Genomic DNA, 285,720 nt, shown 5'->3' with positions numbered 1-285,720 from the left:
TGGCTATGGGATTCTCAGCCTCTCCCATACGAAGACAGCCATTGTTGGGCTACTCAGACTGTACTGTCTAGGCTGCCAAGCTAACATTCATTTCATTGGTTCTGTTCCTTTAGGGAACCCTGACAGTGCATACAGATCCGAGTCCAAATTCCTAGCACCCAAGTAAAACGCTGGGCTTGGCTGAGTGTGTGTCTCTTCTCTCAGGATTCTGGCAAGAGACAGATGGACCCAAGAGCTCAGTAGCCAGTTGGCCTAACCAAAGCATCAAGCTTTCTTCAAGTTCAAAGCCTGTCTGACTTAAAGCAGCGAGGTAAAAGTTGATGAATAAAAGATACCAAGCCGGGGCGGTGGTAGCGCACACCTTCAATCCCAGCACTTGGGAGGCGGAGACAGGCGGAGTTCCAGGACAGCCAGGGCTACACAGAGAAACCCTGTCTGGAAAAACCAAAAAAAAAAAAAAAAAAAAAAAAAAAAGATAAAAGATACCCAATATTCTGTTCTGGCCTGCACATGAGCGTGTGCACCCACACACTCATGTGCACACACCACAGATGCCACACACAGAGATTAAAAAAATAAGTCAAGTGTTACCCTGGTGTGGTGGTGAACACCTTTGATCCCAGCACTTGGGAGGCAGAGGCAGACAGATCTCTGTAATGTTCAAGGCTATTCTGGTCTACAAAAGCAAATTCTAGAACATTCAGTGTTACACAAAGAAACCCTACCGAAAAATATAAAAATGTAGATCTGCTGGGCATGGTGGCACACGCCTGTAATCCCAGCACTCTGGGAGGCAGAGGCAGATGGATTTCTGAGTTCGAGGCCAGCCTGATCTACAGAGTGAGTTCCAGGACAGCCAGGGCTATACAGAGAAACCCTGTCTCAAAAAAGAACCAAAAAAAAAAAAAAAAAAAAAAAAAAAAAAGAATCCATTAAAAACAAAAAACAAAAAACACAGATCTTAAAGAAGGAGGAGCCAAGACAAGGCTTTCCTGAACCACAAATCAAGTTCAAAAGTTCAAAGTCAACCTGACTACGTTAGCAAGATCCTGCCTTATTTAAAAAAAAAAAAAAAAAAGAAGGCTGGTAGGACTAGGACTAGAGAGATGTCTCAGCAGTTAAGAGCACGGATTGCTCTTCCAGAGGTCCTGAGTTCAATTCCCAGCAACACAAACATCTGTGATAGGCTCTAATGCTCTCTTCTGGTGTATGTGAAGAGAGCAACAGTGTATTCACATACATAAAATAAATAAATTTAAAAAAATAAGAAAGAACGAAGAAGAAAAAGAAAGAGAAAGAAAGAAAAAAAATCTCTAGGTTAGGTGGTGGTGCACACATCTTTAATCCCAGTACTCTGGAGGCAGAGGCAGTTGGGTCTACAGAGGCCAGCCTGGTCTACAGATTGAGCTCCAGGAAAGCCAGGGCTACACAGAGAAACCCTGTCTCAGAAACAAAACAAGATAGCTATTTTGCTCACTGCAGCCATGCAGTATAGTCACGGACACCCTCCCACCTACAGATAGAGAAGGCAGAGATGCTGCCTGCGGTGAGGGAGGGAGTCAGGCCAGGCCCCGAAGCTGAGACTGTCTGCTTCAGCGAGCCTGAGATGCCTATGAAGGCATTTCTGGTCCTTGTCAACACTGTTTGTTTGTTTGGTTTTGTTTTTTTAATATTTATTTATTATATATAAGTACACTGTAGCTGTCTTCAGACACTAGAATAGGGTGTCAGATCTCTTTACGGATGGTTGTGAGCCACCATATGGATGCTGGGATTTGAACTCATGACCTTTGTAAGAGCAGTCGGTGCTCTTACCCGCTGAGCCATCTCTCCAGCCCCTTGTTTTGTTTTTTTGGAGACAGGGTTTCTCTGTGTAGTCCTGGCTGTCCTGGAACTCACTCTGTAGACCAGGCTGGCCTCGAACTCAGAAATCCATCTACCGCTGTCTCCCAAGTGCTGGGATTAAAGGTGCGCCACCACGCCCAGCCCTTGTCAACACTGTTTGGCAGAGTGCTACCCCACAGTAAAGCCACTGATTGTTCAAATAGGTCCGTGTAACCTCAGACCAGAAATATCTATGCTCCATAGATAACGCATTCTCGTCACTACTCAGAAGTGACTGTGGGGCTGGGGACATGGCTCAGCTGGTAGAGTTGTTGCTTAGCATGCACAGAACCTCAGTCCTGATCCTTAGCACAACCCCAAATGGGGGTGAGGGTCTGTACCTCTAAATCCTTGCCAAGCAGAGACAGAAGAATGAGAAATTCAAGGTCATCCTTGGCTACATAGGGAGTTTCAAGCCAACCTAGGATTCATGAGAACCTGTCTAAAAGAATAAAAATTAAAAGAAAGTACCCACTGCCCCAGGAGATACGGAAGAGGTTAAAGGCTCCCTCCTGTGTCACAGTAGTCTCCCAGACTTCTGGGCCAAGCATAGCCCAGCTTCCTTTCCTAGAGTATAGATGCTGTTCTCAGCCCTTAGGATAGATGCTAGGCCCTTCTGTTTACCACTGACCACTTCTTCAGGGCTGCTGTGATCCATCCCTTCTTGGATTGAGCACATAGACCTGTGTTTCCCATATATATATAGATTACTTTATTCCAGTCACCAGGAACAGGCCAGGCTTGGGGAGCTGGGTCACTCAGTGATAAGACACTTGCCTAATCGTGCAGAGCTGTGGGTTCTTCCTTAGCATTGGGGGTGGGACCTTGGCATCCCACTGTTCCCCTACCTTTGTCCACTCCACAAATGGACAGCAAGCAGTGTCTCCACCCGGTTCTTTCCTACACTGTGGTGTGGTGGGTAGGAGTCCTATCAAACAAGTCCAATTTCACATCAGTGTTGCCAGCTGTCTGGCTGTGTGGTGTTCAGTTTCTGAACCTCCATTCTCCATCTGTAAACTGGGGGGGTCACAATAACAGTCTCCACGCACAGGCAGCTTCCAGATTAGCTGGGAGAATGGAGACCAGTGCTTAAGAATGCCTCGCACCCCTGTAATCCAAGCACTCTGGGAGGCAGAGGCAGGCGGATTTCTGAGTTCAAGTGAGTTCCAGGACTGCCAGGGCAATGCAGAGAAACCCTGTCTTGAAAAACCAAAATCCAAAAAAAAAAAAAAAAAAAAAAAAAAAGAATGTCTCGCATCTTGAACGTTTAGTTCAGCGGTTCTCAACCTGTGTGTCCCAGCCCTGTTGGCAAACCTCTATCTCCAAAAACATACATTACAATTCATAACAGTAGCAGAATACAGTTGTGCTGTAGCAACAAAAATAATTTTATGGAGAACTGTATTAGCTGGGCAGTGGAGGCGCACGCCTGTAATCCCAGCACTTAGGAGGCAGAGGCAGGCGGATTTCTGAGTTTGAGACCAGCCTGGTCTACAGAGTGAGTTCCAGGACAGCCAGGGCTACACAGAGAAACCCTGTCTCGAAAAACCAAAAACCAAACCAAACCAAAATAAAACAAAAAACTGTATAAGGGGTCGCAGTGTTAGAAGGTTGAGAACCGCTGGCTAATTGGTTCTTACTTCATGCCTGGCATCCTTGGGTAAAGGTTTGTCAGCACCCAGGCCTGGCACCCTCATGGTTCTCTTGAGTAGCAAGAGACTTGGTTGTCTGGGAGATTTCCCATGTCTCTGTTTTCTTCACAATATTCAGGGGCCTCAAGGCTGGGTCTGAGGTCAGAACCCTTGAGATGTCCCTGTCCTCTTAAGTCTTGCAGGAAACAGCCCGTTGTCCCTGTTACAGATGTGTAGTATGGAAATGGCCACCATGGTTGAGTACTAGCCAGGACTGTGAACTGCCCTAAGTGGGTGCTCTAGACACCAGCTTGAGGCAGAAGGGGCAGGTGAATGGCAGGGCCTGGACTAAGGAACCAAAGCTCAAGCAGCAGGTCCTGGCTCCTGCCAGGGAAATCCTCTCCCTCCAGCCTTCCCCTGGCGTCCAGCTTCTCACATTTCAGCTTCTGAGTTACTGGCACCACCGCTGAGCTCCTGCTGCTGCCCAGGCCTCTGCAGTGGGCAGGCGTTAACTCTTGGTGTGCTGGTGGCAATGCCAGTTCCTCTAGGACTGAGCAGCAGGGGTCTGGAGGACAGAGCGAGGACAGAGCTGTGGGGATAGGAGTCTCTCTCTGCCTTTGCATCCTGGCCTGTTCTACTCACTGGTACATCTTGCCCTTTCTTCCCTAGTGGCAAAAAACACTGAGGTTTGCACCACAGAGCATAGATTACACGCCTTTTTGCGCTTTGTTCGTTTACGCAAAGTTTCTTTGTGTAGTTCTGGCTGTCCTACAACTCACTCTGTAGACCAGGTTTAGAGCTCTGCCTGCCTGAGTGCTGGAATTAACGGCATGTGCCGCCACCCGGCTGGCATTAATCTTCAGTCTCACACATGCGATGATGGTCCCTCCACATCCCACAGTGCACCCAGCTGGGGACTCCTCTGGCACCTGGCTGCCTCTCACCACCATGGCCTCTCACCACCGCTGGGCCGTGAGCACCGCGTGAGCTCTTGAGCTGGGAAGCCAGAGGAGAAGGTGTTCTTCAGAGCATCTCCCAGGGTACCTACTAGAGGAGTATGGAACGGCCTAGGCTCGGTACTGACCAGCTGTTAACAATGGACAGCAAGCTGCTTGGATGTGCAATGAAGACTTGGGATCTGTTTCAAAGGTGAAATAAGAGAAGTGACCAGGGCAGTACTAGGGCCACAAGCGGTTGTCCAAACGCTGCTGCAGCTTCCACACCCACGTGCTTCCCAGGATGTCTTGGGGGTGTTGAGCCCATCCCCCACCCCAGGAAAAGCACACCCTTGTTCTATGGCTCCCTCTCCCACTTTTTAAAAAAGAGTTTATTTATTTATTATCTGTAAGTCCACTGTCGGCGTCTTCAGACACATCAGAAGAGGACGTCAGATCTTGTTACAGATGGTTGTGAGCCACCATGTGGTTGCTGGGATTTGAACTCAGGAACTTTCAGAAGAGCCTTAAGAGTGCTCTTAACCACTGAGCCATCTCTCCAGCCCTCCTCCCACTTTGAAGTCCAGGGTTGTGGCTTAAGACAGTAGCTCCTGTTCCTTTTCCATCTTAGCCAGTTCCCGATTGTTCTATTCTAGTCACCCAAGGAATAAACAGCACGGGGAAGATATGCCTAGTATGAGCAAAGCTGTGGGTTCCTCCACAGTACTACGGGAAACAGGAAGAAAATGAAAGAAAAATGACCTGGCATCCCCCTCTCTCCCCTACCTTTGTCCACTCCATGAGAGGACAGAAAGTAGCCTTTCCACCCAGTTCTCTCCTGCACACCCCCCAGCACTCCCTACCTTTCTTTTGAGTTCAAAACACATCCCCTTCTGGCTTCCTGTGGGCCTCCCTGGCTCTCCCCAGCCACACCCATTGGTTCCTTGGCTAACTTCCTTTTATGTGAACCAAAACTAAGGTGCTTTCCGGCTCCGCTCACGGTGAGAGGGGCCCAGTGCCGGCTGGGTGTCAGGCACCTCAGCACTAGCCCCGTCTCTTCACCGCAGACCCTGACTTCTGAGTCTCTGATAGCTATATTCTTTCAGCTCTGGTCCACCTGCTGAATTTCTTTTCCTTTTGTTTCAAGTGAGCAGACAGCTGGGCAGTGGTGGCGCACCCCTGTAATCCCAGCACTCTGGGAGGCAGAGGCAGGAGGATTTCTGAGTTCAAGGCCAGCCTGGTCTACAGAGTGAGTTCCAGGACAGCCAGGGCTATACAGAGAAACCCTGTCTCGAAAAAAATCCAAATCCAAAAAAATCAAACAAACAAACAAAAAGCCCAAAAACAAATCAAGTGAGCAGACAGGGTCTTAAGGTAGCTTGGGCTGCCCTCAAACTCAAAAGAAGGGGAGGCAGGGTGTGGCTCAGAGAGACAAGGGTAGTAGCCAACCGTGGCAGAGGTCAAGACACGCATGAGTGGTACCTATCTTTAGTGGCTTATGACCAAAGCCGAGGGAATACATAGAGGTCAGGACCTTTAGTCCAGCTGGGTACTACCTAGATCTGTAAGGCTTTGTGGATGCCACAGGGCTCCACCCTCCTCCTTACTCCTGGGTCGCCTGTCCTGTGCTAGGCGCCCTCTAGTGGTTTGGGGTCCCAGCTTTGTTGGACCAGGTGACTAGGGTATTGGGAGGGACAACAATGGATTTGCTCTTAACCCCAACGGGGACTTTTGAACCTTATTCTGCCCAGATCACTGGGTCTTTTTCCAGACACTGATGTTTTCAGTCTATAAGTCTTATCTTGGCTCCAATAATTGGTGTTCACTGTTTTTCTTTCTTTGGTTTTGGTTCTGGTTTTGTTTTTTGAGACAAGATCTCTCTACAATGTCATGTTTTTTCTGGAACTTGCTGTGTAGACTAGATTGGCCTTGAATTTACAAAGATCTACCTACTTCTGCCTCCTGAAGGCTGAGATTACAGGTGTGTGTCAGCTGGTGTCCACTCTTTATACACAGCAGATCCTGTTTTCCCACAGAGCATGCCAGGGCTTAAGTGGTCCATGCCCCATATGCACCTTTGTTCCTAGTGTACACAGTGTGTGGCGCTGTAAGAAATATCTTCTAGCCGGGCAGTGGTGGCACACACCTTTAGTCCCAGCACTTGAGAAGTAGAGGCAGGCAGATTTCTGAGTTCGAGGCCAGCCTAGACCAGAGTGAGTTCCAGAACAAGCAGGGCTACACAGAGAAACCCTGTCTTGAAAATCAAACAAGGGGGCTGGTAAGATGGCTCAGAGGTTAAGAGCACTGACTGCTTTTCCTTTTCTGAAGGTCCTGAGTTCAAATCCCAGCAACCACATGGTGACTCACAACCATCTGTAATGAGATTGGATACCCTCTTCTGGTGTGTCTGAAGATAGCTCTAGTGTACTTACATATAATAATAAACAAATTTATTTTTAAAAAAAAAGTTACATGGGGTGGAGAGCTGGCTCAGTGGTTAGGAGCACTGACTGCTCTTCTGAAGGTCCTGAGTTCAAATCCCAGCAATCACATGGGGGCTCACAAACATCTGTAAAAATAGATCTAATGCCCTCTTCTGGTGCGCCTGAAGACAGCTATCGTGTACTTAGATATAATAATAAATAAATCTAATATATATAAAGAAAATGCTGCACAAACATGTCCACCAGCCATGATTAAGACAATCCCCCCAGTAGAGTCCCCCTCAGGCAGCAACAAGGTGACAGATGGCACTAACTATGGGACTGGGGTCTTCCCATATCAAGACAGTGCCACAAGGCCAACCTACTGGACAATGCCTTACTGAGACTTCTTTCCCAGGTGATTCTATATTGGATCAAGATAACAATTAAAATCAACCATTATAGATTCATCTTCAGCTTGCTGTGTGTCTTTAGAATATCTCTTAATTTACTAGGTTTTTTTTTTGTCCCCTTTCTGTGTAACATGTAGTGTCTATGTTCCCCAGTGACCCTCACGGCTGCTGCTTCCTTTGTGAAACAGGATCTCAGTATGTCTGGGCTGTTCTAGAATTCAAGATCCGATTCACCTGTCTTAACCTCCCAGGTACGGGACCGAAGGTGTGTGCTATCACACCTAGCTTCTCCTCTCGTTTTAATTCCCTGGGCCAATGTAGGTGGACTGTGATTCTAGGACTCCTGTAACTAGTGATCTTGGAGTGGTCATTTGGTGGGTCCTCCAGGTGTTTGGAGAAGAGGTAGCAGTCAATAGACGGCTTCAGCTGGGCACAGGGGTGTGCGCCTGTAGGTTCAGTCACTTAGGAGAGAGGCAGGAGGACCACGAGTCCAGGAAAAGCAATGCCTGGGGAGCTTAATACCCAGCCTTAAAGAGAGAAGACAGAGACACCAGGACACAGAGGAGAGGCTGTACTGAGGGATTGTGGCTTGCAGGGAGGGGACCATGCCACAAGGACTTGAAGAGATGAAAGTGGTCTCTACAGGGGTCACTGAGTAACCTCAGCTTTTTAGGCCAAAGCAAGAATTCTTCAGACAACAATCAGAGGCCTAGAGGGGCATCCCAAACCTCGGAGGCACGCACTGGGATTTCATCCGTCAAGGCTCCAAATTCAGGGTCCGGCTTAGTCACGCAGCCTGCATGCGGCCTAAAGTGTGCGTGATAAGAAGAATTATGATATTTTGTAGCACATGAAAACAATGAGATTCTACTTATATTACTGATTGTTGCATAATAGTTTACTCCAAAATTCAAACATTCTATCCAGCAGAGAGGCTCCTTAAGCAGGAAAGGGGCTGACAGCATTGTCAGGACCACTGGCAAGGAGAGACAACATAAACCACTGCTCTGGGAGATTGTGTTTCAGGGTTCCTCAGGCTTTTGGCCATCTCCAGGGTCAGTAAAAGTGCTTTAGTAAATGACGGTTCTGTGGGCTGGGGACCGGCTCAGCAGCAGTGTGTGGTAAGCAAGCGCAGACCTGGGTTGACCCCCAGCATGGACCCAATTCACCCGAAATATCTTTACCGGATGGAATTCGCACGCCTTTACTTCACCAAGTTTTTTTTTTTTTTTTCCTTTTATCGGGACAAGGTTTTTCTGTATGGCCCTCACTGTTCTGAATTTCACTCTGTAGACCAGGTTGGCTTCAAACTTACAGTGATCCTCTGCCTCCTGAGTGGAGTGCTGGGATTAAAGGTGTGCCCACCACTGCCGGGGGCTTTTATTTTTTTTTATTTTTTATTTTATTTTTTTGCCTTGTGCCCAAAATGGCTAGAAGAGGGCACTGGATCTCCTGGAATTGGACTTGGAGGTGGTTGTGAGCTGCTATGTGGGGGTATCCACAGTCACATCTGGATCCACTGGAAGAGCAGCCATTAACCACTCTTAACCACTGACCATCTCTCCAGCACACACGCACACACCCCTTTTGAGACAAAGGCTAAGTAATGTTGTCTGGCCTGGAACTTGTTACATAGCTCAAGCTGTCCTCCAACTCAGAGCTCTGTCCAGTTCTGCCCCTGGAATGCTGGGATTAAAGGTTCGAGCCACCACTGCTGCTGGCATTATTTTTAATCTTGTGTGTCTAAGCACTTTCGTATCTGCATGCATATGTGCATGCCTGTATACACATGGGTGTGGTACCAGAGGTGGCCAGAGGGGGGCATTAAACTCCCATAGGTGATTGTGAGCCATCTGATAGAGAGGCTGGGAACAGGGGCTGGAGAGGTGGGTCAGTGGTTAGTTAAGAGCACTGACTGCTCATTCAGAGGTCCTGAGTTCAATTCCCAGCAGCTACATGGTGGCTCACAACCATCTGTAATGGGATCTGGTGCCCTCTTCTGGTGTGTCTGAAGAGAGCAATAGTATACTCATATAGATAAAATAAGTAATTCTTTTTTTTTTCTTTTTTTTTTTTTTTGATTTGGTTTTTTTGAGACAGGGTTTCTCTGTGTAGCCCTGGCTGTCCTGGAGCTCACTCTGTAGATCAGGCTGACCTCGAACTCAGAAATCCGCCTGCCTCTGCCTCTCAAAGTGCTGGGATTACAGGTGTGTGCTACCACTGCCCGGCTAAATAATGCTTAAAAAAAAAAAAAGCTGCTGGGAACAGAGCTCTGGTCCTTTGGCATGCCAGCTTAACTGCATCTCTCCAGCCTTTGGATGTGAGGTTTCAAATGTCAACATCTCAAAGTACTTCAAGAATGAGAGTCCACAGGCGGGTGGTGGTAGCACACACCTGTAATCCCAGCACTTGGGAGGCAGAGGCAGGCGGATTTCTGAGTTCGAGGCTAGCCTGGTCTACAGAGTGAGCTCCAGGACAGCCAGGGCTACACAGAGAAACCCTGTCTTGGAAAACCAAATCCAAACAAAACAAAACAAAAGAATGAGAGTCCGCATAGGTCTGCCACATCTCCTCCCCCTATCACGTCATCTCTTTTGGAAGGAAGGGGCCAAAGACAGTCAGGCCCTGTTCTCTGGGGTAGACAAAACTGGATCAGGTTAAGGTCTCAACTAATCAAGGACATTAGCAGGGGCACTCGCTAAGAGGAGTACATAAGACCCTTATTGTAAAGCTGGGTGGGTGTGGGTGTGGTTGGATATAACAATCTCGGTGGTACACACCTAATATCCCAGCCCTTGGGAGGAGGAGTTTGATGCCAGTCTGGGGCACAGAAGACTCTATCTCAAAAACCAAAAACCAAGGGCTGCAGAGTTGCTTCAGTAGTCAGCGCTGGCTGCCCTTCCAGAGGACCTGGGTTCAATTCCCAGCACTAATATGGTGCTCACAACCATCTCTAACTCCAGTCCAAGAGGGATCAGATGCCCTCTTCAGATGCCTTAGAGAGCAGCAGGTACTTGATGCACAGACACACACAGGTGAAACATTCATACCTATAAAAAAGAAATAAAACTGGGCAGCGGTGGGTCCTTTAACCCCAGCACTGAGGAAGCAGATGCAGGTGGATCTCAGTGAGTCCTGGCAGCCTGGGCTACATAGTGAATGAAACCCTGTCTGGGGCTGGGGCTGGGGTGAAATTGAGCTTCCCAAGGATGCCCCTCCCCCTTTCATATTCTTTCCTTCCTTTAAACTTGAAAATTAATTTCTAGTATGTATGCTATAGTGCACATGCCAAGGTCAGGAGAGAGTTTGTGGAAGCGGGTTGGTTCTCCCTTTACACCATTGGCATCCTGGGAATAAAAAAAGGTCGTCAGGCTTGCTGGTCTACCGACGGAGCCACCTCACCTGCCCTCCGGTATTTTTTCCCTTCCCGTTTGTTTCTTTGTCTCTTTTAGAGGCACAATCTTATCTTCGATCTCCAAGCGCTAGAATTCGGGATTACAGGTGTGCAACGATAGGAAGTGCTGCTTTTCAGGTTAAGTGTCCCTGGGAATTAGATGCTAATTGACCTGGGATCTACAATTAGAGAACCGGCTTATCGGGTTGATCTGAAGACTGACCAGTATGCGCGCAAAACTAACTAGCTATGCTCTGGATGTTGGTAATATCGAACAATGTCTTCTAATAATGCCGAACAATTGTTATAAATAGAAGTATTTCGACTAAGAGGCGCGATTTGGGTGGAACCTTGGAAGGCGGCGGATGGGGCAGGGAAAGGCGCTGAGCAGGAGTAAGGACATTCCAAGGCAGGCGTGGGCTTCCTGAGCCTGGGGCCAAGCCCTCCAGGAGTCTGGGGAGGGCCAGGACCGGAAGGTGGGGGCGTGGCAGAAGACGGAAGCTCACCCCTAAAATGTCCCCTCCCTTGCCCCAGACCACCAATCCCCCCCATTGTAGGGAGCGCCCTCTGGCGTTGGAGCAAGTTCCACCCCGCCTTCCGCATGAATGAGAAGCTGCAGCCCGCTGCGCGGGAAGCCGGAAAGTAAGGTAGTGAAAGAGGCAGGACAGGACCTGGCAGCCACCACCAGACCTCTAATGGATATTCGGGCCGTGCTGGCAGCCTGCCCCTGGGGCCGCTGCTGTTCTGGCTCTCCTCCGCCCTTCCCTTCCTTCCCACTTGTTCTCTCTTCCTATGGCAGCCTCAAACATCCGAGGTGCCCTGCGCACCTGCCTGTGCCATTTGTACCCTTCGCACTCTAATTTCCAGGCTCCAGCCAGAGTCTGGGCTGGGCATCCACCTGGGCAGAGACGGAGGGAGGAGGCTGGCGGGTAGTCAGAGTCAGCCCTAAGTTACTTGTGGGAAGCGGTGGCTATGACGCAAGTTTCCAGGGGGCCCGGGTCGGCTCGAAAGGGAGCGCGCTGGAGTGGCTCCGCTCCGCGTAGTGGCAATCATGCAATGCAAAAGCCTGAAGCACACACCCAAGAGAGCCTTCCCTTAGCTGCTGAAGCCCCGCCCAGTGCGCGTCCTCCAAGGCAGCGGTGCGCAAAGACCCCGCACTGGGCAATCCTCACCGGACCCTGGACTGCACAGGCTGGGATCCCGCTCGGTGGTTGGCCTTTTTTTTTTTTTTTTCTTTTTAGCTACGCTTGCCAACCTGTCAGCTGATGGACCTCATCACCCATAGTGGCGCATGTAGCTGGGCCGCTGTTCACTCCATTCACACCGTGTTCCCCCACAGCCAGCTGTCGATCAGGGACCCCTAATCCCGGGGTTAAGTCTGCAGACCCATGTTGCAGTAGGTCCCAAGGAGCCTGCGCCCTTCTCGCCCCAGCATCCAGTCGCCCTGGGGGGGGCGCTGCAAATAGTCCTTTGTTTACATGCAATTCCTTACTCCGCGGAAGGAGGCCGGGGGAGTGCTGAGTTTTCACCAGCTGTTTCCCGCCTTGAAACAGACATCTGATCAGCTGCAAACACACACACACATACACACGCCCGGGGAGGCAGGCTGGAGAGACCTCCCTCCCGCCCCTCCCGCCCGCCTCCCTCCCCTCGCCGCTGCTGCCGCCGCCAGCATCTGGGACCGGCCGATTCTGCACCTCCGTCCGGCGCTGCCCTTTGATTCGGATTTCCATCTTGCATTCTCCGGCTGACCGCGAGACCTGGCTCGTGCACAGGAGGGGGGCCTATCGCTATGGAGTATTTCATGGTGCCCACTCAGAAGGTGCCCTCTTTGCAACATTTCAGGAAAACAGAGAAAGAAGTGATAGGAGGGCTCTGTAGGTGTGTACTGCTCCTCCCCCCAACCCCTTCTTCCCATTGCAGCCCCCGGCCAGCCCGCCCGGGCGGGTGCGCGTGTGCGCACGCATGGCTCGCGCCTCCGACCTCGCTCGCCTTTCTTAGCCACCGGGTCCGCTGCAGTCTCATGTACCCTGCTTGCGCTGCCTAGGGACCCTTTTCCCTTGGAACGTGGGGACCCCGAGAGGCTCTGGCCACTTTTGTCCGCTGCAGGCGGGCGAGTCGCGACGTTTGTAAATTGCAAACAGACCCACGTGGTGCTGCAGCAGTCCCGGCCATGCTTGCTGCTGGTGGCTTTCACCCAGCGCTTCCTCCTCCCCCCGCCAGCTTTGGCTTCCTTCCTTTTCCTTGCTTCCTTGCGTTTTCTGGGAACCCTCTTCTAAGGAGGTTTTTTGGGGGGGTCCGGAGCGTGCGAGAGGACAGCTACAATGCTGCCATGCCGCGGCTCCTGGCTGCTGGGGGGGGGGGGGCGGGGAGCCGGGTGGTGTGAACGTTTGCAGGGAACAGGGCTGCAGCAAGGTTGGGGGCGTGCTCCCTCGAGGCGTACGTGGGCCTTTAGTGGCCATGCTTCGAGTAGGGAAGTTGCGGTCCCCCACACGTTGGCAGTCACTAGTCGTACGTTCGCCGCCCGCGCCCGGGTGCTGTTTACTAGCGAGGCCTGGACGTGACTCTGCAGCCCTCTTGGAGTAGGCGGACCTCTGCGCGCGCGGCCTCGCGGGAGCTGTAGTTCTCTATGCCGGGTCGGTGCTGCATTGTGGGACTTGTAGGCGCTTCGGGGCCACGCTTTACTTGCACAAAGCTCGACCGTGGCCAACTGGGTGGGCTAAGCAGGCTAGGTGGGGAGGCCTTTTGAGGAGGGTGCATCTTAGGTTGCTTCTAGGCTCAAGTCTACTCCCTGTTGCATGTGGGTCTCTGCAAACTTTGCTGTCCCACGTCTGTTCCCCAGTCATAAATGCAAAGCGTTGAATCTCTTGGCCGGGTGGGTGGTCGGAAGTCTGCAAGCTTTCTTGAGATACCCTTTAGTGAGCTTAGTCCTGCTTAGGTTGCCCCAGATCCACCCTCTACTAAATTGCGATCGACCAGTGGTCGAATCTCCCTAAACTCTCGCTAAATGGTCATGTCTGGAATTACTATTGCCGTCCCTGGGATCTGTTCATTGAACTCTACAAGCCGGCTGGATCGGGGCGGGGATGGTGGTGGTGCACGCAAGGAGAGGTTTCTCCAGCGCGCTTAAGTTTGAAACCTGCGATCCCTTTCCTGCTTGCCGTGCAAGCAGGGAGCGTAATGGCTCCCCAGGGCTGGGGCCACGTGCTCCGACACCCCAGCCAGGCAGGGCTGGGATTGCAGGAGGAGGAGGAGGAGGAGCCCGCTGAGTGGCACAGGCTGGTTGGTAGACAGCAACGCCTGTGGGGCAGGTTGCTGCTTAGGTATAAAATCTAGGCAGGGATCCCAATTTACTTTCAAGTTGAGAGCCGATACTTAGGGCCTGATGATGGGTCTAGCTGCTGGCAGGTCCCCCTCCGATGCCCCTTCCCCTCCCTCAGCTGGCACTAAGATAAGATCCACCTGAGGGCCGAGCAGGTACAAAACAGCAATAACAAAACTTTTGGACTCTGTAAATTCTGGGAACCCACTTAATAGGATTTTCTCCTTGAATCACTACGATCTTGCTGTGAGTTCATTTGTTTTCTAATTTCTTCGTAAAGATGGATAGAGAAGCTCAGAAAGGCACCAGTTAGGGCAAAGGTACAGCTGGTCTTGATCCTGAGTTTGCTGTTGTGCTGGCTCTTCTGAGCTGGCTTGTGTAGTGGCGGTGACGCTTGATTTGCTCCATATTCTGGAGAGGTCATTCTGGTTCCGATCCTGCATAGGCTTTGACAGTAGGAACCTGTGGTTGCTGTCTGTGCCTGAGCCTTTTGGAACTCTGCCTTCACTCTGTCCCATTCTCCAGACCTGTGTTGCTGGAGGGCAGTAACACCACCCCGCGCTCCCCTCCCCTCCGCAGCATGGAGTATTGTCAGGCTTAGTGATTGAGGCACCACAACCTCAGGCACACAGGACCTCAGCCTGTCTTGCAAGGACACGGTTGGGCGCTGGGCATGGAGGAACACAGAATCTAGGTGTGTTCATTTCCAGCTGGCGCTCCAGCTGGGAGGCCTGTCCTGCATGGAGCGTGGGCTGGGCAGGAGTTTATGGTGGGTGGACTCTGGTTTGTCTCAGGCTGTTGGACTTTGCTCCACTCCTCCCTGTTTAGCTGGGTTCTCTCTGTCTGACTCCCGGGCCTTCCAGGCCAACCAGAAGGGGCCGTAGGGCGGAGTGGCACACTTTGGAAGGGTCCAGACCGAACATGGCCATGAGAGGAGAGAGCAAGAGGAGAGAGAAGCAGCAGGGAGAACACCTGGGAACCCAGAGGCCGGTGGCCAAAATGGGATCAGAGGCCGGGGGAAGGGAAGCCCATTCCAGTCCCCAGGTTGGAAAGAGTTTAGGTAGGAAGTGGGGTGTGCCAGCCATGACTCTGTAGCAGGTACAGAGAGATGCTAGGAGAGCCAGCATCCCTTTGATACGTTAGGTAGGCACCGCAGACATTTGCCCTGAGTTTGAGACCTAACATTCTTTCACCTTACTTATTTACTTATATTTTTATTTAGTTTTTTTTTCTTTTAAATCTCAGATTTTTAAATGTGTGTGGGTATTCTGCCTGTATGCATATCTGTGCACCACATGTGTGTCCTGCCCTCAGCGAGCAGAAGAGGGCATCAGATCCCCTGGAGTCGTTGTGTGCTGCTGTGTGGGTGCTGGGAACTGAACCTGGCTCCTCTGGAGCAGAAGTCAGTTCTTTCAGCTTTGCATCTACTCTTAACCATCTCCTCAGCCCAGATGGACGTCCCAGGTCACCTTTAAACCTGAGATCCTTTTGCTTTTTCTCTTTTCTTTTTTTTTTTTTTTGGATTTGGTTTTTTCGAGACAGGGTTTCTCTGTATAGCCCTGGCTGTCCAGGAACTCACTCACTCTGTAGACCAGGCTGGCCTCGAACTCAGAAATCCACCTGCCTCTGCCTCCCAGAGTGCTGGGATTACAGGCGTGAGCCACCACCGCCCGGCTTCTGAGATCCTTTTTCCTCGTTAGCATCTCCTACTGATGTAAAATACGACAGCCAACATCTCCTCATTTTTTAGACCTAGGTCTAAACAAATGAGGTTGGCGAATGTTAGGTCTCAAGAACTCCTCCTTTCAGAAGATGCTCACCATTGCATCTGTGCTGGTTACATGGCTGCAGAGATCCGCCTGTCTGCACCCCCCCCCCCCCAACACCCGAGTTTTGAGGTAGCAGAGGCACTGTGTCCAGCCTTTGTGTGGATCCAGGAGATCTGAATTCAGGTCCCCATGGTTACGAGGCTGAGACATCTCCTTAGCCCCCTGTCTCCCCTCCACCCCCCAAAAAAGATAGGTTCTCATTTAGCCCAGGCTGGCCTCCAGCTTGATGTGTAAGTTAAGGTGACCTTGAACTCCCCGGATCCTGCTGCTCTCCACCGAGAGCTGGAGCATCTAGCACGTGCTGCCACCCTGGTAGCTTACAAACTCTTGTTTTTTTTTTTTTTTTTTTTTTGTTGTTGTTGTTGTTGTTTTTTTTTTTTTTTTCCTTCCCGGTTTTTCGAGACAGGATTTCTCCGTGTGGTCCTGGCTGTCCTGGAACTCACTCTGTAGACCAGGCTGGCCTCAAACTCAGAAATCCACCTGCCTCTGCCTCCCAAGGGCTGGGATTACAGGCGTGCACCACCACGCCCGACTTGCTTACGAACTCTTTAAAAGTTTCTTTAAGGGCTGGCAAGATGGCTCAGTAGATACGTTCCAGGTCCCTGTGAACAAGCTGAATTACCCTGTGTCCTGTAGGTGGATCTCTATGAGCTCAAGGTCAGCCTGGTCTACATAGCAAGTTCCAGGACAGCCAGGGATACACTGAGAGATCTTGTTTTAAAAGAAGGAGGGGGGGGGAGAGAAGGGGAGCGGAGAGGAGTGTCATTAAAGAGTATTAAGAACTTTGCCGTGTTTGTTTGGTCTCTGGCCATGTATTTTGATGCACCAGCTTGGCACTGGGTTTAAGGATACAAAATGAGTAATAAGTCCTGACCCCTGTCCTTGGCAGGTCACTGACTTGTGATGGTGAAGGGTTCTGTCAGCTCCCTTGACCAAGGTTGTCTTGGATACCTGGGAGACACCTTCAAGGGAGTTGGGTCCTTCTTTCCTCCTCTTGTCTATCAAGCGTCACTGCGACCCTGTATAAGGCAGAGAGGAGAGCTGACGTGGAGAGATCTCAAGGCTCAGGTTCCACAGTTAGCAAGCGTCAGGGCAGGTGTGGGCAGCTGTGCCCTCTGCAGGCTCTCCTGTGAGGGCCTGAAGTTGGTGGCAAAGAGATGTCTCAAGGCGAGGGTGATGGGACTGTCAGACTGTAGAGGCGGTGAGCCTGTGATGGAGGGAGAGGGATGAATGTGCTGGGCGTCCCGGTGGCGGCCATTTCCATCTCCTCCCGGGGATGGGAAAAATCCCATGTGGTCTTCCCCCGCTTTGAGGGAGAGTGCTGGGTGTTTTAGGCTGTGAGAAAAGAGAGTTGGGGGTAGCCAGTTAGAAGGTGTGTCCAGGCACATGGGTGGGGGGTGATGGGAACTTTGGCCTTAGGCTGGGCAGGAGGATCTGGCACTAGTCAGGGATCCAGATGTGAGCAGCCAGCCTGCATCTTGTTCCTGAGCATCTGGCCGCCATCCAGCAGGCTTGGTGACCCTGCTCTTAGACTGTGTGGCCTCCGTCGGCCTAGTTCCCAATCCTGAAACCAGGCAGTGGTGGTCAGCAGCAGCCTGGCCGCCATCATAGGCCAGCACTGCTCCATGCTGGTGGTCCCCGCAGCGTTCATTAGGGGAACCTGAAGTTTCGAGGTGGTGGCACTCTTCCAGCGATTGATTACTTACTGTAAGTTGGAATTTATAGGCCTATGTAAGGAAATCTACTTTTTCTAGTGTGATGTCGCCTGGAAGTGACAGTTGGGTTGGTTGGTCAGCAACCAGGGTCTGCCTTCCACCAGTGGTGACTCACTGTTCGTCACACTCCCCAGGGGCGCCCACTATGCATTCCACCAGGGACCAACAGCTAGTCCATTAATTAATTCTCTTGGTTGGAGCCTTCTAAGCTGTTTAGATGAGCAACTGAGGCAAAAGCAAGTCCCCATGCAGAACTGTAGCTTTTTAAAACAAGGTCCAGGGATGACCATGCTAACCAGCAGTCGGTTCCTGCGCACAGACGCTGGTAGAACATTTGGGAGGGTCAGGCTAGGGGCCTGCTCACTCTCTGAGACCCAGGGTCGCTACAGTCTGGGAGTTCTGTGACGGAACCTTTTAGAGCTGGGGCTCTGAGGTTTGCCTTGGGCTCCCCAGATAGTGCTCGTCCTGGGGCGTGGGGTGAGAGCTGACGTAGCTCCCAGGGCTGCGTTTTCTTTTCAAGGAGAGCTGAGTTAGTGGGAACTGCAGGTGTGACCTCGGGGGTGGGGGTGGGTGGGGAGTCCTACCTATGGGCTGTGCCTACAGCCACACCTGCCTAGTTGTGCAGCCATTGGTTGGGTGTGAGCCTAAAGAGAGCATCGTGGCTCACGTTGTAGGAGCCAGCTCTGCCCTGCCCTGGCTGTCTGCACAGCACTTGGAAGGCCGAGGCTGGAGGACTGCCTTGAGGCCAGCCTGGGCTGTAAGAGTGGAACTTTGTCATAAACAAGAGCAGCAACAACATAAAGAATTGGCCCAAGCCGGGCAGTGGTGGCACACACCTGTAATCCCAGCACTCTGGGAGGCAGAGGCCAGCCTGGTCTACAGTTCCAGGACAGCCAGGGCTACACAGAGAAACCCTGTTTTGAAAAAACCAAATCCAAAAAAAAAAAAAAAAAAAAGAATTGGCCCAGCAACTCCAGGGCGCCCGACCCTCCTTTCCTGGGGAAGCTGTCACACAGCTGGTATTATGGGATATGGGGTCCCAATGCCACCTTTTACTGTAGCAGCTCCTCCCCCTTTACCTGGCAATCAAGTGTTCTTAGCTTGGGAGCCATCTCTCCAGGCCTCTTTATTGATTCTTTCATATAGTAGGGCCTTATTATATAGCACATACTGTCCTCCAACTCAGGGTCCTCCTGCCTCTGCCTATGTTGGGATTAAAGGTGTTTGCTACCATGTTCAGCCCCCTGCCCCGCCTCCCGTTTTTAATATAATGGTAGTTCTGGGGACTGAATCTAGGACTTGGAGTATGCCAGACATGCTCTACTGAGCTACAGATTTAACCCTGCTTATTTTTAAAAATATACTCCTGTATTCTGAGACTATTTAGATAAGGCAGCTCTTGGGGTCGCCTGAGGGTGTTACAGGGCTTTTTCTTGAGACCCAGTCTTAGGTCAGTTTCACCCTTTGGGGCATCACAAGCAGGGCCCAGAGACTGGGTGAGTTGTGGGGGAGACTCCCACAACAAACCACACAACAATCCCAGGCTAGGGTGGGGATTATAATCACTGGGTAGCTTGCTTTCTGTTCTCTCTGTTTCTCTCTCTCTCTCTCTCTCTCTCTCCCCAATCCCTGTATGTATGAATGACTGAATATATGTATGTGTGTGTGTGTGTGTATACTTATATTGTTTACGTGGATGGGTGCCCAGAGGGTGTTAATTCCCTGGGGTTATGGTTACAGTTAGTTTTGGGCCACTGAACTCAGGTCCTCTAGAAGGACTGGAAGGGCTCTTAGCTATCTCTTCAGCCTTCCCCCACACACTTCTCACTGAGACAGGTATCATGTGGCATGTAGCCCAGGCTGACTTGGAACTCGCTATGTGGTTGAAGATGGTCTTGAACTTGTCTCCCAAGTGCCTGTGTTCCTGGCATGTTGTCACCGTGCCCGTTACCTCATCTTTCTCTTGCTTGTTTTTGGAGATGAGAGTCTTCCTGTGTAGCTCAGGCTGGCCTCGAGACTCCCACCCACCTAGCGTCAGCCCGCTCGGTGATGAGACTACAGGTGTGTGTCATCATGCCCCTTCTGTCTCATTTTGCGCCTGAACCTGTGGCGTTAACGACTTACTGCAGAGCAGTCATCTCACAGGGCCTCCCTGGCTCCGGAGGAGGTGTGTTCAGGGCCAGACTCCAAGGACTGAGGAGCATCCGTGGCTTTGTCCTGCTCTGAATCCCTGTCTTCTTCCAGATGCCCATCACTCCCCTTGTGGGGCTGGGAGGAAGGAGGCATTCTGGGCTGAAGCAGGAAAGCTGGACTCTCCCTACCCTAAGCTCTAATTAAAGGGCGGTCATCTGTCAAGTGGAAGGCCTGGGCCCTATCCTATCGCTCACACTCCCAGGTCCTATGAGGATTCACCTGGGGAGAGGGTGGTCTGGGGCCTGGGCTTTGGGCCCTCAATGAAGGGCTTGATGGGTGGGAAGGGAATGCTTTGCTTCTAAGCCTTCTGCAGCGGCCAGCAGGGAACGCCTTCACAGCTGTCCGACCTTTCCATTGGGAGAGGAGGCTGAGGCCCTGGATGGGTCCTTTAGGGAGCTGAGGCGGTTCGGATGGGGTAAGCTGGGTAGGGCTGGACAGCCTTCAGCTGTTTCCAGCTGCGACAGATGTGTTTCCCTCCTGGGCTGCTGTGCAGCCCATTTTCCCTGGGGATAGAGGTTGGGGCCAACTCACAGCGAGAGAGTTAGACCTGCCACCTCCTTGACCCCAGACTCCCACATCAGTGAGATGAGAGGTGTCAGAGGCCTTTTTTTTTTTTTTATTTCCTCAGACCCAGGGAATGTGCTCCCCTGACTAGCCTGGAACAGGTCACCCTGGGAGGGCCCCTCAGGAAGAGGCCAGGGCTGTGGCTTTGGGTGGGGCTGGAGGCCTCTGTTGAGAGCTCAGCATCTGGAAGCCATCAGGCCATGGGCGGGAGGGGGGTTTGCAGGGGAGGGCTGAGGGGGGCATACCTCCTCCAGGCCACACACAGGCCCACCCCCTTGGGAGCAGTGGCATTGGGCCCTTCCACTGCTGGCTGCGTTCTCCCTCACCCCACTGGCTAGCTGCTGCTTCTGCAGCACGCGGTAACGTCGTCCATAGCATGCCGGGAGCCTCGGTTCTTTATACGGAGTGCGATGCCTCCGTGGAGTGGGTCAGGATAAAACAGAGCTGTCCCGAGGGGTGGCTGACCCAGTGTCCCTCCCATCTGTGGAGGGAATGCTGCCTGTCTTGTCCTTTATACACTCTTAGCGCACAGTGGCTGGGATGGTGGCCCGAGGCTTCTGGCTGGAGACAACTGTGCGGTGGGCAGGCAAGAGCAGGTGTCTCCTCAGAACTCTAGTGTCAACGAAGGAGAGTCATAGGAATTAGCCTTGTGGGATTCCGGGCCTTCCCAGACTGCCTAGGCAGATGTTAGGATGGCCGTGGAGGCCTGCACAGCTGTGAAGCCCTGTGTGTTTTGGTACCTACACACCGCTTAGAGTCTCTTTTAGAGGGGAGAACTCTAGACGTCAGGGAAGGCATAGGTTCTAAGCAGACTGCATGCACAGACAGCCGCTTCTCCACGGGGCATCCCAGGCACAGCCCTGTGTCTTCCTTGGGGGTGATCTGCTGGACTGCAGGCCTCTTAACAGGGAAGGGATGCAGGCTGCATCCAGGGCCCTCTGGTGATCAACTATGAGGACGGACGGGGGTGGGGTGTGGGCGGGGTACCTTCTGGGGGTAAAGTTCAGAGGCCCTCTATTCCGAACCTACTCCTGTTCACCCCGCAGCCTCGCCAACATTCCACTGACCCCTGAGACCCAGAGGGACCAGGAAAGGCGGATCCGACGGGAGATCGCCAACAGCAACGAGCGGAGACGCATGCAGAGCATCAACGCGGGCTTCCAGTCCCTCAAGACCCTCATTCCCCACACAGATGGAGAGAAGCTCAGCAAGGTGGGTGGGAGCAGGGAGGGCTTCCTGGAGGAGGTGTTGTGTCCTCATGGGGAGAGGACCATCTGCCTGATTCTTTCCCTCTTGTTCTCAGGCAGCCATTCTCCAGCAGACAGCAGAATACATCTTCTCTCTTGAGCAGGAGAAGACCAGACTCCTGCAGCAGAACACGCAGCTCAAGCGCTTTATCCAGGTACGGGATGGGGAAGCCTCCAGCAGCGCCCCGCCTTCCTCTTCTGTGTGGCCATTACCTAAACCAGAAGCTTGGGATGCATGCATAAGTCTTATCGTGCCCACGGAACCTGCCTACTTCCTGCCTGGGCCTCTGTTTCTTGCTCTGTGAAGTACAGGGGAGTGGGCTCTGGAGGAAGCAGGTGACCGTTCTAGAAAGAAAGGCCGTTCTTCCGTGCCTGGCATTTGGTTGCTTGGTGGGTTTGCAGAATGGCTTCTCCAGTATGAGTCCACCTGTATTAGGTAGTTTTGGAGGGTTTCCATAGAGCCCTGTGACCTCGGGAGGAGTTCTGGGTGTGTCAGCTCACTCTCCAACCTCTTGGGGTCCGCAGGAGCTGAGCGGCTCATCCCCGAAGCGGCGGCGGGCGGAAGACAAGGACGAGGGCATTGGCTCGCCGGACATCTGGGAGGACGAGAAGGCTGAGGACCTTAGGAGAGAGATGATCGAGCTGCGGCAACAGCTGGACAAGGAGCGCTCCGTGCGGATGATGCTGGAAGAGCAGGTGAGGCAGCGCCCTCTGCTGGCCAGTGTGATGCCCTGGCGCGGGGGATGGATTCTGTGGTCTGTCTGTCTGTCCCTCCCTTCAGCAGGTAGTCACACGAGCTCTAGGGGCTGGGGAGATAGATGGCCTGGTGGCTAGGGACACATGTTGCTTTTGCAGAGGATCCGAGTTCAGTTCAGTTTCCAGCACCCACATGGTGGCAGACAGCCGCGCACAGCCCCACTTCCAGGGACTCTGATGGCAGACAGCCGCGCACAGCCCCACTTCCAGGGACTCTGATGTCATTTTCCACGCCTGACTTCCACAGGCACCACACGTGCACATGGTGTGGATTCATCCAGGCAGAACACAAATGTACAGACGCAGACAGACAGACAGACAGACAGACACACACACACAGCTGAAATAAGACTCCATAGGCGCTGTGGCACCAGGAGGGTTTTGACCTGGTTCACCATGGCATGCTTCATGGCTTCAGAAGGAAACCAGTTGAACAGTCAAGAAGGGAAAGCCGATTTCTTTGTGTCGGAAACAGGAGAGCCTTTGGTCTGCCCTGAAGGGGGCGCGCTCCGCCAGGGTTAGGTTTAGGATTGCTCTGTGGCGGTAGTGGGTGAATGGCCTTTGTAGCTGGTAGAGCCTTGCCCCACCTCTCAGCGCGGTGCTGTCCCACCTGCAGGTGCGCTCCCTCGAGGCCCACATGTACCCGGAAAAACTCAAGGTGATTGCCCAGCAGGTGCAGCTGCAGCAGCAGCAGGAGCAGGTGCGGCTGCTGCACCAGGAGAAGCTGGAGCGGGAACAGCAGCACCTACACCTACGGACCCAGGTGAGCGGGAGACTCGACTCCAGGCGAGCCCCACGGGCTGTCGCGGGGATCGCAGAATCCGGGGGCGGGTCTCAGACTACGTAGGTGCGAACACACGTGCAGTCGTACTGCGGTTTAGGTGTCTTGAGAGCATTGGAACATAGACCAGAATCCTCACGGCAGTCCTTTGAAGCTTGAGCTGTTTACTGTTTTATTGCTGTGGAAAATCAGGTAGAGAAAGGTCAGGTAATTGTCTGGAGCAGGAATTTGAACCCTCTCTGTCTTAATCCAGGAACTATGCTCCGCCTCCTGCTCCTCCGCCTCCTACTCCTCCGCCTCCTCTTTCTCTTTTTCTTCTTCTGGTTTTTTTTTTTTGTTTTGTTTTGTTTTTTTTTTTTTTGGTGGCGCTGACTGAGCCGCCAGTGCATGTCTGACAAGCATTCTACTCTTGAGTACATCCCAGCCCCACACTGTGTACTGTTTTCTGTTTTGTTTCTTTTTTGAGTCAGGATCTCACTGTTTAGACAAGGCTACCCTTGAATTTACAGAGATCTGTCAAGCTTCTACCTCCAGTGCTGGGGTTAAAGGTGTGTGCCACCATGCCCAGCCAGAGTGCCTACTCCTTTTTGTTTGTTTGTTTTTGGAGACAGGGTTTCTTTCTCTGTGTAGCCTGGCTGTCCTGGAACTCACTCTGTTACCGGGCTGGCCTCGAACTCAGAACTCTGCCTGCCTCAGCCTCCCAAGTGCTGGGATTAAAGGCGTGTGCGCCACTGCCCGGCACTAGACTCCATTATTATTTTTTGCCTTACACGAGGGCCTGTTTCTTGTTCTCATCCTGCCCGACCTACTGACAGCCTTGATTAGAGCTGTGCACCACTGCCCTTCGCACGGGCTTGACTTCCTACGGTTTCTGTCTTCTGATACTGCCGTATGATCACGTGGAGCCCAGATCACGTGGACTTGGGCGGGGCGTTTCGAGCATTTACAGTCCAAACTAGCAGATCCCCTGTGAGTAAGGAAGTCCTGTGGACTAGAATCCGTGGGGAAAACTGAGGACTTCCGTCTTGCAGCTCCTGCCTCCTCCAGCCCCCACCCACCACCCCACAGTGATCGTGCCTGCGCCAGCCCCGCCTTCCTCCCACCACATCAATGTTGTCACCATGGGCCCCTCCTCAGTCATCAACTCTGTCTCTACATCCCGGCAAAATCTGGACACCATCGTGCAGGTACGTGGGCTCAGGGGAGGGTGGCTTGTGGGAACTGACCCTTGAGGACAGATGCTTTCTCCTGGAGATCAGGATGTGGACCAAGAGCAAGATGGAGCTTGTGTAGGAGGAGAAAAGATCGGGATGCCTGGAGAGGGCCCCTTCCCTGTGCCTGACTTAAAGAGACACTTAGTGCGTGTGTGCGCGTGTGCGTGTTTGCTGTCTGCACCGTGGAGTGTATTGGTGACCAGAGGACAGTTTGGTGGACTCTACCACGTTGGGTTCGAAGGGTCAGGAGGCTTAGTTCAGCTTGCGAGCTGGTCTAGAATTTTCTCTCTCTCTCTTTTTTTTTTTTGGATTTGGTTTTTTTCGAGACAGGGTTTCTCTGTGTAGCCCTGGCTGTCCTGGAGCTCACTCTGTAGACCAGGCTGGCCTCGAACTCAGAAATCCACCTGCCTCTGCCTCCCAGAGGGCTGGGATTACAGGTGTGCTCCACTACCGCCCAGCTTAGAATTTTCTCTTGACCATCATCGTTTTTTTTCTTTTTTTTGAATATATGGTGATATATATGCAGGTGATATGTGCAGGGGTGTGTGCGTGTTTATGTGTGTGGGTGCACACGCTGGTGGAGGCCAGATGTCAGCTCTAGAGTACTGCTCCTTAGGAGACGCCCACTAAGGGTTTCACCCTCCCCCTTTTAATTTTGAGATCGTAATTACACCATTTCCCCTTCTCTTCCTCTCTCCAAACTCTCACGCATCCCTCCTTGCTTATGGCCTCCTTTTCATTAATTGTTACATACATATATATGTATGTGTATGTAAGTATGTATCTATATTCCTAAGTATGTAAATACACCTTGCTCAGCCTGTAGAATGTTACTCGTATGTGTGTTTCCAGGGCTGACCGTCTGGTGTTGGATAACCACCTGGTGCGCTCTCCCTGGGAACTGGGAAGACTGTCTCTCCGCTCTCAGCTCCCCTTCATTGCCTGTACTTCTCTGTGTAGGAGGACTGAGGCCTCACAGACTCTGTCTTGTCCGCTTTGGCCTGTTTATTGCTGGCATCTCATGTTTGGGCTGTCAAGTTGGTGAGACTTCAAGAGTGGCATTTCTGACATTCCTAGGGGACACCGTTTCCCGGCCACTCCTGCTCCTCTGGCCCTTCCAATCTTAGCGTCTCCTCTTCTGCAATTTACATACGGGAGTTTTATCGCAGATACAGCCTTTGGGACGGGCTTCACCGCTCTGCGTTTTGATTGATTGTAGTTTTCTATAACCGTCTCTGTCTGTGGCAGAGAAGTTTCCTTGCTGAGTGGTGAGGGGTGAGAGAGTACACTTAATGGGCTGGATGCTGAAGAAAACGTCCACTGTGCTTTATTTACTTGTTTCCTTTTGAGAAAGGATACACATATATATGTCTATATATACACGTACATCTATAAATAGCTCTGTATAATGTATATAATATATTATGCATGGGAGATGCCTACTGTGTTTTTGAGGAAATATATAGTGATATGTAAATGTATACACAGACACACATGCACACACACGCACACACACACACACAGTCTCTTTGTTTGTTGTTGATTTTAGTTTCTGTATTTATTTTATAATTTTGAGATACTTGTGTCCAAGGAGAAGTTACTATATTTTGCTAAGAAAGTGGGGCTGGGAGCCCAAAATCCAGGAGGCAGGGACCCATCACCAGAACTCACTGCTCACCGGTTAGGACCGGCTGGCTGGTCAAGGAGCCCTAGGGATCTTTCTGACTCTACCTCGACAGCCCCCTACCTGTTCCGGGTTCATGCTACTGTGGATGAGTCTACTGAGTTCTGGAGACTGAACCCAACCAAGCCCTTGAGCTAGAAACGGGGGAGAACAGATCCCAGAACTTTGATGGCCTGTATGCTCAGCAAATTGGATAATACAGCAGATAGCAAAGACCTTTACTAAGTTAGTAGACTACACAACGTGTAAGCGTCTGAGCCGTGCGTTCATCTAGGGCTTTGGACCTCTGGAAGCCAGGTCCTTCATCTTAACGGAAGGGTCTTCTCTTTCTAAACTCACCCCCACCCCACCCCACCCCACCCCGCGCATGCGCACGCGCGCTCAGCTTTGAGTAGTTTATTTCTGAACTGTTCTGGAGTATGTGTTTTTTGGGGCAGAAAGCGGCTGTCATAGTCTCCCTAGCACAGTCTCCTCAGTGACTGTCCCTTTCTGCGCAGGCCATCCAGCACATCGAGGGCACTCAGGACAAACAGGAGCTGGAAGAGGAACAGAGGCGAGCGGTGATTGTGAAGTCCGTCCGCAGCTGCCCAGAAGCCCACACCTCGGATACTGCGTCGGACTCCGAGGCCTCGGACAGCGATGCCATGGACCAGAGCCGGGAGGAGCCTTTGGGGGACGGGGAGCTTCCCTGACCACCCCCAGCCCTCCTCTCCCTCCTGGGGGCTAGAGGGGGCCGGGGCAACTACAGGGGGAAACATGGGTGAATGAGAAATTTTTACAAAATTATGATGACATTTGGGTCTCTTTTATGACCTCCTTTTCAATACTGTAAGTCGACCTTTGATCGAAGCCACCGGAGCCCAGGTCCCGGGGCTGTGGTGGCATAGCACACGTTCGCGTGGGAGCATCGGGACTCCAGGGCTGGGCCTCGACCCTGGGGCCGGGGAAGCTGACACTGTGGTGCCTGGCCTCTCTCGCCAAAAAGCTTTTTTATTTTTGTTTTGTTTTGTTTTTGTTTTTTCCTTCCATTTAAACGTGTTTTTAAGAACAGGGAAAATCAAACAAAACCCCAAGGTATTTGCTCCCTCCCCAGAGCCAGCCCGAGGCTGTCGGTCTCCACCCCTTCCCACTATTGGGTTGTCTTTTTCTCTTTTAAGCACTTACATGGGTTGGGGGTCAGGCTGGGTTGGGGCTTTCTGGGGACCCGGGAATCGGGAATGGGGGCTCGATGATCGCTTCTCGGTGGGTTTGCTGCTGCCGCGTCCCCTCCCGCTCCCCACCTCAGCGCCAGGATTGGCTTCCTCCCACCTCCCCTCCAGGGTTCCTGTCATTGACCCCAAAAATGTCTTTTGTCTTTCCCTTTGTTTTGTTTGTTGTTGGTTTTATTTTGGTTTTGGTTTCTGTATTTTTTTAATTTTAATTTTTCTTTTTTACAATTTTGAGGTCTTTGTGTCCAAGGAGAAGCTATTATATTTTGTTAAGAAAATGGGGGTAGGGAACAAAATACCAAGAGGCCATTGTGCCTTTGTAAAGAAACAAAATAAAATTTGTACTTTGTTTTTTAGTTGCTGTATTTATTGAGGGTGTACTGTTCCGGGATCCTGGTCTGGGCTGGTTGACCTAGATTAAGAGGTATTTTTTTGGGCGTCCAAATCCAGAGAGGACTGTGTGCACACTGTGCCACTCCCTCCCCCGAATTGTGTGTGAAGTTGCAACGAGATTGGGGTCCTCCCGGCCTGTGGGCTTCCCTGGAAGAGTCTTCAAACGTCACGTCGTGAGTGCTGGGGCGGAAGGGAGGGCCTCCAGCTTCTGTTTGCAACAGCCACGGTGGGGGAAGGAACACACACACACACACACACACATACACACACACACACGGATGTTTTTTTTTTAAAAAGATTTATTCATTTATTATATGTAAATACACTGTAGCTGTCTTCAAACACTCCAGAAGAGGGCATCATATTTCATTACAGATGGTGGTGAGCCACCATGTGGTTGCTGGGATTTGAACTCAGGAGAGCAGTCAGTGCTCTTAACTGCTGAGCCATCTCTCCAGCCCGCACACGACGTTTTTTAACTCCTAGAGAGAGAACACAGATGCTCACAGGTCCTGGTACACTGTTGAGCCTTATTACTTCCTGTGTGTAATCCTGTGCTGGTCTTTCCCCAGGTTACAAATCCCCCTAGAAATCTGTGAGCTGTTTCCTGTTTCCAAAACTGTCAGGTGGTACCAACGACCCAGGGTGTCATGAGTAACTGACCTTGCTGGTGGGGGGGGGGGTCCCCTCAGAGCAGTGGGCGCCTGAGGATGACTGTTTCCCTCAAGTCTCCTCCATGAAATACCCATCTTTGTATGGCTCCCAGCCCACACACAGCTGACTTAACTCAGACCTGGGTTTAGGGCAAGTGCCCAGCGGTTAAGCAGCAGAGGTGACTGTGGGTTCAGATAAAAACAGACTGCAGGAGAGTGCCTCTGTGAACTCGGCCCTTGCTCCTGGTGGAGGCAGGTTGAGTGGGCAGATCTCAGCAAGCACTGTCTGACTGTGGGAAGCCTGGCTTTGTGATGTCGCGGAATAGCTGTGTGGAGCTGGCTGTAAGCCGGGGTTGCTCAGGCTGGTCTGGAGGAGGAGTCTCATGGCCTGCGAGGCCAGTGGTTTCCGTCTGCACACGGGAAGGCAACGTCTCCATGGCATACATGCTCAGGCTCGGACTCTGGCCAGTGCCCAGCTCGGCCGTGCACCACTTCCTCTGTTTTCTGGACGTTGTAAGTGGTGTTAGTTCAAGGATGAGTGTGTCCATCAAGTTTCTTAGTCTTCCCGTGACTCGGGATCACTTTATACGGCATGGCCCACATCTCTCATTCAAGCTCAGTCTGTATGGGACGGAGGTCAGAGCAGAAAAGCCGGTTTCCGTCTCCAGTCCGAGCCAGCACATGAACTTAGTAAAGAGGCGGGGACAGTTTTAAACATTAGAAATCTACAAGGCAAGCTGGGCGGTGGTGGCACACGCCTGTAATCCCAGCACTCTGGGAGGCAGAGGCAGGCGGATTTCTGAGTTCGAGGCCAGCCTGGTTTACAGAGTGAGTTCGAGGCCAGCCAGGGCTACACAGAGAAACCCTGTCTCAAAAAAACCAAAAAAAAAAAAAAAAAAAAAAAAAAAAAAACCAAAAAAAAAAAAAAAAGAAATCTACAAGGCATACAATTTGTCGTTTTATGAATGAAACTAATCCATTCACAATGTTGATAAACTCATCCAATTCAGAAATATCTCCACAGCTTTCAAACCAGACCCTTCTCACAAAGCAGTCACCTCATGACTCATCTCCCTGTCCCACGAAGCGACCCATCTCATGCTAGTATTCAAAACAAAATAGTGGGGCTGGCAAAAATGACTTGGGAAGGTGATGGTGCCTGCTACCACCATCTACCTGGGTTCGATCCCACGGTGGTAGGAGAGAATTGACTCCTGAGAGTTGTCCTCTGATCACATACTGTAGCATACCGGAAAACTAAATTCCAGCACTCAGGAGGCAGGTGGTTTGAGGTATGCATGGGAAGACCCTGTCAGCAAAAAAAAAAAAAAAAAAACCCAAACAACAAACCCCAAACAACCCCAAAACAAAAGCTCCCCAAAAGCAAAAAAGAACCCGCACAAAGCAGTTTGATTGCATTCGTTGAAACTCACACTTGATTGTATGTGGTTCTTTCTTTTATTGAATAGCCACCATCAGGAGAGGAATTAATACCTCTTCAGTGTTACCCCAGTCTCTGTTGTTTCCCTGGTGTATCTCTGTTATAGTTCTTTTTTTTTTTTTTTTTTCTAAATGCTATGTAAATAGTCATACAATATGTAGCCATTTGAGAATGGTGTCTTTAGGCAGCATTATGTCTAATTTTCCCGCAGGTATGAGGTGGTCGACAAGACTAGCTCCATGCAACTTCCGAGAGCATCAACAGAGGGCGCTATGGGCTCAGGCTGCTTCTGGCGGGACCGAGGCTCTGCCCTCTTCCGGCCTCCGCTCTTGTCCCATAGGCCAGAGGAGGGGCTTGGGGCGGAGCCAAGGAAAATATTCCTTCTCTGGAAAAGGGCCGGGGCTCTGCGGTGGTAGGCGGTCCCTTGAGAAGGCTGTGGATCGTGGCGCGTTCCCGCCCCTTCCGGGCTTAGCCACGCCCTCTCGGCGCTCACACCTCTAGGCGCTTCGGGGCGCTGGTAGAGTTCCCGCCCGCAGGCGCGTCCGCCCCGCCCACAGGTGTCCGCCCCGCCCACAGGCGTCCGCCCCTCCCACAGGCTGCCCCCCGAGCTCCGGGTGCCCCGGGTTCGGCCACTTTTGGTCGGGTGATCGTGCTGGGATGTCTCTGCACCTGCGACTGTACAGTGTTCCGGAGGGGCTGGAGAGATGGCTCAGCGGTCGTCCAGAGGTCCTGAGTTCAAATCCCAGCAACCACATGGTGGCTCACAGCCATCGATAATGAGATCTGACGCCCTCTTCTGGTGAGTCTGAAGACAGCTACAGTGTAATTACATATAATAAATAAATCTAAAAATATATAAAAATATACATATAAATATTTTTAATATATATAAATATATAAAAATAAATCTAAAAAATACATATAATAAATAAATAAATAAATCTAAAAAGAAAAAAAAAGTTCCAGAGGACGCCCTCAAACAGCCGAGAAATAGATGACACAGTCTACACTTAATTAAGTCTGGAACATTGTCACCTCAGGGCATATGGCAGGGCTGCCTTAGGCTCTTCATTGTTCCCACTGAGCTCCAAACAGACGCGCTGCAGATGCTCGGCAGGCAGAGCGAGAGATGGAATACGTTTGCACTATATTCTTATGCGCAGGGACGATGGACCTGTGGTTTTGTGGGGCTAGACTATTAGGCAAGCCCTACCCCTGTCTGTCCCCATTTAAAAATATCCGTTTTTACTTTTGTTTTGTTTCGAGACAGGGTTTCTCTGTGTAGCCCTGGCTGTCTTGAACTCACTCTGTAGACCAGGCTGGCCTCGAACTCAGAAATCCGCCTGCCTCTGCCTCCCAAGTGCTGAGATTAACCACTGCCGGGCCTGTTTTTACTTTCACTTTTTAGGTTTTATTATACATAGGTTTTACAGCTTTGCTTATTTTTGTTTTCTGTGTATGAGTTTGCCTACAAGTATGAGCATGCCCCACGTTCATGTGCGGTGCCTGCAGTCCAGAAGAGGGCGTCATCGGGTGGCTTGGAACTGAAGTTAAGACAGACGTGGAGGCTTCCCTGGGTGCTGAGAACTGAACCCTACCTAGCCTTCTGTTCTTAATTGTTGAACAATTCCTCCAGCTGCTGTTTTATCTTTCTTGTTTGATTGTTTATTACATGTGTACACACCTATAGTCTGAACACTTTGGAAGCCAAAGGATCAGGAGTTAAAAGGTGCTGGGCAGGACAGTCAGGGCTACACAGAGAAACCCTGCCTCAAAAAAAAAAAAAAAGGAAAAAAAAAGAAAAAGAAAAAAACCAAATGAAATAAATGTTACTCTATCTCTCTATCTATCCCTCTATCTATCATCTATCTATTTTTGATTTCTCTGTGTGGCTCTGGCTATCTTGGAACTCACTCTGTAGAACAGAAACCTCGAACTCAGTCCACCTGTCTGCCTGCTGAGGCCCAGGACTAAAGACATGCCACTCCCCCCTGGCGAGTGTTACTTTGTTTTAATAAAATCCAGTTAATCAAATGAAGTTGATTAAATTCAATTTTTGTAAAAACGCAGTTATTGTGCAGATCAGAGGACAACTTTCTTGGAGTCAGTTCTGTCCTTCCATGTGGTCCTGGGGATGGCACTCAGGTTCGCCAGCCGGCGCTTTTACCCACTGAGATGTCTTACTAGCCCTGAGGTAATTAAAAAAAAAAAAATCTTTATGTGTGTTTGTGTGTCTGTGTACATTTGTGAAGTACCTGAAGAGGCCAGAAGAGGGAATCAGATTCCCATGAGCTGGAGCTACAGGCCCTTGTGAGCCGCCTAACAATCTTGCTGGGAACCAAACGCTGGTCCTCAGGAAGAGCAGAGCCATCCACTCTCTGAGCCATTTTTCCAGTGCCCTATTTTATTGAACTTAGTCTTTTTGACACAGGGACTTTCATGTATTTCAGGCCGGCCTTGACTCCCCATGTTACTGAGGGTAACCTTGACTTCCTGATCCTCTCGTTGGGATTACAGTTGTGTTCCATTACTTCTTGCATATATATCAGCAGTGTGTTAATTACTCTTTCAGGAACCAGACAGTTTATTGCAGAAATATGGTCAAGGTTCCAGTTAAGAGGTCTCGGCTGGGGCAGTACTGGGTTTCTTGGTGCAGGGGCGGGTAGGGGAGGCAGGAAGGGCCGGGGGCTTTCATCTGACCACAGCCTCTAAGCTGCGAGATGTTAGGGGCCGGACCGTAGGCTAGGCCTGTCTCATCCAGCTTTTTGCTATCCACCCTCACCACAGAAAACCTTGTGGGCCAGCGATTCCCAAAGAGGGAAACCAAAGAATCATTTAGTAATGAATCTGTCTTCCCAAAGGCCCCAGGGGTATCAGCCAAGGGTTTTCCATTCAGTTTTGTGGGTTTATTTTTTTATTCACAAAGACATTTTAACTCTCAGATATGCCAGGATCTATATACCCTTAGCTTTCAAAGCCTGGACTAGCTCCACAAATCCAGGAAGGTGGGTCTTAGAATAGTCAGGGCTAAATGTCCTAGCAACTCCAAAGAGCACACCCTCCTGGCCTTTGTTTGTTTGTTTGTTTTGTTTTTGTTTTTTCAAGACAGGGTTTCTCTGTGTAGTCCCGGCTGTCCTGGAGCTCACTCTGTAGACCAGGCTGGCCTGGAACTATAGAAATCCTCCTGCCTCTGCCTCCCAAGTGCTGGGATTAAAGGTGTGCACCACCACTGCCCGGTTTACCTTCTTGTCCTTAAACAGCTCTGCCTCCTTCACAATCCTAGACCTTCCTGGAGCACCTCTGTGGTGGGCGTGGTGACTGAGGTACAGCTGTAACTACAGACTGGCTGTGTGCCTGTCCTACCGTTTCTTAGCCTGTCCTGGCTAAGGACAAGTGTGGACTTCAGCGTGCCACCAAACAACAAGCATCCAGACTGGCCACACCCCTGCCTGCCAGCACCAGTTTGTTACTGCTCCGTATGACTATTCCATAATTTATTTATCCATTTACCTAGATATGGACATCTAGATTGTTTCTACTTTATAGCTATTGTAATTTCATCTTTGTAGACCCTGCCTCTCAAATGGATTGGGTCAGTTTCCCATCTTACCCATGAGTATGTGACAATTCAGGTTTCTCTTCTGCTTGGTTGATGACCTCCTTGGTGGTTGTTTCTTTGAGAGCAGGGCTGGTTATTCTTGGTCCCTGGTTCCCTCACTGGCCCAATTTTGAGTCTCCATTAGGAGCAATACTGTCCCACTTCTTGGGAAATGTGCTCTTGTCAAGGGCCATTGCATTGCATCTTGTAATCTTTATGATGATTCTCCAGAAAATTCTTGCTGAGTCTCAGTAACTGAAATAATTCCATTTCTTCTGAGCATGTGTTTGTTCTTAGTTTAAGGACACTGAATCAGGCATGTGGTTAAGTTATGCATGTGTTAGGTCTTAAATATATAGTCTTTTTTCCACCCTAGACTTTCCTTTTGTGTTTCTTCCTGTCTCTCTTCTGCTGTTTGGTGCATTCATGCTATATTCTATGAATTATTGGCAACTATGTTTATGCTTTTTTGGCATAGTATAACAATGAATTTAATAATAATAATAATAATAATAATAGTGCATAATGAGTATGTGCCCTTTGTGCTGTGGTTTGGGCAGAATAAGAGAGTAGCACCCCAGCTGCATAAGATGTTTGAAGAATCATCTGGTGGTAGAGGAGGGGTCCTTGCCATGACCTTGTTCTCTTCAGCAGGGAGTGTTGGCCCCAGGCCAGTGTGTAGAGCACACGGAGATCATCCAGCAGCCTCTCGGAGCCAGCCATCTGACCATGCTGTCCTCTGTCCTTAGTATCAGATGTTGGTCCTGGCTCCACCCTGTCCCCACCCAAGCTCATCCTACTGTCCCCCACCCCCAACCGTGTCTCTCTTCTTTACCCAGTGCTGGTGAATGTGTGACATTTGTCTTTTTCACATGGAGTTCTGCTTGCCTGCCCGGTCCTTTAATCCTGGAGGTGGGGTCAGACTCCACTTTGGCCTTATCCCTTCTATTTGTTGCCCTGCTGAATTGCAGGTTTCTTCTCTTGATTGACAAGAACGCGTGCTGACTGAGAGAAGAGGGTGGGGCTGGGGGCTGCAGGCAAAACTGGTATTAAATCTGGCAACTGTACAAAGGAATGAACTCCTCAAATTCACTCTCCTTCCATCGCACCCCTGGTCTTGAAAAAGGACCCGGAACTGACAGCTGCACTGGTTCCTGAATTAGGTGGCCAGAGTCGAGGATAACTCCAGGGGCAGCCTATTCGGTGGACATTCTTGGGATTAAGCTAACAACATGCAAGTGTTTGGAGAAGTTCGTGTGTGCTTTTCTTCAAAGTACAGAAGCTGTCATCAACAAGTTTCTCCTGTTAACTTCCGCCCTGTGGGAGTTGAATATACTGCTCTGAAAATTGTGGATTCATACAGAATTGACAAAAATGTGCTGTTCTTTTGTAAGAAAAGGAAACGCCATTGAGGCTGGATGGGTAGGGTGGATTCTTTGCCACCAAGGGAATGGCCCTGTGCTTTTTCTGAGATATTGAACTGGCCGGTGGGACGTGGCTGCAGTGTGGGCTGGTTCTGAGTTCTCATGTGTTGACAGCGGGGCCATCCTTTTCTACTGTCAAGCATCTCATCACAGAGGGTGTTCAAACTGACTGTGCGAATATGCCAGAGACGTGGAAGGAGTTCCCATCTTGGGTGGGAATTTGAATTAGTCTAAGATTGACGACCTATAGTTACCAAGACAAATAGGATTGTCCTTTTGGTAAGTGCTATTTATTCGTCAGATGTAGCTTACACTTGTAATCTCATTATTCAGGAGACTGAGGCAAGAGCATTGCTAGAAGTCTGAGGCAACTTGGACTACACAGTAAGGTGTCAAGCTGAGCTGAGATACAGTATGAGACCCCGTGACAGGGCCACTATGTCTTTCTACTATTCTGGACCTCACCAGGCTTGTCATGAACTCACAGAGATCCACTTGTCTCTCTGCCTCCTGAGTGTCAGGATTGCAGGCATACTCCACCACACCCAAGGAGAGACTCTAAAAAATCCCCAATTTAGGATGAGACAGCTTAGTGGGTAAAAGTGTTACACTAAGTCAGATGACCTAAGTTCAGTCCTTGGGACTCACGGTGAAAGGAGAGAACTGACTCACCAGAGTCGTTCACTGTCCTCCACACTTGTGCCATGGCCTCTCACATGCATAATAATAAACAAAATACTAAAAGATGCCACCGCTGGGCAGGGCGGCTCCCACTGACAGTCTCAGGATTTGGGTGTTGGAGACAGGAGGACCAGGAGTTAAAGGGTATTCGTGACAACATAGTTTGAGACTAGCCTGGGATACTTGAGACCCTATCTCCCTCCAGTGTCCCCCCCCATGTCCCCCACCCTTGGAATGTACAACAGATGCAAAGGCTGCCTAAGTTAAGGTCTGACAACTTTGCAGATCCTCAAGGAATGTTTGGGCCTGACAGTCTACCGAGTCAGCTGCCCAGGATAGACCAAGCTGCAGATACTGTGTCAGGAGCCACAACAGTCTAGCCCTCAGATGGGCTGTATGGCCTTTCACATGGTCTCCTCACACTGTTTCCACCATCACTGTCTTCACCTAGGCGTTAAGTTAGTGTGCTGCAGTCATGTTTGTTCGAAGTTCACTCATTCTTCCTTCCTTCCTTCCTTCCTTCCTTCCTTCCTTCCTTCCTTCCTTCCTTTCTTCCTTCCTTCCTTCCTTCCTTTCTTCCCTCCTTTCTTTTTCCTTCCTTTCTTCCCTCCTTCCTTTCTTCCCTCCTTCCTTCTTTCCTTCCTTCCTTCCTTCCTTCCTTCCTTCCTTCCTTCCTTCCTTTCTTCCTTCCTTCCTTCCTTCATTCCTTCATTTCTTTTGGGTGGGGTGGGATTTGAGACGTGGTTTCTCTCTGTAGCCCTGGATGTCCTAGAACTCACTCTATACACCAGGCTGGCCTCAAACTCAGAGATCTGCCTGCCTCCTGAGTGCTGGGATTAAAGGTGTGCACCACTACCCTACCCAGCGTGACCTGTGTTCTTTTGCTCTTCCCCCGCCCTGTTACTCCCCCCCCTCCCCAGACAGGGTTTCTCTGTGTAGCCCTGGCTGTCCTGGAACTCACTCTGTAGACCAGTCTGGCCTCAAAACTCAGAAATCCGCCTGCCTCTGCCTCCCAAGTGCTGGGATTACAGGTGTGTGCCGCCGCCGCCTGGCGTGACCTGTGCTCTTAATGAGTATGTGGGTTAAAGCTAAAGGAAAGGGGCCAGTGTGACGTTACATGGCTAATCTCAGTATGTGGGAAGCTAAAGCAGGTAATCTTGATTGAAGATCAGCCTAGGCAATATGACAAGATTCAGTTACAAACAGCAGTGACGCTTGGTGTGGCACATGGCTCTAATGCCAGCCATTGGGAGGTAGATGCAGTAGAATTGGGAGTTTAAGGCTAGCCTCAGAACATAATGAGTTTAGGGCCAGCCTGGATTACCTGAGATCTCAAGTAGTTTTTGTTTTTGTTTTTTTTTTCCCAGATTTTTTTTTTTAACAGCATTTCTGTAAAGTTCCTAACTCATTTAACAAACAAGGAGACAGGTCGTAGCTGCTGTCTCGTGTGCATCTCCGATCCCCGTTCTAGGCGTTTCCACCACTATCGAAGTGGCAGGTTCACGATGGGACCACTTTAGGAGGAGCAGCTGTGTCAAAGTGAAGAGGAGAAGAGAAGGGAGCGGAGAAGAGGCCGAGGCTGACGGAACTGAGGCAGGGTGTTGGTAAACGTTTAATTTCCTTAGTCCTCAGCTTCCCAGAAGCCCATACTGCTGTCGCTTGACCCTGTTGTCATAACCAGCCTTTGTTCCAGGCCTTCGCTCGCTGGGTAAACTCCCCATCACTCGTGGACCCAATGTGTGTAGGATCGCTGGACTCTACATGATCCCGAGAAAAGATGTGGGCGAGGCTTGACATGGCAGCCCGTGAAGTGCTTCCTGTGTAAACCAGCCGGGCCTGAGCTCAGGAGGACGGTTAGACTTAGGGTTCTATATTCATCAGCTGCCCATCATCAAAACAAAACCTGACGCTGGTTACTAAAGAAATTGTCTTACTTACTTTTCTGTTGCTGTGATAACCAGGCACCTCATAGAATACTAAGAGTTCACTGTGGCAGGGAAGCAGGGCAGCAAGCAGCAGACGTGGCGGCTGGAGCAGAAGCCGAGATCTTACATCATTTTTTTAAGTCATCAAAATAATTTATAATAGTTAAATGCCTCTTAAATATACATGATGTCTTCTGAAGCTAAAAGTAATAGGCACTCGACCAGTTTTAAAAATCCATTTGGAGCATTACACATGAGATCTTTTTCTTTTCTCTCTCTCTCTCTCTCTCTTTTTTTTTTTTTGGATTTGGTTTTTTTCAAGACAGAGTTTCTCTGTGTAGCCCTGGCTGTCCTGGAACTCACTCTGTAGACCAGGCTGGCCTCGAACTCAGAGATCCGCCTGCCTCTGCCTCCCAAGTGCTGGGATTACAGGTGTGTGCCACCACTGCCCAGCTACACATGAGATCTTACATCTCAAACCACAAGCTCAGAAAGAGATTGAACTAGGAACGGCATGTGGCTTTTAAACCTCCAAGCCTGATGGCACTGACTCTACCAAAGTCACGCCTCTTAAGCCTTCCCAAACAGTGCTGCCAACTGGGACCAGGTATTAAAATACCAGAGACGTCGCATGCAAACTACCTCAGAATAAAGAAAGATTTAGTTTGGCTTGTGATTCTGGAAGTTTAAGAGTAGGTGGTCCATAGGATTGGGTATCTGGGGAGGGTAGCCTGCCACGGCGGAAACACACAGGAGTGAGCGCTCATGTCTCTAGGTGAGAAATAGAGGCCATTCAGGGGCCCACGATCCTTTCATCCCCCCCCCCCCCCCTCTTCAAGACAGGGTTTCTCTGTATAGCCCTGGCTGTCCTATAACTCACTCTGTAGACCAGGCCCTCCTGCCTCTGCCTCCCAAGTGCTGGGATTAAAGGTGTGTGCCACCACTGCTGGGCTATTTTTTATTTTATATATTATTACCCTGTACGTGATGTGTCAGTGTGGGTGATGCCATCATGTGTCTGTGGAGGCCAAAGGTCTCTTCTCTCCTTCCATTGTGGGAGCCGGGCTTTGAATTCAGGTTGTCAGGGGTTGGTTCCCTTACGGACTTTTAAACCCCAGTGTGAAGCAACTGGAGCCATGAAGGCCCAGATGTGTAATCACTGATACAGACTTTGCATTTTGTCAAGTAATTTACCAATGATTCCAACCAATCACAGCCTCAGACTAGCTCACAGTTTTCACAGATAAAGTTTTTGGGCACATCCATCTGGTTATCAATGGCTACTCTTGCGACACTTAAACTTTTTGCCGTCTGGCCCTTTACGGGAGAGGCTGCTGATTCCTGGTCCAGGGCATTTGTTGGGACTGGGACTTGAGTGGCCCCAGTACATGGTAGCCTCCCTTCATGTTCTTTTTGTTGATTTTTCCATTTTTATTCTGTGTTAATGTGCATATATGTGTGGGCATGTGAATGCTATGGTGCTCGCCAGAGGGGTCAGAGGACAGTTTGCAGGGCTTGCTTCTCTCCTTCCACTCTTGGGCTCTAAGGCTCTAAGGTCGTTGGGCTTGGTGGCGTCTTACTGGCCCTCACACCATGTTCTTCAACACACTTCTTCCCTTTGCATCTCTGGAATGTCAGCCTGAGAAGCTTGGAGCTTCTGGGTTTGAAGATGGTGGCCGTGATGGGTGATATAACGTCATATCAGCCAGAGATGGCTGCATAAGGTCTGCTTGAGAATCTGTGATTTGAGAAGTTATTTTATGTTCCGTTTGCTCTTTTAGTTTCTTGTTTTCCAAACAGGGCACCCCCTTTCCTCCTTAAAAATATTGTGGAAGCGCTGGGCAGTGGTGGTGCACGCCTGTAATCCCAGCACTCTGGGAGGCAAAGGCAGGTGGATTTCTGAGTTCGAGGCCAGCCTGGTCTACAGAGAGAGTTCCAGGACAGCCAGGGCTATACAGAGAAACCCTGTCTCGAAAAAAACCAAATCCAAAAACAAAACAAAACAAAAAAAATATTGTGGAAGCATAGATAATATATACATTTACTATTCAGAGTTTTTAAAAGATTATTTTATGATTTTGATTTCCTACAGAAATTCTTAATTTATTGGTGTATTTGGGTGTGCATGCGGCAGCCACAGAACAACTTACAGGAGTCAGTTCTCTCCTACTGCCAAATAGGTTTGGGGTTCAAACTTAGCTCATTAGGTTTAGCAGCAAGTACCGTTAACCACTGTACCATCTTATCTGCTTTGCCAGATTTTTTGAAACAGGGTCTCTGAGCTCAGGCTGTCCTGGACCCCACTGTGTAGCTGAGGATGACCTTGGTCTTTTATTCCTCCTTCCCTCTACCCCTTTGTGATAGAATTACAGGTATGTGACTTCTCATTTTAAATACTACCCAGTTCTGTGGCAGTAAGCATGTTTACAGTGTATGAGTCCTTCTTTCCCCAGTATTGATTGACGTCTGGGCCTCCCAAGTGCTCCCACAAGTGTAGTCTTGTCTTGTATGCATCTCCTTGTATACATCTATTTAATTCTCACCTATACGGTTGATTATTGAATGCACCCTCACATAAATGGAGTCACAGGATGTCTGTTAGGACTCATCTGTTGTCTCATACCCTTCTATCACATGTTGAATCCAGCACCTCAGCCTTTGATATTTAAAGATAGGGCTGATAAAAAAGTAGATAAGGTAAAATGAGGTCATTGGAGTGGGCCCTAATCCAATCTAACTGGCATCCTCATAAAAAGAGATTAGGCACACACACACACACACACACACACACACACACACACACACACACACACACGGAAGACCATGTGAGGACACAGAGAGAAGGCACAACTTGCAAGCCAAGGACAGAAATCTCAGAAGAAACCAATCCCGCTGATACCTCGGGCAAAGCTTTCCAGCCTCCAGAATTATGAGACAATAAATTTCTGTGGTCCGTGATTTTCTTTTCTAGTAGCCCTAGAAAAATAATGCACTCTCCTTATTTTACTTCAATGAAACATTTACTGGGAGGGTGACATGTGTTGAAGTGTGTATTATAGCCGCATCTCCTTGTATGGCTAAGTGATATTTCATTGTGTGAAAGACTGTATTTTGCAGAGAGACACGTGGACTGCTTCCAGCCTTCAGCTATTGTCAACCATGCTGTTATGAACATGGTGTGAAGTATCTGTTTGATACTCCAAACAAGAATCTCCTCATCTCAGAAGCACTGGGCTTATGGGAACTTGCTTTTCTTGCCCAGGTTTCAATTCTCCGGCCTTATGTTGACATTTCTGTCCTTGCTGTAGCCCCCATGTTCCTCAGCTCCCTTTTGCTGACATTGTAATCTTTTTTCCTATGATGGTGTTCACTTTGATTAATGGAGGGAGTCATAGGCATACGAGGAAGACTGCTGGGGTCAAATTCACACAACAGCGTTTGGTTGTGTACTGCTAAGCCAGTCACCTGCTTCTCTCACTGCTGAACTTGTATGAAGTTGGGAGGATATGCCCACTCTCTCTTCATGTGAGGCGCTCAGTACAGAGAAGATGCTTTTCTTTTCCCTGTGACCAACTGTTCCTTCCTCTTCTGCAGCGACTCCTCAGTCATGTAGGTGATTGTGACCAACCTTAGTGGTGTGTTAGATTAGCAGGACCAGTTGATGCTTTAGAAGGAGAACATGAAGGCTGGAGAGATGGCTTAGTAATGCTTGTTGCTTTTCCAAGTTTGGCTTCTAGTACTCCCTCCCCACAAGGTTTGGTTTACAACCTCCTATAACTCCAGGTCTGGGGATGCAATGCCTTCTTCTGATGGTAACCAACATGTGACATACATGCACACACACAGAGATGTAAAAAGATTGCTAGCTTACAATTTGTAGATAGAAATTCTAGCAACGGAAGAAGTCATAGTCTTTAGTCTGAAGCCAATTGTAAGTCATAATTCCGTTTTAGACTATTAGCTGACTTGAACAAGGCATGTTCACATTAAAGGTGATTTTTAAAAAAAGATTTATTCAATTTTTATTTATATGAATACACTTTAGCTGTCTTCAGACACACCAGAAGATTTCATTACAGATGGTTGTGAACCACCGGTGATGTGGTTTCTGGGAATTGAACTCAGGACCTCTGGAAGAGCAGTCAATGCGCCTAACCACTGAGCCATCTCTCCAGCCCAAAGGTGATTTCTTTTAATCACAGTCTCTCTCTTTTTCTTTTTAAAGCCAGAGGGAGGGATTGAGCCAGGGTCTTCCAGCATGGCAAGCCAACCACTCCCCCAATCAGAGATCTTTACTGTTAAGAATACCTTCCTGGGGACTGGAGAGATGGTTCAGCGGTTAAGAACACTGACTGCTTTTCCAAAGGTGCTGAGTTCAAATCCCAGCAACCACATGGTGGCTCACAACCATCCGTGATGACAACCTCTTCTGGTGTGTCTGAAGACACAGTGTACTTATATATAACAATAAATAAATCTTTGGGTTGGAGCAAGCAGGGCTAGAGTGAGCAGAGGTCCTGAGTTCAATTCCCAGCAACTACATGATAGCTCATAACCATCTATACAGTGTACTCATATACATAAAATAAATCTTTAAAAAAAATACCTTCCTTATAGCGTCCAGATTGGAGTGAGACCAAGCAACTGGCACCACGGCCTAGCCAAGGACACAAAACCATCACAACCAGAAACCCAATGCATTTTGTTGAAGTTGAGCTATAGATTCATTATACTCCCCATTAAAATTCAAAAATACTTCTTAAAACATTAATACTGACCTGAAATCCATAATACAGCTGTGCAGATGAACTGCTTTCCTTTAGATTGGTGAAGTGAATTGCTGACCACGTTGAAGGTAAAGTTCTTACGCCCTTGGACTCTTAATGGGTGGGCTCCACTTGCTGTTGTGTGCTAACTTAATATTCCAGTGCAGGGGTAGTTTTATATCCTGTAACAGGAAGCGTACTAAGTGTCAGTTTGCAGTCAGTCACAACTGTGCATTTAATGTATCCTGAACATATTAAATCATTTCTAGTCTCATGCTAGAGAACAACTACTATTACTACTTCTTCTGATTTATTTATTTACTTTATGTATATAAGTACACTGTTGCTCTCTCCAGAGACCCAGCAGAGGACATTAGATCCTATTATAGAGGGTTAGGAGCCACCACGTGGTTGCTGGGAATTGAACTCAGGACCTCTGGATGAACAGTCAATGCCCTTAACCACTGAGCCATCTCTCCAGCCCCAAGAGAACTGCTTCTTCTTCTTCTTTTTTTTTTTTTTTGGTTTTGTTGAGACAGGGTTTCTCTGTGTAGCCCTGTCTGTCCTGGAACTCACTCTGTAGATCAGGCTGGCCTCGAACTCAGAAATCTGCCTGCCTCTGCCTTCCAGAGTGCTGGGATTACAGGCGTGCGCCACCACCGTCTGGCTGAGAACTGCTTCTTAAAGAGATACTTCTTCATTATTGCCCTGTCAGAACTGTATGCCCTCTGTGATAACTCTGATCATGATAATCCAGTTTCCCTATTAATTTTATTGATATATTGTACAAAATTAAAAATTTGATTTTATAGCTTATTTTATTGCACCTTGAATTGGGAGCCAATAAGATGTTCCAGGGAGTTTAGGTGCCTCACATCCTGATTTTGATCTCTGAGACTTACATGATGGATGAGAAGAACCACCTGCCACAAACTGTCATCTGACCTCTGCTCTCCACAGACAAACCACAGCATTATGGACTAGGCCTAAATCAGCAGCTTACGGCAGTAAACCTTGGAGATGACAATCATATCAGGCAAATAAAAGTTACTTTTACAGAAGACCTTGGTTTGGTTTCTAGCAGTACATGATAGTTCACAACCATCTATAACTCTAGTTTCCAGGCATTCAATACTCCTTTCTAGCGTTCATGGGCACCAAGCACACATGCTGTATACTTATATGCAAGTAGGCAAAACATTCGTATACAAAATATTAATAAATCACTGGGCACCTGGGAAGCAGAAAGAGGTAGGTCTCTGAGTTCAAGGCTGGCCTGCCGTACATAGAGAGTTCTAGTACAGGCAGAGCTACATGTAAGGCCCTGTCTCACAGAGAGAAAGAAAATATCAGTGAAGGTCTGACTTTGAGGCAGTTTTTAGATAAGCCACCATTTTTTAGGTAAAAACTTAATCGTACAAGAACAATTGATAGATGGTATGTGACAAAAATCAAGAACTTCTGTTCCTTGGAAGGCATTTCAGGGAACGAGATGACAAACTACAGTCTAGAAACGAGCATTTGCAAGTCAGATATCTGACGAAGGCTCTGTATACGGATCAAAACTGAACAAGTCATCTCATTTCGTAAAAAATATACCAAAGAAATAGGTAGGCCTATTTCTAGGTAGGTAGAAATAGGTAGGTAGATAAGTGAAGACATTGATATTATTAGCTATGAGGGAGCTAGAAGTCAAAACTGCAATGAGATGAGGTGGCCCAGAGGGTAAAGGCACCGAGCCTGTGGACCTGAGCACAATTCCCAGGAGCTAGGTGGTGGAAGTGGAAGGAGAGAACTCTCTTCTGGCCTTTGTGTGCACCATAACACACACACACACACACACACACATCCTTACATATACACACACAAATCGTTTAAAAAGTAAACCCTTCAGTGAGCCACACCTGTACAGCTAAGGGATGTCTAGAGCTGAGGGCTAAGGCATGGTCGGAGATGGAGCTCCCGCCCAGCACATGGAAGGCCTTGGGTTCCATTCCCGGGACCACATGTACTAACTATATCAAGTGTCAGGCTGGGCACTGAAACTCAAGTGAACTTTTGGGAAGATAAATTGTTACAATCACCATGGGAAAAGTTTAAACAGATTATCATATGACCCAAGTTGTTCACTCCTAGGCATTTACACACGAGAAGCAAAAGCTTCTGTCTGTACATTGGTTCACATTCAAATATTCATAACAATGTTACTTTTAGTGGTTTAATCTTGGAAAGAACCCGCATGTCCATCAGCAGGTGAGTGGATAACCAGTTGTGCTTTGTTCCTACAGTAGATGGCCACTCACTGAGAAAAAGGAATGGGCTGTTGATGCAATGGATAAATCTCAAAATAATTGTGCTAAGTGAAACAAGCAAAGGTCATTGACAGCATTTGCAGCTGTAGCTGTGAAATGCAAACTAATGTGTGGGGACAGCAAGGAGGTTAACGGTTGCCAGACCGCGAGGGGAGGGCTCTGCTCATTTCTTAATTGTGCTGGTATAGAAGACATTGCAGACATAGGTCAAATTATATCAGTTTATACCTTTTAGATCTGTGTGGTGTGCAAGGTATGGTGTGTACACCTTTGGTCCCAGGACTGGGGAGGCAGAGGCAAGAGAATCCCTGGTCTATAGAATGAGTTCCAGGACAGCTAGGTTACACAGAGAAACCCTGTCTCAAGGAAAACAAAACCAGGAAACGGTATGTAGCTTTTTTTGTCATTTGCGGGTCAATGAAGCCTCAGGAAGAATGCCCAGCATGGGTTAGGGATGTGTCTCTGTGGCAGGGTGCTCTGCCCTAAGCCCTGTGCCACAGAAACACACTCTGAGAATGTAGAGTTCCTGGCACGGAACAGGTGCCCAGTTGCTTTTAGTTCATTTTCCCCATGACCAGTTGCTGCCTCCTCCCTCCTGGTGCCCCCTCTCCCCACCCCCCCCCCAGCCAGACAAGCCAGCATCTGTTGTCTCTCGGCTTCCTACAGCTGGCTTCAGGGCTACCACAAGCCCAGAGGAAGACTGCATCCAAAAGCACTTGGTAGAGATGACTGAGCATTCAGGAGCCCTGCCCACTAGGAATGGGTCTGTCTCTCCACCTCCCACAGATATCAGGGACATCGCGTCATTCAGGCGATTCTCTGAGCACCCGGTTTCCCTCTACTCAGCATTCTCCACCCTGGAAGGACGAGCTCGTAGCCATTGACCTCAGAGGTCAGATGTGGGTTTTCCTATTTGAAAGATTGCAGATCGGTGACTATCAAATAGGATTGGTTTCCATTTGTCCGATAGTCCTTTAGTTGGAGGCATTGACCCATCTGAGACTTTAGGTCAAGGTAGCAAATATTCTAGGAAGACTCAAGTTCCTAACTCCTGGACCTCAGCCCGAGGGCCATCTTTCTCCCTTTATCCCCTGCCCTGGGCATGTTGGGAGAGGCCGCTATTGGGCTCTGCTTCGGGCGCTTGCAGCCTAGGACAACGCCCACAGTAGCCCTTGGGGGTCTGGGCTTCTTCCCCATCATGTTTGCCCAGTTGCCCTAGTGACTGTGTGACCCTCCTCCCCCGCCCTCCTGCGCCGGCCCTGCCATGCCGTGCCTGCCTGCACCCACCATATAAATAGAGGCGAGGAGCAGCTGGGCTCTCTTGGCAGTCACCATGAAGGCGCTGCTCCTGCTCTGCTGCTTCCTGGCCTCCCTGCTGCTCTCAGGACAAGCAGGTACGCCCCCCTGCACAAATGGCTTCCACGGTGCCCCTAGTGCTCCCGAGTTTTTATCCGAGTCGGGGGCTGGGCTGATGGCAGAACTTTGCTTCTAGCTAGCATCACTGCCCTTCTCACGGGGGCCTGGGACAGAGGATGACGTGCTAGAGAGAAGCGGGGGGCCAGGGAGGGCTTCTGAGAAGAAATGAGAGTAAACGGCTCTGTGGTTCAGAGAGAGAGGAGTCTGACTGGAATATGCCGGAGAGAGGACCCTCCAGAGTCCAGCCTAGAGGAATCTCTGAGACGGATAGAAATAATGAGCGCTTGGAGCCGGAGTCTGTCTGAGTTACCATCTTGGTGGGAGATAGGACAGAAGACGTTGTTTTAGCTTCTGACTTAGGTTTGCATGTCCATGGACAGAGAGGGACACTGCAGACGATGCTGGGAATCATTTTATGAACAGCGGGACCGAGTTGGAATTGGGATAGGGACGAACTGAATAGAAAACTGAGGGCTGGTGACTGTGCTGGAAGCCGTTGGACAGCGCGCAGAGGGGTGGTGGTGGAAGAGAGCCTTCCGAGGGGCAGGGTCTCGCATCAGCAAAGGGGCTCGGCTCTGCACACCGCGGCTTTCCTTTAACACCTCAGCACTTTTGTGTGGCAGGGGCGGTGGCTTGGGTTGCAGCACACGGGTTATTTATAGGCTGCGGAGGGGACACCGATCATTTTGCCACCTCTCTTGTTCTTAAGACTCCCGAGGCTGGCTTTCCCTTGGGGATTCTTTGGGGAGGTGCTCTAAGAGTCCCGCTAGGGATCTAGGACACCCTGATTTGTCTACTGTGCTAGCACTTTATCTTTGTGAGCTTTCTGGGTCTATGTCTTAGACCTTCAAGGTTCTGTCTCACGGACTGGGGCGACAGAGCTGCGGTCCTAGCAAGAGCGTAGGTATGCGAGGAACACAAGTCATTCTGTAGGGGTGTGAGAGGTAAGGCTGGGTGCTCTGCGCCATTGAGCCTGCTGTTGGGCCCTGCCCTTGTCTGCCCTTGAGTTAATTTGGTCTCCATGGGGCTGTGGTGGCTGGAGTGTTGAGTATTCCAAGCGGCTGTCAGGTGGCTAAGTATGGAAACAGTCCTGTAACTGGATCCGGAGCCCAAAGCCCCTGCCACCCTCTCCTCTTCCCAGCCCCTCCTCTGCCGGCTCCAGCCCCAGCTGCTACCTTGAAGCCACCACACAGCAAAGTCCCAGGAATTTCTGTCCTTTTAGGGGCATTTTTAAATTTTTCTTTCTTTGTATAAAGGGGACAGGGTTTCTAGACTATTCTGGAAGCTCTGCTCAGAGCTCTTGCTATGGGGAAGAAGAGGCTTTTCTAGGCTGTTTCTTTTTGTAAGGAGGAGTGTGAGCTTGCTCTTGCCTGTCCATTCGTGAACAAATCCCCCTGCGATCTTTGCTAATGGTTGATTCCCCGCCAGAACCTGCCATCCTGGCTAAAGGTCACATCTTTGTATCTGAACTCCTGTCTCCACTCTTCCTTCCGTCATTTATCTCCCATTTTGCTCTGCCCTGAGCTAGAAGAAGCAAATGTCTTCTCAAGCTCTACCCACACTTCCTGGGACACACCCTGTCTTATGTCTCTCACATTGCTTCCGGGTTCCTCTAGACTGAGTGGTTGACTCTGAAGTCCCTATGGCCTCTTCTCATTAGGAGACCCAGCATCCCTGTTTCTCTAGACATTAGTCATTAGTACCTACACCAGAACTTGGGAACAGCCATTAGCTCCTGTCACCAGACACCTCTGGTCCCTTCCCTTGTCCAGCTGCCCCTAGTTCTTTATCACTACCTGAGATCTCTCCACGGTCTAAGGGCCTGGAAGAGAGATAGGCCTCATGAAGAACACCAGAGATGATTTAATGAATGTTTTCATTGACCAGTGAAGGAAAGAAAAACTTGGAGAAGTGAGGGGACCGTCCCAGTCAGGGACAGCAGCACGTGCTCCAGTGCTGGTAGCACTCCTCTGGGAACAGTGTCCCTCCCCTGCCTGCCTTCCCCTGACAGACCCTGTGGGTGAATGCGAAAGGCGGTAGTGGATGAGGCCGCCCAGGACATTTCTGAGGCTGTTGCTTTAGATCCTTTGGCCCTCACCTTGCCATCCCAATGGTTGAGAGTGTGTTGGAGGTGCCCATCTACAGGCCTAGGGTAATGTGTCCATTTCATTCCCTGAGGGCACAGGCTGCCTCCTCTTTACTGTAAGGCTATATATTTAGACTGAAACTTCCTTTCTGTCTCCTCCACAAGGCAGTTCAGCTGCTACTGTCTTCTGTTGGCAGGCTCTAAGAGGAGTGAATTCAGGGTTCCAGGGAGAGCCGGCTTTAGGAGCCTTTCTAGTTCCCAAAGCAATGTCCCCTTGTCTAGCTTGTGAAATCTGGACAAGCGCATAGGGTACGTCTTGTCTCCCCACTTTCCATAGAGAGCCCGTGAGGTGCTGTGCCAAGGCTGTGCTCGTGGGTTCACCCCTCTTCCTAGTGGCATGGGAACCACAGTTTGAGAAACTCTGTTTTCACCCCATACATGTTACAATGAACATCTTATGTTACTGTGGAGGCCAAATAACTAGCTCCTGGCCAGCAGAACCAGAATTCAGGTCTCTTTTCCCCTTGCTCTGTGCTTTTGCCCACTTGTCCCTGGGGAAGGTGAAGCAAAGGCCATTTGTGACCAACTGGCTTTTGATGTCTGCTTGTGAATGTAGGCTGAGAAGGACCCAACTCCTGTGGACACCAATGGAAGCCAAGATGTCTGCTTCTGCTGCTGGCTTGGCCTGGGGGGGCGGGTGAGGCTGAGCACTGTACTTGCTGGCTGGAATGAAGGTGTCGGTTGGGAGAGTGTGCTGTACAGAACACAGGGTCTGTGGCTGTGGGGATGGGCACAAGCTTTACTCTTAGCCCAAGCCCAAGCCTATCGTGTAGTGTTGCTCGAGGACTTGAAGCCATTCATTCACACAGCTTGAAATATTTCATCATTTTATAAAGTCATCCTATATTTATTGTGCCTGATTTTTAAAAAAGTATTTTATTGGAGGAACACAGAAGATATTTTTGGCATGCCTGTGGTCTAGAAGGAAGGAAAAAGACAGCTTCCTCCTTACACGTGGGCTGGGCTGATAAGATACTATCATAATGGAGATTTGAGAAATTGAGAAGCTGAGGTAGGGTTATTGGGTTGAGTGGAGTGAAGAATGTCTTTTTTTATGAAATAATTAATATTTGCACTTATTGATTGGGGAGGGGCATGCGTGTGGCCCAGCATGTACATAGAGGGCAGAGGACAACTTTCGGGAGTCTTGGTGACCTAATTAGTGTCATCAAACTTGGCACCAGGCACGCTCACCTGCCGAGCCACTCGCTGGCTCTGAGGAGTATTTTTAGATTAAGGGAGATGAAGCTGGACCTCGAGGGGAGGATTCGGCTGTGAGAAGGTAGCAGGGGGGAGTGTGTGTGAGGGGAACAGAGCTAGGCAGCCCGACAGGGTGAGCAAACTGTGGACAGCCTTGAGTGCTGGCCGGGGAAGGAAGCTTTCTTCTGTGGACAGGGGGGAGCCATGGAGAGCCTCGAGGAGATGTGGTTACACCGGAGCAAACTAATTAGTCAGCCATGTCAGAGAGTATTCTCCCAGTGAACTGGTGAGAAGGCAGAAGAGGCAACCCTAACAGAGTTAGGATACCCCAACCAGACTTCTCAACCTGGACAGCATCCTCAAAACAGACTTCTCAATCTGGGCAGGCTGCAGGAAGACCTGCAAGAAAGGCCTCCGTGCAAATCACTGGAGGACCTGTCAGAACAAGACATTGCTATGCCCGAGAGAACACGTGGTAAATGTCCGGCTTGGGCTGAGTGTGGTGAAGCATAACTTTAATTTTAACCCTCAGGAGGCAGTGGCAGGTAGATTCCGTGAGTTAGAGACCAACTTGGTCTTTGTAACAAGTTCCAGGCCAGCCAGGAGTGAAATTCCGTTACGCATACACAAAGTTCAGTTTGGGTCATTTTGAGTGCCTTAGACTATGGGACATCTGGATAGAGATTAAAAGTAACTAGGATGAGATCAGGCTGAGCATGCTGGCACATGATCATAATCCTAACAATTTAGGAAAAAAGGATTCTGAGTTCAAGGTCATTCTGGGCCATATAGAGGGTCTCTGTTTTATAAATTAATAAACAAAAACAGAGGGAAGATGAGATTGTAGCCAGGACTAGGTGGAAATCAAGCCTAGAAATGCAGAAGTACAGTTCATTTATACAGAGGTCAGCGAGGCTGGGCAGGAGGGCGCCATTGCAGAGGGAGAAAGAAGAGGCTAAGAACTAATGCTTGAAGGACACTGGAACTGAAGATTAGGAAGAGGAAGAAGATAATAAATAAATGAGTTTCAGAAAGATGGAAAGGAATACCAGGAGAGAGAGTGGCCTGGTGGCCAAGGGAAAGGATTTCTCCTAGAGGAAGGGGCAGTCAAGGGGATTAAATGTCACAGGGACCTGGGGGACGATGAGGTGTTGATTTTGACAACCCAGAGGTCACTGGCAGATTACAAGGGATTTAAGAGTATTTAGTGACCACACAGAGGCAACATATTTAGATGTGGGGAGTTAAAGTTGGGTGGATACAAGCCAGTAACAGAATTTCAGGGCCAGAAGGCATTGCAGACATAGAGAAAATTTAACACTGGGTATACTTTTGAGCCAATAGGGGAGGCTCCTGTGGAAAAGGAAGAGGTTGAGGAGCACAGTGAAGGGCTAGGGTTGTGGCTCAGTTAGCAGAGTGATTGTATCACATTCAGGAGGCCCTGAGTTCAATTCCCTGCACCACATAAAACTGAGGATGGTGACATGCTCTGGCAATCCCAGCACTTGGCTGGTGAGGAGAGGAGGACCAGTAGTTCAGGGTCATTCTGGGCTACAGAGTGAGTCAGAGACAGGCTGGACTACATGAGAACCTGACCTTTTTTTTTTTTTTAAGATTTATTTATTTATTATACGTGAGTACAGTGTAGCTGTCTTCAGACATCAGAAGAGGGCACCAGATCCCATGACAGATGGTTGTGAGCCACTATGTGGGTGCTGGGACATGAACTTAGGACCTCTGGAAGAGCAGTCAGTGCTCTTACCGGCTGAACCTTCTCTCCAGCCCTGAGACCCTGACTTTTTACAAAAGAAGAAAGGACAAGAATGAGATGGCAAATGGGATATCTAAGATGTCAGAATTCTCAAGTAGGGCACAAAAGGCCTGAGCAAACTGAGCTTCAGTAAGAAGCAGTGAAGAGACCTTGGACAGATACCATGTTAGAGTCAGTCTCAGTAGCCCATGCTACCAAGGAGCTGACCTAGGAGGTATGCTTGTAGGATCTGTTGGGGATTTCTCTAGGACAGTGGTTCTCAGCCTTCCTAATTCTGTGACCCTTTAATGCATGTGGTGAAACCCCACCATAAAATTGCTTTTGCTGCTACTTTATAACTGTAATTTTGCTTCTGTTATGAATCAACCACAATATCAATATTTTTGAAGAGGTCGTGGCTCACAGGCTATGGAGAGCCATAGAATGGAGAGAGCCCGACAAACCTTCCAAGAGCTCTGTGTCGTTAGGGAGACTTGTTGCTCTGAGCTTGAGTTGAAGCCAAGTCAGCGTTGACTGTTGAGGAAGAATTGTGATGGCCTGGAAGAGGGGGCTGAAGGTGAAACAGTAAACCAGCATTTTTATTAGAGTGAATGTCGGGGGTTGGGAGAGGCCCTGCCACCTTCAGTCAGTGACTGAACTTGCCCTGACTCCATCACCCAGGATGTGTATGTACTTAACAAATGCCTGTTGAGTCTACTGTGGATGAAGCACTGTGTGCTGGTCCCTTCCGGATTCAAGTTTTTAAGTGGAAACTGGCAGGGGAAGCCCATGACCGGGGCCACCTGGATGATGATCTTGCTAGTGATGAAAGAGGAAGACAGGCATCTAGGCCTGGGTCTCCCCTGTAAGTAAAACCTCAGACCCCTCGAAGAGCAGTCAGTGCTCTTAACCACTGAGCCACCTCTCCAGCCCATGGAATGGGATTACATCACCATCTCCCTGCCAGCATCATGTCTGTTCTTCATCCACTACCTATCATAGTGAGCTATCCTCAGGTCAGTGGAAGCTTGAACTGTTGTTTTCATGGGCCTTCTCTACCTGGTGCTGAGTAAGAAGTGGAGACACAGGGAGCCCAGCTGTAGGGCTGCCAAGCTGGGTCTGTTTAGTGTTCCCCAGGTCTCAGTCTCCTGGGTGCAGCCCAGCCCTGTATGCTCAGCAAGAGAATTATGATAAACGATAAACGTAAGTCAGGAACAAGCAGTACTGTCAGACTCAGCTGAGTTGTTGGAGACTGGTCTCTTTCTGCCTACTGTGGCCTGACTGCTCTGCTGTTGTGTTTCTGTAGGACGGAGGAGTCTCCCCCATCCCTCGCTGCCCCTGAGACAGGGTTGCTCTGTGTAGCCCTGGCTGTTATGAACTTGCTCTGTAGACCAAGTTGGCTTCAGGCTCAGAGATCCTCCTGCCTCTGCCCCCTGAGTGCTGGGACTAAAGGTATGCACCACTATGTCAGCACGGAGTCTTAACCCACCTGATTTCAGCCATCTTCTCCACTCTTGAAGGTGGTTTCACTTACAATCAAGGTTCTGGGTCCCTTCGGCCTAGGTGGACATGCCTGTCACTTGTCAATGGATGTATTCACCTTCCCTCCAGAGCAGCCATTCCCGAGCTGCTCAACTGCAAGACAGAAAACTTGTGAGGAGGATCAGAATTCTTGTGTCAGAATTAAACCAGAAATGCAAGTAACGATGTATTAAATTGTATTAATAACAATTAATTAGTTAATAGGTATAATTTAATCAGAATTAAAGGGCCAAGAGATCAACTGTTCACATCTCTAAGGCCACAGCCTTATAGTGGGTCCTTCAGTCCAGTTCAGCAGTTCCTCCTCAGCTAGCATGGAGGGGAGCTACTTGCAGCTACCCTGGGGTGAGTATGCCTAAGGACAGATTCTGAAGCAGTGGAGAGGACACTGATGCCCGTGGGAGCCACCCAGGAAGTTCCTGAGATGGCGCAGTGTGGGGTATAGGAAAGCCGGGTGGCTATGAATGAAGCCAGAGGGCTTCTATGGGACCCTGGGAGGATTCCCGGATCTCTGTGAGAGCGAAGGGCTTCTCTCCATCCACTCCTTCCCAGAGTTCTTCCTTGCACAGCCTCCTTGAGAGTTCTTACTTCCTCCCTCAGTGTGGCGTGTGCTAGGTACCATGTGAGTGTGGGCATGTGCCAGCCTTTGAGAATAAAGGGCTCATCAGAGACCTGTAGAATATGGAGGTCTTCCTTAGGGAACTCCTTTTAGCTAAGGAAAGTGAGATGGATTCTAGTCAGGATGTAATCAGAAGGAAGTGTGAAAACTGACTGAATTCTCTGGGAAGTTGAGTGAGTCCAAGGAGTGGGGGTGTTTTACCCCCCAAGAAGAGAGAGCTGAGGCAGATGTGGGGTCTCTAGTTCTCATAGACCCTTCTTGGGACCTTCAAGGTTCTGGCAGAGCCACATGGTACAGGCAGGAATGGACTGACTGTGTCTCTGCCCCAGAGAGCTGACCTTCTATTTGGAGAGATGACTTGCACTGTAAAAAAATGTTACTAACACCCCCTGCAGCCTACACTCTGGTCGCGGTACAGAGGAGAGTTAGGAAGGTCGGCTCCGCAGAGGGAGTCAGACACACTTGTAGGAGGAGAGAATCATCAAATCATCTGCTTTTGAAGGGCAAGAGACTGCACTTTTATTATTTCTCTTAAAGACATATGAATAAGTAGTTATTTTTTTTTAATTTCATGGCTTTGCTTTCATTCCTGATGATCAACCATGGTCCAAAAAGATTTAAAGGGAAATCTCAGAAATAAGCAATTCATAAATTTTAAATAACTTTTTTTTTTGAAATGGAGACTCACTATTTGGTTTTGTCCTGGTTGGCTTAGAACTCACTCTGTACAGCAGGCTGGTCTAGCGCTCTTAGAGACCACCTGCTTCTGTCTCCCAAGAGTAAGGCTGGAAAGCACTGCCCGCCCATCTTCCAATCGTTTTAGTTAGTTATAGTTTTACTGTCACTCTTTTCCTACCTTCCCCACACCTTTACCGTACTGGGGGTTGAACCTAAGGTCGCATCCAGCCTGGGCATGTACTCTGGCACCGAGCTAGATCCGCAGCTCACTGTGCCTAATTTAAAATGTTCTCACATTTACTTATTTATTCTGTGTGTATTGCACACAGGTATATACATGCCTTGGTGCACGTGTAGAAGTCGGAGTCAGGGCCCTTCTTCCATGTTGAGTTCTGGGAGTCGAACCTGGGCTATCCAGGCTTGGCCACAGCCGTTCCTACTGCGCCCTCTGGTTGCCATCCACCTTCCTCTTCTTGAGGCAGGGTCTCAGCTCAGCCTGGGAAAACTATGTAGCCCAGGATGCTCTTGAACTCATCATCTTCCTGCCTCTGCCTTCCAAGTGCTTGGATTGTGTGTGAGAAGTACCACACTCGGTTTGGTGTGCTACTGAGGCTGATACCCTGGGCTTTCGCTCATGCTAGCAAGCACTTTATCAACTGAACTACGTGTCCAAGGCATTGCTGTGCTTAATTTGTAAATTAAAACTGTATGGAGCCAGCGAGATGGTTCAGCAAGGACAGACATTTGCCGCTCTCATGTGCTGGAAGGAGAGAACTGACTCCAGTAAACTGCCTTCCGATGTCTGCGTGTGTGCCACGGCGTGCACTTCCTCCTCACCAACACACCCTCTATGGAATTCTGCACTGCATGGTTTCAGGCCTCCACACGGGACCTGAAATATATCCACTGTAAGACCAGGGGCCTGTTGCACTGTATTAGGAATACTGAGCCCGGGGCTTGGCTCACTGCAGATACTTAATAATGTCTAATGAATGAGCAGATGATTTGTGTGAGCAGAGTGATCTACAGGCACGGGGAAGCTCAGAGGTTTGCACTGGCAGGAACAGGATGACAGCCATACTGGCTAGAATGGGAAGCTCATGTTCAGGGGAGACAAGGCCACCCTGGTGGATGGGAGCCAGTTGGGAAGAGCCTTGAAGGCCAAGCTAAGAGGCTGTCTCCATAGCCTGCTCTCCTTCTGATTAGACCCACCCCCTTCTCCTCCCTCTCAGATATTTTTGGATCTTTCTCGAGCAGGGACAGCACTATGAGTTCAAACAGGTGCAGGCAAAGCCTGGCCTGGAGTGTGGCACTTACAGGAAGTGGGTTGTGCTGGGAGCTCAGCCCAGAACCCAGCCAGGGGAGAGCCCTGGGCCTTGGGAGTCCCCTCCTTCCTTCCCTCCTCCAGCAGGCCACTGCCAAGCTGCAGCCCCTGGTCCTCCTCCAAGTAGCCATTGGGTTAGAACCTAGCTGCCCAGTTGTCTCCAATAGAGTTTTCCCTAGATGGCAATAGGTGAAAGTTTGACTGACAAAGTCAGACCCTTGGCTTCTCTTTCTCTTTCCTTTCTGTTAACAGTGTCTCTATGTAGCTGGCCTTGAACTCATAGCCCTCCTTCCTTAACCCCCAAGTGCTGGGAATATAGACGTGCACTACCTTGCTCATTCTTTACCTTTTAAGTGTGGATAGTAATTAAGTGAGATATTGAGCTTGGAGGCTATGTGATTAATATAAGGATAAGGGAGCTGGGTGGGCGGGGGGGGGGGGCTTCATTGTAAAGTGCTTGTCTAACACATGTGAAGGCCTGGGCTTCATCCCCAGCACCACATGACTGGTCATGGTGGTGTGTGCCTGTAATCCTGCCACGTGGGAGGTAGACACTGCAGATCAGAAGTTCAAGGTCATCCCAATATCCTGGGATATGTAGTGAGTGTGAGACCAGATTGGGTCTCTCAAAAAGATGTCTATCAGATGCTTAAAATATTCTTTGAGCCAGGCATGGGAGTGCACACCTTTAGTCCTAGCACTCATGAGGCAGAGGCAGGATGATCTCTGTGGGTTCAAGGCCAGCATGCTCTACATAGTGAGTTCCAGGACAGTCAGTGCTACATAGCAAGACCCTTTTGAAAAATAAGTTCTTTGATATTGCATGATTTTTTTTGTGTGTGTGTTAAAGGGCTGTGACAGTGGTGGCATGTTCTCCCTGTTGAGCATATGTGCTATCACTTGACATGTGCTGCCAGTTTCCTCAAATATCATGGGACAAGAACAACCAAAGGACTCTATCAGCATTTCACTCCCACTAGGGCTGTTAATATCTTCGGGATTCTCTGTCCTCAAAGAGCTTACAAACCAGGAGAGGGGTTAGTCCGTACTCATGAGGTGAACAGAGCACCATATAAGGTAGATGGAATCAGGGGCTAAAAATAAGTAGCCAGAGAGAGAGGGGGGAGCAGTGAAGGGGGGAGCATTTGTCAGACAGGCTCTGTGGCTGGGAGGGGGTGCTCAAACTAGGCGTCAGAGCATGCAATGCCAGACTGTAGGGGCGGGACTGGGGCTTGGGACTAGTGAAATCACATCTGGCCTAGTGTGGGGGAATGTCTGGCAGACGCCAGTCTTAGGTGTTGGTTCCTATATCATTTTCCTGTGGTTGCCATAAAGCGGCACCCCAAATCTGATGGCTCAAAACATTAAAAAATGGCTGGGTGTAATGGTGCACACCTTTAAACTTAGCACTTGGGAGAGAGAAACAGGTGTGTGTGTGTGTGTGTGTCCAAGGCCAGCCTAGTCCACAGAGTTTGACCCAATCTCAAACAAAACAAAGCAAAACAAAACAAATTCTATGAAAGTATTCTTACTCAGAGTTTAGAAGTCTAAAATCAAGGCACTGGTAGGGCTACACTTATGAAGATTCTTGGGTAGGAAGCTTTGTGCTGCCCCCAACTTCTTGTAATTGCCAGACATCCCCAGTTTTCCTGGCTTCCAGCCTTACTACTTAAATCTCACCTCTGCCTTCCCATGGCCTTCTCCACAGTCTGGGCTTCTATATTTTTTCCCTTACCATATAAGGATTATTAAAAATATTGGGTTTAGGACTCACCCTAATTTACATGACCTCATCTTAACAAATTACATCTTCAAAAAATATTTCCAAATAGGATCACATTCTCAGGTCATGGCAGACACAGATGTTAAAAGGACACCCTTCAACCTACTATAATGTCTTAACTGTGAACCCCAAGATGTCTAGTAGCTGTGATCTCCAAATGTTTAGCGCTCATGTCTCTTGGGCAATAGTCTTCTGCTGGGCGGAGGGCACCTCTTGTCTTGACCCTGCTGCTCCAGTAGTTCCCACAATGACCCGATGGCTAATTTGGAGCTCTGCTGACATACCCAGAGGGAACATGCTAAATGAATATATAGACAGCTGGTTGAGCAGAGAATTCCAGGAGCAGGTGCCCATCTTACCAGGGTGCTGTGGGGAGGGTGACTGCCCGGATGTGCTTCAGCCAAGCTGCAAGTTAAGGTGGAAGGCCCTGGGGAAGGAGAACTAGCTTCTGGATAGCTAGTGGGAAAGAGAGTGAGCCCGGGCCCAGAGGTGGAGATATGTGCACAGCTTGCCTTCTGTGTGAGACCCTGTAGCAGCCCCCTTGATCGCAGCCCTTGTGTGCTGTCGGAGCCAAGCAAGGGGTATGTGCGATGTGGACATCCTCATGATCCTTTGCAGAAGCTACTTCAAATAAACTTCTGGATGACCACCCCGTGAGGTCCCCGTGCTCACAGGCCTCCTACCAGGTAGCAGAGGTTCCCTATAGAAGAATAGAATAGTTGGGTCTCCTCACAGAGGGAAGCAGGGATGCCCAAGTCTAGGGCATCTGGGCAGTTGGAGAAGCGAGGCATTGTGGTACATCCTGGTTCTAGAGGAAACGGGGTAAGGGGATTACGTTCAATCTTGGTCCAGTCTAGGCCTTCAGATCTTTTCATAAACATTCATCAGTGAGTACTGAGGGGATTGTTCAACAGTTAAGAGCACTCGCTGCTCTTTCCAGGGACCTTAATTTGGGTCCCAGTACCCACAGGGTTTGTAACTGCCCATAATTCCGGCTCCAGGTTATCCAATGCCCATTTTTGGCCTAATCATGTACACATCATAGCCCATGTACACATGGACACATATACATAAATAAATATAAATATATTTTTAAAAATTTGGTCTTTTCAACACAGGGTTTCTCTGTATAGCACTGGCTGTCCTGGAACTCTCTTTGTAAGCTGAGCTGACCTTGAACTCACAAAGATCTGCCTGCCTCTGCTTCCCAAGTGCTGGGATTAAAGGCATACTCTACCAAACTCAGCAATAAGTCTTTTTTATTTTTGAAGAACAACAGCAAATGCTCACCAGTGGCCACAAAGGCCCAGCAAACCTACCAAACACTCTCCCACACTGAGCCAGATGTGATTTCATTAGTCCAAGCCCCGTCCCTACCCTTACAGTCCTGGGCATCTCATGCTCTGAAACCTAGCTCACACTTTGTCTAGCTCTCTCCTACCCTTTTAACCACATCACGGCTCCTCACACACTTGGCTTGTCTCCTGCAGTGTCTGACCCCAAATAACCTCACGTCTCATGAGCAACTACTCAGAGCCTGTGTTGTCCACAGTCCCTTCTCAGGCATGGAAACTGATGCTGGGTGGTTAGCTGTGGCCTCCTGTCTACTCATCTTCCCATATAATCAAATTTTAATGTCTTCAAGGGGAGAAGATTTTGTTCAGCAATTCAGATCAATAGTTATTACATGGTAAGCTAGGAAAGCAACTCTCCTAGGGCCCTTTAATCACATGAGGACTAGGCCTGTGAAGATTAAGTACTGGCATTTGGGCACAGCTCAGTGGCACTTCTCTTGTCTTCTGGAATTATTTGATACTGAGATGAAGAGAGGGCTTTCATTTTGTCACCATCTCTCCCATTTTCCATCCATTAATTTTGTATCCAACCACACAAAAAGCTATTCTAGGTGCCAAGGAACAAATTCCAAACAACAGAAAACTATATAAATTATGCAGTGTATTAGTGCTGTTATAATATATTTATTAACTTTGTTGATTCTTAGTATGGCCTGGCACCTATCACTGATCAAGTCATGGTCTTATCAATTTATTTAGTTGTACAGTTGCCAGACAATTACCCCCAAACTGTTTTTCTACACTAGACTGGCTGTTTCCCAGCTGTGTTCCCAAGCTCCTTGCTGTTTGAGTCTCGCCTGGGATTACTGCTGCTGGCATCATGATGTCTTTCTCTCCCTTGGCCATGTGCTCCTGGTCTAATCTCCTTGCTCTCCATCTTCTTTCTCCTTCTCTTTCTCTCCTCCTGGTCTCTAACTGCGACCCCCAGCCCAGTAACCAAAGCCCTGCCTACTTCTATTCTCCTCAGTAATCGGCTGTCAGCCATTTTTAACAGTCAGAGAAGATTGGCAAGCAAAGTTTACACAACTTATTTTGGTATATGTGAGAATGTACTCGTCAGGACTGCAACCAAATCTTGGGGGCCAGTTTTTAGCATCTGAATATGAAGTAGTGCCAGACCAACCCCCAACATATTAGAAAATAGTGAAAGAAAATAAAACTAGGGAGAAAAGAAGACAGAGGCTAAGTGGGAGACGGTCTTCATTGAGGTGGCTGGAGTAAGCCTTACAGAGACACGATGTCATGACAATATCGCCCACGAAGAACATGCTCTGAAGAGGGCGCAGGAGGGACACTGAGGTAGTCCAAGAAGAACAGGAGCTCCCAATCATCTGGACAGAGTGGACCAGATGGCATCAGAGGAGAGGTGAAGTCACAGGGGAAGCAGGGCAGAGGTGTGGGCCTCTAGGTCACTCACTAAAGGGCGTGGGCTTTTCCTTTGCATAAGATAGGAAGAGGTGGGGTGGACTTCTCATCACTCAGGCTGTGTGGCACTGCGGATGGACTTCTCATCACTCAGGCTGTGTGGCACACTCGGGGGCATGGGAAGGGGTGGCCGTGGGGTCCTTTTTTAGATGGCCTCCGAGAAATTCTGCCTGGGAAGGGGGCTTATTGTCATGCGCGCTCAGTCAGGTCTCGGAGTGTGGTGATAGCTGCTAAGTCTCTGCTAAACATCTGTCATCTCCCTGGGAACATAGGTGACAGGTACCTCAGGAACACAGAACAGATACATCTAAGTAAGCTTGAGGATCAGGGAGGAAGCTCCCAGGGGATGAGCCTCAAAGCTGAGCTCTGAAGGATGATCGGGAATTGGCCATACTTGGGACAGGGAGTGGCAGTGAGACAGGGGACTGGTTAGAAGCCCAGGTGATCTGCATAATAACTCTTCAGGCATGGATGACAAACATCTAAAGATGTATTGAATACGGACCCTTTCCTGGAGATAACCTGGAAGATAGGTCACTATCATAGGGAGAAGGGTTTGTGTCCTGTCATGCCCCTCATTGCAGTCTAGACATGAGTAATGGAGGCCAGAGACAGACACCCATGTGGCCTGAAGACATTGTGAGGGGTGTGGTAGGAGACCTGGCTAGCAAGAGGAACAGGTACGGCTGGAACCTATAGAAAAGCAGAAGGGAGTCTTAGGCATAAAGGCCGTCACAGCTGATAGGAGATGGATGCTTAAGCCCTAAACCAAGTGCCTGGTTGTTTTGGAAGTGGCTGTTGCTAGTTGGATTCCTACTGGAGAAGGGTAGGCTCTATGCCCAATATGGTGGCTTCCTTTGGGAGGAGAAGGAGAAGGTCATGTGAAGATGGAGACAAAAGCCGAAGGGGGCAGGTGTAAGCCAGGGATTGCCTGCAGATACAGGAGCCAGGGAGATGAGACAGGCTCGTTCCTATAGGGCTCAGAGGAGGCAGGGCCCAACTGATGCCTTGATTCATACTCTGGCTTTTGGAACTGTCAGAGAATCAATTTTTATTCCTTTGCCTTCTTTTTTAAAGATTTATTTTTATTTGTGTGTGTGTGTGTGTGTGTATTCTACATATAGGTGGGTATCTAAAGAATGAGAAGGGATGTCAGATCCTCCTCTGGAACTGTAGTAGGCAGTTGTGAGCTGCTCAGTATTGGTGCTGGGAACTCAACTCAGGCTCTCTCTGGAATAGCAGCAAGCATTCTTAACCACACAGCCATTTCTGGACTCCTCCTTTTCTTCTTTCTCTCTCTCTTTTTAGATCGTGTCTCATGTCGTCCTTACAAGTCTGGAACTCACTATATAGCTATAGATGACCTTGAACATTTGATCCTCCTGCCTCTGCCTTGAGCACTGGGATTACAGACACATGCCACTACCCCTGATTTTATGTAGTGCCGTGGGTTAAATCTAGAACTTCGTGCATTCTAGGCAAGCACAACACCCTGAGATATGTCACTGCCCCCTGAATTTCTACCCTCTGAAGCTGCTAAATTTGTGGCACTTTGTTTTGGTGACTTTACGAACTAATGCAGGATTGTATTCAGACTTTGATGCAGGGATTTGGCTGATGTCCAGGATGGACTGAGAGGACCCTAACAGCAGGCTGAGCTATAACCTGTTGTTATAGCCTGTTCAGCCCCTCAAATCCAGCTTGTGGCCTTCAGCATTGACTGAGGTGGGTCAATCTGGATCAGGAAGTGTAGAATGTGCCTCACTCCAGCCCTGCCCTTGGCTCTGACCTTCCTCAGCTAGAGTGAGCCCCTTAGGAACTAAGGAATGTAAGGCCTTCTGTGGCTCTATTTGGCAAAAAACAAGGTTTGTAACAGATTAAGGGCTCCCTGGTGACCTGAACTTCCTCTGGTTTCTGTATTTGAAGAGGTGAGGCGGGGGTGCTTAGAGCTCAGGTTCTTAATGACTCTAAAAGCTACCAGAGAAGGAGGCTGTTTTCAGACTCATCAGCCTGTAAAGACTCCTTCCTGAAGGGTTAGCAGAGAGGAAGTCTTACAGAAAGCTAGCCAGAGGGTCATTTTCCAAGGGTGATGTCCCATGTGTCTGAGGTGCTGGGTCTAAGCCACTTGGGAAAAATCTCGGATTTCTGGAGCGGTCCATTTTAGGTGGACTGAGTATGTCAGACACGCTTGTCTGAGGCATTCCAGGCTCCAAAGGGAGAATTCGGGACAATGGTTGGATCTGCTCCAGAGCAGCAGGTCTCAACCTGTGGCTTGAGACCATTTGGGAGGTCGAATGACTCTTTCACAGGGGTCACCTAAGACTGTGAGAAAACTCATATTTGCAGTGTGATTCATTATTAGCCAAATTACAGTCATAAAGTAGCAACAAAAATAATTTTGTGGCTGTGAGTCACCACAGCATGAGGAACTATATTAAAAGATCTCGGCATTAGGGGAGCTGAGAACCACTGGTCTAGAGGCTCTGAGAGTTGGTACTCTCCGGGCAGTTAGTTCCTTTGTTCCAGTCACCAGACTCTTCCCATTAGTGACGACAGATCCCAGCTCCGCTCTTTGTGGCTGGTGGCTGGAGAGAAGGAGCTCTGAGTAGAGAGATCTTCTCTAGCTTCCTGACTGAATTCCCAACCAAGAGGGTCCAAAGCCTTGTCCCTCTTGTCCAAAGCTGGTTCTGTTGTAGTCACTCAATGCTCTTGGGGTTTGGCCAGGTGTCATTGCTCTTCTAGGAGATAATGACTGTCACAGCTAACATTCGTTGGGTGTCCTTAAACATCCTTACAATGCTCCATAGGGGTCACCAAAGCAGGGTCTTATGCTCTGCACTTTGTCAGTATGTCAAGGGACACCACAAGGTCATATAGGTGGTGAAACGCCGAAGTCCAGAGACCAGGACTCTGGATTCCCAACTGCATGCAGAGAAATTGGTCTTTTGACTTTCAGCCTGTGAGGTGTGGCAAGGCAACACTGTGGTTCAGGCCCAGACTGGGAAGGTATTAGATTTACGTCCCAAGCTGGAGAATGAAGCCGACTTCCTTTAGCCTCCTTAGATTGGGAAAGTGGCGGGTCTGGCCACATTGCTCCCTTCACTTCGAAGCCTCAGTAACTCTAACCCAAGGCAGCTAGAGGAAATGGACTCCCATGACTCCTGCTTGGTCTTTCCTCCCGGCACTCAAGAGTTAAACCCTCAATTCTTACCAGCATCTTTCCATGCAGATTCCAGGGAGGTGCAGTTTCTTCAGGCTGGAAACAGACTCCAGCCCCAGTCTTCCTCAGACTCCACCCTGCATTCATTTCTTCTTCCTTGTCCTGGCCTACCTGCCAGGTTAATCCTTCCAAAGTGAGGACATTATTATCCGTCGACTCTTGTGAGGATATTCATGCTGATCTCTGGAAAAGCAACTTTCAACAGAGCATCTCTTCCATAGGTGCACTCTAGGCAGCAGGACTTAACATTTTTTGTCTGTTACATGGTCTTATGTAGCCCAGGCTGGCCTCATAAGACCTTGAACTTTAGACCCTCTTGTTTCTACTTCCCAAATACCTGAATCACAGGCATGGGCCACCACATTTGGTTTATGCAGTCCTGGGGATTGAACCCAGGGCTTTGTGTGTGCTGGACCAGCACTCTACCATCTGAGCTATACGCCCAGCTCAGGATCTAATGTCGTGCTTCCCCTAGAGACATTTATCTTTCAAAATGAATAAGCAAGTCAGGTGTGGTAACACATCCTCATAATAGCATTACTTAGGCTAAAGCAGAAAGGCTGCTGTGATTTGAGGCCAGGCTGGGTTATACAGTACCAAGCCACCCAGAACTGTATAGCAGGACCTTGGCTTAGAAAAAAAAACAATTAGAGCCGGGCAGTGGCGGCACACACCTGTAATCCCAGCACTCTGGGAGGCAGAGGCAGGCGGATTTCTGAGTTCGAGGCCAGCCTGGTCTACAAAGTGAGTTCCAGGACAGCCAGGACTATACAGAGAAACCCTGTCTCAAAAAAACCACCCCCCCCAAAAAAAGTAAAAAAACCAATTAGCTGGACAGTGCTGACAAATGCTGTTGATCCTAGTACCTGGGAGGTACAGGAAGATCTCTGTGAGTTCCTGAACATCTGGGGTGTGCAGATAAAGAAAGACTCAAAAGACCCCAAACATAAAAGCAAACACACAAAAACCAAAACCATAATGAGTTTGAAGCCACACCACACTGAGAGCTTATTTCAAAGAAATTAGCCTTGGCTTGGCTTAATCTCCTAATCTATTAGCCTCTACCTCCCAAGCGCTAAGATCATAGGCAGACATCACCAGCCCCAGACAATTGGTTTTTGAGTTTTCGTGTGGTTTTGGACTAATAAACAAAAACAAAAAAATCCAACTAGCCAACTAACCATCCACAAACCAAAAATGAACAAACATCATCCACACCATGAATCCCCCTGGCAGCTACCTTAAGGCAATGGTCAGAGGCCATTGCCAATAGCAATTTCTCCGTATATCTCTCAAACCAAATAGTCATAAGAACTAGGTATGAGGTGAAAATGAAGTTATTCTGTCAATTCTGTGTATTTTATAGGTAAAAACTCAAGTGTGTTGAAGTCTTTGATCTTTTTCAAAGGGAGAAGTAAGTGCCCTAAGAATTCCTAAGAGGCAGTGGATCTTTGAGTTTGAGCCAGCCTGGTCTACAAAATAAGTTCCAGAACAGCCACAACTACACAGGAAAAGCTTGTATCAAAAAGTAAAAATTAAAAAAAAATAAGGAAGAGGAGGAGGAGGAAGAGGAAGAGGAGGAGGAAGAGGAGGAAGAAGAGGAGGAGGAAGAAGGGGAGGAGGAAGTAGAAGTAGCAGCAGAAGTTCTAAGCCAAACATAGCTCTGTCATTGGCTAAGTGGCGGTGGGAGTGAGGATTCGGCTTGGCACAGGGACAGTCCAGACACTGCAGGGAGCAGGGTTCTAGAAGCAGATGCTGACAATGGCTCCTGTGGCCTCAAGGCAGGTGCTGTTTTAGAGTTTTGCTTAGTGAAGTCAGAGTAAGTAGTTGGTCACTCAGATGATTCTCTGTGATTGCTGCCTTTGCTGTTGCCTCCTGTCCCCTCACCAAATCATTGAGGGGCTCGAGTCCTGCCAGGAGGAGCCACACTGGTGGGATTAGCCTTGCCTTTAGAGATTTGGCAGTGAAGCCAAAGAAAACCGCAACAGCCTCTTCTACTAGACCCTGCCTCCTTTGTCTGGAGGAAGGGCTAAAGGCCAAAGGATGGCCAGAGACTGGTTCTGGATCCTGGGAGGATGTGGACAACCTTCCTCTGGCAGAAACTTCTCTGTTGAAACCCTAAATGGCATCAGCTGGCAGCCGCATTGTTTGATGAAGTCTTTACCTGGAATGGTGAACAGTCACTCTAGAATAAGGTAAAATAAATAAATGAATAAGTAAATGAATACATTAATGAAGACAGCAGAAGAGGCTGCTGGTCTGTCTGCCCAGCCCAGCAATGTCCAGAGACAAGATGTGGAAGAAGGGTCAGCGGAAGGGAGAGGGCGTGAGACAGAAGACAGAGCAGCATCAGCATCTGGCTTCTAATGCTTCCCCGGTCCCTTTCGATCGATTCCCAGCCCGCGAGAAGCTGACATGTGAGCCAAGGACTGCTGGCGGGACTCGGAACTCCTGTATGCACCACGGCCAGCACGTCCTGATAAAGTGTAGAACCAGGAAAGACTTTTCCCCTGGTATTTTTATTACTGTTGATGGCTCATTGTGCATGTGTATATGAGTGATAGTCAAAAGGAATTGTGGGTATCTGTGACTGCGAGCTTCATGGTTTCAGATCAAACGGATGAGAAAGCGTATAGGAGAATAGCTTCAGCCCACCCCTATGAGCGACTGCTAAGAAGCCAGCACAGGCCTTCATCCCAGCACTTTGCAGGCAGAGCCTGGATTCAGTGTTGAAAAGCTTTGCGGGGGTGTGGTCACAGCATTCCCAGGAAGAAGGCTGCGTGGATGGCTTGTGAAACAGATGTATTTCTTGTGTCTGCCTCCTCATCTCAAAAGAGATTGGTAAACCTTGCTTTTTCTACCTGAGAGGGCTGTGAGGACCCAACGCTCTCAGAGCCTTAAGGACAAGACAGGATCTAGCTCAGAACTCTGTACGCATGGATCAGACAAGTGTAAGACTGCCATTGGGGACACAAAGGGAGAGTTGTGAATGTTGCTGCCATCGGGGACACAAAGGGAGAGTTGTGATTGTTGCTGCCATCGGGGACACAAAGGGAGAGTTGTGATTGTTGCTCCTCTTCCTTCCTCCCCATTCTATAAACAGTGGGGCAGACATATTGAGGGAGGCAAGGAACACGAAGGAGGCCTTATCTCTAGGCTATTTCATCTTCCTCTATCCTTAGCTACTTTCTGGAACCCCAGCCGGTGAAACTTGGGGGTTCAGTGGGAACACTAGACTGAAGGCCGCAGCCCAGGGCTCTGTCCCAGCCTGACCTTGTCCTCTGGCCAGCCCTTAAGCTCCTCCCTGGCCAGAGCGTCCTCCTTTCCAGTTGGACTCATGAGGCCCTTGGAAACTCATCAGTTCTCCAAGTCCACAGAAGGTGCTGTGGAGAGAGGAGGGAGCAGAGGAAGCCAGGTTAGGGTGCTTGACTCCAGAAAGAAAAGAGAGGAACCCAGCAGTTTGTGGGAGCTACTGCTGGGATGGGGGTTGGGAAAGCAGCAAAAAGCTTAGATTCCCCAGGAGGGTTGATGGTATGGGGGGGGGTGCCCAGAAAGAGATAGTACTGCTTGTGCCAGGCTGTGCCTGAGTGTGAATGAGCTGGGACCCAGCATGTCAGGTGCTTGGGCTTTCCATGGGCCTCTGGGGATGAGCTGGGGGCCTGGTATTCACGCGCCTTTACGTGAGTGCTCAGGCCTGGCCAGAGCTGAGGTGGCCATGTTGGCAGTGGTTCATACAGTATGAACCGTCATATCCTGATAGGGAGCCACACTCATTCCACTAGAACTCAGCCCATCCGGGATCCTCTGTGTCCTCTCCTCCCTCCTCCCTCGGGCACCAACAGGGGCTCTGGCAAGAGGAGGGGAGGAGAGGAAGGACACCGGCCTCCGGTCTCAAGGAACCAAGCATCAGATGTGCCTCCCACAACGGACTTGGGTCCAGTGCTTCCTGAGGTTGAGCCCTGGGAGCTCCAACAGGACAGCTGGTTTCATTGAAAGTCTTCCTGCCAGAGCAGTTCGTTTTAGCCTGAGAAGGAAGGTCATGCGGGCATCTGTCTTTCATTCCAAACTGTTTAGCAGACATCAGGGGGCAGGTTGGCTCTAAGGTAAAAAGATGGGAGATATTAAGGCATATACACACATAGTCCGGTATCTAAAAGTGGAAACACAGCAATTTGAAGGCCGCAGGTAACTCCTCAACATGTGGTTTCTCATGCTCTTTTGGAAGACGCCACTCTCATTGGAGTCAGAGTTTCTTTTGAAACTATCAGAAATATAATGAGAAGCCAGATCTAGAAGCTATTTAGTTCATATCATCACTATTACCATCATCACCATCATCACCATCACCACCACCATCATCATCACCACCACCACCACCACCACCACCATCACTATCATCGACATCTTGATCATCATAGAACAACAGGAGCTGTGGAAAGGATTAGATTTATCAGAGAAACAGCTAGTAACTACCGCTGTTTTGGAGGGGATCCTCTCAATGTGGAGGGGCTGGGATCAGAAGCCTTGGGGTCAAAATTATTTTTCTTTGAAGCTGCCGTGGTTTGTAACTTTGTGTGCTGGGATTACTGAGGATATTTTTGTTGTTGCTGAGGCTGCATCCTGGATAATTTAAATGTGAAGGGGAGGAACTAAGAGTCAGGAACGAGGTGATTCCATGTGTGGGGAGCCACGGGAGCAGAGAGGAAGTGGTGCAGACCAGAGACCCCCATCCATCGTGACCTGTGAGGATCCATGTGTCCTGGCTAGTGCCCAAGATCTCTGTCTCCAGAGAACTCTGAGGAGATGCCGAGGAAGAAGCTGGCTTCTGGGCCACGATTTGAGGAGTGATAACCCTGCTCAGAGGTCAGGCAATGACCTTTTCAAAGGCCCTCAGCCTGTCACTAGCTATGTGACACCAGTAGGGCCCAGAAGCCTATAAAAGCGACATAAGTAATACTTGTTTTACAGAAGCAAGTATTTCTAAGTCTTAAGCGAGACTGAGATGTTTCCTATTGCCTGGCATGGTGAATAATTATGTGAATGTTTCTCATATTTATTTATACATATTGTTGCCCAGAGGTTTGTCAGTCTCCTTAGATAAAACCAAATTCCTCTCCAGATTCTTGTCAAGGACTAGGGATCTAGAAATGCAGGGGAAGGATCTAGAAATGCAGGGGAAGGATCTAGAAATGCAGGGCAAGTAATATTAGCTCCCCCTGCTGTGACCAAGGAACCAGGTACCTTACTGGTACCTACATGTAAATACATACTTCTTCTAGAACTTTCTGGAGAGCATCCAAGGGCCATACACACTGGGAACACACAATTAAAACACAAATTCTGCTACCCAGGAGCCAGGTACAGAATCTTGGAAAGGGGATAAATATAGTCAGGGTCTGGGATCCCCATCAGAAGGTTCCTGTGTCCCCTGGATACATCATGGACTACGAGTTGGCAATTCTGTGTTCTAATCACCTCTTAGTCACACGGTGGCCATGATTCTGTGGCAAGGCAAAGACCATCACTAATTCAGATCTAGAATCTTCCAGACAAGATGAGCAAGTTCATAAACAGCCATGTATACTAGTATGCTTGGGGTAAAGTTTTCTACATTTGTATACAGGGCTCCTCTACAATCAGTGCCCCAGAGCTTCCCACCCCTCAGGAGCTGGCACAGTTGACTAACTGTGGGAACTAATGAGAAAACACTCATTCCTGAGGGCTGGAGATTGCCCCTGCCTTTGAGAACTGGTAAGGGGTGAGGTACCTGGAGATGAGGGTTCGTTACCTCAATGAAGGAGATGATGCAAACACTAGGCCTTGTCTAAGAGAGGGGGTCCTTTTCCAGCACAGAGGTGGAGAGAGAAGTCTTAGTCACACTGAAGTGGGGAGTCTGCATCCCGCCCCTTCCCGCGGGGTTGCGGTTTCCCGCAGGCCTTCTCCATAAGCAGACCCCAGTTTGGGAGAGAAGATCAGAAGGGCTAGCCCAAGCTTTGCTTCGCACCCCACTTTCCAAAACTACCCAACTTGACCCTTGATGGCAGTCTCTGGCATAGACCGGGCCCCTGTTCGTTCTGTTCCCCCTGTGCCCTCTGCTCTGTGGGTACAGTTGCAGGACCTTAGAAGGGGATCCCCTCAGAAGGGGTTGGCTGAGGCCACTGGGAAGCCCGGGCCCTGCCCATTTTGGATGTCTCCTCCTCAGGCTCTGTTTCCTCTAATCTGAGGTAGGGAGGCCAGCAAATGCCTGCCCTTAAGGGGACAGGGTTAGATGTGTGACTTCATAAGGCCGAGAGCCACAAGTAATCCCCTAAGTACTCTGCCTTGTAACCTAAGATTATCTGGCCTCCAAACACCTGTTTTCACTCCTTTGCTGATAGTAGTATAAAAAGCATGCTGGTTAATGACTCTAGGAACCGACAAGGAAAGGAATGCGCTCGCATTTGTCCCATCTTGGAATATCGCCTCAGGAGCCAGGTGGCACGTGCCACACCCGCTCCAAGGTTGAGGAAGGACTGGAAGGTCTCACCCCAGTTTCTATCCATATATAGTCATTAGGACCCAGGGGGAAGACTTGAAGGTCAGGGTCAAGCTTTGGCAGCTCTTAGGTTACTGCAGCAACTAACACCCTTAGAGGTGGACAGCAGGTCAACCCTTTGACTCCCGACTCTGTAGACCCTACAGGCTTGGAGGGAGACAGGTGACCCAGAGGACCCCAGCTGGGAGGCGTAACACTAAATAGCAGGCACACATGGAGCTTCCTGCAGTGGGAGCTAGACTGAGATAGACTCTTGAGAAGCAGGGCAGTGCCAACCCTGTGAACTGACCAATCATGTTCTAATCATTTAGAACTGCAAGTCTCTGCTTCGGGTGGCACAGAAGATGTTGGCAATTTGTTGGAGAATCATTTCTCTGCTGGAGACGCAAGTCTAGAGGAGAAAGAAAGGGCGCTTTATGCAGATGCGGCCCCTGGAGACAAGAACCTGCTCCTTCACTACTCAGACGGCAGGGGGGCTGAGAGCTTGGAGCAGCCTCCTGCAGGGGCCCCTTCCACCGCCAACGGCCAGGGCTCCGAGTCCGAAGCTAGCCTGTCCAATACCTCAGCTGCAGAGTCAGCTCCACCTGGGGATGTCGAAGGGCCTGGGGAGGAAGAGGAGGGCCCACATGCAGCAGGCGCCCTTCCTCCAGGAGGGGTTGAGGGGCCAGAAGAAGAGAGGCCAGAGTTCAGTTCTGGAGAGGAAGCAGGACAGGAGGAGGCTGGGGTGGGGGTCCCCACAGAGGGGGTTGCCAGTATGGAGGCAGAAGTGCAGGAGGGAAGTAGTGGGGCCCCTGAGGAATTACAGGGACTCTTAGGAGATGGGCCTGTGAAAGAAGCAGCAGCAGGGACAGCAGAGTCTGAAGCTACCCAAGAGGCAGAAGGTGAGGGCAGCACAGGCTCTGCCCACCAATCCTCAGAGCTAGACGGAGCCGAGGATGCCATACCTGCTAGAGATGAATCAGAGGCTGACATGGCTGCAGAAACCAGCGAGGGAGCAGAGGCCAAGCCCCAGGACCACTCCCTGCAGTCAGAGGAGACAGCCCTCCCAGGGCCTGATCACCAGCCCACAGACCTACATGCAGTCTCTGACACGGCATCTTCTGCAGTAGAGGCAGAAGAAGGTGCAGAAGAATCAAAGGCTGAGGTGGTTACAGAATCTGGGGAGAAGGCTGAGGACCAGGGGGAGCCTAGATCTAGCATGGAGGTTGGCTCAGCTATAGAGGCCAATGAAAAGTCTGAGGACACCCAGAGTTCCGAGACGAGGGAGACCGAGAATGACCTTCCTGAGGGCCAGGTGTCAGGGATGTCGGAGGAGGGCCTGGCTGAGGCCTCCTCTGAAGAAGAGGGTGGTGAAGAAGATGGAAGTGAGGATGAAGGAGTTCCATCTAAAGAAGAGTCTGGAGAAGACAGTGGTGATGGAGCTAGCTCAGAAGAAGAGGGGAGCACCCCTGGGGAGGCTGGAGAGCCCCAGAAAACACCAGGAGCCACAGGACATGAGGAAGAAGGGGTCCAGCTTGATGTGGAAGATTTGAACACAGGGCCCGAGGGCAGCAAGACCCAGGACACAGAAGCAGAGGCATCCGAAGAGAGACAACAGGGCAGAGGGAATCCTGTAATTGCTCATTGGGGTAGGAATGAATTCCTCAGGGCAAAGCATCTCCAGCCCATACATTCTTTATGGAAATCCTATACATTGTGGGATAAACAGGGTGGGTGGGAGAACCCCTGCTTAGTTCTGGCTCTCAGATCAGTCCAGAGAGTCCACTGAGGCACTTCCTTAACTGCTTACCTTCAATATACCTTGGGTCTGGCAAGAAGCTCCAGAAGACCAGGCCATTTTTGAGTTAGGGTCAAGGAGACTCCTCTTTAGGGCTGCTAGGTGTGGATCAGTCCTAAGGACAGGGACTGATGGTAGGTTTATGGTCCTGAGACCAGCTGGTGGAGGGAAGCGTATGGAGGGGGAGGGCAGGTTAGGAACCATTAGGCACTCCTCTTGTGCGCCAGAACCCATGTCTGCTCTTGAAGGCTTCTTACATGAGGTGTAAAAGGCAGGAATCAAAAGGCTAGGATCAGGATGTGAAAACTCAGACTGACTACAACTCTAACTGCTCTCAAATGCTCCTCTAGAGTAGAGCAGCCCTCTGAGGACAGGGAAGGAGAAGGAGAGGGGCTGAGCCACTGGGCAGCATCTGGGGTGATGTGGTTAGGACCTGCAGAGCTCGTGTGATATGTGTGTGGATAGGAGAGACTGGCTTTCGGGGAAGAGGCTGGGTCATTCGTTCACTTTTCCAGATGGACTCCTTACAGATTTCCTTAAAGCCGCCCCCTTCCCCATGAGACAGGAGCTTATGTACTTAGGCTGGGCTTGAGCTCATTATATAACGGTCAAGGTGGCCTCAAGCTCCTGATTTTCCAGCCTCAGCCTCTAGAATGCCGTGCGATCACAGGCACGCACCACGTGCTTGGCTTCTTACAGAACTTAATGTTCGTGTTCTCTTTACATACTTATTCTTTCTACAAGGAGGTGGAGCCGCATGCAGTGAGCTTTCTTTATCATATCTGGATCCGGGAGCAGGGATTGCCTAAACACTACACATGCAGACACTGGCCTCCCTCTATCCACAAGCCCGCTCATCTTAGATCCCTGAATAGCAGCTCTGCTAGAACCAAGTGACCCCAGAGGCTAGGGAACATGAACGACACGCTACCCAGGGCTTGACAGTCATGGGCATCTCTGGTTTGCTGTCAGCACATACACATACAGTCACACGCCCACTCATTTCCAGTCGGTGTTATTCTGATAAGATGGTCATTCAGCTGGTCTTCGGTGTGAGTAGATCTCCCAATAGCTCTCTTTGCTCTGGAATGAAGTGCAAATCCCAGTGTTGGTCTTTGACGTTGTCTAGTCAGCTTCTGGGGCACCTGGCTCTCTCCCTGTCAGGCATCCTATGGGGTCCATCATGGGAAGCTACTTTCTTTTCTTTACTAATTCTAGCTCAACAGCAGATGTCAGGGAAGGGTTCTCAGGCATCCCTTGATCAGCCTGCAAATACTCTTCCTAGACCCTCGAAGGTACTACAGCTTCCTTACTACTCAAAATCACCATATATTTTAAAGACAGTTCATCAGCTCATTCCCACTAGACTGCAGGATGACTCCCTAAGGGCACGGGCTGCGCCTGTGTAGGCATTACGGCATGGCCAGCACGACCTGTGGGACTCGGCATGTGACAGGTGTCCAATTTGTTTTATTTGTTTGAAGCAATATCTTTTTATCCAGCCTGGGTCAGCCCAGCCTTAAAATTCACTTCTCTTGCATCTCAAGTGCTAAGATCACAGGTGTGTGACATCACTTTCTGTGCTCGATGCAGTTAAAAAAAAAATAAATACAGTAAGGGAGGTGTGATTGTTCATCAGTGTCTTGGTTTGTTTTCTGTTGTGATGGAACACAAAAGCAACTTGGAGGAGAAAGGGAGTTGCTTGGCTTACAGGTTACCGTCCATCTACTGAGGGAAACTGAGGCAGGAACTGAGGCCGAGACCAATGACTCGCTCCCTCTGCTTTCTTATACAGCCCAGGCCCATCTGCCCAGGAGTGACACCACCCACAGTGGGTGGGGCCCCTACATTCATTAAGGGAATCAGGATGAATGAGGCTCAGGTGACACTGATGGGTGGCAAGTTGACACTAAAACCAACCATCACAGACAGTAAAATGCTCACGTCACAACTGTGAGGACCTGAGTCTGATCTCCAGTACCCACAGAAAAAGCTGACTGTGGGGTTGTGCATTTGTAATCCCAGCACTGGTGGGGAGAGACAGACACATAGGTCCTTGGCTATTTAAGCCTAATTGGCGAGCTCTAGGTGCCAGTGACAGACAGACCTTGTCAAAAGTAAAAGGCAGAGAAGTGCACAAGGTGGACAGATCTGGAAGAATGACAGCACGGGTTGACCTCTGACCTCCGCACATGCCTCCCCCACCCCCAATGCTCTTGTGCACTAGCATGTACACAAACACACAGATCACGGGTCATAAAAGTTATGTCTACCTTTAAAAAGCATTCAGTTTGGCAACTCTGTTCTGCATCTCCCCGAGGCCCCGCCCTGCTCCACCCCAGTGAGGCTCTCAGCACCACTGGCTCAGTTCTGCTGACCCCGAGCTGTCTGCTTCTCTTCCAGAAGAGGCGGAGGATGTGAGTGAAGACGCTCCCATGAGGGACCGCTCCCACATTGAGAAAACCCTGATGCTGAACGAGGACAAACCAGCTGACGATTACTCAGGTAACTGGGGAAGGGGGATGGGCTGGGGTCCAGGGCACCAGAGCTCTGTAGTTCTGAAGCTGGGGGAACCAGAAAGGAGAGGAGAACCCTGTGTCGGTGAGGGGCTCAGGTGGGGGAGGGGAAGGGGGGGAAGGGGGGGGAAGATAACCAGGCTGAGGGCCCAGTATCAGAGCCCAGTATCTGAAGGTAAACTTCAGAGCCATCGCCGGTAGGATGCACCCTACCACCCACCACCGCCTTTGGGCAGGGAGGGTGGCTAATAAGAATTCATCCTTACTGCTTTGGATTTTAGTTTACAAAGCTCTTTTGTGTCTCCTATTCTGTTTTGAACCAAGGATTTCAGTGGGAGCTTGTTATCCTTTCTTAACTGATCAACTAGCCAAGCTCAGATTAATGCAGCAAGCTGCTCGTGGCAAACAGTCAGAGAACAGTCGGAGAACAGTCGGAGAACAGTCAGAGAACAACAGTGCAAGGACAGGAACTGTACTAACCTGATTACCGCTCCTTACACTGTCTGTGTGTAAGGAGGACACCCCAAAGCTCTCAGTTGTACCCTGGGTTTCTGCTACCCTATGGGGCATGTCTGAATTCTCCCAGGATCGTTGTGCCCTGGGCCTGCTGGCACCTGGCCTCCTTACCTTCTAGACCTTGGCACCTTAAACAGAGGCAAAGACACAAGGTTCTCATCTCCCAAGGAGAGAGCTTCCAGGCAGGCTGAAGGCAACCTCGACTTTCTGGATACAGCATTGAAGTGAGGAAGAGAGTATAGGGTTTCAATTTAATTTTTCCCGAGACGAGTCATGTAGCTCAGGTTGGACTCAAACTCCCTAAGTAGCAGGGAGTACCCTTGAACTCCTAATCTCCCTAGAAGAGATTATAGGTGCAAAGCACCCTACCTGTATTGTCATGGTGCAAGGGACTGAATCCAGGGCTTCGTGCTTGTGCATGCTAAGTAGGTACTTTACCTAGTGAGCCACATCCCTGAATTATAATAATAATAATAACAACAACAACAATAACAATAATAACAACAATTACTACTGCTATTACTACTACTACTGTTGTTGTTGTTGTTATTATTATTATTATTATTATTATTATTATTGACAGTGTCCCACTATCTAACCTGACTGGCCGGGAGCTTGCTGTGTATACTACAGTACCCCTGGGGCCACAGAAACCCAGTTATCATGTCTCTTGGATGCTAGGATTAAAAGTGCCTGGCCAAGAATTAATTTTTCATTTCGTTTTTAAAGTATCTCAGGAGGCTTTTCAGGTTGGTAGGAAAATGCTTTTGAATTGAGGACTTCTGAGGGTGGGATGTGGGCCAACTCCTTCCCAAGCACAATCATTCCACGGTCTTAGCTGCCAGTGGCTGTTCTCACCAGGGAGAGATAGAGTCTCTCAGCATATGAGATCGCTGTAGGCTGAGGAGCAGCCTGGGGTGGCTCTGACTGAAGCTTACTCCTCACGCCCTCCCCAGCGGTGCTGCAGCGGCTTCGGAAGATCTACCATACATCCATCAAGCCCCTGGAGCAGTCTTACAAGTACAATGAACTTCGGCAGCACGAGATCACAGGTACAGCTTCCTGGCCCAGAATCGGGCTCTCATCTTCACCCACTCACACCACCCTGGTGCCCACACAGGCTCACAAGATCCATGTGTAATATATGCCCAGACTCCAGGAGCTGAGCCTTCCTGAGGGTTGGAGGACTGGGACTCAGGCCTGGGCACCAGACTCTCCTACAGGAGCGAGTGCTCAGTACTGTAAGAGTCTGTCAGAGAGATTTCATTGTTAAGCACTTTGTCTTAGCAAATTTTGGTTTCCAGGGTAGTAAGGCCTGGGTGGTCCCTCCTGAGCCCAAGCGTCTCCAGGCCTGTTTACATTGGCTTCCATATGACCTACAGTCCTCCTTACCTTCTTATTGTCCCTCCTGGAAGGCCTCCTGAGGGCCTGGGTGATGACCATGTTGACCATGGTGGTGGTGGTGGCGGTGGTGGGGATGATGACTTTGATGACAACAAGGATGATAATTTTTGAGGCAGGGTGTTACGATGTAGTTCAGGCTGGCCTTGAACTTCTAGAACCTTAGAACCTTGACTTCCTAAATAGCTGGGTTTACTCATGTATGCTACTGCACCCAGATAGGGTCTGGATTCTTTTAAAACTTGGTTTTCAAAATAATAAAGTAAGACATACTTGTTTCAACGGTGCTCAAACAATATAAAACAATATAAATTGAAAAATAAAGCCTGGCATGACGGCATATAACTGTAATCCTAGAGTTTGGGAGGCACAGGCAGGAGAATTGTTAACTGTGAAGACAGATCAGACTACACAGCGAGTTCTGGGCTACTACATGGCAAGGACCTGTCCCCAAAATACAACATCACACCGTGTCACCCCTCCCACACCCAATTTGTTTCTTAATCTCCAATTTATCCAATTCTACTTCCAGAGACACCCACTATCCCAGTTTGTTTAGTGCTCAAAGCTACAGGATGTAATAGATCCTTCCAGACATTTCTTCTATATCTGTGAATATACAAATGTCTTTTTCTTCATACATACATGGGATCATATTATGCCAACTGTGCATATGTGTATATACATGTGTGTATATACATACAGATGCATGTGCATGCATGCATGACTCATCCTTATTCTTTGTTGAAGCTTCTTGGTCCTGTCTTCTAAGAATACTGTACAACCAGTATCCAATTCCTTGGGGTTAATAGGTGCTGTAGATTGTCTATATTTTAAAAAACTGAAGGCAAATATCTATGAGTTTGAGGCTAGCCTGGTTTACATAGTGAGACGAGGGCAGCCAGAGCTCAAAAAGATAAAAACAGTTTTTTGTTTTTTGTTTTTTGTGTGTGTGTGCAGAAGCCAGGTGTGGTGGCACACACCTTTAATCCCAGCACTCAGGAGGCACAGGGAGGTGGATTTCTGTGAATTCAAAGCCAGCCTGGTCCACAGAGTGAATTCCAAGACAGTCAGGGCTACACTGAGAAATCTTGTCTTGAAAAAACAACAAATAAACAGGTGGGGCTAGTAAGATGGCTCAGCAAGTAAAAGCACTTGCATCTAAGCCTGATAGCCCGAGTTCAGTTCCTGAACTCCACATGGTAGGACAGAATCAGGTCCTGCAAGTTGCCTTCTGACCTCTATACACATACCAAGCTGTGCATCCCCCCAAACATCCATCCATCCATCCACACACACACACACACTCACACACACACTCACACACACACACACACACACACACACACACACGTTCCAAAGCTGGGCATGGTGGGCATGGTGGCTATGCCCATAGTCTCAGCGCTTGTAACACTGAGGCAATAGGATGACTAAGAATTTAGAGCCAGCCTGGGCTACAGAATTTCAGGCCTTAGAGTGGGATGCTCTCTGAACAAAATGAAATAAAACCATCCCAAACACTAGCATAATCACTGTATATTTTGTGTACAGATATTTGTAGGACGTGTTTTGCTTGCTTGTTTTGTCTTTAAAATGGTACAGTAGAGGGGCTGAGAAGATGGCCACATAGAGAATGCACCGGCGGCCCAGACAGCCTTATTCAATCCCTGGGCTATGTGGTGGGGAGAGAGAACCAATTCCCATGATTTATCCTTCGGCATAGCCCAGACCCACAAATACATGTTTAAAAATTATTGTAGAACACTGCAATTAATTAATTTTGATCATTATTAGAAAATTGTCTTGAAAAACTCCAATCTGTATCCACAAGAACATCCCAGAGGATTCTTGCTATCACTGAGCTATATCCACAGTTACTCTTACTCCTGGTTTAAAGCTTTCGTAATTGTTATTTTTTTTCTTTTCAGTTCTGGGGATGGAACCCAGGGCCTTGAGCATCCTAGGCAAGTGCTCTCCTATGGAGCTATGACCCCAGCCCCTGTTTTAATTGTGAATCATATCACAAATCTCTTCCTGTGCTACCTGGCAATTTCCATATAACCCTAATGCCTACTGAGTAGCTGTGGTAGCTGAGGGCATACATATTCCTACTCTACAGAAAAGGAACCTAATACCCAGGTAGTGCTTCTTTCCCTTGTCAGTTCCTATACCGTTCTTACAAGCCTAAGAGCCAGTCTCCCTCTCCTGCTTCTGAGGGCATGTGCAGACCTGGTATGTTACAGAATCTGCCAGCAGCTGGCTTTCTTCTGTCTTCTGTGCTTGTCTTCTCTCCCTACTCTGACACCGAGAGTGGCACGACCCTCCCAGGGAAACTCCAAACTTAAAGCCTCAGTGGCCAAGAGGCTGCCAGCTGCCCCTGGATTGGCTCTCAGCACAGGCCAATTGGCTCTTTTCTGGCTTCCCTTTCTGGCTTGGCTTCTCTGTCCTAATGTCTCGCCAGCTTCCTGCATGACCCCTATCCCTCAAGCTTATTACTGGCCTCCCACATATGCCCACGATGCCCCCTGCTGTGCAGAGTTGGAACAGCAACACCTGAAGCTCTGTCTCACATAACCAGCACTGGCTTTTTGGAAAAATCTGTAACTGGGCTTAACCCTCTTGAGATGCTTATCCATCCTGTCCCCAGGCTGAGTACCTCTTGTGTATGCTTACACACAAGAGGGAAGGGCCAGCCCACGGACTTGTGTTCACCATGTAGAAGACATCTTTTAGGACGTTGCTTTTACCCCCCAAAAGGAACAAAACTAGTACATCCAAAAGCTAGGCGCAGAAGGGATTCATACTATACACTGTACAGAAAAGAATGTACAACACTGGTATGTACAACACGGTGTAGACACAGCAAGGCAGCTGGACAATGCCAGACAGTAGCATTGGTGTCTAGGGTAGTGGTACACAAATATAGATAGTCCCAACTACTCTGGAGGCTGAGGCAGGAGAATCACTTGATTCTTGAGCCCAGGACTTTCAGAACATCCTGGGAAATATAATCTCATCTCAAAAGGAAATAGAAAAAACCCACCCCACCCGCCCAGCATTAGTTACCTAATAGAGAGTGTGTTATGACCCAGACAGATTGGGGCTTTTTGTACTTCAGACTTTTGAGTCAACACATTGCACAAAATTATAAGAAATAAATGAAAAAGAAGTTTAAGGAGGAGGGCTACATTTTGAGATCTGCCTGCAGGCTCAGGAAGACAAAGGTCTGGAGAGCACAGGTGCCCAGTGGAGCTAGTTCAGAAAAGAACCTAGAGGACCAGAAAGCAGCAATAAGAAACCAGACCTCTGCCCACAGGCTCTTACCTGCTTCTTTGCCCATATTTGGTTGTGTTTTATATTTTTGCAGTAGCTGGGGACTGAACCCAGGGCCTCACACACACTATGCAAATGTTCGGCCAGTGAGCACCTCCTAAGCCCCCCATCCTTACTTCTGAAAACACTAGAGAACTCTGCTTCTCTCTCACACACCCCTCCCCGGCAGCCTTGGCAGGGTGTGACTCCTAGCATGGAGTCTCGGAGGACCTGGGCCTCAGGGCCCAAGAACCTAAGGATTCCCAGTTTTCAGTGTTTGGTTTCAGACCCTGGAAGACTTGTCGTGGGCTAAAGAGACTGGTCTGAGCTTGGGGTGATGATTTGGGGAGCCCCAGTGAGGAGACAGGAGAGTTGCAGAGGTGTGGACAGGCAGAGCCTGGGGCTGGGGGGGAGGGGGGGCGTTCAGGCACGTACAGGTCTCTTCCATGTCCTTTCTTACTATTGATCCAGGTAGCAAACTTCCGTCTTTCTCAGTGTGGAAGTTCTGTCCTTTTTGTGAGACATTCTCTAGATTAAGCCAGGAGACTGCACCCGGCGTAAGCACTGAGCCTGTATGTATCAACCCACCCAACTCCTCCTTCTGGTGCAGGCAGATGTGCCAAGAATCTGGAAAAGGCCCAAACAATGGCTCCTGGTGTCTTTGGAGTGAATGCTCTTTTTTGTTTTTGTTTTTTAGATTTATTTATTTATTTAATGTTTGTGAGTACACTGTCACTGTCTTCAGACCCTCCCGAAGAGGGCATCAGATCCCATTACAGATGGTTGTGAGCCACCATGTGGGTGCTGGGAATTGAACTCAGGGCCTCTGGAAGAGCAGATGGTGCTCTTAACCACTGAGCCATCTCTCTAGCCCCAGGAGTGAATGGTCTTATAAAGTAAGATAAGTGCCCCTGACCACTGCACAGTTTGATTCGCATAGAACCCCACAAGCTCCAGATGACAGTGGGGAAGAGGGGGGGGTGCAGAGTGCTTTGGAGAACAGTGCTGCGCCTGTCAAGTAAGAACTGATGTTAGTCACTTCTGTTTCTAATTCCCGTTGTCCACAGATGGGGAGATCACTTCCAAGCCAATGGTGCTGTTCCTGGGACCGTGGAGTGTGGGCAAATCCACCATGATAAACTACCTCCTTGGCTTAGAAGATACTCGATACCAGCTTTATACAGGTATTTTGGGAGGGGGGTGTATATATTGTGAAAGCAGATGAGGAATTAAAACGCGTGTATGCCTTTAATAATAGTAGTGAAAATAACATGTAAGAACCAGAAACTTTGCCACCTCCATGGCAGCACCAGTCAAAAAAGCCCCAAAGTAGAAACAACTCAAGGGTCCATGGCTGGATGAAGGGAAACCAACAAGCAGTCTGTGCACACAGTGGAAAGGAGAAGGCTTAGTGATAGAGGGCTTGAAGTCAGGTCCCCTAGTACCCATATAAAAGCCAGGTGTAGTAGCACATGCATCTGAGATTGCAGAACTTCTACAGGGAGATCGGGGCTGGCGATGGGAGCACCCCTAAAAGCTTAGAGGCCAGCTAACTTGCCCTGTGCAGCAGTGACAGTCTCCTCTGCATCAAGCAAGGTACAAGGTGAGAATACCCACGGTTGTCTATCCTCTGACTTCTACCCCTGTGCCATGCAACACACACACACACACACACACACACACACACACACACACACACGATTTGCACATATAGAAAGGAGTGAGCTATGCATGATGTCAGAACACATCAGATACATCCTTGACATGGAAAAACCGTGAAAACAATATGCTAAGCAAAACAAGCCAAGCACTAAAGCAAAGATATGGTTTGACTCTACTCATATGAGGTGCCACAGTAGGAAAAATTCAGAGACAGAAAGAGAGTAGATGTTGCCAGGGAAGGGGGATCGGGAGGTGCTACTTAGTGGAGACAGAGTTTCAGTGTGGGAAGATGATAAGGTTCTGGGAATGGAGAGTGAGGATAACTGACTCATGATGATGTGAATATACTTAATGTTATTGGACAATAGGTTTAAAGATGATCAAAATGGTAAATGCTATGTTCTGTGTATCTGGCACAATTAAAAAGTGAGAGGAGAAGGCAGGGACCTAGTAAACCTGTCCCATCTTTGTGGAAGTCCTTTCCAAGACTCCTTGCTTGTTCACACCCCTTCCAGCAGTGTGTTCCTCAGTACTCGCTTTTTTCCACCCATGCATTCAGGTGCTGAACCTACCACCTCTGAGTTCACTGTCCTTATGCATGGGCCCAAGCTGAAGACCATTGAGGGCATTGTCATGGCTGCTGACAGTGCCCGATCCTTCTCACCACTGGAAAAGTTTGGTCAGAATTTTCTGGAGAAGCTGATTGGCATTGAGGTTCCCCACAAACTTCTAGAACGAGTAACTTTCGTGGACACACCAGGCATCATTGAAAACCGCAAGCAACAAGAAAGAGGTAATTTAGGGGATAGGGGATATGCTCAGTGGGAAGACCACTTGTTCTGCAAGCACAAGGACCCCAGTTCAAATCCTTGGCACCCATGTAAAAAGCCAGGCAAGGTTGCCTGTGTGTAAACCTCCAGTGTTTCATGGGATCCCTGGAGCTCTGTGGCCAAGCAGCCTAGCTTAACAAAATAAGAGACCTGTCTAAAAGAAACAAGACAGAAAGCAGTAAAGCAAGACACCTACCATCTTCCTGTGACCAATATATGCACACTTATGGGCCTCACGTCTCTCTCACACACACAGACACACAGACACACAGACACACACACACACACACACACACACACACACACACAGAGAGAGAGAGAGAGAGAGAGAGAGAGAGAGAGAGAGAGAGAGAGAGAGAGAGAGAACAGCCATTTGTGTGTAGCAAGAGCTCCATTTTAGGACACTGTGATCAACAGAGGGTGGTAGGCCAGCAGAGAAGAAAGGATGTTTAATGGTCTCAAGAGATGCATTCTCTTCTCTACTGCTCACTGTGGCTGTGGTGACACTTTGGGGTTTGGAGTGTCTTGTTCTCTGCTTCCTAAAGGGCTGATTTGGAGATGGCCCGTATTTTCCTAGAGGGAGTACTGGTATCCCAAGCTGCGAACAAGTTGTCTTTCAGTGCCCAGTCTTCCCTGAACACTGGAGGGCCTGGACCAATCCTATCCTGGTGAATTATATTTGAATTTTGGCTAATCTGGGGCTAGGGCTTCTCTCCACTGAGCATGGCCTACGTCTCTTCTTACTCCTAATATCTGCTTTGTTGGGCCTGTTTTAGCCTAAATTAGTCGACCCAGAACGCTGCTTACCTTCAGATGGCGGGGGATTGCTGTCCTGGGCCTGGCAAGCATGAAGCTATATCATAGGCCATTGATATACTGCCATGTCACAGGGATATCTGCACTCATGTGTCCTAAACAGGGCAGTCATAGTATCACATAACTGGATGGCAAACCTCAGTGTATGGTTATGACTTGCATTTGTTTATTAGTAGCAATGTAATTTATAGTCAATGATAACCTTATTATGCCCTATTATCCATCAGATAACTTTATATATTAGTTGGTAGTCATAAAAAAAAATCAGTGTCCTCAAAACTGTTGTATTAGTCAGGGTTCTCCAGAGGAACAGAAATTATAGACTGCTAAATCTATATATCTCTCTATCTCTCTATCTCTCTATCTATCTATGTACGTACATATGTATATATATATATATATATATGCATGTATGTATGTATGTATCTACCTACCTACCTACCTACCTATCTACCTATTGGGGATTTATTAGAGTGGAGTACAGATGATGGCTGTCTACCAACAGAAAGTTTAAGAATCTAGTAGTTGTTTAGTCTATAGGGCGGCTGTCTCAGCTGTTCTTCATCATACACTGGTATCCTGAAGAAGCAGGCTCTATTGCCAGTGAAGGAATGGAATTGGCAGGGGGATAGAGAGCAAACCAGGAAAGAGGGCAAGCTTCCTTCTTCCATGTCCTTTATAAAGGCTGCCAGCAGGAGGTGTATCCCAGATGAAAGGTGGCTCCTCCCACCTTAAAAAGATCTGGATTAAAAGTGTGTCTTCCCACTTCAAATAATTTAAGAAAAGTCCCTCAGGTGAATCCAGCAGCTCAGGTTTTAGTTAATTCCATATGCAGTCAAGTAGGCTAATGAGAATAGTTATCACAGTGGTAGTCCTTGTCATTTTTTGTTTGCTAATTTTTAGTCTTTGTCATCTTGTTAGTAAATAAGAAAGTCAAGGAAGCAGGTGAGAAGAATTAATGTCTGCTGAGCACTGTATGGCTGCAGACTTAGCTGGGTGTTTTACTGTTTCACAACACAGTAAGCCCTGCCCACCCCACCCCGGAACTTGCCATTATGACCAGGCTGGCTTCACACTCAAAGAGATCCTCCTGCCTCTGCCTCCTGAGTACTGGGATTATCCTGAGTGCTGGAACTAAAGTTAGGCACCACCACAGCCAGCCTAGCACAGTAATCTCTAAGTCAGCTTTCATAGCATTGTTCTTTTTGTAATTTTATAGCTGATGAACAAGAAATTAAGGGCAGGTACCATCTGGCTAGTCTACAACAAAGTCTAAAATGCTAGCCCAGGTCGTGGCAGACACTCAACACTCCACACAATTCTTTCCCTTAAACACACATTCTCTCTCCTTCCGGCTTCCTGATATCCTTTCAATATCTTTGCCATTGTCCTAAATCTTTCACACATTTAGGAAATCACTTGCTTTTTCCATTTAAAAATTTTATTATTTCCTAGCTGGGTGGTAGTGATGCTTGGGAGGCAGAAGCAGGCAGATCACTCAGAGATTTGAGGCCAGCCTGGTCCACAGAGTGAGTTCTAGGACAGCCAGAGCTACACAGACATCCTGCCTCAAAAACTGAAAATAAGATAAAATTTAAAAATTAGTATTTTTATGTGTATGGGTGTTTTGCTTACATGTATGTCTATACCACATGCATGCCTGGTGTCCACAGAGGCCAGAAGAGGGAATTGGCTCCTCTGAGACTCAAGTTACAGTCGGGAGCAGCATGTGGGTGCTAGGGACTGAAAGGGCAACCAGCATTCTTAATCAATGAGACATCTCTCTAGTCCCAATTTTTTCCCTTTTTGTTGCTGGTTTTATTTTTGAAGCACAGTGGCTTCAGCTCAGCCTAGCCTTAAACTGACGACGATCTTCCTCCCTCTGCCTTCCTGAGTGCTGGGATTACAGGAACATACTACCACACACTGCATAAAAACGTCTACTCTGGACAAAACCTTCCCTTCGCTAGGGATTCAGAAGCCACTATACATTAAAGCATGGGTCAGAGTGTTCTTTTTTGGGGGGGGGGTTGGTTTTTTCGAGACAGGGTTTCTCTGTATAGTCCTGGCTGTCCTGGAACTCACTCTGTAGACCAGGCTGGCCTTGAACTCAGAAATCGGCCTGCCTCTGCCTCTCAGAGTGCTGGGATTACAGGCGTGCGCCACCACTGCCTGGCTTGGGTCAGAGTGTTCTTGGTTGAAGGTTGACAAAAAAAGCAAGAGATAATGCTCAGTGAGCTTTACAAACCCAGAAAATAGCCATGGCTCTTTTTTTTTTAGCCCATATAATGGTTTGGTACTGAAGGGAGGTGCAAAGGGCTTTGGGTGTTCCCCACTCAGCCTGACTCCTCATTCCTGTCCCCCCAAGGTTACCCCTTCAACGATGTGTGTCAGTGGTTCATCGACAGAGCCGACCTCATCTTTGTTGTCTTCGATCCCACCAAGCTGGATGTGGGTCTGGAGTTGGAGATGCTCTTCCGCCAACTGAAGGGCCGCGAGTCCCAGATAAGGATCATCTTGAACAAGGCTGACAACCTGGCCACACAGATGCTCATGCGGGTGTATGGAGCTCTCTTCTGGAGCTTGGCCCCTCTCATCAACGTCACAGAGCCGCCACGGGTTTATGTCAGCTCCTTCTGGCCACAGGACTATAAGCCGGACACCCACCGGGAACTGTTCCTCAAAGAGGAGATCTCTCTCCTGGAAGACCTGAACCAGGTGATCGAGAACAGGCTGGAGAACAAGATTGCTTTTATTCGCCAGCACGCCATCCGAGTCCGAATTCACGCCCTGTTAGTTGACCGATACCTGCAGACTTACAAGGACAAAATGACCTTCTTCAGTGATGGGGAACTGGTCTTTAAGGACATTGTGGAAGATCCTGATAAATTCTACATTTTCAAGACCATCCTTGCGAAGACCAACGTCAGCAAATTTGACCTTCCCAACCGTGAGGCTTATAAGGACTTCTTCGGCATTAACCCAATTTCCAACTTCAAACTCCTCTCTCAGCAGTGCTCCTACATGGGGGGTTGCTTCCTGGAGAAGATTGAACGAGCCATCACCCAGGAGCTCCCCAGCCTTCTGGGTAGCATTGGGCTTGGGAAGAATCCAGGTGCTCCTAACTGTGACAAAACAGGCTGTGGTGAGACCCCAAAGAATCGCTACAAGAAGCACTAGTTTCTGTGTAGCTGTTCTTGGGTCCCCAATGGTGAATAAGCTTGTGTCCTAACTGTCTGAAAAGTCCTGGTTTGTTAACCCTTTGAGCCATACTGGCGACAATCAGTCTACATTGGAGATTTGGGAGTTCATTGAGGCCGGTGAATCAGGGAAGGTTCTAGGGAGGAGAGTGGTAACTGTGAATCATAGCGTGCTTGTCTTATTGCTTCAGTTAGAAGGCCTGACACAGGCCAAGTCAGTCTACAAAGCTTCCCTTGCTTTTTCTGGGTCCTGTCTTAGAGGAACAGAGAGCAGCTAAATTCTAACAAATACTAAAATAACAAGGGTCAAATAAGCTAAACTTAGTGGAAACTTCCTGAGGGTTCTCAGGCCTGCGTCAGCTCCTTTCACACACATCTTCTGTTCAATCCCTGCCCCTCCTTGGCTCCCTCCTAAGCGCGGGTTGATTTTCAGAAGTGGACAGTCTCTTGAGTCTGATCTTCATAAATTTTGAGCCCAACCTTGGAATCTTCTCCCTGTTTTCCCAAGGGGTGGGACATCCAGAAAACTAAAACAAGAGATTTCAAATTATGGTGTTGATCTGTCACCCCACCTATCATTTCATTGATGTCCCAGTTGGAGAGCTCAGACACTTAGCTGTCCCTAAAAGAAGGGTGAGTGGGTGATGCACTCAAGCACTTTCCCTCCTTACGTGACTCACTGGTACTGGTACTCAGGGGGTTAATTGGTTTGCAGTGTGTCTTTGTCTGTTGCATGTCTTTGAAAGCTCAGATCACAAAGGTACTGGGTTTCACAGAGGACAATGGAGACCTTGCTCCTAGTCCTTGGAGGCTTCTCTGGACAGACATTCTCCCAAGTTTCAGTGGAAGCTGTTTCTACAGCTTCTTTGTGGGAGCACTTGACAGAGGACATGTCTCTTCTGGTTCCCAGAACCATGGTTTCTCTTTTCCTTTCTTCTCCATTCCCTGATACATCAAAACTTCCAACTGAGAAAAAGTCCCTAGAATCAGAACCAGTACTGGCCCCTTGGCATTGGCATTGGTGCCGTATAAGGCCTAGGTTCAACCTGAACTTCTGCAAATACCCACTGAATGCAGTCAGGACAGTCAGGGCCTTCAAACACCAGTGAATGTGCACTGGAGGATGTCAGACTTGAGGGCACAGAGACTGGACTTGCACGGCACACATACACTGCCACCTTGAAGTGCAGGGGACTGAGAAGCTCTGGGAGGATGGGGGCTTTTTATGGAGCAGGCAAGGTGGAGTTCAGCCTGCCCTGAGGGCTTCCTCTGAGCACAGACAGCTGCTGTTTTGGGAGCAAGCTGTCCTGGGGGGGGGGGCTTGTGAGGCATGGGGTGGGACCTGCCAGCACCAGGGTGTCATCTGGAGCAGAAGAAAAATAGGAAGGAAGGCTAAGCCAAAGTCATTCTTTCTGAGGGTCAAGTAGGTCACATCAGCTGTAACTAGTGGAGGCTACATAGAGAACCTCAATTTAGGAGTTTGTGTTTCTCTGAATTCTTAGCAGTCTGGTGCCCCCTCCGAAGGGAGGCTACTGCTTTGGCTCTATGTAGGGCCCAGGATCTGCCACAAATCAAAAGCTCCAGAGCTGCCAATACACTGTTTCTAAGGAGTGAGTTCCTCCCATAAGGGTTATTCATGGAGCCTGGTGGCTAGGGTAGATGAGCTGTAATCTGTCTTGGATTTTTCTTCTCAGACTCCTCCCCTCGTCTCTCTGTCATGTGCTCTCTGGAGAGACTGTCCCTCCTACCCTTCTTCTTCAGGCGCCTCATGCCTGTGGGTTTTGTGTGGCAAATGTTTTTGTCTCAATGCACAAACCAGGGAAAAAGCTAAACTGTATGGACCCTGTCCTAGCTGCATGCTTGGAGGAAAGCAGGCAAGGTAAGGTTGATGGATTCCTACAGTATTTGCATTCGGGGGAAAGTACCTTACCAGTGGTACCTTCCTTTTGGATTTTTCTCCATCTATTTCTTCTCTGTCTCCATTCTGTCCCTCTCCTGCCCACAGGCCACTGACAGTCAGCACGGGTTTTAACACTCATTCTTTGACCAGCTCTGCAGAGATGGATTTTGAGCAGGATTCTGGCTCTAGGAGGAGGGAGTTTCATCCCAGGAGAAACGTGGGATGCAGAGATGTCCGTGCCTCAACAGTGGCTGGCCTTTCCGGGGTATTTTTTTTTTCTATTCTGGTTTCATCAGGGAGAACGTCTCAATAAAGTTCCAATCTCTCTTCAATGTCTTGGCCTTCTTGATTGTATCCAGCCAATGAATTTCTTAGTTTCCTCTCATCAAGTAGAGTAGACTCATTTTCTTTCTTTCTTTTCTTTTTTGAAAAACATATTTATGTTATGTACATGAGTACTCTATCTGCACATACACCTGCATGCCATAAGAGGGCATCAGTCCCATTACAGATGGTTGTGAGCCATCATGTGGTTGCTGGGAATTGAACTCAGGACCTCTGGAAGAGCAGCCAGTGCTCTTAACCGTTGAGCTATCTCTCCAGGCCCAAGTATACTCATTTTCAAATTTCTAGGGGAATAGTTTGGAAGTTTATAAACATCTGCCTCCATTTTGCATGTTCTCTGGAGCCTCTTTTGGTGGTTCCATCCAGCACCTAACATCCTGGGTGCGGAAGAAATTCAGTTCTTCAATAGCAGTGTAGAGGCCAAGGCCTGCTGTTGTATGGTGGGAAACCCAAAGAACTTTCTCCTCTGTAGAACCTTAGTTCATTATTTTCCATATCCAGAGCAGTATCCATTTTGAATAGGGTTCACTGGAAATGTCTACCCCAAGCTCCTTCACATGAGCAGTTCAGATGGTGATACCAATTGGTTTATGCCCTCTATTGTGCAGCTAGCTCATGATCTCTGCGGCTATGATGGAGGGAGATCTGTTGGGATGGTAAGGATGACCACTTTTCCTCTAGCTATCCCAGAAAGTGTCCATCCCTCTACAGGTATGGGCACGTGTATTTTGAACATATCTTAACTCCCTAAGCCAGTACCCAACCTACCACACTTTCCAGTTTCTGGTATCCTGATAAGAGCAGCACTCCCTTAACATAGAAGTTTTCTGCTCTGGGATCCTCCCAAGAGGTTTCATAACCTGGTTTAAGAGCTAGTTTGAAAGGGAAAGATGTGGGCCCAGGGGAAGAGGTGGACGGTTAGAAAGAACCCAAAAGGGACATCCGTACCCATAAATCTAGTCCACATCTGTATAGTTATACCTGGAAGGGTGCCAGTCGGTGGCCGAGGCCAATGGGTTCTCTGGCTTAGGATCCTAGGGCTGGACAAGTTGGCCATGTTCTCCCATGCTCACCTTATGTAGTTCTGCTTTGAACAACTGAACAGCCTGACCTGGTCACCTGCTGCAGCCTGGCCTCTCTCTTGTGGAGGCCAGGAACAGAGAGCTTTGCCCCAGAAGACAGAAGGCAAGCAACAAGGTCTTCTTCAAAGAGGAATACATGTAATAGGCTAAATTCTCCCTCTAATTTGTTCTTTCCACAACTCCGGGCTGCCATTATGGGAGTTGAAATAGAAACAGAAAGTGGAAAAGGCAGAACCAAAGGCCATTCTAAACATAGTCCGGAAATGTGAGGGATAGAAATGAAAAGAATATCTATAAGGACTATGTACATGTCATCTGACATGGTTATACAAACATATATACATATATATGTACACACACACACACACACACACACACACACACACACGACTCAAAAAAGCATTTAAGTGAAGTCAGAGGGAACTGAGAAGCTGGTGAGATGTGTGCTTTTGTGGCTAAAAGATGCCTAAGTGTCTAGGACAGTGTTGGACACACACTTGTATGTTACTGGAATGAATAGATGCTGAAGGAGAAGGTGATTATGTGTTTGTGTGTATGTATGTGTGACTGTGTGTGTATATGTTTATGACTCTGTGTGTGTATGTGACTGTGTGTGTATGTGTGTGACTGTGTGTATGTATTTATGACTCTGTGTGTGTGTATGTGTGTGTGTGTGTGTATACACCTGGTTGGCCCACCCCGGATGGAGATCCAGGAAGAGGCATTCAAAGAACAATGCCGTATCAGCTCCAGGCTTTGCAGGTGTGTCTTAGCCTTAGAAATCTCACAGGTAGCTGGGCAGTGGTGGCGCACGCCTGTAATCCCAGCACTCTGGGAGGCAGAGGCAGGCGGATTTCTGAGTTCGAGGCCAGCCTAGTCTACAGAGTGAGTTCCAGGACAGCCGGGGCTATTCAGAGAAACCCTGTCTCAAAAAAAACCAAATCCAAAAAACCAAAGAAAGAAAGAAAGAAAGAAAGAAAGAAGAAAAAGAAGAAGAAGAAGAAATCTCACAGGTACTTAATGCTAATTCCTCCTCAGTGACATGACACAAAGCTTTGGCTTTTTCTAATATAAAGAAATTGTTCTCTAGAAGATCATAAAGGTGACAAGGAGGAGACAACAGAAACTGGCTAGTGTCCCAGAACTATATGCAGAAGAAGTGTGATCAACAGGTCTTGTCCTGAGGAGAAATTCTCAGGCATAAAAAGGGACTTTTCCTGCACCTGCTTGCTCTCTGGGATGTAGTCTGTTAGTCTACACTGTGTGTAGGATCCAGTGTGTAGAAGAGTGTTTGTAGAGTATATCCTTTGTGCCAGAAACTGGGCTTCAGCTATGTAGACAAAACCACCCTTTACATCTAACAAAGATGGGCTGATTGTATTGTCTGTGTGTCCTGAGCTACACTGAGGCTTTATGTGCATTGTTTAAGTTAATCCTCACAACTCTCCACTGTAGGGAGGGAGCTGGCTAGCGGGAGTTCAGAAAGGAGACTGTAGTCACACTGCTCGGAATTGATTCTGGGCTTGATACAGGGTGGCCTTGGGCAAATGACTAAACTGCATTTCAGTTTCCTTACTCATAAAATGGAGACACCGTCAGCCAGCCTCTCCCTTACAAGGTTGTGGTAGGGAATCAATGGCTTGGACTTGGAATGTGCTTGACTTGACAAAGGATACAACCCACTGACACTACTCAGTACATTTTAGTCATTATTACTATCATTAGTCATGTTTTACTGATGAGCCTGATTGTCAGAGTGGCCAGGATGAAGGTGTGTGTAAATGAGAGAGCTAAACCTCTCTCATTTACCCACGCTCCCGGTATGGCGTAGGCTGGGTTATTTGTTCAGGGTCACATTAGGTAATGCTGACTGACTTTCTGACCACAAACCTTTTTCCAACTGGAGAAGATTTGATTGAGTTTTTGAGTAGTCATTCAGTACTTTGAATCATTATATTTTTTAATTTGTTTCTGTATTTATTTGGTGTGTGTGTGTGTGTGTGTGTTCAGAGGACAACTTTTGAGAGTCTGTTCTTGCCTTCCACCATGTAGGATCCAGGGACTGATTTCGGGTTATTAGGCCAGCATCAAGCATCTCTACTGGCTGGGATCCAGCTTACCACCTACTATACTCTTTTCTTCTTGCTATTATTATTATTATTATTATTATTGAAAATAGATTTTATACAATATATTCTGATTATAGTTCCCCTCCCCAACTCTTCCCAGATACTCGACCCACCCCAACCAAATCCCCCCCTCACACACACACACATTAGAAAACAAACACACATCTAAAAAAACTAATAAAATAAAATAAAACAAACAAACCAGAATATGAGAAAACAATCAGAAAAAAAGAGCCAAAGAGAAATCTTAAGAAATGTGTACATGAGAAAATGATCTTTTTGAGATAGAATCACTATGTAGCCCAAGCTGACCTTGAACTCTCTATGTAGCCTAGTCTGTCCTCAAATGCAGGGTCCTCCTGCCTCAGCTTCCGAAGTGGTAGGATTACAGGTCTAGCCACCAGGTCTAGCTCTACTATAGCCTATCACCTCTGATGTGTGCTGACCTGGAGCATTAACCCAAGGTACATAGTATGCATTTCTCAAACACTAATAAAGGTGATTTTGAGCTTGGTATGGTGGCTTGTGTCTGTAAGCACAGCACTCAGGAGGCTATAATTTGAGAGTGTCTCAGAAATAAACACAAAAAATGAAAATAAAACAAAAAATCACAAAACAAAAACCCAAACAAACAAAAGATGATTTTTGTGACGAGTATGAAAATATCTGTTATATTTCCACTAATTCTAGTGCTAGTGACTTTCTCATTACTATTTCAAAAGATTTGGAACTTTTCAGATTTACAAGGTATCATTTCTGACCTTGGGAAGTAACTATGTAGGGGATCCAAGGCCTAGGAGGGACAGTGATCAGGGAAGACCCCAGGAGTAAGACGACATTTTCCAAATCATACTATCAGGATAAAAGACTTTCTTATCCACTTGTTTAGAGATGCGGTCTTGCTATGTATGTTGTCCGGCTAGTTTGGAGTGCCTAGATTAAAGCCGTTTTCCTGCCTCAGTACTCCAGTATTTTTCCTTTTTCTCATTTGTAAAGAACCAATGAACTGAAATCATTAAATTTTTGTTTGAACAATAATGTATTACCTTTGTTGAAAAGGGTATTTCCTGGTTGGAAAGAGGGCTCAGTGGTTAAGAACGCTAACTGTTCTTCCAGAGGTCCTGAGTTTGATTCCCAGCACAACCATCTGTCATGAGATCTGATGCCCTCTTCTGGTGTGACACAAAATCAGAACTCTTCACTGGAATACCAGAGAAGGAGGTCGGGCTTCAGCTACTCTTTGACAGCTACTCTTTGATGGCTGGACAGGATCCTGGGGAAGATGAGGGTTGATACTCACAGGAAGGTGAACGCTTGTGTGGCAGAGATGATGAAAAGGAGAGGAAAAGGGGTTTAAAAGTCCAGGGAGTCTAGGCCACTTCCAGTTCCTGGGCAGAGAATAGCATGAAGAAAAGGAAGATGCAGCAGGGGTTTCCTGCCTGCCCCTGGGCCTGCTGGGTGGGATGTATGAGTCTCTGTCGTCCCTTAACTCTGTCCCATTCCTAAGAGCTAAGGACCTGGAGGAGGAGCTCAGTCCACCAGCCTGGCCCGGTCTGTAAGCCCCGGTTAGACCTCGCATCCAAACCCAATCCAAGCCCCGTCTCGGGTTCCCCAGGACATTTTGGGATACTCCACCTCACGAAGCCAGTTTACAGGTGGCAGTGTTTGCGAAGGAAAGGATGTGATGTGATGTGGTGTGATGATGTGTTCCTGCCCCCGCGGTCCTGCTGGAGGGGCTGCTGTTGGTCCTCCACCTCCCATTCTGCATAGCCAAGGTGGAGAGATGCACTTCTGGAACGCACCGGCTGCAGCTGGCTGGCATCCTCTCTGGGGCCAAATCTGGTTTCCTCTAAGACTGCCGGAAACTCCGTGACTGTACCTGGCCTTGGCCTTCTTCCCCAGTTCGCCCCCTGATCTTAGTGAGTTAAGTGAGTTCTGAACCGGGGCCCTGAAGGTGGGGGAACTGGGGCTCCTCACTGAACGTGGCTAGTCTGTCAGGCCAGGCTTTCTTCACTCAAATATGTCTTCCTGAGGTGGGGTGGGCGGCCACCACCTACGCTGCAATCGCTCACCCCGGCCCCACAGGAGCCAGCCACAGAGCGGGCTGCAAGCTGGGTCTCATGCGCAGGAAACCAGTTTCACAAGCAGCAGTCTTGGTGCGCATGCGCACGGCCGCACTGCTCCGTCGCGCCCCCTGGCGGCCTTCTCTCGACGCTGCGGGTGCTGGCGCGGCGCATGCGCAGACGGGTCCTGAACCCCCCCACCCCCGTGAGTCTGGAGTGGGCGGTGACTGGGCTCCCGGGCGCAAGAACTCCCGAGCTTTGCCTCGTATCCTAGATCTAGTGAGGCGTAAGGTAGTTGTACGCCATTACCTCAGCGCCAGCCGCCTTGCAGCTCCTGGACCGACCGGTGAGGCTGAAGAGGCCGACGGAAGAGGTCCTTCCAGGCGGACACCCTCACCCTCCGGCCAGAGGACACCTCGGAGCCCGAAGCCAGTTACCCAGGGGACAGGCTGTGTCCTCAAGGCCGGTGTTGCTGAGGCTTTGAAGCCCTGAGAGGATCTGCACAGCTCTGATTTAGGATCCACAGAGGTCTTGAACTTGCTCAGAGTTACGAGCTGTGGAAAGTACAGCGTAGAGAATTTGGTGCCTGCTGGTTTTAGAGGGCTATTTTCTCCTGGGCCAGCCCCCAGCTAAAACAGGAAGTGAGAGTTTTAAGAGATGATCCCAGGAGCTTGAAATTGAGGCTGAACTCCTCTGTCATTAGCCACGAAGCTCTAGCCTAGCATGGTGGTGCCGCATGTCTTTAATCCCAGCATTCGAGAGGCAGGTGGATCGGGCCAGCCTGGCCTCCAAATCGGGTTACAGGACAGAAGCTCTATCTCAAAAACCCAAACCAAACCAAAAAAAACCCAACGAAGTTCTGCCCTAACCCTGCCTATTTTCCTCCACTTCAGTATGAGGGGATAACCACCCCTCCTGTCCCCAGTGAGACAGATGAAAACGGCAGCTATAGGATACCGGGGGTAATATTGTGGTTGGATTGGAATTCTTTGGGCTGTCCTCCAAATCATCAATTTTAGGATCTGAAAGGACTTAAGAGATTCTGTAGTAGTTTCCTCAAGAAGCCAGCACTGGCTGTGGTAGCCCATGACTTTAGTCGTAGAATTAAAGAAAGAGAAGGCAGAATCAGGCTGAGTTTTGTTGAGTTTGAGGTCAGCCTAGTATACATAGCAAGTTTCAAGACAGCTGGACTACATAGCGACCCTGTTTCAAAATAAGTATGTAAACAAACCAAAACAAATCAGTCATAGCCTTGGAACAGAGCACTTGATTACCATGTGCGAGGCACCCGCCTCTACAAACGTCCTCATCAGAAAATAAAATGATTAGACTCTGTTCGGAACAGGAATCCCGTGACAGGGATCTGAACCCACAGCACTGGCGTCTTCCCTCAGAGTTCAGGGTTAGCTCATTCAGCTCTAGAAAGCAGGGATTTCCCCAGCACAGAGACAAGTGTGGCTTCCCTGTGCAGGTCTGTGGACAACAAAACAGACACGTTTCACGGCAGGGCTCACCGAACGACTTTTGCTTTTCTTTTTATTTACTCGTGGGACTTGTCTAGGGGCATCTACAGGACATCTGCATGAAGTCCCGTGTGGGCTGGTATCTCCCCTGCTGGCTTGAATGGGCCTTCTTTAGGTTAAAAGAGCAAGTTTGGGAATCTGAAAAAGTATCTTGGAGTTCTGTTTGGTTTTCTTAGTGTAAGAGAGCTTTTGAAATGAAAACCGCTCCTGTCTGGAGCCATCTTTCCCCAGCTCCTGATTCCCGAGAGATCCTCCTCAATCTGGGCAGGGGCCCAGGGCGCTGCCTCGGCTCTCTGCGTAGCTCCTACGTGCTGTTCCACCCACGAGCTCAGTTCGCTAATTGCATTTCTGGTGCTGCTGGAGGAACACTGAGTTCCTCAGGGATAAGCAACAACCAGTTTGGTGGGTAGTTTTACCAGCACCCCTAAAATGGTGTGTCTGTCGTAGAGTCAAGAGCTTTAAAGTTGTCGGGCTCTCGGGCTCTCGCTCTCCCTGGCTGCTTCAGAGTCTTTATTGACCTCTTCCATCCTAGAAGGTTCGTTAACCCTCCCCCACCCAATCTAAGCCCCTCACCAAAGAAAGTCACAGAGTTTGTGTTCTACAAGCCTCGCACTGTGCTAGATGCTTCATATCTATTATTTATTTAATTCCATAGCAGTCCATTATGCAGAAAGTAGGGACTTTGCCTAGAGAACTTACAAATTATCTATATTTAAACATTTTTACTTACGCATGTGCCGTTTGTACATATCTGTGTGAGTATGTGTGCATATGCATGTGTGGGTGCCCAGAGAGGTCGGAAGAGGGTGTCGGACCCTTCAGATGTGGAATGACAAGGAGCGGGGAGCTGCTCAACAGGAGCAGTAATTGTTAATTCTGTCTAAGCTCCACCCACAGTTACCCGGCAACAGCCAGGTAGGCCGGGCTCACCATAAAAGGGGCTGCTTGACCCCTCCTCTCTTACTCTCTCACTCTCTTAGCTTTTCTCTTGCTCTCTTGGGCTCTTTCCTCCCCCCCTTTCCCTCCCCCCCCCTCTATGAGGTCATGGCCGGTCTCTACTTCTCTCCCCTCTCCTCTCTGCCTTTCTCTGCCTCTACGACCCCCGTAAACTCCCCTCCCCATGCCCTGAATAAACTCTATTCTATACTACACCGCTGTGTGTCTGGTCCCCCCACACCGCTGTAGAACATATTCTTATGCCTCTTTCTCTTTTTATGATCACAACAGTAATTGCTCTTAACTGCTAAGATGTCTGTCTACCTTGCCAGCTCCTGCCTATAGAACTTTTTTTTAATTTAAATGTTAGACTTTTAAATTTAATTGTTTAAAAATAATCTTGAGACTTTCATTCGTGAGTGACTATACTTACATCACCCCCTCCCTCCCTTTAACTCCTCCTGTTTCCTGCTCTCGAAATTCCTACCGGGATACCTGACCACCTCCTCCTCCTTCCTCCCGTTCTTTTCCTGCTCCTCCTCTTCCCCACTTTTTCTACACACACACACACTCAGGCACATCCTATTGAGTGCGTTATAGAAATATTTGAAAATCACAGATGTCAAGAGTACAGCTAGCACGGATCTCGTTTTACTTCCAGGCTCAGCCTGACACACTTCTCATTCACAATAAATCCTGTTGCTAGAGTTTGCTTTCATTTTGTACTCTGGTTACTCAGAACCATTTCCTAGTGCCATTGGGCACAGTGCATGTGCTGTTGTGGGTTTGCCTAATGTTTGGCTCCATCCATGGTCTGTATGTTGCATATCCTACTATGCACCATTCTTGGCAGTGCCTTCTTTGTCTACAGGCCGTCTCACCTCTTTATAATGCCGACATCCAACCAGTTCTCCAAAACTCAGCCCAGTTGACAGCTTCCACGAGAGGACATGCTTCCAGTGTCAAGAGCTCAGCTCTGTAGGCCTTCGCTACATTTACTACAGTTTCCTTCTGTTGTAGCAATTTGGATATGCAACTTGTTTTCTTTGTAAGGGAATGCAGTGTTATTGGATCTCTCCAGTTCCTAATAGAGGATCTTACACTTTGTAAAGCACAGGAGAATAAGTGTATTCAGCTTCTTATAGTGGACAGTGTTAAGTTTCAAACCTGGGACAAAGTGCTGAGGTGCCTACTTAACATATCAAAGCAGACCTGGCTGTCTGGTTTCCCCAGAATCCCTCAGTCCCTACTCCACCCCCTACCCTGAACTCCCAGCCTGCTGTGCTCCCAGCCTGCTGTGCTCCCAGCCTGCTGTGCTCCCAGCCTGCTGTGCTCCCAGCCTGCTGTGCTCCCAGCCTGCTGAGCTGGGATGTTCTTCCCTAAATAATCCAGCCATTTTGGTTACTTGTGCCTTTTGTATCTATGCCCTCTGGCTACTGCACCTTGGTTCCCCCCTTCCCCCCTTCCCGTCCCCTCCCCCTTTTCCCACCTGGTCCAGCTCAGTCTGGTCGTGTTCCCTCTGGACTCTCTCAGATGTCTCCACCTCTGTCTATGCTCTCCCACATATCCATAATAAACTTCTCCTCCATCATGCCCAGGAGCTGTTCTTTCCTTTTCTCCTCCCTCCCTCCCTCCTTTTAAAAAATATTTATTTATTTGTATGTATATGAGTACACTGTCACTGTTTTCAGACACACCAGAAGAGGGCGTAGGTCCCATTACAGATGGCGGAGAGCCACCATGTGTTTGCTGGGATTGAACTCTGGAATTGAACAGGAACAGCGACCGCCCTCCCCCCACTTTTTCTCTTCTTTTTTAATTCAGGAGAATTTACCAAGTTAAGATGTTTCCCTTAATGTGGTAACTTTGTTTAAAACAAAGGTCAGCTGTAAAATGAACGCCTTGGTAGAGACTAGGGTGGAGGGGGGGAAGGAGTCCCGTGTCCTTTTTTTAAGAGCTTTAGATTTGGAGGGGTGAAGAGCCTCCAGTGAGCCAGCTGGGGGAACAGATTGTTTGCCTCTGCAGATAGCGCCCAACAGAGTGGTAGTTGTAACCCTTCACCCCAAAGTATACACTGTTGTTTTTCTGAGGCTATCTCCTTTATGTTGGTCCAGATAGCAAAAGCATCACTCTTCATTTTATCATGGGGTGAGGTAGACCTTGCCCATAACTGCACCTCTTCTTTTCTGGGGCCTGAGTCAATTCAGAATATCCAATTCCTGAGACAGACAGATGCTGGGCCCCTTCGGCAGAGAACGGGTGTGGGATGGGGTGAGTCACCTGCTTTGTCACCGCCTACAGCTCGGCTCAAAGCCCTTGGGAATCAAAACAGTTCTCTAGAGAGGCAGAGGAGGCTCTCTGTAGAGATAGAAGCTTGGGTTCCTGCAAGACCGCAAATGTCCCTGTCTGGGTGGGTCAGAGTCCAAGCCGGCGAAGGGCACGTGCTTAGAGAGCTACCCTAGAAAGGAGTTCCCTTTCTGGACAGCAGAGGACTGAGATTCTTACTTGGGCTCTGCCAGGAGCTCACAGTTTCTGTGAAGGAAGGACATTAACTCTTTTTTTCCCTTTTTCTTTCTTAAAATCAACTTCAGTCCCATTATGCTAAGGGTAGAAGGGTTACATGAAGTAAAAATCTCTCCTCTTCTCAGCCACAATGGTGTCCCGTCTCTAAGTAAAAGCTATAGTAATAAAGTGCCAAGGCCCTTTTTGTAGCCCAGGAGAGACTAAGCCCGCCTTCCCAGGGTGGAAATGAGCAAGTGAGAGTAAATTTATCTGCAGAGAGGGCACTTGAGTTAGGCCTTAAGATCAGAACTCTCCTTTGCCCCTGGGGGGTGTTGTGTACTAAGGGCCAATGGAATGTGGAGGGGGCAGGGTAAGAGAGATTAGATTGAAGGTCTCTCAGGGTCTAGTTGGAAAAGGCCTTTGTAGGCAATGCAGATTTGGGGTCTTTTCCTGAGGGCACAGGAAGAACACTGAACTGCTTTATTAATATTAGTATTATTAGTATTGATACTTTTAGTGCTGGGCATTTACATACTTTGTAAGGACTCTGCTGAGATGCAGCACCGGCCTCTCTTCCTTTTTCAGAGGAGATGGAGACAAGCTCTTACTAAATTGTCTATGTTGGCCTTGCACGCTCTCCCTCCTGGCCTCCCGACCTGGGATTTCAGGTGCACATCACCCCGCCTAGTTTTCTTTCATGTTTAAGGAAAAGACATGGTTATATCTGTGTTGCAGAAAGAGCCCATGACAGAAATGTGGGGAATGAATTGGAAGTCAACAACGATCGATCGATTGATAGATAAGTAGAAAGATAGATAAAATATAATAGAAAAGAAAATTTGAGAACCTTCAGTACAAAGAGTGGAGTATGCAGGATTATCTAAAACTGATATTTTGAGCTGGGCGGTGGTGGTTCACACCTGTAATTCCAGCACTTGGGAGGCTGAGGTGGGCGGATTCCTGAGTTCGAGGCCAGCCTGGTCTACAGAGTGAGTTCCAGGACAGCCAGGGCTACACAGAGAAACAGGGCTACTGTTTCAAAAAACAAAACAAAACAAAACAAAAACCAATATTCTGTGCCCCTGAACTCAAGTGCCTCTGGTGGTGTTTTGCGTATGTGCCCCTTCCTAATGCCACCTTGGCTGACTGTCATGACTTCAAGAAGGATCGTAGGGGTCTGGGAGCTGTTTGGATTTTGAACCTATTCCATTTCCCTGTTTTATTTGCCGACACTTCAGAGAATCTGATCTGCGGGGATCAATCAGGAAACCATTGTTCGCCTCAGAGCCTGTCATATATATCTTCTGCGCTGACTCTGTTGCCTGGCATTGAAATCGGGACTCTGGGTTGGTCATGAGATTTTGGCTGTCCTTGTTCTTTCCAAAAGGAAGGACGAGACACTGGCCTCATTGTAAGACAAGCAAGAACTCGAAAACACCAGATTAATAACCAAGTTTGGATCTCAGTCTTAAGAGGGACCAGAAGGTGAAATTCAAAACAGCCCAATATGGTGACCAGACATGTCTGAGCACCTTGGTTTAAATTTAGATCAGTTATATAAAATGTGTTCGGGAAATCAAAGGTACGCGGCTTCTCAGTACCTCACTGTTGCTTCTTGGCTGGGGTGATACATGCTGCCCTTGCTTGTTCTATTTGTTCGTGAAGCTGTCATCAAAAGATGCTTGGGCCAACAGACTTTAGCAGGCAATCAACAAATAGGTTCTTGTTACGTATGGTGTCCAATTTAGCCTTAATTGTCAATTTGACACAGCCTAGAGTCAACTGAGAGGAAAGCCTTGATTGGGAAATTGCCTAGATTAGGTTGGCCTGTGGGCATGTGTGGGGATTGTCTTGATTGTTAATTGACGCAGGAGGCCACGCCCACTGTGGGTGGTACCATCTCTGGGCAGTTGGTCTTAGGCAACAGAAGCCAGCAGGCAGAAGCCCGCATCAGCATTTCTCCAGGAGTTCTCCCTGGAGTTCCTACCCTGCTTTCCCTTGTAGATACACCATGACCTGGAAGCATAAGATAAAATAAATATTTTTCTCCCTTAAGTTGCTTTTGGTTAGAATGCTTTATCATAGTAACAGAGAGGAAAATAGAAGACATGGTTAATTTAATGACTGATACTATAGTGCACACCTGGGGTAGGATATAGACGCCCTCTTGGCTATGTTCTCAAGGAACCAGGAGACACTATTGTTATTTTACTTTATTCTAGTTGGGAACATCAACACCATGAAAAACAAAGTGTAGAAAGGTAGACAGTTTGGCATAAGTGGAACAGACTACAAATACCACAGAATCTGAAGAAGAGGTTAGGCCTTTTGGTCTCCTCAACTTGCAAGTTGGGTCTACTGAAATCAACCTCAGAGGTCTGAGCCAGATCCAACTAGCTGTAGCAGCATTCTACCCGGTCTCCATGGGGGCTGTGGTCCTGCTACACAAATGTTCACCCCGTTTCCTTAGTCTGCATTCCCAAGAAACCACGATTTCCCATCCATTCTGTGAGGTTCAGACATCCAAACACCTCTGTTGTTTTGTTTTGTTTTTTCCCATGAAGATTCTTCCCCCTTCTTCCAGGGTGGATGTTGTCTTCTCTGATTCTTTCCAGCCCGTCGCCAGTCTGTGTGTGTTTTCGCCATTTCCGTTAGATGGGGAGGTGATTCTTTTCTCTGACCGAGGAGGCTGGACTAGAGTGGATCCTTACTCAGGAATTGTTTGCGCAATGGATGAAAATAGTTAAACGGATGTCATTCCCCCAGCACTTCAGCTACACAACGCTGGTTCTGTAAGATTAACACTAACACCAGAATGGAGTGATCCTGTTTTCCGGGTCCAGTTTCTGGCAGGAGACATAAAGAGTGGCTGGGGACTTAGTGTGGTGGCTGTGGACTTAGTGTGGTGGCAGGGCACTTGGGTACAGAATTTAAGGCAATAGGTTTGATTCCCAGTCCCCAAACAACAACAAACCCCAAGATACAGAGAAATGATATTAAATGGATTTAAAGTAGGGTTTGCCTACACATACAAGATGAGCGTTCTGTGCAGTCTTCTCTTGGTCTTTTCCTCTCAAGATCAAAGGGACTGTAATGGGGTATAAGAGGCCAGAGGGCTTTTCCTTACAGCATAGGACCAAGTTCTGATGGCTTTTTGGTGACATTATTCGTGCCTCCCTAACCTGATGGTATATAGATCAAATAAGAAAAAAAAAAAGTAAATGCTTTAGGATACAAAGCCTTACTTGTATATTAGGCAATGATTTCTTCATGCCTCTTGCTAAGCAAGCTCCTGGTCACTGTGTCCCTGCATCCTCAGTCCTTCCTTTCTGTAAAGAAAGCTCTCGCACACTAGTTACTAATACTTGCTTCAAATAATTGAGTCTCTGTTTATGCCCAAAGGGCAGATCCAAAATAGTCAGAGAGCATGTTTGTTTTTATTTTTTAAAACTTCTGTTTGTTTTATTTTGTTTTGAGACAGGATTTCTCTATGTAGCTGGAAGTACTGATTGTCCTTTAACTCACCATGTAGACCAGGCTGGCCTTGAAATTATAGAGATCCTCCTGCCTGTGCCTCCCAAGTGCTAGGATTAAAGGTATGTACCACTGTGGCTGGCACAGTCTTGGAGGTTTATGTTTAGTTTGTGCACATTTGTACAGGCCAAGTATAAGGACCACACCAGCTTATTTTCGTCTGTCTCAAGGGTCCAGCTTGGTGCAGATGCCCTCAGATGCCAGAGCTGGTGAGTTCCCTCTGGAGCTAGAGTTACAGGCAGTTGTGAGCTGTTTGATGTGCGTGTTGGGAATTAAACTCAGGTCCTCTGGAAGAGCAGTATGTGTTCTGAACCACCGAATCATTATTGCAGCGTTTAGATCATGTGCGTGTGCGTGTGTGCATGTGTGTGTGTGTATGTGTGTGTGTGTGTGTCTGTGTGTGTGTGTGTGTGTGTGAGCACGCACGCACGCATGATGGGTCTCCACACATACTTGTATGTATATACTGTAGAATACATGACAAGGAATATATGTGGAAGTTAGAGGGCAACTTGTAGGAGTCAGGAACTCAGGTCAACAAGCTCTGTAGTAAATCCCTTTGCCCGCTGAGCCATCTTTTTTTTTTTTTTTTTTTTTTGGATTTGCTTTTTTTCAAGACAGGGTTTCTCTGTATAGTACTGGCTGTCCTGGAAGTCACTCTGTAGACCAGGCTGGCCTCGAACTCAGAAATCTGCCTGCCTCTGCCTCCCAGAGTGCTGGGATTACAGGCGTGTGCCACCACCGCCCAGCCCGCTGAGCCATCTTGCTGGCCCAAACAACGTGTGTTATGTTTTGTTTTGTTGGCCTTCTTCTGAGCCTAGTTTTCTTACCTGTAACATGGAGATAATGGTATCTGTCCCACCCACCTAGGAGGATCAAATAGGACAAAGAATGTGACAGCCTACAGACTGCTGTATAAATGCTGTACAAATGCTATAGGTTTAGTCTTGAATCTCTGCTCCAGGGCTTTGCCAAGACTGTTGCACATCTAGACAGTGACATCATGTGCATGTTATTGGAGTCCGGGGTGGGGCACCGAAGACAGACCTAGAGTCATGGGGGCAGGCTAGAATGTAAAAAGGGAGCTCCACCCACTGCCTGCCCGCAGAAGATCTGAGTCTGTTGTCATTTGCTTTTCTGGCTCCTAAACAGTCAAAGATCTGTCCACCTTCTGTGCTGGAGGATGAGCAGATGCATGTCAGGTCAGGTGTAAGGACCACATAGACATTTCTCTGTCGCTAGAGTAGAGCTTGGTATCTGGACGTGATGGATATCCAAGAGTTTTGTTCAACTAAATGCAGGTCCTGCATTCTGTGAGACCTCCTCATTGCCCCCTTTCTCATTTCCTGTTTTTGTAAATTCTACTTGTAAATTAACATGGAAAAACCAGGACGAGATTCCGAGAAACTGAGGCCTGACTCCTGCTTAAGGACGAGCAGCCAGCTTCAGAACCTGAGTGCTAGTAGGTTTGTCGATTGCAGGTGGCCACGAAGCAAGGGTCTGTGTGCCCATAACCAGGCAGGCTGTGAACACTCTCATGGATCCTGCCGATGACTGGAGCAGAGAGAGAACGTCTTTGTCAACAAAGACTTGCATTTATTGTGTGTTTGGCTCTGTTCTAGGTGCTCTGGGGAGCAAGATAAAGGAAGTTATGACTTCTGAGTTGGCAATTTTTAACAGAATGGTTAAGATAGTGACTGGAGGCTCAGGGGAATCCCAGTTGCCAGCAGCTTGTGCAGAGGGCCAAGGGCGTGGTAGAGAATCGCTGACTTGGAAGACAGGCAGAGGCTGGATGGTCCTCAGAAGCTGGAGGGTGGGGGCGCTGTCTGGTGGAGGTGGAGGTGTGAGGAGACACTGTGGACACTTGGTGTCCTCAAACTGTCTCCTTTCTGACCCAGTCAGTTTTCTGGCCCAGTCGTTGCATTATAAAATGCCACAGCTCGGCATTTAAAAGAAGGCATCCAATTGTTACATTGAGTTTCTGGAGTGGGAAATCCAGGCGTGGGGCTCGGGATGGAGCTCAGTTAATGGAATGCGTGCCCAGCATGCAAAGAACCCTGGTCCAAGCCTCAGTACTGTATAAACTGAGTGCAGGAGCAGCAGACACCTGTAATAATCCCCATGAGCTATCGAGGCAGGAGGGTTATGAATTGAAAGCCTTCTTCAGCTAGTCAGACAGTTCCAGACTGGCCTGGTCTGTACAAACCAACCACCCACCATCACCACCACAACAAAAAGAAGCCTTCAGGCATAGTTTGTGTTTGCTTGAGTTCCGTGCATTGGGCATCACAAAACTCAATCAATGTATGTGCGGTCTGGGTGGTTGTCTGGAAGCTCTGGGAACTGATCTCAGGCCTGCTTCTGAGCTCACTGAAGCCATGGTGGAGTTCAGGTCCTTGCCGGTGAGGACCTGAGCTCCCTGTTTTCCTGGTGAGTGCCATCTGGGATGGTTCTAGGCTCTCAGAGGTCACTCACACACTGTCTCTCTGTCACACTGCCTCTCTGTCACACTGTCTCTCTGTGGTCTCTCTCCAGCTGCAATCTAGCAGTTGCACCCTAACACCCCTCCTCGTCATGTCTTGAGCCTCAAACTTCCTTTCATATCTTCTGGAAGAAATGGTCAGCTTTGGAGGGGTCATGTGATTAGATGACCTGTCTGGATGGCCTCCTTTGGGTCAGCTCAAAGCCAACCGATTGGTAACTTGAATTACAACCGCAGACGTCCCCTTTGCTGGGAATCCTGGTGTAATCACAGTCTTGGGAAGGGAGTAAGAAATCCTGCAGGCAGGAAATTTGAGTTTCTGCCTGTCATAGATAAATGAGAAAGTCAGGCTCATGGGATCCCCTTAGGGCTGTGCAGAACGTTAGAAGGGAAGATGGAAGCTACAGGGGACAAGCGGTGGATCAGGCAGTTTAGCCCAGAAGCATGGTTATCCTCACAGCAAAATGAAAAGCACGCATCTTTTACTTGCCTCTTTTTTTTTTTTTTTTTGGTTTTTTTGGATTTGTTTTTTTCGAGACAGGGTTTCTCTGTGTAGCCCTGGCTGTCCTGGAACTCACTCTGTAGACCAGGCTGGCCTCGAACTCAGAAATCCACCTGCCTCTGCCTCCCAGAGTGCTGGGATTACAGGCATGTGCCACCACCGCCCGGCTTGGTTTTATATTTTTAAAAGCTCTCTGACTTTGAGAAAAATCAATTCAACTTCAAATTATTCTCGGAAGCCGGCTTGGTAGAGAAGGCCGAGGAGAGCTTTTTTGGTAGATTTGTTTAAACAGGTCCCCAATTGATGGGGAAACAATGTTTCTGCGCTTTTGTCTCTAAGCTTTTATCTTTATTTATGTCTGTGTGTATGTGTCTGTTCACATGTGTGTGCACTACACATATGCAGGTGCGCTGCGGCCAGAGAGGGCCTAGAACTGGAACTCCAGGTGGTTCTGAGCCATCTCGAGAGAGTCAAGCATTGAGCCCGGGTCCTTCGCAAGAGCAGCCAGTGCTCTTAACTCCTGAGCCATCTCTCCGGCCTCGCTTCCTGCTTTGTTTTTTGGAGGACTATTGTTCTGGTTATGGAATCTGAAGACTGAGCTACGTATCAATCTCAACATGAGTTTTGTGTCCTTGGGCAATTTTTTTTTAACTTTTTATTGGTTCTTTGTGAATTTCATAACCATGTACCCCAGTCCCACTCATCTCCCCATCCCCTCATACCCACACTCCACCCTTGCAACCTCCCCTACAAGACAGAAAAACAAATCTCATTCCGGAAGCTGTAGTATGTCCACCTTTTATCCACACTTCTCCGCTGCTCTCATGACCCCAGGCCCAACTCTCCCACCTACTGTAGGTGGCAAGGGACAAGGATGGTGGAAGGCCTCTCTCTCCCTCTCTCTCTCTCTCTCTCTCTCTCTCTCTCTCTCTCTCTCTCTCTCTCTCTCTCTCCCACTGTGCTGCACAGCCAACACGTGGGTGGGGACCAGCTCTCCCATGCTTACAGCCTTGGGGCTCGCTCACCCAAACTTTCACCGCCAGGGTCAGCTCTACTGTGCTGTCCAGGCGTGGTGCAGGGACCATTCTCCTGAGTGCTGAAGTAGGTGGGGGATGGGCCAGCTCTTCTGTCTGACATAGGCAGCAGGGGGAGAAGGGAGGGCATCTCTTCTTTACCCTTGTCACCATACGACAGACAGGTGGCAGGGCCAGCTCTCCCCTGCTCACACCCTTGGGGTGCTCACCTGAAACCTTGCCACCAGGGTCAGCCCCACTCTGCTGCCCCGGCAAGGTGCAGAGACTGCTCTCCCCAGTGCTGCAGCTGGTGAGGGGGAGGGCCAGCTCCTCTCATGGCTCCAGTGCCAGGTCTCCCACCTGCCATACATGTCAGAGTGTGGCAGCTCACGCCTTTAATCCCAGCACTCAGGAAGCAGAGGCAGTCAGATCTCTGTGAGTTTAAGGCTAGCCTGGTCTACAGAGTGAGTGCCAGGGCATCCAGAGATGCACAGAGGAACCCTGTCTCAGAAAATCACCCCCTCCCCAAAAGAACAATACGAAGCGGGATGTAGGGGTTGGAGAGGTGGCACAGCGGTCGGGAGCACACACCGCTCTTGCAGAGGACGCCAGCGTGGCTCCACGTGCCAGCATCAGGTGGGCTTACAACCACCTGTAACTCCAGCTTCCATCTCCAATGGCATCTGAAACCCTCTCCTGGACTTCAAGCATGCACAAGATGTTTGCACAAACAGGCAAAACAGGCACATAAAACAGAACAAAATCCAAAACAACAACAAAAAGCAAGGCTTGATACCTCATACCTTTAATTCCAGCATTTGGGAGGCAGAGACAGGAGGATCTCTGTGAGTTCTAGGTCAGCCTGGTCTACAGAGCAAATTCCTGGTCAGCCAGCGCAGCAAAAACAAACAAACAAACAAACAAACAAGTAATCAAAGAATCAGAAATAATAAAAAAGAATGAGAGAAGGAAGGAAGGAAATATAAAGAAAGACAGACAGACAAGAAGACAGATCCTTTCCCAAAGGATTCGTGTGTAATATTGTTCCTGACGATGGTACCTAAATTTCTCCTCTGACACACACATGTATGTGCATTTGTACCTGCATATGTTCATGTGTGCACATGCATGTTAGAAGTAAAAGCATGTTCTGGTAAATACCTGGTGTAGTGGTGATGACGTAGCCCTCAACAGCCTCTCACCTTCCTTTCTTCAGACCTGAGCAACTGCTCTGCGGCAGGTTGCACTGCTGAGAAACAAACAAGGGAGCAGAACCCCCTTGTCCTTAACTAGGTGACAAGACAGACTTCCAGCGTACAGTCACCAAAGCTAAGAGGTTACAGGAGGCCATTGTTTTTAATTAAATCCCTTCACTAAGCCCAAAAAGTCCAGATGAAAAATATTTACAGTGATACTGGAGATGGAAATTAGGCAGTGCTCCACCCAGCACACACGAGGGTGAGATTGTGGTAAATTGCAGGTGGTATAAAATTTACTATGCTGGACATTGTTAAGTGTATGGTTTTGTTGTATTAAGTTCCTTTGTGCTGTTGGAAACCATTGCTGTCCATCGGCCAGACTCTGTGCTGCACAGCTAAAAGTCTGCTCCAACTAAGCACCAACTCCCCCTCAAACCCCCCAAACCAGCTCCCACCCCCCAGACCAGCTCCCCCACCCCCCCACCAGCTTCCACCCCACCCCCCAGACCAGCTCCCACCCCGCCCCCCCAGACCAGCTCCCACCTCGCCTCTCCCAGACCCCAGCTCTGCTGTTCTTTCCATCTCTGCAAATTTGGCAGCGGCAGTGATGCCTCACATAAGCGGAATCATGCCGTATCTGCCGTCTGTGATGTGCACGTGATGACCACAACACTATGGAAACTGCATAATACTTATCATTTTGTCAGCTAAAATTTTACTTAGTGTCCTCAGGATTAATTACTACTGTGGATTGTGTCAGCATGTTATCTCCCTTTGCACCCTGCTCCAGTCTCATTTATCTATCCATCCTTGAATGAGGATGCTTGAGTTGCCTTCACCTTTGACAGCTGAGAAGAATCCCACCCGGTTGTGAACAGCTGTGCGATGCGCGTAGCAACATTGTTTCCAGCCCCTGCTTTCGATGCTTGTGGGTGTGTAGCCCACAGCCGAAGTTACAGGAGCCACCACACTGCTCTTCACAGCAGCCTCTCCATTCACACTCCCACCAATAGTGAACAAAGATTGGTATCTCTCCACATCCTAGCCTACACTTGCTGTTTTGTGGTTTTATTAAAAGCAGCCATTTCCCAGCACCTTGGGTGGTGTTTCATTGAGGCTTTGATTAGTTTTCCCTATTGACTAGGGCTGCTAGGGATCTCTCAGTGTTTACTGATCCTCCATGTATGGGTCCTGAGATCTTGATTAAAACCACCAGGCCACATGACAAAGGAAGCTTCTAGTAGTAGAAAAATGACCTAAAGGGGAAAAAGCATTGTTTCTTAAATCCACAGAGATGGAAAGGAGCCTAGAGGTTACAGGGTGGTGGTAGATTACGAAGTGACTGTTGGGCTTTTTTTAGGGGATAACAAAAATCTTATATAATCATAGGATTATATAAGTGTATATAAGTCAAACAACTGTGACCATACTTGAAACTAATGTGTTGTAGCCTTTGAATGAGTGATTTTTAAATTACTTGCTAGCCAGACGTGGTTCACACACCTTCGATTCCAACATTCAGGAGAAAGAGGCAGGTGGATCTCTGTGAGTTTGAGGCCAGCCTGGCCTACAATGATGAGTTCCAGGACAGCCAAAGCTATGTCGTGAGACATGGGTCAGAAACTAAAAAATCAAATCACATCACTTTATGGGTGTCTCGAGAGAACTTTTGACAGAGGCTAGCTCTCCAAGGCGAGCCGGGGCAGAAGCAGTGGTAACAGCCAGAGTTGCCGCTCCCTGAGCCAGCTGCACCCAGTTGGAGCGACGGCAGCACAATCCGGGTGAATTTATATCTGTTCCCAGAATGTCAGGCTCCCTCCTCTCCCCATTCCTCCCATAAGTCCTGACCCTTCTCATCTGTTTCTGTCGTAGGAATTGTTCAGCCTCCTCTAATCTAGGGAACATCTTTGCCTCATCAGATTGTCCGTCAAGCCTCCTGGTGTACTAAACCGTGGAAAGGTGGACAAGAAGAGAAAGCCAGTGTGTGGCGTCCGAGTTTCGCAGAGGGAGAACGTCCGAGACCGTGGCTCATCCAGGGGCAGAGTGAGCTGCCTAAGCAATGCTCCACAGGCCCTTCCTCACTGTCGCCTTTGCAATGAGCACTCCTAAGTTGTTCCCAGTCCACTGTCAGAGGCACCTTCTGCGGGACAGAGATACACTGCTACTAGCCCAGTGACTCCGGTGTGATAGGAGTCTAACTGAAGGGAGGTTTTGAAGTTCTGAGTCTAAAGTTTGGTAAGATGGTGGGACAGCCCTGGACATGACACCACAGGGGTCGGGGAATGGATTTATAGTGAATCTTCATCGGCCAGAAAAAGCCACCAAGCCCCTGGAGTGTCATGGTCTCAGACAGTGGGCTTCAACAATAACAGATTTGTATGGTGCAAGGTATGCTTTATTCGGCATGCCTCCTGCTTAGTGGGTTTCTTGGAAAGCCTGGACGGGTGGCTCTTTACAAGCTTCCTCCCTGACATAATAAAAATGCTGGACAGAGAGTTTCAGGTAACAGGTGCTAAGAACAAATTTTGGTAGAATTTGGGGCAGAGAGCTGTCAAATTCTTACGTTCTAACAATCAATCTCTCTGTAGGTGCTAGATCTTCATCAAAGACAGTTTGGACCCTTCCAGATGAGATGGCTCCAGAGAGAGGACATGACTGGCCCCAGACTGTACACACAGCGAGACGCTGAGCCAGAACTCCACTCTCTCCAAGCGTCACGTACCTAGGGGCAGAGGCCAGCTGCGGTTTCTGCGGCACCTCTGGCTGAAGAGCAGGAAGGATCCTGGACTCTGCCGTGTATCCGTCCCGTGTCCAACTGTCCCCACATGTTGCTGCTCTGGCTTTCCTTGGATCTGTCTTCTCTCCTGGTTGGCACACTGCCCTCTCTGCTGCAGCCCCATCTCCATGTCTGCGCCATCTGGGACTGAGTTTTTGATCACTCTGCCTACCCGCTCCGCTGTGTTCTGCCGAGTGTGGGCCCACACCAACGCAGACTTGCTAAGCACAGAGAGTTCTCCTTATTCATCTCTGATTGCTTAGAAAGGAAAAAGAACTTGCTTCTCAGACTTCAGAGTCCCAGTACTGGAACAGCAGAAAGTTAAAAAATAATTTCCAAAATCTTCCCCCTTGGCATTTACTAGAGTTCTTCCTGTGACCTCTCTATGCCAAAGCTCGTCCTTGATGCTTGGCCTGGATTTACACTGCAGACAAGATCAGTAGTTTGTTACATTTGTTGATTTGTTATTTATTTATTTATTTATTTATTTATTTACTGTTATATGCAAGTACACTGTAGCTGTCTTCAGATACACCAGAAGAGGGCGTCAGATCTCATTACCGATGGTTGTGAGCCACCATGTGGTAGCTGGGATTTGAACTCAGGACCTTTGGGAGAACAGCCAGTGCTCTTACCTGCTGAGCCATCTCACCAGCCCCATTGACTTGTTTTGAGACAGGGTCTCACCTGTAGTTCCAGCTCTTCAGACTCATGGCAATCCTCCTGGTTCAGCTCCAGTGTTAGGATGATGGGTTTGAGTCACAACGTGTGGCTTAGGATCAGTGGTTGAAAGAGGTTTGTCCCCTGGTCACTACTGCCCACAACCTGATCTTCTCCACGGTCAGGATTCCTAGGAGGCCCTCAGATATTGGCGATCCCAGCCCAGTCAGAGCCTTCTGCGCAGAGGAACCGAGGAACTGCTGCATCCATCCTTTCAAGCTGTGGCTTCTCTGTGTCTCCTTGATTCTTGCTTCCTCTCTTTCTTGACCCATCTTCTTTTTTAAAGCAGATTTACTCATCCCCTTGCTACCCACATGTGACACTTTATCAAAGTCACAGCTGTTTTCTGCACGCAGATATGGTGTAGTACTGTGTCTCATCATTGCCCCTTGGGGTACTAACTACCTAGGAATGTCTGAAACCAGAAACCACCAAGGGAAGCTGGCTGAGAAGCTGGCTGCTCTGGCATGAGACTCTGTCTCTGGAGGGAAATGTGTGGCTACTTTGTGAGTTTGTGAGGCCAGGGAAGTAAGAGGCATTTAGGCATAAGTGGGGTCAGAGTTCTTCAACCCACGGCCCTAGCCTGGGCTTTTTTATCTGTGATGAAGATTTTTATTGTTTCTGTCAGGGAAGGCTTCCTTCCCTTGGACCTCTCCCTATCTGTGGTGAGCCTTCCTGCAGCGGCTGGAAGGAACTGAAAGGGGGCCTGGAGAGCAGCCTTGAAACAGTTTTCAATATGCAGTCAGGAACCACCTATCTCAGCTTGGTCTCTGGGATCTCCATATCCAGTTAGTCTGTGGTTTCCTGAACATTCTCCTGCCTCTGGTTTGGTAAACGTGGTTCCATTTGCTTGGGTTTCCCTTCCTCTGACTGCTTTGTCAAGCTAAGATCTCCTGTGCTGGGACTTCTGTCCCGTGAGAAGCTGTATTCTTGGGTCTCCTCTCTGCTCCCGTAGTCTCCTCTGCTTCTCCTTCATCCAAGCAGTCATGTGTGGTGCTACACGTTGTCCGTCTGTCTCTCATACCAGGTTCTGGGCTGACGAAGGACAGTTGCAGTAGCTCATTGTAGCTCTTGTGTGGTTGCCTTCTGGGTGAATGGAGCAGCATCTACTACATGTCCACATTTTCAGAGTGTGTGGATTCCAGTTCTTTTTGTTGGAATAAAATGTTCAGAGGGAACTATCTCCATCCAGGGCTCGAAGAAGGGCTTTCTATAAGAGATTCCGTGCGAGCTGTTTACCACTGCACTAGCTTCCAGTTGTCGCTGTAATGAACACCCACAGATTTATTGGTTCAAGACACACACTTAGTAGCTTGAAGTTCTGAAGGTCAGAAGTTTGCAGTCACTACCATGGAGTTAATCCACAGCGTCCCTATGCTGTCTGAAGGCCGCGGGGGAGAATCCTTTGCTGTTTAAGCATCTGGAAGCTGCCTACATCCTTTGGCTTGCAGATGCGGATGCTGCTGCCAGATTCGCTTCTAGAATCGTGATCTCCTGGACTCTCAACTCTCGTGAATTTCCTGGGCCCACACGAATTCGTTTTCATAATTACATCTGCAATATCCCTTTTGTCATGTAAGGTGACATGTTCACAGGTTCTGAAGATTAGAGCCTCACTGTCTTAGAGGACCCTGTTGTTCAGTCCGTCACGGGCACAGTGATTCTTCTGTGTCTTCTCATCTGTTTGCATGATTTGCTCTTCCTGTTATGAGAGACCTGTGCTGCCTCCTACCAGAAATCTACTCCACCCCCCCCACAGCTGCATACTCCCCTTACCTCAGCTGGCTGTCCCCCCCCACACAGCTGGATACTTCTTTCTACCATCCCGCCCCCGACCAACTGGATGATGCTCCTCCTCGACCTTGGTTCCTGCTGCTGCCCCTGACCCTGAGCGCCGCTCTGGTTAAACCAAGCCTCCCTCCGGGCATGTGTGTTTTTCTCTCTGTGTCTTTACTCCAGGGCCACAGTTCTCTCAGGAGAGTCCCAGCCTGACCCCCGCTCGTCTTCTCTCTTCCATGAAGCACCCTTCACCACACCCTTACTCTCAGGCAGAGGCTCTAGTTTGGTAGACCTGGGACATTTCTACATTTTGACGACCACAACAGTGCATTGCAGTTCTTTGTAGTCAAGTCTACAGGACTGGTCTGTGAGCGAGCCTCTCAACACCGGCTGTCTTTAGGCAACCCTGGGGTTGGTATGGAGCACAGCCCATACATAGCACACACGCACACACACACACACACACATACACACACACACACACACTTACACACACAGACACACACACTCACACACACACACACTCACACACACACACTCACACACACACACACTCACACACACACACACACACACACACACACGTAGATGGGGCAGTGTGAAGGTCTGTCTACTATCTCAGTCCCTACCCCCAAACCCATCGGGACCAAGGTCTCCAGTGCAGCACACAGTGTTCTACTGGGTCAAGTCAAAGAACATGCCACTGAACTTGACGACGGGACCATTTGCAACCTACGTGCTAATAAGTGTCTTCGGACAAGGAAATGGTGTTCTTTGCTCATCGTTTTCAGACCACATCTTCCCTTCGCTCTCCCTCATCCGCATTCTCCACCACTCCCTACTGTGGCTTTCCTCTGGCAATTTGCTTTTTAAATGTGCAGTCATCTATCAATGTATTGATTTCTATCAAGAACGAGAACTGCCAGGCTGACTAGATCCTATCTCTCTCGAAGCAGGAAAATCTACCCTGAAGGACAGCTTGGCCTGTCAAAGAGTTGCCTCGGAAACAAAGGGCACAGATGATCTCCAAGGGAGGATGGAGGTCGATCAGCTCCAGGGTCCAAAAGGGGATGGCCTTGGTTAAAGCAGACAGGCCACAGCCCGGTAGGACCCCCTTCTTCAGCAAGAAGGGCCTCGGGTAGTATTGTATCCTGCTCAGGCTGGTTCTGGAAAACTGTGTAAATGAAGAGACAACAGAGACAGACACAGAAGAGCTAGGTTGTGCTAGCTTTGATGGAGGCCTCCCCCCACCCCCTAAACCCAGAAAATCTATTATGGACAGCAGAGGAGGAGGCATAAACTCCTCTGGGTAGGAGGTCTCTTTCTGTAGGGAGCAGACTCAGGTTGTAGTTACTCTGAAGGAGGAAGCAGTGATGGCTGGTTTTTGCACACATTGCTAACATTCACAAGGCACCAGCAGAAGGCTTTGCTATTTCCATAAGCCTGACCAGGTGAAGGCTTGCCTTCCCCTTGGATCCGAGACATTGGGATCCTTGACACAGCCCTGGTACACGGCCGAGGTCATGTGAACAGGACACATTTACTCAGACTCTTCCTATCCGTACACGTGTGCTTGAGACTTCCTCCTCTGCTTCTCACAAGGTAGCTTGCTGCCCCTGTAGGACCGGGTACACCCTGAGGCAGGTGAGCAGAGCTGATCAGAGAGCACGCCCACATAACCTGGGCATCAGGGAAATGACAATCACAACAGCCGAAGGAAGGAGGGGAGGATGCAGTTCCTGCTATGCAGATTTTCCTTCCTCCCGTCTTCCTTCTGCCTGTCCTTTCTCTCATCCCTTCTTCCGGGGGATTATTTTATACGGCTGGATAAGTTTTGATGAATGTAGACACCCATGCTGATCAAGAAAGCCCCTCCCTCCGCACATGTGTAGCAACTGAAATGATAAATGAATGTAGAACACGTGGTTCAACCATAGACTATTACTCATCCACAAAGAGGGATGTACTATCATAGAGATGAACCTAGGGAACACCGTAGGTGGAGAGGGGCAGTCATAACAAGGTAGTCCAGTGTATGGAACTCTAGAATAGGCAAACAGAGAGAAAGTGGATTAGCAGTTTCCTTCTAATTAGAAAAATTACTTGAGCATTCCTCAACATGAAGTGAGTGCTAAGGATACTAATTTTTCTGGAATTAAACAGTGGTGATAGTCGTTGTCTTAGTCAGGGTTTCTATTCCTGCACGAACATATGACCAAGAAGCGAGTTGGGGAGGAAAGGGTTTATTCAGCTTACATTTCCAATTGCTGTTCATCACCAAAGGAAGTCAGGACTGAAACTGAAGCAGGTCAGGAATCAGGAGCTGATGCAGAGGCCATGGAGGGATGCTCCTTACTGGCTTGCTTCCCCTGGGTTTCTCAACTTGCTTTCTTATAGAACCCAAGTCCAGAGATGGTACCACCCACAAGGGGCCCTCCCACCTTGATCACTAATTGAGAAAATGCCTTATGGCTAGATCTCATGGAGGTACTTCCCTAACTGAAGCTCCTTTCTCTGTGATTCCAGCCAGTACAATTGACCCCTTGTCAACTTGACACATCAAACACATCACTATTAAGTCTCAACCCTTACTTTCTTATTCATCCCCAAGATCTAAATAGCTTTAAAAGTTCCATAGTCATGGGGCAGTGGTGGCGCACGCCTGTAATCCCAGCACCCTGGGAGGCAGAGGAAGGCGGATTTCTGAGTTCGAGACCAGCCTGGTCTACAGAGTGAGTTCCAGGACAGCCAGGGCTATACAGAGAAACCCTGTCTCAAAAAGACCAAATCTAAAAAACGGAAAAATAAAAACAGTCCCACAGTCTTTACGTATTAAAAGTTCAATCCCTTTAAAATATCCAATATCTTTTAAAAAGTCTCTTAACTGTGGGCTCCACTAAACACCTTACTTCAAGAGGGAAAAATATCAGGGAACAGTCACAATCAAAAGCAAAATCAAACTCCAACTGTCCAAAGTCTGGGATCTACTCACAATCTTCTGGGCTCCTCCAAGGGCTTGCTTGGGTCGCTTCTCTAACTCTGCCCTTGTAGCACACACCTTGTCTTCTAGGCTCCAGCTGCCTGTCCTCCACTGCTGCTGCTGTTCTTGGTGGTCATAAATGGAGGAAGAGAACTGGGTAATGCCATGTGCTCACTGCCTTCCGCTTCCTGCCTGTAGATGCAGTGCGACCAGTTACGTCGTGGTTCTGTGACTTTCCTGTCATGATGGTCTGCATCTCCAACTATGAGCTTTTCTCTAGTAAGCTGCTTTTGTCAGTTTTTATTTTTTAAACACTTATTATTTTTGTGTAGGTGTTTTGGTACATGTGTATGTGTGCTATAACATGTATGTGCAGGTCAGTTTCCCTCTTTCACCATGTGGATTTCAGGGACTGAATTCATGTCATCACGCTTGGTGTCAAGTGTTTTTATCCACTGACACATCTCATTGTCCCAACCCACTGGGATTTTGTTTTTTTTTTCCAAGACAGGGTTTCTCTGTGTAGCCCTGGCTGTCCTGGAACTCACTCTGTAGACCAGGCTGGCCTCGAACTCAGAAATCTGCCTGCCTCTGCCTCCCAGAGTGCTGGGATTATAGGCGTGCGCCACCACCGCCTGGCTGGATTTTTTTTTAAATCACAGCAGCCACAAAACAAAACAAAACTAAGCACTATGGTTATTTTTTAAAAGTTATTATTATTATTATTATTATTATTATTATTATTATTTTAGATAGGGTTTCATAATGCAGCTCTTGCTGTCTTGCAACTTTCTATGTAGACTAGGCTGGCCTTGAACTCACAGAAGTCTTCCTCTGTCCCCAAGTGCCAGGATTAAAGGTGCACACCACCGCACCTGGCAAAGACACTATTTTTCACATCTAATGCTTTTTGTGCATGCCTGTAAATTCTATGAAGATATTGTCCTGTGTTTTTTGGTCTTAGATGTACCATGAATCTGACTTTTTCTTTAGATCTAGAATTTATTTCAACTTGATTAAAATTTCATCTTTGCACGTCTGGGGCCCTGGGAGGTTAGAAGCTGGTGGTGGATGCCCTGGAACTAGAGTTCTAGATGGTTGTGAGTGAGCTGCCACTGGGTACTGGAAACGGAACTCGGTTTGTTGTCTGGGAGAACAGGCAGTCTTCTTAACGGCTGAGTCATCTCTCCAGCCCTGTTAATTAGGGTGCTTTACTTTATATTTTTTACTTATGTGCCCATGTGTGTCTATATGAGGTATGCCACATGTGTGCACATGCCTACGGAGATTAGAAGAGGGCATTGGCTCGTCTATAGTTGGGTGTTTATGAGCATCCAGATGTGGGTGCTGGGACCTGAACTTGGGTCTGCCTGGAGAGCCCCAGGTGCTCTTAACCACTGAGCTGCCTCTCTGGGTCCCTAGTTCAGCTTGACTTTGAGACATGATATCATGAGTTGAAGATCATTCTTGCCCCTTAGAGGTAGACAATTTGCAGAGAAGACTCACTTTTTTTTTTAATTGGTGCCTTTGTTGAAAAAATCAGACTTTTAGTAATTATGCAGGTCTACATCTAGACTTCAAGATTCTATTTGTATATTATCCAGAATTATCCAGCATCTTAAAAGCTGCTCCTTATAGTACATTTTAAATTATCTAGTGTGACTGCTCTGACTTTGTTCCTTATTAGCAACATTTTAACTATTCTATGCCTCTTTTAAAAATTCCACTTAAATTTGCTTGGCTTGCTGATCTCTAGACAAAATAGCCTCTAGACGTTGATTGGGATTATGCTAAGCCTGCAGACAGATTTCAGGACTGGCATCCTAATAATATTGTACGTATTAGCATGCATGCATTCAGCTCTTCTTTAATTTCTCTCAGCAATGTTTTGAAGTCTTTACACAGAAGACTGTGATACACATCTTTTACTAAATTGCTTGTCAGAGGTAGCACTTTGATCCCTAGAATTACCAAAGGGGTGAAAGTGAAGCCACAGCAAAACAGTGAGGTGATGTTGGGCTTTGGGGCCTGTTGGGCACTGTCTTCCTCCATTTGGATATCAGAGTCAAGCTAATTCTGCGAGGGAGCATGACAGCGAGAAGTCTGCGTTCTCTTACTCTCTGTCCTCTTCTCAGCGCTCCTCTCTGGATCCTGGTTGTTCTTCACCGGAGGTCACAGGCTGGGGGTGGGGGGGGAGGGGGAAGGGGGCAGGGGCGGGGCTTGTGTGCCTTGCCCAGGTGACCTCTGGTGTGTCCAGCATCTGAGGAGCCTCGGCTTGTTGCCACAACAGCAGCAACTAAATGGCCTCTGGGGAGGCCTGGTTCCATTGCTCTGCTGTCGCAGACTGGAAAACGTGGTGGAATCAACCACATGCTTGACTAGGAGGAGAAGCAAAGAGGTGGGCAAGAAGAGGCGGAGCCAGAGAGGGGGCTGGGGGACTTTAATGGCGGAGCCCTAAGGTATGAGTCCTGAACGCGTCAGGGGCTGCCAGACTTTTTCAGGGTTCCTGTGAGGGTTGGTTAAGCTCAGATTCTTTTGTTCCTTATTTCCACAGGAGGCCTAGCAGCCTTGGCCATCCCTTTGCGTGAGCGAATTTGAGGGAATGGTTGCTTCTTGATTCTGGGCGTGTTAGCGCGTCTGTGCCTCCCTTGGGGGTCTATGCGCCTCCAGTTTGGAGTCTTTTGCTTTTTTCCAATAGGTCAGTAAGTTCCATGAGTGTAAACAACAAACAACCCCCGGGGCTTCTTCTCTCTGTTGTTTGTGACACATAGGCAGAGGAGTTCTAGGAACTTTGAGCTGGACCTGTTGGAGACATTCTAAGTCAAAGAGAAGCTGTCGACAGTGTCCCCAAGAACACCTCAGAGAGCTGGGGTTCTCCGGAGAGGAGCTGGCAGTGAACTTGCAAGACTACTCCCGACAGAGCACACTTGGTTCCAGTGCCACAGGGGGAACAGCGTGGAGCCACAGGAAAAAGATGTGGCTCAGTGTCAAAAAGTTTCAGGAGCGGTACAACCCGGAACAGGCCTCCCCACCTGCCTGAGAACTCTGCGCACGTGGAGTGTACTAGTAAATGCCTTCGGAGCTTCCTTCCTTCCCTGGGCACATTAACAAGGAGTTCAAGGTCCATTTGGTTCTGCTCTGACACTTTACCACAAGCCAATTGATTATGCCTCCCCCTACCCCCTCCAAGAGGCGAGAACCCCAAAGGAAGACACTTTTTTAAAGTGAAATTTTAAGAGCATCAATATTAGCCAGGCAGTGGTGGTGCACGCCTTTAATCCCAGCACTCGGAGGCAGAGGCAGGCTGATTTCTGAGTTCGAGGCCAGCCTGGTCTACAGAGTGAGTTCCAGGACAGCCAGGGCTACACAGAGAAACCCTGTCTCGAAAAAACAAAACAAAACAAAACAAAACAAAACAAAACAAAACAAAACAAAACAACAAAGAGCATCATTCCCTGGCCAAGGAAGAAGGGTTGCCACCCTTAAACTGAATTGGAGCTGGCTTACAAGATCAGCCATCACCAACTCCAACCCATCCCGATTCTCACTGGTCATTGAGCTAGTCCCCCCTGCCTCTGCGCAGCTCTATCCCTGAGAAAGTACCAGAAGGGATAACATCCGGGCTGGAGGCTGTGGGCGCCTACTCAGGCGCTCAAAGGAGGCACCCTTCTCTCAGCAGAAGCTTGGAGCCAACTTTTCTCTTTCTTATGACTCAGCTATAGTTAATTAGCAAAACTGCCTGAGCAGTCTTCAGTTCAATCCAAAGCTCTGCCCATGAGCAAGCTGTCAGCTGGCATTCCGTCCCCCTCGCCCCACCCCCGTCCCCCCTCGCCCCACCCCCGTCCCCCCTCGCCCCACCCCCGCACCCCTTCGCCCCACCCCCATATCCCCTCGCACTTAAGGTCCTAGAGAGGTCTTGTCCTCTCCGCGGTCCTTCTCCACACTTCCCTGTGGTGTAGGGCAGCGGAGTTTGTGCTTTTACCAGGCCCTCTGTGGTGCATCTCTCTAGGATATTTGCCTGGGGTCCGAGTGAGGAGCAGTGCAGGGGACTGGGGGTGAGGCTGAGTCACTTCCATCATGGGATATGAGGCATCCTGGGTAAAGAAAAAAGCCTTGAGGTTGTTGAGCCTGAATCTGTTTGCCAGTCTCAACACGTATTAGCAGTGTGACGCTGGGCAGCTGCTTAGCTCACTGGGGCCTCAGTTTCTGGACGACAAATAGGAGGCCATGACGTCTCTTGTGCTAGATTGCTGAGATTGTTGGGTGAGATACCGTAGGTGGAGGCAAACGGAGTCAGTCTGGCTTCCAGTGGGAGTCCAGGAAATGCCACCACCCTGGCTCTGCCCCACCCCCCACCACCCCCTTTCTGGAAATTCTGATTTTCATTTTGCCCAAGGTCTCTTAGGCAGGTGGTGATGGGTGGAAGGTCCCAATTTATACGATGGGAAGTCTTGCTTTCTTTTGGGACTCCCATGGGGCCAGAGGCCCAGTATGTGGACACATTCTGCTACCTGAGAGGGTGGCCTGGGAAGGGACCACACACACCATCTGTCACTTGTTTGCTTACCCTGATGTGTTTGCAGTTCCTCCCATTAGTCACTGCCATTTTCTATTGTCTTCTAGAACCATTAGGTACACCTGGAGAAAGAGTCTGTAATGGTCTGATGGCAGGAAGCCCTTTTCAAGGGTGGAGACCACGACCGGGTATGCGGTGCAGTGCATGGGTTCCCTCTGTAGTGCAGTGCTTCCCTGGGCCCTTTGAGAAGGAAGTGAGCTGACTGAGCTCAGAGCTGAGGCCGCCATTTGCCTTCCCCACAGGATCCGTGGGTACCAGGCCCTGCCTGCAGCATGGACTCACGGCTGCTTTATCTCATTCGTATTACATCTTATTTATTTTGTATGCATACTGTGTATGTGCATATGTGGTGTATTTGTGTACATGGTATATGTGCGTGTATGATGCATATATGTGTGGTGTGTGTATGGTGTATATGTGTGGTATATTGTGTGTCTATGTGGTATGTATGTCTGTGTGTTTGTGGTACATGTGTGTACACATTGGTGCGTGTGGTATATGCATGTGTATATATCATATTGTGAACAGTATGTGTGTATGTGTTCACAAGCGCACACATGAATGTTGGGGATTTTCCTCAATTGCTCTCCACCTTATTTTATGAGATAAGGTCTCTCTGAACCTGGAGCTCGCTGACTGACTAGACTGGGAGGTCCGGGATTCCTCCTGCCTCTGTCTCCCTACTCCTGGAGTCACAGGCATGGCCTCCACGTCTGTCTTTCCATGGTGGTGCTGGGGATTGAATCCAGGTTGTCATGCTTGCATAGCAAGCTCTTTACCCATTGATTCATCTCTAGAGTCCCCTCAGCGAATGTGTTTGAAGGATAACGTGGCCTTTGACATGATGTGACTTCAACACTGTTGGCTCTCCAGGACATAATGCCGTGTGAAATAAACTAGATGCAAAAGAAAGTATGTCATGACCCTGTTCAGATGGGGTGCTTAGAGCAGTCAGAATCCCAGAGGTGAGCTGGGGCAGGGCAGGGCAGGGCAGGGCAGGGCAGGGCAGGGCAGGGCAGGGTAGGCCAGGGCAGGAGCTAAGGTTAGTGCTCTCTGAGGACAGAGTTTTAGCATGAGCAAATGAAAATGATTGATATGGAGATGGGTGGTGCCAGTCACACTGCGATTTCATAACTTAATGTTATCAAATTACACAAATTACACACTGCAAGCAGGAAGTGCCATGATATGTGTTTCTTGTTACAGTCAGAGTGGTATATGTCTAGGTAATCTAATGATCACTCTAAGTTTTTTAAAATATGAGATTCTGATATTTTCGGAAAGTAACCGTGTGAACCAAGATGTATGACAAGAAGACATTTCCAGGCTTATTCCCCTTTTAGCCAGAGCTCCCTGGTTGCTGGCTCCACAGACTTGCAAGCTAAGCTTGGAACGGAGAAGCAGTCACAGGTCAGCTCCCAGGTCTAGGTTCAAATGGTAGGAGCAATGACCTGGCTGTGCACCCCGATCTATTGACTGCAGCTCATACTCATGGGCAGAAGACAGGAAGAAGCGATGGCTTCCACCTGGTGTTGGGGCCGCTTCATGGGAGACTTGGGTGAGGGTGTATTCAGCGAGGACTTGATTCAGGAAGGCCTCTAAAGGAGGAGGCTGGGACACTGTATGAGGAAAATGGGCTACGCCTTGTGGGTCTGGACCTCATGACCTTGGTAGGGTACTTGGTACAGCTCAAGGTGGGGCTTTGTGTGCCCCGAGGACAATGCCAGGGTGATTCCACTGTCTTTCACCCAGGTCCAGCTCCAGCTTAATTTCTGGATTAAACTAGTGACCTTGGCTGTAGAGCTCAGTTTTCTTATCAGTAAAAGAGAGATACTAAAAACAGCTTCTCAGGCTTGTGAGATTAAGTTAGATTTTTTTTTTCTGGTCAAGTGTGTAACTGAGATATACCTCTATCTGCATTTCTATCTCTTATCTATAATGGTAGAACTATGGTCCATGCCTGTGTTGGTCTCTGATAGGTCAGAGCAGGAGAATTCCACAAGTTTAAAAACAAGCCTCAATTATTAGTTCTTACAACTTGAAATTACACTTATTTACTGATTTTGTGTGTCCATGTACATCTAGAGGTCAGAAAATAACTTGGGGGAGTGAATTCTCTTTTACTACGTAGGACCCAAGGATTGAACTCAGACATCAGGCTTGATATAGCCGGTACCTTTACCTACTCAACAATTTTACCAGCCCAAGCCTTGATTATTTATAGATTTTATTTCTCTGCTTTTCAACAAGGGTGTTTTGTCTGTGGGAAGTGGTGAGATCATCTTGGGTGTGTCTGGTGCCCTAGGTCCTCCCAGCCTGGCCTCTCTGTCAGAGTGTTGCTGTCAACGTGAGTTCAGAAAAGAAGATCTGGATAGGGTTTAGGGATGACTGTGAAGGGGGAATTTGAGCTGTTGAAGCCTATGGCTTGGCCTTTCTTTGGTTCCTGTGTCAGAGTCCAGTCAAAAATCCATGTCTCTGAGTAGCCCTATTTGCTGTCTTGCTGAGGAGACATTGCCTCAGTGTAGATGGAGCCTCTGCCATCCCGGAGAAGCAGTTTGGCAGGCAAGAGAGTCATTTGTCTCTGTCAGTAGAAGATGTGCCTTCTTATACCCAAAGGAGTATCAAGTATTGGTGTCTTAGATATAACAGAGCCCAAGAATGATTCCCTTGGAAACACACAGTTGAAAGACGAAAAGGGACGCAGCCCCGCCCCAGGACTCAACAGCCATCCTTGTTGCAGCTTGAGTCATTTTGTCGGATCTCATGGCCACTGACAACTCTGTGGGGACCCCAAAGGGTGGGACACAAAGCAGCCAAGACATAGTGAGATCAGGGAGTCATCTCAGAAAGCAATGGAGTGCCTTTGGATTCAGCCAACCCTGCTGAGTGCTTGCTGTATGCCAGGAGCTGTGAGAAGCGTTTCAGGTCTATCCGTTTTTATATCTTTAGAATGAAAACAGTTGTATCTTCTTTCTATATCTAGAGTCTATTTAGCATGTCCTTCAACTATGGGTTTAGCATGAGGCTGCAGGATTATTCACCAGGATGAATGACCTTTGACCCTGGGTATCCCAGACGGAACTGAAGAGAACGCAGAATGGAAGGAAAGGATCTATTTTCTCTACTTCAGCTAGCTCAAGCTTTAAACAGGAGTAGAAGTATCATTTTGTTGTTGTTGCTTTATGAGCCACGTTGGCATGACCACTGAAGAGAGATGTCTGGCTATGGCCAGAGAGACCATGTGAGCAACTCTTCCAGGATTTTGCTGGTGGAAATTTCCACAGATGTGTCTTCAGGGGAGGAGGCCAATTTATTGGATTCATATGGAACTAAGAAAAGGGATCTGATTAATTTGTCATCTCTCTCTCTCTCTCTCTCTCTCTCTCTCTCTCTGTCATGGATCCTAGGGTCCTTTTACATTCTAGGAACTTTACAAACCAGCTAAAAATGTACCTTTTTTAAATGCACAATTTAATGATTTTAGTTTTTACTGTTTATCATTATTATCATCAATTATTTATTTTGATTCTTAAGTACCACCTCAGGTAGTCCAGGTTAGCCTCAAACACATTTTGTAGCACAGCACAATTCCTGACCCTTTTGCTTTTATCTTATAAATTATAGGCAGATATCACCAGGCCTGGCCTCAGCGAATATTTTTATACATTCACAAAGGTATGCATGATCTGATTCTAGAACATTATCAGGTTGAAGAACACTTCTTAGCATAAATTCTCCACACTCCTTGGCTCTGGTCATCACAAGTCTACTAAAAAAAAGTTATTATTGGGAGCTGGAGAGATGGCTCAGTGGTTAAGAGCACTGACTGTTCTTCCAGAGGTTCTGAGTTCAATTACCAGCAACCACATGGTGGCTCACAACCATCTGTAATGGGGTCTGATGCCCTCTTCTGGAATGTCTGAAGACAGCTATAGTGCACTGACATACATAAAATAAATAAATAAATACATCTTTTTAAAAAGTTATTATTGTAAGTGTGTGCATATACGTGCCTGGGGGAGGGGCAGTGCTTGTGTGGAGGACAAAGGACAACTTTGTGGAGTCCCATCTGGGGATGAAGCTCTAGGTAATCAGGTGTGTGCAGCAGCTGCTTTTTTTTACCTTTGGCTAAAGAGTCTCAGGGCAGTGAGATAGCCCAGTGTACAGGTGCTCACCCCCAAGCCTGGAGACTTGAATTCAGTCTCTGGAACCCAGATGGAGAATAGAGAACTGGCCCTTGCAAGTTGTCCTCTGATCTCATCACGCATGCCATGGCACACACGTGTGTACATGTATTTAATGCACATGCATTAAATGCACTAAATGGTGATGCACACCTTTAATCCCAGCATTAAAGGGAGGCAGAAGCATGTAGAGCCCTGAGTTCGAGGTCAGCCTGGTCTACAGCACAAGTTCCAGGACAGCCTGCGCTACACAGAGAAATTCTATCTCAAAAAAAAAAAAAAAAAAAAAATCAACCAACCAACCAAAAGAAATATCAACTAAAAGAAGATAGTTAAGTGAGTCCTACGCATTTGCAAATAACTAATAATTTTGTTTCTGCCTGGTTCACCTCCTACCTTTTGCTTTTCTTACTATGTTATTACATGACTAGAACACTTCAAATGATACTGAGTAGAAGAAACAGGGCCAACTGTCATGTCACTCTTGTCCTATCCCTGACATTCAAGGGACCAGTATGTGTGTGTGTGTGTGTTCTGGAGTCCCTGGAGTTGTGAGCCAACTGACAGAGGTGTTGGGAATCAAGGTCAGGTGCTCTGAAAGAGCTGTGAGTGTTCCTAATGACTGAGTCAGATCATCAGCTCTCCTGAAATCCAAAAAAATAGATTAAGGAAATCTCTATTCTTAGTTCCTTGAAGTCATTATCAATAGTTGTCAAATTTGTAGGCTTCTTCTGCATCCGTGGGCTCAGATCAAGCGTGGTCTGGGTTTGGTTCTGCTGGCTGATCTCCTGTCCACTCCCACGGTGCTGAGGGTTGGACTCATCGTACACCCAGTTCCCCGTCACTAAAATCACTACTGTAATTGGCAGCTTTGTGTTTCTGGAATATCTGAGCTGCACATGAGAGGGTATATATGCTAAGCACAGAACTCTGGGGACACAGGCAGGACACAAAGAGGCCAGAGCAGGCAGGAGCTGCAGAGCAGAGGCTTAGGAGGAGGACACTGGAGGTGGCTACGGAACCTTAAGCCCCTTAGACATAGAGCAAAGGTCCATGGGGTCAGTCAAGGGACAACCAGAGAACTATGAACCAACCACACTATTCCTGGAGCTTGTAGGGGCCTGGGAAATGTTTGACTTTGCCCGACTGGAGTAGAGAATCCCTAATGAACATGTATAACATCCAGGAGAAACTTCAAAGGTTAACCCTAGCGGCCAGTGTGTTTCTAAAGGCTCCCGAAGGCATTAAGAACACCTTTCAAAAGAGTCAGCTGTATCTGCAAGGAACCTGCCTCCTGGCAAACAAATTCTAGTGTTCTTAAAAATTAAACATGATTGGGGAGACTGGAAGTGCGGGGGGGGGGGGGGGAGGGGGGAGACATTTGGGATGTAAATAAATAAATAAAATTAACATGAGGTCTAACATTCAACGAAGTAAACTTTATAATAAAATGTTCTGGACAGCAAAACAAAGAAGCAAGATGTGATTCATAACATAAAGGAGAGCGGCCGACGGACAGCAGAGGCCGCACCATGCAGGGCTTTAACACACCCGTTAACTATAAAAGAAATTACTCACATTTGAGGAGAAAAGTGGAGGACCCTTAACAAGCAACCAAGCCAGGGGCAGTGCTTCACACCAGTAATTCCAGAATCCAGGAAAAAGGGTAGAATACCATTGCAGGCAAGAGGTCAGTGAGTCTCAGGCCAGCCAGGACTCCACAGTGGGTGAGAGCTGGTCTCCAGACAACAACAAAGAAAACCCAAGTGGGTAAGAGTGCTGCCATCAACTCAACAACCCAAGTTCGATCCCTGGAACCATCATGGTGGAAGGAAGAGCCAACTCCAGCAAGTCGTCTTTGACCTCCACATGTGCACAGTGACACCAGAGTGGCTGTGCACTCACATGTGCATGGTGACACCGGAGGGACTGTGTACTCACACATGTGTGCACAGTGACACCAGAGTGGCTGTGCACTCACATGTGCATGGTGACACCGGAGGGACTGTGTACTCACACATGTGTGCACAGTGACACCAGAGTGGCTGTGCACTCACATGTGCACGGTGACATAGGAGTGGCTGTGCACTCACACAAGTGTGCACAGTGACACCAGAGTGGCTGTGCACTCACATGTGCATGGTGACACTGGAGTGGTTGTGCACTCACACAAGTGTGCACGGTGACATCAGAGTGCCTGTGTACTCACACAAGTGTGCACAGTGACACTAGAGGGAGCGTGCACTCACACATGTATGCACAGTGACACCAGAGTGCTTGTGCACTCACATACAGAAAAAAGTAACCAAGTGTAAAAAACAAATGCCTTCTAGAGCTATAAAATTCCATAAGCAGAATAGTTCAGCAGCGGGATGACTAGCCGAGAGACCTCGGAGGAGCTCAGCACACTTGAAAACAGCAATGGGTAGCTGTGGAGAAGAGAGAGTCACATTCTCTCTGACCTGTGGGGCATTGGACAGAACACACACGCAAGTAACCAGATTAGAGTCTGAGACAAACGGGCAGGTGTGTGTTGCACTCCTGTAATCCCAGCACTCACTTGGGAGGGCAAGGCAGGAGGATGATGAGTTTGAAGTCTGCCTAAGCTTTGTACTCAGACCCTGTCTAAAAAAAAAAAAAAAGACCAGAGGAAGAGAAGAGAGGCCAAGCAAAAAAGGCCTGAGGGAGAGGGAGGAAGCCCCCAAAAAGAGTACTGTAAAATAGATTTCCTCAAAAAAGATGTGAAAATGGACCAGGGACTGGCTTAGAAGGTGAGGAGAATCAAAGGAAAGGGAGTGTCCAAGAGAGAGTAATGATCAAGTATGCACGTAAGCATGTGTATGTGTGTGTGTGTGTGTGTGTGTGTGCGTGTGTGTGAATATGTGTATATATATATATGTGAGTGTATGTGTGCATACCTGAAAATGTCACGATGAACGCCATTTTTTCTAAACTTTTTTCTTTAGAGTCAGGCACGGTGGCTCACACTTGTAACTCCAGCACCTAGGAAGCAGAGGCAGGACCTTACCATGAGTTTGAGACCAATCTAGGGGATAGAGTGAGACCTTGTATCAAAAGCCAACCCCTCTGCAGAAACCCCTAAGTTTTCTTAAAATGCCCTTTGAGGGCTGTTGCTCTGTGACAGAGTGCTTGCCTAGTGTGAGCACCGTCCTGAACATGATCCTCGCTCGGCACTGAAGGTATATACACATACATATATGTATCTATGTATGTACACACATATATTTGTTTATATCTATATCTATATCTAACTATCTATCTATATATTTGTTTTAAAACACTCACACATGTTTCTTTAAAATATAACTGCTGGGTAATGACGGCACATACCTTTAATCCCAGCATTCAGGAGACAGAGACAGGTGGATCTCCCTGAGTGTGAGGCTAGCCTAGTCTACAGAGTGAGTTTCAGGGCAGCCAGGACTACACAGTATTTTTGGCTAAGGAAACCAAAATAAGTAAATAAATAAAAGATAGTGGCGTCAGGGATTGTTTGCTTATAGCCAGTGGAAAGGTAAAGACAGGACAGTTGCAGCATGAAGAAAAGGAAAGGAAAGAGATTCTCAAAGAATTAGTGGAAATACTGTAGTTTTAAAAACAATCACCATGTCTGAGTTGTTTTGTTTTGTTTTCCTATTTGCTCCACACTGGTGAAAACAGCCCAGAATACAGAGAAGCAAGGCTGAGTTACAAAGAAAGAAAAGCAAGCCGGGAACCTGCACTTCCTCGGACCCCTGGAAAGGTGGCCTGTGGCCCTCTGAGCACTTTCTGGCCAAAGCTCAGGGGTAGAGGCGGGGTGTGATTCTCAGGAGACACAAAGGCAGAGGTCGGGCCTCTCCCATCCCTCCCCTCCCCTCCGCACCTGGAATCCTGGCTGGAATCCTGGCAGTTAGCTTGGATAAAAGGCTGAACTTTGTACCTTTACTTTTCCTTCCTGGGCAAAGAAAATGCAAGAAGACCTAAGGAACTTGGCCCCCTGACCCCGGGGGGCGCCTTCTGGATAGTATAATAGTGAGGAAAAGACTACATCTCGTTAAGCCACTGTTTGTTGGTATATTCCTCTAACTCTGTTCTAACTAGTGTGATTTGTTATTTGCAAGAGTCAGGTAGTCATTAAACCCCGACAAGATGACTTATGAAAAGAAGAGAAAACATTAATGAGCAATGCGACTGTTTAAGGAGGGAAGGGTTGTTCTGAACAGCCCTGCCTTAGTGCGCACGGGTGATTTCACAGAGGAAGAGTCAGCAGACCAGTGGGTCCCTGAGACTTGGTTGGAACGAGGGGGCTCATAAGTGGTGAGGGCAGGGGTAAGTTCAGCCTGAGGCAAGTGTCCCTGCTTTGTCTGCAGCTATTATCAAAGGCTTCCAATGAACTCTTGGTGCTGACCTGGCAGGATCAAGGTAGATCTGAGCCCAAGTGCCTTTGTTTATTTGTAGTGTGCTAGGAAACTCAGGAGAAACAAACCAGGAGTTCAGAGGGGCGATCATGACGGTTGCCAGTCCTTCTCTGAAAGGCTGAGGACCAGAGCTGAGACTCCCAAGTGGGCATGGGGGTCTCTTGTAACCCCAGCATGAGATAGATGGTGGGGGGGGTGGCTCTGAGCAAGCTGACTAGTTAAACTCTGCAGAGTCAAGTGTTGTGAGAGACCCCTGCCTCAGTGAACAAGAGGAGAGTAAAAGAAGAAGGCAACTGAACTTCAGGCTTCCGCATGCGAGTTCATGCACACATGCGCAGCACACAAGCAGGAAAGTTAAAAAGGGGCTGGAGAGGGCATCAAGGTGACCCATCTCTCTAAAAGAGAACCCATGTTCAGTTCCTGGGACCCACATCGGGTGGCTCACAACCACCGCAGACCAGCTCCAGGGAATAATTTTGTAGAGGAGAGAGAACAGGGCAGGTGTAGCCATGGACTTGGGGGATGTTCACGTTTCTGTTTGAGAGATGAAGTTTGGAGCTGGGTGTTTGTTAGGTGGTAGTTGTACAACAATGTGAACACATTCAGTGTCACAGTAACTGTACACTTAATGATTGCTAAGATGGTCAAGACTATGTTGCGTGTATCTTATCATAACGACTCCTTTTTCTTTCTAGGGGTTTAAGACTTTCCAGCATTGCCAGGCCTCCATGCTAACAGAAACGGAAGGTTGACCGTGACATTCTGAAGCATCTAGGCTGGTTCCTTCTGTCCTTGTCCTATCTGGGTGCTTAAATGATAGAACAAAGATGATGCAGATATGGGACATGATAGCAAGGGCAGGCATAAAGCCAGAGATGGGGGGTATGCACCCATAATCCCAGCATGCAGCAGGCTGGAGCAAGAGGATTATAAATTAGAAACTAGCTATTCATAAAGAACAAGAAAGAAGCCTCTAGAACTGACCCACTCTAGAGAGAGTGGGCCACCAGAGAGGCTGTGCCCATTTCCTCCTGGAGCCAGTAGGGGCTTCTTTTCCGTCACTCCATGTGAACCGGGCTTTCTGACATGGCCTGCTCTTGGAGTGTCTGTGGGAGTGACGTCCACTTGGCACCAGGTTGAGAGCAGGGCTCTGAGACAAAGCCACCTCCCTCTGCCCACCTCGCAGAACCGGACACAGGATGCTGCCTACCATGACAGCTTTCCTAGAGAATTACCTGAGTCTCAAAAATGCACCAGGAATTCACTCTGGAGCATAATAGCACATTCCAGATCCTTGCTGTTGGGTGCCGCACCCAGATTCCAGAGGAGAACCTCAGCCGCCCTGGCTCCTCCTGCAGGCCTTCCCCAGCCTCTCAGGTGTATCTGCCTCGTGACTTTGGACCAGGTGCTGTCAGGCCGGGATGAGGCTGGCTCCTGCATTTCTGAGTGACATCCCCTGTTGTGGGCAGGAGGTAGGTTTCTTCTCCATCTTCAGCAGACTTCTCTGACTGTCCTTGGCTCTATTTTGGTAGTAGACACAACCTGGCGAGTCTGTCCGTGTGACATAGTCTGTCAAGGACTCTTCAGGCACTTAAACTCCTCCATCAATCTCCTAAGGGTTTCCGGTTGACCTCTGAGCCTCCTCTCAACCTGCCTTTCCGGTGGCATTTCCAGATGTTTCCTCCTGTGCCCTGTGCTATGGCTTCCCTAGCCTGCTCATCCCCCACAGCACAGCCTACATTCTTGCCTGGGATGTTTGTCCTTGTGGCTCCTGGCCACCAATCTTGTGGTATTAGAGTTATTCAGAGAAACAGAACTGAGTGAGTAGATATACTCACTATATCTATACCACCCATCTAAGTCTGTTTGTCTGTCTGCTGTCTGTCTGCCTGTCTGTCTACCCATTCATCTTCTATCAACCGGTATCTAGAAATCTATTAACTATCATTTCCTTATCATCTGTATGTCCATAATCAAATATCAGTTTATTTTAAGGAATTGGCTGTCACGGTTGTGGGGGTTGGAGTCTCAAGGAGCAGCTGTTGTTACAGTCATTGGTCTGGTGGTAGAATATCCTCTTCCTCAGAGAGCTGGTCTTTTTCTCAACTGACTTGATGAGGCCCACCTACATTATGAAAAATGATCTACTTTATTCAAAGTCTAGAAATTTAAATGTTAAGCACATCTAAGGGAAAAAAAAAACAAAAAGCAATCCCCAGACAAAAATATTCCCCTAGGAGCATCTAGACTGGCTTTGTTTGAGCACTGAGGAGGTTGCAGAGCCTGACCTAGCAGACAGCTACATTTAGCCATCACACAGGGCTTCTTCAGGGCTCACCTCCAGTGTGGTGGGCTCATAACAGTCAGCCATTAGTTAAATATTCACCACACACCAGGTACTGCATTCAGTTCTCTCTTTGGCTTTTTCTTTTTCTTTTTTTCTATATTCTTTTATTTATTTATTTATTTATTTTGGATTTGATTTTTTCGAAGGGTTTTTCTGTATAGCCCTGGCTGTCCTGGAGCTCACTCTGTAGACCAGGCTGGCCTCGAACTCAGAAATCAGCCTGCCTCTGCTTCCTAGAGTGCTGGGATTACAGGCGTGTGCCACCACCGCCCAGGCTCTTTTCTATATTCTTTGTTTACATTCCAAATGATTTCTCCTTTCCCGGTTCCTCCCTCCCCATAAGTCCCATAAGCCCTCTTCCCTCTGCCCATTCCCCAATCACCCCCTCCCACTTCTCTGTCCTGGTAATCCCCTACAATGCTGCATCAAGCCTTTCTAGGACCAGGGCCCTCTCCTTCCTTCTTCTTGGGAGTCATTTAATCATGTTAATTGTGTCTTGAGTATTCAGAGCTTCTGGGCTAATTAATATCCACTTATCAGTGACTGTATTCCATGTTGTATTCTTTTGTGATTGGGTTACCTCACTTAGGATGATATTTTCTAGTTCCAACCATTTGCCTAAAAATTTCATGAATTCATTGTTTTTAATTGCTGAGTAGTATTCCATTGTGTATATATACCACAGTTTCTGTATCCATTCCTCTGTTGAGGAACATCTGGGTTCTTTCCAGCTTCTGGCTATTACAAATAAGGCTGCTATGAACATAGTGGAGCATGTGTCCTTATTGCATGCCAGGGAATCCTCTGGGTATATGCCCAGGAGTGGTATAACAGGGTCCTCTGGAAGTGTCATGCCTAGTTTTCTTTGGCTTTTTCGATGTAATCTTCATTATAGCACTATGGTGTGGGCTCCATTGTTGTCCTCCATTTACAGAAAAGAGGGTTAAGGTTAAGAGAGGTTGAGTCACTGGTTCAAGATCACACAGGAGCTAAGGAGCAGGTTGGAGGTCAGGAGCTCCGTCTTGGTGCCCACTGTGTTAGCTGCCTCTTTCAGAGCCCACACAGAGCACCTTTGCAACACACACTTATGGACGGTTTAATTTACAGGTCTTTGAGGCAGTTTTCCATTGCCTGCTGTGTCTTTTTCCTACTTGTTGGAAACAATAGTAGATTTGTTGCATTCGAGTAAAACTCCAGATTGCATGTGGCCAGGCATCTTTGACATCTCTCTTTTTGTCCCAACTTGAATAGCTGGACATGCATGCAAAGCCCCTGTCTCTGGCTAGGCACTCTGACTTCAGGGTCCTGAGTCCGAGCCTCAGCTGATAAGGGGTAGGGAGGAAGCCTGGCTCTGGATTGTGAAGTCAAATGAGGTTAGTTAGCCCCAGGAGGGCACTGTGGCCTGGCCTCAGCAGAGGCCATCAGCCCAGTCCCCGCCCTCTCTGGATAACTGAGTCGCTCAGGAATGTGATCTGAGCCCTGTCTTAGCAGCACTGCCCTGAGCTCCAGCCTTTTTGACCCTCACAAACCTCCACTCTCATACTGGTTGCTCCAAGAGCCAGCATGCTGGCCTCTGGCCAGCCTTGGCCCCAGGGAATGGAAGCTGCTTTCTCACTGCTTGCCCCACCAAGGTCTGGTCTGAGGTGGCCTGAGGGAGGACAGAGTGACTCTGTGGGCTTAAGCCAGCATTTTCCTTGAAATAATAAGTGGATAGTATCTCCCACGAAAGATTTGTCCATCTCCCAAGTCCGAGTACCTGTGCATATGATCTTATTTGGGAAAGATATTCAGGCATATAATAAAGCCAAGGATCTAACAACAAACCAAATCACTGTCTCCCTTTCTCTCTCCTTTCCCCACCCCAAGTCTGGCCTTAAACCCCAGTTCCTCAGCTTGCTGTGTATACTCATGTAGCCCAGGCTGTTCTCAAATGTGTTAGGTAGCTGAGGATGACCTTCAACTTCTGTCCTTCCTGCTCCCACCTCTCAGTGATAGGACCACAGCAGGTTTTATGTTGTTCCAGAGCCGGAGCACAGGGCTTTGTGCATTTGTACGCATTAACAAGCACACTGACTCAGCCGTATCCTGGAGCACAGGAGTTCTTTTTTCTTTATATTGGTATTTTGGGGGGAAAGATCTCACTAAGCAGACTGAGCTGAACTGGAACTCCCAGTGATCCTCCTGCCTCTGCCTTCTCAGTGCCAACATTAATGGCATGCGCCGTCATACCTGCACACAGGTATCCTTTAGAAAGTGAGGTGTGGGAGGTGTGGGCAGATAGATATGAAAGTCAGACTCCCTCAGGTAAGAAATACTGAGAGGGGTGAGAGGCTTGAGGGCCAAGGAAGTATCTTTTGTGGAGCCTGTGGAGGAAACCCTTATTAGAGGAAGAGTGTTTTATATTGATATTAGTCATCTGGCTCCAGACTCTGAATGTGTGTCTTTTGTTATAAGCTGTCCACTGTGTGATTCAATAGCAGTCTTTATGGATTAAGGCCCCTCATCATGGGCTGGGGTACAAGCAAGGCCTGCGTAGTGCTGCCTGGCTGTCATGCCCTGTTCCTGTGAGCCATTTTGGGCTATTCTGCTCCCTAGCTGTACAGCATTTTGGGCTATCCTGCTCCCTAGCTGTACAGCATTTTGGGCTATCCTGCTCCCTAGCTGTACAGCATTTTGGGCTATCCTGTTCCCTAGCTGTATAGCACTTGTATTTGCCAGGTACCCAATAAAAATTGTGGGGACTTGAGCTGGAAGAGACAGATATACACAGGACCCACAGCTGTGGTGGAGATGGTCTCCAAGAACATTCCCAGTTCAAGTTCTAGGATTTGTGGGCCAAAGCCTGATTTCCTTGAAGGCTGGTGGAGGACTGAGGGGAATTATAGAGGGACAGTGGCAGGCACAGGAGAGGTGAGCATAAATGGTGGTTATCGCTCTCAGGGCAGAGCAGAAAGAATATGGAGCTAGGAAACGTGGATTGTGAGCCTGGGTACATCACAGCATGGCCAAGGTCTTAAGAGCGCTGCCTGCACCCGGTTTCCCTTCAGAGGCTGGAGCGTCCTGCTCTCCCATCACAAGACTATCATGAGACTCTTAGGAAAGAGGTCAGATACAAAACGTTTACAAACTACGCTCACCAGTCCAAGCTGTACGCACCCTCGTCAGTCAGTTATTGTCTGTGTCCCAGTGTGTTTGGACCCTGGAACCTTCACAAGTGCTTCTGTGTCATCTGAGTCAGGGGAAGAGGCAGGGGGAAGGCTTCAAATTTTCAGTATCACCTAGATTCGAATTGTGCTTATTCTTGAAGAAACTTGCCTCTAGGGATGGAGAGATTGTTCTGGGCTTTAGAGTTCTTGTTGCTCTTCCAGATGATCTGCTCTGATTCCTGGTACTCATGTGGCGCCTTCCAACCATCTGTAACTCCTGTCCCAGGGGATCCGATGTCCTCTTCTCATCTACATAGGTATCAGGGACACACAGTGCACATTCATATATGCAGGCAAATATCCATACACATACAATAAATAAATCTGAAAATAAAACCTGGCTCTAAAATGGAGGGTTGAAACTGTTTTTCAGCCTAAAACTAAAAAAAAATTTTTTTTTTTTGTAATCCGGGAAATGGTGACATATACCTTTAATCCCAGCACTCTGGAGGCAGAGGCAGGCAGATCTCTGAGTTCAAGCCCAGCCTGGTCTACAGAGTGGGTTACAGGACAGTCAGAACTATGCAGAGAAACCCTGTCTTGAGAAACAAACAAACAGTTTAAAAAGATTTATCTTTATTGTCTTTAACTATGTGTGTATGTCTCCATGTGGGGTGGCGCGTGTGAGCACTGGCACCTGTGGAGCCAGAAAGGTCAGCTCTCCTGGAGCTGGATTTACGGATAGTTGGGATCTGCCTAATGTGGGTGCTGGGAGTCGAACCCGAGTCCTCCAGAAGAACAGCATGTGTTCTTAAACCACTGAGCCACTTCTCCAGGCCCGGCAGCTTACAGTTCTGCAGCCTTCTGTGTCTCACACTATGGTCACCAACTGTCTTCCCACAGCAGCCATACAGAGAGACCCTTGTCCAGGTCACTTGGACACTGGCTTTGCCACACCCCACCCTGCCCTCCATCTTAAACTGCTTTATGGTGAATTGCATTGTCCATTCCTGGCTGCTAGAATACGGAGAGGGATCAGATTCTTCACGCTGGACATGTGAACGAAAAGCGTGTTGCAGAACAGTTCCGGGACTATTCCCATGAATCCCAAGAACTTGATATCCCTGTTCCCCCAAATTCCTGGTTACGAGGTGTGAGGTGGGGGGATGGATGTATAAGGTGAGAGGTGAAACATGAAGAACAAAGATGAGAAGAACTGGAAATGTTAAAGTAGCTCTCCGCGTAGTGGAGCAGGAAGTGGGGTGACTTTGCACTGACTTTTGAGTCTGATCTAGCGTCCCCCTTGCCTGTCTGCTGTATACCTTCTGGGGTGCTCCAGCCACACTATGTGTCCCCACGACAGTGCTCCGCCCTCCGCCTGCTTATCTGTGAGTGCATACTCCTCCCCAACCCAGGACACACCTTTCCTCTGCCTGTCAGGGCTCTTGCTCTGCTGAAGAGGAGACTCTAAGTCTCTGTCCACCCGCTCCTGTCCTTTCCCTCTGTGGTGGGTTCCTCTCTTGGGCGCTTCTCATGTCTACCTGTGAGCTGCAGAGCAGCCGTCGCCATCCAGGCGTGCAGGTGGTTCCTTCTCTCCTGAGTATTCTGGGCCTGTGATTATTCTCCTTCTTAACTGGAAAAGCATACACAACAACAGACATTTTCTAACATAAAGTTACTTTCTTAGGGCTGTCACAGTAAAAAGTATCAATGACAGGGTGGCTCACCCAAAGGAAACTTTTTCCCCCACAATTCTAGATCCAAGAACTCTGAGATTAGTTTACAAGCAGCCATCTTTTCTCCCTATGTCTTCCCTATATACCTATCTGCGACTAAATTTCTTTTTATAAAGCCAATCCTTTTGGGTTAGTCCCTACTCTAATGACCTCACCTCTTCAAAGACCCTCTTTTTCAGTGCATAGATATCCAAAATATTTTTATGAGATATTAGGGTTTATCACTTTAACAGATGAATTGGAACCAGTCCATCCAAATACTTGTAATTGTTAAGTGTATCACTGAGCAGTGGAGTTTGCTACATTCACATTATATGTAAAACTGTCACCACCATCCATTTCTGAAACTGGGCCAGGGCCAGGTACTGGTGCCATGGACAAGCCTTGTCCCTGGTGGACTGTGGATGATTGCAGTGGAGTTTGCAGTATGGACACCATAGGTAGTGGAGTCTTCCTGTCTGTCAAGGACGTTCACAATGTCCCTGCTAGAATTTGACACCAGTTCAGTAGTAGTGTCCATGCCATGAGGGTCAGAGCACCCCAGACTGGTGGTAACTTTAGTTACCAGTCAAGGAGCCTGTTTCCCACCCTTGACTGCAGCCTGTCATGACTGTGAGGTAAGGAAGACTCCTGGAACGGCATCACCAGGGGAGCACTTCCCTGGAATGCCATCACCAGGGGAGCACTGCCCTGGACTGTGCCAGCTGCTTGCAGGGCTCTGCTGGCTATGCATGGATCCACAAGGAAGGGACTGTCCTAGCAGTCTTCATTAAAGGTATTCTCTTCCCTCATTATATCGATTATTCTGAAATAGACCCATATTCCTGGCAGGCCCCGGCCAGCTGACCCCTAAAGAGGGAGCCTGGCCCCCGGTTCCCCAGCCACCATTCGAGGAAGCCATTGCCTACCTCAGCCACAAATGAGCATCTCAGTTCTTCCCAGATGGTCTACCTCCAAAGGGGCACTGGCTCCTTCATAGCCTTGACACCTTCCAGAGAGGACTTCTGTGGTAGGGTGAGGCATCGTCACATGAGTCCTCCGTTAGTCCCTCAGGGCACCACAGCTTCACAAATGTGACAAGCTCTCACCCCAGAGCCTTCCTGTACACCCAGATGAGTATTTAAAGGCAGTTTTGAAGTATCAAAAACAAAATAAAAACTGAACGTGTACCTGTTAAGTAGCTCGCCACTTCTTCTGCTTAGCATGATGTTTTCAAGGTCCACCAGTGTGTCAGAGCTTCTCTTCTTTTAAAGGCTGACTCACGGTCTGTTGTATGCAGGGAAGCTGTTCCATCTCTTAAGTTTATTTTAGTTTACCAACTCTGCATGCTGCTTTGAATATAGCGTGTATGGCCAAGCTCTGTTTAATTAAGTTTGGCAAGCTTACCTGCATGGGGTTGGGGTGGGCCCTGAAAAAACTCAAGGTATCTGGTCCCATTCTAAGGACAGAGACCTTCATCTTTAATGAAAATAAAACAAAATCTGGTAGTTTCTAAAGTTTTGCAGGTGTACCTAACTTTTTTAGTTGAAGAGTTAATGCCCAAAGAGGATCAGGATGCCAAGAAAGCTACCCAGCTCTTCCCAGTTACCTGAGTTGGGCTAAGTAGAAAGCTCTGAAAAGCTTTTTGGCATAAGACGGAAGTAACTCTGCCTTCATGTCTACTTCCAAGGTACCATGGGCTTGGGTCAAGTGTACAGTTCCTGTGACCAGAGGCAGGATGACACAGAAGGACATGGTTTTCCTTTGTCTTTGGAGAAAGGATAAATCCTAAACTTGCAGCTGTTTGAGTCTTTAAGAATCGTTTGCTTCCTTTTCAGCTGTTGCTTTAAGCTCCCTCCACATGGAAAAATGGGCACCCTAAGCCAAAAAGGGATGAACGGTTCAAAGAAACAAAGATGGTGGGTAAGCCCCAGATAGAGCTCTACATCTGGCTCATGGATTGGTGTGTGCTTACCACTGGGGTATGGATGTGATGGGTGTTCTGGGGACACGCTCCACACATGATCACGAAGAGCTGGTGCAGGAGGAGCCGTGAAACGATTCATTCCCCACCTCCGGCCATCTGCTCAACTCCTCTCTGGTATGAACTGCATTGAGGAAGGCAAAACTCTTTTCTGAGTGATGCAGAATGTCGAAGTAAGACCTGTGAAGTATAACACCTCCATGTGAGTCTGTAGTGCAGATTCCCGGCACTTTATTCCACAGATGTATATCTCTTTTAGCACCACTGTAGACTGCTGGAGAAGACCCATGTCTGACCACGTAGAATCCAGATGGAAATCAAGGCCTGGGGATCTGCTGGCTCCTTCAAGGTTAGCGGTCTTACAGCTGTGGTTGGAAGGATATAGATATTGCCTTAAATGACATGGCTGTTCTCAGAAAACTATAGAAAGAAAAGTGGCAGGTAACCTCCAGATATTCTACATCTGGTTCACAGATTGGTTGTCTTAGTCAGGGGTTGTAATCCTGCACAAAACATCATGACCAAGAAGCACATTGGGGAGGAAAGGGTTTATTCAGCTTATACTTCCATATTGCTGTTCATTACCAAAGGAGGTCAGGATAGGAACTCAAACAGGGCAGAAACTTGGAGGCAGGAGCTGATGCAAAGGCCATGGAGGGATGTTTATTACTGGCTTGCTTTCCCTGGCTTGCTCGGTTTGCTTGCTTTTAGAACCCAAGACTACCAGCCTAGGGATGGCATCACCTACAATGGGCCCTCCCCACTTGATCACTAATGAGAAAATGCCTTACAGCTGGATCTCATGGAGGCATTTTCTCACCTGAAGCTCCTTTCTCTGTGATAACTCCAGCCTGTGTCAAGTTGACACACAAAACCAGCCAGTAAAATTGACCCTTTGTCACCTTGACACACCAACACATCACTATTAAGCCTCAACTCTTACTTTTTATTCATCCCCAAGATCTAGATAACTTTAAAAGTTCCATAATCTTCACAAATTCTTACATATCAAAATTTCAATCCCTTTAAAATATCCGATCTCTTATGAAATTAAAAATCTTACAGCTGTGGTTGGAAGGATATAGATATTGCCTTAAATGACATGGCTGTTCTCAGAAAACTATAGAAAGAAAAGTGGCAGGTAACCTCCAGATATTCTACATCTGGTTCACAAGTCTCTTAACTGTGGGCTCCACTAAAATACTTTCTCACTTTAAGAGGGAAAATTGTCAGGGAACAGTCACAATCAAAAGCAAAATCAAACTCTAACCATCCAATATTTGGGATCCAATCATTATTTTCTGGGCTCCTCCAAGGGCTTGGGTCACTTCTCCAGTTCTGCCCTTTGTAGCACACACTTTGTCTTCTAGGTTACAGCTGCCTGTACTCCACTGCTGTTGCTGTTCTTGGTGGTCACCTCATGATAAAACACTGCTGTCTTCTGCTGCAACTGGACTGCACTTTCACAAATAGCCTCTCATAGGCTCTTTTTGGGGTGCTAGGCCCCAACTTCTCTGTATGACCCCCTCAGTCCTGGGCCATCAATTGCCGCTGATGTTGAACCGTCACTAACGGCCTCTCCTGGCCTCTCTCAGGGTCAGGAATCAGCTGCTACCCTTTCATGTTTCAAAACCAGTATTTTCTGTGTGACTTTTATACAATACCAAGTCTGGTTGCCAACATGAGGTACAGCTGTGGCTGTCTCTGGAACACAGCATCTCTGTGCTTTCAGAAAACACTTCCCAGAAAATTTCACCTTAGTGAGGCTGGTCTCTTCTTAACCACTGTTAATTTCTTAGCTCCAGCTAACCAGCATCAATTGTCCCAGTAATGCAAAGGTTCACTTTAGTAGCTCTGGTATCTTGTTAATCACAGCCGCTTCTTCAGCTCCAGCTAACCAAAAACCACAGAATCTTCACAATCAAAATAAGATAAGAGTCTGTAAGTTTCCCTCTGAAATTTCACAAGCCAGGCCTCCATATTTGCGCTGTTCTCAACATTATATTCCAAACTCTGACAGACATCCCACAGAGCTCTTAACAACCAATGGCTCTTCTAGCCCAAAGTTCCAAAGTCCTTCCACAGCCCTCCCATAAAACATGGTCAGGCTGTCACAAGAACACCTCACTCCGGGTACCAGTTTATCTTTGTCAGTGTTTGTATTCCCACGCAAACCATCATGACCAAAAAGCAAGTTGGGGAAGAAAGGATTTATTCAGCTTACACTTTGCCATGGCTGTTTGTCACCAAAGGAAGTCAGGGCAGGAACTCACACAGGGCAGGAACCTAGAGGCAGGAGCTGATGCAGAGGCCATGGAGGGGTTCTGCTTACTAGATTGCTTCCCCTGGCTTGCTCAGCTTTCTTTCTTATAGAACCCAAGACTACCAGCCCAGGGATGGTACCACCCACAATAGGCCCTCCCACCCTTCATCACTAATTGTGAAAGTGCCTTACAGTTGGATCTCATGGAGGGACTTCCTCAAGGGAGTCTCCTTTCTCTGTGATAACTCCAGCCTGTGTCAAGTTGACACATGAAACCAGTCAGTACATGTGCTTACCACTGGGGCATGGATATGTCGGGTGCTCTGGGGACACACTACACACATGATCATGAAGAGCTGGTGCAGGAGGATCCATGAAACTATTCAGTCCCCCCTCTGGCCATCTGCTCAACTCCTCCCTGGTATAAACTTATGGCCATCAAGAGCCCAAAGCAGTAAGTGGGCACAGGACATTTCAGCTAGTCACGGAAATGGCTGGGAACCATCTTGGAGTCTTACATAGGCCTCTGCTGCTCACTTCTTACTTGAAAGGCTGGTCTCACTTCACACAGCCTCCTCTACATAGTGAGGCAATCTACAAGACCACAATAGTGATCTTGGGAAAAAGTGTGTGTGTGTATGCACTGACAGGTGTGCTCACGTGTAGAGATGGAGGAGGAGGCTGGGTATTTTCCTCTGTTACTTTCCATTTTAGTTTGGAGACTGAATTGAAGGCTTACTGTTCTGCCAGGATCGGCCTGTCTCTGTCCCCCAGTGTTGAGGTTAAAGGTGTGTGCGGCTGTGCCCTGCTTTTATGGCTGTGCTGGGGATCCAAACTGGGGCCCTTACGCTTTGACAGCAAGTGCTCTTACCCACCGAGCCACGTCTTTGTCTGTGGCTTTTGTTGTTGTTGCTTATTTTGAGACAAGGTCTTATTACATAGCCTAGGTTGACCTGGATTCTGTTTGCCTAGCCTCCCTAGTGCTAGGATTACAGGCCTGCACCACCATGTATGTCAGAGCTGGATTTCTATCATGGCTGTGTAAGATTCCTGTCAGGAAGCACCAGAACATGACAAATGCTTTGGAATAGCAGCGATCTCCAGTGAGAACTGTAATGGCTGTGTGCAGCCTGTGGCCAGCAATTTAATGATCTTAGGTGTCGCTTACTGTAGATGCTAGTTAGTGTGTCCTTTCTCTTGGAGTTATTCTGTTCAAAGTGTTTGTTGGGATTTTTCTGACTTGTGACCATATATTTGAGTGATGTCATGACTATTTTATACTACCATGTGCTCAGCGTAGATCTGGATCTTAATCCTGAAGTCTTCAGGCTTCTACCGTGGTGGATACCAAGAATACTCAGCTTCGTCCCAGTGGGTGCAGCAACATCTGTAAATGAATCTTAAGAGGGTAAAATACGGATTCAAATGGGCCCAAGAATTGGTTTGCAGGCCTGTGTTTGTGCATGTGTGTGTGTATGTGCATGCATGCCAGCAGTTCACCATGGCTGTCCTCCTGTAGCTCTCTCTCCATCTGATTTTTTAAGGCAAGTTTTCCCAGTAAGCCTGGAGCTCATCAGCTTGGCTGGGCTGACTGGCTTAGTTCCCAGGGTCTTCTTGTCTCTGCCTCCCTGCTGGGATTGCAGATACACACACACACACATACAGACACACACACAGACATACAGACAGACACATAGACACAGGTACACAGACAGGGACATACAGACACACACAGAGAAACACAGTCATACACACACACACACACACACACACCACGGCTCACCTTTTCATGTGGGTGCTGGGGCTTGCACGGCAGGCACTTTTGTTACTGAGCCCCTCTAACTAAAGGCTTAGATGCTGCAGGTTAAGCCTGACATCTGCCCTTTCCAGCTGAGTGGCAGTGGGCTGGAAGAGCTTTTATTCATGAGAATATGATTAACCCGAGGATGAGAACCTGCAGATATTGACAAGGGAGCGGGAACATTCCAAAGCAGAGTGATCTACTGTAATCATTATAACCAGAGTGTCAGAAAGGGAACACAGAGTGCAGGGATCATCAAAGACACAACTCAAGAAAAGTTTCCTGAACAAATGAACTGAAAGAATCCAGGAAGTACCCGATACAATGGATGAAAACAGGCCCCCCACACGCACCCTGGTAAAACTTTACAACCTCAGGGAGAACTTACAGAGGGCAAAAAGCAAGTTCCAGACCAAGGGTCAAGAGTAAGTCTTGCACCTGGTCTCAGAGCACACTGATCCTGGAGCCACAAGACTCTTGGCAGCTCAATAGCGCAGGCAAAGAATTTTATTTCTTAGCTCCAATTCTTTGCCTGTGAAATGGGCACAGGGTTGTGTAACCTGAGTTTTAGGGTCCTTCAGAGCTTTTCTGACTGGAAGTGGAAGGATGTTCCTTGCCCAGCCTCCAATTGGTCTCATGATCTCCAAGGATCCTTGGGAACTCAGAAGCCCTTGGGCTCTTGTTATGCTGATGGTCTGCTCAAACCTGCTGTGAAGAGGGGAATCACTACCCACCTATCCTCCGGTTTTATTCACTCTGCTTAAAGGGGGTCAAACAGCAGTTCACGTCTTGCAATTTGAAATGGCTTGTATTAAGCTCCCAGCCCATTCAAAAACTCTCCACAGTCTGGGTTACTCAGAACAAGAACAATTTACTCCCTTATAGATCTAGAGGCCAGGATTCTGAAATCATAGTGGCAGTGGGGCCATGCTCCTGTGTGTGTGTGTGTGTTGTATTTTATTTGTTGAGATAGCGTCTTGTTGATGCAGTCTTGGATTACTTAGAATTCAGGGAAATCCTCCAGCTTCAGCCTCCCAAGGGCTGGGATTCCAGCTGTGAACCATGACGTGTGGCACAATACACTCCTACTGAAGGTTCTTGGGCAGTGGCTCAACCCTCCTAATAAGGTGACCCCCTTAATACAGTTCTTCATGTTGTGATGACCCCCCTACTATAAAATTATTTTGTTGCTATTTCATAGCTATAATTTTGCTACTGTTATAAGTTGTGAGGGTTGGAACCCAGTTTAGCAGCACTGTTCTAGAGGCAGACCTCTTGCATCTCCCACCTCTGGTAGCACCTGGCATTGCATTACCCTCTCCCTGTCTCCATCCTCACATGACTTTCCCCCAGGTTTCTCTGAATCACCTGCTTTTCTTATTAGTCATTGGATTTAAGCCGACCTTGATCCAGGATAACCTAACCTTCATTAATTACATGTGCAAAGACCCCATGTCTCAACCAGACTTGGTGGTAGGTGATAGCAACGTTCAGAAGGTGTAGATAGGAGTGCAAGTTTGAGGACAACCTGGACTGCACAACTGCACAGCAAGATATCCATGCGCGAGCACATACACACACAGACCCACACACACAGACCCAGAAACACACAGACACAGACACACACAGACACACAGACAGATAGACACACACACACACACATACACACATACACACACACACACACACACACACGCCACCGCCACCATTTCCTCCCACCCCCACCAACTCTCATTTCCAAGCCTGGTTAACTCCTGAGGTTCCCTGTGGACATGCAATTTTCAGGATACTCAAAGCATTCCACAACTCCTGCAGTTTCTTGTATTCCTTTTCCAGTTTGTTTGTGGTCAGTCATGGAATGGACCGACAAGAGCTTAAGGAACACTCAGCGGGAGCTGGGCCAGGTGCTAAGTCTGAGTGATGGGCATCCCGTCTTACTCAGAGCCTCTTGTCCTTCTCTGAGCTTACCTTGCTGAAGCCACCAACCAGCTCCTCCTTACTTTGAAACAGTCACCAAGGAGGCTTGTCTTCCCTGCTCCAGGAGAGCACATACACACCCATCCCGAATTTTGGTTTTGGGTTCAGAGCAAAGCCTCAATTGGTAGACAAGAGCTGCCAACACATGAATATTATATAAGGTGTTGCTTGTCCTGATTATTAAAAACAGCCGAATCTGGGCGTGGTGACACATGCTTGCAATCCCAGCACTCAGGAGGCAGAAGCAAGAATTTAAGAACCAATTATCTGGCAAATTCAAGGCCAGCCTGAACTACTGGAGACCCTGTCTCAAAAAACTAGAAATAATAACATGTAAATAAAAATAAAGGAAGTCAAGAGTAATTATTTCACATACTTCTTATTTCATGTATGTTTTCACTGAAGACCTGCTGGGGATATCTTTAGCTAGTTTGAATACTCCTGGATTATGAGGGAATCTGTAAAAAATGTGAGTAGTCTTCAGTCACTCTTCTTTGTTCCTCTGTAACAACTGGTCCTGTCAGCCTGAAGGCAGATAGCTCCTCCAGACTCACCAACACCACCTAGACCAGGAAGTCAATGATGGACTATTCTGGTGGCATCCGACAAGCTTACCCACACTGCTCGTACGCATAACTTGTATTGGCAACTTTGGGCACGACTCGACAGAAGGAAGGGGATCACATCTTCCAGTGGGGTGGTTCTCTGAGATTTTTACCCTCCTGACCATTGAAATAACATGGGCACTGCTAAGATCTCAGGGTCTGTCATGATGACTGTGCCCAGAACTCAGCCAACGTGCTTCTTTCTTTCAAGGCAGTGTGACTGTGAGTGTGTGTATGTTGTGTACATGCCTGTGTGTACTTACCTGTGTGTGGAGACCATAGGTTGATGAGCTCTGGGACTCCCCCTGTCTCTGCCTCCCCAGTGCTGGGGTTCCAGGTGTGACCTTTCTCTCACCTTTCCGTGGGTGCTGGGGATCTGCATTCTTCTCTTTGTGTGCCCACGGGCCCACGGAGAGCATTTTACTGACTGACCCATCTCTCAGCCTCTGTGTGACTTCTTATGCCTTGGCATCAAAGTTCTCAACGACAGGGAACTTACAGATGAGGGAAAGTGAGATCAGAGGCAGGGGCCGGCAAAGCTTTCTGGAAGTTTTTGTAGAGTTTGTGCACTCAAGAATGAATCCAAGATGGAGAGAAAGCCTTGTGGATTTGGCAGCACCGCGTGTTGGGTGTTTGGAGAAAGCCATTACATCTGTCCCATCCATCCCAGGAATGAAGGCCTTTGTACTTTGTGGAAGGGGAGAACTCAGACTCTTCTGTAGATCCCTCTGGCTTTTGGCCTTATGGTAGTATGACTAATATTTTTTTTTTTTTTTGTAGAACTTGTTGTTACATCCAGTCTGTCTCCAGGAAGAGTCGATTCTGTCCTCATAACCCAGTCATCCTCCTGTGGCATAGAACTACACCCAGCTTCCCCTAATGTTAATGTCTTGGGTAACTGTGGGACGGGGCGCCATTAATTAAGCTGCGTGCTGCACCTGCTGCCTTCCTGCCGTCTTTTCCTGGTATACTTTGCCCTTTAATGGCAATCTGCCCCTTGTGACAATACCTTAGGCTCTAAGGTATTGTTTTGTGACCCTGGCTCTGTTGAAGAGCACTGGGCAATTTGGTTGTGGAGTATTTCTCAGATTAAGTTCCTTCCTCGGATGTTTTCTCATAATTAGGTGGAGATTTTGCACTTTGGACTGGAATATATCAGCAATGACACGTTTACTTTAAAACGTCCCTAGCTGTTCATTGTGGTGCGATACACACCACACAAAATTTATCATTTGTGCAGTTTTGCTTATCATTAAAGCAATTCAAAGGCACTAGTACATTCATCAAGTGAACCCACTACAGAATTCACGGACGGCATTGTGTTATTGCTAGTTCCAGACATTTTCATCACCCTGAAGTAAACCCCAGGCTTGATAGCGCAGTCAATATCTAGTTCTCCATACAAGCCCAGGCATCCAGCACCTATATTTTCTGTATAGATTTGCTCGTCCTGGGCATTTCACATTAATACAATCACATGACATGTGGCTGCTTGTGTTTGGTTTCTTCTACCCAGTGAGTTTCAGAGGCTTTATAGTCGAATAATATTAAGTTGTATAGTCTATATTTTACCTCCCTATTCCCCAATTCCACAGTGACTATGGACTCCTGGGATGGGCCTGAGAGCTGTGGGAAGGAAGTCAGTCCCCTGTGGTTGCAGAAAAGCACTGTATCGTGTGTCGGCCAGAGTGCAACTGGGAAATATAGAATTGTGTTTATTCAGGCCAGAGTTTACACAGACCAATGTAGAACTTGTTCATGGGAAGCTGGCTTCTTTGAAAGTTTCCCTTGTGGAGAGGAAAAAAAAAAGTGGCTCATGTGAAGGATGAGAGGTCCTCAAAGACGGGAAGATAACTTCCCCAGGGGCTGGAAAAGTGGTTCTCAGTGGCGATAGACCTTAGAAGCTATCAGAGGTGGCTTGGCTGGCAAGGATCCGTTTCTATCCCCCAGCAAGTCAGAGGGGCCTAGTGCCACTGGGAACAAGCCTTCATTGCTGGCAGAAGGGGAGGTCACAATCGGGCAAAGCCAGGGGCTGAAAACTTCGCAGTATCCAAATGGTAAACTGTGCTCAGATGCTTCCTGTGCGGACTTGGGGGCCCGGCTGCGGGGCAAGAAGTCAGAGGCAGCCAAGGCCTGGGAAGAAGGGGGGAGGCCTGGTGCCCATAGCAGGCAGCCCAGGCGCCGAGCGGCCTGGGGCGGAGGGCGGAGCCCAGAGCGCCTCCTCCCGGCCCCGCCCCGCCCCGCTGCAGCCCCGAGCCCGGCGCGCGCTCCAAGGCGGGGTGGCGCGCTGCCGGTGCGCGTGTCCCGGACTCGGCGGTGGCGTGCGCGGGCCGCGCGTGCGCGCTGCGGCGGGGGAGAGGGGCGGCGCGGGCGCGCGTCTGTCAGTGACAGCGGGAGGGGGAGGGGGCCGGAGATGGTAGTGGTGGCGGCTGCGGCTGCTGCTCTTCCGACATGAGACAGCGGCTGCGGGAGAGCGGGCGGCGGGCGCAGCCGCAGCGGCATCTGTAGCTCGGGCAGGGCCCCTGGGGCGTGGGCGCGGCGTGCGGGCGACCGGCGTGCGGGCCGGCCGGCGTCGCGGGAGTCAGGCTCTGCGGCAGCCCGCTCCGCCGTCCGCGGAGGGGCCCGCGCAGTGCCCCGAGCTCGGCCCTGGGCGGGGGGTGCGGCGCGTTCGGCTGCGGGCAGCAGGCCCTGCAAGACCGGCCGCTCCGACGGGCAGCCCTCGGGCTCCGCAAGCTCGCGGGCAGGGGCGCGGGGCAGGGTAGCCGGCTGGTGCTCAACGGCGCGGGGACGGGACGCGGCGGGAGCCGCAGGTCGGCCCGCGCGCTTTGACGCACCGGGCGCCGCTGCGGCAGGATGAAGCGCTGCTCGCCTCCGGTCGAGTTGTTTTTGCGAAAGCTGCTCCCGGTGCCCGGAGCGCTCAAGGTCTGAACTTCCCTCTGGAGCTGCAGTTGGAGGCGCACGGGGAAAGGCCACCAGCGGGCGACGGCGCCCGAGGGGAGCGCAGCGCAGCGCGCGGGGGACCCAAGACTCAGCGCGGCCGCGGCACGAGAATCCCGGGAGCATCAGGTACGGCCCGTGCGGTTCTCCCTCGTCTTGGCGCTTTTATTCGCCTTTATGGGGCAGTTTTTGTGAACATATGGTGCCTTCCCAAGTGGCTCGCCAGAGCTCGCATTCGCGACAAGCACAGGTCTCGTGGCCCTCCGGGAGTGTGTGTAGTAAGGCCGCTCTAATTCTGCTGGTTTTGCCTGCAGGTACCCCTGACCTGGTTGGGAAAGGTTCCAAGAGCTCGGCAACATGGCTTCCTCACCCCACCAGCAGCTGCTGCATCACCATAGCACCGAGGTGAGCTGCGACTCAAGCGGAGACAGCAACAGCGTGAGGGTCAAGATCAACCCAAAGCAGCTGTCCTCCAACACCCACCCGAAGCACTGCAAGTACAGCATCTCCTCCAGCTGTAGCAGCTCGGGAGACTCAGGGGGCCTTCCCCGGAGGGTTGGCGGCGGGGGTCGCCTGCGCAGACAGAAGAAGCTGCCCCAGCTGTTTGAGAGGGCCTCCAGCCGGTGGTGGGACCCCAAATTCGACTCCGTGAACCTGGAGGAGGCCTGCCTGGAGCGCTGCTTTCCGCAGACCCAGCGCCGCTTCCGGTATGCACTCTTTTACGTGGGCTTCGCCTGCCTTCTCTGGAGCATCTATTTCGCTGTCCACATGAGATCCAAAGTGCTTGTGATGGTGGTCCCGGCTCTGTGCTTCCTGGTGGTGTGTGTGGGCTTTTTCCTGTTTACTTTCACCAAGCTGTACGCCCGGCATTATGCGTGGACCTCGCTGGCTCTCACCCTGCTGGTGTTCGCCCTGACCCTGGCTGCGCAGTTTCAGGTTTGGACACCTCTGTCAGGACGTGTTGACAGCTCCAATCAGACTCTCACAGCCAAGCCGGCGGACACTTGCTTATCTCAAGTGGGGAGTTTCTCCATGTGCATCGAAGTGCTCTTTTTACTCTACACGGTCATGCATTTACCTCTGTACCTGAGCTTGTTTTTGGGGGTGGTCTATTCTGTCCTTTTTGAGACCTTCAGCTACCATTTCCGAAATGAAGACTGCTTCCCTTCCCCCGGCCCTGGAGCCCTGCACTGGGAGCTGCTGAGCAGAGCCCTGCTCCACGTGTGCATTCACGCCATCGGGATCCATCTGTTTGTCATGTCCCAGGTGAGATCCAGGAGCACCTTCCTCAAGGTGGGACAATCCATTATGCACGGCAAAGATCTGGAAGTGGAGAAAGCCCTGAAAGAGAGGATGATTCATTCTGTGATGCCGAGAATCATAGCCGATGACTTAATGAAACAAGGGGACGAGGAGAGCGAGAACTCCGTCAAGAGGCATGCCACCTCCAGTCCCAAGAACAGGAAGAAGAAGTCCTCCATACAGAAGGCACCCATCGCCTTCCGCCCCTTTAAGATGCAGCAGATTGAGGAGGTCACTATTTTATTTGCAGACATCGTGGGGTTCACCAAGATGAGTGCCAACAAATCTGCTCATGCCTTGGTAGGGCTGCTCAATGATCTGTTTGGCCGCTTTGACCGGTTGTGTGAGGAGACCAAGTGTGAGAAGATCAGCACTCTGGGAGACTGCTATTACTGTGTGGCAGGGTGTCCCGAGCCCCGGGCAGACCATGCCTACTGCTGCATTGAAATGGGCTTAGGCATGATAAAAGCCATCGAGCAGTTCTGCCAGGAGAAGAAAGAGATGGTGAACATGCGTGTTGGGGTTCACACGGGGGCTGTCTTGTGTGGCATCCTGGGCATGAGGAGGTTTAAGTTTGACGTGTGGTCCAATGATGTGAACTTGGCTAATCTCATGGAGCAGCTGGGAGTGGCTGGGAAAGTTCATATATCCGAGGCCACTGCAAAATACTTAGACGACAGGTATGAAATGGAAGACGGGAGAGTGTTTGAGCGCCTCGGACAGAGTGTGGTCGCTGACCAGTTGAAAGGTATGTGCTTTTTTCGCCCTCTCCCCTTCCCCCGTCCTCTTTGCATTCCACGGTACTAACAATAATTGAAAAACCTCTTTCCAGAGATAGTGTCTGGAGGCAGTTGGCTGTCTCCGGTAAGCCTGGCTGTGGGGAAATCAATGTATCAATGTACCTTTTTTTTTTTTTTCTCTCTAGTGAGTCAGATGTTACAGACCTAGTCACACTGCAAACAGGGACACAGAGACAGGGCTGACCTAGATGAGACCTTAGAAGGAGGGAGAACTTTGAAAACTCACCCTGCCGGTTGGCTGCAATGTCTCAGAGATTCTGGTGGAAAGCCCAGTGAATGTGTGTGGTTGTCAGAGACCTTGGAAAGTTGCAACTTTTTAGCACTTAAAGAGCCTTAAAACCGATACAGATGCTTTCTTATCTCTTTTGACAAAACTGTCAACCCCAAGCCCCTTTTCTTCTTCAGGCCTTGCTTTGCTTATGGTCAAAATAGGGCTAGGAAGCTGACCCTGTTCTGTAGGATCCTGGAGAATTAGACGTGTGTGCTTTTGCCTGAATCAGTCCGCAATCTCCCTCCTTCCCTCCCTCCCTCCCTCCCTCTCCTAAGTTTTCATTTCTGTCTTTCAGCCTTCATTTGAAGCTGTGTTCCTATATCTGCCTTATTTCATACAGCCTGGATTTTAGAACTCAGAACTCCACAAGCTATCAGGCGTTTGAAAGGTGGAGTTCTTACTTCTTCAGATTTACATCTGGCTCTTTGTCCTTAGTTTTTAAGGCCTTTACTGTTCTTAGGATTTTTGCTGGGTTATATCTTACCTTCATTTATTTTCTTATTTTTGTATAGGACAAAAGTCTTTGCGGTCTGGAAAAATGGATGTATAAAATGGGACTGGAAACAAGGATCTTTAGTAATCTGCTACATTTCTTGCCCCATTCCCTGCAGTTTTAAACAGTCCTTGTGTTTTACTATACTTTTTGTTTGTTTTTGGAGACAGGGTTTTTCTCTGTAGTTCTGGCTATCCTGGAACATGTTCTATAGACAGGCTGGCCTCAAACTCACAAGATCCTCCTGACTCTTCCTCCTGAGTGCGCCACCACCTTATAAACCTTCAGGATTGAGGGAGCATTTATTTTAGAAGTATATAGAGAATTAACATCGATTTTGAAAAGCTACATTAAAGCTGTATTGTGCGTTGTGGTACCAAATGTTGCATAATTACACAATTAAAAACCCCAGGAGAGGGAACTGAGGGAGGAGAGGGGTTGGTTTAAATCGGACAGGGAAATCAGAGAGTGGCTGACTTGTACTAGTGTAGGCTGTCTGCCTTGTAGCACTGCAGGGGGTTCTGTGGAGTATGTGATCTGAGCTCCCTTGTCATTTATTCTTCTGTGGCTATGGTGGGTTTTCTTTCTCCTGCGTTTTTGTTAGTTGTTAAACAACTTATGGGCATAGCAGGAAAAATTTCACTGGAGAAGTCCCTTGATCTAGAGAGATTCAAATGTGGGCATTGACCTGCTCACAAATGACGCTCTTTGAGTTCCCTTGGGAGGATCTCACTGTGACAAGTGTCTTTCCAGTTATGGGCGTGTGGCACCTGCTTTGGGGCTTCATGGCATCAGTGGCTGTAAGCCCTCCTTGACATTTTGACATCTTTTGGACTGGTGGTTTTGGGGACTGTAGCACAGTTGTGGGCTGTGGTGCTGGACCACAGGGCACTGCAGAGTATGGAAAGATCGAATGTGTTGGGTTGAAGGACAGTGGAGGCAATTTTGTGAGGTGTCCTTTGTGTGATGTAGCATTTAAACTTCAAAAATAATAACCCAGGGGGTCTCAAAGAAATCCCCTCAAGAAAAATACAAAAAGAAATCCTAGGGGGAGTTGATGGGTTTAATTGCAAATAAACTTAATCGTTTCAAGTAGTGTAAATTTGGTAAGTTAACGTAAAAAGAAATGTGCATTGTACGTGCACAAAAAGTTTGTAAATGGATGGAGAAAGGAAGAAATAGAGGAAGGGAAGGAAGAAAAGATAGAAGGCTCAGATGAACTGCTGCTGATTTTTTAAGTTCAGTAGACTCTCCTTGAACCATTTTCTCAAGACTGATTTATTATTTATTTATTTATTTTATTTTCTCTGCTCATTTTGAAAAACACATGGACAGGACTGTAGCAGTAGTATTTCTCTGCCCAGCCCCCACTCCCCCGGCCCCTTTTAAACTGCTTGCTCTCTTTACCTCTTGTCTCCCCTTGATATTCTGGAATTGTGGCACCGTAGGAGGCCCACCTCTGCGTGAAGGGTCTGAATGGAATGCTGATTTCTTATTTCTTCACATTCCTATGTTCTCCCTGTTTTCCTTTGTCTGTCTGTCAGCCTATCTGTCTGTCTCCCCCTGACTATAACACGCCTATGACTGACCACCACTGTGAATACTGTGACAGTCCCAACCTTGGCAAGCTCCTGGTGGGCAGAGTTGTTGCAGAGTGTGACTAGACGTTTGAGACCTGGAGAGAGTCTTGTGTTTGAGTGAGTCCTGAGCCCAGGCTCTACAGACGGGCAAAGGAAGAGTGCTTGGCCTTAGGCTGTGTCATTCGTGTTTGTCAGTAGGGTTGGGCTGTTGGACTCAGTTCATCAGGACTGGGAAGGCAGTGAGTGACCTAAAGAGTTTGGATTGGATCCAGACTCTCAAATGAGGGAGGGGTCCCTTGTTGGGGCTTATGTAGAAGGCCTGGTGATCTCAAACTGAAAACTCAGTTCTGGAGCTTTTAGCCTGGAAGGGGGATGAACCTGGAGATGAATGTGCTGTCTGAACAGATCCTAGGTGAGAGGGCTGGGGTGGGGGGTGGTCTGAGAGAAGGTGGCTGTGGTGTCAGTGGAGATGAGTGTCATGTGCCAGCAGTATTAAGATAGCCGGATGATGGGACTCCAAGCCAGGCTTCATCAGAGGCCGGGATAGGGTGTGGCTGTCTCATGGTTTGAAGATGAGAGAACCTTTCAGGTTTCTCTTCCGGAGTGAGGAAGGCTTGGCGTGGTGTTGCTGTTGGGAGAATGGAGGGAGAGGGATCTGGCTGAAGAAAATGAACAGGTCTGGAAACCTTGACTCATGCCCAGTTTTAGGTTCTGGGGCTACAATAGGGTACAGAAGATAAAACGTCCTGTTCTCGTCATATAGAGGCCAGGTTGAATGAACACTTGGCTCTCTAGTCTCAAGCAGGGAGTTCGCTAGTGGGTTAGTGGAGAAGCTCAGGATTTTGGATATAATCCACGGAGTAAGAGCAATTAGGAAGCCAAGGCGAAGAAGCTAAATTTGAGCTATAGGAAGAATGCTCCTGCTGTAGTGTTGAGATAAACCTTGAGGGATCCTGGCCATTCTGTGTGGTGTGCTGCGACCAAAGACTGAGGACTGTTATCCAGAAGTTTTTCTCCTTCCTGTGGGAGATGTGGAGATGGGGGCAGAAAGTGAAACTTAGAACTTGTCTCCAGCTGCCCTCTCCCTGCATGTGGATAAGCATAAGCTTTGCAGAAAGAATTCCTGGTTGCCATTGCACCGCTAGTCATACAGATGAAGACACTTCCCCAAAATTTAGGCTGTGGAGCCCCCAGGAGAGAAACTCAGCTTCTACCACATACGTGTTTGGGTAGTGTCTCTCACGCACACAGAGACACGGCCTTGTAGCAGACAAGTGGCTTAGAGAGGATGAGGCAGAAAATGTGGCTTCATAGCTAGCTGAGGAGACAACAGACAGCTGTGGAGCCGCAGCCCTGTGAGTTCTGTCTGTCTGAGCTTGCAGTCCTCCTGCCTCAACCTCTCAAGTGCTAGGATTACAAGCATGTGCGGTGATGCCTGGCCTTTTCTATGACAACCTCTTCGGGCCCTTTGGGACCAAATTACATGGCTTCAAGTAATTTGCACACAGCTGTTAATTCCCAAGATAAGCATTTGAGTGAATTAACTTTTGGCAAGAAAATTAAGAATACGGTTTGCTGAACGCCCGATGGAATGCAGAGGAATAGAAGGTAATCTTTCGGGCAGAATTACTAAGAACGTAGGACACTAAAAAGAAGAGTCATAATAATTGTGTTTCTGCTGACCGGCCAGAGCTGCCTCTCAGCGCCACACAGAGTATTCTATGCTTGGGTGTATTGTTTGCAAGCCTGTTGGCCAGTGGTCATTGTTTTGGTGTTCCTGGTGGGATTTTGGTGTGCTTGTCTACCTAGTCATCATTCATCCGTGTGACTACTCTTTTGGTGATGACAAGAAGCTGTTGTCCACAAAAAGAGTGTGACAACGCGGCACCACATCCACCGGCTCTGGCATTCATGTGCAGTGTGTATTTGAGACACTGCAGACTTTCCTAAATAGGATCTAGAGGCACCAGAGGGATTTTTATAAAGAGAAGGAGCTGAGCTTCACAGGGAGGGATGCCTGGCCCGCACAGATAGAAGGATAGTCCAGGGGACGGGGTGGGCTTCCCCAAGGAACACCATGAGAGCTGAGATGATGTCCTACTGATGAACCTGGTGCACTGGGTCGGACCAGCCACCCCATGCCTCAGCTTGACTGAGAAATCGTGAAGGGAGCTATAGTGGACGTTCCTGCTTTGGGAAATTGGGTGTTTACTGTAACATTCATCAGTGTACTGGAGTGTCCGGTACCCTCTGTGTTAAGTTGAATGGAAGACCCAGCTCCTTGGGGTAGGTGAGAATGTCAGTCTTCTCCTTCGTACTGAAGCAGCAATGGGCAGAGGCACTGGAGGATGACTGTGGGAACCATGTAGATTTGAGAATAGGGTGAAGAAAGGCCTAGGCCTGGGACATTCCGGTTTATGAGGCTTTCTTGGAGCTAGTAGCGCAAAGCATTTATTTGGTCTCAGGTTCCCTTTATACTCCCCAATTACTGAGGTCACTGTTTATCCGTAGATTTTCTAATGACCACATTAGAAACCAAAATAGGGAAATTAAAAAAATATTTTTTAATTTAATTTCAAAATAACAAACCACCACTACCACCATATTAATATAAACAATATTTTGATAAAAATAAAACATATAAGAAGTAACTATTTTCAGACATAAGGAATTGGTGAGAAAGGAAGTCCGTTTTGCAAATTTGTTTAGTGTCTGTGTTTATCAGAAGTTAATTTGAGAAATTACAGACTCTGCACAGTAGAAGCCTGCCATGTTAGCCTTCCTAGTGTTGGCTGTGTTGCTGTATCTGTCTCAGTGTGCACTCTGTCCCTGGGTAGTGAAGGACACATAGCACATAGCACATCTGTCTTGATGCAGATGAGGCCTTGGGAAGTGAAGGGCTGCTGTATTGAGATCACTGTGGGCATTTTTCTTTGACTCCATGCCAACGTTAACAAACAGGAGTTTCTTCACTTGATTTAGCCAAAAGGCCGAGAAGCAATCAAACGGGAGTTTCTTTTTTCTTTTCTTTTCTTTCTTTCTTTCTTTCTTTCTTTCTTTCTTTCTTTCTTTCTTTCTTTCTTTCTTTCTTTCTTTCTTTCTTTCTTTCTTTCTTCCTTCCTTCCTTCCTTCCTTCCTTCCTTCCTTCCTTTCTTTCTTTTCTTTCTTTCTTTTCTTTCTTTCTTTTTTTTTTTTATGTCTTAAGACAGGGTTTCTCTGTATAGTCCTGGAACTCACTCTATAGACCAGGCTGGCCTTGAACTCAGAAATCCGCCTACCTCTGCCTCCTGAGTACTGGGATTAAAGGCATGCACTACCACTGCTTGACCTCAAACAGGAGTTTCTTAAATCTTCATGCAGACACTGTGCCCCGGACCTCGTTCTCAGTTTCTTTTGTATGTCCTCATGGGATGTTTCACTGTGTCTTTAAGTGAATTTTCTTTTCAGGTATGACTTTGTAGGACTGTGCATTAGTCATTTGGAGAAATTTGAATTGTTTTTCAGCTATGAAGACATCCTAAGTGCTGATATCAAGACAGTCTGTGTATAAACACTGGACAGATGCTGACTTGACAGTGTCTGGTATATGTTCTCCAAAGTTCCCATCTCTACTTCAGAGTCTGAACTTTTACCATTGACAGCACTTTTGATTTCCTTGAAGCAACAGCCTCATTTTGTTAGTTTTTCAGAAACAGTCTAGTAGCACTCAGACTTTTCTAGGGTTTGTCTGTAGGTCAAGTTCAGATGCTGTCCCAGGAGAAAGACCAACAGTTCAGCTTGTAGCCCCTAGCTTCATCAGGGCTCTCCTGACAACCATGGGACCTTGGCATGTGACATAGTGCTGGAGGTATGTTTCTCATTTTATCACAGAGACGACTAAAAAGTCACATACTCAATATTGAGATTTAATAGTCATCAATTACTACTGCTTCATCAAGGACCTTCCTCAGTAAAACTGTCTTCCTCTGCATTCGTGGCATGGTTGAGAGTGCCGTGACAATACAGCTTACCCCTCTGCCTTGTGTAGAGAGTGCCGTGACAATACAGCTTACCCCTCTGCCTTGTGTAGCACATGGCATTAGTGTTTTTACTCCTGTAGCTATAATGTAACACCATGACACACCTAAGCTGAAAAGGCAGATATTATCTTCCAGATTTTATGAAAATAGTTTTGCCCTCATGAATGTCCTGCTATGCGATAAAAAAAAATCACAGTTGGCAGTGTTTGTCTCTACTGTGCATGGCATTATGGGTTTGATCTGCAACTTTGCATAAAACCAGGACCAGTGGTCATGCCTGCCTGTATTCTCAGCATGTAGGGTGTGGCAGCAGGATCGGAAATTCAGGGTCATCCTCAGTTACATAATGAGTTTGAGGATAGCCTGAATTAGATGAAGCCCTGTTATACACAAAGAAATAGAAAAGAAAAAAAAAAGGAAGTACTAAGTGTATATTGCCCAAATAGGCACATGACAGGCATTTTACAGTATTGTGGAAGGAGCTAGTGACTTTAGTTCAAAAATTTGCTTTTCCTTAGAGCTCCTCCGTGAGAACATCGGTGTTGTTTTGCAGCTTTTTAAAGTGCCTACTCTCTTGTGTAATTTAGTGGTTAGGTGCTTGGTTTATGTTTTCTGTTCTGTGTCTCTTCACTGCAGGACCTGGACAAGCTGCCTGGGGCCTGTAAGTGCCCAGAGGACAGATCCTCGGACAGAGGTTGTCTCTCAAGGGGAGACTCAGAGGAGATGGTTCAAGTGATTAGCATAGTGACTTGTTTACACAGTGGCGGTGGCCATTCAATTGCCAAGACCCGAGTCTCCCCCTCTGTGGCAAGTTAAGTTTGTCCTCACAGAGGCTCTTCTCCATTACTATACTCTGTCTAGTGAACACTGAAGTCCAGAGCACACCAGGGACTGGGACTGTCGGTTTCTTGAATTAAAAAGGGCAAGTGTCCAGACTGCAAGCCCTGCAGCTTGCTCTGGCTACACTGTAGCAGCTGAGCTTGGCAACTTCCTCATGGCAATGCCCCCTCCCCCTCCCCCTCCCCCACCTGCCCATCCCCCACCCCACAGCTTCAAGTCCCTACAGCTTTGAGATGCTTACAATGATGTGGCCCTAGATAATTGAGGAATTATGGGAAAATCCTCAGCTTTGCGAGCTTGGAGCTATGGCTGAAGTTTAAGCAAAAACTGTTATTCTACTGTAAACTCTTTTATTTATTCACTAAATATTGAAGGAGTTCCTACCCTGTGGAGGCATGGACAAAGATCTGGAAGACAGACTGTGGTCCTCTCCTGGAGTATATGACCTGGATGTGTGAGGAGCCACCAGTCAAGTGACCACACAACAAATGTGTGCCAGACTTGCCAATTTTATATTTATATTTATATATTTATATTAGGTTGAGCAAGACAGACTCCTGTTGTCTCCATTTTGTAAGTCCTATGAAGTGAAATAGGGACAGATTCAGTAATTTGTAACATTCAAGCAACCAGAAAGAGTTACTAAGTAGTTAAGCCAGTACTTAAATCCAAAGGAATGTATCAGAAAACAGGAGTACCCACCTCACTGAGTTGTAGCAATTAAATGTTAAGTACATGTCAAGTGCTTAGAAAGGACTTGGCACACAGTAACTCTCTATAGAGGTCCAGCAGCTGAATGTATTGAAAGGGATGATTCTTCAGCAGTGCACAGAGAGCAACCTTCCCTCTCTCTGTCCCTTTCTGGTTCACTCAGCATTGTCATCCCAGCTGCTGTTGAAACCCTATCGTGGTGACATGTGTGAAGGTTTCTGTGTCATTGGCCTCATTCCTTCCTTCTTTATTTTGGTTGGTTCTTTTGAAAACTTTATTTTTATGTGTGCTGTGTGTGCGCAGATACACACACACACACACACACACACACACACACACACACACACACACACACGTGCATGTCACCATTGTGCACACATGGAATGTGAAGGCCAGAGCAGACCTTTTGAGAACTGGTTCTTTTCTTTCAGCATGGAACTGCAGGCTTGTGCAGCCAGTGCCACTGGACCACCTTGCCAGCCCTGGTTCAAATTGGTTTTCTTAAGAGGAGATTAATGATCACATGTGAGGGAGCTTGGATCCGCAGAGCTGGAGTCTCAGTGGTTGGGAGCCTCCTGATAGGGTTGCTGGGAACCAACCTCCCCTCTTCCGAAAGAGCAGTATGAGCTCTTAACCTCTAAGCCTTCTCTCCAGCCCCCCAGGTACTGGCTTATCAGCTTTCTCAAGGAAACATCGGCTTTCTTCATGAATACATAGAGACTTCTCTTGGATCTTATTTGATTTATATTAGTTGCATTCCATTACAGATGTCACTTTTTTTCTTTTCCTGAGTCAGGGTTTCTCTGTGTAGCCATGGCTACAGAGTCCTGGAACTTGCTCTTAGGCCAGGCTGGCCTTGAACTCAGAGATCTGCTTGTCTTGCCTCCTGAAGGCTGGGATTAAAGTCATATGTCACTACATCCAGCTAAAGATCTTTTTCTGAAATAGTTTTATTTTTAATTGTGTGTATATTTGTGTGTCTATGTGGGCATGTGTGTGTATGAGTTCAGTTGACTGTGGGATCAAGAAGTGTGTCAATTCCCTGGTACTGGAACTATAGGTAGTTGTGAGTCACCAACATAGAGACTAGGAACCAAACTTCAGGTCCTCTTAGAGAACAGCAAGCATTCTTCTCTGCTGGGCCACCTCTCTACAAAATACTCCATTTTGATGCCCAATTTGTATCATCTTAAGCATGTGGGGGCCCCACAGCTTGGCTGCCATATCATTTTTCATGCAACCCCAGTGGCTTATGGTAGATTTTCTTTTCAGTAGCATTTTTAAGTAGCCGAGAAATTATAGGTATTGAAATCTCATTAATTCAGTTTTCCTGATATGTTTATACAGAGAGACAGCTAAAGTTTACCCTCTCCTGTTTTGAAAAGAAAATTAATAGCATATGCATGTTTACATGAGGAAATAAACTGCAGAGGAAAGCCACGCACATCTCCAGGTCCCTGGGAAGCTCTCGCTTGTATTCTTGCAGTTGGCAGTCGTAAAGCAACATGGCATTTATTTTACACTATCTTCCCACTAAGGTCTGCTGAAGGACAGGTGTCTGCGAATAAAGATAAATGACAGCAAAGATCAGCAAAAAGAAGATCCCTACACCAAGATAAAGATGGCTTGTTTGTAGAAAATATACTCAGAAATATACTCGGTGTAGCTGTGGAAAGTTCCGGAAGACAATTCCAGTAGTTCCCTTCCTGGGAGCCTTGCTCTGAACTGTGCCTCCTGGGAGGAGTACTGGGCTCTCCCATTTCCCTCAGGCATTCTTGTGTTTGATTTACTTATTCGTGGGTGGTTTCTCTCCGCTCTGCTGTACGGTTTTGAGATAAGGGCTTTTCACAATTTAAGCATTACTGACGTAGTCTAGCTGCCCAGTGGTCATACAACAGTGGTCACACAGCCCTCTGTCTTCTTTGGGGTTTTATATCTGTGGACTCAATCAACCTTAGATAGAAAAAATATTCTGAAAAAGCAAATTGTATCTGCATTGAATATATACAGCCTTTTCTTCTTGTCTGTATTCCCTGCACAGCCTAGAATAATTCCTGTTTATGTATCACTTATAGTTGGTATTGTAAGTAATCCAGGGCCCACCAGGAATGTATGCATGTATTATGTGTACATGCTGTGCCTTTTTATATAAAGGACTGGAGAATTTATAAATGGATACTAATATCTATGGAGTTTCTGGAAACAGGCTTCCTACCATTCCTCAAATACTAAGGAACCTCTACTTGGTTTTGAAAGTTTAAGAACCACCTTTTAAATGTCTTAGAGAGGATGTAAAGTGAATATAATTGTTTTAAAAAACAAGCTTCATTTTTCTTTCTGTCTGTGAAGCATATACATATATATGAGTATATATGTCTGAGTATCTGAGTGTGTGTGTGTGTGTGTGTGTGTGTGTGTGTATCACAGGGCAGCCTTGGGTACTAGTCCTTGCTCCTATCTAGTGGAGGAAATATTACTACAGCTTCTTACATTCTACATTGTGGATGCTGTGGAGTGCTTAGCAAGATGTAGAGGACCTGCGTTCAGTTCTCACTACAAAAGAACCAAAACCAAACCAAAGCAAATAATAGTTCCCCCCGCCCCCCAAGCCTCTGTTCAGTGAGCTGCCTAGCCATCCCTAGCAAAGCCCTGTGGCCTTCTCTGGCCTTCCAGTTTGTTCTGTGTAGGTGTTTGGGGTGTCTGGCATAGAACAGCATCCGTTACTGAGTTAAGTCTTTAACACGGAGGGGGCTCTGACAGGAACTAGATTGGGCAGTGGAGGAGAGCCAGCCCGGGGACACCCGGGCCTGAGGACATGAACTTGAACAGCTGAGCTGACAGCCTCTGGCCTGGTGTGTTCCTGTGACTGGAAGGCAAGGGGCGCAGTTGGGGCTGTGTGACAGGAAAGCCCAGGATTAGGGACGTGGAAAAGGTAGGGTGAAGTGGCTTCATTTACTCAGGCAATCTGCAAGCTTTAAAATGGACTTCCAAGAAGTGGATTTATCTTGAGTAATTTTGTATTCATGGTAATTCTTTATTTGTCATTTACGTACATAAAAACCATCTTTATCCACTCACTCACCACACCCCCCTTTGGGGGAACAAAGGCTCAGGTTATTAGGTTATTTGTTTCATATGAATTTCTAGGATTTTTATGTAATGTTGTTAAATTCTGTTCAGTTTCTTTTTTTTCTTCCAAAGAGGGAAACATGCAATATAGAAATCAGCTTTTCAGTCATTTGTTTCTGTGTTTGATTTATTTGCAAAATACTAGCTTACTTTAAAAAACAAAACAAAAACAAAAACAAAAACAATCTGATCTAGAGAGAGAGGAAGAAAACCTATAGTCATCTGATATAGTTTTTTGTATACAGATATTAAAATGCATTGTGTCACCAAAGCTTCGATGTTTTAAGTAAATGTTCTTTATGATTGATCCGGTTAAGTTTACATTATTAAGTGTGACTGCCTGAAAGAACAGGTGGTGCTGTGTTTTGTGACTCTATGTGACTGAGTTCTTATCTCCAGAAGAAGTTTCTAAGGTGTCTCTGGTCCTTTTTGTCAGGTAACGGAGCTGTTTGATGGCTGGGGGTGGGGCTGTGTCTGAAGGGGGAGGTTGTTACAGACTTATCTCCGTGATGAAATGGATTCTCTCTTGTAGATTAGCGGTCCATCTTAAGACGCTTTCCCCACCCCCTCGTTCAGCACGTTTGGCAAAACTCTCCCCACTCCTGCTTGGCCTTGCCTGCTTTCAGATTTCTCTTGTTTATAAAATATAAACTCTGAAGTGGCTGAGCTTTAAGGTCCCCACTGTCCTCTAGGAATAGCTGAGATTCTCTCAGGATTGGAAAATAGTACTTTTCTTAATACGGAGAGGTGGTTTCCCCTTTGTCCATTTATTTAAACTATGAACCCTCATTTAGACAAATTTAGCATAGGGAAACTCAGATTTACAGAACCACTAAATTATGGGGTGTGTTTGGGATTCTTAACTTCATAGAGGGCTCCTTGCTTCCTTTAAACATAAGTAAGGTTGGATTCTAGAAGTATAAACTTACACAGGGGTTCTCAGGATCACATTTGTTACACAAAACAAGACCATGAGGACCCCCACTTTCCCTTGAAAGTTTGAGAACTGTTTTTGAAATAGCTTGGGGGGGGGACTGAGAAATGAATTCTATTGTTTAAAGGATGTGTTTCTTTTTTGGATTTTTTTGGATTTTGGTTTTTTTTGAGACAGGGTTTCTCTGTGTAGCCCTGGCTGTCCTGGAACTCACTCTGTAGACCACGCTGGCCTCAAACTTGAAATCCGCCTGCCTCTGCCTCCCAGAGTGCTGGGATTACAGGCATGCGCCACCACAGCCCAGCTATGTTTCTTTTTTATCTCTGGTGGGGGCAGGGGGTAGGTAAGGGCGGTGTGTGGTAGTGGGTGTGTGGTGGTGCCTATGAAGGTTAAGGGGCAGCCTTGGGTGTAGGCGTTTGTTTCAGATGGGATCTCGTTGGTGGTGCCGCTGTTTTATACCAGGCTGGCTAGCCTGGTGCCTTTTGGGGTTCCCCTTCTCTGCTGCCCACCTTGCCTTAGGAGCATAGGGGTTGCCCCGTGTGCTGACCATATCCACCTTTACACGCATGCTCCTTAGCCTGTACATGTGTACCTCACATTGTGTCAGAAAGAAACCAGAAGATTGGTTGTCAATAAAATGAATGTCATGGTGCTGACAAGTTTCATCAGTAGAACTGAGCAAATGTTAGACTAATATGGACATTCCCAAGTGTCCCATGCGTAAGGTGCTGCTCCTCTGCCTTTGAGTTTGGCTGCCACTTAGAGTATGTCAGACTTGGTCTTCCTAGGAGTCCCCAGATAGAATGAAACTGAGGGTATTATAAAGATTTTTTTATTTTCTCTGTACATTTCACTTCACTGTTAGAAAACATTTTGATCCCCAGCCCCCCTCCCCATCTTCCCCCACGCACAGTGGAGAGAATGTACTAGGAGCGAACAGAGAGCCTCCAGCCTGCCTGCCTTTGGGTACAGTCCTCTGCTTTGTTTACGGTGGTTTGAACCTTGTCTTTCTCTTTAGCGCATTCCTTATCCTTTCTAAGGAATAGCAAGGGCACTCCTGGCAGGGAATGTAACATTTGTTGTGGTTTGCAAGGCTAGTGAAATAAAGTAGCAAGAGAGAAGCACTCTATTCGTTTTGAAATACAGTGTTGTCATTGAGTTGTACCTTTGTCCCATGACCTGTGGGCAAACTTGAACCCCACAGAGGCCCAGGTAGAGAGACTGTAGCTGTCCTGAGAGTGCAGATGCTCAGAGCCTGACAGTGGACATCCAAAGTGACTGATGGTGCTCCTGTCAAACTGCAAGGGTTAGACTCTTAGGATTGCCATGCAAACAAGATATTTCAGGGGCGTTTCCTTGTCTTTTACACACATTTCCCACAGAATTTCTCAGCTGGAATAACTTAGCACAGTGTTCTTTCTGGCTCAGGAGAGAAATTTTTATCTGTGAGTGCTTTAAGAGCTGAGGGTTCTAAGTTGTCAGCTTGGTTCCTCTATTGTAGGAGCTCAAGTGGAAACATTGCTTTCCCAGCTCTTCCCATGCTGTTACTTTATTTAGTAGCTGTTGAATTTCGGATGCCTCCCCTGGAGAAACCCTGCCCCACAGTAAGGTTTCTGTCTCTCCTGCAGCCTTGGCTGAGATGTGTGGACTGTCAGCAAGTGGCACTTGGGTGATACATTTGATTTGCTTTTTCATATCAGAGTTTTTTTTTTTTTTTTTTTTTTTTTTTTTTATACAATTTTCATGGCATGCACCTTGCTTTTAGAAGCCATTCAGTACATGGTTTTCAAACTGCTTGTCCTTGTTTATTGGTGTGTATGATATGGGTGCATGTGTGTCAAAGCACACATGCAAAGGTCCGAGGGTAACCTGTGTGGTCTTCTCTCTCCTTCCACCAGGAAGGCCTTGGGGATTGAACTTACAGTGCCCGCCTTGGCTGCACACAGTTTACCCATTCAGCCATCTGACTTACTTTGTTTTTTGTTTTAAATAGAGCTGTGTGAGCATCGCCACAATCAATTTTTGGAATGCTTATTACTTATTAGCTGTGACTTCCTGTTCTCCCCAAGCGTCCCTCGCAGCCTCTGCTGGTGATGATGCAGAGCCTGCAGACTTTTCCTTCAGAGGGAATCTCGGACCCTTTGATGTACGGCATCTTTTGCTAGATATCATGTGCCCCTGCCCCACATGCTGGAGATCAAAACTAAGAGCCTACATGTGTTAGGCAAGCACTCTGCTGTGCTCTGCTCTCTCGTGACTCCTGAGCTCTGGGCCTCGCAGCAGGAACCCAGCACTTCACATCATATTCTTTGTCCATCTGTCAGTCGATGGAAAAGGTATTCTTTTTTTTTTTTTTTTTTGAAACACACAAGCTGATTAAAATAAGTCGAGTGATAGGAACTTTTATTATTTAATAATGTACCATGACTGAGATGTAGCTTTTTTTATTTTTGCCAGTGTTTGAGTTTTTCTGAAAGAGGTGGTTAAGTGAAAATTAGTACTGGATTATAATTTGATGGACATGTCTTATATAACCAATTTAGTTGATTTTTTTTTAGTAGTCATCCTCTCTTCTAGGCTTATTCCAGGTTGATTAGACATTAAGTTCTTGGGGCCGTTCCCCTTTCTTCCAGCCAGTTCCTTAATAGAGGGTTTTAGGGGAAGCATGAGGTTGAGTATGAAACCACTCTCATCTGATACTTTGTAGATGTAAGTACCAATTACAGTAAGTCCCTCTGGATGGCTGAGTTCTCTGAAGAGCTGAAGATTTCATCCAGTAGTCAGTCAGAAAAAAAAAAAATCCTTTTTCTTTATTCATTTTGAACACAGGGTCTCACTTTGTAGCTCAGGCTGGCCTTGAGTTCTTAGCTAGCTTCCTGCCTCAACCTCCCAAGCATTGGGATTTCAGGCACGAGTCATCTCCCATGTCTGCCCAGCAAACAGTTTCCTGTTTTAACCAATGTAAACATCTGGTTCTGCGTTTTTGCAGTGTATGAGACAGTTTCATAAAAGTGAAATATGCCAAATAAAATGTAATTTTCTTGATGACTCAGTTATTTTTACTACTTGTTATTTGGCCTTCACTAATATAGAAATTTCCTTTTAAAATAGTTTTTTTCTCTATAAGCAAATGAAGATCGCTCTGTTTTCCCATCCTTACATTTTAACGGTTAATCTTTTTGCTCTGTCTCTTGCTGTCAGCCCTTACAGAACTGTTAGTAGGTTTTCTTGTAGCAAGTTTCCTCTGACTTTGACTTTGTTCCATAAAAACAAAACAGAAAACCTTCAAGCGCATTGACCCCTGGGACGGTTTGATGAGGACTGGGGTGGGAGCCAGGCCTGCTGGTACTGCCTGCAATCCCAGCATTCTGGAAATAGAGGAGGGAATATCAGGAGTTCAGGGTCATCCTTGGCTATGCAGGGAATTCAGGGCCAGCCTGGGCTACTTGAGACCCTGTTTCAAAACAAAACAAGAAACAACAACTTAGAAAGCAAACAAAAGGAATACAAATGCCACCTTTGGGCCATTCTTTTTCTTGGTATAAATTCTGAATAAATGATGCAAGGTACATGAGTTCAGAATGAATATATTACTCATATAGAATTATTATTATTGTTATTATTTTTATGTTTATTTATTTATATATATTTTTTTGGATTGGTTTTTTTCGAGACAGGGTTTCTCTGTATAGCCCTGGCTGTCCTGGAACTCACTCTGTAGATTAGGCTGGCCTTGAATTCAGAAATCCTCCTGCCTCTGCCTCCCAGAGTGCTGGGATTACAGGCGTGCGCCACCACCGCCTGGCCAGAATTAATTTTTTTTTTAAGCATTTACTTATTTATTCTGGTGGTTGCATGTGTGTGTGTATGCATGTGCGTGTATGATTTGAGACAGGCTATATAGCTATAGCCTCAGACATACTATCTTGCCAAGGCTGTTTTTTTTTTGGGCGGTGGGGGAGGTTCTGGATTTGGCTTTTTCTAGACAGGGTTTCTCTGTGTAGCCCTGGCTGTCCTGGAACTCACTCTATAGACCAGGCTGACCTTGAACTCAGAAATCCACTTGCCTCTGCTTCCCAGGGTGCTGGGATTACAGGCGTGCGCCACCACTGCCTGGCAACCAAGGCTGTTCTTAAAATCCCTCCTTTTCTGCCTTCCCAGAGCTATGATTACAGATGTGTGCAGTCATGAATATTCTCATTTATTTATTTGTTTGTTTGTTTGTTTGTTTGTTTGTTTTTGAGACAGGGTTTCTCTGTGTAGCTCTTGCTGCCCTGGAACTCACTCTGTAGACCAGCCATCTGCCTCTGCCTCCCAAGTGCCGTGATGAAAGGTGTGTACCCCCACTGCCTGGTACTTCTGAGTATTTTTCAAGGGGGAGAGAAAGAAATTTCATTGGGATTTGTATCCTAATCAGGACAACACGTTTGTCCCATGAGATCAAAAAGTTGATTTCTTTTATGTATGTAAAAAATAAAAGGTGGAAATTCTAGGCAAGATTTTATAATTGCTAATTAGAGTTGTTAATGAACTCTATACCTAGTTATATTACAAACCTAAAATGTGAGTTTACAGAAAGGATGATTTTTTAATTAAAGTGTACCAGGAATTTTGCAACAGTATTTTGCAGAATTCCCAGAAACATCTGGAAAACTGTAGAAACTTACACATATAGTAATTTTGTATGTTCACCATGGAGAATTGGCTACCTTTCTTCTTCTCTGGTTTAAACTAAAGGTATGTGTGGAGTTTTGTCAAGTCATGTCGCCTGATGCTCAGTGTACTGACAGTGCTGGCTTGCCACATGTGTTGGGAAGGCCTGTGCTTGTGGAGGGACACTGTGGGCAACTAGCTCTCCCTGTGCAGGCTGTCAGTGCCTAAATTGTCAGTGTAGTCTGTCATTTAAAAACAGTGTCTAGTTACTTAGGCAATTTGAGTATCTATTTTCTCCTTGGAAAAGAAACACACTAAACTTGAAGGGTGTGGATTAGAATTGATGAGATCATATGTAGGATCATTGGTCCTCCTGGATGTTCAGAGAACATGGATTTTACCCCGCTGTCCTCTCCCAAAGTCTGTTTTCATCAGCACCAAAACTCACATTTTTGCTACTACCTTTAATATGGGGGCTCAGAATGCGTCTGATTCTCACATCAGACGTTCTTGTCAGAGGGAGCATGGCTGCCCTCACTCTGACTTTCAGGGATGGTCCCTTAATGTCTAACAGAGCTGTACCCTTCCTGTGGCCTCCTTAAACCATAATCTCCGTGCACCAGCGTCTAGGGCCTCCAGGCGTGACCCTGGTGCAGGGCACCATGCTGTGCCTGCAGCTAAGAGGCTCAAGGACTCAAAGACCACAGCTGCAGCCAGTCATTTCTTCATCTGTGGACACGGGCCAGGCCCCTTCTCACCACAACAAAAGTCCCTCCCCGAGGGAACTCACCCTGAGGTGAGGGAGACCAGTGAGAGACAGTGATAGGTCAGCTGGACACTGTGTCCAGTGGTGGTGTGAGGTAGGGCTCAGATGCTGAGTGAGTGCAGACATGCTGAAACTGCTTCAGCTTCCAGGAGCTATTGAATAGTTCTGAGGCTGTGTAAGACTGAATGTGCATTAGTGGGGGTGGTTCATTCCTGCTGTCCTGGAATTCAGCTGAGTGAAACAGGAGGAGTACCACATGGTCCTGGCCAGCCTGGCCAAGAATAAAACCCTATCCCAAAAAAACAAAACAAGAAGCTGGGCATGGCGATTCATGCCTACAATCCCAGCTCCTAGGCCTCTAGGACAGGAGGGTGACTGGGAATTTAAAAGCCAGCCTGCTGTGCAGAGTGAGGCTCTGTCCCAAGCAAAACCAAAGCCCTCTCATGCCGCTCCATGAAAGTGGGACTTCTCCATGCTCTGTGACAGGCTGCCTTTTCAGGACTCATAATCTGTCATACACACACACACACACACACACACACACACACACACACACACACACACACACGCCCCCAAGCCTTGCTGTTACTTTTTTGGTTCTCCATGCTCTGTTAACTTTTTTAAAGCATCAGAGTGAAACATGAAACCATCGGTCTGAAGCAGTCAGTTCCGTGCCGCTGAGGACCTTCATAAAGTGCTGCTGTTAGTCAGTCCTGTGCAGCTCCAGCTCCTCTCCCTCACCCCCAAGATATGCCACATCCCCCGGAAGCATTCCCTCCCCACTTCCCCCAAACCCAGCACCTGTCAATCACTCATCTTAGTTTCTCTAGGAGTCACATATTCTAGACATTTCATGTAGAAGTCCTGTAACCTGTGGCCTCTGTGTCTGTTATGATGTTGCTTCACAGTCATCATGGCTGTCAGGATTTCCCATCCATTTATTAATGGCTGTCTTGGTGGTTTCTACCTTTTGGTTCAGTGGTTGGCACAGCTGGGAGTATTTGTGTACAGAGTTTCTGTATGAGTTTTGCGCTCTTGTGTGTTTATGTCTTGGAGTAGGAGTGCCGGGTCACCTGATATAGCTTTTGGACAATAGTCCGCCAGTTTCAAATAGGTGACTTATAAAAGGGCAGTGAAAGTGACATCTGACAGCTAGATGTTTGGTGAAGCGTCCCAAAGGTTTAGAGTGAAGCCTCAGTTCTAAGAATCATATAATCTTTTTGTTTGTTTTGTGGTTTTGTTGTTGCTGGTTTTTTGTTTTTGTTTTTTGTTCTTTGGTGGTTTTTTTTGGTTTTGTTTTGTTTTGTTTTTGTTTTGAGGTAGGGTCTCAATGTGTAGCCCTGGCTGTTCAGGAACTTGCAATATAGACCATGATAGCCACGAACTTAAAAATACCCTCTTGCTTTTGCCTCCTGAGTGTTGGGATTAAAGGTGTGCTCAGCCTGTTCATTGGCTTTTTTAGACAAGTTCTCCTTGTGTCGCCCAGACTGGAAGATCCGATATCGAACTTTTAAAATATATATATACATGGCCACTTTGAGATTATGTGGTAAAGAGCACCTAGGGCAAACTTTTAAAAAATGTTTTATAAATGCAGAATATTCCAAACAAGTTTAGGAGGTTTCTTGTTCAAATTAACCTGAAGTGTCTGGGTGTAAGGAGGTAAAATGCGGCTTCCCTCTGATTCATGAGCGCCTGTGCCCAGCTGGGCTGCACTGCTTTTGCCAGCTGCCCCAGAGCCTGGGACACGGATACTTTCCATAGCCGGCTTCGTTCCCACACACTTCCTTAATATAGAACGTTTTCAAAAGAAACACTGGCTACCAGCAAGCTCTGCTCCCAAACATGGCTGTGGGTTCATAGTTCATTTTATTTTGTTTTCAAGCAGTTAAAAAAAGGATAATATGTAAACTTTTCAGTGTAACTGAGTGTCAGTATTGCTCAGGGTGAAAGAGGAGCAAATGGAGTTTTGAGTCAGTAGAGGAGGAGACAAAGGCCCCCTACTGCTGAGCAGGTGCGGGAGGGGCTAACAAGGTGCCGGGAAGTCAGGGAGGGTAGGATTGCACACTGGTTATGAGCGTGTGCCCTGACACTGCGCTGGGCTGGACTCCCTTCCCAGCCAGTGACCTTAACTCTCTACTGGTGTGGATTTGCCCTCCTGAAAATATAACTTTGTGAACCAGCCCAGAGTAGGTCACAACATGGCCAGGGTATACCCCACACTGGGGAGTCCCAAGAAATGTGTGCTGTTAGCTGAGATGTAACTGATGAGTACAGATAAAATTGTTCAGGGAGAGTGGAGCTTCTCTGGGGACAGGGGGAGCGGGAACGGGTGTCGGGCGGAGAATGTGCTGGAAGGTGGCCGCCACTGTGGAGACAGGCTTCATTCTGCTCTGTTTTGTTTATCCTGTTGTATTGGGACAGTCTTCCTTAGTGGTCTGACACTCACTGTGTAGACGTGACAATATTCCGGCTTCTGCTTCCATGGCCCGAGAGAATAGGCCTTCGTCATCACCTCTAGTGCTGATGGTCTTTAACTTGAATTTTTTGTTGTTTTGATCATTTTTTACATGTATAATAACTAACAACAACACTTGATTTTTTTTTTTTTAAGTCGTATTTGTGAAATCCATTGGTTGGGCACAGGTTTTGAGTGCCTGTTATAGATATAGGTCACTGTCTCAGGATCTCCCAAACTGCCTGACTGTGCTGGTGGGAATTATTAGATTGTGTAGCTGTTATGTACAACAGTGTGGCAACTCCCAAGAGGAGATACAGAGTATGTCTGAATAGTTCTGCACTCAAGAGATACAAAGTTATAGTATATCCCAACAGTTTTTGCACTCAGGGGATACAGAGTTACAGTATATCCCAACAGTTCTTCACTAAGGCATACACCCAGAAGCAGTGAAGACACACTCATGCAAAAACTGGTGCACAGATGTTCATGACAGTCCAAAAAAGCAAATAAGCTAAATGTCTCCCAGTGGGCGACTAGATAGACAAAGTGCACACTGTCCACATGGTTGAATATCATTCAGTCATAAACATGAATGGCACCCTGGTGTATGATACAAGATAGATGAACCTTGGAAGTATGCTGAGTGAAAGATACTAGTCAGAACCACTGATAACCGAATGCCCAGAACAGGGGAATCAGAACTAGAGACAGATGAATGGTTTGGAAAAAAAGGGGGTAATGCTTGCTTAGTGGAAACAGGTTTTTCTTCTTAGGATGAGCAGTGTTCTGAAGACAGGCTGGCACACACTTGTCATCCCAGGAAGAAGTCTCTTTGGCTATGAGTTCAAAGCCAACCTTGGCTACAGAATCTTGATGGGAGGGGTGGTGTTGGGAGAATGAGGGAGGAAGAGGGGGAGAGAGAAAAAAAGAGATATCTGAAACTAAAATGCTCATGTGGTAGCTGGCAGCTGTAGTAAGGATCATTGAATTTTGTACTTAAGGGAGTGAGTTGTATAGTTTATGAGTTTTATTTAAATACAGCCATTACTAAATACCAGAGTAAAGTTAACACCTCATTAGATGAGTTAACACACTGGACAAAGTAAGTGGAGATTGGTGGTGCACATCTGTAATCTCAGCACAGAGGAGACTGAGGCACTGAGGCAGGAGCATCTCTGGGATCTCAAGGCTAACCTGTTCTACATACTGAGTTCCAGGAAAGTCAGGACTATACGGTTGAGACCTCGTCTCTAACCACCATTCCTACAAAAGAAATAATGATTTATGCAGATGAGTTTGAGATGGATGGTACCATTGTGGTCTTTTGGGAGAAACAGTGATCTTGCTTTGAGGTCAGGTCACAGTTTAGCAGATTCGGTGTCTTCATTCCTGTGTTCAGACTTGTGTCATTTAGGAGGCCTGATCTGGGTTAGCTATGAGACCATCTTAAGCAAAGGTGCTAGTGTATCTCGTTACCTTGGGGAATAGTATGTACTTTTCCAGAGTCTCGAATATTCCTGCCTACTGCCTGAGGGCCTCCCTCTGTATCAGGGTGTCTGGTAGCAATATGTCTGCTTACAGAGCAGAGAGCTGTTATTCTGACTTGAGGAAGTCAATCAGCACACCTTATCTCAGGCAGAGAACTTGCGCGTCTTCCTGAGCCAAGCTCTTGCCTTTGCTTTCCTTAAGAGAGAAGGTGTTCGAGACAAGTCCATGTGCAGAACAAAACCTCTTTATAAGGTGTGCAGATGTGTGCACAGCTGTGGATCAGGTAAGATGGTTTTAGATCAATGGAGTGCAGATGAAGGGAATCTGCTGAGGGAATCCACAGCGTGGTAGGCCCCTTTCCTGAGGCAAGGATGTGGTGGGGAGAAGCCGTTGCCTGGGGGAGAACAAGAGGGTTTCTCTAGAGACGGGCCTGCTAACTGTACTTTACTCAAGGTCACATGGCATAGACGTACTCCGATCCGCACTGGAGAAGACTACTTCAGAGTGCAGTCAGCGTGGATGTGCTGACGAAAGTGTGGGCGGTGCATCTTAGAAGGACAGAAAATAGTCCCAGAAGGAGCCTTGGTCATCTGCGTCAGCTGAGGAGTTCCTGCAGGCAACAGGCAGGAACAAGATGCACAAATACGGACAGCCATTACAGGGCAGTCCTGGTGTGGGCCAGTGATTAGCCGTGCACACACTGTCCTGCGCTCTTGTTGAACTGACATCTGTGGATGGGTGGGGGCACTAGACTCTCGCACTGTTAGAGAGGAGTCTGCTACTTCTTGGTGTGATGCGAGTTTTAGAGACATTCGTGGACATGGGTATAACCTGTATCCTGCACTGGTGCTGAGAACGAAACCTTCATTAAGCAGAGTCATTATTCGGTGACCCCTCTACCAGCCACTGGGCTCTTTGCAGGTCTGATGTGTCCTCAGAAGTGTCTGGGTCCTTTGTCTTCAGATGTTGCTTGAGACGAGGCTGTTGTTTCCGTCTCAAAATTCCTGGGCCCCTCAGGGATAAGTGGGGCCCTTCCTTGTCCTGTTGCACACAGGATGCTGGCAACTGTCTTCAAAGCACTAGGCGCAGGATTCTTCTTCCCCTCCCCCTCTCCACTGTGCACAGCCCCAAAGCAGAACACCACCCTCCCCTGCCTCCTCTGAGCTTTCTCTCTCACCTCCCCGTCTTGCACACACCCCTCACCTGCTGTCATGGAGAGCTTGTGGGTGTGATGTGATGTGGTGGGAGACAAAGTGCTCAGGGAGGTTGTGAGCTGAGCTGAATGCCAGGATGAATGTGCATTAATGTGGTGAGAGATTCATCCCCTTCACAGCCACTGTGAAGTGCCTTCCGTTTTGCCAATTTGTCTTTTCAGAAAACATAACAAGCATGATTCTTCAACTTTGGCCTGGATCACCGAGAAGTGTCACTTGTTCTTGGGAATGAGTACCTCCCATGGGGCCAACTCTTCAGTGTCAGGGGCCTCTCTTGGGCCCGAGGAGAACATAGGAGCGGGCGGCTAGACTGTGGTCCAGGGTGATTGGTGTAGTCTTTTCTGTACATAAAGTGGGCGTTTTCTTGGGCGCTTGTCATTCCTATTTCTAATCTACGGTGCACGGGAAAACACAGGCAAGGTGCCTGCAGTTCCAGGGACATAGCCATGAATGTTCCTCGAGGGTTGTCCCCACGTAGTCCTCCCAGGTCGCACCATGCACATACGTACGCCTGATTTCCCTTCTTCCTAAAGCTCCCTCCTATAAATACTCCTCAGTTTAAAAATACTGTTTCCCTACCGTGAGTCAGGGCTCAGCTCTTCTGTCTAATTTTAGCTCCTTGTTTTTATGAACTTGGAGATGTTTTCCTTAACCAGAAAACAGAATAAAGAAGGAAGAAGCCACGGAGATGACGGCCCCTTGCTTCATCCCCAGCAGCCCCCATCCTCATCTATGAAGGCAGTTCTTTTTTTAATATTATTATTAAGCATCTGACTGAAACTTAAAATTGTGAATTAAGACAGGCATTAGATGAGACACAAAAGGAAAAACAAGTTTTGGTTGGTCATTTGTTGTGCCATGGAAAAGGGTTTGGGAGTTTAGGATTGGTGTGGGAATGGGCCAAGAAACTTAGGGTAGAGGCCTGGGAGTCACGTGCTTAAGTCACTTCTGTTGTATCAGTTCTGAGTGAAAAAATTAAAGAAGACGTCAATGTATGTAATTTGACTCCTGTTGCCAAAAACTACCTTTGTGTAAGACTGTGTAACTTACTCTTGCATATAGACAATGATTATTGATTGAAAGTGGTACCAACAGGGCAGGAGAGATGGCTCAGCAGGTAAGAGCACATGTACATGCATGTGCGCGTGCGCGCGCGCGCGCGCGCACACACACACACACACACACACACATGCACACTGCACTAGCATAGGATTACGTTTTGTTCCTAGCACATGTTAGGTGGTCCCCAGTTGTAACTCCAGCTCCAGGGGATCTGACAACTCTCGCTTCTGCGGGCCACATGTACACGCGCACAACACACACACACACACACACACACACACACACACACACAGAGTTAAAAATAATAAAAGCAAGTATTTTAAGAAGTGATACCAACCAACTTCTCTTAAATTTCTATTGCTATTTTATGTGGGTTTTGTGTGTGTATGTGAGAGAGAGAGGAGTGTACGTATGTGTGTGTGAGAGAGAAAGTGTGTGTGTGTGTGTGTGAGAAAGTGTGTGTGCAAGAGACTGTGTAAGAGTGTGTGTGTTGTTGTTGTTTGGAGACTGGATCTTGCTATATAGCTTAATCCTGCCTTGAACTTAATATTTTGCCCGGTATAATCTTGAGATTGCCAGTGTGAGCCACCGTGCTGTCTCTGCAGTCCACACATGTCTATTTATAGGGTGACTATTTCTTGAACTGACAAGCCATAGTTTGATAATGTATTTCTTTTGTGAACTTTTGGATCCCTCCCCCCTTTTGCAGTTGTAGCTCTAAGGAGTTTATAACTTTCAAACTTTTGTATTTGGGCAGATGGCAGGGGAATAGACATTTACTTTTTTTTATTATAAAAAGAAACATGTTTACACTCTTAAGTTTTAGAAAAGTCTTATGGGAGAAAGGTTTTTACAATGTTTTTATTTTTATATATTAATTATATACACTGATGGTTTATTATGATATTCCATACACACACATATGATTTGGATTGTTCTTACTTTGTGGAGATCTTCAGGTCTCCTGTAGGTAGGCAGAGCTGCTGGACTTCAGGTGTGCAGTAGCCATGGCATCCTGGGGCGTCGAGCCCTCTGGCTCCTTCCTGTGGCTTTTCCCCTCACTCTGAGTGTTTTCCCTGACCCCTGATGTGCCCTTATTTTTGGAGGAGATGGTATAGATGTCCTGCTTATAAGAAAAAGACTCTGAAAGTAATTACCACCAGAAACAACATTATTAATGTTTTAGCATACTGCTTGGATTTTTTCCAGGGCAGCTATCAATAATTATCAACATTCATCAATAGTTATCTTGTGAGAAATGGTATTACTGTAAGCATGCCCTTTCGTAACCTTAATTTTATGTAAGCAGACCAAAGACTTCTTTTTCCTGTTATTGTTTATATGTATTTCCAATTCCACTTTAAACAATTATTTATTTTATTATAAGGACATTTATCCAGGAAAATCCACCTTGTTGGAACTTGTGGTTGCTTCCAGCATTGTGTATAGCGTCATCGTGATGCTATATGTATATTTTCCAGACATTTCTCAAGTCAGGCTCTGGCTTAAGTAGTATGCCATGTTTATTTGGTAGCATCTGGTTCCATTCATAACGGAACACAGTGGCATGTTATCTACGATCACTGGTGTCTCTAATCCGATGGGACAGCTGCAGTATTGTAGGTGCTAATGGCATAGTGATTAACCTTGCAGGCACTGCCCTTGCCCTGTTAACTGCTGGTGGAACCGACTGCTCCCCTCCAGTCTTCTCTTCTCATGTGTCGTGTGTGAGTTTGGATGTTTGGCTTTCTATTGGTTGACTTGTGCCAGCACTTTACATAAATACCTTAAATATCCATCTTCCAAATAAATTGAAATTTGCCTTTTAATCATTGATATTCTTCAACATACCGAAATGTTTTTCAGTCTTACCTATCACTATTGCCTTTTATGTTTCTATATTTGGAGATATGATTAAAGGATTTGCCTTCACTCCAAGGTTATGTAAAATATGTACTTGTGTTTTCTCCTGATGATTATGTTAACTCTTTGTGCTTTTTTGTTTTGTTTTGACTGTCTCTCTACATAATTCTAGATGTCCTGGAACTTCCTGCATATTGAATTCCCAGGCTGGCCTCTCAGAGACCTGCCTGCTTCTGTCTCCTGAGTGCTGGAATTCTGGAATTAAAGGCATGAACCACTATGTCTGGATAATTCTGCTTTTTTCTTTTATTTGAATCTTTTCTTCATCTAACATTTGTTTTGGTGCAGTACATGGGTGATCTCACTGGCTAGGCAGATACTCGGTGCCACTTATATATGTTGTATATATGTACAGTTGATATATGCCTCTCATGAATTTATGAAATTCTGATTATATACATCTTTCCTTGTAGGTCTTTATGGTTTATTTCTCTACATCTGTTCTTCCAGATAAGCCTTGGTGTTCTTCCCTCCACCTCCCAGACAGGGTTTCTCTGTGTAACCCTGGCTGTCCTGGAACTCACTCTGTAGACCAGGCTGGCCTCGAACTCAGAAATCTGCCTGCCTCTGCCTCCCAGAGTGCTGGGATTACAGGCGTGCGCTACCACCGCCTGACATACAGTGGACTTATATGTACTTCTTATTTTATTTTTGTTTGTTTGTTTGTTTGTTTGTTTGTTTTGAGACAGGGTTTCTCTGTGTAGCCTTGGCTGTCCTGGAACTCACTCTGTAGAATATACTGGCCTTGAACTCGCAGAGCCCTGCCAGCCTCTCCCTCCCCAGTGCTGGGATTAAAGGCATTCAACAAGATGGCTGTCTGCTTTTACGTACTTATATTTATCCTTAGGTTTTACTATTTTTCATTCCAACTACAAGTAGGGCTCTCTCCCAGCAAGACTTCCTCGCAAGAAATGGTTAGAATTTAGGAAATTTGCCAGTTTCTATCATTTGCATGCAGTGAAATCCACAGTTGGATGAGTTTTAATAAAAGCCTGCAGTTTGGTAACCACTCACACATTAGATGCACACATCAGCACCGTGCCCAAGTTCCTTTCCGCGGCTCACCCCTCTTTCCCCATCAGCCTTGGTGACTACTGGTCTGCTTTCTTTTGCTGTTGTTTTTCTTTTCCCCCCATGTTGCGGACTGTCATAGAAATGAGATTATAGGGCTGGAGAGATGGCTCAGTGGTTAAGATGGCTGCCGTTTCAGAGGACCCAGGTTCAATTCCCAGCACCCACACAAGCATTTAATTCCAATCTCAGGGTGTCTGATTTTTTATTTCTGTCCTCTGTACACATGTGATATATAGATATGTGCAGGAAAAACACCTGTACTGAAAATAAATTATATTTTAATTAAAGAACTGGTGTTATATGGTGTGTCTTTGGTGACTGCTCATCTTCTCTATGTCTCTGTCTCTGTCTGTCTGTCTCTGTCTGTCTGTCTCTGTCTCTCTCTGTCTCAGAAAGCTGCTTTTGAGTGTCCTGCCATTGCCTGCTCCAGCCATTTGTCCTGTCTTGAGTTGGCTGAGGAGTACTCTTTTATTTAGGTGGCCCACAGTTTTAATCAGTCTGTTTATCAGTCAGGGAACATTTGGTTGTCTCCAGTTCTCAGATATTATAAATAAAGCTGTTGTGAATATGCAGATGTGTATCTCTTAGGTTAAACAGTGAGTGAACCATGTGGTGTGTTTAACTTCTTAACAAACAGTAAAGTTGCCGGGCAGTGGTGGTGCATACCTTTAATCCCAGCACGTGGGAGGCAGAGGCAGGCAGATTTCTGAGTTCGAGGCCAGCCTGGTCTACAGAGTGAGCTGTAAAGCTGATAATGTTGTTTTTCTTTGAAATTGGCCACTTAATTGAATGCTTATTGGGTCTAATTGTTTTTGACACAGTCTCTCGCTGTGTAGTTCTTAATTGCCTGGTGTTCACTGTATAAACGAGGCTGGTCACAAAGTTAGTGGCTGTCCTCGTCTCTACCTCCAGTGCTGAGACTGCAGGTGCTCTCAGCTATCCCTGGCTTGGATTGAAGCATCAGTTCTCTATATTTTTTATAGGAAAAAAACATATATTTAAAATCCCCTTTAATCTTTATTTTTTTTAAGATTTATCTTTATTTCCTGTGTGTGACTTTTCTCCCCTAAATTTATGTAAGTAGAACTGGTGTTATAGATAGTTGGGAATCACCATGTGGGTGTTGAGAACTGAACCTGTGTCCTCTGGAAGAACAGCCAGTGCTCTTCACCTCTGGGCCATCTCCCTAACTGTCACTTCCCTTTAATCTTTAGACTCACTTCTTTTTGTTGAAATGAAATGTAAAGGCTTAAAACAAACCCTTCTCCTAAGAGTACGACGTTGGTCTCTTCTGTATACTTGTGCATGTATTTTCCCGCGTAAGACATCTATCTAGTCATTGGCTTTAAGGACAGTTTATCTCCCCACAGCCAAAAACACCACAAGAAATGTTCCCTGTCCATGACCGTGTTCTCTCTTGCACTCAGAGGTCATGAGAAACTGTACTGGGATAGAGTGAGGCTGAACTGTTTGATTAAATAGTGACCTCCGCACGGTCCATGAGTGCGCATCTCCTCCAAATAAGCTTATTTGTTTGTTTTTGTTTTTCGAGACAGAGTTTCTCTATGTAGCCCTGGCTATCCTGGAACTCCCTTTGTAGACTGGGCTAATCTCAAACTTAGAGATCTACCCACCTCTGCCTCCCGAGTGCTGGGATTAAAGGCGTGCGCCACCACTGCCTGGCTAAGGCTTAGGTTTTATACCCATCTGTTGGAGTTGCATGCCTGCTACATGTGTAGGATGAGTCGGACTGACTCTTCATTCTTGCTGTGTCTTCGCTCAAGTGGGAGCATTTCCAGGAAGTGTCTAGGGTCTGTGGGGGCCGGGCGGTAATACACTGCACAAGCATGACACCCCGAGTTCAGATCCTGATCACCCACATAAAAGCCAGACATGCCGCATGCCTGTAACCTGAGGACTTGGCATGGGATGGGCAGAGTCAGACAGATGTCCCTGCTTTCTGGCTAGCCCTTCTAGCCAACTGTGTAACCTTTGGGACTTTTCTATGTCTGCCCCAGTTCCTGCATGATGATGTGGGGGCTTATTTTTATTTACAATGCTATGGTCTTAGCTGAGGCTTGCTCCTTGGCTAGCTCTTAACTTATATTAATCCATTTACACTATTGTATGTCTGCCACTTGGCTGATTAGCTTCATGTCTCCTCAGCTTCATTCATCCGACTTCCTCTAAGGCTCAGTAGCAAATCTTTCCGAGCCTGACTCTTTCCCAGAGTTCTGTTCTCTTCCCGGAAGTCCACTTATTACTCTCTCCTCCCCTGACGTGAGCCAGTCTGCTCTTGATTGACAGGGAATGTTTCACACAGGGCATAAGAGATTTTCCCTACAGTCGGGAGCTCTGGGTTTCGTTAGAGACCTTGTCTCAAAGAATGTAGGGGGTGATGTGGAGCACACCCAACCTTGGCCTCTGGCCTCTACATGTGAACCCATGCACAACGTGCACAAACATAAATTACACATGCATACCTACACTGCATATACACACAAATATGCAAATAAACAAAGGTCTCTAATTTGTCACCACATATTTTGTTGGTGAGGTGGATGGCTGCTTCTTCTCTCTCATCCTTTGTACCATTCGAGTTATATTCTTTTTGTTCACCCCTCCCACTCTGAGCCTGGCCTTGAACCACTGATCTCTCTAGTGCCCCAGCCTCCTAGGGGCTGGGGTTACAGGTGTGCGCCACACGTCCTGCGTTGTTCCAGGTGTTCTTAACTCCCCAGGTGTCGTCTTCATGCTCATCATTGGAAGGTCTACTTAGACCCTAAAAAGCTTAGAAACGCCCTCTTCAGGGAAGACATTGCCTTCTCCTTCGATGGCAAGAACTAGATGCTGTGAATGAGTGGGAGCTAGGAGACCAGAGCTCTCATCTCGATCTCTTGCTGGTTGAGAGTTTTTTATTATTATTATTTTGTTTTATTTTTGAATTTTGAAGGCATAGTTTCTCTGTATAGCCTTGGCTGCCCTAGAACTCGCTCTGTCGACCAGGCTAGCCTCTGCCTTGCAAGAGCTGGGATTAAAGGCATGTGTCACCAGTGCCTGACTTGTCTGTTGAGTTTTACATTGGTGGATTTATAGATATGCTGAGTTTGGTTTGGATTTTTCTTTTCCCTTTAAAATCACTATTTAAAAAACCTGATCTGTTTTATTTAAAGCGTTCTTATTTATTTATATATGTGTACATATGTGTGTCCATGTATGCGTTTGTGTGCATGTGTGTGTGCATGTGCGTATATATGTGTGTGTGTATAAATGTGTGTGTGCGCGTGCGTGCGTGCGTGCGCACATCTGCACTGGCATGTGGATGCCTGCAGAGGATGATGGGTCCCCTGGAGCTGGAGTTACAGGTTGTTGTGAGCTTCCTCTGGTGCCATTTCCCCAGCCCCTAGATCTCCTTGTTAACAGACTCTCGGTTAGCAAGCATTGGCACATTCAACTTTAGTTCTTTCTCATTTCTGGCATCCTTTCCAGAGCTCCAGTCTTCACCGTGCAGCTCAGTTCTGAGTTGGGCGTTTTCACCGCTGCCGCAGACACGAGGGATGTACGTAGACTGGCGAGCCTCAAGCCTCGTCTCTGCTCCCTGGAACAGTTAGGAACTGTTTCTTTCAAGTCATTTGTTTTGAGATGTGGTTCCATCAAGTTCTTTCTCATCGGGTTGACCACTGTACTCCCATTTCCCTCTATCTCTACCTCAAATCAGTGTTAAATTAGGGCTTAAGTGAGAGATTTAAAAGGAGCATTAACACTAGCACAGTATGAAGCCTTTCTCTCTTCCATACAGCCCTTTAGTAACTTAGGCATGGGGTCCAATTCAGCAGCATGCTCTGGCCTCAGCTGTCCTCCTGCCTCAGTCTTCCTCGTGTTGGCATTACAGGTGTGCACAGCCATACCCAGCTTTGCTTTCTTTAAACTGTAGTGCTGTAAGTTACAGTATTGCAAGCTTCTCAACATTGATAATATGGCCTTTCAAAAATGTCTTCAAACATTTTATAGTTATTTGTTGTGTGTGTGTACTCAGTGAGTGCCTGAGTGTATGTGTGGGGTGTGTGCACACAGTGAGTGTATGCATGTGTACTATGTGTGGGGTGTGTGCATACAGTGAGTGTATGCATGTGTACTATGTGTGGGGTGTGTGCATACAGTGAGTGTATGCATGTGTACCTGCTGTATGTATGGGGTGTGTGCATACAGTGAGTGTATGCATGTGTACCTGCTGTATGTGTGGGGTGTGTGCATACAGTGAGTGTATGCATGTGTACCTGTTGTATGTGTGGGGTGTGTGCATACAGTGAGTGCCTGCATGTGTACCTGCTGTATGTATGGGGTGTGTGCACACAGTGAGTGTATGCATGTGTACTATGTGTGGGGTGTGTGCATACGGTGAGTGTTTGCATGTGTACCTTCTGTATGTGTGGGGTGTGTGCATACAGTGAGTGTATGCATGTGTACCTGCTGTATGTGTGGGGTGTGTGCATACAGTGAGTGTTTGCATGTGTACCTGCTGTATGTGTGAGGTGTGTGCATACAGTGAGTGTTTGCCTGTGTACTGACTATATATGTCAGGGTCAGAGTTGCTTCTTACCTTCTACCATACCGTTTCCTGGATTTTTCTTATAAAGAAGTGCTGACCAAGAAGTCCTTGGTCACTCCTCTCCTTGAAAAGAGTTTGTTGTTTTTTGTTGGTTTGTTTTTGCTTGTTTGTTTGTTTGTTTGTTGTTGTTGTTGTTGGTGGTGGTGGTGGTGTGTGTGTGTGTGTGTGTGTGTGTGTGTGTGTCCCTGCTTTGTTCCTGGACACACTTTGATGATGAGCCCCTATTCTTGGCTGAACAGGAAGAGGCACTTTCTTCCATGTGGGGGATACAGAGTTGTCCAGCAATCAGTGGATGTCTGGCAGCAGTCACCTGTGTGTGCACATCTTGACTGTCCCCAATGCTAGGCCTTTTTGGAGACTGATAACAGGCACCCCATCAAGGTGACCAGAACACCAAAACCATTGCATTTGGCAAAGTGCTTGTCACATCAGCATTTCTAGTTCCAGTAACAGGGCAAGGAATATGAAGACCCTTGCCTTGTTGTGTAAAGAGCTGGCTCTTATGTTATATTTGTGGCAGTTCAACAGCCCCGCTGGAATCAGTACAGAGTCCGAAGGATAGACCCTAGGGTCAGGCACATCTGGATGCAGGCTGAGTCCTTGCTTTACTGCAGGAGCAGCATGTTCTCTGACAAGGAGCCCTGGCTGCAGTCCTCCATGGGGTTTGCTTAGTTCTTAGAAGAACCTGATCATTTGGAAATTCTGTCGTCATAGCACGAGGGAGGCAGAGGCAAGAGGATCAGGAGTTTACTAAGGAATGAGTTGGAAGTCAGCCTGGGCTGTATGAGATTCTGTCTCAAAAAACAAAAATGGCCAACTGTGATGGTGAAGATGTAGGATATGCTGAAGAGGAGGAGGCAGGAGGATGCCAAATTCAAGGCATGCCTGGGCTACACATAACTGGCCATAGAGGTACATTCATTAAATCCCAGCATTGGGAGGCAGAGACAGGAAGTGTCTGTGAGTTTGAGACCAGCCTGGTCTACATAGTGAGTTCCAGGACAGTCAGGGCTACATAGAGAAACTCTGTCTCAAAACAAGTAGACAAAAACAAACAAACAAACAAACAAACAAGATGAAGACAGGAAAGATTGTTAGGATTCTGTCTAAACTCCACCCCACACTTACCTGGCAACAGCCAGGTAGGCCTGACCCACTATAAGGGTCTCCCTTGCTTCTCTCTTGCTCTTGGGCTCTTCTCTCTCCCCTCCTCCCACCTCCACGTGGTCATGGCCGGCCTCTACTTCCCTACTCTCAACTTCTCTCTGCCTTTCTCTGTCTCTGATACCCCCTTAACCCGCCTCCCCATGTCCCTGAATAAACTCTATTCTATACTTTACCAGCGAGTCTCTGGTCCCTCAGGAGGAAGGGATGCCTTGGCATGGGCCCGCTGAGGCACCCCCTCCCCACACTGTCAGAGGACATTTTCTCATGCCTATTTCTCTTGTTATGATCACCACAAAGATAGCTCAGCAATTGAGAGAGAGCCCTTGCTGCTCTTCCAGAGGTTGCTCCAACTTTAGTGTTCAGCATGTACATCAACTGCGCTAACTCCAGATCCAGGGGATCTGATCCCTCTCCTTGTACACACACACACACACACACACACAATCTTTTTAAAATGCTCCAAGTTCTCTTTTGGTAGCAAGCTCAAGGTCAGCTTGGATACGTGAAACTGTCTAAAAAACAATTTGTTTTTAAACAAAAAAGAAAACCAAATACAAAAGTAATTTATAAATATGGTAAGCATATTTATATATGTTTATCATATACAACCAAACTCTGGTTTTATCATATAAAACCAAAACTCTGTTTTGGGTTTAAAATTTACTATAGTATAGACTGCTTGAATTTTTTTTTTTAATTTTTTAAAGTGCTGCAATGACACACTTTTTTTCCCATTTAAAATTAAGTCAGGCTCAATGAGATATAATGAACATACACTGAAATTCATTTTAGGTCTGTATTCTAGCTGCTAGGAACAGATGTTATTCCTGACTATGCATTTATTTATTGTTTGTTTGTGTGTGTGAGATGTGTATGTGTATATGTGCTCGTGTGTGTGTGTGTGTGTGTGTGTGAGAGAGAGAGAGAGAGAGAGAGAGAGAGAGAGATGTGTATGTGTGCATGTGCTCATGGGTGTATGTGAGATAAGTATGTGTGTATGTGCTCATGTGTGTGGGTCTGAGACGTATAAGTATATGTACTCGTGTGGGGGAGTCTGAGATATGTGTGTATGTGCTCATGTGTGGGGGGTCTGAGATGTATGTGTGTATGTGCTCATGTGTGTGTGGGTGCAATAGTCCAAGCCAGAAGTTGATGTTGAGTGTCTTCCTCTATTGCCCTCCAACATTTATGTATCTATGTATCTATGAATCTATGTATCCATCTATCTATGTATCTATCCATGTATCTATGTATCTAAGTATCTATCTATCTATCTATGAATGAATGACAAGGTCTTTGACTGAACCCGCAGTCAAACTTGCTTGACCATCTGGCCAACAAGGCCCTAGGATCTGATTGTTTCTGCTTCTTCCTCCAGCTGTGGGATTGCAAACGCACTCAGCATTTGTGTGGATGATGGGGATCTCAACACCAGAGCTCATATTTGCATAGGGAGCACTACCCACTGCACTATCCCTAACCCCCTTCACATAATCAAAGGATTCTAGTTTTATTTTCTCTCCTAACATATTTTAGTGATTGCCCAGAGTTTACTGTTTATATCTCTATCTTTCTCAGTCTTATTTTAAATGTTACGCTACACCCTGTATTGCATAAGAACCGAGTAGCCAGGTGTGATAATCACTTGTTGAGTACTCAGGAGCTCCTGGCATGAGGACTGCAGCTTCCAAGACTAGTATGGGCCACCTAGTGAATTTCTGCCTTATAGAAACAAATCCCCTGAGTTCTTTGGCCACTGTTGTCACAATACTGTATTTTACACATACTAATAACTCTATAGCACATACTTTTTGTAGTTACCCAAGGGAGCTGCATGTTTCAGTGTTACCGTTCTGCAGTGATGGAAACATTGTATCTTATGGTGCTGTATGGGAGACGCCAACTGCTGACCCTGAATGCGCCTGACTAGGACTGAATAGCTGAGTTTTAAATGATGTGGGTCAGCTACCAAATTAGACCGTGTAGCTTTACAAAGAATAAAGACCTTCGGGTTTTGTACTCACCTCCTTATGCTCCCTCAGGACTTGGGTGTCTGTCCACACCTCCCTTCTCCTCTCCTCTCCCCTTGTCCTTCAGTTCCTCCTCGTTGTTTCTTCATCTTTTAAAGATGAGGTCTCTAAGATAACAAGACCCTCTAAATGAACATGAACAAAGTTTGTATGATCCCACAGAGACTGAGGCAGCATGCCAGGGCCTGCAGAGGACGGGGCTGCACCGGGTCCTCTGCGCTACATGCTATAGCTCCTGTGAACAAGTGCGTCTCTGATTCTTGTGCGTTCTCTTGAGCTCTTTTCCTTCTGATGGTCTGTCTTGCCCAACTTTGATGTTACGATTTGCTATATAGTACTATTTTGTTATATTTTTACAATGAACGAACAAACGAATGAATGAATGAATGAATGAATGAATGAATGAAAACCTACCCACTAGGCAGTGGTTCTCAATCTTGCTAATATTGCAACCATTTAATATAGTTCTTCATGTTATGGTGACCCCTAACCATAAAATTATTTCATTGCTACTTCATAGCTGTAATTTTGCTACTGTTATAAAGTGTAATATAAATATCTGATATGTGATCCTCAAGGGGTTCTCGACCCACAGTTTGTGAACTGCTACACTAGGGTAAAGGTTAACAACTGAACTGTCATTTATATCTGCTAGGAGAGGGAAACCATTTTCTCCAGTGAATTCACACTGGGTGTATCAACCAGTCCAGGGCAGGCTCATGTTCAGGAGTACTTGACCAATATATAATGGTCCCCATGGTCTTTTTGTTTTGTTTTGTTTGTTTGTTTGTTTGTTTTTTTTGGTTTTTGGTTTTTGATTTTTTCGAGACAGGGTTTCTCTGTGTAGCCCTGGCTGTCCTGGAACTCACTCTGTAGACCAGGCTGGTCTTGAACTCAGAAATCCGCCTGCCCTTGCCTCCCAAGTGCTGGGATTCCAGGCATGCACCACCACTTCCCAGTCCCCATGGTCTTTTTGTGTGCTTTTATTAGGTTACAGTTTGGTGGGTTTTATTTTCTTTTAGGTGGTATTTTGGTTTCTTAGATTTGTTGTAGTATTTTGCATTTTTGTTTAGTTTATTTTTTTAGATGAATTTAAAATTGGGGGTTAGGGAGGGGAAGGGATATTGAATGATATATAATACAAATTGAATGAATGAATGAATGAAGAATGAAAGGAAGGAAGGAAGGAAGGAAGGAAGGAAGAAAGGAAGCAAGCAAGCAAGCAAGCAAGCAAGCAAGCATCAAGCGGTCTCGCCCAGGCTGGCTTTGAACTTGACGATTATCAAAGACTCTTGTTCTCCCTCCCACGTGCTGGGATACCATGCCTGGCTCCATGTTGTAACCACATGTTCCCTTTCCAGGGTCTCACCGAGTCATCTAGTTGGCTTTGAACTCCTGTGCGCATGCTGTAATTTTCAGTTGTTCATATATATTCCCTACCCGTCCCATTTATCCTCCTCTGTGTGGTGACAATGTCTTCCTTAGGAGCTCTGAGCCAAAATGGTAAATTCTTCCATTTCTCATGTAGGATCATGTCAGACATCAGGCTGCTTGGTTGCCCTGTAACCCTATGATTTAATTTGATTTCGTTTTTATTTGGGTGAGTGGATTTAGTTATGTTCTAAAACTTGGTTCAACTCAGAAAATTTATAGAATAATATTTAAAGATTTTATGTGTCCTCTACTGGTAAATAAAAATCACATATAAGAAATATGTTTTTAGGCTGGAGAGATGGCTCTGTGGTTAAGAGTACTGACTACTCTTCCAGAGGTCCTGAGTTCAGTTCCCAGCAACCGCATGGTGGCTCACAACCATTTATAATGGAATCTGATGCCCTCTGCTGGTGTGTGTCTGAAGACAGCTACAGTGTACTCATATAAATAAAAATAAATAAATCTTTTTTTGAAAAAAGATCATCCTTAAAAAAAAGAAATATGTTTTCATATTCTAAAACTTCATTCAACTCAGAAGATTTATGGAATAATATTTAAAAATTTTATGTGTCCTCTACTGGCAGGTAAAAATCACATATAAGAAATATATGATTTTCATATTCTCACGTATGTATTCATTGCCCAATTTTTCAGGCACTACTGGACATTTTTTTTTCAGTTTTTTTAGTTTGAAGATATACAAATGTAGAAATCATAACAAGAAAGATATTTTCCAAAGTAAAAATGTTAGATGATTTGGAAAAGTGTGTGTGTGTGTGTGTGTATTTCATTGTTTAAAAGTACAAACAAGAAAGCTTTAAATTACTCTTACGTGTTTTATATTTTACTGCAGTGTAGACGGTTTTTTCATTGTAGCAATTTTTGAAAAGATTTATGATCTATCTAGAAAGTTGAATATTTGTAAACATTTCTGCAAATGAGGCTGATCTGAATGTACTAACCCACAGCTAATTAATTGAAAAGAGCAAAGTAACAATGCCACATGTACAACATGACCTCACTTCCATGCATATTTATGAGGCGTGGGTGAGGTATATATGGTTGAGGCATAGAGATGCTAATGCGCGCTTTGAAAGATACTCATTAATCTATATCGATCTCCCTTCTGAGTGGGATTAGGGAATGTTCTATTTAAAAAATAAAAACCGCTTTCATTCCTTCAGTTTTTCTTCCTCAGTTGGTACTCACCACTCTTGTTAGCAGAGAAAAATAACTGATTACTTCTTTATATGTATTTACTTGTACATACGTGGGCGTGTGTCACACCACGCAAGTGGAGGTCAGAGGGCACTTCAGTTTCACTCCTTCTGTTATGTAGGTTGTCAGGATTGAACTCTGTCCCTCAGGTGTGGTAGCATTCGTCTTTACTCACTGAGCTATCTAATTGATCCATGATTTTAAAAAATAATTCATTGTAGGCGTTATCCTAATTGGTGATAATACACGTTTAAGGCCTTCTGTGAGGAAAGCAGATGTAGAATCACCTTGACAATGTGCTGGACACTCATCAGCTGTGAGCCTGTCCTGGGGTCAGAGAGTGATGTTTTTTATTTCCTAAGATAATTAAATTGTGATTCATAACATTAAGGCTCATTCCCCCATAGAAAACTCTCCTTGATTAAAACCTTCAAGTTCAAAAGGGAAAGAAAAAACAAAAACCAACCAAGCAAAAACACTTCCCTACCCTACGTGTTTACCCCTTACCTGTTTGAAAACAAAATTGCTTTTTCACCAACAGCAAAACTGTAGTGTTAGTTTGGCCACAAAACAAGGTTGAGATTTGTATCTGCAGACTCTGCGAAGGTACACAGACTCAAGCAGCACATATTTGCATGCATGGCTGACGGAGTGAAAAGAGTCACTTCACTTGTGGGTGGGAGGGAGTGCCAGCTCACCTACAGGTCACTTCCACCTAGCCTCATGATCAGTGAGAGCCCGCGCCTGCAGGCTCTGTTAGAGCAGACCCTAACGGCCTCTTGGGGTGCGTAGGGTTACCCCAAAGCAAGCATTTAGCTTTGAAGTAGACTCAGTTGCTTGTGTAGGATGGCTACGTTGAACCAGCATGATCTTAATTTGATAACTATCCTAATTGGAACCAGAAGTTTTGGGTTTGACCCAGAACCATGTTGGTCTGCAGTGGAGGTGTGGTGTGTGTAATGCTGTCAGATGATGTCATTGTTAGAAGCCGAGGGGGAAAGGAAGTGACTTCTTTGGCCAACACAAAAATAGCAATGGCACAAGAGGAAGGATTTAAAGAGTGAGTATTTTACTATCTTGTGGGTACAGTGTTGGTTATAAATACATGAGTGCTATCAAGTTTTATAAATCCATTGTTTTTTTAACCGCCAGTGTTTTTTGACAGGGTTCTTATTTCTAAGTTGAGGTAATTTTTTTTTTTTTATTCTTCTGTCCAACCTCATTACTCCAATGGGTTTTTAAACCTGTTGCTTTAGTTGACTGTCTTCTGTGAGAGCTGGGCATTGAGAGAGAGCAGCAGATGTGAGAGCAGTCTGTCTCAGATGGTTACTTAGAGTTAATTGTATAAGCGGTAAGAGAATTGGGTGATCTAAGTGCAGATGCTTTGATGTTGTAAGGAAGGCTTTCTTTATCTCTGTCATTTGAAGGACATCTGACATTCACAGAACAGTGAAGCCTTTCTCTTTATGTAAATGAGAACATTGGAACACACAAGGTTGTGTTTGACCTGGTTTCTTTTAAGTCTGGATGGCTCCTGCCCGTCAGGTTCTTTTGAGACTAAGGGGTTTTTCTAAGAATGGTATTTTAAATAGTTATAGTCACTTTTCCATGGATATCACAGAACTCTTACTGGATAATCTGATTGGTTCCAATAAAAAGCATTTTTTTTTTAATTCTAAGACGGTGAAAAGAGAATGAAAAACAGTGAAGTGGGAGATGGAAGGGAAAAGACCAGGAGCATTTGTAATAGTCAAAGATTTCTGGGGAAATATATATCAGAAGTGGTTAGCGGATAGGTCAGTGGGTAGTGTTTGCCTAGCATGTATGAGGCCTTGGGTTTCATCCCAGCATCATATAGATTCGATGTGGTAGTGCATGCCTGCTATGCCAGTCCTTGGGAGGTAGAGACAGGAGAACCTGAGTTCAAGACTCCACTCAGTAGCACGCTCAAGGCCAGTCTGGGATACAGGAGATCCTGTCTCAAACAAACAACACACAAAAAGAACTATTAACACTTCTTAAAACTTGGCAATTACAGCAGGGGACTGGGAAGATGGTTCAGCAGTTAACGGGGTGTGCTGCTGTTCCAGAGGGCCTGGGTTTGACTCCCAGAACCCCCATCAGGCAGAACCCAGCTATAACCCCAGCCCCAGGGCATCTGACGCCCTGGCCTCCTCAGGTACTGAGACTCATGTACACGTGCCGACATGCAGACATACACATAATTAAAAAAAATATTCTTAAGGAAAAAGAAGAATTATAGCATGGTGGTACCTTTAATCCTAGCACTTGGAAAGTAGAGGCAGGTGGGTCTCCAATTTAAGGCTAGCCTCATCTACATAGCAAGTTCCAGGTCAGCTAGGGCTACATGGTAAAACCCTATCTTAAAAACAACTACCCTGCCCCTCCAACAACCAAACCAAAACCCCACAACAACAAACTAAAAACGACCTAAGAACTGTACGGTTTTATAAGATGAACCTTCTTTACTGTCCCACAGACTGTCCCCTCTAAAATTTGTATTCTGTACCAATTCCTAGGCTGGTGTCTCATTTTGTTGCTAGAGGTTATCCCTGTACCTTAAGGCCCAGCAGCAGGAAGTGGGAGACATTTCCGACTTGCTTAAAATGTTGGGCCTGGATGGGAGGCTGGATTCGATGAGACCTCGGCCCTTTTATTGGGCTTGACAGCACCTACTAGGTCTCAGTGGTTTCCGGGGGATCTGGGCAGGCCATGAATAGATGATGCTTTTCAAACACAAGTAAAACTCCATTGGGAAGAAAGTCCCAGAACTTGGCAGGAAGCACAGAGGTTTACTTTCCCTTCCTGCCTGGCTCTCCAGGGCGTGCTTGGGAACAGAAAGCGAAAGGAGTGTACAGATGTCTGGGGTGGGACGGGTGGGAGCGTGCGGGGGAAGTGAGGATGGCAGTGTTAAAGGATCGTGCTTTCATCTGCAAGCACCAACCATCTCAACTCAGGTCTCTCTTGACCGTTACCATGCAAATGGCATAAAGTCACCCTTGGCTTCCAGTCTGGCCCGTGGTCCGCTAGAAATTGGCACTGAAGGGGGGAGTTACTATCAACTCTGAGACTGAAGCCTGGTGATGGGTGGTTTAGCGGATGCCAGTGACCCTTTACCTGCCTTCCTATGCCTTCCTTGCCTTCCTATGCATTTAAGTGCCATCTTAAACATTCTCACTCACACGTGCGTGCTGAAGTGGCCTGCAAGCAAAGATCAGCCTGGAGGTAAGGTGTGCAGGATGAAGAGTGAGGTCTGTTATGGAAGTCCTGGGCTTAACTGTTCATTATTTTTCTTTCCACTGGTATTTTAGCAAACAAAACCCTCTTTATTATGGATAAGTTCAAGCATATAAAAGTGGAGAGAATGGTATCTGTCAAGTCAGGGTTTGTTTCTACAAAGAACTTTCAAGACGGTGTTGAGTTGGGAGACTTGATTTGAGAAGAAATGCTGCCCTAACAATACCAAGTCCTACAGACCATGAACATTTATGCATCTAAATATCAAATGTGGTTTATGATTATTTGATATTTAAATGTTGACTGAAAATGTATAGGTTTGCACTTTCCTTATTACATTTATTTCTGAGTAGCTTTTTGTTTTATTTTGGCTATTTTGTTTGTTTGACTCAGGGTCTCTATATGAAATCCTGGGTGTCCTAGAACTCATACTGTCAAGTTAGACCAGCCTGGCCTATAACTCAGAGAGATCTACCTGCCTCTGCCTCTGCCTCCCAAGTGCTGGGATTAAAGGTGTGTGCCCCTACCACTGCCTGGCTAAGTAGTTATCAGTTTGGATGCTACCATAGGTGGAATTCTTTCTTTAACTTTTTTTTTTTGAGATCTATATATTCTTATTTTATATGTATGGGTGTTTTGCCTCATGCATGTTTGTGTACCGTATATGTGCCTGGTGCCCACAGAGGCCAGAAGTGAAGATTGAATCCCTTTGAATAGGAGTTATAGACAGTTGAGAGCTGTCATGTGGGTGCTGGGAATCAGACCCAGGTCCTCTGGAAGAGCAGTCAGTCTGTTAACCTCTGAGCTACCTCCCCAGCCCTTGAAATTATTTCTTAATTTCCTTTTTAATTTTTTACTGATATTACATAGAATATCAAGTCGATCTTTTCATACTGATCCTGTATATTATGAACGTTATAAATTTGCTTATCAGCTTTGGTAGTGTTATTCAGATATTTTTTTACGTAGGACATCACCCTTGTTATCTTCGAATATGAATAGTTTTGCTTCTTTTCTGATAACTATTGCACTGGCTAGGACTTCCCGTATCATGGTGTGTACCATGGTGTGTCTGTAGAACTGGAAAGGGTTATACTCTTGCCTTGTATCTGACCAAAGAACCAGCTGTTGGCTGAATTGCTTTTCTTGCTAATTGTTCATCTTTGGTTTTGGTTTGGCCAATAAGTTTCATGTCTTTATGAAAAATCTTCATAGACAATCTCTTTAGCTCTCAGCAGCTAGTTCCTGGCCTCCAAGAAAGCTTGCCTTCTTTTGAGCAAACCCATTTTGTTCCTAGCAAGGGAGTTTAGGGAAGTTCTATCTTTAACTTCTCTCTTGAGCTTCTCATAGACTGGATCCTCTTGGCTAGCGGTGTGAACTCTCCTCCACCTCTCTCTCTCTCTCTCTCTCTCTCTCTGTCTCTCTCTCTCTCTCTCTGTGTGTGTGTGTCATTTGGTCCTAAACCTCTACACTGCCAGTTGTAGTTCAGCAAACCCCGCATCCAGATAACAGGCGAAGGCACACAGGCTGCCCGACAGTTTCTATTCTAGCACTTTGAATATAGCTTGCCTGGTTTCTAATGTAAAGTCAGCTATTAACCTCTGGCCGCTCCCCCTTACAGCTTCTCTGGATGCAGTCACCATTGTCTCTGGCTCTCAGCACATCCTAGTCTGTTTTCTATTGCTGTGATAAACACGTGACCAAAAGCAGTTTAAGGAGGATGGTTTTATTTCAGCTTACAGGGGCCAGTCCTCCATTAAGGGAAGCCTGGGCAGGAGCTCGCGGCAGAAACCTGGGCCCAGGAACTGAAACAGGCCATGGAGAAATGCGCCTGCTGGCTTGCTTTCTATGGCTCGCCTGTTTTATTTTGTTGGTGTTTTCCAGGGATGGCATAGTCCACAGTGAGCTGGGCCTTCTGTCACATCAATCATTAGTGAGAACATTCCCCATCCCTTTGCCCACAGGCCAGTCTGATGGAGGCAGTTCCTTAGTCTACAGGCCAGTCTGATGGAGGCAGTTCCTTAGTCCACAGGCCAGTCTAATGGAGGCAGTTCCTTTGCCCACAGGCCAGTCTAATGGAGGCAGTTCCTTTGCCCACAGGCCAGTCTGATGGAGGCAGTTCCTTTGCCCACAGGCCAGTCTGATGGAGGCAGTTCCTTAGTTGAGGTTCCTTCTTCCAAAGTGACACCAGTGTGTGCTGGGTTGACAAAAATATAGTCAGCACATGGAAGTTTAGGCAAGTGTGTCATGGCTAATGTCTGTATTTATTGTGTGTTTGCATGTGTGTCATCCTTGGAAATGTCTCCTAGACTAGCTGGCCAGTAAACTCCAAGGATGGTTCTATTTCCATATGCCACATGCCCCGAGATCACAAGCAGATGCTACCATGCCTGGGAGTTTTGGGGGGATTCTGGGGTCTCCGTTCTTTTTTGTTTTAAATTTATTTTTTACTATTTCCCATGGTGTACAACTTTTTAAATTGGGCATAGTTCTTTTTTTAAATTTTTTATTATATATATTCTTTATTTACATTTCAAATGTTGTCCCCTTTCATGGTCCCCCCCTCAAAAAAATCCCCTAACCCATCCCCTCATACCCTGCTCACCACTCCCGCTGCCCTGTCCTGGCATCCTCTATACTGGGTCATCTAGCCTTCCCAGGACCATGGGCCTCTCCTCCCTTTGATGTCCAACAAGGCCATCCTCTGCTGCCTATGCATCTGGAGCCATGGGTCCCTTCATGTGTACTCTTTGGTTGGTGGTTTAGTCTCTGGGAGCTCTGGGGGTACTGGGTGATTCTTATTGTTGTTCCTCCTATGGGGCTGCAAACCCCTTCAGCGCCTTCAGTCTTTTCTCTAGCTCCTCCATTGGGGACCCTGTGCTCAGTCCAATGGTTGTCTGAGAGTGTCCCCCTCTGTATTTGTCATGCACTGGCAGAGCCTCCCAGGTGACAGCATATCAGGCTCCTGTCAGCCAGCACTTGTTGGGATCTCCGTTCTTAGAAGACAAGTGCTCTCCTGCCTGAGCTTTCTCACAGTCCTGTTCCTTTGGATCTTGAGACAAGTCTCACTCTGTAGCAAGCACTGAACAGGAGAAGAGCTTCCTTGTTAGTTTCCCCGGTGTTGGGATTATAGGTGCACATCACCAGCCCCATGAGTTTTCCTTTTTGTTTTTATAGGCAAGGTCTTACCAGACAGTTGAGATTGGCCCTGATTTTATGATCCTCCTGCCTCAGACTCCCAAGTGTTGGTATTGTTGGAATTCCTTTACATGTGCATTGATATGCTTAACAGTATTTTTTAAAATCTTCATAAAAAGTGCCTTTTCCTGTTGGATAACTTTTATGACCCTTGATGACGTCTTAAATCTCATATTGAGCTCCAGGTAGTGACATTTTTATTATAATTATTATACCTTTGAATTTGGTTCCTTTTATAATTTTGGTCTCTTTATTGGTCTCCCCTCTTTAGGGAATCCGTTATAATTACATTTGTCCTCAATTCTTTAAATATGAATTTCTTTAGTGTTTTAAAAATGTATTTATGGTAACTTCTTTGAAATCTCTTTGTCCAGTGTTGCCCCTCCTCAGAATTTCTAGTGATTTTTTTTTTTAAGACAAGGTCTCAGTATTTAACCTGTGTTAACCTTGAGCTCACCTTGTCTTTGCCTTTCAAGTGCTGGGATTGTGGGTGTGTATCAACACACCTGCCTAAGGTTTCTTTTCGCTCTTGTCTTATGTTTGATTTTTAAAGATAGGAACTTCAGTGTAACACCTGTAGACAAAATCTAAAATTTTTTGGTTGTTTGGGTTTTGCTTGTCAGTCATCTGGGTTGTTGTAGAGACGGTACCTGAGGCACTGTGGGCTCTCCCAGATGACAGAGGATCTGCAAGTGCGTCGGCAGGTAAGCTCACTCTTCCGGCCTTCGGAACCACCCGTGGCCTTTGCCAGGCCTCCCCCATTTCTCCTGTGCACACACTTAAGCTTTGCCTTAGCAGGGATGAGCAGATCCTTAGGGTCCCCTGTAGTCTCTCCTGTGCACGTGTAGCCTTCCGGTCCCCCAGGGACCACCCCTGCCCACAGAAGCTCTCCCGATCTCTCTTGGCCGGTGTGTTGGTCTTGCCACACCAGTGTTGCAACCTTATGCTGGCTGAGGTGCTGACCTTCTACAGTTTTCCATGACCACTGTTGTTTGTGACAATGCCCTTGGGCATGTGCCCTGCTCCAAGTCAAGCCACCCCTCTGGCAGCAGCAGCTGTTTTCAGATCGGCCCTGGTTTGCCCATGATGAGACAGAGCTGAGGTTGGGGAAGGGCATCCCAGGAGGTCCCAGCTCAAAGCTTCAGAGCAAGTGCTTCTGGATGTGTTGTTTGTCTTTGGTAGACTCTCAGCCCTGAAACAGTTGTTTTTGACAAACGCGTCCAGTTTTATAATTAGTTCTTGAGGAGAAGTTTTGCTGTTTTTATCCTGTTACCCAAGAAGTTCTGCCCTACTCAAAGCCTCTTAGTTTTGGGGGTTATTTCCCCAACTTTCTGAATATTATAAGCTCATGGCGAAAGCTCCACATTGTAATAATGTATAAAATAGAAATGCAAATTGTTAATTCCATTCCATGGAAATAGCCCCTTCACTAAGTGTGACTCCAGAACTCTGTCATTGTTTCTCTGCCTGTGTTCTCGAAATCATAGAAGTACTTAAGCCAGAACCTTAGCTTTCCCCACTCAAGCAGAGACACCTAATTAGCAACGATTACTTGATGATAATGTTGGTGTAGGTTTTGAACTCTGCTTGTTCTGTGATCTGAAGTTAGAGCCATCTTTTCTTTGAGGCCCTGATCTGGTTGGGGTCGCAGGTCCCCTTTGCTTCCTGTTTAAAATCCTTAGACCAGGGCCTGTGTGTGCTCGGCAAGCACTCTATATTTGTGTCCATAAAGAAAACAATTTTCAGCCTGGCACGGTGGCTCCCACCTGTAGTCCCAACACTTGGGGGTAGAAGCATGAAGATGAGAAGTTCAGGGTCATCCTTGGTTACACAGTAACTTGAGTCTTGCCTGGGTTATGTCACTTGCCAGAGACACCAAGTGACACAGGAAGGGGCCATGTTCTCCTGGGATTCTGTCACTCATTCCGGCACCTTCGATGGGATATTCCTCATAAGACGGGGGAGATTCCTCCATTCTGCTTCATGGATTGCGCCACAGAGCAACCCAAGGCCACCTTCTCTTGTGGAATGTGTTCAGTGGAGAAGTAACTTTATACAGAGACCATGGCAGCCCCAGGCCCCTGGCCCACTGAGTTCTGCTTTGCTATCTTATGCTCTGGCTCTTCTTTGAGGCCCTGATCTGGTTGTTTCTGGTCCTCTAGGGCTTTGAGATATGGGAATGTATTAATTTCATCTACTGAAGTAATTTATTAGGGCTAATAATGTCCTGATGTAAGAAAGACTTCTGGCATCTCATATCTCTAGCAAGAAGGTTTATAACGTGAGCAAAGGGATCTTGAATGGCTAGTGACACACTTGGAGAATTATTCCAAGCATGAGCTGTTTACCGGGTGTCTTGTTTAGTCCACTTCCATTTTCACATGCTGCAAATTTGTGAACAAAACTGGAATCCTCACAGAACTGGTAGTAATGTGTATTTGTAACTCCAGGACTAAGGAAGATGAAACAGGAGGATCGCTGTGAGTTCAGACTTAGCCTTGACTACATGTTGAGTGTAGACTAGCCGGGGCTACACAACAAGGTCCTATCTCAGGAAATCTAGGAAAACAAAAAACTGGAATCTCTATGGGTGCTGGGAAAGGCTGCCATCAAAGTCTGGAGCCCAGTACCAGTAAATCACTAGAATTCATACGTTTCCTGAAAACATTGTCTCTGCTAATTCCACAAGCATGTGCCCAATAAATTGTGTTGGGTACTATTTTCAGCTCTGTAGATATACCAGTCAACAAAAGAGACATAAACCCTGCTTTTGTGGGACATATAGAATAAACAAGTCCAAAAGTCAGCACCTCTGGGAAGAATATATGGTATATGGCATATCACTTACATGGACACATGCTGGTAAAGTAGTATATCCTGGAAAGTAGTATATACTGGAATCATAGTATATCCTGGAAATGTAGTATATCCTGGAAAGTAGTATATACTGGAAATGTAATATATCCTGGAAATGTAGTATATCCTGGAAATGTAGTATATCCTGGAAAGTAGTATATACTTTGAGCCGGAGAAAGCATGGTCTTATTGAGGGGTGAGGGCAGTTAAACCCTTTTGGTGGTGTTGACGGCTGTGGTGCATGGCCAGGGAAGTCCTCACTCCTCTGGGCATTCCCTATTGTGAAGACTTTCGCAAGTTTATGAGGCTCTGTTTATTACCAGGAAAGAGTCATTTGTGAGCTTGCTGAAGCAGAGAACTTTTGAAGTTGGCATTGGCAGGATATTGAGCAACTGGGCTTGCTGGCCGAACCCCAGCCTCCACATCTGATGTGAACCACAGCTTTGCGAGCCTTCCCTGTGCCATCCAGAAATATTCTGTGACCTTGCCGGTTGGCAGTTGTTTGAATGTTATTTTAAATCTCTGAAAAAGGGAAACATGAAAGTGCAGGCTGTCCATCCATGTGCGTCTAGATACACACATACAGCTGCAGGATACAATCCCCTATTGTAGTGACATGAGCCCCGCTGTTATAAATAGACAGAGCTCGCATGCGGAGCACTCCAGATGAAGGGTAAGTGCACTGGGGGTGAATGCCAACTGCTGTTCTTGTCGAAAGTCCTTCTCAAAGATCAATATTATTTTTTGTTTCACTGGCTGAATCTAAAAAACAACTGTGAGAGGGGCGCCTAACTTAGCTGTTTGCACTGCTCTGGCCCAAACATATTTTCTCTCTTTATTCAGCAGAGCAGGCCTTGTGCTTATTTAGGGATGACTGCCTGATCGCTCACATCTTTGCATTTAAAATTTCATATGGTTTGCTTTTAAGCAGTACACTTATGGATGCTATGTTTACCTATGTGGTACGATTCATGGCTGGAAATGCATGCCTGCTAAATATGTTCATTTCATATTGTGGCCCCTAGTCTAAGAAACTTGCATTGGTTTATGTGTGACATGTCAAAATGTCCTTAAGGGTGCTCTTCATAGGGTTGGGTGGCCTTCAGGAATTTACACAGCAGTCTGTCTCTTAGGAAAGAAAAGTGCAGTGTGGCACGCCGAGCTTCCTCAAACAAAGTCGCTTTGTTCTTGGATCAGTTGGACGGCAGCGCAGTGTCAAAGAGAAACTGCGATTATATAGTCTTGCAGTCCTAGGACTGATGCGGTTGGCTGAGGGAAGAATATGTTAAAGTGTCTCATCTTCATAGTTAATGTGGTAAGGGAGACTTTGGTAAAGCAGAAGAAAGCATGTTGAATATGCTTTATCTTGGTATTAGCATCCTCTGGCTGCTACAACAAAACCCCTGGAACTGAGTTCTAAAACAACCGAGGAGGGGCATGAAGGTGGGCAGGGCTGGTTCTGGAGTCCTGAAGACGGCCCAGCCCACCCTTTCTGGTTCTAGTGAGGTTGTTTCTATCCTTGGCTCAGGACTGCATCTCTCCAGTCTCTGCGTCCTCATATATAGCCTCTGCCCTGTGTCTCTTTGCCGTTTGCTGTATCTTTCAAGGATGCTGTCTTGGGATTTAGGCCCTACTCTGTTCTAGAAGAATCTCTTATCTGCCCTTAAATCACACTTGCAAAGACACTGTTTCCAGGTAAAGTCACAGTAGGGGTGTTGGAGGCTTGAATTTTATTGGGATCGCTGAACACCATCATTTGTGTATTTATGAAGTACTGACCATGCGTTGGAGGTGGGGTAGAGATCCCAAGACAGTTACATTGTCCTTTCTTTGACAGGCTTACAATGTCCCATGACTCATTTTTTTCCAGAAGCCATTTGGCCTTTAAGGTAAGAGAGTAGTACTAAGCTCCACCAGACATTCCCACTGGGTGTCCCGTCAGAGAGCTGCTACCTGGTGCGGCCATGTTACATGTGGCTGGCGTCTGAGGGACCTGGCCACTAGAGGACTAGCTAGTGACATGGTAAGGAAGAGACATGGTTTCTTCCTGCCTTTTATTTCTTACCTCCTAGCTGTGTATTGTGACAGATCAGCCACACTTTAGAGGTAAACAGCGTCCCCTTTGAGAATTAAAACCTCCAGTTTTGTTTGCCTGCCAGGAATCATTTTAGTTGAGGGCGGTGACAAAGATCTCTGGAGTCATTGTCCTTGATAGAAAGGAGCCAGGCAGGTGTCCCTTAACGTGACCTTGTGGTCATACTCTGTGACCTGTGGGTTTTTTTTTTCTTTCTTTCTTTGAACTGAAGAGGATTGGTAGTGTGGGCAGTGGTGGGTGCTCCGTGAGTAGTGACTGCTCTCTGAACAGCCAGTAAGAATACTGAGCCGTGGAGAGCTCGGAGTGATGCGCTCTAGTGCTCAGAGTTTCCAGCTGTCCAGAAAAGTTTCAGAACACCCCAAATTCCCGGCTATATCTTCAACTATGACGCAGACACACACACACACACACACACACACACACACACACACACACACCTTTCTTTTCTTTTCCCCATCACTTGGGAACCAGGTGTCGGCCAGCACCCCTGATTATTCCTAAGTACCCACCTCCCCAAGTCAAGAAGGAAGCAGTGCCACCATGCAGTACCTAAGCCATAGGCCCTGCACGCTGTGCCAGCTGCTGTTTTGGGGAGTGTCCCTCAGAGCCGAGCCGTGCTCCCAGTTGTCACAGCTCTTTAGCCTCTTCCTTCAGTCTTTGACAGCTTCTTCCTTCATCTTTGTCCTTTCATGACCTAGACATTTTAAAAGACAACTGGCTAGTTATTTTGTGCGGCGGCCATGAGTTTAGGCTTGCTCATGACTAGACTTAGGATGCGCCTTTGGGGAAGAATGCTGCAGAGGGGCCGGGTGACTCCAGCCCTTCTGATGGTACATGCAGCTTTTTTTTTTTTTTTTTTTTTAATATTTATTTATTTATTATTATATGTAAGTACACTGTAGCTGTCTTCAGACACCAGAATAGGGTGTCAGATCTCTTTACGGATGGTTGTGAGCCACCATGTGGATGCTGGGATTTGAACTCATGACCTTTGGAAGAGCAGTCGGTGCTCTTACCCGCTGAGCCATCTCTCCAGCCCACATGCAGCTTTTATTTGTCCCATTTCTAGGTCTGTCAGGTTTCATTACTTGAGGCAGAACTGACAAGATTTTTCCATTATAAAATTAATTGGTTATCATTTGCAATTTGGTTAAAAAAGTAGCACTTTATAAGGGAGACATTTGTACCTGTTAGAATGTGTTTCTCTTTAGGCTTTTAGCCATCGTTGCTTGGTTCCTCGGATGTATCAGTTAGTATGGTGGTCAGCGAACGGTGACGTTCTAATTGCACGGTCTCATCTGTGTGTGTTAGCTGCCGCTCTGCTGTAGGACGGTGAGGATACCTGCCTCCCTGCCTCCCTGCCTCCCTGTCTCCCTCCTTCCCCCACCTGGTCCTCCTCGTGTCTGTACTCCTTGGGTTTGTGTAATCCTTTACTATCCACATTTGCTTTCAAGCTCCAATTGCCCTGGTGGGAGCTCATTCACACTGGCTTCTGTGTCCTTTTAGTGTTCCCGTCATCCTTGAATACTCCTTTACTTTATCTTTTCTTTTTTATTTTAAAGATTTATTTTTTTGTATGTAAGTACACTGAAGCTGTCTAAATACACACCAGAAGAGGGTATCAGAGTCCATTATAGATGGTTGTGAGCCAACATGTGGGTGCTGGGAATTGAACTCAGGACCTCTGGAAGAGCAGTCCTGAGTTAAGATTGCTCTTAACTGCTGAGCCATCTCTCCAGCCCCTCCTTTACCTTTTGACAAAACACTTTCTGGGCTCTTCATGAATGTTCTCTTGCTCCAGAATTAAAATTGGCCTTTTCTACAATAAGCCTTGGTTTCCTGTAGCAGAGAATTGTGAGCACCATTGTCCATTGCTGTTTACTGTCAGACCTCAGTGGACACACCAAGTGACATATTCGCATAGCTTTATATATACATATTTGTTCATGCATTGGGTAGGCAGGCATTAGAACTCTGTGTCTACCCACCTGACTATCTATAAGAAACAAGATGTACTCTTCATCACATGGATAGAGCATTTTAACTTTATCCTGTTCTTTGGCTCTTTCTCAGTGCTAAGAGAACCAGGTGGTTCTTAGTGTCTTTACTATTTTTTGGCTGTTTGGTTTTTTGCATTGGATGTAAGTATGTAACCAGTCTTCTGACCTCTGGGGCATCTAGCCCTGAACCTTATCACCAGCATCAGGAGAGAGGCAGTCTCAAAGCCTCAATAAGACCACGGCAGAAGAACTCAGGTCAGCCTGTGCTGGCAAACATACAGTGTGTTAGATACTTTTCTCATTGCTATGATAAAATATCTGACAGAAGCTGCTTAAGGAAGACTTCATTGGCTCTCAGATCAAGGGTATGGTCCTCTGCAGCTGGGAAGACAGGAGCTTGGAGCAGTCAGTCACATTGTATCATGGTCCGGAAGCAAAGCAGTAACCAATGCCAGCGCTTGGCTCTTTTTCTCCTTTTTATTTAGTTTAGAATGCCAGACCAGAGACTGGCACCACCCATAGTTATGGTAGGCTGTCTATTAAAGTGATCTAAAAAGCCCCTTACAGACGTGCCCAGAGATCTGTTTCTATCAAGATTTTAAATCCGGTTGACAATCAAGATTAACCCTAATAATTATTTTAAAGTTTTATACTTTTATCTTACAAAGTGACCCTGCTAATCTAGGGGTAGTTCTTTGTAGGAACAGTCTAAACCGAACTGATATTCAATAAAAAGGGAAGAAAAGGACTTCATCGTCAACGCTTCTCAGTCAAAGGGGAGAGTCTGACCCTGGAGAGTAGCTGATAAAGGTACCACAGGTATGGACGTGCCAGGTCAGAATGTGGACGTTTGTGGCCGCGTTTCTCATCAGAGTGGCTCTGTGCTTTGCTCTGTGGCTGGAGCAGCGTGTCAGCACTGGGGCCGCGCTAGGCTTAGGTCTGAGCTGCTCAGGCACATACGGCAGAACTGGCTTTGCCCTAGTTAGGGATTGGGGTGTCTCTGTGTGTGGTTGTCTGTGGCCAACTACCTTGGTACAACAATTTCTTATTGGTCTGTGTGGTCCCAGGTTACGATCTGCACAGCTCTGCAAGGCAGGAGCTCACTGTCTTCAACTCCTTCTGGATTTACAGGCAAGCAGGTAGCAGAGTGAAGATTTCCCAGTTTCCCGTGAGCTAGACAGCCCCTCAGCTAAGTTTCCAGCTCCGAGCTGTGAGTCAGTTGCTAGGTAGTGACCTTTGGTGCTCCAAGCCATCTGACAATCCGTGCTTAGAACTTTTCTGCTCAGGAATTACTGTTTCCTCATTGAAATCAGGAATGATTCTTAGAGACATGATTGGGTTTGCTCCCGTGAGGGACTGGAGACCCTACCTGGGTGGTTCTTGGAGACCCTCAGGATTGGTCAGAGAACCAGGCAGTCTACTCGAGTGGGTCAGTTGGAATATGTAGCTGTTACATTGTCTAAGCCAACATCTCCTGTTCGGTTCCTGTGCACAAGCCATCACAACAAGTTCTGGGAAGGTGGGGAGGTTCCTGGGCGCCTCCTACCGTCTGGCAGGGCAGGCTGGCTCCTCTAGGGAAAGCGGGAGTTGGCACTGGTGCGTTATCTGTGGTTCAGCATTGGCCTCACTTGTGTGCTTGCACGAGCGTCCGGTGTCTGCACAGCTCTGGGAAGCGCATGCACTGCTACCCCTTTCCACCTGACCCTTCTCAAGGACAGGAGTGACAGGGTCCCATTAGGCTCAGGCAGGCTTGAATGGCTCAGTTTCCAAACTCTGTTTTGACATTGTCCTGCCATTTGTTGAACAAAGAAGAGTCGCATAACCACAGAAGAGGAAGCCATGACAAAGGAGTAAATTCTTGTGTTTCAGCAGTCAGAGTATGGAACTAATTTAGGATGATTTTTTTTTCTCTGTCAAAGAATTAAATGAAATTTGAACAATGCACAGTCAATTCTTTTAATGTTTTCTAATTTTAAAATGGCAGCACAAATACAGCTTTAAAACAGTACTTATGATTAATTAGATTTCTTTGGTTGTTCCCTGACAGCTCCTGCTCACTGGGCCTTTCTGCTCCGCTCCTGTACTCCTTTCTGTGTGCCTTCCCCGCAGAGCCAGTGAGGAGCTCTTTTTTGCATCCTTCTCTAACTCGGACTTTAGTCCAGGGAGAGTGCAGTGCAGAGCTGGGTTCCTGTGTCCACACAGAGGACCAGGGTGGGCTCTGAGGAAAGGCCAAGTGCACACGTGAGAGCAGTGAGCTTGAGAGGCTTCCCGCTCATCTAAAATCAAGGCCTTTCTTCTCACCGTGTTCTTGAGATTCCCAGGCTGGGGAGTCCAGCCTAGGTAATAAAGATAGACTTCAAGTGTAGCCTAGGAGCTTGTCCAGTCTTGAACCCTGGCTCTGCTGGGCCTCCTGGCGCCCAAGCCCCGTGAACAAGGTCCTCCCAGCATTCTCAGATCTCCATCAGCTCCTCTCAGCCATGCTCACCGGTGCCCTGTGCTGGAGACAGATTCTGGATTTGAACGGTTTTGGAAAATAAGTGTATTTCCTCTCATCCACCCACTAAAACCCTCGCCATTGTGAAATGAACACCCTTGCTATGGAGGAAAACTATGCTCTTCACTTGTTCTCAAGCCAACATGAACCCAGTGGTGGGAGAAAAGAACAGATGTTCCATTCATCTTTCTCTGAAGTGTGAGGTGTGGCTGGGGAAACTGAGCCTTCAGGTCCTGAGGAATCAAAACTCTTCAGCCAGAAGACTGAAGTGTCCATGAGGTGAGGCCGTGAGGACCCCGAGGAGGTGTCCGTGACCTTTTGCTTTCTGTCCTGAACAAATACCAGCATGTGACATAGATTCCTGTGTCAATCTGTCTGCCCCTCAAAGAGAAAGCAATGGTTCTTTTTTATTTTTATTTTTTAACATAATGACTTTGTAAGGAACCACCTGCTCACCATTTAAAGAGCAACGCCATCATGAGAAGCCAAGCACATGAAGACTTTTGAGATTATATAAGGAGGTCCAGAGCTTAATTCCAGGTCTGGGGAGGCTGTGGCAGAGGGTCAGTTCAGTTCTGAGCTTAGTCTTAATACTTATAGTTTAAGATGCAGGATCCCACCAGTAATTCGGTCATAATAAGAATTAAAGGCTCAGTCCATGCTAACAGCAGGGTAGTTAGCTAGGGGACCAGGAGAACACAGACGGGTACCAGTTGTCTAAATGATCTCTCTGTCTCCATCTGTCTCCCTCTCTCGATGAAGTTTTTTCCCAACCCTCGCAACAATTTTTAATTATTCCTGATCAATTAGCATAGAGACAACAACTTTCTCTACTTTCTCAACCTGTCTGTGTGGAAAGCATCAGAAAAGGCACATTCAGTCAAACCATTGGAGCATGCCCACCAAGTGGTCTCAGGGGCTGAGTAATATTCCTGTCATCCAGATGAATTAACCCATAAAACAGAAGAGCTGGCATCAGGATAAGGTGAAGTGCCTAGTCTAAAGGTTTTGGATATTAGGCAAGTTTTAAGTTGTAAGTTGTAAGTTCCCTGATGTTAATCTGGACTGCCCCCAGTCACATCGAGTTTTGTCAGTGCGCTGACAGTCTGACTCATTCTTGTCTCTGTGTAGTGAAGGAGATGGGAATCGAAGCATACCCAGCAATCCTGACTTCCGGCTGGGAATGATTAACTCGACCTCCAGTGTCCCTTCCTGTGCCATAGAGTCTGATTCCCCAGGTTTTTCCTGTTTCCTAAATGCCAGAATCTTTTTAAAGGAAATTTTCAGGAAGCCTCAGTTTTACAACCCCAATTTATACCATGGAAACTCCCTTGTTTCTGGCACCCTTGGGGCAGGAGCAGCCTCAGGGAATGCATAGAGTTGTAAATACTGTATTTCTGTCTCAAAAGATGAATTCCCGTATCTTTTCTTTTCTCCAATACAATGGGACACTTAGACTGGGCATCACTGAGCACAGGTCAAGGCGGGGTGTGGGTTGCTCATTTGTAGTGACACTAGACCCGGTTCCATATTTCATCTTATGACAGCCATGACTAATACTTTCCCTGTTTCTGTCTTCCTCAGTTTCCAGTCCAGGCCTGAGGGCAGCAGGGTCAGACCATGGCCCTGTGTTTATGGCTGTAGTGCAAAACACACGTTTCAGGAGAAAGGTGGTGGGGCAGGGAGTAGAACGACCCAGGGCCTTAGTGAAGTCTTTCTTTTCCTCAGGCTGGAGACTGTCCACTTGGCCACATCCGAGCTCTCACTGTCCTGACCTGGGTGTGGGAGTGCTGCCAACTGCTGGTCTCTGAGCCTGGGGAGCAGTGAGACAGGTCTGCCAAAGATAATTTCATAGGTGATAAATCCCTCCCTATGTGGGGTACAGCAGACTATGTTATAAAGAGAAGGAGGAAGGCCTAGCCACCTTTGTGGATCTCTAAGGAGAGTTTTGTTCGAGTTTCTTTTAATGTCCTGTTTATTTTTTTTAACCTGAGTTATTTTAGACCAGAACTCTGAGGTCTATATGCACAATAACTTGTACATATAGTTTTCAATCTATACCTAAAACTTTAGCAGTTAATTGAAAGTTTTGAGTTATGAAAGCCAGACCATTGTCGAATCCCATTGCTACGGGTAGGCCAAATGAGGGACCAGTTCCTGGAGGAGATTTTTAGCTACTATTTGAGCAGTTTCAGTCTGGATAGGATACACTTTTACCTACCCGGAAATGTATCTGTACAAAGTAGCAAGTACTCATATCTTCCCCTGTGGGCCAGATCTCAATGAAGTCAGTTTTCCCAGAGTTCACCGAGGTGTTGGCCTCTCTTTCAGACTCCTTCCTGGGTAAGGGCTCTCTGTTTTGGATTTACTTGAGTGAAAACTTGGTATCTAACTGAGACATCCCTCATTAGGGTGTCCAGTCTAGGTATAACATATATGATCTGAGCAGCTAAGAAATTTTGTGGACCCCTGATAAATAACCTGGTGAAGGTTGGTTACTGGAATCTGTCCAGTTGTTTTTGGAATCTGGCCAGTTGTTTCTGGGAGGATTTTTTCCCCCTCCGGTGTCTTCTATTAACCTGTGGATCTGAGGTGTCCATTTCTTCTTCACCATGGAGTCTTGGACAGACAGGGTTGGGGTATGTCATCAGGATGTCAGTAGGCCCCACTGGCCGTAAGGGCTGTATGTTTGGCAGTCAGGTTAGCAGTTGAGCAACAGAGGACAGCAATTTGTAGGGGAAGCCAAATAGTCACTAGGAGGGCCAAGGACTTCTCTTTGTTTTTAATGTCCTGTCCCCGGTGGTGAAAAGCCTTCTTCCTCCATCATCATATGGACAAAGCATAGCGACTGTGTCTGTGGTGCGTGGTCTTCCCTTTTCCCTGTCTGGGAGCCTGGGTTGGATTAACTGCTCATTTCAGCTACGGTACTGCAGCTCTCACGTACTTGGCTTCATCGTACATTTCACGATGGTCATGGATGATCATTTGCATGCTAGCATCAGGAAAGAGGGCAGCAGGATTGGTGGCAGTGGGTTTCTCAAACAGGACTCAAGACTGGGCCGGGAGTAGGGCCTGGTACTGGGTCCCTCAGCCCAGACTTAACTTGGTTGTTTGCCTTTGATTTTTTTTTTTTCATTAGACTAGCAGTAGCTACCACAGCTCTTAAACAGGTAGGCCATTCTGTGGCTACAGGGTTCAGCCATTTGGACAGCTATGACACAGGGCATTTCCATGGCCACAAAGTTTGAGTTAAATGATTAAGATGTAAAGTAAATTAAAAAAAGCAATAAATTATTGGGAAAAAAATCCCTTTTGTTACATGGACACACAGATGAAAAGGTTTTGAGACATCTGGAAGTGCTAGGGCTGGAGCCAAGGTCAGAGCCGTTTTTAAAGCCTCAGATGCCTCTTGTTCTCACCCCTGCCCGTGCTGGTGTGTAGAGACCTTGCTAGCTCCACAAACTCTGGCATCCAGAGGCAGCAATACCTCGCCACACCTAGGTGCTCTCGAACCTGTAGCTTAGTCTTTGGGGCTGGGCTCTGAAGGACGGCAGCTCCCGCTCTGAGACAGGCTCCATTTGCCGCCCCTCAGCTGGTAGCCAAGACAGGTAGCCTCTGATGCACGAAGCTGGGCTTTCTTAGCTCACGTTCTGTAACACTAGGTCCATATTGCAGCAGCCCTCAGTGTCGCTTTTATAATCTGTTTTCCTGGGAGACTTCTGACAGAAGGGCATTTAGTGTCTCTTCACACAGCACTGGGGAATTTTTAAATCCTTGGGGCAACCTGGTTCAGGTAACTTTTCCATTTTAACCTCTCCGATGGGCTGAGTCACCTCTGCCCATAGGAGACTGAAGATGCATCTTCCAGGCCCTAGACAGTGAACACCTGTTTCTCCAGATTTCTGCACAGGCAGGAGAGGTGTATTCCAGGTTCTAGAAGGACACAGGATGCCTGTCTTTCCAGGCCAAGCAGCGTGGATTTCAATTTCCCCTTTTGTTTCCAGCGTTATTGAGCTATCATTTAATCTGAGAGATAGTCTATCTGTGTCTTTTGATTGGGGGCAGAACTTTCAGGTAGGAGATATTCTTCTGACAGAGGGTAAGATACCACAATTTTGCTGGGTGTGTCATTATCAGAGAAGGTGATGGTAGCTTTCAGTTCATCAAAAGCTCTTGTCTATCTAAACACCTTTTGAGCTATCTCTGGCAACTGGGACCTTCACTTAATACCTTTAACTTTTATAACTTTTTTTCTAGTATCTGAGGCTGCCTGGTGTGATAGAAAATCTTTTTTAGCAGCTATCTTTAATCCTTAAAAAAAAAAAAGACCTAGCAAAAATTTGTTTAAAGTCTCCATGATCATTGTGGAACAGAAGGGGAAATCTCTTCTGTCCAGGTTACACTGTCTGGCAGTGATCCTGTTGCCTAGCTCAGGGATGGTTTTACGATAGATAGATAGATAGATAGATAGATAGATAGATTTCTTTTCAGAGAATGGAGGGGTTTTAAGTCTTCCAATTTTACAGATCATTGTTTGAAAAGGAGACCTAAGCCCAGTCAGTGGTGGTACACACCTTTAATTGCAGCACTCAGGAGGTAAAAGCAGGCTGATCTCTGAGTTTGAGGCTAGCCTGGTCTATACAGTGAGTTCTAGGACAACCAAGGATTCACAGAGAAACCTTGTCATGTAAAACAAACAAAAACCAAAACCAATCAAACAACAGAAGACATAAAAGGGGAATTTTTCCCTTTTCCAGGAGTTCTTGGAGTGGGCCCAGAGCAGAAGGAAGCTCTCCTGGGGAGCTAGTCCCCTGTCCCCATGTGCCTTCTGCTTACAGGGCAGGGGATGCTAGAGGAGAGGCCCAGCTCCTCCCCACCGCCACATGGCGACAGGAGTCAAGCAACAAGATAAGCAAATGCTCTCTCATCCACAGTGAAACAGATGAGGGGAGGGGGATGATTCTCTGAGCCACCTGACAGAGACAAAAGGATTCTGGTCCCCAACAGGAGGAGGCACAGGTCTTAAGCAGGGAGGTCTTACATCAGAGCAAGCAACAGTTCAATACAGAGTAACAGAATTGATACAGATGTGAAGGACCTAGTGAGGTCTTTCATGAATCAGCAGCTGTGTCTGACTTCTCCTATGCGTCCAAACAGAAGCCACCTCAACCAGACTCACCTGCAGAGGTGACAGACTAGGTGACTTTCTAATGTTTCCTCCTTGGGTGGAGAGGTCAGACCCCTCTGAAGCATTAGACGTCAACTGATCAAAGGGAGGCCTGGGAACCTGGAACATCTCAGGTTATACACCTTCCAACAATCCCCTCACCACTGCACTCCTACTCTATCTAAGGGGCTCTGGGACTCGTGGTGTCTTGAGGTCTGATCTCTGAGATTCCGGTGGGACCTCCAGAAATGTTGTGTATTTGCCAGAGAAGACTGCTTGGACATGGGTTTAAGCAAATAGAAAGTCTTTATTAGCTGGCCAGAAGCCACTCGGGGTGTTTGGGATCACAGTGTAGCCCTTTCTTTCTCAGGGTGACTTTTTAAGCATAAAAGCCATGTTATGGGTTGACACACTTCAGTTAACAAGAACAGTTATCTAGAAGCAGAACTACAGAAGGCAAAAAGCAAGGTTCATACATTTACAGACTTTCCCAGAACTGGGACTTTGATGGATTTGGTCTCTCTTTTAATTTTGTCAGGTGGTACTGTTTGTGTACTGAGTTTTACAGCCTGACTGAATGGTACTTCTATTGTGGAGTCAGTTGGGCTATGGTCTAGGGGCCTCTTACAATTACTAGGTTTAGTTTAAATACTTGTAAATTAGCTTCAGTGACTTTTTTTGTGAAATGAACACATTTATTATTGCTTTGGAAATTTTTGCTAATGCATTCATTTAGAAGTTGTCCTTTCTCCAAATTGAGTACAAATGTCGGCTCCTTCAATTACATCATTAAATAGCTTACAACAGACAGACAAGCAGCATTGGCTGGCTGGCACTCTGTTTTCTATTGATTAAACTAATGTAAGAGTTGTAGCTGCTTTCTCAGCTCAGAGTGGTGTAGGATGTTAATGATATAAACCAGGGGTGGGGGGTGGGGGATGCTGTGACCTGTGTCCAGTGCTGAGACTTTCATACCACATATCTGTCCTGACTTCTGTGACCCTGGGCAACTTCTTAAACCTCAGGCTCCTAATCATTCATACAACTTACAAACTTATAAGAAGTTTTAAAACTGGTTATCTAAAATCTTTTTATCTTTTTCTTTTATTGGATATTTTCTTTCTTTATTTTTCAAATGTTATCCCTTTTCCCAGTTTCCCCTTTGGAAACCCCCTATCCCATCCTACCTCCCCCTGCTTCTATGAGGGTGCCCCCTGCCACTCCTGCCTCCCCACCCTGGCATTCCCCTACAGCGGGGCACTGATCCTTCACAGGACCAAGGGCCTCTCTTCCCCTTGATGTCCTACAAGGCCACCCTCTGCTACATCTGCAGCTGGAGCCATGGGTCCCTCCATGTGTACTCTTTGGTTGGTGGTTTAGTCCCTGGGTTCTCTAGGAGTACTGGTTGGTTGATAGTGTTGTTCTTCCTATAGGGTTGCAGATCCCTTCAGCTCCTTTAGTCCTCTCTCTAACTCTTTCATTGGGGACCTTGTGCTCAGTACAATGGTTGGCTGCATGCATCTGCCTCTGTAGTTGTCAGGCTCTCACAGAGCCTCTCAGGAGACACCTATATCAGGTTCCTGTCAGCAAGCACTTATTGGCATCTGCAATAGCATCTTGGTTTCGTGACAGTATATAGGATGGATCCCCAGGTGGGGCAGTCTCTGGATGGCCTTTCCTTCAGTTTCTGCTCTACCCTTTGTCTCCGTATTTCCTCCCGTGTATATTTTGTTCCTCCTTCTAAGAAGGACTGAAGCATCTACACTTTGGTCTTCCTTCTTCTTGAGCTTCATGTGGTTTATGAATTTTTATCTTGGGTATTCAGAGCTCTTGGGCTAATATCCACTTATCAGTGAGTTCATACCATGTGTGTTCTTTTGTGATTTGGTTACCTCACTCGGGATGATATTTTCTAGTTCTAGCCATTTATTTGTCTAAAACCAGATACACTGAAACTAATAGATGAGAAAGTGGGGAAGAGCCTTGAGTACAAAGGCAGCATAGAGGAAATTTTCCTGAACAGGACACCAATGGCTTATGCTCTAAAATCAACAATAGATGAATAGGACCTCATAAAATTGCAAAGCTTCTGTAAAGCAAAGGACACTGTCAATAGGACAAAACGACAACCAATAGGTTGGGGAAAAGTCTACCAATCCTACAAAAGGCTAATATCCAATAATATACAAAGAGCTCAAGAAATTAGACTCCAGAGAATCAAATAATCCTATTAAATAATGGGGTACAGAGCTAAACAAAGAATTCTCAACTGAGGAATACCAAATGGCTGAGAAGCACCTAAAGAAATGCTCAATATCTTTAGTTATCAGGGAAATGCAAATCAAAACAACCCTGAGATTCTACCTCACACCAGTCAGAATGGCTAAGATCAAAAACTCGGGAGACAGCAGGTGCTGGTGAGGATGTGGAGAAAGCAACACTCCTCCACTGCTGGTGGGATTGCAAGCTGGTACAACCACTCTGGAAATCAGTCTGGTGGTTCCTCAGAAAATTGGACACTGTACTACCTAAGGACCCAGCTATACCATTCCTGGGCGTATACCCAAAAGATGCTCCAACATGTAATTAGGACACATACTCCACTATGTTCATAGCAGCCTTATTTATAATAGCCAGAAGCTGGAAAGAACCCAGATGGCCCTCAACAGAGGAATAGATACAGAAAATGTGGTACATTTACGCAATGGAGTACTACTCAGCTATTAAAAACAATGAATTCATGAAATTCTTAGGCAAATGGATGGAAATTCTTGACTTCTTAGAAGGATCAAGAAACTTGGAAGGAGCCAGGCATGGCAGTGCACACCTGTAATCCCAGCACTGAGGAGATTGAAGCAAGAGTCCCAGGCCACCATGGGAAAAAACAAACAAACAAACAAACAAAACAGACACTCAGGAGGCCAAGGCAGGGAGAGTCAGAAGCTCAAGTCCATCCTCAGTTGCATTAGATCTGTCTCAATTTCTTTTTCCCACCAAAAAATAAAATAAAATAAAATAAAATAAAGAAGTAAAATTGTATCATCTATAATTAAAGCCAAGATCAAACTGCTCATTGTCCCCCAGGCTCTGTTTTCTTGGTCACCCACTCTAATTTTGATCTTCTCCTCACAGATTTTCAGTCTAAATACGGTGATAGGCTCCTCCACTCAGGACTGGACCCAAATGATTCGTTATGGTGTTTTCCTGATTTGTAAACTAGGAAGATTAAATTAATTTATGAGTTTGTGTTAATAAATATTTATTGCATGCTTGCTCCGTGAGCAACACACCATCAGCAGAGTCATCTGTCAAAGAGCTTACAGGAAGAGAGGAGCCAGGGACCAATCGCTGTCACCAGGGGTAGCGTGTTTGTCTGGGGAAAGAGTTATTGTTCTGAGGATAGTAAAAGTGGGTGGAGAGTCCATCTGTCTGTCCTGGGTGTGGATGAGGCCTGAGAACTCAGTAGGATGAGACTCAGGCTCTGCGGGCTCCAGTCTGGGGCACTTCCTAAATGTATAGTCTGAGATAGGCCCTTTGGGAGCTCCTGCTCAGAAAGAGCAGCCTCAGTATTGGGGCTCATGTGCATCCAGAGTGCACTCAAGTTTTTGTGAAGCCAGCTTTTCCCCAAGAGTAAATGCAGTACGCGCATTCACAATAAAGTGCTGCTTCTCTAGTTGCCAAGTTTTAGACAGTTTGATTCCACTGGTTTAAAACCGAGATGTCTAGGCCTCTAATATACAAACCTTTTTTTTTTCAGGAATCTCTTTTAGATGTCCTTGGCCATATGTTGTTAAACAACTTGAATAAAATGGCTTGATCAAGTAACAGAAACTTTTTATTTTGTAATTCATAGTATTTTTATAATCGATCAGTCTTTATAGTTTAGATGACTCACTGTAGTTAAGCGATTTCATTTTAAATTTTTAAAGATTTGTTGATTATTTTATTTTATTATATGTGCACGAATGTTTTGCCTATATGTATGTATGTGTACCATGTGTGTGTCTGGTGCCTGATGAGGTCAGAAGGCTTTCAGATCCCCTAGACAGGAATTATGAATGATTTTGAAGTACCGTGTGGATGCTGAGGACTATGCCCTGGTCTTCTGCAAGAGCAACAAGTGCTTTTAACAGCTGGGCCAACTCTCCAGCCCCAAGCTATTTCATTTTTTTTTTAATGGAAAAAATGGTGATCCCTGGAACTCTAGGGCCGTGCCCAAGGCCACAGAGATACTCGGTGACCTTGTTACTAATGTACTCCTCCTTGCAGTACAAAGGGCAGCCGCGCTCGGGCAGCCACGCTCCTAACAAGTAAACTATTATGTTTCTAATAAAGCTCTAATAGAAAAGTCATGCATCGTTTTCCATTTTTTTTTAATAGAAAATCGAAAAGTATGTGTAGGGGTGTGTGATATGGGAGTGTATGAGAATGCATGTGTGTGTATGTGTGTGTGTGTGTGTGTGTAAGTCGGAGCATAGCTTTCGCATGTCACTCCTCACCTCTCTACCCTGTTGAAACAGGGTCTTTTTGCCAAACTAGCTATCTCAGGAGTTTCCGCCGACTCTTTTCTTGACACCTCCCATATCTCAGTTGGGCACCTAGAGATTACAGGCGATTGGGCTGCTGCCTCCAGCTCAAGTTTGATTGGTTGGTTTTTGTTTTTATTGTTCTTTGTTGTTTTTATTTCCCCAAGACAGGATTTCTCTGTGTAGCCCTGGCTGTCCTCGAACTCAGGCTATAGACCAGAGATCCACCTGCCTCTGCGTCCCAGGTGCTGCCATCAAAGCCTCAGCCTGCAGGTTTTTTGATGTGGGTTCTGAGGATCCAAACTCAGGCCGTCAAGCTTTGCAGCAAGAACCTTCACCCAGCAAGCCGTCGCCTACAGAGCCACTCCTTTCTATTTTCAAAATAAAGGCAAAAGGAAGCTTTTAGCTGAAACATACGAAGCATCACATTTTCTTTACTTGTTATTTTTCTCTTTTTACTCTAGCACTGGTGTAAATAGTTTATAAGGATGGAATTCACTTCATTTTATTCTTGATTCCAGACTCGATTTCTATCAGAGTCAAGTGTCCTTTGCATTGGCTGTGGGTCTAAAAATATAGGAAGCATTTAGAAAGGATTCTTCTAGGAGATAAAAGTAGAGACTGAACCAGAGTCAGCGTGGCCTCTGCTGACAGGAGATCAGCCTGTGCTGCTGTGGCCAAGTCCTGTAGACTGACTGGTTTTCAGTGCTTCAGGGTGTGACTCTCTGAGGAGTGTGGTTTCTGTCTGTCTTGTGCCGTGTTATCTATCCTGGAGTGTTAGGTGGGAGTTTATCTGTGACTTAGAAGCTACTCCTGAGGTAAGTAGGTCCCCAGGGCAGAGTGTCTTACCTGTCTCATTGGAAAAAAAATCACATGAGGTAATGGGTATCTGAAGTGCCACCAGGCACTGATATTAATTACAGCTCAGTCAGCAGGCCAGAATACCCGTTTTAACACTTTGGCTTGAAGTCAATGTCTGACACACAAAAAAGACACCTCTGAAATGCTCATTATGGATGTCATCTTTAGGAGTGATTCCTTTTTAAAAGTGAGGCAGAAACCGGAAAATGTGATTCTATTCGGTGCCTTCTGAAACACAGTCATGTGCTCACAAAACAGATGTCCTGGGAGCGTTACGTTAGTGACTTCCTCCTGCTAGGTGGGCTTTGCTGGCTACTGAACACAAGAGAGGCAGAGACAGACAGAGATGCTTCACAGCGTCATCATGGTCAAGACAGAGTGAACTAGCTCTTTAAGCATATGCAGGACCAGCAGCTCTGTCTTGGCGGACAAAACCCACCAAATAGTGTGCCAGGTTTGGTCTCAGAATCCAGCGCTTCAGACTACTTTGGGGGTGCCCCTAGAATTTTTTACGTGGAAGACTATCTTAAATTCAGTTATTTTAGGAAAAAAATACTTAAAACCCTTAGGAAAATGACCACGGCAACATTAGTAGAATGTCTAAGAGGCCAGGAGGCAGCAGGAGGCCAAGAATGTACAGGCCTGTGAGAACCGGCAACTCACACAGCTCACAGCAGAGGACTCAGCACCTCACACAGCAGAGGACTCAGCACCTCACACAGCAGAGGGCTCAGCACCTCACACAGCAGAGGACTCAGCACCTCACACAGCAGAGGACTCAGCACCTCACACAGCAGAGGAGGACTCCTTGGGTGTAAAGGCCGCGCCGGCTGAGTGGTGACCGTCTTTGTGAACCACAGTGGAGTTTATGCTTTGCTCTATTAGCAGACTCTGTAGCAGTACCTGTCAAAGACTGGTGTGGGCTGAAGGAGGTTATAATGACACAGAGGGCTCTGTCAGTGACACGTGTTCTCCAGAGGTCAGCTGCAGTGGCTGTTCTTGCTGCTATTTTTTAACAACTTAAAAAAAAAAGCTTTTTCAGATAGGATTTCTCTGTGTAGCCCTGGATGTCCTGGAACTCACTCTGTAGACCAGGCTAGCCTCAAACTCACAGAAATCCACCTGCCTCTGCATCTCAAGTGCTGAGATGAAAGGTGTATTCTATCACACCTGGATAATTATTTTTTAATAACAAACAACCAAATGGATTTTAGAGGCGTAACTGCTAACTGACAACGTGCAAGATGGTTTGGAAGAGGAGTAATGCAAACCAATAAACTGATAGAAAGTATGTGCATAGACCCAGAAGAAATCAAGGGGCAGGCAGTGGGAATGGGGAGAAGATGAGCGTGTCATTCTAGGGGCTTGAATGGAGGGTGGGTGGTTAGAGGGGCCTTGTGTGATGTTCCGTAGTGCAGGGCTGCTCTGCAGAGTGGACGACACAGCTGGTCTCAGGCAGCAGCTTGACACACAAGCCTCCCCAGGGTGTGTAGTTTGTGTTGGAGGGGAACTTGAGTTTCCTATGAGTTAATCATAAGAAATGGGATATAGAAGATGTATGGTGCTGTGTCTGTCTGCTGAGCAGAGATAAAAGCCATATTCTCACAGCAAAGATTCTGAGGAATGGGCTTGCCTTTGCCAAAGACTGGGGGCAGAGCCCTTGGAGTCTGTAAGCCTAGGAGCTGGGAGGCTGGGGATTTAGAGATATAATCAGGGAAGGAAGGAAGGAAGGAAGGAAGGAAGGAAGGAAGGAAGGAAGGAAGCAACCAAGCAAGGAAGCAAGCAAGGAAGGAAGGAAGGAAAGCAGGTAGGTAGAAAAAAAGAGAAATAAAAAAGCCAAAACACTAGGGAAAGTAAAATTGTCCCTAGGTGGGAAGAGATGAAGGTTTCCTGAGACAACTGCCAAATATCTTCCCCTCTCTGCATACAGTCGGAGTGACATGCAAACAAGTTTTGGGGGGAGAATATGTCTGCTTATGTTTGTGCATAATAAATGAACGCAGTTATGAGCATGCATAACAGTCATTAGCTCTCAACTTAGCAATAACTCATATAGAGCGATATTCATACATTAGTGCCTTTCGTCTATTAAGTAATCAGAAAGATACAGCTGCCTGTTCTTCATAAGCAGGGTACCCTGGCAGCATTTGTCTTTGGATGCCTGGGGTGGTTAAGTGGAGAATTTCCTCTGCTTCCCCAGATAGTCAGAGAAATACCACATTCTCAGGATGGTACACGTCTCCATTTAGTTCACAGTAAGTAAACAAGAGGCCTTGTACAGAAGATGGGTGGGTCTCAGACAGTGACATGGGCTGTCGTGGACATGACTAGGTAGAGATCCCAGCAGCAGAGGCATTTCACTCCACGCACACGGTACCTTGCCGAGTTGTACTTTGAGGTGTGATCAGCTTTCTAGTCCTAAGAAATCGATTGCCCTCTTCTGACTTCTTCAGGTATAGGAATGCACGTGGCACACAGACATACAGGCAGGCACATAAAAATACATTAAAAAATAAAAATGATGGAGATGCCAAGTTCACAGAGGTAGACTGTCAGTGTGTCACTTTAGCTAAATTTGAAGTTCATGTGTGTCCTAGACCACAAGAGACAGTTGGCACAGGCTCCAGCTGGGGGCAGCCACCACATCCTCTCCACTGTCACAGAGCCAGGGCTGGAAGCAGGAGGCACTGTGTCTGCTGTACATGGCGCTGATGTGCCAGCTCATCTTGCTGGCACAGGGAAGCTGTCACATCTGAAGATCCTCTGGTGCCAGGAATCTTTGTCTGCATCTGTGACCAAGTGATCATAACATTTGATGTTGTTGTTGTTGTTGTTGTTGTTTTGAGACAGGGTTTCTCTGTGTAGTCCTGGCTGTCCTAGAACTTACTCTGTAGACCAGGTTAGCCTCAAAGTCAGAGATCCATCTGTCTCTGCCTCCCATGTACTGGGATCAGTGGTGTGTGCCACATGGTATAGTCTCATAACATTTTTATATACACAGAGAAAATATAGAGAATAAACAATATATATATATTCTTTATAAATATCTATAAATAAAGAATACATATATTCTTTATTTACATTTCAAATGTTATTCCCTTTCCTGGTTCCCTCCCCTAGAAAACCCCTATTCCGTCCCCCCTCCCCCTGCTTCTGTGAGGATGTTCCTCCACCCAACACACTCCCAGCTACTCTCCCTTAACTTCCCTACGCCGGGGAATCTGTCAAGCCTTCATAAGACCAAGGACCTCTCCTCCCATTGATGCCTGACAAGGCAATCTTCTGCTACATATGTAGCTGGAGCCATATGTATCCCTTGGTTGATGGCTGAGTCCCTGGGAGCTCTGAGGGGTCTGGTTGGTTGATATTGTTGTTCTTCCCATGAGGTTGCAAACCCCTTCAGCTCCTTCAGTCCTTTAACTCCTCCTCTATCGGGGACCCCAGCGCTCAGTAGAGTCAGTGCTTGTGTATATCAACTGCATTTTAAGCACATTATAAATCTTTACTCATTTAACGTCTGTTGGGTCTGTAAGACAGGTGACGTCATTATAACCTACCAGACTAACAAGCCGAGACATGGAGAGGGTGAGTGGCTGCCCCCAGCCACACAGGCTCCACAGGGCTGGGATCCGGGGGCTAAAATGTAGTAGTGACACCAGCCTGTCAAGGGCCGTTAGTGAGAGTGCCCATGGTTCACCTTCCCTACCTGTGAAGAGGACCTGCCTTCAGCTCAGAATCTGGCATAGTTAGTTTGGTAATAAACCAGCTAGCCAGCTCAAAATTGAAGCGATAGCTCAGCGGCTAGGTATGCTTGCTGCAATTCCCATCAACCACACCAGGCAGCTAACAACTGTGTGTAACTCCTGCTCCAGGGGGATCCCTGCCTCTGGCCTCCTCAGACCCTATGCTCATATGCACATACTGACACCCCAGCACACATAGCTAAGGATAATAAGAATAAGCCCGACCGTGATTGTAAACATGATACAGATATGCACTGTACATAATGGTGCTGTCTGGTCACAGGCAGGTGACTGCCAGAATCTACCCGTCCGTCTGCAGAGGGCAGCCATTCCCTCTGTCTTCTCCCTACCAAGGCTGGGCGTGTTCTTACCCCTTCCAGTGCCCGTGTCCTTGCTCTGCTTTCTGGTAGTGTGCACCTGCAGACGTGTGTGTGCCTCTGCCCGGCGGCTGGGCCGGCTCTCTGCTTTGCTCCTGGTTTTGCTTTCTTTCACGAGCTTTTTTATTTTGACAAATTTCAGACCTACAGAAGTTGAGAGGCCGGTTTAACAGACACGACCTATCATCTTACATAGACTTACTAATCATTAACATCTGTCTCGTGTGGATACTCCATAGATGGATGTACATATGTGTTTTCTGAATATGTGTGTTTGCATGCACACATATGTGCTTGTGTAGACCTTACTGTGTTACCCTAGCTGGCTTTCCAATTCCTCCGTGCATGAGATCCTTCTCCCCGAGCTCCTGGAGGAGCTGCAGTGCTTACACACCACTGTGTGTGGCTCCATATGCTTCCCTTTGGAGCCTTTTAACCACTGCAGAGTAAAACGTAGGCATCATGGACTCCCAAATTCTCTAGCGAGTATCTTGTGAGAACAAGGGTATTCTCCTGCGTAGACCAAACAGGTAATCTTAAGAAACGTAGCATAGTCAGGCATGGCGGTGCACACTTGTAATGCTAGCCCCCAGGGGGATTGTGAGTGTGAGCCATCGTGCACTACACAACAAAACCTTAACAGAAACAACCACCACCAAGCAGTGCTTGCATGATGGCTTAGCAGGTAAAAGTACTTGTTCTGCAAACCTGATGTCCTGACTTCTTTCCTCAGATGCCACATGTGCCAAGGCACATCAGCACCCCACAGTCAACACACACACACACACACACACACACTAATAACAGCAAATTTTAAAAACCAAAGGCCTCAGGATGTAGCTTGGAGGTGGATGGTCCTGTGTGTGGTCCTGTGTTCAATCCAAAACATTGTGAGAATTTAATGTTGGCAGAGTTCTCTCATAAAGTATTTATATTCTCATGTCCCCATGGTCCAGTGGTGTCGTTTTAGAGCCTTTATCATCTTTCCCAGGAGCTAGTCAAGGCTATCTATTGCATCATACCTGTTCAGTCCCTCTCTATCTAAATAGTGCCTCTGCAGCATCTGAATGGTTAGCTCTGTGTATGCATTTGTGTGTGTGTGAATGAAAGTGGGTGCACACTACAGTGTGCACGTGGAGGCCAGAGGACAACCCCTGCCAGCCTGGAGCTTCTTCGATCCTCCTGTCTCCACCTCCGTCTTTCAGTAAGAGTTCTGGGATTCCAGATTCACAGTCCTGTGCCCAGCTCCTGTTGTTTCTGGGAGATTGGAATTCAAGTTCTCATTCTTAGGTGGCAAGTGCTTGGTTTTTTTTACATTTAAATATGATGTCCATGCATAAAAAATGCTTGAGACCTATCACAAAATAAACTGCAGATCCACAAGCGTTATCCAGATGAAATAGAGCATCCCGTTCTCCAACCTCACAACTGTCTATGTCCTCCTAACGGGGACCTGTGTCCTGACTTCTGAACCCACGGACGCTTTTGCCTGCATTTGAGTTTCACATAAATGGAATCTGAAGTCTGCATGGTTCTGTGGTTCCTTCAGCTCTGCACTACTTTGTTGCTGAGATCACTCCTCCTGCTTGTGGTGTCATTTGTCCCTCACGCTGCAGTATATTCTCTGACCACAACATAATCAGCCCACCCTAACCTGTGTGGATGTTTGGGTTTTCCCCATTTTATGGCTTTCATATAGTGCCTGTGAGCGTGCTATAGCATCCCCACATATACCACCATGTGTTTCTGTCGGACAAGTGACTGGTCAGAACAGGAACTGTCGGACCACAAATATGAGGGTCTTGCACTCCAGCAGACAGTCCCAGAATACCAACTGCTTTACTGTGGCCACACCCACCCACAGGTTTTTCAAGCCTCCACGGCCCCACCTGCTTCTAGATCTACCTTTAGCCACTCTGGTGGATGGCGTGGCTGCATCTGGTGGGCTGCACCCTGGCTGAGTGCTTTTCACAGTCAGTTGGTCGTGGTGCCTGGCTTTGCTCCCTGTGGTTGTTCACCATCTTGTACATTTCTACACAGGGCCTGGCTCTGTGTTCTCACTGAGTTTTGGGAGTTCTTTATATTTAGATTGAGTTATATAGTTATATGTGTACTATAATTCTTCTCTCATATTGGTGTTTCCTTTTTACTATGAAATTGCTGTTTTATGGGTCATTTTGTCAAATGTTGACAATTGGCATACATTTTAACCTAGTGGAATGTTTATTAGTCTTTTCCTCAATAGATCTGTATTTTCTGTGTCATATTTCCCTATGTACCTCTGAGGCCATAAAAGTCTTTTTCTTATGTTTCCCAAATGATGTGTTGTTTAGCTTTTCAAATGTATGTCTGTAATCCATGTGACACATTGGTGTGTGTGTGTGTGTGTGTGTGTGTGTGTGTGTGTGTGTGCATGTGCGTGTGACCTGTGGGGGGGCAAGCTTGCATTAGAAGAAATAAAGATATCTTACTCACCTCAGCACTATTTCTAACAGTTTTATTAAGGTGTCATCTGCACACCAAGAAGTCCTACTGTTACGAGTATACAGTTCACCTATTTGGAGACATTTAGAGAGGTGTTTAAAAACATTCCCATTACCCACAAGGCTCTTCCTGCTCACTGTCAGGTAATGCCTGCCCCCAGTGCTAAGCCTCAAGTCTACTTTTTATCTGGCATTCATCTGTTCTAGGAATTCCTTGTAACCAGAGTTATGCAGTGTGTGGCCTTTTGCGTCTGACTTCTTTTACTTAGCATTTGGAGTGTGACGTTCATCCGTGCTGTGGCATGGATGAAGTATCCAGTTCCTTCCTACTGAGTCAATTCATCGTGTGCATGTACCACAGTTGATCCGTTCGCCAGCTGCTGCACATTGGACAGCTTCCACATCTTAGCTCAACAAATAGAGCTACTCTGAACACCACACAAGGCTCAGTTCACATAGATACTTTAGCTTCTTGTAAGTAGCGGCTTGTGCTGCTGTGGTTGTATAATTTTATTCTGCTAATTTTCTTTTGTAAAGTGGCTTTGTTTTACCTTGGAATCTGTAGATGTGTTAAAAACCCAAGTTTAATCAGGATACTGAGCAGTCTCCTCACTTGCCAGTGACGCTGTCCTTGTGGTGACCTTTTATTGGCAAGTCCTGGGCCACTCCCTTTAGGAACACATCATTGAGATAGAGTCATATGGCGTGTGGCCTTTACGACTGGGTCTCCTTCCCTGTGAGATTCATCCTAATTGTTGTGTCTGTCTGTAACACTCCTTGTATTGCTGAACAGAGTTCCATTGTGTGGCTAGATAACCGTGGCGTTTACCCGGCCACCCACTGAAGGGCTGGTAGGTTGGTTTCCAGGTTTGGGCAGCTGTGAAGAGAGTTGCCGTAAACATTGACATATAGTGTTTTGTGTTAATACAAGGTTTAATTTCTCAAGGGTGAATACCCAGGGTTGAGGGCACTGGGGTTCAGGGCTGCAGGCTCCCCATGGAGATTATCCCATTTCCAATTGCCACCCCCCCCATTTCTGTGACAGTTCCTGTTACTCCAGAGGCTCAGAAGGACTTAATGTCTCATTTATTAGAATTATACTAGTAGCTATATGGTAAAGCTCATGGGGTTTTAATGATTTGTGAGGTGTGTCTCAGGAACATACTGGAACTGTCAGCAACAACCGGTGTCCACGCTGACCCCAGTGCTGTCCTCAGAGCCACCCTTCCCTTGTGCTCCACGGTGGAAGTTTTATTGTGAGTCACGTGTTACATTGTTTGGCTTTGTGTCTGTACCCACAGTCCTAATCACCCGGCTTTGTGAGGGGCACTGGGAGCCTATAAAAGTCTCGCCCACTGTTCTTCAGGATGTTTATGTAGATGGAACCGTACCCTGTGTGACCTTTTGGGTCTGTTTTCAAGGTTCGCTGTGTTGTAACGAGTGTCATGCCTCATCCCTCCCGCTGGCTGCACGACATTTCATGTGTGGATATGCTGCTGGCTGGTGGCCCGCTAGATCATCTCTATGATCTGTATCATCTCTATGAACCGTAGTGCTGTGGACATGAGTTTACGGTGGCTTTCTGTGGATGACTTCCTGTGTGTATCTTCTGTAGTTTCTCTCTCCCTCTTCCTCAGAGTAGAAGTCCTAGGCCGCATCGCAGTTCTCTGTTTAGCATTCTGAGGATCTGCTGGGCGGCTGTCCGTGGGAGCTACGTCATTTCACAGTCGCAGCAGGAGAGTGTAAGACTTCCACTTTGTCCTTATCCTCACTGACGCTTACGATCGTCTTTGATTTTGGTTGTCCAAACATTTATTGATTTATTTGCTATTTTTAATTTTTCAAAAGAAGTATTTATGTATATAACATAAATATTTTATTTATACTTTTAGAGGGCTTTGCCTACATGTAAGTAGGCTAGCACATGTGTGTCTGATGCCCTCAGGGGTCAGAAGAGGGCATCAGATCCCCTAGAGGTGGGCTTACAGATGGTTGTGAACCACCATGTAGGCGCTGGGAACCAAGCCTGGGTCCTCTGTAAAAGTAACAGATACTCTTAACTGCGGAGCCATTTCTTTAGCCTCCTATTCATTTTTGTTCAGCTTTTGGCAGCTTCCACATTCCACGTGGAAGTCAAGGGTCAATTTTCTCCTTCTACCATCCTGGGGATCGAACTCAGGTCCTTAGACATGAGCAGCTCACGCACTGACAGCTCGTCGTAGGGTTTATTTTTCAGTGTTTGAGACTAAGCTGTAATTACGACATGTCCCCCTCCCCTCCCCTCCTTCCCATATACCTCTGCTTGTTTTCTCTCAAATTCATGACCTCTTTCTCACTAATTGTTATTATGTGCATCAAGTGTATACATACATATTCCTAAATGTAGTCTCTGTCTGTATAACGTTACTTGTGTGCATCTTTTCAGAGCTAACCATTTGGTACTGGCTAACCGATCGGTGTGCTCATCCCTGGGGAAGACATCTCTCCTGCTCCCAGCCTTCCTTGGTTGCCCGTGGTTCTTTGTGCGGGGCTAGGGCTTTCTCTACCCACTTTGGAATGCTTATTGATAACATTTTTGTTCAGCTTTTGGCAGCCACGTTAGTTTTGGCAGCCACGTTAGTGAGATTTTATGGACTTTGCTTCTGATGTTCCTAGGAGACTCAGTCGCACAGCAGACTCTGATCTGCTGGCTCTTACAGTCTTTCTGTCCCCTTTCACAACAATCCCTGTGCGGGAATGTTTTGTCAACACGATTATTCATCAGAACTATGGTCCACAACTCTGTGATTTTCTGTAGAGGTTTTCATCTGCCTCAAAGAGAAGTTTCCTTGATAAGGGTTTATCTGGGGTCTATGGGCAAATGCTTAGACTGTTCTTGGGGATTGTGCTGACTTAGTGAAGGAGTGGTTGTAGGTTGACCTCTATGGTCCACGACTTCGTTAGCCCTGAGTGGTTGGTTAGATTTCTCACATGGGGCTTTCTATAGTTTTGATTTGTGTATTCTTGATGACTAATAATGTTGAACAGCTTTTCGTATACACATGTTTTTTTTGCCAAATGGGCCTCTTTCAGATTCTTTGCTTTCTATAAAATAGGGTTATTAGGCCTGTTATTGTAGGAATCAAGTGCACACTATCACTCTACGCCCTGATCTCTGTTTCACCTCTGGCACAGCCCCGAGCCTGTGACCGGTTCTTGACGTATCCGTTTGTCTGTCACTTGGTTGTGCCCGCTCACATGGCTGCTGTTCTCACGCCTTTCTCTTTCTTTGCTGGTAGTTTGGAAAGAGCTAGTTTCCATGGTCATCTGCTGGCAGCCTATTCATCTGGAAGATTCGAGGATTCTTTCTCCTGAGAACCTTTTTTGCAGTGGGAACCTTGGGATATCTTATATCAATCATTCAGAAATGCAAACCCAAATCGCGATGACATAGGCTTTGTTCAGTTAGAACCAACCGATGCTTTAACCATTCTTCGGTAGTAGGGATTTCTTCTCACACTCTACCAAGCTAGCACAGCCTCTCCCTACAGCCCGCCCACAGGAGGGTCACTGCTGAGTTTGTCTTTCTTCTGTCCTTTTCGTGGGGTTTATGTAACCCTGCTGCTGCCGCTTGGTCTTCATCGGAATGTCAGGTTCTCTCTTTCCTCTCCTAGTTACCTCCTTGCACCTGTGATCCCTTCCTCCCTAGAGTCTTTACCACATTGATCCCCCGAGCCGCTATGACACTCCAGTCTACTGCCATGCTTCGTGGCCACACTGCCTCTGCACACCTCCCTCAGCAGGCTAGCCTGCACTACCAGTCTGTACCCTTTCCTGCCTCACAGTCCCTCCTCAGCACAGTCCCAGCAGACTTGCTGCATGTCCTGAGTCCCTTTCAGACGACCTCCTCATTCTTTCTAGAAGCATTTGCCTTGTGTTCCCATCCTGATTTCTCCACCCTGTTGGCTGCCTTTGAACATCTGTCTCTGCTTATACCTTCCCACTGCTCCCAGAGCCACCCCCTCGTCTCTGCTGAATCTCACCTTTCCTCAGGGCCGTTTCTGCCCCACTCTGTGACAGCAGGATGCACACCTGTGATTTTGGTGGCCTAGCCATGTTAGCACCTTCCTTTGGGTAGAAACACATTGTTGATGGGTGTATCTAAGAGTGTATTATTTATTGATATAATGAACGAACGATAAGGGTTAATTTTCCCTTTTTAAAATGGTCTGCACTTTTAAATGGTCTCTATATATGTGTGTATTTACATATCCATGGACATATATTCTCCAATATTAGATATATACATGTTTTTTCACATACATTGACACATGCATAGAACTGTGGGATTCTCTCTCTCTCTCTCTCTCTCTCTCACACACACACATTTTGTTTCTGTAGGACAAGATCGTCTTATTATAATGCTGGGCTCCTGGAACTTGCCAAGAAGCTGTGGCTAGCTTTGAACTCCAGATCTTCCTCCCTCTACCTCTTAAGTGCTAGAACTTACATGTGTGTACCACTCTTCCCAGATTCCAGCTACTTTTAAGGTCACTTCCCCTGCTGAACATTCACTGCTCTATCCAAGGGAAGCTGATTAAAGGCTACGCAGAGGAGGTATTTTGGAAACTTGCTAGAAATGTTTTTGATGGTCTTAATGATTAAATATTATGTTGTCTATAAATTGGATTTTATTTCCACTTTGGAAAGAGGGCATTACAGTTTAAGTGTGTGGTAAAGATAATAAATGTTTAATGAAAAGGAGTCACTGGGTCTGCTAGCGCTGAGGACCTGTGGCTTGGCCTGGCCTCCAGAATGTGCTGCTATGGCTGTTCAAAGAATTTAAAATATTCCAAAGAACCTCGCAGAGATCTTATGATGTGCCCGCCCCCAAGAGGAGAGCCTTATGCCGACTCTTCTTTGTGGAGGTCCCATCATGCAAGGTCTTGTAGAAACAGACCAGATGTGTAATATAGGGACTTCTGATCTGCACCTAGGAGACCAGATAGTGTCACCTACATTTCTATTGAGTAACTATGGTCTTAATTACATTTCTCTTGCTGTGAAGAGACACCATGACCAAGGTGACGTAGAGAAGAAAGAGTTTATTGGGTTCTGATAGCTTTAGAGTGAGTCTGTGACTGCTGTGGAGGACAAGCAGGCAGGCATGGTGCTGAAACAGTAGTGGAGGGCTTACATTTTGAGGTACAACCAGAAGGCAGAGAGGGAAGGAGGGAGGGAAGAAGTGAGAGAGAGAGACAGAGACACACTTCCTCTAGTAAGGCCACACCACCTTGCCTGATAGTTCCACCAGCAGGGCACCAAACATTCGGATGGATGAGCCTACGGGGACCATTCCAGCTGAGTAGAGTACACAGGCAGTTGAGCGGGAGGGAGACTGGTCTTTCGTGTTCAGTTATGACTTGGTGATGCACCATGGAGTTACGCTGTGCTCAGAGTGCTGGTGGCTGTTGCTGGACGGTCACACAATGGGAGGGAGGAGCAGTAGGCTAACCGTGGAGGCACTGACGTTCAGGAGGAATTGAGGTGACTCAAGTTGGATTCTGTCTGCTTTCTAAATTTGCCTCGAGTAAGGCCCTAGTAGGGACGGTGGGGTAAAACCTCCCCTGGATCACGCTCTCCGGGCTCAGTTCTATTAGCATTGTGGCTGTGTGCCTAGTTAAACATTCAGGCCCCCAACACGGTCATTTGTGCAGTGGGGTGTTGAAATACATGTGTCCCTTGTAATGGATGTGAAAGGTCACTGAGCTCAGGTGTTTGTGTCTCAATCTATTTTTAGGAATCAAAAAGTAAAATTTAGAGTATGTAACAAAGAGGGAAGTGTGGTATAATTCACAAATATTTGCACCAAAAACTTAAATAGCATTGAACAACAACAAGAACAACAAATCCAGATTCTCGATCGTACTTGCCTTGTTTGATGCCGCCTTGGCATACGGCTAGAGGCCCCTGGACTGGACAACACAGGAGTCTGCTCCATGAAGCCCACTGGCCTCTCCGCAAATTATCTGTTTCTTGCCTCAGGCTCGGGGCCTTGGAGAGAAGCCTGCTTCACTTCTGGGACCCTGTAGAACTTCCTCCTCTGATACCTGAACTTAACTCAGCTCCATGCTGCTAAAGTGCCTGGACCCTTTATCAGCAGTGCTTGATTCCACCTGGCAGAGACTTAGCTCTGACCTTCAGTGATGAGTAAGCCGGGCCTTGGGGCCATTTCTGTGGCTGTTTCTCATTTCTTATTGATGGCAGATGTAGGCACATTGGCCTCAACTTGCTATAAGCAGTCACGAGAACACGCTCTCTCTGCCTGAATCCTCTTTTAGGTCTTGTGCCTACCTGAAGCTATGTATCCCAGGCCAGTCTCACCCTGGTGTTTTGTATATTTTAATCCTATTATTATACATTGTGTTTAAGATGGTCTCATGCATCCCCCTGCCTCAACTCCCACATGCTAGGATGACAGGTGTGCATCTTCATGCATGGCAAATGTCTTACTTTAACTGGACTCAGGAGTTCAGAGTTTGGTGTCTGCTAATGCTACAAGTTTCTTTCTTCTTTCCAATTGTAGAACACTCGTTCAGTGGGAAGCCTCACAATATTGAAAATTGGTGAGCATGAATCTCATATATCAATATGATCGAATCTTGAAGGGAATACTCCACAAAGACAGCGACTTCTAGAAAGAGTATCCATACGGTGATGGCATCTGTATGAATTATCAGTAGTACATGTGTGCATGTGTATCTGTATGCATGTGTATGTGTGGGTGCAGCCAGGTAGAGGTCAGGGGACGGACTGGTCATGAGGCTGCCGAGTCACCTCCCCACCTGCTTCCTTGAGTTTTGAAGGGTACATTAGTGCTGTGTGTTGTTTAAGGGTGTGTACGTAGTAAGAGCTTGGGAACGGGGGCTTGAACAGTGTGATGGCTTCTCTGTCTTAGGTCAGTTGTATGACAACTCTTACAGTCTATTTTTCCTGACACATTTCTTTTTGTCTAAAATATTCTGTAACAAATTCAGATTTTCATCTTTCTCCTCCCCATCTCCTTCTCCGGGTTTTCTGTTGTGCTGGCCTGGAGCTCCGTGGCCGGCTCCTCCTTTCTCCTCCCTCTGCCCTCTTCCCCCTCCCTTTTTTTCGAGACAGTCTTGTGTAGGCTGGGCTGTTCTCAAACTTCACCACACAGCCAAGGATGACCTTCAACTTCCCATCTTTAAGGCTGGGGTGCTAGGATTGCAGATGTAAGCCACCACATAGAGTTCGTGTTCTTTTAAAACATAATGCAGATCAGAATATGTAATAATATAGAAAATGAATGTTTCCTGGGATCCTGTTACATGTTGGCAAACACTATGATTTGCTTTAACGAAGCCAAACATAGTTTTAAGTAGAGTCTGCTTTCCTGTGGCTCTACTTTTCTGAGTACTGCGTCATCTCAGGGGCTAGCACCTCTTCTCTTCTGGGACCTTCCTTCCTGGACTTCTGCCCATTTCCTTCTCTCACTGCAGCTGTTCCCCAGTCTGCAGTGAAGTCGAGTAGCCACCATGTGGTCAGGGAGCCTCTGGGGGTTCCTCCAGCCTCTTCTGGTGAGTGAGGTCTGTCCCTGTTGGTGTTTTCTGTGAGCTGTGTCGGTGTCAGGTGCCCTGCTGCACTCTGTCTGCCCTGTAGAAGGGCACTCACCCTTGCTTTTTCTCTCAGCTTGTGCATGAGTCCGCAGCATAGCTGTGATTTTTCTGAAGGTGCCCATGACAGTCCTACCCTGCCAGGGTCCCCCACTCCCTCACCTTCCCTCAGATCTGAGAATCAGCTTCAGGTGCACACAAGCAGCCTCTCGGAAGTTTAAGTCTCGGATACCAAACAGTCTATCACATAGATAGTTTTGATTCTCCTAAAAAGAGAAAATGAGAGAGAGACTGCTGTTCCTACACAGATGAAATCGGAGATGTTTATAAGGGGCAGGGTTTGGAACGAGGCTAGTAGCTATGATCCCTGCTACTTGGTAGGCTCGGCAGGAGAATTGCCACACCAAAGCCTCTACAGAGTGAGTTCAAAGCCAGCCTGGGTAACTCAATGAGACATTGTCAGAAACAGTGTAATGAGATTCCGAGATATAGCTCAGCTGTAGTCTGGGTCAGTCTAACCCACAGAACTCAAACAACAAATAAAGGATTGGGGACTTGACTCTGCCATGTCACCCATAAACAAGGAAATGCAGTCTGAAAGACGATACCGGAGCAGCCCCGACACAGAATGCTCATTGAAAGAAAGAGTACCAGGCTGGAGAGCTGGCTCCATGGCTAAGAGCACAGGCTGCTCTTCCAGAAGACCTGGGCTCAGTTCCCAGCGCCTACAAAGTGTCTCACTACTATCTGTAACTCCAGGCCCAGGGGAGTCAACACCCTCCTCTGGCCTGTGCAGGTACCAGATACCCACATGGTACACAGATATGCTTGCAGACAAAATATCCAACACACACACACACACAAACACACGGTGGTGGAGTAGAGACAGAGACAGAGGGACAGAGAGACAGACCCTGATGATTTTTAAAGTAGGAAATTTTCAGCAGGCCTGTCCCTCTAACTGCAGTGTGATTTAGAAGAAAGCCATAAGCTCAAATAGACATTCTACAAAGCAACCAATGCTGAAGCCTTGTGTGGCCGCTCAAAGGGTTAATCAAGTTTTAAGAATCCTGTCATCCCTTTACATAACCTGAAGCTGAAGGGTAGGTTGGCACCTGTGGTCTGTGGAGCTGCGCACCATCATTCCCAGCTGAAGATGCTCCTCAGAGGTGTGGATGCAGGGGCATGGCCCGTGAGTCCGCAGAAATGCCCTTGCCCGCAGACACATGCCTGAGCGAGGATGAGCCAGCCTCAGAGCTCCTGCTTTTGTGGCCCCATGTTGGGTGCACCGTGGGAACTGTGGTGCCCACATGCTGTGGAGGAGCTGTGTTAGCAGGCTAACACCCCAGCTGGGTGTTGGTCCAATCTTTCTGGCTACACTACAAATGTGAGAATTACAGATCTGGTGATTCTTAGAGATATCTTGTGAAGGTCAAGTTTTGTTTTGTGAGTTTAATCTCTTGCAGACTTTTGAATTCTTGCCATGTAGAATTTTCAGCTCTTCAAGGTTATTTTGCACTATTTCTTGTTTATATGTTGTCTTCCCCAGCTCTTCCAGATTATCTATTTCTAAGTCCCTTTTAAGAAACAGGTTTCCCCCTTTACTTGACACCCGTGCTTGGCTTTGAATGCATATTTCTTGCTGGCTTTATTTCTTCTTGAAATGTTAGAGCTCCCACATCTTGTTGGGTTTCACTTAGTTTTATTTCTTTTTGTTCTTAAAATGTTTTTTTTATTTGTTGAGGAATAATTCTCTAAAGTCTGCAACTCTGTGATTTCTAGTGCATTCAAGAGTTGTGTAACCATTACCGCAGCTGTATTTGACAGGTCTGTCCATCGTGCCACAGAGGAGACCTCTATCTGTTGGCAGTTGTCCTGGGCAGGCTTGGTTCGCGGCCGCTTCTGGTCTGTTAAGCCCGGCTGTCTCCTAGTCTTCCACAGAAGTCAGCCTGGGTCTCCATTTCCTCTTCGTGCTTGTTTAACTCCTTGTGTCTCTTTTGGACACCCTGTCATCTCCTCAGGCCCCCAGCCAGCACCAGGCTGCTTTCTGTCTGTCTCTTTCAGTTTCCCCACTGTGGGGGACATTCCACTGAAATGGAGCCATTTGTGAGTGACCTTTTAAAACTGGCCTTTTTCACTGAGGAACCTATGATTTTTCTTTCTTTTTTCAAGATATTTTTCTATTTGGTTTTCTCTATTGTTTACCTGTTACCTAGTCTCCAATTTACTTAAATTTGCAGTGCTAGTCTGGAAGACAGAGCCTTGAGGAAGCAGGGCGAACATCCTACCACTGAGCCTCACCTGCTTCTTACATCTTAATTTCTATTCTTCCTGGAATCTATTTTCTATATGTCGTTCCATTCTTAAATCCCTGGGAACAGAAACAGACTCAGATACCCTTGCTGCTGCACAGGGAAGCTTGCCTCTGAGACACCATAGCTGTGTTTCTCTCAGCTCCTGGCGTGGCCCCTAAGCAAGGTCGACCAGCAGTGTTATCTGGCCCTTTAAGCCCAGGGGCCTCTCTGTGTTCCATAGTAGTTATCCTGGGCCTACATTTCTCCTCTGTTACCCACTCAGTTTGAAAAGCTTTCATGACTCCTGAGAGCCAAGCAGGAGCCTGGGGCCGTGGGTTCTGCCTTCCTGGTAATTACTCTCTCTTCCTGCCCTCCCCTTCCCACCTGCGTCCACTCTCCTGTTTATAGTCATTTGTGTCCTGAGTTAGTCCTCAGTGTCGTGTACCGCCCACCACAGCCCTACGAAGTGCCATCACTACTGTGTTGCAGTATTTTTGTTTTAAAGATGAGGGAACTAAGGTTTCATTTGACTCAGTTTCCATAGCTGCAGCAGTTTCTGGACTTCAGCCCTCAACCCAGGTCCCGGGCTCCGCGTGGACTGAGTTTGCTGGGTGAGTGAGCGCGGGCTGGGACCTGCCTGCCGTGAGACTGAGGCTGCGCAGTGTGCTCTTCCACAGTCGCTGGTCCTGCCGCCCAGGTGAAGACCACCAGAGCTGAAGGTTGATTTTATTATTTGGATTTAATTTTTTTTAACAGATAAAATCTCACCAGTATACACATACTATGTGATGAAACCTGTCATTATCATCAAGGATTGAGCCATCAAATCAGTCCCCACAGCCATTCGTGTTACACGGGAGTAGAAGCAATTGATCTGTATGGAATTTTTTAATTGTTAAAAGTTGAAAATATTTTTAATGAAGCTCTTAAGCAGAAACATTGAAAAAATTAAAGTGTCTTATAGATCTTGGTGGTTTGATAGGCTAAGAGTGCTTTTAATTCTTATTTTCCTTATTGACCAATTGAACTTTGGCTTTAAAATAATTTTTATTTTTCCTGGCCATTTCAAATACACAGGACAAAGGGAAGAGACGTTTTAGGATGTTTATGAGCCGGCCTAAGCTCGTTGCCTTTCCCGTGTTTATTGTTTTAAATCATTAGTGAGGTCAGCTTCTAGGCATTTGTTATGTTGTTCTTTTAACCCCAAGTCGAGTCTTCAGCACTCTTTCCTGGCTTTTTTTTTTTTTTTTTAATTTCTTCTCTTTCTGGAGCTCTGACCATCAAGTCCTTAGATTCCTGGTCACTGAGACATTCTCACTCCCAAGCAAGCGCCCCATTGAAAAGGACACGGTAGAAGACTCTTACCACTCTTCTTCTCTAAACTGAATTTTGTCATTTATTCATGCGCCTGGTCACTAAAACTGGTCATCCATATGTGCAGGACAGAAGAATTGTTTGCCTTCAACGAATTGATGATACATGGTCATCCCCTGGTATCGTCAGGGGACTGGTTTAAGGATTCCCCATGGTCACCAAAAATCTGAAAATGTTCACCCCCTTATGTAAAATGTCATACTTTCATATAATCCATATAAATTGTTCTGTATAGTTTAGATTATCTCTAGATTACTCATAACACCCAGTTTAGTGTAAATGCTATGTAAATGTTTGATACACAGAATTATCTAAGCAACAGACAAGGAAAATGTCTGTGCATGTTCAATTCAGACACATCTTGTTTTATTTTAAATGTATGCATATATGATATGCATGTGTATACATACATGTTTGCATGAATATATGTGTTCTCATATGTGAGTACATGTGTGTGCATGCCTCCTTCCATGTCCTCCCACCATATTTATTGAGGCAATTGAACCCATCAATCAGCCATCAATCAGCTAGACTAGTTAGCTGGCTTATTCTAGAGATCCCATCTCTGCCTCCCAAGTGCCAGAATTATAGGTAGCTGCCACATCTCCCTCACTTTTACGTGGGTTTTGGACATCTGAACTCCAGTCCTAATGAAGCATTTTATCCACTGAGCCATCTCTCCAGGGCCCCAGTGAGCCACAGTTGAAGTCATAGATGAAGAAGGAATGCATGGGTGAGAAAGACAGACTGAAGAACACTTGAGGGATGGAGAGATGCTCGGTGGGCAAGAACATGGGAACTGGTGTTCCGATCCCTAGCACCCGCATAGTAAACGACGTGTGGTGGTAACTCCAGTGCTGTGGGGGTCAGAGCCTGAGTGGGGTGGGTGGAGGTAGGACTGCTGCTGCGTGCCTTAGATCTAGTGTCAATCATAGACCTGGTCTTGAGAGAATAGACGGGGAGAGATAGAGCAGGATTCTCAGTGTCCTCTTCTGGCCTCTTTTTGTATAGTAGACCCCCCACACACACACACACACAGGGAAAGCTGGGTCTAGAATTCTAGCTACTTAGGCGGTTGAGGCAAGAATATCAAATAGTCAGGGCCAGCCTGGGCTACCAAGTGAGACTGAATCCAGCCTAAGCAACTTAGTAAGATCCCAATTTTAAAACTTGAAGAAAAAAAAAGGAGAGAGTGAAGATCTTATGTAGTCCCATCTCTCCCCAAGGATCTGTAGGCAGTTAACGGCTCCTGGAGGAGGGAAGGACTGTTCTTTTGTTTTGGGGTAGGCACTGGCAAGTTGCCAAGCTTCTATAAATAACTCCTCACTTAAGGTCTTGTAAGCAACCCTAATTAAACCCATTGGGCTACCAAAAATCCAATACAATAAAATAAAAGATACAGGGAATCATCAAGAATAGGAGCTTAACAAGAGAGGGTAATGGTGGTAAGTGCAGTGTGTGTGTGTGTGTGTGTGTGTGTGTGTGTGTGTGTGTGTGTGTTAAAGTGTCGTAACAGAACCTGACTACCATGCACTGGGTCCAGGTACTGTCTCCATTGTGGAAGGGCAGGGGTGAAGCATTCAAGGGGGTGAGCCAGAGAAGCCCTGTACATGAATTCTTTCACTAGGTGGGAACACATTCGAAGGCACCTCCCTTCTCTGCAGCTCTGTAAAATGAAGCTGATAAAGGATAGGAGCGTTGCTGAGGTTAAAAAAAAAAAAAAAGATTTACCAAGAAAGCTCTCAGGAAATAATACTAATTATTCTCCTGTATATGCACATTTAACAAGAGAAACTCTTTGTCTGCCTGGTTTCGGCCATTTAGCCCAGATGAGCTCTTCTGGCCATATCAGAAGCCAGGATCTGTGAGGATAGTTACCCACAAACCTTATCACCAGGCCTAGGACTTCCACAAGGCTCAGGCCTGGAGGCTCTTTGGTCACTGTGGATGTTACTGGGCGCTCAGCCTGCCTTCCTCTTTCAGGCTGGCATCCATCCCTTCCGTGTGGGCAGCAGGATTTAAATTTAGCTCTCCATGTTAAAGCATATGTAAAAAGATCTCTACCTTATTTGCTTATATACTTCCATGGTATAGATGCGGGTGTAGGTTTGATGTTTGTGCAAGAGCAGCGTTGAGGTTCCCTAAAAGTTAGTCGTTCTGAGTTCCGCAAGAGCTCAGTTCCAAGTTAAGAGCGGATTAGAACAGTTCTGTACCTGCTTTCCTCAGCAGAAGCAGCAGGAGAAGAGCTCTTGATGGCGAGCAGATCACGCATACTGTTGATAACAGCGGCCACCATTATCAGGCACACTGTGCACTGAGCACCACTGTAAAGGCTGGCTATGTGGACCCTTGGAGGGTCACCCTAGTCTCGTGGGGTGATCCTCTTAGCCTCACAGATGAGCAGACAAGATGAAGTAGCTCATACAGTTAAGAGGTAATGTGCCAAGTGCTATGCCGAGGGCTCCTCTTCAAAGAACACACCCTTATCCTGTATTGGCCTCCTGACAAAGAACCATTACCCGTCACTACCACCCTCTCAGCCTGTGTCTGCCTTTTCCACTGGTCCCTTACCTTTTTTCCCTGCTTCCCTGTGCCATCCACGATGCCATCTGGTGACACCCACACATGAGTACACTGCAGAACAGCTGCTCCCCTGGCTACACTCACATGCACATGCACACCCACACACAAATGGGCACAACACACACACACACACACACACACACGAGATACTCAAAGAGATTAGCCATGACATACTTGCCTAAACTTCCATGTGCTGACTATATTTTTGTCAACCCGACACACACTGGTGTCACTTTGGAAGAAGGAACCTCAACTAAGGAACTGCCTCCATCAGACTGGCCTGTGGGCAAAAGAAACAGCCTCCATCAGACTGGCCTGTGGGCAAAGGAACTGCCTTCATCAGACTGGCCTGTGGACTAAGGAACTGCCTCCATCAGACTGGCCTGTGGACAAAGGAACTGCCTCCATCAGACTGGCCTGTGGACTAAGGAACTGCCTCTGTCAGACTGGCCTGTGGGCAAAGGGATGGGGAATGTTCTCACTAATGATTGATGTGACAGAAGGCCCAGCTCACTGTGGACTATGCCACTCCTGGAGAACACTAACAAAATAAAACAGGCGAGCCATAGAAAGCAAGCCAGAAGCCATATTTCTCCATGGCCTGTTTCAGTTCCTGGGCCCAGGTTTCTGCCGTGAGCTCCTGCCCAGGCTTCCCTTAATGGAGGACTGGCCCCTGTAAGCTGAAATAAAACCATCCTCCTTAAACTGCTTTTGGTCACGTGTTTATCACAGCAATAGAAAACAGACTAGGATGTGCTGAGAGCCAGAGACAATGGTGACTGCATCCAGAGAAGCTGTAAGGGGGAGCCGCCAGAAGTTAATAGCTGACTTTACATTAGAAACCAGGCAAGCTATATTCAAAGTGCTAGAATAGAAACTGTCGGGCAGCCTGTGTGCCTTCGCCTGTTATCTGGATGCGGGGTTTGCTGAACTACAACTGGCAGTGTAGAGGTTTAGGACCAAATGATACACTACACACACACACACACACACACACACACACACACAGAGAGAGAGAGAGAGAGGGGGGGGGAGGGAGGGAGAAGAGAGAGAGAGCGCCAACCAGCTATACTAAGTACCTTTTATTGGAGGGATCCTCTTAGACTAGAAATACCACTGTCTGGGGATAGGTGCCTGGGATGGCCACACTTGGAGGAAGCTTTCTGTTCTAGTCTGATGGTTCTGTCATAACAGAATATTATACCCTGGGTAATTTATAAAAGTTATGTCTCAGAGCTCTGAAGGTTTGTAAGTCTCAGATCAAGGCATTAGTGTTGATTTGGTTGTCTGGTGAAGGCTGTGTCCTTCTGAGGAACTATCATTACAGAGCTGAAGGAAAAGCTATTCCAGTACTACATAAAGCCTTTATAAGAACTTCAGTCCCATCTACAAGGTAGACACTCCTTGTGACCTATCTGCCACTGGTAGCCCTGCCTGAATCCTGTTGGAGGCAGCCTTTGGGCTTTGGAGTGGACTCGTTCAAGGTGTCATCTCACACTCCTGGAGTACCCAGTATACCCTTAGCTTACATGCTGGTGACATAGCCCCTGTCACTCCTGCTCCTCTGTCATCTGGGATCCCTCTTCAAGTGACAGACTCCACAGGGGTCCCGGGCGGAACTCGTGTGCCCTCCTGTCCCCTCTGCAGTCCTCTAGTATACTGTAGAGTGGAAGAGCTTGATAACGTGCTTAGGGAGTGCACATTAGCATGGCTTTCCAGGCACCGAGCAGCAGCGTCTCCAGGGAGTCGTGACAGCAGAGATGGCTGCCGCCACCGCAGGGTGCTTCCAAGGGTGTCCTCAACCTGGGGCCAGGCGGCCATGTCCAGGCTCAGAGCTCTTAGGGTGCGCGTGCTCAGCCCTTTCTCTAGGTTAGGTTCTGCTTCCTCCGGGAAAAGCTGCATTTTCTCTTGCAGTGCAGTTGGACAGTTTCCTGGACAAAGGACCCTGCCTGTTATTGTGGCCACCCCCACATTGGGATGGCTCCTTATCCCTAATGGTCAGGGATGGGTATTTACAGGTCAGAACCAAGCCACACAGAGACCGTCGAGCTGGCCCCCCAGTCTGTTCTGCTTTCTTCACAAAGCAGACATGAGATGCCTTCGTGGAAGAACCGTTAACATTTATTTTAGTTCCCAGAGGTAAACCATGCAGCCAGCCATGAGCAAACATTATGGAAATAAACAGTGCATCTTGGAGGCAGTGGTCTCTGAGGCCGCATCTGTCTGGGAGACGGAGGCGCAGTAAAGCTGTGGCGCTCTCTCCATTCACCACGCGCCACCTTCCACAGAGCCAGAGCCAGCTGTGCTTCAGCCGACCACGGTTCCGCCTGTGCTGATTGTCATTTTTATCCGTCGTAGGTTTGAAGACATACCTGATATCGGGTCAGAGAGCCAAGGAGTCCCACTGCAGCTGTGCAGAGGCCCTGCTTTCTGGCTTTGAGGTCATTGACGACTCACGGGCGTCCTCAGGCCCTAGGGCACAGGGGACAGCATCGCCAGGGCGTGCCAGTGACTTGGCGCAGACTGTCAGAACCCTTGATAACCTTAAGGTTAGTTTTTTTTCCTCTCTCTCTCTCTCTCTCTCTCTCTCTCTCTCTCTCTCTCTCTCTCTCTCTCTCTCCCCAACTTTGTAGTAATCCTACAGTAGAATACATGAACTAATCAACACCTTACGGCAAATGACTCAGGATGCCTTTCAAAGTTTTTATGATTTAAGAATTTAGTATAAAGTTAGTTACATTGTGCATTTTTAATATCCTTGGATCTTTAACATTTTACACACCTCCGTTTTCTCTCTGTTATGCTTAAAGATGCTTCTCAGTTTGGTTATTTGTTTTTCTTTAGCCTCTGGTGTCTTTGGGACTTCTCAAAGATAATGAGGACATGAGTTAAGGTGATTTTCCTCACATCATGCTTGAGGAGCTGGAACCCATTTTATTTTGGAGATCACCTTAAATACTTTTCTGTTTTTGGAAATTCACGGTTTTATGATCATCTTTTCTTTCTTTTTGTTTTGACAGGTTTTTGGTTTTTCCATGATGGGGTTTCTCTGTGTAGCCCTTAATATCCCGGAACTAGTTCTGTAGACCAGGCTGGCTTCACGCTGACAGAGATTCACCGTTAAAGGTGTGCACCACCAACAGCCCTGCAACTTTGTGATTATCTTAGATTGTGTTGGTATGGGTGAATCTTGCAATGTAGTTCTATTAACAAGAAAGAAAGAAAGAAAGAAAGAAAGAAAGAAAGAAAGAAAGAAAGAAAGAAAGAAAGAAAGAAAGAAAGAAAGAAAGAAAGAGAAAATTGGTGAGAATATTCTGGTGTTTTGTTACTGCAACAGAGATCTCCTGTGACAGTCAGAAGTGCCTGTGTCTGGATTGGCATTCATAAGAAAGTTCTGAGGGTCAGCATGCTCAGTCTCAGGCGTGAGACATTTCTCTCATTGTGTGCTGTTTTCCCATTCCATTGGATTTAGTTTTTCTGTTGTTGCCTATTCTTTATGTTTTTACTTTTACTTTATTCATCCTTCCCCCACCTCTGTGTGTGTGTGTGTGTGTGTGTTCATTGAGGCCAGAGGTCAACCTCTGATATCTGCTCCTCACTTTAAAAACAGAGCCTCTCGTTAGGACCTGGGACTCACTAATTGGACCTTGCTGGCAGGCCAGCGTCCTGTCTGTCCCCTCTGCGCGTCACCAGCCGCAGCCCTTCATGGGGAGCTGGAACCAAACCCAAGCGCTCGTGTGTGCACAGCGAGCTTCTTACTGACGATGCTCTCCCAGCCCCTTCCGTTTATTTTCATGTTTAAATATTTGCTGTTTCCATTTTTAAAAAAGAAAGCAAGATGCTTCTAATAGTTCTCCGCCATTTGGAGCTTTCAGATGACAAGAGGGTGGATGGTGGATGGTGGGCTGTGGTAACCGCTGTCCTCTGCTGCGACTTCCCTACATTCGTTACATTTGGAGGCTAGCTGCGTGTTCATAAGCTTATGTGGGTTTATAGGCTGGGTGGCTCATAATTCCAGCATTCAGGAGGCTGATGCAGGAGGATCACTGTGAGTTTGAGAATAGTCTAAACTAGAGGGCAAGACCCTGTCTCCAAAAAACCAAAAAAAAAACAAAAACAAAGAAACAACACCCAAGCTTTACAATGCTCTTGTCAGTCTGTTGGTGTACCCACGTTATTTTATTTGGGATGATTCTGCTGAGCATGTGATTATTTCTGCTCACGCCACGTCCAGGCTTCACTGGAAGCTCACTTATCATTTTACTCATGTGCTTTATTAATTTAAAGAACTTTCTTTACAGTTCTAACAGTTCAGACCCAATAATCCTGGATATTGGGCTGTGCTGCATATTGCCAGATGGTACACACCATCTCTGACTACGAGTACTGCATATACCCCTCCCCAGTCATGCTAACCCAAATGTCACCATCATTGCCCGGTGTCACAGGCTACTACCCTGGGTGACAGCTTAGGATAGTAGTGTTGGACACCTGTATATTCAGGGCAGTCAGGATATTTGGCTTCCCCTCAACTGCCTGCCTTAGACATGGGGCAGGTACTCTGTGGCATCCACAGGGGGGCTGTCAGGTTACAGACTGACTTAAAACAGGCAGGGAAGAATTCAACCAAAACAAAAACAAAACAGTGGCTTTCCAAAAGTGTTCTTGGTGTGAGGGGAAAGATGGCTTCCCATGGGCCTCAAACTGAACCTTAAGTGGAGTAATAGAGCTCAGACTCAAAATTGAGTATTTGTATTTGTCTGCCTGTTGGGTGTGTGTGACTGAGTCCCCTAGACACACCAGCAACTCTAGTGTCGGGGATTCTAGGCCAAAATGCCTTGCTTAAGATTTCTCTCCTCTAGAAAATCCATTTTCTTCTTGTTGTAAAATCTGTTTTGATCAGAAGGGCAAAACCCATTTTGCATAATCTGTTGCTATGCTCACATTTCCAGACATGAGCTTCCTGGAAATGGAAGACAGGGTCTGTTGACTGAACAGCCAAGACACTTGTGAGATGAGGAAAAGAAGGTCCTTGTGTCCCTTTCAGAAGGGAAGGATGAGTTAGCTCCTGAGGTATAATGTCTGGGTTCTGAATGGATAGTTTGGCCATGTGGTAAGGATTCTTGTGATATGTAGCAATGTCTTTGACCCTGTTTCCCACAATTATAAATCAGAAGATTTAGATTTATTTTATATATATATGTACACTGTAGCTGTCTTCAGACACACCAGAAGAGGGCATCAGATCCCATTACAGATGGTTGTGAGCCACCATGTGGTTGCTGGGAATTGAACTCAGGTCCTCTGGAAGAGCAGTCAGTGCTCTTAACCACTGAGCCATCTCTCCAGCCCCCAGAAGATATTTTTAAGGACATTTTGAATCCCATGAGGTGGCTCAACAAGTAAAGGTGCTTGTCACCAAACCTGACAACCTGAGCTCAGTCCTCAGAACCCTCAAAGTGGAAGGAGAAAGCCATTCCCACGGGTTTGATTCCCACATGCCTCCCCCAGCATGCGCACAACATAAAGAAACAAGAACGTAATAAAGAAAGTGTGTGTGTTGATTAAATGGAAAGACCTGCATAGTGTCGTTTAATGTTATTGGATGTTCAGTGCTGGGTGTGAGGGACATTTCCCAAAATACTAAATACTTTTATTTTTTCTTTCTTTCTTTCTTTTTCTTTTTTTCTTTCTTTTTCTTTTTTCTTTCTTTTTTTTTTTCTTTTTTTGGTTTTTTCGAGACAGGATTTCTCTGTGTAGCCCTGGCTGTCTTGGAACTCACTCTGTATACCAGGCTGGCCTCGAACTCAGAAATCTGCCTGCCTCTCTCTGCCTCCCAGAGTGCTGGGATTACATGTGTGTGCCACCACCGCCCGGCTTTATTTTGTTTTTCTGATGGAATATTTCCACGACATAGTAATGATATTCATTCCTCGTGTTGTACTAAAACTGATGTAGACATTTTTTTTCCTTTTTCTTTTTTTAAAGATAGGGTCTCATGCAGCCCAGGCTGTCTCAGAGCTCCTGATCTCTGTGCCTATGCCTCTGGGATTACAAACCTTCACCACCATGCTCAGCAGAATCTAATTTATCCTTCACCTGGATTTTTTCTTTTTTAAATCAATCTTGGGTTTTAAGTTCAGAAGTCCTGCAGGTCTGAGGAATTAGATGAAAAGCTCAGTAATTAGCGTTCTTTGGTTCTACACAAGGTGGCTTTGAGATCTTGTGTCTGAGTTGTTTTTTTTATGGCTTTGCCTCCAGTGTTCCCGAACTGTGCTGCTTCCTGTTCTCACAGAGCCTTTCTTTTCTGTGATCGGTCCTGCTTTGTTTTTCTATGAGGATTTGTTTCTGTTCACCTCTGATATTTCCTTAGCAGAAATCATCTGTTTTGAAAGTGTTCCTGCCCATAGCTAAGTAACAAAGGCCTGGCCACAGGTGGCACTTCTTCCCAGTGTGGAGCACCCAGTGTGTGTGCTTAGGGTCGAATGTTCTGCTTGGGCTCATATTTCCTCCGTGGCTTTCTAACTGGGTGACTACAGGTGAGCCCCTTCTCTTCTCGGGCTTTGCTTCCTCCTGTGTAAAATGGAACTGCTGTGCCGGTGCTGTGGATGTTCTGAGGAGGAAACTTTTAGACATAACGAGCTTGGAGGGGATTTCAGTGATAGACGTACGTGTCAGTACATCATGGTGATGCTCACCCTAGCCAGCCATGGCCAACGTGAGCCTCATGGTAGAGGATGCTTCTTCTAGTACCAGGACACACTGCTATCTAGTGTGTCAGTAGACTAAACAGGCAAAGCCAGGACTGGCGTTTCCATCCCCCAAAGAGACTTCTCTGCGGCAGTTATGGAAGGGGACAGGTGTTGACTTCAGAGTGATTTATCTTGTAATGGGAAACAGCCTCAAGTAAAAACAAACAAAAAAAGCCCAGCAACCCTATTTTGAAGCTCTACGTCATGTATTCTGACCAGAATTAGGGTGCATGCACGGAACATGTTAGAGACAAATGAAAACGTTAGAGACATGTTCCTATGTATTGGAGGGATGGTTTTGGTTTTTCCTTCAAAGCCCGTGCCCACCATGGGGGGAGGGGAGATGGTGAAGTGTGCTCTTGGTGAGCTTCCAAGGACTCTCCGGTTACCCAGGCAACAGCCAGTGAACTCCTTGGCCTGTAGGGAAGGTGTCTAGGGGTGGTTGCACTCCCTTTCGTGTGTCCGTGCCAGTAGAGCTCCTCAGAAGAGCCAAGATGGAAGTTACAGCAGCTTGGGTCATTTCAGGTGATCAGGGCCCAGCAGATCAAGGTGTCTGACAGGAGAGGCAGCCAGAGTCAAGTCCCATGGTGGTCAGGGGCCAGGAGCTCTTGAGTCAAACCCCAGTGTCCACAAACCATTCTGTCTTCAGAAGGCGTATGTCTTTCCTTTGAGTTTGTGTGCGCATGTATGTGTGTCTATGTATGTGGTGTATACGGGCGCATACATATGTGTATGAACGTGTGTTCTTGCGTGTGCTTGTATGACAGCCAGTGGAGGATGTTGGTTGTCCTATTCAAGTGTCCTGCTCTGTCACTTTTTACTGCATTCCCTTGAGACCCTGGGGGTCGCCCAGCTGCACCTGGAGCACGGTGCTTTTTGGCTAGGCTCTCTGTCCAGGCATCCCCAGTGATCTGGCCCTAAGTCCTCATGCTTGCACAGAAGCTGGTGTTCTCAGCACCAGAATCTCCGTGTGGTCAGGAGGGCTCCCTGGACTTGTACACGACAAGGCCGCAAACCTGCCTCTGTGTCATTAGCACAAAAGCGCCTCGAACTCCTAGCTGCTGTCATTGTGACAGTGAACTTACTGTAACATGCCTGCTGGCCCTGCTCCACAGAGAGCCATGCCTCCCGAGGTGTAGGGGAATAGGTTTATCTAAGTTGGAGGTAGGAGGTTCTTGGTAATGATGGAGACGCCTATAGCTGCCGATAGGGGGAGAGACGGACATTCTTGGTAACTGGGGAAGGAGTCATAGATGTGTCCGCTCAGCAAAAACTTCAGATTGAAGTCAGGTCATAGAAGCAGGCAAAGGGAAATTGCCGTTGGGGCCCTAGAGAAAGAAGCAGAGTCCACACCATTGTAGAGTAAAGGCCTCAAGCTACACAGTTGTGGGAATAGGAGAGAATCTCTCCCAGGGAAGGTAGAGATCTTCAAATTTTTTCTGAAAAATTTGAAATTTCATTTGTTGTAAACTTCTAATCAAGAAAGTCTCCCCCAAAAGAAAGTGGCTGAGAAAGTGACTAGCAGAGAGCCCCATTTTAGAGTCAGTGAAATGATTTGCTCAGGGCTAGGTCCCCCTGGTGCTGCCCAGCTAAGAAGGCCTGAGACAGCAGCTGCCCCTCATCACCACGCTCTCACGTGTCCGGCCTTTGGCCCGTGGCAGACAGCACTAATCAGTCAATTCCCTCTGAGCTGGCACACAAAATAAAACTGCTTTGAAGCTGTGTGTGGCTGCACGTCTGTAATCCCAGCACTCGGTGTGTGGAAGCAGGGTGACTGCAACTTTAAAGACTGTGGGAGAGTTTGAGGACACCCAGGGCTCCATAGTGAGGCCCTGTGTTAAAACATATGTGTGTGTGTGTTGTGTGTGTGCACACTTGTATAGGGGTGCCCATGGAGACCGGAAGAAGGAGTCAGATCCCTTGGAGCTGGAGTTGCAGGTGCTGTGAGCCTCCTGATATTGGTTTTGGGGTCTGGACTCCAGTCATCATAGTAGCCAATGTTTTCAGTCACTGAGCCGTCTCTGCAGCTCTGAGACCATGTCTTAAATCTTTTCTTTTTTAAAAAAAATTTCTTTTTTCATAAAAATATTTATTTATTTATTTATTTATTTATTTATTTATTTATTAATTATATGTGAGTACACTAGCTATCTTCAGACACACCAGAAGAGGGTGTCAGATCTCATTACAGATGGTTGGGAGCCACCATGTGGTTGCTGGGATTTGAACTCAGGACCTCTGGAAGAGCAGTCAGTGAGTGCTCTTAACCGCTGAGCCATCTCTCCAGCCAGAGACTATGTCTTAGTGGTAGAACCTGGACCACTATGTCAGGCTGGTGGCAGTGTGGCTCTTCTCGATGTTTAAAAGTGGCCAGAGAAATAATAGCTTTGTACTGTTTCATTCCCTTGTTTCAAAATCCGTGGCCCCTAGGGGCTTGATGAAGTTAATGTCTTTCAAACCATAAGGTCAGCCTGTCCCGACTAAGCTGTGTCCTTCCCTGGTCAGCTACTTGGTTAGTGAAATGTTCAGTGTGCCCTCTAGAGGAGCAAGCTAGGTACTGCACCAGTACCGGAGCAGGGACTCGGGCCACCTTCTGAACAGCTGTAGTTAGATTTACTTCATTCCTCTACTGGGGCTCAGAAGGTCATTTTGTGTTTGATGTTGGGTGATATGTGTGCATTGTGTGCATGCATGCATGCATGCTTGTGTGTTCATGTGTGTGGGTCAGAGGTCAATGACGGGTATCTCCTTCAGCTACTCTCCATCTTGATGAGACACAGTCCGGTCTCTCAGTGAACCCGGAGCTCCCTGATTTATCTAGATTAGCAAGACGCAGGCATCCTGCTGTCTCTCTTTCCCGGTGCTGGGATTGCAGGTGCTCACATCCATACCTGAGTTTAAAACATCAACAAAACAAACAACGGCACCTGTGGATTCAGGGGACGGGACCAGAGTCCTCACGCTCGTGTGTCGGACACTTTACTGATTCACAGCCCTGTCCATTAGCAACTGTTTGAACTTTAACTCAGTCAGTACCACAAGATGTGTTTAAATTATTTCACTCTAGCTGGATATGGTGGTATATGGACACAATCCCAACGGTTGGAAGGTAGAAAGAGGAGAATCAAGATTGTTCTTTGGTACAGAAGTTCAAGACTAACCTGAGTGAAATGAGATAGCATTTCAAAAAAAATCATTGTGTTACTTTACCAATGGAGCAGTTCTCTCTTGCTGACGTTAGTTTGATAGTGTGAGCACAACACTAGAGATGCTCCCTGCTCCCTGGGGAAAGTGCTTGCCACACAGCCTGAATGTGATCCCCAGAACCCACTTCAAAAATAGAAGGAGAAAACTTAACTCCAGGAAGCTGTCCTCTGACTTCGATGTTTTCTTGAGCCTAGCACACACACACAAACACACATGCACACACAAAATTGAAACTTAAAAAATAAAGGGTATAGACAGACTTTACCTGGGAACTAGTATTTGTTCACATGTGCTAGTTAATAAATAATAGCTACTTTGGCATGTGTATGTCCGTCTTTGAAATGAACATGGATATTCAGTCTGCATTATGTCAGATTCCCAAACTGTAGAGCTCTTTAGAATCTCCGTGCTTTCGTTTCATGCAGTGGTGACCTGTGACCTCAGTTTGGATGTGAACTTGGGTCATGCTCTTGCCTGTAGGTTGTTTTTAGTTTCTCAACAATATCTAGTCTTCCATAATTAACCAGTGTTTAATGGTTCTTACTGAGAAGACACCCCCTCACTGGCAGCTAGCCATTGCCACACCACCCCTAGGCTGCTGTGTCATAGCGACAGCAGCAATGACTGGGATATGGTGAGTCCCAGGAACTGTTAGGCTGTGCACATACTCCATTTAATCCTTAAAGCATTGCTCCAAGAAGAGTTTTCGCTTTCATCTTACTCATGAGGGTCCTGAGGTAACGTCATTTTAGTCAGGAAGTTAATGAGTAAGTGAGCTGAATCTTCCTCTTCTACACCTGTCTGTATTGAGTCTTACCTTTGCTTGCCCAGGTCAGCTAATTCCTACAGGCTTGGAATTCTGGGTCTTCCAGGACATGTCTCTAGTTTTCAACCCAGCTGCCCAGCACAGAGAGCTCATAAACCACAGCTTAGCTATTGTCCACCTAACCCAGTCGCTTGTCACCTGAGATGTGACCCATGTAACACAGAACCAGTCTTCTAATCCTGTAAATTTACAGTGTATTTGTGAAGTATATAATCAGCATCAGTTACTTCAGAACGCTTTCATGATCGGTTTGGAATGACCCACTAGAAGCTGGAGGGATTATGAGTAGAGACACAATTGAAGACAATGATTCAGCCTCTTCTAGAACCTGTCGGGAGCCAATAAGTTTAGCAGAGAGGGACAGAGTGCCAGGAGCCCCACCCCCATCCATTACTGACCCCTGACAGGCTGACACTGTGTGTCTGGTGCTCATAACCTAGCTTCAGTGAGCTACAGCAGCGTGTCCTCCCAGAAGACGGCGTTTTCTGCGCTGCTTCCTCTCTTTTAGTTGTATATTCCCTCTGCCCCATCTTCCATGGTCCCTGAGTTTTGCAAAGGGTGTTATACATGTCTCCTTAAGGGCCTTTATTCTCAGTTTACTGAGTGGCCATGGGGGAAAAAAAAGAAAAAGAAAGAAAAGCCTGTCTTCCTCCAGTTAACTGATGTCACAAAAATGCATCAACTGGAGGATGCCCACGGTAGGAGGTTGTCGCTGTGCTGAAGAGATGGCTCATACTGTTCTTGCAGAGGACCTGGATTTAATTCCTAGCTTCAAGTTGGTCAGATCACAACTGGCTTCCTCAGGCACCCCTGTGTGCACATACCCACACGGAAGCATATTAAAAATAAATGTAATTTTGGAGAAATAAAAGTTATTGCTCACTGTTCTGGAAGCCAATACATTTGCTATCCAGTGAGGATATGATACTGGCTCATAGATATGGAGTGGCCAGGGAATTGATCTCTTATAAGGGCAATGATCCCACTCATAATTTTGGGCAGGGCCTCATTACTCGGTTACCTGCCACAGGCCCTGCCTCCTGTCACTGTCACTGTAGGAATCACGCTGAGGGAACACACAAGGCTGCAGCACAGGCAGTAGCTGTTAGCAGCCACTATTCCCCTCTCAGCAGCCACCACTCTGTTCTTTCTCTAGAACGACCTTTCCTGGGTATTTCATAACTTCTCAGATGGAGTATATAGCTTTTGTATCTGATTTTTATTCTCGTTTGATTTTTGGCAGTAGATGGCCCTTGCTGGCTGGCCTAAAACTCATTATGTAATTGTGTCGATGGGGCTAACTTTGAGTTTGTGATAAGCCTCCTGTCTCTGCTTCTCAGGTTCTGGGATTACAGATGTTCACCCCCATGCCTGGCCTTTCGAAGGCACGTTGGGGGGCGTGCAGCTCTACAGTCCTACCGCACACGCTGGGAGCTGCAGAAGTGGCTCAGGGCCAGACTCAGCTGAACGGCAGTGAACGCAGAACCCATGGCCACTCAGTAAACTGAGAATAAAGGCCCTTAAGGAGACATGTATAACACCCTTTGCAAAACTCAGGGAACATGGACGACGGGGCAGAGGGAATATAGAGCTAAAAGAGAGGGAGCAGCGCAGAAAACGCCGTCTTCTGGGAGGACACGCTGCTGTAGCTCACTGAAGCTAGGTTATGAGCACCAGGCACACAGTGTCAGCCTGTCAGGGGTCGGTAATGGATGGGGGTGGGGCTCCTGGCACTCTGTCCCTCTCTGCTAAACTTATTGCCTCCCGACAGGTTCTAGAAGAGGCTGAATCATTGTCTTCAATTGTGTCTCTACTCATAATCCCTCCGGCTTCTAGTGGGTCATTCCAAACCGATGGGTCTAGATAAATTCAGTGGGTCACAAAACAAAGCGAAAAGATGGGACTGTGGGAATGATATTTGTAGGTGCGGGGTGGGGGGTGGGGGGATGGGGGGTGTTGGCAGGAGTGTAGCAAGGGAAGAAGGGCAAGGCTGGGAATAATTAGAATGTACTATATGCACACATGAAATTGTTAAAGAACAAATTTAACTTAAAGGAAAAAAAAAAGAAAAGAAAAGAAACCATAGTGTGTCCGAGGTCTGTTGTGTGAATGGCCAGGCGGCTGACCCATCAGTCAGTGGGCATTTGCCTTTCTTTTTGGCTGTGGGCTGCTCTGAGTTCATGTAAGGTTTTGTTTCCCTTTTCATCTTACCAGTTTGTTCTCGGGTCTCCCTGGCCCATGCGGCTCAGTGAGCCTTCCACTTGGTTCCATCATTTCTGTGGACGGGCAGGTTGTAACAACAATCCTGAATTGTTTGGATCACGTATCATAGAGGTATTTTCCAAGTATATTCCTGAGCTGGGCGGTGGTGGCGCATACCTTTAATCCCAGCACTTCGGAGGCAGAGGCAGGTGGATTTCTGAGTCCGAGGCCAGCCTGGTCCACAGAGTGAGTTCCAGGACAGCCAGGGCTACACAGAGAAACCCTGTCTCAAAACAAAAAACAACAACAAAAAAAACGCAAAAATAAAACCCAAGCACATTCCTATGGCCTGTGTTTTCCCTCAGACTTGCTCTTCTTGTGGAATCACATTTGCTCCCAAATCTGAAGCTGGTGCAGAAGGAGGAGCTGTGCAAAATGGCTGTCAAGATGAGCCTAAGACCAGCAGCAAGGTAACAAGTTCATGGCTGTTGTTCCTGTCAGTACCTCTCCTGGCGCATCCACCTAAGGTGACATTCCTGTCTCGTCAACTTCTTAGCTCTGAAAATAACTCCTCTTAGGTAATAGCGGTCTACACCTTCTAGGCTTTGGGGGTTGAATAGGCCAATAAATCAGATGGCGGAGGGCCTGGGAGTGCAGCTCCATAGTGGGGCAGAGCGTGTGCTGTGCATGCAGACGGCGCTGGGTCCGATTCCCAGCACATAAACAAGATAACGACAGAGAGCAGGACGGCTGGTGTAGAGTGGAACTGGATGAAGGTTCTTCAGGGGCAGCCAGTTGAAAAGGCTTGGGTTAGCAGGCGCGGGCTGGGCTTTGTATATGGTAGAGTGCAGAGGTGCAGAGAGGACCAAGGCTCCTGAGGCAGAGCTGACAGCCTGTGGGCTGCCGGGAGCCAAGGCTTTGAGACCAGGGCAGGACTGGAGTGGAAAGTAGGGTAGAGGCTGAACAAAGAGCTTCGGGGAGGCTTTGGAGACTGCTTCCGTGGCAGCCCCTGTCTGTCTGTCTGTCTGTCTGCCCTGTCTGTCTGTCTGTCTGCCCCTCCCAGTATCTCAGGGGACTCAGATGGATGCCTCTTGTAGCCAGAGGCGCCTTCATCCAGAAGCCTGGGCTTTCCTTCCCTGCAGCTGTCCCTGAGCCTCCCTACTTTCCCTGTAGCCCTCTTCTGTGTTCTGTCTTCTCCGCTTCCTGGCTGTTCTACAACCTCTTCCTCCTGGTTGCCGTACACCCAGATGTGCCCTGTCCCAAAGCAGAGCGGGGGGGGGGGGGGGGGGGGGGGGAGGGGGAGGCTGGGGGAAGGGGAGAGGAGGGGGTAGAGAAGTGGAATGTGGGGTGGGAACCAATTCACAGTCCTCAGTGTGGAGGCCCCAGCATGCTGGGCGATGGGTGTGAAGCGGGGTGCGCTCCTGGAGACCACTTCACCCCCTGTGCTCCTTCCTCTGTCTCGAGGCAGGCTTCTGGAGGACCCAACTCCAAAACCCAGAACGGACTCCTGAGCCCTCCCGCAGAGGAGCAGCTCACCAACAGCCAGACCTCCCTCTGTGAGATACTGCAGGAGAAGGGGCGGTGGGCAGGTGTGAGCTTGGACCAGTCAGCTCTCCTCCCGCTCAGGTTCAAGAACATCCGTGAGAAAACTGACGCCCACTTTGTTGATGTCATCAAAGAAGACAGGTAAGGCCCATAGCCTGCGATGGTGGCAGAGTCTGCAGGTTCTCTGAGCTGCCGCATCTGTGTGTCTGCTGTCCTTATATTACTTTATTTCTGTTCTGAGGTAACTTGAAACTTGAAATTCGCTATTTGCTCTGCCTGATATACCCACTTTTAGCATTTTATTTATTTTCTTTATCATTATTTTTCTTTCGTGTTTGTGTCCCTGCATGTGAGTGTAATACACATTGGAAGTCAGAGGACAGCTTTTAAGAGTCTATCGGAAAGCCGGGTGGTGGTGGCGCACACATGTAATCCCAGCACTCTGGGAGGCAGAGGCAGGTGGATTTCTGAGTTCAAAGCCAGCCTGGTCTACACAGTGAGCTCCAGGACAGCCAGGGCTATACAGAGAAACCCTGTCTTGAAAAAAACAAATCTAAAAAACTAAAAAAAAAAAAAAAAAAAAAAAAAGAGTCTAGCACAGATTATCAGGCTTGGTGACAAATGACTTTACCTGCTGAGCCATCTTGCCTGCCCTATTTTTAAAAAAATTAATTGTTTGGGTACCATATGAAGGAATTTAATACTATTGTCCAAATACATGGTCTATGTGGTTTCAGTCCTTTAAATTGAGACTTGTCGTATGTTCTCATCCAGTGTGGTGGTGGTGGTGGTGGTGGTGGTGGTGGTGGTGGTGGTGGTGATGTATATATATATACACTTGCAAAGTGTGCTGCTCCATCCTCGACTGTTTTGCTTCTGTGCAGACTGCTGTGATCTGTAAGCATCAGTTAGGGCCAGGTGGTTGACAGTATTGTTCTGATCATCTGTATACTCAGTAGTTTTCTGTTGTTCTAGCTGGATACCCAGACTACAGTTCAGTTGTAGCTCAAGGAATTACAGGCACCTACCTGTTCTGGTTTCTATTCTCCAAGTCACAATCTCTACTTGAGGCAAATCAGGGCGGGAACTCAAGACAGGAATCTGTAACAGAAGCCATAGAAGAACACTGCTCACTGGCTTGCTCCCAGGACCACCTGCCCAGGGATGGTCCTGCCCACAGTGGCCTGGGCCCTCCCCATCAATCAACAGCCCACAGGCCAGTCTGATCTGGTAAATTCCCCGAGGTGAGACTCCCTCAGATAATGCTGGGTTATATCAGGTTGACGCTGAAGCTAACTAGGACAGCATTCTGGTCTGTGGGCTTCGAGTGAATGTTAGATCACTTCATTTTAAATGAACTCGTGCAGTGTACACCTGTGGCTCCCCTCTTGCTCTTCATGCCCTCGCTGTTATGTGTGTTTGACTACATGAATTATAGTCCCTGTCCTCTTACTCCAGACTCTCTGGAGTCTTGAGGGGATCTACAGCATTTATTTTACGTGGAATTGTGTTTTCCAAATTCTTTGTAAGCCTAGTCTACATGCTGGTTTTGTGTCAACTTGACACAAGCTGGAGTTATCACAAGGAAAGGAGCTTCAGTCGGGGAAATAACTCCATGAGATCCAGCTGTGGGGCATTCTCTCAATTAGTGATTAAGAGGGGAGGGCCCCTTGTGGGTGGTACCATCTATGGGCTGGTAGTTTGGGGTTTTATAAGAAAGCAAGCTGAGCAAGCCAGTAAGGAACATCCCTCCATGGCTTTTGCATCAGCTCCTGCTTCCTGACCTGCTTGAGTTCCAGTCCTGACTTCCTTTGGTGATGAACAGCAATGTCGAAGTGTAAGCTGAATAAACCCTTGCCTCCCCAATTTGCTTCTTGGTCATGATGTTTTCTGCAGGAATAGAAACCCTGACTAAGACATCTAGCGATGGTGGGTTGTGTTGACATTGTGTGAGACACATAGAAAATCTGAATGCCATATCTCTTTGAAGAATGCCAAGTGCTTGTCTCAGCAAGCAGTTCACTTATCTGATTCAAATCAAATCAAATGGTCTCCTTAAGCTTTAACTGGACAGCGTGGGGGTCCCCCAGTCACGTGCAATTAAGATGCAATTTCAAGAGTCAGACTTAGATGTGAGAATAATTTATATGCAGGACCTGGGTTTCTTCCTCTTTCCTGCCTCTTTTCTGAGATTTATAATCTCATTCTTTATCTGTAGTCACCCTGTATTTTCTATATTTGTGGGTTAACTTAAAATTCTAATATTTATTATTTTAACTGTATGAATGTTTCCTGCATGTGTATGTTGTGCACCACATGTGTGTAGCTAAGATGAGAACATCATATCCTCTGGAATGGGAGTAGTAGATGATTGTAAGCCACTGTGTGGGTGCTGGTAACCGAACCTGAGCCGTCCCTCCAATTCCTAATTCCTAGGGTTTTTTTTTTTTTAATGCCATTAAGTCTGGCATAGTGATACAAATTCAAGATCGCAGCATTTGAGGAGTCTCTTTTCTCCTTATCCCTTCTTTCCTCTCCTCCTTCTCCTTCCCTGCCCCACCCCAGTCTTATTTACAGCCCACGTGTCTTTAAGTCCATGGCCTCCCTGCCTTGGCCTTGCAAGTGCTTGGACTGCAGGATTTTCTATCAGAGTGTCAGCAGTGGTACTAACTAATGTCTGTCTTCAGGGAAAACAAAGCAAAGGTGAAAGGCGGAAGCCTTACCTGTCTTTCTTCCCTTCTTCCAAGGAGGCCTCCTTCCCTTCCAGCTGTCGTGATTGCCCTGTCTCGTGCCTCCCACAGTTGCTTTGTGAGATCCAGCAGCAGAAACTCCCAGTATTAACTGAAAGAGCCATGCAGGCTCCAGAGTTGAGCCTGGCGCTGGACTGCGGGGATGCAGCCGCCAGGTTCCTCCTGCGTCTGCCTCACCGTTTTCTCCCTGTCATTGCAGAGGAAGACAGAGCCAGGGTGACGGAACATTTTTTCCTCTTTTGAGTCTGAGAACATCATAAGTTATTACATATTTGTCACAGAAAATACCTATTCTCAATAAGAAAAGGAGGAAGGCACCGTGTGACAGGCACATGTGAGGCTCCTTCCCTGTTCTACATGACTTCAGGCTAACGGCTACTATATGTGGGAGAGAGATTACACCCGTATTTGTATTTGCCTTCTGAAATCACACCAGTATTCCCCTTAAATTTATAGTAATTCTCCAATGCATAGCAAAGATATTATGATTTGCTGACAGTCCATAGAAGAATACAAGAGTCACATAAATCAGATTCCATTTCTAAGCTGTTACAATCGTTGAACACGATCATTTTCAAGTCTCACCTGCACTCTGAATATTTGATAACAACCCCACAGTTACCCCATCTGCAAACACCATCTCCCAGTAACAACTCGTTGCGTTCGAGATGTAATTACTGTCAGTATTCTGGATGACAGGAAGCCTTTGGAACTGCCTTCTTTTCAAAGTCTCCAAATCTCTGTAAGTCCTCTCAGCACTATGATCAGCTGGCTTTCTGAAAACATCACCTCACAGCATAAAAGATCTGCCGTCAACTGTCTTCCAATCCTGGATGCGCGGACCATGTGTTCAGAAGCACTGTCTAATGAGTGTGGAGATGGTGTGCAGTGGTCACTCCCTAGTGAAGGGAGACAGCAGATGATTGTGTCTAGACACAAAGGACTTTGCTAGAGGCGTGTCTGTGGAGGCTGCACCTAGCACATAGTGGCTTTCAGAGGTGGCTTTGCTGGTGTACTCTGAGAGGCGTCTGAGGCTGTTTCTGCTGGCGTTGACGGAGTGTGTCGGTTGTGTCTTCCAGCCTGATGAAAGATTATTTCTTCAAGCCGCCCATCAATCAGTTCAGCCTGAACTTCCTGGACCAGGAGCTGGAGCGATCCTACAGAACCAGCTACCAGGAAGAGGTACGTTCTTACTGTGGCCTCACAACCCAAGCCTTGACTTCACGGGACACTGTGCGTTTCATGATTTACCAAGTAGCAGGAAAGTGAAGGCTGATGTTCATTTCCCACAACCAGGAAGCCCTGTGTTGGAACCATATGTGAATTTATCTGTGCCAGGGAGAAACACCCAAGGCCTCTTATGCTCCATTATCTTAAAGCCATGGTGCACCCCTTCCAGACTGTTTCCTCCATAGCTGGTGTTTCTGGTCTTCTAACTGCTATCCCCGCCCTGGAAGGTTGACACTTCACACCTGTTCTGGGATCTTGAGTGACACTTCTCTCCCAGTATCAGGAGGTCTGTGCCTCCATCCAGAATGTGGGGTTCACATTCCCCCATCATACAGACATCGTAACTTTCCTGAGCTAAGGGAGTCAGCTTCCTCTCAGCTTATGCGTCATTTCCCCCTAGAAACCTTCCCTGACACCAGCTGGGATTTACTCCGTGTCTTCTTTGTCCTTCATGTGTACCCCGTATTGGAATCCCATGTGGTTTCTGAACCTAACACTCAGCTCGCTGCTTCTGTGCTGACTGAATCCCATCACAGCCCACCTCCCCAGACATCCCAGACAAGGGATGCGTGAAAGGAATGGGTGGGACAACCTGGCGCCTGGTGGACACTCTAGGTAGTGGATCTCAGCTTTCTCTCCATTGGCCCCCTGACCTGAGTGTCCCAGAGCCCAAAGTGCACCAACCTCTGACCTGGGACCAGCAGGGGCTTTGCTCGGATTTTACTTGCTCGTTGCAGAGCTGTTTGCTTTGTGTGGCTAGAGTCGCTGCCCAGTCAGTCTCCCACTAGAAGCGAATAGCATTCCAAGCACGAGTCCTGCTGCCACTTTCCTAACACAAGAAATCTAAGCTGTAGCACTCTAGACCAGGAGATAGGAAAGTTGGGAAACCTGGGCATTCAGGTGAGTATGAAGTCCCCCCAAAACCCACCCCACTGACTGTCCTGAGGCTTCTCTGCCCAAGCCCTGGCTACTCTCTCGGATATTTCTTAGATCCCCAGAAGGAGCAGTAATGTCCTGTGCCTCTGCGGGGAGGCCACCGTGGCAGCCTCACCCCCAAGATCTCAGGTCTTTTTAGGGGACCTCAAGTTAGGACCAGGCCCACGGTTATCCTCACAGCCTCCAAATTCCACGGGTGGGTTGGAGCCTCGACTCTAGCCCTGTGTCCACCTGGCTCAGGTGAGCTCAGGCTGACATTGCGGCTGACCAGTCCTCCCATTCCCCAAGGCCAAGGCCTGACTTTCCCCATTTTCTCCACATCCTAGGATCCATTGAAGGCAGAGGAAGTAGAAGCAGTTTGGCCTGAAAGGAGGATGCCCCAAGCTGAGGGCAGGTCACACACAGGCCCCTCCCTCCCACAGACCTCCAGACGCCTTCGCCTTCATCCCCCGAGTCCTGAAGCCCCAGCAGCAGTTTGCCATGTACCCCGGGCTTGTCATTCTGCATCTTCCTCCTACGACAGTCCCGGGTGCACTTGGGAGTCAGTTCATCTGGCTGCAGCCCACTCTGGTCCCTCATCCCATGTTCTTTGGGATAGCCACTCAGGGCCTCAGCTACACACAGGAGCTGTGTCTCCTCTTTCCTCTGTCAGCTGTGGAGAGCTCTGACTGAGGTGGTGCCTCTCTGTAGGGCCCACAGGGGTCTGGAGCTGGTCACATTTTAGACACATCATGTGATAGCAGTTTCCTTCTCCCGAATTCCCTGGCAGCATGCATGTGCCTTTTTAGTAAACATTGCACAGTGCCCTGTTTCCGGTGCCTATTACTCCATGGTCAGGCTACCCTTCCCTTCAAGCTCTGTCTCATGTCCATCCTGCACTCAGCCAGCCTGGAGCATACCCACAGGGGCGGAGCATACCACAGGGGCGGAGCATACCACAGGGGCGGAGCATACCCACAGGGGCGGAGCATACCCACAGGGGCGGAGCATACCCACACGGGCTTTCTCCCTTAAAAATACATAGTTTTTTCATTTTTTATTTCACGTGTGCTTTGCCTTCCTGTATGTATGTGTACCACAAGTGTGCCTGGTGCCCATAAAGGACAGGAGAGGGTATCGGATCCCTAGGGACTGAAGTTATAGACCGTTTGAACCACCATGCATGTGCTGAAAATCACACCCAGGTCCTCTGGAAGATCAACACTCTTAACCCCTGAGCCTTCTCCCTAGCCTGGTAAAAGTTATCTACTCCCATTTCACACACAGTGGCTTCCCTCAGCTGCTGCTGCTTAAGTATCTGCCTGTCTTCTGGTGAAGCCTCAGACCCCTCCTTTCCCTGGAAGCCCCCATCACCTGCCTTCCCTCTGTCTTCCCAGATGTGTGCCCCTGGACCCAAAGGCAGTACTCATCTTTCAGAGTGACTGTGTAAATGTGTGTGAGAGTCTGCTGACTTGTATAACCTGTTGCTGTGTGACCCTCGACAAGTTTCTTAACTAAAGGCGGCAGTAGTGAGGAGATGATCTGTGTGATACTGCCAACTTCCGCCTGCTCTGGGCTTGTCCCTGCGCACTGTACTCCCTGGCCATCTGAGGACAGGTCAGCTCATCCAGTCCTCTCCTGTTCTAACCAGGTCATAAAGAACTCTCCTGTGAAGACGTTCGCCAGTGCCACCTTCAGCTCCCTTCTGGATGTGTTTCTGTCAACCACAGTGTTCCTGATTCTCTCCATCACTTGCTTCCTAAAATACGGCGCCACCGCCACCCCTCCCCCACCGGCTGCCCTGGCCGTCTTTGGTGCAGACCTGCTGCTGGACGTGCTTTCCCTCATAGTGTCCATCAGGTATGCCCCTGGGAGCAGAGGCTCTCCGACGCTTAGCCTCTGGCTCCCTCTTCTGGCTCCATGGTGAATGACAAGGCTGATTAACCGGCACAGGGGGGCCGGTGTCCAAAGAGAACAGACCTTCCTTCCCTTCCTCCCACCCCATTTCAGAGCGTTGACCTTCACTCCCCACAGGCGACACACTAGAAGGTCAGCTGCCCTGCAGCCCAGCTGATGCCAGATCGAAATTAGAGATTAAAAGGAGAAGTGAGAAATTCACAAAGAAGAAAGGGAGGAGGAAGTGTAAAGGGAGCACAAGACAGGCAGCAGCAGAGAGCAAGCCTTTGCTAACCTAAGGGCCAGGCTAGACCGACTGAGGAAGTTGTGTCAGTTTCTGAGCTTGTAATAGGCAGTGCTTGTGCAAGCAACAAGAAGATCAGATAAACTGGACTTTATAAGTGTGTTTACATGTCATGGTACATAGAATACTATCAAAGCCTGGCACGGTGGCACACACCTGTAGTACCAGCACTTGGGAGATGGAGGCAGGAGTTCAAAGGATCCAGAGTTCAAAGCCACTTTGGTTGCTTAGCAAGTCCAAGTCCAAGGCTACCTGGGCTATACAGACCCTGTCTCAAAACAAACAAAATAACCTAACATGGAAAGAGAGAAAACCTAAAAGAGTTGGTAGGAATATTGATCACATTTGGGACAAGGATCTAATATCTGTAGTGTATCAAGTTGATACCACTCAGTCATATAAAGACAAGACAGCCTACTTTATTTTTTAATTGAAAATATTTTTCATACAATATATTCTGATCACAGTTTCCTCTCCCTCCACTCCAAGCCTTCTTTCCCTCTCTTTTTTAGAAAACAGACAGGCCGAAAAGGGAGAATTGAAAGAAAGAAAAAAAGAAAGAAAGAAAGAAAGAAAGAAAGAAAGAGAGAGAGAGAGAGAGAAAGAGCACAAGAAATATAAAATCATTGAGTTTATTTTGTGTTGACCATATGCTGCTGGGTATGGGGCCTTCCCGTAGGTGTGGTTTATACCTAGTGAGACTCCGTTGGAGAAAATAATGTTTCCTTTGCAAGCAGCTGTCAACTGCAGATAGCTTCTGGTTGGATGGGAGCTCCCATCCACTTCCCCTCTCAGATTTGGGACCCACACCCCCACACCCCCACACTCCACACCCCCACACCCCCACACTCCACACCCCTCTACCCCACCCCACACCCCACACCCCACCCACCAACCCGTTCACACTCTCACTGCCTCTCGGTTTACTTGTGCTGCCATCCTGTTGGGTCTGGAAGACGCTGTTCTTGTGGGATCACAAGAACTGGACCTTACAGTCTTCCCTCCCGGTCCTCTAAACAGCTCCCTGCCCACTGAGGGAGGCTTTCATAGAGACATCCCATTTAGGACTGAGTGTTTTGAGATCTCTGATTCTTCACACTGTCCAGTTATAGGTTTCTGTGTTCCCATCTCTTTTGGGAGGGAGCTTCTCTAACGATGGCTGAGCAGGACAATGACCTATGGGAATAGCAGAATAAATATGAAATAGACAGAAGTCCAGCCCAAGGCTCTGGGAAGACCGTAGCTCTCTCCATGTCCTTTAGGTGCGGGTGACCAGAGCACTTCATTTTCATGCACACCCATCCCAATACGTGCCCGTCTCCGGGCTACTGTGTCCGTGGGTCCTTGCACCATGCCCAGCTTAGTTCAGTCCACTGATAATTGCCCCCAGGAGCTAGGACAGAAATGGCAAGAAGCACCTTGTCGGAGTCTCTGCTACTTTCCCTCAACACCCCAATGCAGAAAAGCAAACAGACAAACACAACGACAATGATAACAACAATAGAACAGCTTAGGTCTGAGACTTCCACGTTTTATCTTTTCTCCCTTTGGGATGGGAGACCTACCTCCCTTTCTCACCCACAATCCTTCAGTCCTCTCCCCTAGGTGACATGGTGTGTCTGCACCTTCCCTTAAATTCTCTTTCAGAATCAAGCCCTGCCCACAGCAAGCAACCATCCTGTCCAACCCCCACGCACTTGCGTCCGGTTTCCACGCCCTAAGACAACCTTACCAGGGTCTATGGCTGTAGAACCCAAGCCCAGAGCCGCCTCGCCTCTAAATGTTCGCCCTTTTGTGTGTGTTGTTGGGCAGTGCTGGGGATTGAACCTAGGTTCTCTTGTGTGCTAGGCAAGTATCACATCACCAGATAGACACATCCCCATTTTCTTTTTCTTTTGAGACAGAGTCTCACTAAGTAGCCACCTCTGGCCTTGAGCTCAACTCTGTAGCCTATGCAGGCTTTGACTGCTCTGTAGCTCAGGCTGGCCTTGAACTCATTCTGTAGCCCAGGCTGGCTTTGAACTTCTGATTTTCCTGCCTCAGCCTCTTGAGAGTACCTGATGTTGCAGTCCTGTGCTGCCGTATCTGGATCGTTTTATAAATGAGCATGTAACTGAGCGTTGTGGTGATAACTGTTATCTCAAACATTCGGAGACTGGAGGCTGAGCAGAAGGTAAAGGCTCGCCTTGGCAACTACCAAGTGTGAGGCCGGTCTGAGCTACGTGAGACCCGACCTCAGAAAACTGAAAACAAAATGAATTTGATGGTGATAGTACACATGCAACAAACTCACTTGATAGGTGATTATTTAACTGAGTTGCTGGGGATGAGGCTGAGTGGTGTAGTCAGGGTCCAGGCACTGCAAAATTATATATCTATATATGTGAATTTTAATAAACATAGTAAGGTGTAAAATATAATCACAATGTAGTTTAGGACATTTCCACCCCAAAGAACCCCAGTGCCTGTGTGTACTCCCCACACCTGTGCCTGTGTGTACTCCTCACACCTGTGCCTGTGTGTACTCTCCACACCTGTGCCTGTGTGTACTCTCCACACCTGTGCCTGTGTGTACTCTCCACACCTGTGCCTGTGTGTCCTCTTCACACCTGTGCCTGTGTGTACTCCTCACACCTGTGCCTGTGTGTACTCGCCACACCTGTGCCTGTGTGTACTCTCCACACCTGTGCCTGTGTGTACTCTCCACGCCTGTGCCTGTGTGCACTCTCCACGCCTGTGCCTGTGTGTACTCTCCACACCTGTGCCTGTGTGTACTCCTCACACCTGTGCCTGTGTGTACTCCTCACACCTGTGCCTGTGTGTACTCTCCACACCTGTGCCTGTGTGAACTCTCCACACCTGTGCCTGTGTGTATTCTCCACACCTGTGCCTGTGTGTACTCTCCACACCTGTGCCTGTGTGTATTCTTCACACCTGTGCCTGTGTGTACTCCTCACACCTGTGCCTGTGTGTACTCTCCACACCTGTGCCTGTGTGTACTCTCCACACCTGTGCCTGTGTGTACTCTCCACACCTGTGCCTGTGTGTACTCCTCACACCTGTGCCTGTGTGTACTCTCCACACCTGTGCCTATGTGTACTCCTCACACCTGTGCCTGTGTGTACTCCTCACACCTGTGCCTGTGTGTACTCCTCACACCTGTGCCTGTGTGTACTCTCCACACCTGTGCCTGTGTGTACTCTCCACACCTGTGCCTGTGTGTACTCTCCACACCTGTGCCTGTGTGTACTCCTCACACCTGTGCCTGTGTGTACTCCTCATACCTGTGCCTGTGTGTACTCTCCACACCTGTGCCTGTGTGTACTTCTCACACCTGTGCCTGTGTGTACTCCACACCCGTGCCTGTGTACTCCTCACACCTGTGCCTGTGTGTACTCTCCACACCTGTGCCTGTGTGTACTCCTCACACCTGTGCCTGTGTGTACTCCTCACACCTGTGCCTGTGTGTACTCTCCACACCTGTGCCTGTGTGTACACCTCACGCCTGTGCCTGTGTGTACTCCTCACACCTGTGCCTGTGTGTACTCCTCACACCTGTGCCTGTGTGTACTCTCCACGCCTGTGCCTGTGTGTACTCACACCTGTGCCTGTGTGTACTCCTCACACCTGTGCCTGTGTGTACATACATTGCTGTTCCATATATGCACTTTGGAAGAATCAACCCCACCTGAGCTTAGCTGAGAAGGCTGTTCCTGCCTGAGCATTCTGGGAGTCTGAGGAGCCAGGCAGCCACTGTGCTCCTACCTGGAGGTGACAGCATCACAGCGCCCAAGGCTGGGATAGGCTGGATCCAGATCAGAAGAGCTGCACAGTGGATTACATACTCCCCAGGGAAGCTAGTACTTCAGCTCCCAGCTTAGAGCCCTTTCTTGTCCCGCAGTGCCAGGAAGATCACTGAAACCAGCTAGTCTTTCTTTTAAACTATATGATCTTGAGGACCGTACTGAAGTCTTCCACGCATCCCATCTCCTGGGACTCAGTTCCATTTGCGTCCCTATCTAGGGGCCCCGAGTCCTGCCTGTAAAAGTATCCACAGTTTTTCTTCAGTTATGTTCCAAGGCCTGTGTTTTCATTTAGATCTGAGGAAGTCAGAACAGCCCAGGGCCCTAAAAGCTTGGCTCTCCGTGAGCAATTGCTGGCCATGCCTGAATGTAGAGGCTTAAGGCCAAAGCTGTGCGTTCCCGCCATGCTGGAGGAGCCAGTGCTCCTGACCCCCAAGCGGCCCCTGAGCAGACCTGAAGGCGGACGGTGAGCCTGCCCATGCTCCCCAACGAAGGCCTGAGAGAGTTCTGAGTCTCCCTCCAAGGTCCCAGTGTCCTCTCCTCCAGTGTCCTGCCCTACCCTGCCCCGGGGTCCCCTAAAGGAACTTCACCTTTCCTAGTCACTGTTCTCAGCCGTGTCCTCAGCTCCCACTCTTCATCAGAGGGTTTATCAAAGCACTGTCACTTTCCTGAGGTAACCCAGATCTACAGTGGTGAGGAGAGTCGTAGGCTCTGTCCCTGGGATAGGAGGCCCCTCCCAGGAGATAAAGAAGCTCTCTGCTGCAAGCGACTGTAATCCCAGCTCCTGGGAAGCAGCAGCAGGTGGATCTCTGTGAGTTCGAGGACAGCCAAGGCCCCACAGAGAAACCTTGCCTCAAAAAAAACAAAAGAAGCAAACAATAACAAAAGCTGTCTTCTGTATTTGTCATAGTCATGATCCAGGCCGTGGACGAGGCAGCTGGGCACACAGGGATGGGTTAGTGGCACTGAGCTGTCCTCGGTATGTGACCTGATTTGCTGAAGAATGGATGGCTCTTAGTGTCCTGGCCCAAACAGAACCTGTTCAGCTGCAGCCGAGCCAACACCTCAAACCCTGACTGCTGTTCACAGAGCCCAGTGAGACCCAGGCTGAGGTGTTATTAGCGAGCTGTTCACGTCTGTGTCTCTGAGGATGAGGCAGTAGATGTCGAGGGTTCCAGTGGAACAAGGGAGGATGTCACTGTGTGACCCTGGCAAGGCATCTCTATCCCTGGCTACTAACTGCAGCCTCCCCCATTGTGACCCCCAAAAGACCCAGTAGAGCACCTCTATATGGCCCCACTGAGGTCTTTACTTGGGGGTTGTCCAGATGGAGAAGATAAGCTTACTGTTGGATGCCAAGCTCTGTGTATGGCCAGTTGCCCCCAGGTGGGCATCAGAAATGGCAACATGGGACAGATCAAGGTGTGGCCTGCTAACCCTCTGCTCCCCTCTGTGTCCCAGAATGGTGTTTTTCCTAGAGGATGTCATGACGTGCACAAAGAGGCTGCTGGAATGGATCGCTGGCTGGCTCCCTCGACACTGCATTGGGGCCATCTTGGTGTCTCTTCCTGCCCTGGCTGTCTATTCACACATCACCTCTGAGTTTGAGACCAACATACACGTAAGTGGCCATCTCCATGCCTTCCAGGGTCCCTAACCTCTTCTCTCACTTTGTCTGGTTACTTGGAGTAGGGCTAAAGTTCAAGCTTTTAAGGGGTGTTCTCTGTTACTGTTCCCAGCCATCCTCATAAAACAGGAAGCATGTACTAGCTGGGCATGGTGGCACACACATACACACATATGGGAGCACACACACACACACACACACACACACGGTGGCACATACACACGGTGGCACATACACATATGGTAGCACATACACATGTGGTGGCACATACACACACATGGTGGCACAAACATACACAAACATGGTGGCACATACACACATATGATAGCATATACACACACTCATGGTGGCACATACACACACACACACATTGTGGCACAAACATGACTGCATATACATGTAGAACATACATACACACATGGCACATACACACAGCACTTAGAAGGTGGGGGCAGAAACATCAGGAGTTCAAGGTGATTCTCCATTACATAGAATTTCAAGCTAGTCTAAACTATACAAACAGCCTGTCTCAATAGACACAGATACATGCAGACACAGATACACACACACACACACACACACACACCACACACACACACACTCCACAACAAAAATTGCAGTGTGGATCTGCCAGTGTCTATCTGAAGAGTGGGCACAAGGCTTTTTCAACTTCACTGAGGATCCATTAGGTTTCAGATCAATCACAGACATGCTTGACTTCCTGTGGTTCAAACATTGAGCTTTTTGGCTTCATGGAGGTAAGCAGTGTACCCGAGTGACAGCTCTGGTCTTGTCTCTCTCAGCTGCTCTGCTGAGATCACATGGAAGTCCTCAGTAAACAATAGCAGATAGTGAAGGGCTTGGAACTGGATCCCAGCTGTGGGATCTTGTAGGTGCTCTGAGCACGGCTAACCTAGACCAAGCTATGGTGTTGGGAAGACTAAGGGTATTAAATGCTTTTTTATTTCAGATAATTTTCATTTGTCACACTGTTCTTTTTAGTGTGGTGGAGGGGGGTTGCTGGGAATCAGACCCATCTGCTTACACTAGGCAGATACTCTACCACTGAGTCATGTCCTCAGTCTTTTAGCTTGTGAAGGACTTACAGAGATGGACTCCTGCAACAGTTTAGACATTCATACTTTGCCCTGTGCTTTACAAAGAAGCACCTGCCCCGTGTGTCCATATGATACAAGATGTTACTAGCACCTAGAGTAGCTGCTGCTCTGGGAAAGAGCTTTGGAGTTAACTCCACAATGGACGAGGTCCTGTCTTACCCTTTAGGCTGAGACCTAGAGCAGTGTGCTTGAGGGAATAGAACTACTCAGGAGCATCTGATGTCCTAGCATCAAATCACTTCTCAGTGGCTCACAGCAGGACTGAAGGATGTGTTTGGAAGGTGGCCCCTCCCACAGTGCTAGAGTCCCAGTAAGCAGCCTCCCTTTCCTGTCTGTCAAAGGGACATGTGCCATCTTACCTGTCTGGAGAAATATTCTCCTAGCAGTGTGGACTCATAACTAAAATGCTGTGCCATGGGACAGATACGTGATCTGTTTTTAAAACCAGTAGCTTACCCGAAGGAAGACTTACTGCACATTTCATGGTTACTTCTTCTCACTGTGACCAAAGACCTGATGAGAAATGTTGTAAGGGATGGAGAATTAGCTCTGGCTCGGGACTTAAGGGCATCGTCTGCTGTAGCAGGGAAGGCCCAGCTCCACGGTGTGGGTCTGTCAGGCTGAGACTCTTCATCTCCTTACAACTCGGTTAAACAGGAAACAGATGGGATAGGACACAAACCAGGCTATAAACCTCAGGGCCCTTCTCTCCAGAGATCCACTTCCTGCTGCTAGGGTCTGCTTCCCAAAGAGTCCACAACCTCCCAGAAGAGCACCCCTGGCTGGGGACCAAGTGTGCAAGCACAGGAGCCTGTGGGGGACATTTTACACTCAAGCCATCTCAAGCGGTGCCAGAGATGCCTGACGCTGAAGGAGTGTGGGTGAGTGGGCGGCGCGCGCATAGGAAGGAAGCAGAATGGCGGAGGTGGCCCAGGCTGTGCTAACAGTGTCTTCTCTTGCAGTTCACCATGTTCACTGGCTCTGCAGTGCTGGTGGCCGTTGTGCACTACTGTAACTTCTGCCAGCTCAGCTCCTGGATGAGGTCCTCCCTGGCCACCATCGTGGGGGCTGGGCCGCTGCTTCTGCTTTACATCTCGCTGTGCCAGGACAGGTGTGTGGCTGCACCCCTACCCCAGACCGCTCTCGCCGAGCGTCTCTTAGGGCTCCGCAACAGCGCCGGGTTAGCGCTGGAGGATGTGTTTCCTTCATGACTTGAATTAGCTCCTAGCACACAGAGTGTCCAAAGTAGCTCAGTGGTAAAGTTGTCTGCCCAGCATGTAAAGGCCCTTAGTTCAGTTCCCCAGGAGTACCAAATACACACACACACACACACACACACACAAAACCACATACACAGAACCAAATATACAACCCAAAAAGTAATAAAGTGCCCTAAGAGTGATGCGGAAAAGAAAAAGAAAGTCATATTTATAACACCATACAACAGGCTGTGTGTAAACATGTATATATTGCAACATTAATGAACATTGGATTTAGACTTAGTTTCTATCCCTAAATCATCAGTTGTGTGCAAACACTCAGAATTCCACAGGTCCTTTGATCCCTTGCACTTGGATCTGGGAACGCAATCTGTATATATTTGAACACAGATGTCCTTAGGTACCTGCCTCTGTGAAACACATGACTTTTGTAGGATATTTGAACTTTCTTTTGTGAATGCATTATAAGGAAGGAAGACCTGACTTACTTCACATGAGAGAGTTGGAATGAGAGAAAGCCAGAGTGGGGCAGGCCTGTAACACCAGCTCTCAGGAAACTGAGGCAGGTGCTCTAGCCTGAGCTACATAACAAGACTCTGCTGGTGCATGCCTGTATGTGGTGCATCACCACATGGTAAGCAGGGGCAGGATAATCGGGGGTCTCAGGTCTTCCCGGCTGTGTAGAAAGTCTGAGGCCTTCTGGGATACCTGAGTGAAAAGTATAGTGTAGACAGAGAGATTGGAATCACATGACGATCAGGTCGTTCTCAATTGTGCTGTACAGTGGCAGGGACATTTAATCCCGGTAAGAGCCCGGAATGGTGGCTCACACCTGTACTCCCAGTGCTGGTGAAAGGGAAGTGGGTGCAGAAAGACAAGTTTGAGGGTAGCCTGGGCTACAGAGGACGTGGAGACCCACCCAGTGCCATCAGGCAAGCAGTCAGCACAGTGAAATGACCTCTGTGGGTAATGGAGGTTCCTTCCTCTGCAAGCTCCCCCAGGGGCATCGTGTTTGCTTCTTGGTTTGTTATCTGTCTCAAGTTTCCTGTTACACTCCAGCAAACTGGCTTAGAGGCTTTTACTCTTTGTCAACTAAACACACCATTGGAAATAGAATAGAAACTTAGGGAACAGAGTGGATACAGTACTTTGTTTAAATAGTTCATGATCTCTTAAACCAAGTAAGTTCTGTTTGTGTAACAAACATCTAAATAGCAGGCCTTAGACAGGTGCTTCCCAGGTGCAGGGAAGAGCCACCTGTTCATAAGCCAGGGAGCAGGTGGGCAGGCATCACACAGTTATGGGCGACAGTTCTCCGTTGTCCTGTTCCCTAACTTAGCATCACAAGCAGGACCTTCCACATTTCCCAGGAGCCCCTTGGGACCAGCATTGGTCCCTGAGGACCACTGTTTTACCAACTGCCATTATCAGCAGTATCAAGAGTCTGTGGGAATCACAGCGTATTGGTGATTAGGGAGCAACATGGTGACCATCCTCAGTATCCTGCCTGTATTAGTAGCAATGTGAAAACATTCGTGTTCTCTGCAAAGCAAGAGCCAAAGGGAATCCGAATTAGAGCCGCAGTTCGGTATCTGAGAGGAAACTGAGATAAGCGACTACATTGAGTGACATGTGAATCTTCTCCTCCCATTGTGGGACATCGGGACTCTGGGTCATCACAATGCTTTATATGAGGAGTGTGGAATTCACCGGCGGCCTTTAACTGCAGATGCCTCGTGAACCCTTCATGGCAGCATTTAGTCACAGCTTTGGCTTCTCCTCTAGGGGCCTCCCATCTGCCTCCTGCTGTGACACAAACAGCAGATCTTGGTGGGAACTAGTAGATGAGCCTTACCTTGACCAAGACCCCTTCCACATGGAGGGTTCTCGGAGCTCCAGCCCAGTCTCAACTATAGCAGGGCAGTGCCTGCCAGATAGAAAACAAAAACCTGAATTCGCCTTTTACAGAAGAGAAAGTATCCGTCACCTATCTGTTGCTGTGATAAGATGCCCAGACTTACAGAAGAAAGTGTGGAGTTGGGCTTATGGTTTCAGAGGATCATGACCAAATATTTACCTCATATCACCCAAAAGGGAAGTTACTTGAACTCTTCTTGGGTTGCTTTTAATAATGCCTTCTGTAATACTTGATGCATTTTCTTTCCAGTTCCATTGTGATGTCACCCTTGGACTCAGCACAGAATTTCAGGTGAGCTTCGAACCTGGGGCCTTATCCCCCTGCTTCTGGGAACCAAACTCAGCACACTGTCCTGTTGCAAGTGCCCCCACTGATCTTTTAGCTCGGCTTAAGCTGAACCCTAAAAAAGTAGTAACTGGATGCCAGCTGTGGTGATCGGGCCTGCAAGACTAGTACTCTGCAGCCTGAGGCAAGAGGATTGCTGCGGGTTTGAGGTCAGCCTAGGCCTATAGTGTGACACTGAATAAACAGCCCTGATAGATCCCAGATGTTACAGGTACCAAACCTTGCTGGTTAGGTAAGGAACTTGCTGAAAGTTGGCCCTTGCTTTCTCTTTGTGTGCTGTACCTCTCTTGCATGATAATAGATCTTAGTGTGTTTTACATCCACAGTTGGATGCCCCCGTGTTCAGTGTCTCTTACATTTACTCATCTCAGATTCCTCCTTTGGACTGAGTGTGAAGGAACAGGCCTATAACTTCAGCTATGAGAGCAGAATCATACATCCGAAGCCTGCATGAATCCAGTGCAGGGTGAGCTTGATCACGGCTGGCCTAGGTAGCTTTCTTAGAGATGCCATCTCAAAATGGAAATGAAAACTGAAAGAGCTTGGAACGGCTCCGTGGTGGAGCCCTTACCCAGCACAAGGTCCTAGGGCCACCCACCAGTGCACAGACACACCAACAGTCCTTACCCAGCACAAGGTCCTAGGGCCACCCACCAGTGCACAGACACAGCAACAGTCCTTACCCAGCACAAGGCCCCGGGGCCACCCACCAGTGCACAGACACAGCAACAGTCCTTACCCAGCACAAGGTCCTAGGGCCACCCACCAGTGCACAGACACACCAACAGTCCTTACCCAGCACAAGGCCCCGGGGCCACCCACCAGTGCACAGACACACCAACAGTCCTTACCCAGCACAAGGCCCCGGGGCCACCCACCAGTGCACAGACACACCAACAATCCTTACCCAGCACAAGGCCCCGGGGCCACCCACCAGTGCACAGACACACCAACAGTCCTTACCCAGCACAAGGCCCCGGGGCCACCCACCAGTGCACAGACACACCAACAGTCCTTACCCAGCACAAGGCCCTGGGGCCACCCACCAGTGCACAGACACACCAACAGTCTTCTCCTTGGAAACTGACCTTTGCTGTAGCTGCATTGGCTGCTCTTGTCCACTGCCTTAGAATAAGAATGACTGGGTGTGGTGGCATATCCCACAATCCTACACTTGGCTAGTAAGGGCAAGGGGGGTCAAAGGTTCAAGTTCATCTTCATCTACATAGTGAGTTAATTCCAAGACAGCTGGAGCAACATAAGACCCTGCCTTAATAAAACAAAACACAGGGCACAGTGGCTTAGCGGGTGAAGCGCTGGCTGCTTCCAGCACAACGAGAACTGATTCCACAGAGGATAAGTCCACTTATCCTCTGACCTGGACACATCCCTGGGTGTCTGCACTCATCAATCACACATACTCACTATAATAAAGTTGTTTCAGTTTGGGTTTTGGTTTTGGATTTTTAAGATATAGGCCATGCTTGCTACCAAACCCGTTGACCTAAGTTCAGTCCCTCAGGAACTTACTACAAAGGGCTGCTCCTTAGAGTCACCACGCTGGGAGAAGCAGCTTAGCCCCAAGCTGGCAAGTCACGCTCACAGTAGATACAGTTGGTTTCTCCCTAGCCCAGACCCTCTGCACAACTCTGTTTAAAAGCCAGGCAGAGAGCCTGGTGGTGGTGGTGGTGGTGGTGGTGGTGGTGGTGGTGGTGGTGGCGCATGCCTTTAATCCTAACACTCAGGAGGCAGAGGCAGGCAGATCTCTGAGTTGGAGGCCAGCCTAATCTACAGAGTGAATTCCAGGACAGCCAGGACTATACAGAGAAACTATGTCTCCCCCCCCCCCCCCAAAAAAATGCCAGAGAACCTCAGGCTGCACCAAAATATGTTTTAGTCAGTTAAACAAAGTGACCACTTTGCTTAGCATTTGAGATTGATAGTTATTATCATTTTGATTCAATGCTGTAAGTAAAATAAACATGGGATATCCTACAGTAGAGAACCCTATCCTGTTTCCCAACCACTGGGCTAGGAAACCTGCATCAGGTCTCAGGTCTAGCCTGCTGAACTCAAGGGTTCAGCATATTACAGAGAGAAGACACCAGCCTCAGTGAAGGGAAGTGTTGGCCCAGTGAGCTGTATTTAAAATGATTCAGTAATCCCACTGTACCCAAATATGAGGGTAGGAATGTTCTTTGAAACATCATTTCTCATCACAGCTACTCAGCATGAGTGTGGTAATCAATATATTAGATTACTCTGTAGCCATAAGAAAATACCTACATTTGTTACCCTGCAGGAAAGACTATTCTGTTCTTTATGCTGATTGACTTTGACTTTCTTACCATGTGCATATATTATGTGTGTGTGTGTGTGTGTATATATATATATATGTATATATATACATATATATATATAATAAATGTATACATCTCATATTCAATTTTAAAATGTTAAGATTGTCTTAAATAACTTTGGTGAAGCAGAACTACCTAGAAAGGGGGTTGTGTTTTGTGAAAGTTTCATACAAGTAGAAAATAAATAAAGTATAAAAACGTCTTTGTAAAATGATGTCTGTTGTTTAGAAACCTAAGAATAAAATGTATCAGAATATTCAGTTTCTTGGGTACAGTGTTTACTAAGAGACACAGCTATATCTTGGGAAAGACATACTAAAATAGTTAGACCAGCAAGTTACTTTCAAATTTTTTAGGAAAAGGTATTTGGTTGGTTTGGTTTGGTTTGGTTTGGTTTGGTTTGGTTTGGTTTGGTTTGGTTTTTTTAGATTCATTTATTATGTATATAATATTCAGCCTGCATGTATGTCTGCAGGCCAGAAGAGGGCACCAGATCCCATTACAGATGGCTGTGAGCCACCATGTGGTTGCTGGGAATTAAATTCCGGACCTCTGGAAGAAAAGTCAGTAGTACATCAGCAGCTGAGCCATCTCTCTAGCCCAAGAAAAAAGTAGTTGCATGTGTCAGTATGTCTTTGTATGTCACGTGTATGTTTCCATATGTGTTGTGAGGAAAAGCAGAGAGGCAACATTTAACGATTGTAAAATCCATAAGAAAAGCATCCAAGTTTTATGAAATTTAATTGTTTCCATAAAGTTGATATTTTCTAAGAGAAATAGTTGAGGAAAAAGAAAAGCTTGTTATTGTTGTTGTTTTTAAATCTAATGATTTTTTTCTAAAAAGCAGTTACAGCTGGGCCTTAGTAGTCCAGGCTTGTCATCCTAGCATGTGGGTATAGAGGCAAGAGGAGAGATTTTAGGCCCGCCTCCAGCTACATAGCAAGTTCAAGGCCAGCCTTAACTACATAAGACAAGAAGCCAAATTAAATATAAATAAAACCAAAGTGCCCATGAAACCTGCAAAACAGCCAGGCTGCTTTACAGCCGCATGTGTTGAGGGTCCACGCTCGGCTGTGCTCATTCAATGCAGGGTTGCAGCGTTCCCTTAATGCGCATGCGCTCTGTGCAGCTGTGTCATTCCTTGTCTCTCTGCTCCGCAGTGCCGAGAGGAACCCATGCAACAGCTCAGTGCTGCAGGACGACAGGAGGCCAGCCAGCCTCATAGGCAAGGAGCTCATCCTCACCTTCTTCCTCCTGCTCCTCTTGGTCTGGTTCCTGAACCGCGAGTTCGAGGTCAGCTACCGGCTGCACTATCATGGAGATGTGGAGGCAGACCTACACCGCACCAAGATCCAGAGCATGCGAGACCAGGCTGACTGGCTGCTGCGGAACATCATCCCCTACCACGTGGCTGAGCAGCTCAAGGTCTCTCAGACCTACTCCAAGAACCACGACAGCGGGGGAGTGATCTTTGCCAGCATTGTCAACTTCAGTGAATTCTATGAGGAGAACTATGAGGGGGGCAAGGAGTGCTACCGCGTCCTCAACGAGCTGATCGGAGACTTTGATGAGCTCCTGAGCAAGCCAGACTATAATAGCATCGAGAAGATCAAGACCATCGGGGCCACATACATGGCAGCATCGGGGCTGAACACGGCCCAGTGCCAGGAGGGTGGCCACCCACAGGAGCATCTGCGCATCCTCTTCGAGTTCGCCAAGGAGATGATGCGCGTGGTGGATGACTTCAACAACAATATGTTATGGTTCAACTTCAAGCTCAGGGTCGGCTTTAACCACGGGCCCCTCACGGCAGGTGTCATCGGTACCACGAAGCTGCTGTATGACATCTGGGGGGACACCGTCAACATCGCCAGCAGGATGGACACCACCGGGGTTGAGTGCCGGATCCAGGTGAGCGAAGAGAGCTACCGGGTCCTGAGCAAGATGGGTTATGACTTTGACTACCGCGGGACCGTGAATGTCAAGGGGAAAGGGCAGATGAAGACCTACCTTTACCCCAAGTGCATGGACAACGGAGCGGTTCCCCAGCACCAGCTGTCCATCTCCCCTGACATCCGTGTCCAGGTGGACGGCAGCATCGGGCGGTCTCCCACAGACGAGATTGCCAACTTGGTGCCTTCTGTTCAGTATTCCGACAAGGCTTCCCTGGGATCTGATGACAGCGCGCAGACCAAGGACGCGCACCTGTCTTCTAAGAGGCCCTGGAGGGAGCCAGTCAAAGCAGAGGAAAGGTTTCGATTTGGCAAAGCCATAGAAAAGGACGGCTGTGAAGACACGGGAGTAGAAGAGGCCAACGAACTCACCAAGCTCAACGTCTCTAAGAGTGTTTGAGGCAGCGCAGAGAGCTGCCGAGGTGCTCTGCTTGTCCAAACACGATAATATCTGTATCCATAGGCTGTCGTGCTCCCCAGCACCTCAGTGTCTCCCCAGATGTGGTGTCACGTGGTCATTTCAGCCCTGATCTCTGTGTGGAGCACAGTTATTCAGGGTTCATTTCCACCCATTTCGGTTTTTCTTTACTCCCTTTCCCGGAAGCCTTTTCCTGGAAGCCTGCCCCCAGCCGGGGGTGCATTCAGCAGTGTGGAGGAATACAAGTGCCTTCAGGGTTTGGCCTCGCGTCTGGGGCTGAGGCCACAGGTGGAATCATGGCCCTGGGGATTATTTGACTTCTTTAAGAAAAAAAAAAAAAGGAAAAAAAAAAAGCTGTGGTTAAAATACCATTTTTATTGCCTTTTCTCACAAGTTTTTTTTCCTCATACAATGTTTTCCAGTTTATTTTTTCTATATATGTAATAGTATTTTTCAGTCACCTGGCCTTTCTAAGCACATACACGCACACACACTTGCATTTATGAATCTGACATAAAGTGCCAGTAACTCATCTGGGGGAGGGGCTAGAAAAGGGAGCAGGGCCGGAAGCTCAGCAAAGCCCTCTCCTGGCATCTCGCGCGGGTACCTGGGCCCACACTGCTGTGGCCCATAAATGGGCTTCCCCGCCCCCGCCCCTGGGCGGTTTCAGGGGCTCATCTGCAGGCCAAGATTTCACACGCTCACCGGGCACAAAGCTTACAAACCAGGCCTCAGGAATCTCAAAGCCGTGTTTTCATCCCGACCCCACACAGAGGGGTCTTCCAGCCAAGAGTGAAGATGTCTGTCCCAGAAGCTGACCCATCTGAGGATGCATTTATTTATTTATTTATTTATCAAACCACGTGTATTACGGGGAGGGGCCACCGGGCCGTTTTGGTGGAGGGAAGCAGTCAGAGAGGGGCCCGGGCAGTTTGCAAGGACACAGCCGGCCAATGACAAGATGTCCTTGTATGTCACTTCTCATCCACCGTGGCCCATGGTGCCACCCAGGGTGCTCCCCCTTGTGGGGATCCAGAATACAAGTGGCTCGGCGCCTAGCGGGATTCTGCAAACCTTTTGTCCGTTCCTCCCACTTGTTGGACTTCGCAGGTTGACTTGTGGTGGGATTTAATTCTGTTGGCCAATTTAGACTCTTGAAAGGGGTTTCTTATGGTGCACCGAGGGGGCAGAGCCATCTGTTTTGCCAAAGGAGACACAGACAGCCGTCACAAAGACGCAGTTCGAGTTCCTGGCTGCTAACCTTGCTTGTAATTAAATTGTGTTCTTCCCTGTTGAGTCTCAAATCGACACTGGGTGTGGCTCAGGCTACTGCTGACACCGCCATCATTTTTCCAGGTCATGCTGGTGTGCAGCTCATGAGACAACTGAGAACCAGCTCTGTGTCTGTTGGAGGTCTTCGTGCCACACCCTGTGCTGTGTTCTTTCACTGGTAAACTTCACTGTATAGCTTGCACATCTGAGTGAAGCCTGGCTTTCACTCCTCCCCAAAGATGGACAGAACCTGCTTATGCTAGCAAGGTGACATCTTAGTTCTAGTCAGCCACTTCCCCGGAGACAGCTGGGATGGCCACCCAAGCAGCAAAGCCATGCCAGGACCCAGAGTATTCTTAGTGACTGGGAGATGTCCCTTCCCAGGTCCCTCCCTGTTGGTCTTCCAACTCGAAGAACAGATAAGTTGTGACAATACCTCTTGCTTCTAAAGAATGTATTCCTGTACAATGCCACAGATTTTCTTTTCTTAAAACACTACCTGATTCTTTCCTTGTGCTAGGGATTTAGGGCATGCTGGGGTCTCCTGCTGTCAGTATTAGGGTGTGCTCACCTGAGTGAGTGTCAGTCTGTCCAGTCTGTCATCCACCTCCAGGCTGCAGCACTTTGAGGAGCTAGCTAGTGGTCGGGGGGGTTTTGCAATCTTGGTTCAAGATGTGCTCTGCCAAGTTCATGTCTCCCCACACCTTCCCTCTCAAACTTTCTTTCTCTGCCACAAAGGTATCTGTGATTCTTTCCCAGCCCACTCCCCAACCCTAGCCCTGCAAACCAGCTGGAGAGAATCATTACCCCTGAGCGGGCGGTCCGGTTCTGCATTGTGCACATAGAGCCCCGGCTGAAGGGCAGCTCGCACAGAGTGCAGTGGTCTTAAGAAACACCCCGAGCCTTCCTGAAGAACCAGTGCAGACATTCTTCTTTCAGGGTGCAAGGCCCCCGGGGCCTTTCCAGCTCCCTGACCCTAAGCATACCTCAACACAGAACCCCGGGATCTGTGCAGCACACCTGCAGTGCAGCGTGGTCTGCTGGCATTGAGCAAGCAGCTGTTGCGGGAGAGTTGGGCTTCTAAGGCAGTGGACCCGAGCGTCCATCAGGTGGCGACACTTCTTAGGAACCTAGGGCAGGAAGCAATACTCCAGAATTGAATGTGTGTAAATAGTCGCTTTGCATTGCAATGGTCCTTTCCTTCTTGGCCCCAGCTCAGATCAGTTTTATACATCTGTATGATCAAGCACACACAATTCTATCCCACACAAATGACCATAGAGCAGTGGTTATAAACCCCCAAACAGCTTGGCGAGCCCCACCGATGTGCCACACCTGCGCATGGCTCCCTCGGCCCTAACCACTCCTGGGACGGCACCTGCACATTGCACGTGACACGGCCAGCCAAAGGCGGTGTGCGACCATCACCTGGGCTGTAGTCACTTGTAGTTTCCAAAGATACGTCTGCATTTGAATTTCTTGATTTTCAAGGTAAGCAATTTTTTTTTTTTGTTTTGGATTGGTTGTTTTGGAAATCGCATCATGCCTAGAACCTGAAATTATATTAGCAAGAACCAATTGTTTGTATTTCCATGTTTTCCTTTGCTCTGCTCTTTTTAAATTGTTAATTCTAAGAATTTCAAAATGCATCCACTGAAAAAAAAGGATATTAAAATGTTCTAAAACTTAGCTTTGGTGGTGGTATTTCTTCCTTGAGAAGCTCGGTGCAGTCGCACTGCAGGGCAGGCCTCCTCCCAGCCCGGTCGAGCTCTGCAGCCTGGAGCCAAGACAAGGTTTGCTTTTCATTCCTACCATGGGGGAGGGGCATTTAAAAATGGGGGAGGGTGTCTACCTTTTTGTGTTTCTAGGACAATATTATTTTTTTAAATGAATTTACTTACTGCAGTTAACTTTGGTTGAGAAATGTTTATTTTTACATAGAAAAATTAAACATTTAAAAAATCAGGCTATAAAGCACACACACATTTGTGCCTCGAGGTGATTTCAGAACTAGGATCTTGCTGCTTCCTGGTCTTTTAGGTCCCAGCCCATTGCAGAACCTAAAGTTACAGAACTCACCATGCCTGGTGAGCACACCTGTTACCTGGTGTTTAGGAGACAGTGGCCGGGAGATGAGGCTTTTGAGACCAAACTCAGCTACACAGAGTTCAAGGCCAGCCTGGGCTACATGAGAGCCTGTTTTGTTTTATGTTTTTTAAGATACAGAATCTCTCCCAAAAAAAACTTATATGCCATTTTGTACATATGTTTAAGGGTTTGTAGTGCCTCTATATCCAAAACCAAAGCATAGCTTTCTTGGGGTGTAGCCCTTTTCACCTGAAAACTTTTCTTCGTGGGTTAAGTGTTGTTTTTTTATATATATATATAAATAATGTATGTATTTTATGTATATAAGTACACTGTAGCTGTCCTCAGACACACCAGAAGGGGGCATCAGGTCCCATTACAGATGGTCATGAGCCACCATGTGGTTGCTGGGATTTGAACTCAGGACTTCAGGAAGAGCAGTCAGTGCTCTTAACTGCTGAGCCATCTCTCCAGCCCGGTGGGTTAAGTGTTGATGAGCCACAAGCAGACAATATGGCCTCCCCTGGGCTGTGGACTCTGGGAAGGAAGATGAGTGCATGGCCTCTATCCTCTTGTCTGTCCGCCTGCAGAAATCTATTGTCTCCACCCACTGAGAGCCAAAGCACATCCATTGACCAGGGCACTTTCCTGCTGAACAGTGCTTGTTGGCTTCCCTAGGATCCTCACTGTGCTGTGTCTGACAGGAGTGTGGTCTTAGGCTTCGAAGAGCACTCGGGGACTTAGACAACTCTGCAGACAAGAAAGGCAGTCTCTAATCTTTGCAGTACAACTTATCATTTGTGGTCTGTCTTTCATCTGAGATCTTTTCTGCACATGGTTGCTTTTCGTGCCGTCGGACTCTAGGGTTATGGCCACCTGGAACAGATCCCAAGGACCTGAAAAAGAGGCAGACTGCAGGAACCAGCACAAGAAGGGGGCGATTTTAAAAGTTCATGTTTGCATGTTATCTACATGTACATTTAAAACCATCAGGTGTTTGTGTCTACATGGTTTTTTTTGTAAGAAAAAAAGTTAGTATTTGAGTAATTAAGCCTTTTTGGAACTCTGGTCTTCCTGCAGGGTCTGCAAGTCAATGGAAACCAGAATTAAGCAGTGCAAACATCTGCTGTTGAAACCCCACTTATCAAAAGCAGTAGATTCTTTACATTTTATGATTTTTTTTTAACTCCAGGAGCTTCAATAATTTGATGAAAGCTGTGGCTTCATTGAAAAAAATGCACATAAAAGACCTACTCTCTTAGGGATGAGCCCATGGCTCTGCCAGAAAGGGTTTTCCTTGAAGCTTGAGGACCAGAGTTCTGATCCCCAGAATGCTTAATGGATGCGGTGGCCCTCCTGTAATCCTGGAACATCAGAGGCAGAAGCAAGTTCTCCAAACCCCAAACAGTGAGGACCCAAGTGAGAAGCCCTGAAGGCACCCAACACTAACCCCAGGCCCATGAGAGCTTCCACATGTGTGCATGTTAGTGCGCGCGTGCGCGCGCGCGCGCACACACACACACACACACACACACACATACACACACACAATATTCCACAATGAGAATGCACTCTTTAGTACTACATAAGGCTTCAGATTCAGCACTTCAGGAGGCAGGCGGATCTCTGAGCTCGAGGCCTGCTTGATGCTGAGAGCAAGTTCTAGGACAGCTGAGGCGATGCAGAGAAACCCTGTCTTGAAAAACAAAAGACTAAAAAACCAAAGATTTCCAATTTTGGATTCTAGTAAACCACCCCTCACCCACAATAGCCAAAGGAACACTGAGGTTTTCTTCTGACTGCAGATGAAGTCTCCACCCTCCGTTTAAAGACTCCTGTTTGGAAACCTGGAAATGCTTCTCAGTTACATAAACATTTTTATCAAAATTATAATTTGCAATTTTACGTGTGTAATGTAAACATATTCAAGGACTCTCAACTTTTCATCATATAAATATCAATTTAGCCAAATTCCTTGAAACAGGAATAAAATTGATCCAGGATTTATTTATGAAAAGACTCCTATGCGCCAGATAATACCCCAATGCTTCCTTGATTAGGTCATTTGATTTTTTTCCCCCTACTACTTAAGGACACCTAAGAAGCAGTTGAGTTGAAACTGCTTTTCAGGATGACTGTCCCAGACTCCCAGACACCGGAAGCAACACAGTAATGTCCTTTGCCTGATTGACATTTCTAAACAGGTTTCCCTAGCTCCTAGTGGGTCTGCCACTTGAAAGAGGAACCCACTTTTAAAATAATTCTCTCAGTGACTAGCAGACAAGTTGCTTCAGGAGGGACATACCACCTTGACCCCACCTAGAAAACAGTTGTTGTCTGATCTGATGTCTGCTAGACCCACCTCAGCTCTGAAAGAAAGAGGCACTTCCTCAAAAACTGCGCTTAAGTGTCTTCCTCAGATTTAAAAGAGGGTACTGTGGGGAGACAGACAAAATCCAGGCTGGCCTGGACCTTGCTGTGTAGACTAGCTTAGCTGAATTTATGGTAATCCTCCTGCCTCAGTTTTATCTACCATCACACATGGCCTTGAACTCATTTTCCTCATCACAGAGCTGGTTACCTTTCCAAGTTGAGCAGGCCAGGAGGAGGGAGGGTCGGGGTTTGACTGCTGCTTTGAAAGCTGCCACCATCGGGAAATGTTTACTGTGCTCCAAGAAGGGAATAAAGTGGACCCCGACTCTCTGCATGCAGTTCCCTAGGCACACTGTTAGGTCTCAGACTTAGGACAAATGGCTAACAAATCAAAGCAGACTCTGGCCCTAGTTTTCCTAGGTTCCTACAGGTCCTCCCAGCTGGCATGCCCCACCCCTTACCCGGAACTCTCCAGCCGGAAACCTGGGCTGCCTTTCCCCATCTTCTCTTCTCCGATTCCTGTATGACGTCAGCCATTTTGGCTACCAGGTCATTTTTAGCCTCTCTCGGCTGCAGCCTGCCGGTCTTGGTTCTCACTCTGCCATCTCTCTCCCTTTCCCATACGGCTCGATTCAGCCTGCCAGCCATGGATGCCCTTGACTCTTCCGGACGCCCCTGCCTACCCTGCCGCTCATACCAACACTTTATTTCATTCGCAGACATTGTTCCCCAGGACAAACTTAAGCAGCCATTTGCATCCCTCCCCCTCAGGACCACCCGTTAGTTGTCCCCAAAGCTCTCCAGCCCTTCTTTCTGTCTCCTCAGATTGTCCTACAAGAGGCTTCAGCTGTCGCCCACTCTTGCTCTCTCTTTGAATCTTTGTCTCCAGGACACTATTTCCTGCACGAAGCCTCAGGACGCTTCCGGTTCTCCACTTAACCACCCACCTCTGCGTTCGTGCTTGATCTCTGCAGTTCTCCTTTTGAGCCTGGGAGCATCCGCCAACCCTGAGTAACGGGATGCGGAGACACTGCTCTGGCATTATGCAGTATTCATTTAAAGAAAATTATTTAGATCAGGCTGTGATAGCACAGACCAACAATCTCAGCATTCAGGAGGCTGAGACAGGAGGGTTGCCATGATCATGAGGCCAGACTTAACTGGAATGGGTATCATGTTTTCTAGGGTCAGCAAGACACTGTCTCAAGAAAACAAAAAGAGCTGCAGGAAGGAGCACTAGCCACCAAACCTGGGGGCCAGAGTCGAGTGTCCAGCTGCGGCAATAAAGGAGAGAATCAACTTCCACAGTCCCCTGACCTCCATCCTTGTGCTCTGACACACACATATACACAACATGAATTAAATAAATGAATGAAAAAAGATAGTTATATGAATTTTCAGAGATTTAAAGGAAAAAAATTAGATGTAACTACTTTTAAAAAAATAGATTAAAAGCAGTCTTCTAAATAACTTTTCCCTAAAATGCTTTGAATGTGACAGTGAATTTCAGTGGGGCAGTAGTGGCTCATGCACTCAGGAGACAGAGGCAGGTGGATCTCTGAGTTTGAGGCCAGCCTGGTCTATAGAGCTAGTTCCAGGACACTTGGGTCTACACAGAGAAACCCTGCCTTGAAAAATAATGACTAATTTTCTTTGAATTTCTTGCACGGATCTCGTGGACAGTGATCCAGACTCTTGCAGGAATTTGTTGCCGTTCTCAGGGCTAATTCAAGGGGACGTGATTTCCACTCTTTCCAGCTCCTTCCTAAATTCCCTCCTCTCCTTATCCAACTGTCCATTGACCAGCAGAATTGCAACAGGCTTAGACATGTGAGATGTGACAGGAAGCAAGGCACAGCTAGGGAGCTGTTGTATATTTGGCTTCTACTTGGCAACAGTTACTGGAGCTCCGAGAAAGCAGCCCGAGTTCCTAGCCAGTGCCTTTCCTCTCACTACTACAAACGCTGGGGCTCTCTGTGGGTATCCATCACAACACCTGGAGGGTGACCTCAACTCAAGCTTCCCAGAGTCACACCAATACCAGGCACGCACTGGATATCCATTCCTCTGTAGCCCCCCTCCCCCACCGCGTGCAGTATCCACCTCAGGCCTCTCGGTGAACCCCATGCTGTGTCTACCACATTTTCTAAGTCTAGTCTTCATTCATGGCCCAGGTGGAGACAGTGCAAACTTCCCATATGTCCTGGGTATACTCCTGTGACACCAAAAGCCTTCCAGAAAGTCACCTGCAGCCCTTTCTCAGTTCAACCAGAAGAAGCTGCCACTGTGACTTACAGAGAACTTTGAGCCTACACAGGAAAAATGGCACCTGTACTCCTGGGCCAGCCCAGGCAAGCCCTCGAATCAACTTGGAACTTAAGCAGACAATTCTTCACCTCCATTAAGGTGAGGCACAGACTTCCTTGCAGTTGGGAGAGAGTCATGACAGACAGACAGACGTGGACGTGGGACTGGTCACTTGGATCAGGGGAAACACAACAGAGCAGGCATCCTGCAGAAGCTGGGAGTCTTGCACCTTGGAGCATGTCAGAAGCCATCTTCCAGGCATGCCAGGCATGACTCCATACGAACCTTTTCTAATCACAGCATTAAACCAAACCACTAATGGTGTTGCAGATGAGGAACAGAACAGGAAATTAAAGCCTTAACGTATCTTCTTCGCGATCCCTGTATTAGGCTGGAGAGATGGCTCAGTGCTTAAGAACACCCACTGTTCTCACCAAGGATCTGTGTTCCATTCCCAGCACCCACATCAAGCAGTTTACAACCGCCTGTAACCCCAGCCCCAAGGGATCTGTCACCTTGCAAGCACCTTCTCTCACAGCAGACACGTGCAGATAAATAAGACTTTTAATAGTAAACAATAACCTGTGTCTGTCTTGCAGGTCCTGTTGGGTTTTAGCCTGAGACGTTGCAGCTCCCTCTTCCACCTGGAGTCCTCACAGCACCACAATTCAGGGCACATGGGTCACTGTGGGGTAGTGTGCTAAGCTTCTCATCTGGCGTGGCCCTTACACATTTTACCTCGAATGACTTTGTCAGCGTGGAGAATGATTTCTTATCTTCTTTTACAGCTGGAGGCAATAAGGTGATCACGTGTTGCAAAATGCTTGTTTGCTTGTTTGTTTTGTTTTGTTTGTTTGTTTGTTTGTTTTACAAGAAAACAAATGACTCTGACGTTATCGGTTTAGTACAGTGCCCATAAAAATTATAATAGATGTAGTGTCTGAACAATGGGATAGCTGGATGAGTGGGTACGGTGGTTGATAGGCTCGCTTAGGCTGCATAGTGAGACCTGTGGCGGTGCCAGTCTGTGCGCGCTGGTGTCAGCGCTCTGCTCCGAGTGCGTCTGCTGTGTAGGAGGATACAGGTTTAATGTGTGGTCAGGGACAGTGGTCTGGCCGGTGTACGCTGGCGCGGGGTGGGGACGAGGGGCCGTACACTCTGCAGGGATGTCATTCTGGGGTGGAGTGAACTGCGCTGAGGCATAAGGCTGAGCCGTCTTCAGGGGCGGGGCAACCGCTGCTTCCGGATTACCAGCTTCACCGCGGCTCACGCGCCCGCCTGGTGCTGATGCTTGGACTCTCCTCATTTGCCAAGGAGGTCCAGGGGCAGGGCTGTGCGTTTCTTTCTTTGTTTTTTAAAAAGAAACTCCGTCTTGTTTTGTTTTGAAGACAGAGTTTCTCTGTAACAGTTCTGGCTATTCTGAGACGCTCCATTCCGTAGACCAGGCTGGTCTTGAATTCACAAACATCTGCTTGCCACTGTCTCTAGAGTCCTGGGATTAAAGGCATGTACCAGCACCGCTCTGTGTAAAATGCATATTTTGTACACGCTGACTGGGACTTCCCATCTATGGGCATTGCACATTCTTGTCATTAAATAAATGACGGAAAATTATAAATAAATGTTTCATTCCAACAACCTAAGTAGCTTTAAAAAAAATCACTTCCTAGAAGTGGATAGCTTTTCCTCTTCTACCTGCTAAGCTTCTCGTCTGCATTTTTTTCTCATTTTGTCTTGTCTAGAGTATAAACATCCCAATGTGGAGGAAATTGTTTCATTTCAGTGAGTGGGCAGCACTGTTCTTCAGGTGCGTCGTCACTGCAGGGAGGAGAAGGCAAGGCTGTGGGGCTAAGTGCTTGCTGCGCAGCTGAGCTCACAGCCCAGCACCTATGTAAAAAAGCTGGGGGTAGCAGCGCACACTTGACTTCCCGGTGCTAGGAAGGGAAACCGGAGGATCCTGGTGGCTCTGGGGCCAGTGTAGCCAAAGTGGTAGGCTCTGGGTTCAATAAGGAACCACCTCTGTAAAGATGGAGGGTGATTAAGGAAGATGCCCAGGGCTGACTTCTGACTTCCTCCATATGGATACCTGCGTGTATACACACAGAAACACACACACACACACACACACACACACACACACACACACGTGCACATTCTGCGCTATACACTGTTAACCTCAAACAGAAAGAATATGTGAAATTCTGAGCTGGCTGTGTACCTAGAACAATCTTTAACTCATTACTGAAGCCCTGAGAAACTATCAAAACGTTTTTCAAAAGTTTATTTTGAAAAAGTATATTCAAGGGCTGGAGAGATGGCTCAGCGGTTAAGAGCACTGACTGCTCTTCCAGAGGTCCTGAGTTCAATTCCCAGCAACCACATGGTGGCTCACAACCATCTATAAAGGGATCTGATGCCCTCTTCTGCTGTGTCTGGAAACAGCTACAGTGTACTCATATAAATAAAAAATTAAAAAAATAAAAAATAAAAAGTATATTCAAAAGTTTTTCTTAGAGAAAATCATGAATCGCTGATACAGAAAATCTTAGAAAATAACTCAGATACGCTATGATTAATTTCAAATTTTGTTGTTGGTTTATTTTGGGCTCGTAGCAGTTTCATATAGAAATAATGTGTATAGTGGAAGACACTGGCCAATCTGCTTGTAAGATTCTTGAAATGTCTTCTTAACACATTACCAACTCGTAGGCAAAACTTGGTCCATGCATACTCAATACAACTACTGTGGGACACAGGCTGGCTGCTACATTTGAATTCACCAAGCTGAAGGACCTGGGGGACTTGAGGAAGCCTTTGGACTCGGGGGACTGACTGGTACTTAGCCCTGATGTAGCCATTTCTAGTAGGCAGACTTGATCCAGCCTGTTTCTGCGGAGCTACCCATACTTGATTGTCCAGAATCTGTAGCTGGTTCCCAATTTTCAGAGTCAACATTCTCTCTGCAGGAATGAGTTTCAGAGGCCCCTTTCTCCAGCAGGAAGCTGCACAAACCTTCCTGCAGACAGAGGGGGAACCAAGAAGGAGCAGCAGCCTGTGTGGGATCAGCCTGCTTCCCGGGAGCCTGTTCAGCACCACGCTCAAGCAGGAGTCACCTGAGGCTGATTGGCTTGGGGATACTTGGAGCAGAAACAGAAGAAGGGCTCATTTTGTCCAGGATTTTAAAATGCTTCGCTAATAGTACAGGTTCAACCTAAGTGTTTAGTCACTGGCCAGGTTTCCCAATCTCTTCACATACAAGTGTGACCGCCAGTTCCCTAGTCCTTAAGAAAACCCTGAAATCAATCCGTTGACTTTTGATGCCCAAAGTCAGACCGTTTTCCATGGCAAGGTTAGGTTCCCAGATGGGGACTGTGTGGGAAGAAGTTAATACTGAGCATAGTGTGCACCCGTGTAAGCAAATGCAGTGCAAAGACACTCTCTGGGAGAATGTTGGCGAGATTATTTGTCCATCCATCAATTCTGTTAGAAAGAAAAAAAAAAATCCAGTTGGGCATGTTGAAACATTCCTGTAATCACAGAGCTCAGGAGGCTGAGGCAGGAGGATTGCTGTAAGTTCAAGGCCGACCTGGGTTCCAAACCAGACAAGGGCAACATAATTAAAAAAAAAAAAAAAAAAACCTTTAATAGAATAGAATAGAATAGAAGGGACTGGAGAGATGTCCGAGCAGTTAAAAGAGAATACTTCACTTCCAGAGGACCCAAGTTTAGTTCTCAAGACCCCAGGGTAACTCACAAATGCCTGTAATTCTAGCTCTAGGGATGTTCAACACCTCTGGCCACCAAAGGTTCTGGCACTTACATGCACACACCCATACACAAGTGCTTATAATTAAAAATAAATCTTTTCTGAAAAAAGAAGAGTGGTCTTGCAGTGGTGGCTATAATCCCAGCACTTGGGAGGCAGAGGTGGGTGGATCTCTGAGTTCAAGGCCAGCTTGGCTACATCTTTAGTTCCATGACAGCCAAGGCTACTCAGAGAAAACCCTGTTTCAAAAAGAAAAAGACAAATGAAAAAGAAAAGAGTAAGCCGGGCGGTGGTGGCTCAGGAGACAGAGGCAGGAGGATCTCTGTGAGTTTGAGATCTGGTCTGGTCTACAGAGTGAGTTCCAGGACAATGAAGGCTATACAGAGAAACCCTGTCTCAAAAAACAAAATGAGCCGGGCATGGTGGTGCATGCCTGTAATCCCAGCACTTGGAAGGCAGAGGCAGGCGGATTTCTGAGTTCGAGACCAGCCTGGTCTACAGAGTGAGTTCCAGCACAGCCAGGGCTATACAGAGAAACCCTGTCTCGAAAAAACCAAATTTTAAAAGACCAAAGAAACAAAAAAGAAAGAAAAGAAAAGAAAAGAAAAGAAAAGAAAAGAAAAGAAAGCGAGAGGTCTTGGGGCTGGAGAGATGGCTCAGCTCTCTGACTGACTGCTCTTCCAGAGGTCCTGAGTTCAATTCCCAGCAACTACATGGCGGCTCATAGCCATAATGGGATCCGATGCCCTCTTCTAATGTGTCTGAAAACAGCTACAGTGTACTCACATTCATTAAATAAATAAATAAATAAATAAATAAATAAATATTTAAAATTAAAGAAAGAAAACAAGAGATCTTATTAAATAAATTCTTATAAGCTGGGAGGGATCTTAAACATCAAAATCCATTAAACCAAATATATATGTATATATATTTGGCTTAAATTTGCTGAATCATTTTTGCTAGGAAGCATTTTTTGTTGCTTTTACACTATTGTGAGCCATTTGTTGTAATTTCATGGTTTCCAAAAGTTTACAGTTTTACAAAATTTGATGTTGATGAAATTCATTAGAATGTTCGTTGTCTGGTGAATTTGACATTCATCTGTCCTGCGTTGTTTCCACTGGCAGCTTTCAATGATCCAGACATGTGTCGGACATACTCTAACTTATTAAACGCACATATAAACACTCATGCATTGAGACCCAGCTGGGTCCTAAAATATGGCTGTCTCTGACATGGATTCAATTTTGCACAAAGGGGGCCTGGTGTCTCTACACAACACACACACACACACACACACACACACACACGCACGGGTGCTCCGGAGCACTGATTTAAAAAGGGGTCCTTCTAGCTCAGCAACTCCTCCGGCTCACCACCCTTACGTTTGCAATAAACCTGACAAAAACTTCCACAAGGAAAATAAGAACGCTCGCATTTGAAGGAAGTGTTGGCAGACAGCCAGAGACTGCAAGTACGCTGGCTAATTTTGCTCTTGTTTCTCTGCCAGTAACTCCTTGGCCTCTGCACACCCTACACAGGCCGGCCCCAAAGCCGATTCTGATCGTGTCGAAAACTCTTGGCGAGGGAGCCGATGAATCATAGCAACTTGAGCTTCCTCTACTCCGGATGGACCAAGTGTTTCTCCTCACAGACTCGGGCAGCCCTGGTGCTGGGACACTGGAGACATCCTGAGGGTGATAAAGCTTCTCAGCGTGCTTGTCACACGGAGGGTAGGACCAGCCAAAGGAGGTCCACTTCAGCTGTTGTCCCTCACATCGAGATAGAGGTGACCCTTCCTTTTACTACAGAGACAGAGGAAGGAAGAAGGGAGGGAGGGAGGGAAGGAAAGAGGGAGGGAGGGAGGGAGAAAAGGGGAAGAGAGAATGAAAGAAGGGAGGCATGAGGCCTGTGGTACAAGCCTGAGGCGGCTAAGGCAGAAGAACCTTCGAGATTGATAATAGCTGGGTCACAGAGAGAGACCCTGTCCAAAAAAAAAAAAAAGGGAAGAAAAGAGAAAGGGGAAGCAAGAAGGCAGTACCTTGACTACTGTGTACAAGGAGCTGATTTGCAAATACATCCTCTAATCCTCTAGACTGTAGCTTCAGAATACAACTCCTGCCTCGGGTACCTTCCCGGCTCACTCTGCAGATCCAAAGCTTTATACCCCATCTCCAGGAGCGGGCTGCTCTGTGGGATAGAACCCAGCGCCCCCTGGATGCTAAGCGAGTCCTCCAGCACAGAGATAGTACACACACAGCACACAGCCCAACACCCAGGCAGAGGTTAAGCTAATCCTGAGGAGTGCTGGAGTCTGACCCGTTTCATCCCTCATCCGCAAGGCAACTCAGAACGTGCTGGGTACAGGTAGAACCTTTTGGGTTTCTTAAACGAGGAACGAAAGAGCTAACTACCCCTGTGCCAAAGTGATTTAGGAAATGAGAGTTGAGGGCCCTTCTCCCAAGAATGTATTTATGGGGTTGGGAAAGAAGTTGGGATGGGTTAAATACCAGTATGTCACCCTGGAGAGGAGACAGACACTCTTGTAGGGGAGCCAGCACAGTCTGTAAGTCTGTCCCAGATGAAAACTGCTCCTCTTTAGCCAGAAGGCCTAGGTGACCCAAAGAGGCCAGAACTACCATCCCAGCAAGATTCAAAGCCTCATGAACTTTCTGGGAACTGAAAGTCAGAGGGTCTCATTCCATCCAAAGAGCAGAGCCAGGGAACCCCATGCCTGGAATGCATCTAGAGATAAAGGTTTGGAACATGTGCTGCAGAGTTTCATGTCAACTTAACACAAACTAAAGTCATCTGAGAGGAGAGAGCCTCAATTTTTAAAGCAAATGTCTTCATAAAATCTCATTGTAGGCAAGCCTGGAAGGTGTTTTCTTAATTAATGATTGTCTTAGTTTGGGTTTTATTGCTGTGAAGAGGTACTATGACGGAGACAACTCTTATAAAGGCAAACATTTAATTGGGACTGGCTTACAGGTTCAGAGGCTCAGTCCATTATCCAGGCAGGAAGCATGGCAGCACCCAGGCAGGCATAGAGCATGGACCTGAGAGTTCTACATCTTGATCTGAAGCCAGCCAGGAGACAGTCTTCTGTAGGTAGCCAGGAGGGGAAACACTCTCCTGCCCTGCAGAGAGCTTGAATGCTAGCCACTCTACAGTGATGATCTTCCCCCAACAAGGCCACACCTCTAACAGTGCCACTTCCTTGGTCCAAGCATAGTCAAACCACCACAGTGATAGTGGGTGGGGCCATCCCTGGGCTGGTGGTCCTGTGTTCTACAAGAAAGCAGGCTGGGCAAGCCTCGAGGAGCAAGCAGTCAGTAGCACGCCTGCAGGGCTCCTGCATCAGCTCCGCCTCCAGCTTCCCGCCGTTCGTGTTCCTGCCTGACTTCCTGCGATGATGAACGGTGATACGGAAGTGTGAATTAAATAAACCCTTGCCTCCCTGGCTTGTTTTTGGGTCATGGTGTTTCACTGCAACAATGGAAACCCTAACTAGGACAGCCAGCCTGGTGCAAAGGGCGCTGAAGTCTCATCAGGAGAATCCTAAATGCCAGCCCAAGGATCAGCTCTCTGGAGGAGGAGAGTGTTACTTCAGCAACAGTTCTGAAATGGCCCAGGGTCTGTTATAACTGTTCTGAGACATCAGTCATGTGCAGTCCTTCCATCTACACTGGATGGACGGATGGATGGATGGATGGATGGATGGATGGATGGACGGACGGACAGATAGAGAAAGAGAGGGAGGAGGGAAAGAGGGTGGGAGGGAGGGAGGGAGGGAAGAAGGGAGCCATGCCCTCAAGAAGTCGAGGTGGGTCATGGAATGTGGTTCCCTGGGGAGGGCAGGCAAGCAGCCACCTACAGCTGTGCGAAGAGCTGACTCCAATGCAGACAACACGGCGAGCTGGTGACCTCATGGTCCTTGTCTCTGGCAGATGTGGCTGTACCTCTGACAGGGGTGCGGGGAGACCAGAGACAGCAAAGAGAGTTTGTGTGTCACCGTCTGGCCAGCACCCACACTGAGCTCAAGACAACAAATGAACAGCTGAGCCAGGCCTGGTGGTGACCACTGGTGATTCCAGCACCGGCAGCCACAGCAGGAGGAGCTCAAGAGCTGCTCAGTGCTTTTAAGATTAGCCTGGTGCTGGGCCATGGTGGCACACGCCTTTAATCCTAGCACTCTGGAGGCAGAGGCAGGAGGATCTCTGTGAGTTTGAAGCCAGCCTGGTCTACAGAGCGAGTTCCAGGACAGCCAGGACTACACAGAGAACACCTATTCTGGGAAAGAAAAAAAACAAACAAATAAATAGAAGATTCACCTGATCTGCAGAGTAAAATCCAGTCCAGAAAACCAAAAGGAACAAAAAGCTCTTAACTGTGCTGGCTTGCAAAATGTCCCACACAGAAAGGCCCACAAAGGGGAGCCCAGGCCAGTGTCCAGTCGGACCTCCCTGCCTGTGCCCCTCAGTAGGGGACAGAGCCGGGGCTCTCTGCCTCCTCCACACGAGAAGCCCACAGCCCACGTCTCGGGCAGAGCCCTGCAGGAAGCCTCTGGAAGCAAGCAGATATTCCCGATGG

General features: G+C 47.4%; 3 protein-coding genes across 4 annotated transcripts; all 3 read left to right on the top strand.

Moving 5' to 3' along the window:
- Positions 1-12,190: 12,190 nt before the first annotated feature.
- On the top strand, positions 12,191-27,549 carry Tfap4 (transcription factor AP-4). The gene is made up of 7 exons (XM_052196385.1): positions 12,191-12,561; positions 21,350-21,515; positions 21,607-21,705; positions 22,076-22,246; positions 22,923-23,069; positions 24,119-24,274; positions 26,483-27,549. Exons 1-7 carry the CDS (start codon positions 12,473-12,475, stop codon positions 26,675-26,677), a joined length of 1,023 nt encoding a protein of 340 aa, XP_052052345.1. The 5' UTR covers positions 12,191-12,472; the 3' UTR covers positions 26,678-27,549.
- An 18,170-nt stretch (positions 27,550-45,719) lies between these two features.
- Positions 45,720-85,431, top strand: Srl (sarcalumenin). Its single transcript, XM_052196002.1, has 7 exons — positions 45,720-45,780; positions 69,691-71,007; positions 73,560-73,661; positions 75,145-75,240; positions 79,969-80,085; positions 81,123-81,356; positions 84,578-85,431. The coding sequence occupies exons 1-7, from the start codon at positions 45,720-45,722 to the stop codon at positions 85,387-85,389; spliced, it is 2,739 nt and encodes a 912-aa protein (XP_052051962.1). The 3' UTR covers positions 85,390-85,431.
- Positions 85,432-146,430: 60,999 nt separating this feature from the next.
- Positions 146,431-272,279, top strand: Adcy9 (adenylate cyclase 9). Of its 2 annotated transcripts, none has more exons than XM_052195463.1 (11): positions 146,431-146,956; positions 147,142-148,877; positions 235,289-235,479; positions 246,283-246,387; positions 247,386-247,603; positions 251,292-251,394; positions 254,009-254,217; positions 259,822-259,981; positions 262,068-262,216; positions 264,493-264,534; positions 268,109-272,279. In XM_052195463.1, the coding sequence occupies exons 2-11, from the start codon at positions 147,185-147,187 to the stop codon at positions 269,298-269,300; spliced, it is 4,062 nt and encodes a 1,353-aa protein (XP_052051423.1). In that variant the 5' UTR covers positions 146,431-146,956; positions 147,142-147,184; the 3' UTR covers positions 269,301-272,279. The 2 variants fall into 2 exon arrangements, with proteins under 2 accessions (XP_052051423.1, XP_052051422.1); XM_052195462.1 differs by having other exon boundaries at positions 246,283-246,444.
- Positions 272,280-285,720: the final 13,441 nt, after the last annotated feature.

Source organism: Apodemus sylvaticus, chromosome 10 (assembly GCF_947179515.1).
Source record: "Apodemus sylvaticus chromosome 10, mApoSyl1.1, whole genome shotgun sequence".
NCBI classification, from domain to species: Eukaryota; Metazoa; Chordata; class Mammalia; order Rodentia; family Muridae; genus Apodemus; species Apodemus sylvaticus.
Note: the sequence above shows the minus strand (reverse complement) of the source record. Positions and strands in the feature narration are given on the sequence as shown.

Coding starts and splice junctions, on each gene's coding strand:
- Tfap4 (XM_052196385.1), top strand. CDS start 12,473: ATGGAGTATTTCATGGTGCCCACTCAGAAGGTGCCCTCTTTGCAACAT. Junction 21,516..21,606: donor ATGGAGAGAAGCTCAGCAAG/GTGGGTGGGAGC, acceptor TCTTGTTCTCAG/GCAGCCATTCTCCAGCAGAC. Junction 23,070..24,118: donor ACCTACACCTACGGACCCAG/GTGAGCGGGAGA, acceptor TCCGTCTTGCAG/CTCCTGCCTCCTCCAGCCCC.
- Srl (XM_052196002.1), top strand. CDS start 45,720: ATGAAGGCGCTGCTCCTGCTCTGCTGCTTCCTGGCCTCCCTGCTGCTC. Junction 45,781..69,690: donor GCTGCTCTCAGGACAAGCAG/GTACGCCCCCCT, acceptor CTAATCATTTAG/AACTGCAAGTCTCTGCTTCG. Junction 73,662..75,144: donor ACCAGCTGACGATTACTCAG/GTAACTGGGGAA, acceptor CGCCCTCCCCAG/CGGTGCTGCAGCGGCTTCGG.
- Adcy9 (XM_052195462.1), top strand. CDS start 147,185: ATGGCTTCCTCACCCCACCAGCAGCTGCTGCATCACCATAGCACCGAG. Junction 251,395..254,008: donor GAACCAGCTACCAGGAAGAG/GTACGTTCTTAC, acceptor TGTTCTAACCAG/GTCATAAAGAACTCTCCTGT. Junction 259,982..262,067: donor AGTTTGAGACCAACATACAC/GTAAGTGGCCAT, acceptor CTTCTCTTGCAG/TTCACCATGTTCACTGGCTC.